The sequence below is a fragment of the Nyctibius grandis genome, chromosome 5 (genome assembly GCF_013368605.1).
Source record: "Nyctibius grandis isolate bNycGra1 chromosome 5, bNycGra1.pri, whole genome shotgun sequence".
NCBI lineage: Eukaryota > Metazoa > Chordata > Aves > Nyctibiiformes > Nyctibiidae > Nyctibius > Nyctibius grandis.
Window position 1 is genome coordinate 57,092,052 of NC_090662.1, and position 274,302 is coordinate 57,366,353.

The 274,302-nt window shown below is 44.1% G+C and overlaps 8 protein-coding genes and 1 pseudogene across 23 annotated transcripts; 4 read left to right on the forward strand and 5 right to left on the reverse strand.

Moving 5' to 3' along the window:
- Positions 1 to 17,555: 17,555 nt before the first annotated feature.
- On the forward strand, positions 17,556 to 102,826 carry CNOT4 (CCR4-NOT transcription complex subunit 4). Of its 8 annotated transcripts, none has more exons than XM_068401547.1 (13): positions 17,556 to 17,630; positions 54,361 to 54,604; positions 62,099 to 62,296; positions 66,597 to 66,683; positions 67,225 to 67,326; positions 68,124 to 68,249; positions 72,982 to 73,115; positions 77,938 to 78,093; positions 80,639 to 80,696; positions 80,989 to 81,238; positions 83,178 to 83,675; positions 100,416 to 100,628; positions 101,414 to 102,826. In XM_068401547.1, the coding sequence occupies exons 2-13, from the start codon at positions 54,431 to 54,433 to the stop codon at positions 101,713 to 101,715; spliced, it is 2,298 nt and encodes a 765-aa protein (XP_068257648.1). In that variant the 5' UTR covers positions 17,556 to 17,630; positions 54,361 to 54,430; the 3' UTR covers positions 101,716 to 102,826. The 8 variants fall into 8 exon arrangements, with proteins under 8 accessions (XP_068257648.1, XP_068257647.1, XP_068257649.1 ...); XM_068401546.1 differs by lacking the exon at positions 17,556 to 17,630 and adding an exon at positions 18,055 to 18,449; XM_068401548.1 differs by lacking the exon at positions 17,556 to 17,630 and adding an exon at positions 18,055 to 18,449 and having other exon boundaries at positions 72,982 to 73,106.
- A 7,926-nt stretch (positions 102,827 to 110,752) lies between these two features.
- LOC137663290 (sushi domain-containing protein 3-like) lies at positions 110,753 to 118,134 on the reverse strand (annotated as a pseudogene).
- Positions 118,135 to 126,159: 8,025 nt separating this feature from the next.
- Positions 126,160 to 150,346, forward strand: LOC137664189 (solute carrier family 23 member 1-like). Its single transcript, XM_068402000.1, is given in 13 exon segments — positions 126,160 to 126,213; positions 131,150 to 131,299; positions 132,624 to 132,723; positions 132,726 to 132,780; positions 136,561 to 136,720; positions 138,897 to 139,078; positions 142,511 to 142,631; positions 142,964 to 143,120; positions 143,319 to 143,572; positions 147,111 to 147,275; positions 147,637 to 147,745; positions 148,813 to 148,908; positions 150,078 to 150,346. Coding segments are annotated over 13 exon segments (1,872 nt in total).
- Positions 150,347 to 156,185: 5,839 nt separating this feature from the next.
- Positions 156,186 to 174,250, reverse strand: STRA8 (stimulated by retinoic acid 8). The gene is made up of 8 exons (XM_068402315.1): positions 174,059 to 174,250; positions 172,287 to 172,362; positions 170,746 to 170,830; positions 170,193 to 170,345; positions 162,954 to 163,236; positions 161,603 to 161,679; positions 159,806 to 159,917; positions 156,186 to 156,260 (listed from the first exon to the last, which is right to left on the reverse strand). Exons 1-8 carry the CDS (start codon positions 174,248 to 174,250, stop codon positions 156,186 to 156,188), a joined length of 1,053 nt encoding a protein of 350 aa, XP_068258416.1.
- Positions 174,251 to 175,352: 1,102 nt separating this feature from the next.
- On the forward strand, positions 175,353 to 194,443 carry WDR91 (WD repeat domain 91). 6 transcript variants are annotated; one of them, XM_068402171.1, is made up of 15 exons: positions 175,353 to 175,492; positions 177,261 to 177,440; positions 178,913 to 179,119; positions 179,984 to 180,067; positions 182,205 to 182,329; positions 184,314 to 184,491; positions 184,768 to 184,926; positions 186,998 to 187,212; positions 187,658 to 187,808; positions 189,241 to 189,335; positions 189,659 to 189,827; positions 190,634 to 190,742; positions 191,599 to 191,711; positions 192,687 to 192,884; positions 193,819 to 194,443. In XM_068402171.1, the coding sequence occupies exons 1-15, from the start codon at positions 175,370 to 175,372 to the stop codon at positions 193,981 to 193,983; spliced, it is 2,271 nt and encodes a 756-aa protein (XP_068258272.1). In that variant the 5' UTR covers positions 175,353 to 175,369; the 3' UTR covers positions 193,984 to 194,443. The 6 variants fall into 6 exon arrangements, with proteins under 6 accessions (XP_068258272.1, XP_068258273.1, XP_068258274.1 ...); XM_068402172.1 differs by having other exon boundaries at positions 187,013 to 187,212; XM_068402173.1 differs by having other exon boundaries at positions 182,220 to 182,329.
- Positions 194,444 to 197,490: 3,047 nt separating this feature from the next.
- Positions 197,491 to 199,180, forward strand: CYREN (cell cycle regulator of NHEJ). Of its 2 annotated transcripts, XM_068401909.1 has the most exons (3): positions 197,491 to 198,155; positions 198,248 to 198,317; positions 198,652 to 199,180. In XM_068401909.1, the coding sequence occupies exons 1-3, from the start codon at positions 198,031 to 198,033 to the stop codon at positions 198,889 to 198,891; spliced, it is 435 nt and encodes a 144-aa protein (XP_068258010.1). In that variant the 5' UTR covers positions 197,491 to 198,030; the 3' UTR covers positions 198,892 to 199,180. The 2 variants fall into 2 exon arrangements, with proteins under 2 accessions (XP_068258010.1, XP_068258009.1); XM_068401908.1 differs by having other exon boundaries at positions 198,248 to 198,745.
- Positions 199,181 to 199,555: 375 nt separating this feature from the next.
- Positions 199,556 to 205,325, reverse strand: TMEM140 (transmembrane protein 140). Of its 3 annotated transcripts, none has more exons than XM_068401906.1 (4): positions 205,181 to 205,325; positions 202,795 to 202,889; positions 202,063 to 202,172; positions 199,556 to 201,300 (listed from the first exon to the last, which is right to left on the reverse strand). In XM_068401906.1, exons 3-4 carry the CDS (start codon positions 202,073 to 202,075, stop codon positions 200,678 to 200,680), a joined length of 636 nt encoding a protein of 211 aa, XP_068258007.1. In that variant the 5' UTR covers positions 202,076 to 202,172; positions 202,795 to 202,889; positions 205,181 to 205,325; the 3' UTR covers positions 199,556 to 200,677. The 3 variants fall into 3 exon arrangements, with proteins under 3 accessions (XP_068258007.1, XP_068258006.1, XP_068258008.1); XM_068401905.1 differs by having other exon boundaries at positions 202,772 to 202,889; XM_068401907.1 differs by having other exon boundaries at positions 202,007 to 202,172; positions 202,772 to 202,889.
- A 4,477-nt stretch (positions 205,326 to 209,802) lies between these two features.
- AGBL3 (AGBL carboxypeptidase 3) lies at positions 209,803 to 233,211 on the reverse strand. Its single transcript, XM_068402088.1, is given in 17 exon segments — positions 209,803 to 209,972; positions 209,975 to 210,061; positions 210,737 to 210,945; positions 212,234 to 212,282; positions 216,784 to 216,841; positions 218,038 to 218,107; positions 221,001 to 221,066; positions 222,184 to 222,263; positions 222,425 to 222,522; positions 223,032 to 223,158; positions 224,249 to 224,411; positions 225,972 to 226,751; positions 227,277 to 227,382; positions 229,917 to 230,024; positions 230,385 to 230,567; positions 231,815 to 231,876; positions 233,141 to 233,211. Coding segments are annotated over 17 exon segments (2,487 nt in total).
- A 28,722-nt stretch (positions 233,212 to 261,933) lies between these two features.
- On the reverse strand, positions 261,934 to 263,387 carry PDE6H (phosphodiesterase 6H). Its single transcript, XM_068402152.1, has 3 exons — positions 263,248 to 263,387; positions 262,937 to 262,977; positions 261,934 to 262,010 (listed from the first exon to the last, which is right to left on the reverse strand). The coding sequence occupies exons 1-3, from the start codon at positions 263,385 to 263,387 to the stop codon at positions 261,934 to 261,936; spliced, it is 258 nt and encodes an 85-aa protein (XP_068258253.1).
- Between the last annotated feature and the right edge of the window lie 10,915 nt (positions 263,388 to 274,302).

Genomic DNA, 274,302 nt, shown 5'->3' on the forward strand with positions numbered 1-274,302 from the left:
ATAAAAGATTTCACCAAGAGTATGTATTCATTTTTAGTGCCAATAGTTTCCCTTCTTGAACTTTATTAAAACAGTATTTCACAGCTGCAAAACCATGTCCAATGAACTAGACCCATGGGAAACTGGCAAATAACGCTTTGCTTCTCTGTATCTTCCCTGTAATGGAATGGCAGAGGGCGCAATATAGAGAGCGCAGTGGTCCTGGGGTGAGAGTGAATTGACAAGGCAACTATAACAAAAAAGATAAAACAGTTTCACAAGGATTAGTCAGAAGTGAAAGAGGAGAGAGAAGAGGAAATTTAAAAAGAAGGGAGAGAAAGTCTGTCTTGTCAAGAACAGCTCCTCTCAGCGTTCAATAAATGAATCTGTTCTCATTAATTTGGTTCATTTAGTCAAAGGCTTCATATTTCCTTGACATTTCCGTTTTCCTGGTCTTAGCCATGAACCAGAACAGGCCTATTGCAATGAGAATGATAGACTGTGAATTATTTATTTTATTCTAGGAAAGGAAGTGAGCCAGGCAAGAGGTGAAAGTAGAAAATAAGTTAAATTATTCCACAAGCAGGAGAACTAGTGCAGCCTGGGTACAACGTTTCTGTATCTTCTGCCGTGCACCCATCTCTGCAAAGCCATAGCTCTGCTCCTACACTGTCCACATTCCACCTCAAGACCCATGGCTATGAGAGGCAGGCACCATGACAAATTTCAACATGTGTGCTGATCGCCTGGCCACGGCAAACCTAACGGATAGCTTGAGGTTTGGCTTCAGCCTCTCCAAACACGGGGATCCTAATTTTGATCTTTTCCTTTACATATTCCCTGATTTTCACAAAGTTTGTGAGGACATAAGTTTTTGAGCCCTTTAGCCCTTGATCAGATTAAGTTGGAATTGGTTCAGAAAGTGCAACAAGTTCAAAAGTTACTGAGAAGTTTGGCAGACAAAGTGTGATTTCCTAAGCCTTGTTTCCTTAAGAAACAAGACTTAAAAAAAAAAAGAGACAGAGAAATAAATAAATAAATAAATTTTATAAAAGCCTTTCCCAGGCATTAAGAGCTGTCATATTTCTTTTGGCATTCAGATGCAGCCAGATTGCACACATTTTTTTTAATCTCTGTTGGAGGAAAAAAATCCTTTCTAACCACTGCAGGTTTGATATTTTAAATTTCCAGAGAATTCTTTCCTCACCTTGCCAATTGGACAACTGTCACGTAACAACATGAAAAAACCCACCCTGAAAAGAGTGGATGGTATGGGGTAGGTCACTGGGCAGTTGAACTTCAGAAGAAAAATACCACATTTAGCTCCAGCTGCACAGCATTTATTATACTCTTTCTCCGTCAGCAATGTGATATTTTAATGCAAAATAGCTGTGACAATACAGCTCCTAGTAAGGATGAAGTAAGAGAGGTATCTAGATACACCATACCATACATTCTGCACATATTTATACTGACATAACTGCGTCCATCCATGCTTTGATGAGTAGGCAAGTCCATGAATAGTAATTCTTTGCTTATTCTCGCTTTATTTGCTGTCCTTTAATTTAGGATCTTATTGTTTACCCAGGATCACTGGCTGGTTTGGTAGACTATTTTTGCCAACTCACTATAGGGAAAGAATACTTCATTCCTCTTCCTAACAATAGCTCTCAGCAAGTTCTCCAGTACAGCTGGGTTCAGTGAGGGACACCAGCTTCTTTCATCCTTAATTAGAAGACAGAAATCTGTGAAGTATCAAAGGTAGGCTGACACTAAATACCTGGGATGGACATTAATTCCTCTGGATTCCAGGGAAAGGAGGTCCCAGGTCGCCTGTAGGGTAGTGAATTCTGCTTGTGTGGTGCGAAACCTTCATGTAAGAGATGTTATTTTCTGTAGGTGGAAATAACTACTAGTAATAATTAAAATGAACTGCACAATGGGAACCTGCTCTTTGACTGGAACTTCTAGGTGGTTTGTAATGTACTACAGGTATAACATTCTTAATTTTAATAATACTAAATTTAGTCACTGTGGTTCATAGCCAAATCACACATCAAGATACAAAGATTATGATGATGATATTAGAATTATTTCCTTACATTTTATTATGAATAGAAAGAATAATTATTAGCAATAAAAAAGTATTATTCAAATGCCCAAGAGGCCACGCTTAGTTTCCTACCTTTAATCTTGAGTGTCATTGTGATCACATGCTGCATGATGGAGTAAAATGAAAATTAAAAGGCTTTTCTGCATTGCAGCTGAAAAAGATGCCTTGTAGAAGTGCATCTCCATAAATAGACCAGTCTCTACATTGTGAAATATGCCTCTTTACCCAAGAAGTCAAAACCATTTCTGGCTGCTGATTAGACCATAAAACTTCCTTGAGCTTTTATTTTGACTGGCACTAACTCTGTCTGTGCATCTCAGCTTACTGGTCTGTAAAAATGGGTATAACATTTCACAGCAGGCCTGGAATGCCGATCAACTGGATCTTTAGGCTGGCCCCATCTGAACAGATAAAAAGAATGTGTTTTGGGATTATGTTAAGTTGGCAGAGTAAAAAACCCTGAATTCTCTTACTATGCCAGCTAATTTTCCTTAAAACTTCTTAACTGGCCATAATCCTATCTTTGTTGCAAAAAGTGCATTTTATACGTCGAGATAGTTAGCTCAGCATCAAATCTTAGAAGAAAGTCTAAGACCTTTCCCTGCAGCGATTCTCAACAAAATAACTTTGTAATTTCTCTGTCTTCCATCCTAGATATTTCTACTGTCACCATGGTATCTAAGCTCATTAGAGAAACTGTGTGAGGTTATTCCTAGCTTGGGTAAGTGGTTTATCTAGTCCAAGGCAACAAAGAGCTAAATGCTCTCAAAGTTGCATGAATACTTTCCTCAGGGTCTGGGAGCAGGGGGAGAGGAGATGAACAACAGTGAGTGCTGCCCTTCCTATGTAGGTGAAGACAATTACTGACTACAGGCATCTGACCAGAAATGAATGCCTTGATAAACAGTATCAGTGATTTTCCTGCTTGGCAATTGGGTCTTTATGATCCCTGTTCAGGCTTCAGAGGTAAAATGAAAATACTGTTCTTGGCCATGTGATGTACTGTGAGTTACTTCTTTCCTAATTCCTGCTTTGGGGTCCTTAGAGCTATCTGTCTTGTTATTCTTTCTTCTCTATCCTGGAATGAAGAATAGCTTTTCTTTTTTGTAATAATTTCTCCATTCAGCTTCTGAAAGGAATGAAGCAGTTACTAGCCCGGGAGATAATTTGATTATTGTAATGATGTAACTGCTAGTAATTGACAACAAGAGGTGGGGAAACATACAACAGGGGAAACGATGGAAAGACAAAGTACGAGCAAAGTGGAGATATTTGGTATGGTAAGTAGAAATGTTGGAACATCAACTGCCTTATTGATATTCATTCTGTTCAGTGATTTCCTTATCAGATTTACAGATGGTTGATGTTTTTGCTAGTTGCCAGTCCCACAAATTCAGACTTCGTCTTGAAATCCACGCTGACCTCTTTACGAAGCATGTTGTATATATTCTGCCGGCTGAGTTATACACTTATTGCATCCTTTTGGATTCTCATCAGAGAATGGCTGTGCTGGAATAGGTGTAAAGTTACAGAAGTGTAATGAGGTCACTTGGGCAACACTGAAGGTGTGTAAAGTTCACAGAATCACAGAATCACAGAATCAATCAGGTTGGAAGAGACCTCAGGGATCATCGAGTCCAACCGTTGCCCTTACACCACCCTGTCAACTAGACCATGGCACTAAGTGCCATGTCCAGTCTTTTCTTAAACACATCCAGAGATGGTGACTCCACCACCTCCCTGGGCAGCCCATTCCAATGTCTAATAACCCTTTCTGAAAAGAAATTCTTCCTGATGTCCAACCTGAACCTCCCCTGGCGAAGCTTGAGGCTGTGTCCTCTTGTCCTATCGCTAGTTGCCCAGGAGAAGAGGCCAACTCCCACTTCACTACAACCTCCCTTCAGGTAGTTGTAGACTGCAATAAGGTCACCTCTGAGCCTCCTCTTCTCCAGGCTAAACAACCCCAGCTGCCTCAGCCATTCCCCGTAGGACAGACCCTCCAGACCCTTCACCAGCTTGGTCGCCCTCCTCTGGACTTGCTCCAACACCTCAACATCTTTCTTGAAGTGCGGGGCCCAGAACTGAACACAGTACTCAAGATGCAGCCTCACCAGTGCCGAGTACAGAGGGATGATCACTTCCCTAGACCGGCTGGCTACACTATTCCTAATAGAGACCAGGATGCCATTGGCCCTCTTGGCCACCTGGGCACACTGCTGGCTCATGTTTAGCCGGCTGTCGATCAGCACCCCCAGGTCTCTTTCCGCCGGGCTGCTTTCTAACCACTCTTCCCCCAGCCTGTAGAGCTGCATGGGGTTGTTGTGGCCAAAGTGTAAGACCCGGCACTTGTTCTTGTTGAACCTCATGCCGTTGGTCTCGGCCCATCTATCTAACCTGTCCAGATCCCTCTGTAGGGCCTTCCTACCCTCCAGCAGATCGACACTCCCACCCAGCTTGGTGTCATCTGCAAATTTGCTGAGGGTGCACTCAATCCCTACATCTAGATCATCTATAAAGATATTGAACAGCACCGGCCCCAGAACTGAGCCCTGGGGAACACCGCTAGTGACCGGCCGCCAGTTGGACTTTGCCCCATTCACCACCACTCTCTGGGCTCGGCCATCCAGACAGTTTTTGACCCATTGAAGAGTCCACCCATCCAAGCCCCGGGCAGCCAGTTTGTCTAGGAGGATGCTGTGGGAGACAGTGTCGAATGCCTTACTGAAGTCTAGATAGACTACATCCACAGCCCTGCCCTCATCTACTAAGCGGGTCACTTTGTCATAGAAGGAGACCTGGTTGGTCGAGCAGGACCTGCCTTTCATGAATCCATGTTGGCTAGCCCCAATGCCCTGATTGTCCTGCATGTGCTGTGTAATGGCACTCAGGATGATCTGTTCCATCACCTTGCCTGAGTTGCACAAAAATGTCTGTTCTAATAATGTAAAGCACAGGGTTTCTGGAAGTGGAGATGATAGAGGAGATGGGAGAGAAAGTATCTTGACAGTCATAATCCGAGCTAAGTTGTAAAAAAATAATGACTTTATATTTACAAACTGAGTGAATTTGATACGGGAACAAGTGAAACTCAGGAAAAATGGCATCTCACAATGTCATCTCTACAGCAATGTGAAATTGCCTCACGAGTTATACTACCATTTTGTTAATTATTTTTCCAGTGCTGTCCACTTCTTTGAAGTTCTCTGTGTACAAGATAAGAAACTCCTGTACAACAAAGATATGTTCAGAATTTGGCTTGCATACTTCTGACAGTCAATTACTGAAATACGTTCCCTGGCCTGGTGCTGTGAGATAGCTTATTTGAAGGAAAGCCCTGTTTAAATAGGTAGCATCAGAAAGGATTTGCTTTCTGCTCCAGTCCATTTTTGTTTTGTTGAAGTTTTCTGAGAATCAGGAAGAATTATCCTCAGGAGCAAGAATCTGAAGGACGTGAACTGAACAAATCCAATTTCTGGAATAGGCAACTGTATTAATTGGGTCTAGTGTCAAAATATTTCATTGGAAGTCATGTGTCTATTAAAGTCTCCTCCTGCCTTATTTGGTTATGACAGTGCTGCAGAAGGATAATGAGAAACAATATTAGCTGTTCACAGTTAATGGGGCAATTGTTGAGAACACATATTCAGTAACTCCTGTCATCAAGGTGACACCTTAGACATTGGAGCATTAAACTATGCTATGTGCTTGAGTGATCAAGGCTGGAGTTTATAGCTTATGCTCATTCAGTTGCTTGAGTGCTTAGGAGGATAGCAGAAAACCTTTATCTTCTGCGCAGGTTTCTGAGCTGCTTGGCACATACAACTCTCCTACCTTTCTTCTAGATTATGTCAGATGGTCAAAATTAATTTCCCTCATCATTCAAGAACATTCCTATTCTAAATCAGACAAAGCTAAATCTCTGGTTTTGAAATGTAGTGCTGAAAAACACCTGGTCAGCTAATCTGAACTCTCAGATAAAATGAGACCTAACCGATGGAGAAGACAAAATTCTCAGTGTTAGTTGTGTGTGTCTGTAGATGTCCAACATGGTGGAATGGTAATCCTTTAGGTCCTTCTGCAAGCCAAAACTACTAGTATCGTAGATTAACTTTAGTGGAATTATAGTGAAGCTTACGTAGGAGACCTGTTCATTCCAAAGTTAATAACGTATTGAAAGCATGCATACAAGAAATACTGATTTGAAGAACAGAAATTCAAAAGTCAGGAACATGCAGAAAAAAGTAGTGCCCACATTCACTATTAGGGTTGATATACATGTAAAGGGTCTCACCAGTTCTCTTTAAGTAGACAGCAGTAAATTATGATCTCAGGATAGCTTTACATCTTGTGCTATCTCTTTACAAATGACAATCAATATTTGCTTGGAAATAACAACTCAGAATGTGTCACCTGTCTGCATTCCTTAGCATCTGCCTATTAATAATATAATTTTGTTTTTCTTATGCATCACTTTCAGTCTTATTTAATGCACAGTCTGTCTGCAGAAACAAGAAGTTGTGGTGAGGTCCAGCCCAGGAGAAGCTTGAGGTACTGACTCATTCTGAGACACTGAGGGAAAGGTTTGCTTGCAGGTATATTTAGACTGTAACTACATAAGGACACTAAGCTATGAGAAACCCCTAAAAATGAGGTGGCCATATTTTTAATGAAGATTTGGTTGTGCCTCTTGCGTGGCTTAGTCTGACATTGTTTTATACTGGCAGATGGTAAATGTGTTTTAAGGTGTGATTTCCCAGAATTTCTCAGAAATTCTAGTGTCAATTTTGAGGTGAGATCCAAACAGCATTATAGGAAAGATTAATGCCTCCCTTTCACTGGAGGAGTTCAGATCACTTGTTCAGATTGTGAGAGGCTTGCTAAGCTCCACACACACCACCCCCTGCCCCAGGCTTAACATACGTCTTTAACCTCCCATAAAGGTTGGAGGGGACTTCGGCATTGTTTGCTCTCAGTCTCTCATTAGTGACACTTCATTTTGCAAAAATAATTAAACTTTCACCCAATATGGAACTGGAACCTGCCAGGAAGCAGGGTAGAGATAATCTCACCGTTCAAATTACTAATCTGACCACCAGGTAAAGGATATTTCTCCTGCAATTTGTCTCAGTGATTAAGTCTTTTGGACAAAAGCATCAGCGTTAACCAAAAGAATTGAGGGAAGCACAATCCAAGGTTCAACTGCCTAGAGCTTTTGCTCAAGTAATGTGAGACTCAAATACTAATTCACTTTCTGCCTAAATCGTGAAGAAATGTAACCTAAGTGTCTACTACTTTGGAGAGTTCTTGAAAGCCTGAGCCATTTGTGAAAGGGGACACCACTTCCACCAGCTCTGTCAACATGACCAGCCACAACCCTTTTTTCCTTACAGGTATTCCAAACCAAGGCAATCTGTATTCTAAGGGTGGATTTTTTTTCTGATCTCAGCAAGAACAAAAACATGCTTTTATTTGTATTGATCACAGACATTCTTTTAATACTTTCCGGTTGGTTTGCCTACTCAGATAAATCAGTGAGTCATATAGCCCTAGTGCTCTCAATAAACTAAATTCTTATCTGAAATTCTGTGTCTTTTCTCTATATTGATGGCTCCATAAAATAATGATCCAACTCAAAGTCTTACCTCACACCAACTTTCATGCATAACACCAGAAAAAGGACTTTTTGAAGAGTTAGTCTCTCTCTAGGACTAACAGCCTTCCTTATTGCTAGGACTCCCTGTTCATAAACAACTTACCTCCTCTTGAAATACTGTGCAAACACAGACATACAGAAAGTTAAGGGGATAGTATTAATTATTGGTGTTTAAAATTAAGGGGAAAAAATAAGGAGACAGTAAGTACATACACAGCTAGTGTCACCCAGGGCAGTGTATGTTCTTACACACATGATGCTTCTCTGCCCACATCCTTCTCTCATCCAAATCATGACTGGAGTCAGCCATGCCATAGTAAAAAGTTCTTCAGTGGGAAGCCTGGCTGCTATTGCTAGAGCCAATTGACACAAGGACTGCTGTGGTAGAACAGGAGTAATCACCTTTCTGGTAACCTTTTGTCACATGCTGTGACATAAACTGCCCCAGCTCAGCCTTTTCCCAGCGGGGCACACCTCACAGGTAATTGTGCTGTCAATCTTCTCCACAGCAGTTGCTAGCCCTCTGCAGACTAAGCTGCCAGGCCTCACTTTTGGAGCTTTTATTTAAAACAACTGCTTGAATTTCACAGGTGCAAGAGCTTAAGCACTGGAGCACTTCCTAAAAAGAGGGCTTAGAGCCACCATCCTTTTGAACTTTTGTATGCTGAATTTCTTGGAGACTTCTCTCATGAACCAGTTGCTTCATATGTGGAGCCATTTTGTCTGAATGTAAGAAGGACATAACATGCTACTAAACTTTAAAGGTTTATACAAGATGCAGATGAGCCATGAAAACCTAAGGTGGCTCTATTTATCCTCTTAATTCCTCAGTTATCTGAGATGAAGGGTACCAATTAAAGGTGAATGCTGTGTCATAGCTAAGTTTTCTTAAGAAAGTACACTACTCAGAGTATTAGCCAAGCGCCTTTTACAGATTTGATTGTTCAGTCACATCAACAATTAGAAAGCAATGCCTAATAAAACTCAATTAAGTCATCACGGTTTCCTTTGTCTAGGAGTACAACAGAACTACTGTTATTCTTTCAGCAGTTTTACTTCATGTTTTGCAACTTGCGCTCTTTGTTTCTGCTCTTTTCACTTTTCATGAAAATAGTCATAACTCAATAAATAGATACCGTACCTATTTAACTATTTTTAATTAAAATCCACAGGGGTATTTTCACTTATGTTACTAAATTGAGATAAGCTTGGATTTTAACTAGATCTTGAATACAAAAAGATAACTCCCTTGTCTTTACTAAGATCTCAGCTGAGGCTACTTACTGTTTACCTGTCCTGAGGTGAGAACGTATGACTTCACTCTAGTGAGAAAAGGTCTGGGAGTGCTCCCTCTGACTTCTGTACCTTTGAAGCAGGCCTGCAGTGAGTCAAGGTATATACAGCTCAGAAGAATGAGGAAAGGTATATATTAGTCAGAAGGAAGAAAGTCCAGTGTCTAGATTCCTATCTACAAAAAGGAGTGAAGAAGCAAGCAACCAGCAACTCACTTCCCTCTTGTCCCTGATTTTGGCAAAGTCTTTTTACCCAAGTGGGAAGTAGCTGGCTACCCACCTAATCTTAATGCTCTTACTCTGCTTCTTCTGTGCTGGAGAGCGAAGAAAGTGATGGCCCACCATGTTGGTTGAATGAACGGGTTGCCTCTGAAGGACAACGAAGCTGTCCACATGTTTATGGCAGAACCTACTGTTAGGCATCACCCTGTGCATCTTACTCTGCGGTACATTCCCTACTCTCTTCTCTCAAGAGATTCTTCATTACCTACTATTCTGCTTAGTCATAGCTTTACCCTGAAGTCTTTTCAAAATTTATTCCAACATAATACACCCAAGAGATAAAACATGGAAGATTCTGGATACATTTGGTAGAATCTGGTGGGTGCCAACTTTTTTTTGTAACATAATACTGTACCCAGTGTTTTCCACAGTGTAGGTCTAATATTCAACATGGAAATCCTGTGTGGGAAACTTGCAGAGTGGAACTGTCTTTCAGAGAAGATGAGTTTTCCTGGACCTCGGGAGAAGTTGCAAATGCTCACCTGTTTTGGAAATCAGACTACTATAATCAGATCCCGTGCATATATAAACACCTAAAACTTTTGAAAGTTGTGGCTTTGAGACATTACACTGTTTTATTTACTAGTTAGGAGAAATACTGCTAGGCACAGACTGAAACCACACAAAAAAACTCAGCATATCCTTCCTTCTCCCCATGTCAATGCAACAACTGTGCAGTACATTTTAAGGCCCATCATACAGTGAGTTTGTGTAAAACAGATTATAAGCACTTCAGGCAAGCGTGACACAATAGACTATCAGTGGAAGTGCTGGTGGCACATCTGTGCTGAAGCTTTCCATGCAAAATGTCATTTTGGTTTCCCAGGTGCGATACCAGTACAAAGAGAGTAAGGAGAAGAAAACAAAATGAAAGTAAGTTAAAGTAAAAATTAGCACATGATTTACATGGTTTAGCAAAATATGGCTCCTATCAGAGGCTGACTGGCTACAGTTTAAAATAATGTATTTAAGAATCAGAGGAATTTATCATTCCTGAAAAAAACAAGTGCTAGGTTATTAGGAGTAAAATAAACGAGGTCTACCCAGGGCTTTAATTCTACGTCTGGCCTGTTAGCACAAAATTCTCCTATTCATGCAGTAATGTGCCAATGATTTTAAAATGTTGCAGGGGAAAACACAGTAAAATTTTAAAAAGCACATGAAAGAATAAAAAAATACATTAAAACAGAAATAGATCTACCATCCTTTAAGTGTCTTGGTTAGCCTATACAATACGATCGGGATACCCCCTGGATCCGTGTCCTCGGTGGCTCTCAGCCTGGCCCCATCATGCTGCAGGGCGCTGGAGTGAAGATGGAGCAGAAGGGGAATGAGAGCAGAGCAGCGCAAGGCATATAGCACAACCTTCGCTCTGTCAGTGTGTCAAGCACAGGCTGTTAAGAAGAGGAAATGTTCTCTATCAGAATATAAGGGTCCAATTTCTCTGTACAACAAGCACATCTATGTCATACAGAGTCTCAGTTATGGTGCTGCCTATATGCAAGACTGATCTTATTATTCTGGGATCTCTCATTTGTCATCATTACAGTCGGGTTCCTGCAGCTCCTTAAGGAACATACTCATATTTCTGATTAACAAATGCTTCAACTTCCTTATTTAATCTATTATTTTGTCTATATAACTTATCTAATTTCAGGCTTGTCTCTCTATCAGCATTATTTATATAGCATAAAATTAGCTGTGGTAGCTCACATTCCTTTGGCAAAAGGAAGTAGATCTGCCTGGAAAACTGCAAGGTTGCAGCCGGAGCTTGACTGGTGCAATATATTTACAAGCATCAAAGTTTAATGGAACATCATACTTCCTTGACAGGTGAACTCCTGTCACACCTGGCCTACGCAGAACACGAGCTCCAAAGCCGATAGAGTCGATGGAAATTCTTGTATCTAACAGTTCCTCTTTATACAGCGGCCATGAAATCAATACGCAGGATCAAGTATTGCATTTTCTCAAGTCATGCACTTTTTATTTCATCTCAGCAAATCCCATACGGCTGAGGCGTTTTTATAAGAATGCAAGCAATTTTGAGTTCTGAGGAAAATGCTGAGTGCTGTCAGATGCAGGCAGAGAAGGGCAGAAGAGAAAAAATACATTCCTTTGAACGCACTAATATAGAAGGCAATTAAGGAATACAGCAATAATGAGCAATCATTCTTTCTCGTAATGTATGTTGCACTTTAAAGAGCAGGTGAGGACTCCCTGAAAACAATAACAAGTAACATAATGAAGTCATGTCTACACAGGAATGTTACTTCAAGTATTTTAGATGAGTTGGCTTGAATGCATTCACAAAGATTGTTTTAAAGTAGCTGGGCTTTCTTTTTGCATGAACGAAACCCAGGTTCACCAGCCCACGGCCTTCAGCTGTGAGCTGCATCCAGCTCATGAGATGATTCTGTCCATTTTTGAATGATTTTCCCTCAATTGTATAATGTGATAAGATTTATTTGCTGTCTGGCCCCTGAGTGCCCTCTTCTGTTAGGAGATCATCTGGATTAGCTATGTTACCACTCTCGCTGAATGCTGATGGCTCCCTTTGCAATTCCAGTGAATGTCCCCGCCCAGATTCACACATTTTTTAGAGCAGCACCTCTATTCCTTCCCTAATACTGTCTCATGGATTGTGTGTAGCATGTCCAGCCCCACCTCTATGACACTACCTGAAATACTAGGACTTGTGAGTGTTGACCCAACTGAATGCAAGAGAGAGACATTCCTGTGAAATGGACCAGTGCCACCATAAAGCAAAATAAGGCTGGCTGGTCTACAAGAGCACAAGGGATGTGAACAGGACCTCCAGGACTTCTAACTGTCCAGAATAGGAAGAGTTGTGAAAGATTTATCCATGGGAAGTCGCCGCTGAATGCCAGTATTGTAACGTACCCAGGTGATTTACCACAGCTGTCAAATGATGTCACTTCAAATAGGGAGTTGTAGAGCTAATATTTTTTTTCAAACCACTAAACTGAAATGCAAAGACTGAGATTACAAAAATGCTGTTTGAAATCCAGATAGACAGCTTTACAAGACTGCAGAGGGAAATATTCCTATCATGTCCTGTATTATATTGTAGCTCTGCATCTCTAAACGAGGTAGGATCTGGATGCCATCACCAGCGGTGGAAATGAGCTGTATGAACCATGAGCCTCTTTCCATCCATTTGGCACCGCCTTCCCTAGTGTGGTCATTGTGGTGCTCCACAAACAAGAACTCAGTCTTCTGTCCCCACCTTGTGCTGCTTCACTAAGCATCTGGGGTTGCTGCTACTCTTCCTGCCACTCAAATAATGTGGCAGCACTGCATGAGTTAACGGCAATACAGATTGCAGGGCAGGCATATTTATTGCAACAGCGGATGCAGAAAAAAAGCAACAGCAAATATACTTCGGCCCATAGTTTGTTCAGCACTCTTTATCTCCTTTCACATTTTATGAGACGAATTACCAAAATTAAACATTTCAAAATGCTGAGATTGTAAGACACTTCTAATCAAATCTTTAGCAATGTAAAATTCTTGGATTCAGGCTAATTGCTCTAAAGTCTGTTCCTTTCTAGTGCACATGATGCTGACCTCTGTGTGTTATAGGAGATCTTAAGGCAAAGACTGCACTCCATTTTACTATGCACAGCGCAAAGCAATGCAGCCTTCTTGGTTGCTTGTCTGCATCGCGTCTCTCTCTCACTCCTGCAATTGAATATATTTCGGTACCCTTCTGTGCAATGCCATATATTTTCTGATTTATCCATTGCCTTTTTTTGGTAAGACTTTTTCTCATCTCTTGGACACACACTTCAAGGTAACATTGCTACAGAGGTGCACATAGAACTGCAAACTTGAATCCTGTTACTATTCACCTCTCATTAGCCCAGCATCTTCTTCCCTCCTTCCCATTCCAACACCAGCACAGGATTTCTATGGAAAGGAGATGTAGAGTGGGAGGCATCTTACTTTATTACACACTACTGGGTTCCCTGGGAACATCCATTTCCTAGGGAAGCCCAGACTGGAAAAATAGATGGGAATGACATTCCAAAATTGAGAAAAAAAAATTAAACCTATTATCATTGGTGCTGAGTTCAGTGTAGAAATGAGGAATATTTGCAATTTGTCTCTGGCAACCGAGGCACTGTTGTGATGAGGAACATGCGCCTTGCAAGCTGCTTGATGCACAAATACTGTTTCAAAAAAGGAAAGGAGGACAGGAAGGAGAAGTCAAAGGATTCTGTGAATGGATTTCAGCGCAGGAGCCAGAAGGCAAAAAAAGAGCTGGGAGGATGCTTGTGACAACTTGTATTAACTTTCACATGAGTGTCTAGATTCAGAGGAGTTTGGGACAAGGAAAACAACATACAGGAAGATTTGCTGTAAATTGTGCAGAAGGAAACAGACCTCTGAAGAATATTAGGATGTTACACCACTACCTCAAGCACACCCTGAGCTTAACATGAGTAGTGGTAGCTTCTCGGAGGTCTCCATTGCACCCTTTCCAGAAAATAGGAGTGATTTCTGCTTTCATTTGCAAAGATAGGTGCACTTAGCAGATAAGGTGCGCTGTGCCGAACTTATGCTGAGTAAGTAAAGATTATCTGAAAAAAATTGGCTGAGGCTTCCCGCTAAAGTTCTCATTTTCCCCTAATAACACAAAAACGTTAACAAAGATGCACCTCTCTCATACCTTTGGCTATAATACATTCATTTTTTCACCACTGTATTCTCTCATTTAAGAAAGAGCAGGACAAATCCTTCATCCTGTTTTCCTGAGCAGCAGGGGCACCTCCTCCTTCTCTCATGGATTTCAGACAAGACATGGTGAACATCTGCCACTTGCAGCAAATATTGATCAGAGTGTTTGTAAGGCTCCTCCACCTGCCCTTCAATTTCCCAACAAAGCCTTTCATTATTATTCTACAGTTACTCAGAACAGTCATACAGTTCCTTTCTCCAACACATTTGCCCAGTAAAAGGCATCATTAGCCAGAGAAGCAGAAAGATGTCTGGATCTCCCAGAGTGACAAAAGGAATGGACACGTCATTAACATGCATTGCAGTCCAGGGAGTAATTCTTATTTTTGTTGCAGTAAATAAAGCTGAATTTCTAAAAAACCTGCCATCAACTATTGTATATCATTCTGCATTAATATCTGTGAACTTTCCACAGTAATCAATAAGGCTTTGCAGAATCTTGAAAAATATCTTTTTTTTCCTATTTATGGAACCTGACTTTCAGTCTGAAATATAGGCACACACGTCCAGCTGCTTCCAGCACAACTCAGGATCATGAACTTTCCAGATCTTGAAGTATGTTCTCGGTACCAGCACACTGAAACACAAACATAATGTGTATTTCCAGCACACACTGGTAGACCAGCATCAGTCCAGTGAGCCAACTGGATTTCTGGCAAGCACTGGGGCACTAATGGTTACACGTGTCCACATGCAGAGGTGCTGCTGTTTTGTTTTTTTTGTTGCTGAATATTCGGACTGCAGTCCGTACAGATGCTTTGCAAACTTTACCGTCCTGAAGTCTCAGCATAATTACTCTTCATCCCAACCAGGCATGGGAATTGCTCAATCTCCTCATCCTCCTTTTCTGGCAGTATTGGTACACCACCATCGTGTCTCTTTCTAATCACTTCTCAGGACACTCCACTGTTGATCGCCACCGTGTTTCCTCCATACAGCTTGACAGGCATTTGAAATGGCGGTGACTTAACACTGGAGGAGTCCTGAAAATAGCTTGGTTTCACCCCAAACTGCGGAATCCTGGTAGGTTCCTATATTTGTTCCGCAAGACAGCGATGGTGGAGCATTGTCTGGGAGAACACCTTCCCAGCATGCATGTGAATCAATGCACAACAGTGAGTATGCAACGAATCATGGGGAAATGGGCGCCGAACCACAAATAAATCATATGGATACACATTTTTACTCTAGCTAGTACACATTTGTTATTTCCAAGAAAATGTATTCTAACAGCTTTTCCTTGTAGATATGGAAACGATTTCTTAGAAACAGGCCTGCTCAGTTATCAGGCTTATTGAAAACAAATGAAAAGCAACCATTTCCAAAAGCAAATAAGGTGTTAAAATGTGGCTATGTAAGACTAATCTAATGAAAACAATTACAATTACTTAAAAGCAAGAAAATAATTAATTTAAGGGCATCTTAAATCTCACAATGGCCACATGATGGCCTAGTAAAGTATTCTTACCAGATTAAAGCAGAGATGGAAGCAGGGCTAAGGGTAACCTTCAGTAACATCAGCCAATGTAATCTTCAGCCATGCAGATTTTTTTTCTATGTTATTATTGGATGCTGCTGAAATTTGTGTTCATGCGGGGCTCAGCAATGGGATATGAACAGGCTCTTACTAAGGGAAAGACTCCTCAATACTGGATTAAAAGAAATCAGATTTCACTTAATAAACAGCCTCAACTCTGACCAAGAATTGCAGCTTTTAGATATATCATTTTTAATCTTTCTTTCTGAGTCAGAGTACTTGCTTTTACTCAACAGGAAATGTTGCCAGGTATTAGGTGTGTCAACAATTACATTACTTATATAAGTTACTTACATAATGGGTACTTCTGGAACCTATTATAGTAGATTGATATGAAAATGTGAAAACTATAAACTTTTTGAGAAATATATTATTTTTACATATATATATTTACCTGAATTTGATTAATATGTAGCTCTATATATATATGTTACAGTTGAATATATATGCAAACATGGCATTTCTCATATATATAGGTGTTTATATTCCATTGTATGTTTTGTTTTCAAAAGCACGTTGCATTTGTATTCACATGTCAAGACTACTACTGAAAACAGCATTTATTTTTATGCAGACGTTGGATCTTGCTTACAGCCAGAAGTGGGAAAGTTAATTCATAGAGCTTTCCTGTTGTGGATATATGTATATCAATATAAAATTTGATATGGAGAAGGTAATGTTAACTTGTTTTAGGAAGGAGAATAAGCTATGCCAACACAAGGCACTTTACTGTTAGTGGAACTGGCATATTGTATGAGGCTGTACTAGTATAACACTTCAATCTAAGACACAAAAGTAAAGAAGAGAAACATCATGCCACTAAACAAAATAGTTATGCCAGTGCATTCTGTAACAAATGCCTCTCTTTCCTATCAATTGCTGAAATAAGTACAATTCTCAGGTGGGTATTGTCATGGCAATAGTAGTAATAGCTTGTGCACTGGAGATAACTGATAATTAAACACCCAGGATGAAGCAGGCTGTTTGGAGAGCTAAGGATGCTGGTGCAGGAGAGCCACTGGAGAGCTATAAAGGCGGCGAGTAAAAGTGCTCTTTTTGTCTGTTAGCTGAGGTGAGAGGTCCTTTGTGTGGCACAGGGATTACAGGAAAAAGGAGGGGAGAGTTATGGGTTCAGTTTTAACAGGCGCATGGCCCAGGGTGTCCGCGGTAGAAAGAGGAGACAGAACCAATATGGTTTGTGTGTTTCTGACAATACAAAGACTTAAAAAAAAAAAAAAAAAGAGCCATTTTGGCAGGGGAGAGATCCTCTCCTTGAGAATTTGCAGAAAGTTGCTTCTGCCAAAATTACTTACAGCCCCTATGCATGAAAACACAATTTGCCTGGAGTTTGCAAGAGAAAACCAAGAAAACACCTTTTTTCCGTGCCTTTGGCTTCTGTCCCAAATGGGGAAGAGACCTGGAAAATCCTAATAATAATAACAAAAAACTGTTCAGCAAAGCACCATGTTGTCATGGGACAGCTGTACCTAGGCACAGAGAGGCGCGCAGGTGAGGGAGGCTTCAGCCACCCAAAATCGGGCCTGGTGGGACTGCAGCCCCCCACCTTGGAAACTGGGGGACATGAAAGGGGTCTCCAAATTTTGCAACTTCAGTAACAGATGTCCTCTTTAGTGAAGCAATCTTGTCACACCGGGTCCTCGCGGTCAGTCTGTGAGGATGGAGGAAAAAAATGGAGGGAAAAAAAGGCAAAAAAGGGAAGCGTAAGGGCGCAGGTGGTGCAGGGGTCTCCTCCCGAGGACAGGGCCGTCAGGCTGGGGCAGTGGCGGGAGCTGCCGCCCGCGGGAGCGGGGAACCGGGGCAGCGCAGGGGCACAGCCCCGCTCTCCCGGCGCGTGATGGGAAGGACGCGCTGCGAGGAACCGCTGCCCGTGCCCACTTGAGCGGGAGCCGCGTCCAGTCCTGGACCCAACCGCCGTGACAGCCGCCCTTGCTGACAGGACATCCCGTCCCCAGGCGTTACAGCCAACAACCAGCAAAGTCTGAGGGGGAGGTAGGCGGCGTCGCTTCGACCTGGCGGGGAAAACAAAAAACAAAAAACAAAGCAAGATCAATGAGAGAGGAAAATAATCAAGCCGATATTTTAGCTCTGCGCAGGTTTAATGGCCAGCAACAGGTGGCCGAAATTGCAGCGGGTTTCCGGCCAGGGACTCTCCGGAGCAGGGTGCCGGGCTGTCGGCGGCCCCGCCTAGGGAGAGGGCTGGGGGATCCCAGCGTCATGCGGGCTGCAGCGGTGGCGGAAGGGGAGCGGCCCCGCCGGCTCGGGACTGCGCAGCAGCCGCCGCCTCCCGCGCTGCCCGGCCCGGCGCCGCTGCCTACAAGTCCCGTCACGCCCAGCGCCGTCGCGGCCTTTGCCGTCGCGCCCCGTCCCCCCCTCCCGCCGCTGCTCCCCGCCCACTGGCAGCGGCGCAAGCGCAGGAGAGGCGGCGTCCAGGGCAAGTCTCCCTAATGTAAGATGGTGGCCGGGCTGGCAGCGGAGCACCCCGAGCTCGGAGATTACTCGTCTCTCGCGTAAAGGTCGTCGGAGCAGCCACCCAAGCGCCCGGTCGGCCACCGCCGCAGGTCCCGCCCCAGGAGCGTCGCTGCGGTTTTCAACCCTCCGCTTCTCTCTCTCCTCGCCGCCTCTCTCCTTCCCTCCCCACCCTTCTCCTCCTTCTCCCCTCGCCTCCTTCCCCGCTCGCTCGCTCGCTCGCTCGCTCACTCACTCACCCACCCACCCGCCCCCGCCGGCCCGGCCGCCGCCGCCGCGCCGGGCAGCGTGAGGGAGAGACGCGCACACGCACCGCGGGCTGGGCAGGGAGGAGGAAGGCGGGTGAGTGCAAGCTGAAGGCCGGGCCGGGGAAGGAAGGAGGGAGGGAAGGCGAGACGAGGAGGAGGAGGGGGGGGGCAGCCGGGCCGCTCTGACTACGAGAGCGCTGAGGCTTCACTGGGACGGCGCAGGCCTCAGCCCACCCCCCGGTGCCAGCCCCGGCGGCGAGGGGGACGCGCCGGGCCGCTGCCGTACGCGAAGGGCAGCGGGCTGTGTAGGGAGAGCGAGGGGGCGAGCAACCGGCTCCTCCCCGGGGGGTGCCGGGGCAGGGGGCTCCCTCCGTGCCGCTACCTGAGGCAGGGTTTATTTATTTCCTCCTTGTTGCCCCGGCGCGGGGGAGCGGCTGGGCCGGGCCCGGTCGGGTCGCCGGCCGGGACCATGGGGGAACGGTGCCCCCGGAGCCGCTCGCCTCTGCCAAGGGAGGCCGGCGCGGCCGGGCGCGGGGATCGCGGCGTGATTCACTTAAGATTTGCGTGGAAATTTCCTCTTTCCCCTTCTTACTCCTCCCCGGAGCCAGGCTCCATTTGTTCTTGTGATCTGCACTTTTTTTTTTTCTTGAGAGGCAAACAGATGGTAAATGGCAGCCTCTTATTTTTGGTGTTATTTTGGACGGTCCATGTAACCTCCCGAGATTTGTATGTCAGTAAAATAACGGATATGTAACTTTCCGTCTCCTACTTGCAAAATACCAGAAGCTCTTTCCATTTTGTGCGTTAGCAGAAGCAAATGACAAGGCTGCGTACAGGCTCTCATCTTACTTCCAGCGATGGTTGTACAGCTCTACCTGCCAGTCTGAAAGTGAGCTGCCGGTGCCTTCGTCTGTACCGTAACAGGGGAGGGAAAATATGCTAGATAACTATCTTAAAATGCTTCGTTACCGTATACCGGAAAGGATTGAATTGTCTATGTCTCATATATTTGTGTCAGTATGCTAATATAAAGTACGTAGTTCACAGGAGAAGCAAATCTCTCTAGAACATATGTTAATGTAAGCAAAACCCATGAGCTAGTTAAAGCTGTGAAAACTCTAGGCCAGCAGATGTTGGCTTACTCCTGCCCAAAAGTTTTAGAAATTAATGTTGGCCAATCACGTGTTTACTGAGCCTGTACAGGTTTCTAGCTCGTTGTGTTTTAACTGTTTGTATTTTGTTTTAGTTTCGAAATGTCTTGACTTGAGTGTCCCTGTATTTTGACTTCATATTCTTGTAAACGAGATGACTGACACTAACAGAAGAGAATCTCATACCAAAAGATGAATATGTAGAATAATGAAATTCCTTGTAGCCCCTTTCTCTCCCTGTTAAAAAAAAAAAAAAAAAAAGTAAAAGAAAAAATAAAATACAGGCATATGAAGAGCAGAGAATAAAATAGCTGTTTGGCTTGAGAGGGTCAGTTAGTTTCAGATGGCCTACAAATACTCAAATATACTTCTAGTTTCTTAGCATCTCTAATAACGTAGTGAACTAGCACGTGGTCTAGGATTCAGATGTGTTGTACCTTAGGCTTTTGGGATTCTGTGATATAGTTTCCGTTTCATAAACAAGATCAACACATGCAAGCATTTAGAAATGCTTGGCAGTTGAACTTGGCTGAATTGCAAACAAAGGTCATTCTAGGGGAAAGGATTGTTTTGGAAAGGGGGAATACAATGATAAAATGATCTCTTGCTTTTAACTTGCATGTTTCTTCAGGTGCCTCTTTATTAGCTTTGAAAATGATGAGTCTTGGAGGATCCTAACAAGTGAGTGCCTGTCAGGAATAGTGCTCTATCCATTTCTTGGTACCTTTCTTCAGAAAGTTTAAGAGCAGCTATACAGTGCCCACTAAATAAAAGGCTTAGGTTAAAGAAGCTGGTGAGAGAATATACACATGTGGCTTTTTTTGTTTATTAATAATATTCATTGTAAAAAGATACATGTTGTCATTCAAGGCTGTTCAGGGAAGTTAGGATATTCTTTGTGAGTGAAATGTTTTGAAATTACTCTAAGATCTTAAATGTAGGCCCCTTCTGGCAACTATTTCTCAAAATTTTGCCTAGCTCTTTGAAATAAATGAGATTATTTCAAATAGACAGTATTTTGTAAGCACAGGTAACTGCTAAGTGGCTGATCATAGATTGCATCTTAGGCCTTGGACAGCTAAATCTGTTGTTCTGGTAACATGAGGCTGATCTATACGCCTTACCGCATGTTGGAAGGAAATTACTTGATCAGCAAGACCGCTATGATCAAGGGTTCTTAAACTTTCACGTGGTGAATGGTGTCTTAGGTTGTACAAACCACCTTTTGTCCCGTTTACAGTTGTGCAGTCTTGCTGAGATAACTTGAGTAAATGCATATGTGAAAGACTGCATAACTTACCTTGCTTTAACATCCTGAATGTTTCAGGTCTTTAAAGATGTTGATGCATTCTTTGCTTTCCAGTGTGTATCTTTCTACTTGCTTTGTCCCATTTTTATTGGATGGAAACAGCTTGAGGAGTCAGAGGTCTATGAATAAATAGAGCCCCCATCTCTCTGGGCCCCCCCTCTTCTGGTTCTTGGAGAATAGTCCAGGAATTTATTCCTTTCAGGAGATTGGTTAATGCTTGTTAACATTTTAACAACTGTAAACGCTTATCAGACTTGGAAAATGAAATATAGCAGCAAATGGTTTGGCACGGCTTGAGATGCTGCTCAGACCTTCTGGTTTTTCCTCTAAGCAAACTGGGAGGGCAATATAAGTATCTAGCAGGAAATATGAGTATAACCTCTGTAAGTAAAAGCACGTATGCATTTTTTGCATTGAACTATTTGGATCAGTTAGATGCATGTTTTCATCAAACTGGGTTTTGTTACATTGTACCAGAAACTTTGATATGTTTGGTTTTGTCAGATGGCATTTTTCTTGTGTGAGCTTGAAAAGGGAATCCTCATCATTTTCTTACTTCAAAATTGTATCAGAGATTCTACTAATTTCGTGAACATTCAGAATACATGTTCTTGACTTCTGACTAACTGTTATTAGACTGGCTATACCAGCTTAAAGGAAAGAGTGTTTAAACTAGTGATTTCCATGTAGTACTAAGATCAAGTAGGTTTTGTGGTGTCTCTGTTGGGGTTTTTTTTTTTTTCTTTCCTTCCCCTTGGCTGTTCTGGGAACATGACAACTCCAACGTATTTCTTGTAGGAGTGTGTCATTTAAATGGAGCTTACAGGTGTTTTCTAGACATATATGTACAAAATAATTCATTCATAAACTATCTTATGCACATACTTTAACAATTTGAGGAAGCCTGCATCTAAAACCATCAGGAGAGTACAGGCTGAGAGAATGACACTCCTTCTTGTCCCTTTCTGTGTACCCTGAAAGCTATATACTGTGTTTTTATTGTGGAGTGGAATATGTTACTGTTAATTTCACAATGATTAATCACTCATTTGTGTATTTTTATTAGGTACTTAATCTGTTGCTGGTTTTCAAACTAGGGAAAGGTGGGTTTGGGTCAGCATAAAGGGGATCTTTTTATCTTTTAGTCACAGAGTTAAAAATAAAGGTGGATGTAGCAATCAAGAAAACACGCTACTGAACCTGGTGGAAAGGGAGCTTAGCTCTTGACTGAGGCTTGTGTCCTGAGCAGTGCCGTCTGCTTTTGATCAGGTTCTGTTTTCTTGCAAGGGAAGAAAGGAAAACTTCAGCTGTCTGTGAGTAGCTTTCTAATCTGCTTCCCAGCATTGGTTTCTTGCTGCTATCTCGAGAAGAGTAGATGCCTAATATGAAGTGGGTTTCAATTGACTGCCATATCTGATATAAAATAACTGTGCTTCTACATGTCTTAGTTGTGAGATGGAGGGTCCCCTGTTGTAGCACAGATCCTTGGACTTTCCCCTTCTGGGCTTTGGGTGTTTTACTTATCACAGCTTAGCAGTCCTTGAGTGCTGGAAGGTGGCATTGCAATATCTTCTGTTTGATTGCAAGTTTTTAATTATTAGCACTAGGAATTTGGGGTGGTGTTTTTGTGGGTGGTGGTTTGTGTGGTTTTTTTTTTTTTCAAAAGAGGTGAAGTAGAGACAGAAAGAAACTATAAAAATGACTGCGTGCTTCACTTTCTTGACTTTGAACTTCTAATGAATTCTTCAAATTCTGAACAGAATCACAGGAGCTTTGTAGGTATGACCAAAAAACGTGACGGGAGTAAGCGAGAGTGTACTATGGTGTTCAAGTAGTGCTTCATCCCTGGTTTTACTTTGACACATTTTTAGGCCTTGTTTGTGGTGGACTGCAACCTAATCTTGTGTTTTAGACTACTGAGCTCTAATCTTTTCCTTGCTTAACAGAAGGGTCATTTATTTTTCCTATTGTGGGTGTTCTTAAATGGCTTCTTCCATGTAAGATTTGATACAGAAAAGTAATCACTCAAAGGGTAGCAATCTTGCTCATTGTAGGACAACATACACTGCATAGGAAGACTTGCTACCAGTTTCCAAGCTTATGCAGTGGAAAAGTGAGAAGCTGGGGAATTTGTTTCAGGAACACTGAATTCAACAGATGAAATTTATTTGAAAGCAGACTACGTGTTTTGGCTTAAAGTTTCTATTGCCAGTGGAGATTTAATGTGAATCCTGTTTGAATGGTGTATATTAATTTTAAATTTCAAGATCCATGGGCTAAGATACCTAGAGTGAAATACTGTACTTGCGGGTGGAGTAGTTGTATTACTTCTAAACCTATCTCCTATTACATGTTACAATAACTTACCATCTTAAAAAAAACCCAAAACCTAACAGAATTTGAGTGCAGGAATGGGAGGAATTATACGTGCTTTGGAACTGCGTACCTGAGGGGGTTTAAGTGGTAAAGTTTTGATGAAGGTAACGTCCCAGATAGGTAAGCATGTGGTGGCTGTTGTTCAGAGTTTCTGTTTTGCAACGCAGCCTAGAAATATAGAAAAATGGGATGGGGAAAGAAGTATGTAGCAGTAATCACTAGATGTGCGGAGAAAGTGTTCAGCCAGCTTTGTTTCTTTCTCTACCTTCTCTCCAAATATATTGAATGAAGATAGGTATATGTAGCTATAGCTGTGCCTGTCAGTTAAAGACCTAAAGCTTCTCTATGATCTGTAGAAGTTACCTTGAGCTGTTGGACGTTGCAAAAATAGAAACTATTCCCTCTCTTTGAATAGCTACTGCTTCATTACATGTGACTTCTTCCTTTTTTATTGAATGAAATCTAGAATGAGTCTTCAGTATCTCATTCATAAAGAGTGTCCTCTAAGAGCTCCTAAACTAGCATAAAATGAAAGGCCAAAACTTGCTAGGTCAAAATTAGTGTTTATAGGTCAACTTGCCTGAGAGTTAATTTGAATGCATTTCTCCCAATCAGTGTGAACCTAAGCTGCTGGAGTTATGTTAAAAGCACTGGTCTGAATGAGAGAGGCCCAGTAGCATTAATCTAATTTGTCTAGTGACTTAATCTTACTGCCATTTATCATATAACTGCTGCTTCTCTGAAGGAGCGTGCTTGCGTGTGCTTCTGTTGGTTGTTTAGCAAGTTGAATCCCTTTTCCTAAGAAGGTAAGCTTTCCTTTTACGAAACTTCATCCTAGGTTAAGGGTCAAGGAAGTTATAATTGAGGAACCGTGTTTGAGAAATTCCAACTTCTTCCCATCTTTGAAAACTTCTTTGCTAATCCTTTCATTTAGTAAAGCATATGTTTAACATATTAGCGTTGTGGTTTCACGGTTAGTGGCAAACTTGTTCTAGAACATCAGGTGATAAGTCTGAAACCAGAGGATGATTGCTGGTTTTCTTTTACATAACTGTTAGTGTACTTTGAAAATATGGAGGAACAGCTGGGGAGTTTTAGGGAAATATCAGCTCTTATACTCCCCAAGCTGTCTTCTGCACATGGGTAGTGTCATCTTCTGGCTGGGTTACAGTTTCATTTTTGTCTTTAATAGTAGTTATAATTGTAAGTATGCTTCAAGGTAGGTCCGTTCTCATGTTTTCACCAGTGTCGTGGCTTCCTGCTCTAATTGAGCCATTTCGGAGCCATTAATTTCTTAATTCTTTTGCTCATGGTCTCATTCCAATTTAACTTTGAGGCTTGTGATTCCCTGGGGGTGGGGCAGCGTCGTACCTTGTATAAGAGCTATTGCTCTGGTTACTACTATATAAATACATAGCACAGTGAAACTTGGTAAGAACCAGCTGTGTTGTGTGACCGTATGACTCTCTGACAGTGTTAAGAAAACATCATACCTCAGGCAGAAACTGCTTACAATTGGTTCTGTAGACAACAGTATCTTCTTCTGGAAAACCAGCTAACTGCTTTCAAGTTTGGTGGCCAAAAAGAGAACACCATACAGCCAACTTTATAAGGAAGCCTACAGCGGCTTGGCTTTTATTTTTTTAGCTTGGTTATATAGAGTATAATTAAAGTGAAAAATCAGAAGATAGGCACTTAGAAGGAAAATGCTTATTCTGTCTATACCGATAATTAATACCGGTTACCATGAGTCTGTTTGAATTCTTTGCACGTATATTAAACTATTGAGTAGAAGTGAAGCAAAATTTGTTTTCAAACAAATGTGATTTGGTAGGAAGAGGTGAGAGAGGCAGGTGCCTTTTGGCACTTGCAGTGCCGTAGTCATCTGTGCTTAATAAATGAGCCACTTACTGGTTGAGAGGCGCAACCAACTGCTGTATTCAGTGTGTGCCAACTCTGAAAGCGTGGTGAAGGTAACTTCCATAGAGATGCAGTGCATCATCTTTTGTCAGTACTGTTTTTTTTCTGAGACTTACAATGGACTCAGGAAAGACCCTAGTATTTGGAAGTACAAGAAAGGAGGTGGACTCGGTGTCACTTTTTTTTTGACTAAATGCAAAGCCAGATATTAGAGAGCATCCCCTCAAACAGAGCTGACATCAGCATTTCGGAGGCCTCTTTAATGTTGTTTTCATTTTGTGTTTTCTTATTTTTAAAGAAACTTAAATCTTAATAGCCAGTTCTTCATTCTCTTAAGGCAGTTATTTGAATCTCATACGGGTTCTGGTTAGTTTGCGTTTCACACAGGCTTAGGCTTCTCCAAAGGAACTGCATTCAACTGCTCTTGATCAGTAAAAACTCAGAACTGTCTCTGGTAGTATTAAAAAGTCACAGTATTTAAAGGGTGTGCTGGACAAGTGCATTTGCAGTCAACTTGAACTTCTGTGCTTTTTATAGTATATATTTGTCATAGTCTGACAGATTATTTGTTTGGGATTTAATTCACTGCTTTGTACATATCAAATGACTCCTTAACTTCACCTGCCTGAGTTAATGCGCTTCCATATAGTTGAGGTAGCAGTAGAAGGAATTTATCTAAAACCAGTACTACACATCCTACTTAAGTTTGTGGAAGCTGATGCTCTGCTTTTGAGTATTTTACTAGATTGTTTCTTTTTAGAATACTAAATTAGTTTTCCCTTTCTGCCCAGCTTTTTAGAAAATGACCTGGAAAACTATTTCCCTAGGATACTTCTTAATGCTCTCCCTTTCCTTTTTTTCTTTTTTGGCAGTTGCTTTGTATGTGACCATCTCTAGAATTTGTTTACTACAGCATATAGGTTATCTTAAAGCAGTTATATTTTCTGTTCCCCATTGAGATAAAGGTACTTCCCTGAATTCAGGTCCTGATCTTTTTCAGCTATGTTGTTTAGTAACAAATATGTATTTCCCTGGAAAGTACAAGCAGAAGATTGCAGCTTGTGTACTAGATATGTGGGAATTGGGATTTATGATGTGAGTGAATATTGCACAGAACAACTACCTTTCTAGATTTCTAGAAGGTATGTGTAGTGAGTGATGTAAAGATTCTTCCATCCTCTGAAGCTTTCCTGTGCTTTTAGGTTAAGCGTTTGAACTCTGGTTTGCTTTTTGAAATAAAAATAATTTTTTTTTGCATTACAAAACAGATGTCTACAGTAATGCTGCAACTTATTTTGGCCAATTTTAGATTTGAGTACATGTAAGTAGTTATATCTTTTTGTTGTCAAATTGTGAAGCCTCAAAACTTCCTAGTTTTATCCCACTGGGGGACGTAACCTGCACTTAAAGGCAATGATGCATAATTCTTGTCTGGAGTCTTTAAACTCCCGTGTTCAGGTATAATAAATATCAACTTTAATTTAAGGTCATCCCTTATTTCTGCCACAAAGGAATGCAGTTTAGTTCCTTGTAATGTAACTTTTACCCTTGGGACAGTCTTGTGATTGTAGTTTCCACCTTTATCTTCATTTGTGTAGATTCTAGAATTTCTTATCCGTATTTCTGTCTGATAAAAGTGACCCATAGTCAATAATCTTTGAGAGTTGTTGCTTGAAATACTTAGGCTTGCAGATCTGAGTTCTGCTTTGTACTGTTTTTTGTTATGATGGCAGTCTTGTTGGCTAAAGAATACTGAATTAAGTGTAATCTTCCACCTCTGAAAGGTATATTTTATAGAAAACTACAATGTATGCTGAAATAGTAGAAAGGCTGGGAATGGAGTGGCTATTTCTGAAGTGAATTTCACCATGCAATTCCTAATATTTCTCCTTCTTGTACCAGCAGTGTCTTCAAGGTGTGTAAGATTCTGAAGTATAACCCAGAAAAAAGTGAGCATGGGGGAGAGATTTAGGTTTTTTTGTTGTTCTGTTTTCCAGTTCTACATTTGTGGGGGGGGGTGGTGGTGGTCTTTTGGTTGGTGTGGGTTTTTTTTTTGTTCTTTTTCCCCACAAAGTAGAATTCTAAGTATTCTCTTCAGAAGACAGCAATAATCCCAAAGTGTGATTGAGTGTGACTGTGACATGGTAGACATTTGTACTATTTTCTGTTGACTCAGATGTCAGTGAATCTTTTTGAAGCAGCATCCTGCTCTTGTCTGTCCCAAGCAGTTGATGTCCGAAGTGCAGTATTCTTATTTTCCGTACTTAAACTAAATTCTTGAGTCAATACTTTTCGTCAGCCAATAGAACCAATAGATCGTTTGGTTTATTTGATATTGCATTTTAATTAGATGTACTTTGTGTTTTATCCAGCTGTTTTCTAAATTACTAAAAGAGGTACTTTATTGTATTGAATTATATGTGTTATAGGATTCCAGATTTTAGAGAAGCTTCACCTTCTGCCATTTTCAGCATAAAACAAGAAATGAGCCACAGGCCTAATTTCTCCCTACTTCGTCTTAGTGCCACAAATTTGGACACAGGATGTGTGCTATATTTGCAATCAACTTTACCTTCCAGATATACATCGAGAAAGCTGAAATGCTTCACTCATGTATTTTTTTCTATCAGGCTTTGCAGTTACTAGCCACAGGGGCTAATGCTTTAGTTATTTGTCCACTCTTGAAAAATTCTAAGTGTAAGTACCTCACTGTAAATATTGTCTCTTTGCAGTAAAAATGGGCTTGTATATATTAAACTCTATTGTAACTTTACAGTTTCACTCTACCACATGGATTTACACATTGAGACTGTTATATTATGCAGTGACAATGTTTATGCTACGGAGTTGTTTTATTAAAACTTAAATTTTTGCACCTAATATTGCAAATATAAGCTTGGTTCTCTGGTTCAAGCACTTTTTGTAATTTCATTCTAGTCAATAGATCTATTCCATTGGGTAAAGTTTACTACTTAAATTTCTGTAGGATCAAGGCCTTTACTTCTAGCATTTTGTTTCTCTGCCTTGAGCACTGCCTAAATGCAATTAAGTTCTAATGCATTGGACATGACTCTGTGCAACATGCTCTACAGGAAACTGCTTTGGCAGGGGGTTGAACTAGATGATCTCCAGAGATCCCTTCCAACCCCAACCATTCTGTGATTCTGTGATTGCTGTGTAGCCTTAGGTTTAAAATGGAAAGTATTGGCAGGTTCATAGAATCATAAAATGATTTGGGTTGGAAGGGGCCTTAAAGATCATCTAGTTCCAATCCCCCTGCCATGGGCAGGGACACCTTCCACTAGATCAGGTTGCTCAAAGCCTTATCTGACCTGGCCCTGAACACTTCCAGGGAGGGGGCATCCGCAACTTCTCTGGGCAACCTGTTCCAGTGTCTCACCACCCTCACGGTAAAGAATTTCTTCCTAATAGCTAATCTAAATCTACCCTCTTTCAGTTTAAAACCGTTACCCGTCTTCCTATCACTATACTCCCTGATAAAGAGGAGTGATCCCCATCTTTCCTGTAGGCCCCCTTTAAGTACTGGAAGGCTGCTACAAGGTATACCCAGGGCTTTCTCTTCTCTAGGCTGAACAACCCCAGGTCTCATCCTGTCTTTATAGGGGAGGTGCTCCAGCCCTCTGATCATCTTCATGTCCCTCCTCTGCTCGAGCAGTTCCGTGCTGTCTTATGTTGGGGGCCCTAGTTATTCAACTAATATTCTATCTCCAGATTGTTATGTGTTCATTTGCCTGTGGCTTGAACCAAATTGGCCACTCCTCTGCGGTGAGAGGCAAGCATTGTCACTTTTTGTAAAAGACAAGTTTGCTTTCTTTTCATTCTCTTATGGCTGTAAAGGTATTAAGAGTGTGAATGGCTGAGAGTGAATCTGGGGGCAGTGACTGTGCTGTTTCCTAAGTTTTAGGATGAGGTTGAAGAGACTGACAAAATCCTCCTCCTGCTGTGCAATTCTCAGTAGCTTTTCAAGGATTCTGAAGAATTTTTTTAAGCAGGCACAAGGATTTAATCTATTTGTAAGGATTTTAAAAAAAAAAAGACTGGATGAGGAGTACAGACCTTTCTCTGATATGTTTGCTCCTCTTCAGCTAGGAATGAAGGGAAGGACTTGAGTTTTCCAGAGAGAGATGGAGATCTGTAGAGAAGATTCCTTTTTTCTGTTAAAGAAGCATCACTGTTTCTTCCAGTATATGTAGCCCCCTGCCACCTTTCTTTTGAGGAAAAAAGGGCTGGCACACATCTCAATTACTTCTAGGAGGTCTGAAGTAGATCTTTTTGTATACACCTCTTCTCCTTCACTCCTCCTCCTCCTGTCTTTGGGATTCATTGACTGACTAGTCATGAGATGGATTTTCCAGTAGTTAACAGTTCGTGATGTTACTTGCTTCACCAGAGAGTGAGTGTCTGTGTCTGAAGAGCTGATACTGTCCTGCAATATTTTGCCATTAGCCTGATAAGGAACTTTGTAGGACTGGATGGAGGATTGGGAAAACTGATACAGGAACTTTTGCTTCTAATGGTCAGTAGGTCACTATACCTTACCAGAAATTTACTTCAGATGCTGGAGTGCTTGTGGCTTGTTTGTTAATGTCTTTCACTTTTTTTATAACAACTTAATGGTTTAGACAGCAGCCCTAGTAAGGTACTCTTATTCTCCTTCCTGATATACTTCTGATGTACATACTTTGAGGTTTGTTTGGTTGGGGTTTTTTTCCCCCATTCTTCAGTTCTAGGCATCTTTACTTCTTCCTATGTATCCAAGTGTGTGTATCTTTGTAAGCCTGTAAAAATTCTGCTCTACTCAGCAGGACTGTCATTCAACTGTGTGTGGTTTTTTTTAGAAGTTCTTCCATAACTCTAATTCTAGTTTAGAAACAGCTGCAAACCGAACAGGAGATGCTCTCTCTTTAGAGTTGAGGTACGTCCTGAAGAGGGATTATAGTGAGCCTAGAAAGGCAGTGTACAACTCATTTCAGCTTGTACTAGAACATGTTGTAGTATGAGGTCTTAGCTCCTGCAGTTGTATCTGGGGAAGTGCAGGGATGAAGATCAAAAGCCCCTCTGAATGAAAACTTTATGTTGTAATTGAAGACTTTTAAGTCTAGCAGATGCATGTGAGAAGTAAGAGTTTGATAAAATTCTGTCAGTTGTTAGGGAAACGCGTCTTCAGCCTGCAGAAGAGCAGGCTTTGGGAAGCAGGGAGAACTAATAGTAACCTTCTGGTACCTATGGGCAGGCTGTTGAGAATACTGAGCCAGGCTCTGTATAGCAGTGTGTGAAAGGCAGGCAAGAGACAACAGGCATGCATTAAAATAACTGCATTTAAGAAAAATGTGTTTCACCATGGAGTGGGACAATCACTGGGACAGGTGAAAGAGGTTCTGCAGTGTCCATCCTTGGATGTTTTGATGCCCAACTGGATAAAGCCCTGAGTAATCTAGACTGATTTGCTGACCTTGCTTTGAGCAGGAGGTTGACTAGAGAACCCTAGAGATCCTTTCCAACAGGGATTACTCTATGTTTCTGTAGCAAAAAATGTAAAAATCCTCAACTTCATGAATATGAAGTTGTCCATGTTAGAGCTTGAAACTAAGTATCAGTAATAGGCCTGTATTTAAAGCCTGTAATGTAGTGTGGCTTCAGTGGAAATGCAAGGTTTTTAAGCTTAAAGGTACTCCTTGATGTAAACACTGAAGCTTACAGATGTAATACAGAAGATTGCTGAATCTCTTGCACTGTCAAAGGATGTTTGCTTGTTTTCTGAAAGTTTGAGCCGGTTGCTTAAGAATTCAGTGATGAAATTCTCTGAAGTGAAAGAGCTTTTCCATACACTGTCCATGGTACTGCAGGTGCAGGCACTGCCCTTCTGTAGCGGTAGTCAGTCTGAGAATGTGTTGAAATAAAAGTGGTTTAGTATTGAAATTGTGGTACGTTGTGTGTGTGGTGGGGTTTTCTGTGGGTGGTTTTCTTCCGCTCTGTCCTGTAAGGTTTTTCTTTTTGTTTGTCCTTTGGGCTAGATACTTCTATTCAAAGCCTCAAGAGTAGTAACAGTGCTATATGTGGCTAAATGCTTGTTCCTGTAGTTGTATGTGCAGAAAGCAGGAGAAACAGACTTCACTTCTGTTGGCTAAAAAGCACAATTTTATAGTAGATAATCCAGAATAATTTCTGCAACTTGTAACTACAAGTAAGCTATAATTTGTCTTATGACAGAACTTAGTCTCAATTTTCTGCTTAAACTAAGACCTTCAGGTAGCTTCCTAGTGATCAGTAGGATTATGAATTAGAGTCTTGAATGAAAGATAAAATTAGGTGTTGAATATCATTATGGTGGTTCATAGCTTCTGCAGTGTCCCCTGAGAGAATGCAGGCAATGAAGGAATTCTGGTCCTAGCACCCAGAACTTATTTTCTTCATCTTTGCACGATACCTATGGATAGTGTCCTTTACACTAGTTATTCTAGATTTTGCAGGTATTACAGAGTCACAGAATGTTAGGGATTGGAAGGGATCTCGAAAGATCATCTAGTCCAATCCCCCTGCCAGAGCAGGATTACCTAGATCATATCACACAGGAACGCGTCCAGGCGGGTTTTGAATGTCTCCAGAGAAGGAGACTCCACAACCTCTCTGGGCAGCCTGTTCCAGTGTTCGGTCACCCTCACCGTAAAGAAGTTTTTCCTCAAATTTAAGTGGAACCTCCTGTGTTCCAGCTTGCACCCATTGCCCCTTGTCCTGTCAAGGGATGTCACTGAGAAGAGCCTGGCTCCATCCTCATGACACTTGCCCTTTACATATTTATAAACATTAATGAGGTCACCCCTCAGTCTCCTCTTCTCTAAGCTAAAGAGACCCAGCTCCCTCAGCCTCTCCTCATAAGGGAGATGTTCCACCCCCTTAATCATCTTCGTGGCTCTGCGCTGGACTCTCTCTAGCAGTTCCCTGTCCTTCTTGAACTGAGGGGCCCAGAACTGGACACAATATTCCAGATGCGGCCTCACCAGGGCAGAGTAGAGGGGGAGGAGAACCTCTCTCGACCTGCTGACCACACCCCTTCTAATACACCCCAGGATGCCATTGGCCTTCTTGGCCACAAGGGCACACTGCTGGCTCATGGTCATCCTGTTGTCCACTAGGACCCCCAGGTCCCTTTCCCCTGCGCTGCTCTCCAACAGGTCTGTCCCCAACTTGTACTCATACCTGAAGGGTCAGGTTGACCTTTTTTGGGTTCCTCCACTGAACTGGTGATTTAGTGTGGTATGGGCAAACCAGGGTACTGTGGGTACTGGAGACCTGGACTCTAGCTGACAGGTACAATAAGTAGCGTACATGTTGTGGTCACCACTAACCCTGAACGAGATCTAGGCGCCAGCTAAAAGGTCAGAGTTCTAAAATATTCAGTGGCTACTGGAGAAGTACTGCTCTGCAAACAATGTGGTTTTGGCATTCGGTTCTAAGAAGAGCCTATGAAGGACAGGCTCTTCACCTAAATATATGATTTTTTCTTTTTTTTTTTTTTCCTTGGAAATGTTGAACATAACAGTACCTTTTCTGTTGTTGTGGGTTGTTGCAGTTTGCCTCCAATATAATTTCTGTGAGCTATATTTGGTACTTTGACTGTTGCTAGATATATTGAAAATAAAATTTAAATAATATTGCCTTTCTTCATCTAAAAATGCAAGTGTAACGTTTATCTTGAGTAAGATTTTTGAAAGCTAGAGGGGGAAAGCTACTTATCCCATATAAGCAATTATGCACTGCAGTCCTTTTATAGATAATTAGTATGAGAACCATTCTGAAAGACAAAATAATTGAAAAAAGTTGAGAAGCAGACCCTGTATGTTTTGTGGAGAGCAGTAAACTCCTAACGTTTTTTCAGTTTAAGCTTGTGTCAGTTAACATTTTTTTTTCTGTGCAAAGTGTGTTGTGATAACAAAATCTAGCAGTACATGACGGCAGTTTCGCCTGAAAAACTTGGCATTATTTACATACCTGTATGTAATGGATTTTGACGCCTATACCCCAAATTTGTGTTGAACTGTGAGTAAAGACTAAATGCAAGATTTGTAAACATGTTTAAATAGGAAGCAAATGTAGTTGGGATGTTCAGCAACCGTAACGCTGCCTGTTACGGACACCGTGCGATGACTTTGTAATAGATACTTCAGGGATTTTTTGATACCTTTTAAACTGATGCAAGATGCTTATTTTACTGCTCAGATGTAGTATGCTGAAGACTCTGTTTTTCTCCTTCTGCCTTGTCTGAAGAGACTGGTATAGTGGGTAACTTATGATGTGTTTTGTTCTAAGAGTATCTTAAAGACCTCTTCTACCTCTCCCACCTCCCAAGTGTAGTTACTGGTTTCTTCTGCTATGCCATAGTTGATATTAATCAATTTACTTTCAAAATGACCACACTTCTCCTCTTACTATTCACTGAGAGTAACAAGGTAAATGACTGCTAATTTTAATTCTTATGCACACCCGAAGAACCATTTTTAAATTAACGAATTTCTCTAATTCTGATGACAATTTGAGACATCAGAGCTTGGGATTGAGTGCTGAGTATATTAAAAAGCCTCTTTGTAACTTGTATCAGTCAATAATTACTGAATTTTGGAAGTGTCAGATTTTGTTGTCCCGTCCCCCTGTGCAGGGTGGGGAATGGCGAGGTAGTATCTTGTTGGATGCAGAGATAGTATCTTGTGTTAGACCAGTATACCAGTTCATTATATGTGTTGGTCTAATAAAAGATACAATCTCAGCCTACAAACCTTGTGGCTGCTTTGGAGTCGGATGAGTGCAGAAGGGTATGCGAGGCACAAGGATGTGACTTCTCCATCTTTGGCAGCCTCAGGACTCTGTAGAGCTGTGCTGTGCTGGAAGGAAGACACGTTTTCTTTCCCTCCATTATCGCTCTCATCTTCTTCAGTGACGGTCCTTGATTTGTGTCCTGCTGTTTAAGAAAAGCTGCTCTGCGCACATGCGTTGTCTTTGGTATTGATAACCCTGCGTTCAGGTGTAACAAAGTGACTTGTGACTTCGTGTCGAAAACCTTAATTCTGCCTAGTGATACCTTATGCTATTTTATATGCTGTCTGTGATCTTAATCTAGAGAGAATTTTCTGTGTGCTCTGGCATTCTGAGTCTTATGCATAGGCATGTGTCTCAAGGAATTAAAAAACCCTGTGGCTATAAATGTCCCTTTAAAAGTGTTTAGAACAGTTTTCAGGCTTCCTTGAAACTAGTTTCATATGAAAGTGGAAAAACTAAACTGGAGTTTTCATTGAAAGATGATTTCTGGGAAGAAGTACTTTACCTTGTGTCTCCTTGCCGGGGAGAAATAATGTGAATTCCGCATATGGTTGGTTTGGAGCTCTTGACTTGCAGAGAAAGCAGCTAACCTGGCAGGTGCTGTGATCTGTAAGCCTAAGGAATGGGGCAGTGGGAAGCATGTCCCTGCTGCTGACGTCGCCAGGCTTTCTTCCTCCTGGGAGAGGATGTTACTTTACTGTTACTCTCTGACTTTGGATTTCTTCTCTGCACTACCTACTCCACCCAATAAGCATTTCCTTCCAGAGGGTCTGGGAATTGAGTTGCTGACATTCCAGCAGCAAGAATACTACTTCATCCCTTTCCAAAGGTTTGCTGTTTGTATGAGAGCTGGGAATTTATCCGACTGATGTTCTAGCATAAATTTTGAAACGCTGATGTAGTTGAAATGTGCATATGTAACCAAGTTTTAATAAACAGAATGGAAAAAAAACGGGGAAAGAAAGCCCACAAACCAAAAGTGCCGTTTATTCACCCTGACTATACTTTGTTATCTAACTAGTGCCATGTTAATGCTTTATGGGCAATCTGAACTACCTGTGTCTTTCTGCGTGCATTATATTATCAGCTGAAACTCTTGATAACATCTGATTTACCTATCTGTATGTGCAATATTGATCACAAGCCTTTTCTGTTACAGTAGCTAAGGAGAAAACACTAATCTGCTTTTCAAAGACAAATGTCCCTTCTTAAAAAGCGTATAAAATCTGTCTGTTATTTTATTGAGTCAGAGGAGCAAAGGTACTCTATGTGGTCTTGTGGTCTGTACAGAGTATTTTACACCCTCTTCATTACAGTATGGATCTTGCCATTATGCATACGGGTATGTTCCCTGTGAGGTGGCCACAACACTTGTCATGAAGCGGATAACCTGTGTGCCATGTCCCTGAATAATATGATACCCCTCTCTCTCTCCGAGTCTCCAGGAGAGATGCTTCTATAATTATGCTGTTTATTAGATAAATGTTGAGAAATATCTTCTTAAAACCCAGGGAGTAAGTCTTTGGTGTGGTGACTTAGCATGATTTTGAAAGTGGGCATTTCTACTAGAGACAGCAAAACCACTCCACTCTGATGTAGGAACACTAATAAGGGTTTTCTGATTGCTCTTTAAAATACTTAATTACTATTCAGCACCTTGCAGATGAAGACTAAACCACACCGTAAAGTTTCTATTATGGGTTCGTAATCACACGCTAGCCCACACAAAAGTGGCAGTGCAATATGACCCATTGTTTTATTTTCTGATTTCTGCACACACATTTCAAATGGAGCTTCTGTGGTTTTAAGACTAGTTTTGGAAGACTTTTTCTCATCAAATTAAGCTTCGTGCTTAACTGTTCTCCTAAAGCAAATATAGCATGTTGGATACCAGCTACTGGTGCTGTCTGTCCTGTCGTTAATACACACAGTAAGCATAAATGTAAAAAGCACACATTTGTATTTCATTCTAGTTCATTGTTACTCGGCCTCCTGATGCCAAGACCCTAGAAATTCTGAACACTAAAACAATAGACTGAGTGGATTATTTTTCTTGTTGAATGCAGCTGCTGAGCCGTTTTAGGTTTATTTTGTGTATTAATATTTCAAATACCTTGGTTAGCAGGGGTATGTGGCTGTTCATAATAGCCATATACGTTAGCCATTTTCCCTTTCAAAATTGGGTTTGCAAATGATTTTTCTCTAAACTAGAAGTGTCAGGTTTTTTTTGAGAATCAATTTTAGGATATGTGCAAGTAATGCTGTAGTTATGTCCAAGACTCAAATATCCCAAAGTTTACGAAGTGGAATGTCCTAGTGAAAACAGAATGATGTTGTCAGAAGAGTAGTCGTAAATCACAGAATCACAGAATGTTAGGGATTGGAAGGGACCTCGAAAGATCATCTAGTCCAATCCCCCTGCCGGGGCAGGATTGCCTAGACCATATCACACAGGAACACGTCCAGGCGGGTTTTGAATGCCTCCAGAGAAGGAGACTCCACAACCTCTCTGGGCAGCCTGTTCCAGTGTTCGGTCACCCTCACCGTAAAGAAGTTTTTCCTCAAATTTAAGTGGAACCTCCTGTGTTCCAGCTTGCACCCATTGCCCCTTGTCCTGTCAAGGGATGTCACTGAGAAGAGCCTGGCTCCATCCTCTTGACACTTGCCCTTTACATATTTATAAACATTAATGAGGTCACCCCTCAGTCTCCTCTTCTCTAAGCTAAAGAGACCCAGCTCCCTCAGCCTCTCCTCATAAGGGAGATGTTCCACTCCCTTAATCATCTTCGTGGCTCTGCGCTGGACTCTCTCTAGCAGTTCCCTGTCCTTCTTGAACTGAGGGGTCCAGAACTGGACACAATATTCCAGATGCGGCCTCACCAGGGCAGAGTAGAGGGGGAGGAGAACCTCTCTCGACCTGCTGACCACACCCCTTCTAATACACCCCAGGATGCCATTGGCCTTCTTGGCCACAAGGGCACACTGCTGGCTCATGGTCATCCTGTTGTCCACTAGGACCCCCAGGTCCCTTTCCCCTACGCTGCTCTCCAACAGGTCTGTCCCCAACTTGTACTGGTACATGGGGTTGTTCTTGCCCAGATGCAGGTCTCTACACTTGCCCTTGTTATATTTCATTAAATGGCTGAGCTCTGAAAACTGAAGGGCAAGAGTCAATAATAACACATCTCAAATATGTGATCATAGCAAGGGAAAAGGATGTTCAGATGCTTGCTGAGTTTTGTTCTCAGGGGTCTTGTACATGAGTCTGGACACACTGAACAGCTCTGTCCTGAGGTGCTGCTGTACTTGACCTGGGCTGCTAAAAGACTAAAGAAAAGTAAGCGTGCAGCTGCTTCTTGGTTCTGTCTCACCTGAATTCAGGAATTACTGTTCAGACGTGTATGATAGATTATGTGGCTGCTTTTAGTGTGAGGCTTGTTTGGAATAAATTGCTCGTTCAGGTTGCTGTTTGGTGCTGATGTCTTCCAGAATAAAGCACCTGATTTTTTTTTTGTTAAAGAAATCCCTGCAGCTTGTAACTTTATTTCTTGATGGCCTGCTTTGATACATTTTTGTATGGGTTCAGCTTCACTGGGAGGAATGCTAGGAGAGCATCCCCGAGCCTGTAGAGACCTCTCTTCTGGGGCCAGTGTCTTGAAAGAGAAAGGAGTGTTCTGCTCAAATGCTTATGATGGATTGCCATATGGATCAAGAAACTAAGGTGTTCTTCCTGCATTTGATCTTCTACACCTACTACTTTGAGACTTGAATCTCTGTTGATGATTTTTTATCTAGAGATGTCCACAATGCTTCTGGCACTGTTTCTTACTGAGGACTGGTGATTATCACTGTGCTGGCCCTTCAGAGTCTGGCACTGGAACAGATCACAATAAGCAAAGCTTTTTGGTTGTCTCTCAGAGTGGAGAAACTTGGAGCCAATATAAAGGTACAGTCTGAAAAGTTCCTTTCCTAATTTGAGACACTAACATCTTTGGCCCCAAACAAAAAACCCTCACACTGTTACTAGTGGAAGACAGCTGTCTGTCTTCTTGTGCTTCTTTCCATAGGGTGGAAAAGGGCAGTGATTATCAAGCCAAGGATTTTCAGAGGGAGGTACAGCTTTTCAGAGAAGTCATGATGGCATATTAGGTTTTTGGTTTGTGGGTGGGTGAGTTTTTTTCCACCACTCTGCATGCTTTTTTTTTTTTGATGCTTCCACAGTCTTTAATCATGCTAGCTTGGAAGGTGTGAAACCTTAATGCAGTAAACTACCTTTTGCAAAGGCAAGGTTCTCAACTTCTATGGAAGGCTGCAAGGCAAACTTATTCAGCGTGATTTGTAGAAAGGTAAGAAATATTTTACAGAGTGCATTCAGATTTTACTGAGATCTAAACATTCAGCCTTCTAACTCTATTTGCATCAGTCTCTAATACAATTAACAAATGAGTTACAGATTTTCCAGGAGTAGAACATACTTGCTAATAAACTCTGAAAGTTGGCTCTGGATATAAGGGCTGTGGCACCTGACATTGGTATGAGATTTCTGTTGCAGTTTCAAACATTAATTGCTTCAATAGCAGCCTAGTCATTCAATGACCATAGAGAATAGGTTCTCCTTACAAGCAAATAGTTTTCCTCCTTTGCTCGTGAAATCTTGTTTAGCCCTGCCTCAGGGAAAACCCATGTAAGGTAGAGTGCTACTACAGTCATCTCAGCTTTGTTGTTAGCACCAGCCCTCTGAATCCCCTTCTGCAAGACAGGGTCTGTAGACATAAGTATGATGTCTACTTTGTCTAATGCAGTGGTTGAGCACAACAGACCTTGTTTAGAAGTGACTGATTTTTTCTGTAAAACTGTGCAAACAACCTACAACTCATGGTAATATGCCTGACTTGCAAGGTTGAATGTTGCTATTTTGCAGTATAGGTGCATTGTGGGAGGGCAAGGAAAAGACCTCACCTTGATGTGAGGTGCTGTTTAGCTGATGGGGCTAACTGCAGCCTCTTAAATGTTAAAACAAAATTCTTGTATACTGACTTCCCTGTTGGAGAAATTCTGTGATATTTCTCTACGGGATTTTCTTGTAAATGAAAAGTTTTGGAATGCATTGAATTAGTTCTTAGAGTTGTGGCTCTGGGCTGTGATTGGTGGTTTTTCTTCCCAAGGAACTGATTTAGGCTTTTCTCAAATTCCTGTGATATGACCAGATTTGTAAAGATGATCAGATGTTTGTGTGCTGGCTGTGTGAATGGCTTTCTAGAGACTTACCTCTAATTCCTGGTTGTTATTGTTATTTGGTCATCTCCAGAAAAAGTGAAGAATTTCTTCACACTTTGTCATAGCGATACTGACCTCTCTGGGATGCTTGCTTTTGCTGAGGACAGGCTTTCTCTGAACCTGCTCAGGCTGCATGTGACGATTGTTTATGCCTACTGATGCTGGTTGGAGGATGTACTCTGTACTTCCGCCATCCTTTCCATAACAGCAGAACTGCTATAAAGTCTTTTCTGTGACTTTTTGGTCTATTGTAGAGTCTTCCCCATGCCTTGGATCCTAAAGATTTGGATAGTCTATTTTAATCCATGGCAGTCTGCTTCCTATATTTTGTACCTATGAGGGCAGAATACAGTGAGGGCAAGCTTGCTCTGGCAGTTAACCAGAGGGATCACTGGGATACAGGCTCTTGTAACTTGGCTGTGATTTACTTTATTGTACCTATAGCATTACTATAAAGTCCAGCCTGAAATTATTGGCAGAAGTGGGCTTGAACTCAATCTGAACAAATACATGATTAACTGATTTTCTTCACAGAAACCTTATCCAAAGCAAAGTGAAAATGTGTGGATTCAAACTCCTGAGTATATTGTCCAGCTGAGAGGATACAAGCAGAAAATGTTTGAGGATGATCTTTCTCCACCTAGTAGGAGTCTTGATGTGATAAGATTTGCTACCAGGTGATAAACAGGGACCCTCCCAGAGGCTGCTCAAACTGGGCTTATGTAGCCTCTCTTGTTTCTCCCTTCGCATTTCCTACGTAGCAGTGCCTGTAATTCTTTGCAACTCTGAGCTCTGTGTATTTTGATACAGAAGAAGACTTCAGTCACTCTTTAGATTAAAACTGTGCTCTCTCTGCTGTTGAAAGCCATTTGCTAACAAGAAGGGACAGCACCAGTGTGTAAAACATGAGAGAGTCCTCCTAACCAGGCCATGAAATCTACTGACTGCAGATCTGTTGCTGCTTTTTTCTTCAAATGGTTAAGATTTCAGTTGTAGCTGCCACTACAGATTATGTATTAAGTTGTAGTACATTAGGAGGTCTGAGATGCTTGGACGTGGTTGAGATATGACTGAGTCAAGAAACAAAGTTTTGTTCATAATAACAAGTAAACAAAACAAAAATAGTATGGATGCAAACAGCTTGTTCCAAGTGATATTAGCAGTAGGTAGGTTAGTCTTTTCTGTGAATGCTGAAGCTTTGGAGCTGAGTTATAGCTTTTTTATTTTATTTTTATTTTATATTTATATATATAAAAAGTAACATATATAAAGGTGAATGTATACGTATTCCATGTTTGTCTCTTATTCTACTTGTGTACCCACAGTACCCTTTCTCCAGTGGGTTGATTGTTCCTTATGATACATTTGGTAATTCTTGTTATTCCTTCTGTACTTGCTAGTTCTTTCTGCATGTGGGGAGAGGAAAGCAGAGTTATTCTGAGTACAGGATGCAGGTGTGCTGTACACTTCTACAGTGATGATGTTCGGTGCTTTTTTCGTAATAATTCCTTGTATTTAGTTTGGCTTTTGACTGTGACTGATTACTTGAGCTGATGTTACAAGAGATACAACAGCTCAGAGAACTGGTTCCTTAAAATTACTAGGTAGATTGGCGCAGCATTGTGCTCATTTAGAAGTCGTTTTTTCTTGGTTGCATCATTTGGCATTTAGCAACAATGTATTTCATATTATTTTATCACTCTTCAGTCTCATGAGATCCTTCAAATTTCTGTGCTGGTCTTAAACGGTAAGTCTTTTGGTGTAGTAACTTTTGTCCACTTCCTCCTTGCTTTCTTTTTCAGATTGCTAATAAATAGAATGACTTATGTCTGTGATGTCAGAGAATCGTGTAGAGCTCCCATGGTTGACTTCCCTTGTTCCTTCTTTTGTTTCCAAGTTTTTAAAATCAATTCTTAATCCATGACAGGACAGACACTTCTGACGGCAGTTTAGTTTCTTTAGAGAGCTCAGCAGAACCCTATTGAAAGCCGCCTTGAAATTTAAGGAGAAAACAAAATTGTTCTGGTGCACATGATGTGTGACTTTCCTCAAAAAATTATTTATGGGGGGTGACTTGTCTCTTCACGAACAGTTGGATATTTTTTCTCTTTTTGTTTTGACTGCCTGATAACTCTAGCTCTAACTAGTGTGGTCATAGGACTTGATTATAGACAAAATCTTAAAAGCTGCAGGCTTTGTGGTATTTGTTCACACCTGTAGAATCTATGTTTCTGTTTATGAATGGATGCTTCTTTGGATGGTTAATACCTGGCTGGAAGCTGAAATTATGTGCAGTACTGAAACTACCAGTGTACCTCTGACTCTGTAAACCCAATGGGAGAAGAGGCAAAGAAATTCAATCTGCTTATTTTCTCTAAAGTATCTTAATGCTTTTCTAAGCAAAACATGTCCTTTCAGTAAAGGACAAGTATGCAAAGTCCCTTCTAAAATGTTTTTACTATCAATTCCTGTTCTTAAAAATCTGCTACTACAGCTACCTGTTAAAAAGCATCTGTGTAAACTCATTAGCGAAAGTTTTGAAGTACAGGCTCAGCAGGTAAGAACTGTGCTCCTCCCCAGCTGCCTGATCAACATGTACAACTGACCAGACTCTGAAAGTAAACGTGCAAAAAACTTGTAAGCTAAACTTGTAGAGACAAACTCTTAAGCAGAATGGCTTTAAAAATAAATATGGACTAGAATTTGTAGCTCTTTTGCATAAAATGTTTGTGAAAAGATTTATCCTTTACCCCACTGAAATTTGATTCAAAATAGTCTGATGAAGCATTTATTACATTTGGTTTTATAAATTTGCACTACTTATTTGTAACAAGTACAGCTTGTATTGAAAAAAGTTACCAGATGAAGAATGAATGTGCAGGTATTGAGGGGAAAACTTTTGCCAATTTTTCAGACCACATATATTAACACATTGGGGCTTTTACAATTATATTCTAATCAACAGAGGCAAAAAATCCCAGTTCTAGACTACTACTTAATATGTTCAAGATTTTTGTAATATTTAATGACTGGGAATAGCAATTCATGTGTCAGCGTTCTGTGACTGCTTGTCACTGTCTTTCCCAGACTGTGTGTTTTCCTTGAAAATTCAAAATGCAACTTCATTAACTTTGGCTTGATGCTCCTAAAGAAGAAGTTCTGGCTTTGTTTTTCATGTACCAAGTCAGGAACACTTTGAACGAGGGGATCTGTTTGTCAGGAATAAAGCTACAGTCTGGAGAATCAGAAATTGAGATCTTTGTAAAGCATCCATGTAATTCCAGAGTTAAATGAAGATCAAGAATTACTGTGGTTTATTTTTTCATCAGTTAAGGTTAAACTTAAAGTACAAGCTACTGCTAGATCCAAGGGGAGGCATTGACATAGGTGCTTCACAGTTTCTGACCAGGGAAGTGATGAAGAGGTAGTTTGTGTTTTCTTTTACTTATATAAGAATAAGCAGGCATGTTCAATCTAGTGCCATATGTGGCTGTTGATTTGTTAATCAATGTGTCATACAGCATAGTTCATGCCAGTCCTCTAATCTCTGGCATCAGCTACCAGTGAGTTTCAAGATAGAGTTGTGGGCACTGAGGAGTGCACGGACTTGGACAAAGAGTTTTTATTCTTCTGAGCTCAATGCTTTGCATTATTACTTGATTAGCAGAAGCACTCAAGCTGGAATCACTGCTCATCCAGAACCTATAGATGAGCTGTGTAAGGCTTTCTCTGTGCAGATTTCTCGGTCTTAGACTTGTTTTGGTGCTTCTCTCCCCTCCAACCCAACTAAAAAGTCCTTATTCTTTCATGGATTATGGAAAAAACATGGGAGACCTAATACTGTTGTTGCTAAGAAGACAATAATTAAGCTGATTTTATGTTCATGTTTGCTGTTTAAAATGGCTTGAAAAGCACGTAATAGGTCTCTCACTCTAATACTTAAAGGTCAAGTTATCCTTTCATTCTATTTTGAAAATGTTGAACAACTGCAGGAGTTGAAGCCTAGAATAAATACACCTTAATTGAGAAAGTGGGGAGGAAACAAATCAGCATCAAGTAATCATCCATTTTCCGAAGGTGGTTTTAAACAAATTTTAAACACCTATATACAGAGCTTTGAGAATTATTTAAAATGTGTTTGCTGACAGATTTTTCTGGTGTCTTAGTTTCTGCTTTACTAATTTCAGGGATGCTACTGAAGGGAACTGAGAGGTTGTTGCTAACGCTGGCCGAATCTCCCATTCCCTAGATCTGAAGTGTATTCAGCTGTGTTATTAAGCTTCAGAGTGAATAATTCTTAGTTTTATTAATGTCTTTGGTACACAGAGAACAGGGGTTACCTAGTACATTCGCTTTTGCTCTTTCTGTTCAAGAAAAGCATCTCAAGCCATCTGTGGAATGAAGAACAATATTCAAGGGGGCTCTCAGCTAGAGGCAAGGCAAGTGGGGTGCTAAGTCCCCCTTGCTTATGCATAAACACAAAATTTGCTACTTGCCATGTGTGTCGTCTGAGGGCTTTTTAATAGTACTAAAATGTGGCTGATATAGGGGTTTTTTTTTGTTATCACTTAATACTGCTGTGACAACTCAACAATTCATAAGGGAGAGATAAGTGGATTTGAAGGTTCCTGAGAAGGACTTAGCTGGTTAGAGACAAGAAGCCACGACCTGTGATAATAGTTGACACAGTGGTGTTAGGTCAAAGGTTGGACTCCATGATCCCAGAGGTCTCTTCCATCCTAGTTGATTCTGTGATCATCCAGTCTTCCATTTTATACCTGTTTTCTAGAAGTCATTCTGGGAATTCTTATGGGCTAAAGGAATAAGTGTTGTGTCCTTTAACAATGCATGGTGCTACAAATAAGAATGTGTATCCTGTTCGTGTGATCAGCTTTTATCCCCCCTTTCTGTGCTTCTTCCCTCCCCACCCCCAGCAGCTCTAGCTTTTAGTATTATTCCAAAGATAATTTTCAGAGAGCCTGTGTGAACTACTGGATACTGTTCCCCTAAGAGCAAAAGATGTGCTGCAATTTTTACCAATTAAGATCCTTGAACTTTTGATAAAAAAAATCCAAGAGAAAAATTTCATGTACAGCAAACCTTAGCTCCATGGCATTTTCCTTAGTTACACTTTCTGTGGAAGATACGGTTTCTTAACTGCTTCTTCAGGGCAAATACCAGATAATCCTTTTGCTATAGAGGAAGATATTTACTTATCAATGATAATTAAAAAAAAAAAATCTCTGGAGATCTGTTTGCAGGAGGTTTAACTGAATATTCTTTTGCCTTCGTTTGGAGTAGCAAAGTAAATATTAATTTCTGGATAAGAAAACTGGTTACGATGGTTTTGCACAGGATAGTACTACTGTTGTAATTACTGAGTACAGCCTGTGACAGGCAAGCTAAGACTTCTAAAGATGCTGCAGTGATGTGTTCATGGCCGCACCACGAAAATGCAAATAAGAGTTTTTTTTAATGTAAAAGCTGAGCAGTCCTTTAATGTAAGCTTAAAAAAACCCTGCATATGCTTCTTTCTGAGCATACTGCGTTGATGGTGCTCTGTGTTAGATTGTACTTCAGTGATGGTATGACTCTTGTTCTTCGGGCATCCTTTCGGATCAGACCAGTTGTAATATTAAGTGTATGTGAAGTTATGCAGCTGGAGCAGCAGGTCAAAAGTAAGTACTTCTGGTAAATTACCCAGAAGGTGATCGCTGCTGGCAGGATGTTGCAAACTGGGTTATATTCAAATACAGTCTTGCAACCTCAAGTGAGGTGGTTTTTTTTCTGTGTGTGAGAGAATTTCTGGGTCGTCTCTCTTTAAAGGCTGTGGAACTCTTCAGAGCCGAGCTGTTCTTTATAATTGGATCTGGAAATATTGGCCATTATTATTAAGTGTGAATCTAATACAAGCTGGCACAAGAAGTTTTCATTACAGAATGGCATGTTCTTACCTCCCTTCTTCAGTGAAGAAAGAAAGACTGATAAAAACTCCAGTTGCTGGAAGCCTGGAGCAAACGCTGGTTTTCTGTTATGGATGAAGGCATCCTAGGAAAATGTGAATAGGCTGAATGGCACCAGGGAGACTGATGGAAAGTGGGAGATGGTGAGAGGACTGCCTAGGAGACAGGCAGAGTGCTGAGCTATGTCATGGGAGAGGGCAAACAGCCTGAACTGCTCTGCAAAGGGAAAGGGTAGCACTGGTGTGGTGACTTGGGCAGCATGTTGTGTTTTTTGGGTTGTGGGGGTTGGGTTTTTTTAAAGTTTTAAATTGGTCTGTAGATCATCTCTCAAATTAAGTTTCTTTGCTCAACTCCCCTGTCAAAATTAGTTTGTCAGGTGTTATAATGTAAGTCGTCTTCTTAGTGATCTTTGTCACTTAAGTTAGCATTTCCTCTAGAAGTCAACATTCAATGTATAATCAATATACATTGACTGATACTAGGACTGAGTTCTAGCATTAATTATGCTAGTAGAGTTCACTATCTGAACAACTGGAATCTGTTTACCTTCTGTACCAACTTTTCTTAAAGGCACAGCCAGACCATGTCACTTTAATTTACTAGTTCAATGATGTGTTCACTTTCACTAGAGGAACCAATTCGCTTACAGGGAAGAAGCTTTTTTCTTTTTTTACCCTCAGGAAAGGAGAATGAGGATATGCTATACTGTTAACATTGCCACTTTTAGATAACTTAACTGGTTTCAAGTTTTGTGCTCATATGGCCTTAAATTATAAGTACATCTAAGTGTGTATGACTTTTGTACACTTTGCTAGTTTAAAAATTCCATGTAGACTTTTTTAAGAGGTTATTAAATGCACCAGTGATACTGGATTAAGAACCAAACCCTAAAAAATCAGAGGAACATATTAAATACTGAAACAGCAACAGCTTAAGTGTGGGTAATGCAGACTTTCTGCTGAGTTAGTTTAAAAAAAAAAAAGCTTTGTTTAGTTATAGATCAACATATATAGTATTTATCAATAGGAAAAAATACAGTTTGTAGTTGAAAAGTTAAAATCAGTTTAAATTGAGGGGAAGCTTAACTTGCAGTTTGTCTTAAAATCAGTGATTTTTAAGTCATAATGAGTAAAAGGCAGCAGAAGGATAAGAAATTAATAGCTAAGTGAGATGCTTCAGTTGCACAAAGTCATGATTCAGGGGGCTGCAACATGGAATAAGTTGAAGCTTAAAGCTGTTCCAGCCAGTGTCCCCAAATTTACTCAGGATAGCACCAATGAAACATCTGTGTCTCGGGTTTTTAATCTGCAGAGGTAAAAGCACTGGAAAAACTGGATGTTGGAAACTTCTGTGAAACAGATGGAAGCGCAGGTCAGTGGGATCGAGCTGCCACCACTCACCCGGCCTCTGTGCCTTGCTGTAGGGAGTTTGAGTGGCTCAACAGTGTTGGCCCCTTATGTTATAATTTTTAAAAAAACTCAGTCTGCTGCGCTGGTGCAGGGTACTCTGCGCTGGTGCTGAATGTGCTTTATTATGTTAGTGACTACCTTTACAATTGAATACCATCATATCACAAATTACTGCATGTATATGCATTAGCAAAGCTTTTAATCTCTTGTCACCTGTCTTCTACAAAGCACTTTGTTTTTCCAAAGTACTGTTCCAACTGTCTGATAGTGCTTCTGTGCTAGAATGTGAGTCTTCTATAATGAAATCAATATGCTAATCTTCAAACACAGAGAAAAGTGGTATATTAGGATGTGGAAAGAATAGTTTTCCAATGCTAGTAGTGCTTTACAGTTTTACAAAGAGGACAAGCATGTGTCTGAGTATGCATCACCTTACTAAGGACTAAATAGAACACAGCATTATGGAAAAATTGAACTATGGTACGCTGATGTGTAGGTATTCCAACTGCAGAATGAGTGTTTTGTGCTAGGGTGCTGCGTGAACAGAATAAACACTCTCCATTCCCCAGATAGCCTGTTTAATAGCTGCCTGTGGTTGCTGCATGATTGGCAAGCTGATCTATCTAGATCCTCTTTCTGACAGTGACTGGTAGCAGATGCTTTAAAGAAAAAGTACAAGAAATGGAGTAGCACCCTTTTTTCCCCAGTAGTGAGAGATTTAGGGAATTCAGGTTCAGATGGAACATATTTCATGTTTAACAGGAGCTGATGGATCTATTTTTTGACAAATTTTTTTTTCATGATACGTTATGGCTTTGCAACATTCTTTGACATGGATTTGTGGTATATAATTTGCTGTATACAAATCTATATAGGTATGGCTATTTTGTTTGTTTTGTTGCTGGAGCATCTCCTGCTTGCATCCTGAGGAGCTGGAAATAATCGTAGTGGAATATGTAAACCAATATTAGATGGTCACTGTCTGTGACATAGGCTTTTAAAATATTTAAACTAACAGTTGTATAGCCCACTTCTAATTCATTATCCAAATGCCTTTGGCATATCATGTCTATATATAGTGGTGGTATAGGTACAAAAATGAGATGAACACACGCAGAAAGAAAACAAGGAATACTAGTACTCAAGTTCTAATATGAATGAATGTGGGAAATTAATTTAGACAATTACAGGGCAATATTATGCTTTTAATTTCATTGAATGAGTTGACCTAGATGCTAGCATAGTGTTGTCATCTTGGATAATTGTGTCCAAAGCTTTATGTGCTTGTGGATGAATTTGTCAGAATCTTATTTGGCCTATTTTCTTTCTAAATAAAATTTAACACCTTGATTCTGTTCATGATTTGTAAGAAAGTAATTTATTTGAGTAAATAATCTCTTACTTGGCATTCATGTATTGCTGATAGTATATAGCTCTTTATGCATAAAAGCTCTGAGTCCTATAACAAGCCTATAGTGACCAATTGTTGGTTCAGTTTAAATGAGAGAAAAGCATCTTTTTGTGGTACGTAACTTTTTCTTTTGGCCACGTAACTATTTTGAAATAGTCTGTGTTCACACTGGGTTTATAAAGAATGATTAGTTCCCTTTTAATTTAGCAGGTGGCATCTGACTCTTCTGGTTTTGTTACTAAGGTGCCTTCGGGGCATTAGGTCAAAACTTACCTAGTGAATTCTTTGGCTGATTTTTTGCACTGTTACTGAATATGCTGCTCGAGCAGTTGCTACCACTAGGTGCTCATTTTTACGTCTTCACTGTGCTGGTGCAAGGTTCTGCATGACTGTGATGAACTGGATGGAGGATTGATTTAGGTAAAATATGACCTGGCAAAAATAGTTATGTGTTGGTCTTGTTGGTTCAAGTGACGGTACAACTGCTTATGCTGACAGAATTCAAAGTCTGAAACCATGAGTGAGCTTCCTAAGCATGTGCAGGGAGGCTTAAAGCAGAGGAGTCTCTGGAGACTTCAGTTTTGACCTCTTTGAGCTAAATAACTTGGGGATAATCCTAGTCAGTGTAACACTGTTTTTAGAAATACTGAGATGGCTGTCTGATTCCTGGTCATACTGTCTAAACATTCAGGACTTTGTCTACCTCTTACTTCTCTTACGCTTTGTACTGTGACCAAAATGTAGCTGCAGACCACAGACAGAATAAAAAACATTATTCCAGAGAGAAGGCATGAGAGGAAATGGACTGTGCAGTTACTGGGCATGATTTTGCAAGTAGTAGTACGGTTTGCTTTAAGTGTTCAGCGTGGTCAGGAAAAAGAAGTAGGAAGTGAACTTTCCCTCTGTCTAAAATGAAAATTAACTTGGGTGAATTCAAGAGCGTGCTCACTTGCCACTGAGGTGTCTTTGTTCTCAGTCAGTAACAGTGCCATAAAACTTAAAAAAGCATAGCCCGTTTTCAGCACTCCTGCTGTCTCCTATATCGATGTTGCTAACCAGTGATTGTAAAATATCACTGTATTTTCTTGTGAGTGAGGGGCTGGTGGGAGAAAGGGTTAGCTCTCTTATTGTAGTGCTCCAAAAAATGACAGGCGAGTAGAGGGTAACATGTCAAAGAGGTGGCCTGGGGAAGTTCCACAGATTCCTTCTTAATTGTGTAGGTGACTTAATTAAGACACAAGACTAGATGTTCTAATGACTAGATCATCCGTCCATGATTTGGGACACGCATAAGTGAACTTTCTCCCGTATGGGTTCTCTGTGCAACCCTGATTGACTAACTTGCTGGACCTCCCTCAGTTCTGCATGCTTGAAGTAAAAATGGGCTTTTCTCAGCAGGCTGCCTGTGAAAGGTTTTGATGTAAACCTTCCGGTGGTCACTGCTATGCAGTGAAGTGATAGCCTTTCTTACGTTCAGGGACCGAAGGAGATCAAAGTTGCTTTCCTTTCAGCAGAGTCACTAGCAGGAGGTGGTAGTCCAAGCGTGAGCCTCGAGCTGCTGTGCCAGCATGGAGAGCACTGTGCTGACAGAAATGGTGCTGTTCCCCTGATTCGAGGAAGGGATAACCCATTATAGCTGCTGCTCCTAGTCTGCTTGCCTTTCTGCCTGCAGCTTCTATGTCAGATCACTGCAGAGGTGAAGTGTGGAAAGGGAACTGACCCTTCGTCAGGGTGGGAACGGGGGTCTCAGGGGGCTGTCCTCCCCATGGCGTTGCACAGGCAGCATCCACAGTGCGATTTTGAGACTTCTCGGGGCTGATGAGTTTCAAAAGATAGAAGGCCATGAAAAAAAATATGAGTTTCTGTTTGCATAAGTTTAATGAGCCCGTACTGAGGGTTCGGTGCATAGACCCCGACCTGTTTCACTTCAAGTGTCAGGTATGTTTGAACTTTAAGTGAAACATTAGCTAACATATGTCTGGATTTTTTCCTTTGAGGCCCTAAGTCTCAAAATATTTTCTGGGATGCGAGTCCTTTACTCAGGTTTCTCATGACTAGATTTTGACAGCTTTTGACTGCGACACTTTTAGTGTCTTAAAGCAAGTAGAGAGGCTGGATTCAGCCCATCGTGTGAGGGGGAGAACGTGTCTGTATCCCCTGGAGCTAGCTGCCCTCCTGCAGGAGGACTTAAACTTTAAGGGACACGTTTACTAATATGAACTGTTAGCAAGTGGAGGTGTTCTGGTGTCTACTACAGGCAGATAAGGGGGGAGTGTGAGTCAAGTCTCAAATCGATGCACTTAAGGAAAAAAAATGGATAACAAGCTAGTTGCTTTTCCCCTGCCCTCTTTTTTTTTTTTTTTTTTTATGACCCCTTTTAAAATTAAATAGGGAAGATAAACTGCTGGAAGCTAAACTTGCTAACCTTGAGTGAAAAAGGGAAAGGCAATGTCTGCATCCCTAAATAGGCTGAAATCACTAGCTATATTAGAAGTAAAGTTGTGTTTAGGTGAGTACCCTCAAATAGTAGGATCTCTCTTTCCTGACTGCAAAATTTGGAGGATTTCATTAAGAGAAACAATTGTACAGTGAAGCTGATTAGATACAGCTGTCAAATCCACTAAGTAAGTACTTTTAAAAGTTAATGAAAAACTATCTTTTTCATTTTGTACATGTGTTTGGAAAAGAAAGGAACTCATTAGTTGTTATGGTGGAAGGGATAAGACACGCAACTATGTTTCTATATTTCTGTTATTACCTATTACAAATTCACTAAATCTAAAAGATGCTGCTGGACATTGTCCACCTCCGCTCCATCCCTGTGTGCATGAATGTTTTGGCAGAGTCTCCTGTAAACAGGATGTGGAGCTGTCGGAGCCCTGTTTGACTGCAGTTGTCGGCGTTTTGGAAAGTGTATGGACAAATTCTAGCTGCCTGTATTGCGTGTGTACACGTGCACAACCTTGCTCCTTTTCTTCTCCTGAGATGCTATTAATTTAATCTCTTTGAACTTGATCCCAAAGACCAAATACTCTGGATTAAACACAGCATGTAATGCTGCCTTTTGTATTTTGCCATTGCTGCATTACTTTTCCTGTGACGTTCATCTTGAATAGCCTTGGAGCTGACTAGTTATTCTGTGTTTCTTGGTAGGCTATATGAACAATGCATTAATGATGCCTTACTGTGCATGTTATTCTGGTTTTGAAAAAAACAAGCATTGTTTTCTGATGCAGAGTTGAGACACAGACCCTGGTATATAAACCCTTCTGAAATGGAGACATACTTCAGTGGAGAATCTCTAAATGTGATGCTCGAATGGTCTTTTCCCAAGTAAATAAATATTGTCTCTTACTTAGTTTCAAGAAACATGTCACGCAGCTGCTTTTTTACTCCTTGTTGTAAAATAACGGGCTGTTTGCTGACTGAAGCAAGCTATTGGTATTATTGCTAGCAGCTGCTGAACTCTTAGTGTTAACTTAAACAGCTCATAAATGTTAATCATGTTGCAGTTTTGGTAGAGGTTGTCTGCATATCCCAGAGGCATTAGCTAATATGTCACACTTTCTTCTCACATAACTGATGACATTTCTGAGCAGAGATTCCGAATAGTAACTTCATAATTCAGTGGATTTACTGTGGTGGCTGAATTTTCTTCAAAACTGCACTTTTAACTACAGCTTTACTAATACTAGTATAGCTTTATTTAGATGTATTTCAGTAGGCTCAAAGCTGCTGAGTGTGCGGTGGAATGAGCACACAGTCAAAGGGAATATGCTGTCTGCTTACTGACCTGTTGTTTAGAGATCTGTGACAAAGTCAAATCCAAATCTGAACTGAACAAAATCAGTTTATCCTGTGCTTTAGTTTAAACTCACTTTCATATTATAATGGTTTTGCTGCTCTACAAGTGTGAAAAGTTTACAGGAAATGTTAAGGGTTGTTGTAGAAATGTGTGTTAAGTTATCTGCATAATAAGCAATTAAATAATCTGCTGTGGCTTTTTACCAGTTCCTCCCACTCTTCAGCCAGTGGGAATGTGTTCTTAAAAACAAGACAAAGCTCCCAAACAAATCCTTTCCTTCCTTCAGGTCAGATTCTGCTAGTCTTCTCTGTAGAAGACACTGGTATGGTCCCAGAACCTGGTTTTGAGCCTGTTAAAATGATTGTAAATATAGCACTAATGAAAGCATAGATAATAAAGTTAAAGCTGCTTTATTATTGTAGGAGTTTAACTTCTTGATTGTAATCATTGTGAAGGTCAGAAAGAGGTTGTTGCTAGTACATGCTATATAGAGAAATTATGCTTATGGCATCTAAAAATCCCTTCTCTCAGCCTTACTTTTATGTGAGCATCCAGTGGAACGTTTTCTCTCTAGGGCAGTGGTATATGTTTACCAGAACTGCACTTTGTGCCTAAAGGCTACACTCCCTACCAAACTAGTCAAAATTGCGGTTAGTCTAGGCTTCTGTATCAGCCTGCGAACACAGGTTAACCTAACTACAACGTGGCTGTTCCTGTACAAAGTTATATACTCTATGCTGTGTATTTGGATGGTGCTTTGGTTATGTGCGTGTGTCTGCAGGATTCTCTCCTGGCTGTTCGCAGAGGAATTTCTGGCACTGAAGAGATGTGCAGGACAGGGACAAGTATTGTAGACTGATGCTAAACAGATCCTATCCTGTAAGGTGGGAGGTCCCAACTTAAGCTGGAACCTCTTAGGCTGTACAGGGTACACTTTATGCAAGGAAGTACGATTTAGAGTGTGGAAGGTCATAAACAGGACTGGTTTTTTTTTGTGGTTGTTAAAGTATCAAACCAAAGATACGTAAGGCTAACACTATGGCATACAGAAATCTGTGAGCAAGGGTTTGTTCTCAAAACTTTCAGTCATCTTATTTCCAAGGACAGGAGTAAATGTCACTCTTCTTCAAGTAGGTGGATGTGAGAATTTGTTTCTGGACTTGTTCCTAAAAGCCCAGAGAAAGATTGTATAGTACACAGTCTAGTAGTTTTTGGTTAGAAATGAAACAGAGAACTCTGGGAAAGTAGAGGGGACTCCAGATTGTGTGTCTGTGGTTAAATTATAATTGCATGACTGATGTTTTGGGAAAGGCATAATTGTAAAAAGAATTTTGGATTTTTAAAAAACTTTTGAGTTCACTTATTTGTAAAGAAGTGGTGTAGTTTGTTACAGATAGTATGACCATCCAACTATCAGTTCTGGTCACATCTTTTTCAGTGGGTTTCTAGTGGTTTGGGTTTTTTTCCCCTCTCCGAAAGGCCCGCCTAAAAATTCTACTGTTGCCCTTTAATTCTGTCTGATCTACATGCATGTCTCATGCAGCAGATCGAGACAGCTTGCTGAGATTAGATACAACCTCAAATATCCAGAGTGGTACTTAAATGAAAAAAAGAAGAAAAACCCCAAACTGATTGAATATCTCAGCGACAACTCTGTGTGCCTTGTTTTGAGTCTGAAAGTAACTTTCTTGTGCTGCCTTCTTAAACTGACAGAATAGAAGCATACTCAAATAACTGAGTTCAAGAAATGAGTTAATAAAATAGTGACCTGAATTTTCGTTCTCTTCAAAATTCTGATCCAGAAATACCTTATTGTGGCTGCACTCTAAGTTAAAACTGAAGTGTTTTTTGACCACATGCATATATTTAGGCTTTGGTGTGAATTGAATGCTGATGGAAAGCATAAATTACTCGATGAAAGTTGTCTGACACATGTAGAAAGCTGTGTACCTGACAAATCTTGACTAATGCTATAGTCCTAAGGCTGATCTTGGAGATCAGTCTCGGGATCAAAAAATGAGATGGACAAAGAAACGAATCCTCCTGAGTAAGAAGCTTTCCTTGTTTTTGTCTGAGAATTCTGTAACCCTACTGAAAAGTCTGAATGGATGATCTAAATGTTGTTCCAAGTCTCTGAGCAAAGGAATAAATTGATCCTAAACGTGAAGACCTGCATAGAAGGATTTGACTTTGTATTTGTAGAAGATTTCAAGAAAGCAATAGTTAAAGGAGCTGGCAAAACTTAAAAGCAGTGTATGGTGTACACTGTTAAGCATTTCTTTGCAACTGTACGTTTTGAAACCCATATGGGCTAGTGAACTGCCAAAGTTCTTGCCTATCCAGGTAGGGAGGTACATAATCAGTACCATCTTTCATATTACTTGTGTAACTCTTAAGTAGGAAGAAACACTCAAGTTTATTAGGGAGTAACTTGTATGTTAGTAGATAATTTGTGTGGGGAGAATGAAAGTAGTGAAGAATTGAAACATTAAAAGGTGCAAAAGAAAGGTTGTTGAAAGTATTAATCACTTGTTTTTTCTCCTCTCTTGCAGACCGTCAAGTGCTGACCTTCTTGGTCTATTAAGTTATTATAAACTTTTGCTGCTCTGTGAACATATAAAGATGTCTCGCAGCCCTGATGCTAAGGAAGACCCTGTGGAATGCCCCCTTTGCATGGAGCCTCTGGAAATTGATGACATCAACTTCTTCCCTTGCACCTGTGGCTACCAAATCTGTCGTTTCTGTTGGCATCGTATCCGCACTGATGAGAATGGACTTTGTCCTGCTTGCAGAAAGGTAAATATCCTGGAACAGCGGCTTGTCTTGCACATGTCACAAGGCTCTTTCATTGTGTTGGTACCAAAGACATCCTTTTCCTTCAGGGAAACATTCGTCTAGTCATGGCCTAGATCAAGGGTGAGGTGTTGGATCTTTCAGATTCTATCTTCATATGTGTCGAAGCTGCTGTGCAATGGCTAGTCTTGGTTTGTTAAATTCAGAACTGAATTAATAGGGGAGGCTGTGGATCAGAACCCAGGCGTGCTGATGCTGGGAGAACTGCCAAAAAAAAAAAAATAATTCCTTTGAGTTGGGGTGCTCATGCATTGACAAAGTCTTTTCAGGAAGGACAGTGAGGATTCCAGCATCAGAGGTTTGAGAGCCAAGGTTCAGCTAAACTAGCAGAGCTGGCTGAGGCAAGCTTATAAAGCACCTGCTTGTTTTGTTTGTGGCAATGGAGCTTTTAATCCATATTTTTCTGGACACTAAACATGTAAAACCTCTGGAAAATATATCCAGTAGTATTAAACGTTAAAGCATTTCAAAATCTAGGCTAAATCTGTTTGTCTAGTATTCTGATCTTGTTGCCAAATGCTTAAAGGTAGTACTTTGAGAGTCACAATTACTCCCTGTCTCTTAATTGATGTCTGGCTGATAACTTTGGTTGGCCATAACTATACACTTCAGCTTCACTAAGTTGCCTGCTTTTTCCTTTGAATTATTTTCCTTCTCCTTTTAGTGTTTTGTTTAACCTCATTATTTCCTTATCTTCAATGTTTAATAAAATTCTTTCTCAATATCTTTTTCTCTTTAATGACTTCCCTTGATTGTAACTTTCTTGCCTGGCCGCCTTCTTTTTGTAATAGCAGCTACTTATGTCCCCTCTTTCTCCTGCTATTTAATCATGATCCTATCCTCAGTTTATGCCTTTGTAGGCTTCCTGTCTCATATTACAGCTCCCTTGTCAGACCCTAAGTAATCTTACTTGGTCTCACTGTCTTTATTCACTGCCACAGCTTTTTATAAGCACTTCCAGTCATATTTTTTTGCTGCTTTTTCGGGCTTTGGCTACACTAGAGCAATCACTGTTAACCTGTGTTTGGATGCCTCTGCAAGCCTGAAGGCTATCCCACAGCAACATACATTTGTTAACAAATTGTGCAGATGTGCTGCAATATTTGAGCTGTATGTTCTACAAGGAAGATCCACCTGCCATCAGCCAAATCAGTCTCCACATGTGATACCTGCTGCAGATGTCACATGCTGTATAGTAATTTTCATAGTACAAGCAAATTTCTACTCTTCTGGTACAACATGAGATTTCTGGAATTTCCTGGTCTGTGTAAATTGCTTCATTTACCTGGATTTATTACACTATTTTTTGCCAACAACTGTTTATTTCATCTCTGCCTGTTCATTATTGGAAGTTTGTGGAATATATCTGAAAAATCACAGGAGCAGCATACTGTTCACTGCCTCTGGGTGTCTGAATTCTTTGAAATATGGATACTGCTACAGCTGAACTTCTTAATGTGGAATAATCTGGTGTATGATCCCATTTCCATATATTTTGCTGAATTGGATACGGTTTGCTCAGAAAAACAGTTTCAAGAGAAAAGCTAAAATGAGTGCTACAGTTGGAATGAAGTGCACCAACCCTTCCAGGAGAGGAAGGAGACCTCTTCTTTCACAATGGATGAGGATTATGTTCTTGATACTTTCTTCATCCGTGGACTGCAAGATGTTGTTGAGTAGAGTTGCAGCTATATCGCTGGATTGTAGGAGACTTGCATGGAGGAGGCTGAGGAGTACACTGCTTTTGTGGCATGGACAAAGACATTGTGGCACAGAGACCCCATCAGGATCTTGGGAATAAATCATTTTGAGCTACACAGTTGATGGCAGCATCAAATAAGTCTGAAGAAGCCACTTTTTGAAGGGTGATGGACCTTCTGAACCAGGTATGTGTTTTTTGTGTGCAGTGTGTCTAATTAGTTCCTATCTGTGTGTAGTAAGGTTTCTAGGGAAAAGATCTAAGCAGTTTTCTAATTCTTGTCTTACTATGGTGTATATTGGTTGTAACCACTTAAAATGCTGAAGCTCAGAAAATGGCAAAGCAACAAAATTTTTGCGTGAGAGTTTATAGTAGTTACTATGGTTTCAACAGGTATGTCATGTTTATAATGTGTATACCAGTGCAGGATACTGACTGCAAAATAGACTATGAATAAACATATGTTAAAGCAAGGTTGAGTATGTTATGCACAATTACATAATAGAAAACTGCTATTTGTGGCAGTGGTATTGAATGCAATGTGAATTCTCCAGTGGTTTGACCACTAGTCTGTGGAGAGAAGCAATGAAGAAGTTCCCTATCCAGGGATTTTGGTTGAAAGGTTTGGGTTAGCATTTGGAAAAGTCTGTGATAAAATAGTTTGGCTATATGCTATAATGGCACCTATGCCATTAGTTTGATAGATCTTAACTGTGCATTACATATGTGCCGTTATTTTCCTAGCTTCTCTAATTTACTTCTAACTGAAAAGATGTTAGCTTGCAGTTTTTTCTACCGAGGAGAAAATACTTCTGCCTGCTTGAGCTGTTATATAGCTTAACATTTGCATGTGCAGAATATGTTCAGGTGGTTGCAGTCAATTGAGTTAGCGTGTCTTAAGTTTCCTCCTGTTAGTAACAGTAGTAGACAAACATTTGCTTTGTTTTGATTAGTGAAAGTAAGGTGCTAGTATGAATTTAACTTGAGTGCTGGTTGGAAACTAGTGCTTTTTAATCTTAACACATTAAGCTTTCTAAACTCTGTCGAATCTTCTGAAATAGACTTGGAAATTGTTTAATTAACTACAAAAAGTACTTCCTTAAAAAATAAAACTGACCTGCTTTGACTTCCTGATGCCCTTCAGAATTGTAGGTGTAGTCAATTGTAAGATGCTAAGCAAGCCTTCCTGTTTTTTCCAGTGAATTGATTTCTTAACTGTGAGTGAAATAGCTGCTAAATAGTCAAATTAGAATGAAAATATGCTGTCCTCAAAAGAGACTTCTGTAGCCAAAAACTGGTTTACAGGTCACCAGACTCTGGTAAAGCCAGTGATTTTTATGATTGCAGTGATTTTTCTTTTTTCTTTTCTTTAAAATTCAGCAGCCTAGGTACTGTCGGTCATATGAATAATACGTACCATTTCAGTCGCTTGTGTTGCTTTAATAGAGCATAGCATTCTCAGACCCTTAGTGTCAGTTGTTGCAATTTTTAAATCCAACAATAAAAAGGCCTAGCTCCTTCATGTTTCTTAATTGCTTTGCCCTTCCACCAAATAATATAGCTTGGTACACAGCTGTTCCTGTGGTGTGGCTTTGCCTTGTTCTACAGTTCCTTGACTTAGCGAGCTTTGTTCCTCCTAGCATCTTATGTTAGAGGTGGAGAGAAATAGTGAACTGCTACATTTATGACCAGGAAACTAACATGTTTTAAGCATGTTTTTGTCCATGTTTCTCCTACTCCTGCTTCTGTGTAAAAGGAACACCTGGTCTTAATGCACAGTCACCAAATGTCACTTGTGTCCTCTGGTGCTTTGAATCCCACAACTGAGTAGTTTGGTGCAACAATTGACATTTAGAAATATGTAGGAAATTGCTGGGTTTTATTCTTTATATAAGTAGTATGGTGTATACTGTACATAAACCTTATTGAGTTTCTCTGTATTTCTCATTTCAGAACCTATTCAGTAGCAAGGCAACAACTGGGAAATGTTGGCACATCCATTGTGTGGAAGGAATGTGACCCATCTGGGAATGACAAAAGCAAAGTGCTTGATAAATCCCAGCTCAGCTTTCAACAATTGGGAAAACGTGGGGAAAAAAGTCTGGAAGAAAACAAAACTTAAATGACAAGACAAACTTTGTCAGAAAGACTGAGAATTCATCAAGGGCCATCTCCGATTAAAGAAATGAGACTAAAGAAGAGATATTTGAACTTTTGTTGAAGTTCTTGTGGGACTCCCAGCAACTTGCAGTTAGTGTAAACAAAATCCTGGTCATTTGCCATGTTGGTACATCTTGTTCAGGTGGCTTCCATGGTTTCTGCTGAAGAGGATTTGTATAATTTGAGTGTCAGCTAAACTTAGTGAATCAGTGATGTTGACATCTCTTCATGCCTTGCATCTGAAAATAACATTAATGCTGATAACACTTGATGTAGCTACTTTGCTTGGATCTCAAATCCTCTACCAGCTAAGGAATCAGTGATAGTAGGTGAAAAAGTATATTGTGTCAGTAGCATTGCCACTTTAGCTGTTCCAAGACCTGAGAGCTTCTGGTACCTGTGGTCCTCCTACCCCTATTTTGTAGGGTTGGACCGAGAGCAAACAACAGATGAAGTGCTACTGTGAGATACACCAGCAGTCAATCCACCTTGCTTGGCTTTCAGAGCTGAGTTGCACCCACCTTCCCTGCGTGCATTCTGTCTGTAGCTGAACTATCATCTGAATTCATGAACTTCAACACTGTGGGAAGCAATCACTCTGAAGATGAAATAATTTATTGTCCTGTTTGTAGACTGACTTTATGTCCTTATTTGAAAGGAACAGGATTTCTAATACTTATTGTTTTTAGAATTAACTTCTGAGATGTTGATGTTGTGCTTACTTGCCTTCCTCCCTCCTTAAGCGTGCAATATCTCTTACCTGTCATCATGCCACACCTTATATATAGATAGGAAAATCATCTATCAATCACATCTTCGGATTGGGTTTCTGATTTATTCTTGGGATTCAAGAGGTACATGCAGCTTCATTTACAGGTCCTGTAAGTCAGGATATCCAACTACTCATATTCCTTAGAAGCATTAAACATGTTGTAAGAGTGATAAACATACATATGAAACATTTACTATATAATACAGCTCTACAGTATCTAGTGAGAACTTTTGATGATTCTGTTGCTTAAACAAGTCCTGTTATCCATGGTGGCAAATCAACTGCTGCTACTTCTTAATGACTAAAATCCTTATTCAGGCAGTCTCGTACTTTCTGCTGAGACGAAGACATTTCTCTGATTCTGAAGTTGCTGTTTAGTTGTGTGCCTCCCAGTAGTCCTTGTGCTCTCCTGTACAAATACAAACTACAAGTTTTACTACGAAGAAATAAACTATCTGCTCAAGCTTATGCTTGAGCTGCTGGGAGGTTTCTTGACCCATGTTCAGGACCTCCAGTAGCAAACAGCTGTACAGAGAAGGAACATACTGTCTGACTTGCTTCTCATTTGAGAATATGCTCTGAATGTGGCTATACTTGGCAAGAAAGAAGCTGATGAACTTTGGCACTGTCTGCTGTAGTTTTCTTGAATCTTCAGGAGCCTTACTGAACCTACTGAAAACCGTTAATTCTTTTCTTGCGCAGTACCAGAGCGCAGCATGCATGCAAGCCTTGCCTTGCATAGTATGGGATGTGGAGAAGAAATTAATCTGTGAAAGGATGGATTGTGGGTATGATACCACATCACTTGATGTAGGGCAAGCCATTTTATTTTTGGAACTATATCTACCTTATACTGGTGCACTTGTTTTCTTCCCATTCCTACCTGAACTCAGCCTGACTGTGATAACTGAATTAACTCTGTCTTTGCCAAGCTTTCTTTCTCTTCCCTAAAACAAAACGATATCTATTCTTTATTCTACATGATTGACTAACACAGACTTTGAGAAGCTCCTTAAGTAAGTGAAATGCCTTGCAGAATTACTCTGGATCTCTGAAGTCCTCATATGTACATGTGTTAAAACTCAAGATAATCATTAGCTATAGCTAATCTCAAATGACTCTACTAACAGGTCATTGCTGTTCATCAAGTACATTGTGAAATCTGTGTAAGGTATTCAGCGTTACTTGTGAATAACATAGCTTTTAATAAACTGTACAGTTTTAACTGTTCCTCAAGGGTAACATGAGTCCTTATTGTGTTTTCATGTTAAGGACTTAGTTGTGTACATTTGGCTACTGCTAAAGTATCTTACAAGTTTAAATTCTTTTGTGATACTAAAAACATGTTCCGGAGGACTTTATTTAACCATGAGATGCCATCTACTGAAGTTGACTGAAGGATATTTCCAGAAGATGTCTCAAGTATAGCATAATGATGCTGAATTTTAAACTTTTAACTGTAAAATGGATCTTGTTTTGTTTGGGGAGGTACGAAGATGGCTATCAGGTCTGAGCACTTGGTGGCTCTTTAAGTAGCATCGAGCAAGTATGAGGAATATATGCTTTTAACCTAAACCTTATTTTCACCTGCTTCTGTAGATTTTTCTCAGGTCATTTACTATGACAACTAGTTTTGTATTCTACCATTAACAGAGGACAGTCAGGAAAAAATTAAACTCATTTTTGTTCTACTTGCACGCTGAAACCTTTGGTTATGGTAGTACAAGCAAAGACCTTAGTGCAACGTACTGGTGAGCTTAACTTCTCTATCTTAAGTCTTTACCTTAATGCACATCTCCTGTACTCTTCTCATTTTTTACTTCATCTCAGTGTTTAGAAACACTTCTTTTTGTTTGAGATATATTTATATATACTTGCTTCTGTGCTTAGCATTGCTTTGTGTACAAAGGGTGAAATCTAGCTTTTCAGTCTGAGAAAACTGGGACAGGTAAGGAATATGGGACTGCTTTGAGGAGTAATTGGGGCAGAGGACAGTGCACTGTAATCTACAAGGCCAGGCCTTTATAGCAATGCTCTGCATGAATAGAGCAACCTTTCTAGGTAACTCTGAGGACACTTGTACTTCTGCTAGATATTTTTGAGATTAAAATCTACGGTGTTATGTCTGTGTTCGAGGAGTTATCTATAGGTGATAATCTTGAGATTAAAAATGCACCTTGGTCCAGGGAAGACAAAGCCCAAGTTTCAAACTGGTACACAGGCATAGCAAGAATACTATTAAATCAGTATGCAGTAACTGTATTGAAAGCTCTCTCTTCACTAGGAGAAGTTAACCATATAAAGATCGAGCTGTGTTATGGTGTTACTGTCTTGAACTTGGTGGGACACTGAAATTATATCTGTATTTTGATTTCTTATCCTGTAGTCTTTACTTTGTTAAGGCACTTTAATATCCAAATCTGTATCAGACAACTAAATAGAAAGTGTATATGCAGGGCTTGCTTTCACCCTGCCTGCTATGCTATGTTAGTGAAATCTTAACAGGATCTGTTGGTTGTCAGGTTGCAGTTGCTTGTAGTGTTACCAAGCTGACCTGGCAGCTGTTTTATAATGTGACTATTGCCCAAATCAGTATTATGTCTACAAATAGGAGAGTTCCATGAAAATATGCAAGGCGTTCATCTTTCCCAAAGGACTGAATATGCTGCTTCTATAATGTGGCTGGCCATAACCATCAGAACAGTATAACAGAAGAAGGAAATTTGTGCATTGAAACACCAGGATTAATGATTTTCAAATGCGTTTTCTTATATGGGTTGTTTTTAATAGTATTTGTTATATTTAGCCATATCCAGAAGATCCAGCAGTGTACAAACCACTCTCCCAGGAAGAGCTGCAAAGGATAAAAAATGAAAAGAAACAGAAACAAAATGAGAGGAAACAGAAGATATCAGAGAATCGCAAACATTTGGCCAGTGTACGGGTTGTACAGAAGAACCTTGTCTTTGTGGTAGGACTATCTCAGCGCCTAGCAGATCCAGAGGTGAGCAGTTCATACTTGCAGATCTTGCTCTTAACTTACTGTCAAGGAACCATTGGAATACCCTTGTGCCCACCTTTATCTGTCTCCCTGGTGGGTACAAAACGAAGCAACATTGGAAAGGTTCACTGCTGCTGAGGGCCCTTCTTAAGGGAACCTTCTTGGCTTCCTCCTCCAAAATAACCTCAGTAAGTGTTTGTGTCTTTTCTTTTGGGAGTACGGATGCTCTGTTTTTTGTTAAGGAAATTGTATTTGTTTTAAAAATGGCTTGTTGTTAAGCTAAAAATAAGCTTAAGGGTTTTTTTAGGTACTCATTTTCCTAGGCTGGATCTGCTGGCTCTGTGCAGCTGTGTCATGCACCACCAATTCTAAAATGGGAGTTCGGTTGGATTATAAAGAACAAATATAAAGTGTAGCACAAACCTGTAGAGACAGAATAAAAAAGCCAACACTTGAAGTGTAACTAGGAAGGAGCATGAGGGTGATGTCAGTTGAGTGGAAAAAATTAGTAAGGGGAAGACCCAGGAAAGAGTTGGCTTGCTACTCTTCATCATCAAAAAGAAGCTCTTCATTTGAGAAAACGGATTGTGTTTAAAAAGTTTTATTTAATTCCATCATCAGTCAGCTGCAGGTGGCTAATGGAATTAGTGCTAATGAGTAAAAGTACCTTGAATTAGAATATAGAGGAAATGTACTACAGGATAAGATAGATGTCTTCAAAACTACTGTGCCAAGTTAAATTCATCTGATCGGACTAAATTGTTTGCAGAAATCTCAAATAGAAGTGTGTTTCTGAGGACTCACAGAGTATGAGCTGCATTTTGGTAGGCTGGGAAAGAAAAAAATGTAAAAAACTGCATTTAGTCGAGGGGAAAGAAAGGGGGCATGTGAAGGGAAGAGAAGAATCAAAGTTAAACTGATCTGGCATATAAAACTTCAGTTTCTGCAAGAATATAGCAACAAGTATTTGCAAGCAAATGTCAACGGTGGCTTGGTGCTATTTATTACTGAAAAATGTATTTGGTTTCTTTGACCAGACAGAGGATTTGTGAGTAAGAAATAATAGTATATTACAGTTAAGTTTTTTTAACCTCAGGTAATTCCACACTGAATACTTGAAGTAATTAGAAGTGGGTTTATTGATGTAGTAAGTGCAGGGGCAGGGGTTGTACTAGGTTTCGTAGTAGCAGAGTTCTCGCTGACATCCCAGAAGATAATGTGTACTTACTGAATAACTGAATATTGCATATAGCACCTAGATGACTTGATTTCCAAGAAACCTAGACTCAAAGAGAGAGATGGGCTAAAAAAAAGTATTCAATTTAAGTTTTCCATTTAAGCAGGAAAAAACTCCTGCACAAATAAAGATGATTTGGAAGGGGAGATTGGCTCCTATTTGCTGTTTCTGGAAATAGATCTGTGGATCATAACAAAGTACAAGTGGATCTACTTCTGTTGACGTGCCCTTATGAAAATTGTGAAGGCCATGCTGCTGTATCTTATCAGGAACATAATCTCCAAGACACTTGAAGAAACTCTTCCGCTTTACTCAGGATTGTCACTCTCCTCTGGTATGATGCCCAAGGGTGGGTGTAGGATCTTTCAAGAGGGTGTAGATCAAGTGTAGAGCAGTCAGAAGAGACCAGTGAGTGACTGGTTGTCTAAACAACGTGCCCTGTAGTTCTACAGCATGTTCCAAATGTAATTAATGCTGTTAAATCTTGAAGGCATTGATATTCCCATGAGAAGGGAGTGGAGGTGGTTAGGTAAAGAAGTTCTTGATCAGTGCAGTTTAACTGTACTATCTAGTGTTAATATGAAGATGGAGCTGAGGAAACAGATCTTCCTTTTTAACCTCTCAGGTTATTGTCTAGACCTAGAAATACCGTTAGCTTGTCTAGTTTCAGACTGACTAGTCTGTGCTTCTGAAGCTCCTTCCATCACGAGGATAGAAAAAGAAAGGCTTTTGATAACAAATATGTCAGATGTATTGCCAGTTCCACTGGCACACAAGTAACCAGGGTAACCAGAGCACCCAGGGACCAGGTTAGGAAAGCTAAAGCCCTGATAGAATTAAATCTGGCCAGGGATGTCAGGGGCAACAAGAAATGCTTCTATAGGTATGTCAGTGACAAAAGGAAGACTAGGGAAAATGTGGGCCCTCTCCGGAAGGAAACGGGAGACCTGGTTACCTCGGATATGGAGAAAGCTGAGGTAGTCAACGACTTTTTTGCGTCAGTCTTCACCAGCAAGTGCTCTAGCTTCACCACCCAAGTCACAGAAGGCAGCGGCAGGGACTGGAAGGATGAAGAACCACCCACTGTATGAGAAGATCAGGTTTGAGACCATCTAGGGAACCTGAAGGTGCACAAGTCCATGGGACCTGATGAGGTGCATCCACGGGTCCTGAGGGAACTGACGGATGAAGTTGCTAAGCCACGATACATCATTTTTGAGAAGTCGTAGCAGTCTGGTGAAATTCCCATGGACTGGAGAAGAGGAAACATAACCCCTATCTTCAAGAAGTGAAAAAAAGGAAGATCTGGGGAACTACAGGCAAGTCAGTCCCACCTCTGTGCCTGGCAAGATCATGGAGCAGATCCTCCTGGAAACTATACTGAGGCACATGGAAATCAAGGAGGCGATTGGTGACAGCCAGCATGGCTTCACTAAAGGCAAATCGTGCCTGACAAATTTGGTGGCCTTCTATGACGGTGTTACAGCACTGGTGGATAGGGGAAGAGTAACTGATGTCATCTACATGGACTTGTGCAAAGCATTTGACACTGTCCCACATGACATCCTTGTCTCTAAATTGGAGAGACGTGGACTTGACGGATGGACCACTCAGTGGATAAGGAATTGGCTGGATGGTCACACTCAAAGAGTTATGGTACGGTCAACGGCTCGATGTCTAAGTGGAGACCAGTGACGAGTGGCATTCCTCAGGGGTCGGTATTGGGACCGGTCCTGTTTAACATCTTTGTCAGTGACATGGACAGTGAGATTGAGTGGGCTCTCAGCAAGTTTGCCAACGACACCAAGCTGTGTGATGCGGTCAACACGCTGGAGGGAAGGGATGCCATCCAGAGGGACCTTGACAGGCTTAAGAGGTGGGCCTGTGCGAACTGCATGAAGTTCAGCAAGGCCAAGTGCAAGGTCCTGCATGTGGGTCAGGGCAATTCCAAGTACAAATGCAGGCTGGACAGAGAATGGATTGAGAGCAGCCCCGAGGAGAACTTGGGGATGATGGTTGATGCCACTACAAGGGCATGTAGTGATGGGATGAGGGGGAATGGTTTTAAATTGAAAGGGGGTAGTTTTAGATTAGCTATTAGGAAGAAATTCTTTACTGTGAGGGTGGTGAGACACTGGAACAGGTTGGCCAGAGAAGCTGTGGGTGCCCCCTCCCTGGCAGTGTTTAAGGCCAGGTTGGATGGGGCTTTGAGCCACCTGGTCTAGTGGAAGGTGTCCCTGCCCATGGTAGGGGGGTTGGAACTAGATGATCTTTAAGGTTCCTTCCAACCGAAACCATTCTATGATAACCGTTATTCAGGAGAGTTGCTTAATATGCTAGAGATGTTCCTGCTTTGCACAGGATCCCTAAATGGTGTGTTATTACTAACTGGTGCAAGTTAGAAATAGGGCAAGACAGGAGTATTTTTTCTTCAGGAATATGATATCCACTCATTCATTTCAGCATGATGTTGGTTCTGAAACATTTTTTCTTGCCCCTGGGAAGTGTCATATATTGTTGTCTTGTACTTAGTCAGGTCTTCTGAAAACTTGAGGCTATCTTGAGCTAATTGGTTTACTGTCTTTCTCTTTGGAGTCGGACAAGTGAGTCAGGATTCAATGTTATGTTCCTAGCAGTTAATAGATCTGAATGCAAGTTTAAGGTGGTTATTTATTTTAAAACCGGAAAGAATATGATTTTTATTTTTTCCTCAAATTATAAATAGATTACATACAGGAATATTTCATGCTGAATGGGGTGTGTCTTGCCAGTGTAGGGTTTGGGTAATCTGAGTATCGAAAGAAATTTAAAAAATACAACGTAAAATGTGGGATATTCCTCATTTAAGTTCTTTACTGCAGTGGGAACATACTCTGTATTGCAAGTAACCCATGTTTTACATTGGAAAACAAATCTACATCTGCATGTTCTCCTCCTCTTTGTAGAAGAGACCTCTTTTTTTTTATTAGTTAATGGCTTTAGTTGCACAGTTACACACAGAAGAATAAGTACAGTCCTGTATGAATTGACTTTCCAGTATACCACTTTAACTTTCTCTTCTTGTAGGTTTTGAAACGACCAGAATATTTTGGGAAGTTTGGTAAAATACATAAAGTTGTCATTAATAACAGCACATCATATGCAGGCTCACAGGTAAGTCATAGGCCCTTCTGATTTTTTTATTCCTGTATAAAGAAAGTACACGTGTGCAGAGTGAATCTGGGGCTCCCTATTTCTGATTAAGCAACAGGTTAAAGAAGTAAAAAGGAAAAAAAAATACAGCATTGCAAAAATCAAATTACTGTTAAGTTACTGAGGCATTGTCCAACCAGACTCTCAAAGTTGGATGCAAGATGCAATGCAGAAAGACTAAAAACTGGGAGACAGGATGAGAACATTCAAAGAAGCAGCAATGTGGCATTTATTCACTAATCTGCATTTCGGGGATAAAATACCTTTAAGTATTTTTAGAACTTTGAAGCAACATTTTGATGAATTTCTTCTTTTCCCCATTCTTTATGCATCATATCTAAATTTTTATGAACTCTACGGTTTTTGTCAGTTTTCCTGTTAAAAGCATCTAGCCATGAATATACAAGTTTATTAAGTGAGCTGCTAAAAAAGCAACTTAATGTTCAGATGTGTCTGGGGGGGGGAAAAAAATAAAATAAAATATAGTATGTTTTCTTTCTAGGGTCCAAGTGCCAGTGCATATGTAACCTACATCCGGTCAGAAGATGCTCTCAGAGCCATACAGTGCGTCAATAATGTGGTGGTAGATGGCAGAACACTTAAGGTGGCAATTTTTTTATGTTCTTGTGTATATGTGCTAGGATACTAATATCAGTGCATAGTATAAAATTTTATTTGTATGGATATGCTTGTGTTGATGAACAAAAACGTCCAGTTTATTGTGTTTTGCCCTATTTTCCTAGCATTAATCACAACATGGAAGTTCAGTGAGCTTCCAGCAGGCAATGTTTTAGGGGGTTAGCAGGTAACTTCTTAAAACAAAAGTTTAAGGCAAAGAAAGAGATGCACCATCTCCCCCTTCCCACAGTGGCTTTTTTTTGCTGTATAGCTTAATAGCACAGTGTGAAAACCTGATTATTTGCTTTTACAGAGCATTTCTGTAGTCCAAACACCACACCTCTCAAAAGCTCCCTTGGGAAATGCAAGTTTTTTCCTTTTTGTATCTGTGTAAACAGCTATTCAGGTTGACTTGGCCAAATTGGTGGCTATAGAAAATCATCTAGTTAATATTCGTTTCCTAACCCTGCTACAAACCATTAGCGAGTTTCATGTAATACAAACTCATAGTGCTTGTTTGGCTTCTTATGATTATGAATGCAAATATTTACCGAGGCTCTTAGTTTGTTTGATTGGATGAAAATAGAAATACATCCTAATTATCTAATCCTCAAGTATATAGATTTCTTACAAATGGACTTCCTAGCACATCTGCATCAAAAAATGCGTTATGATGGAACTCCAAATCTTGGGAATTTTTGCAAATATAGCTTTTTTTTCTTATACGGTAAAAGGCATTCTTAACCTCCAGTACTTAAGTCATGATTTTTTTTTTTCTTTCAGGCATCTTTAGGTACAACAAAATATTGCAGTTATTTTCTAAAAAATATGCAGTGTCCAAAACCAGACTGCATGTATCTACATGAACTGGGAGATGAAGCAGCCAGTTTCACAAAAGAAGAAATGCAGGTAAGTGCAATGAATGGGAAACATATGAAATGTGGCGTGTATGTATTTTACTGTATATAATTTAGTCTAATATGAGTATAATGTAGTCTTTTGCTGAATGTTATGGCAGAGATGAATTTTGAAATCCAAAAGGTGATTAACCAGTTGGATATTGGAAGTAAACAGTTAATTTTTTCATTGCATGCTGCTTTTAAAAGCTGAGAAGTCCACTGGGTGTTCATGAGTCAAAAAGATGGAGATAAACTCTTAGCCAAGAATTCAAATAACCTTGAGTTAGCTACTTGCCCTTTGTACATACCAATGCAAGGTAACATATGTTATTTTAAATCTCTGTGAAAGAAATTAATGCAGATCTGGGTTTTCCTGTAGGTTTTGTGTGTGTGGGCAGTTATCATGGCTTAACTATTTATACTGTGATTTGACCATGCTGTCTGAATTCTGATGTCCGTTTTAGCCTGTGAAGGGTATAGAAACCATTTGGAAATAAAACATTGAGGGTAATTGTAATAGAGCATAAATACTGATGCAGGGATTTTTTTTTTACTATCTTGACATCAAAATGCTCATTATCTAGGGTAGGGAAGCAAGTAAATGAGTAGCTTTACTTTCTCAAAGTTGATGCATTCTGAGGTCTTTTGAGTCTGGGTCTGTCCATCTACATGAGGTATGGTAAAGCTTTTAAACTCAATCTCAAGTATGCCAGCCTTGCATCCATGCTGTCATTTGTGCATGTGGTCTGTCCATGAAGCAGGTGGTCCCCACTCCTAGTGCTAGCACAAATGTTGTGCAAGTAGATTTTATTTCATGAGTTAGGCTGATGTAAGCTAGAGAATAAGGAAGAATGTCCATATCAATTAAACATTTTTTCCACAAATTAGCAGTTATTTCTGAGAATTTCAGCTACATTTTCATAAATTAAAAAATACCCTGCTGGTTCAGATGAATAGTCCCTGTAGTATATGTTTTGTCACAGATAATGGCAGCAGGAGGTAAAATCTAAGGAGAGCTTGCAAACGAGTCTGCCTTCCCTGTTCATTTCCCTGTATTTCTCCCACCACCTAGATCTGTTATATTATACATGTTTGAGGGTATGTTCCTGTCTAGGCTTTTTATTTTTTTGAGCTGTCAGCCATGAATTCATTTAATCCATTTTGAACCTGCTGAAACTATCAACCCTATAGTCTTTTGTGGCAGCAAGCCCCAGAAGTTCACCAACTGTTTTGTGAAGTGCTTTCTTTTGCCTGTGTTAAACTGATCTCCAGTACGTTTTGTCAAGTGTCCCCTAACCTTAGCACTGTAGTACTTGCTGAAAGCAAAACCCTTATTCACCTTATCCATTGCCTTTGTGATGTTGTAAAACTTGATCTTACCTCTCAGCCTTCTCTCCAAATCACAGTTTTGGGGTTTTAAACTTCTTTGTAAAGCTGTTCCACCCTTTTCTGTGATAATTTCTGTTGCCCTTCTCTACCTTCAAACTGTGTCCTCCTTGAGATGCAGAGGTCAGATGCGTCATACTCATGATGTGGGGCAAGCAAAGTTTAATGTAGCAGTACTCAATATCGTGTGTAGTGTGATGTGTGGGGTTTGTTTTTTTTAAGTGCCCTTCCTAATGATGCTCAGCACATTTTTTTGGTTGCCGGTGCATGATCAACTGACAATTTCAGAGATCTGTTGGCAGTAACCTCAGTATCTTTTCTCTGAGCTGTAAAGACCAGTTCACAGATTAATAGAGTGTTAGTATGGTTGAGGCTACTTTTCCCTTAGTACATTACCTGACACGTCTCTGGTGAAGCGTGTTTGCCGCCTGTTTGCTGAGTTCTCTGGGATTCTTTTGGAGTTCCTAGTTATCATCATGGCAGTTTACTGCCCAGAGAGCTTGGTATTGTCAGCAAAGAACTTGCCCTTCACTCCTTTCTTATGCATGCCAATGGTGTTGCATAAAACTGATACCAGTCATCAGTCCTCAAGGGTGCTTGCTTCTGAACTGTAAAAGTGACCAGTAAGTCTTACTTTTGCCTCTCGTATCTTTGAACCAGCTTCAGTCCACACAAGAACCTTTCCTCTATGCCAGGGCAGCTTTGTAAATAACTTCTGGTGTGAAACCTTATCAAAAGCTTTTTTGAAAATTTTGTGGATCCTCTTTATTTATACTTATTGACACTATCATAAAATTCCATCATGTTAGTGAAGTAGGATTCCCCTTTACAGAAGATGTTTAGATTCATTCCCAGCAGATTGTGTTTATCCATGAGCTACTTTTTTTTTTTTTTTTTTTTGATAGACTTTATAATCTTAAGAGGGATGGAGATTGAACTTAGCAGGCGTAGTTCACAGCATCTTTTCTACAGCCCTTTTTGTAGAAGGCAATGACAATCTGTAATGTCCTCTGGCCTAACTGCCAGTTAAATTGATAGGCTACATAGCTGGGCCAGGAATTCAATTTCACATATGGGTTCCTTTAGAAGTCTTGAGTGGGTTGTACTTGATCTTGGTTACTTAAATGAATCTTCGTGTCCTGTTCCTTGTTACATTACTTAAAATTTCTTCTTGATTTCATATTGCTTTCTTGGAAATCATTGGAAATAATGCAACTATTAAAGTCATTGTGCTTTCAGTGCACCAGCTTTCTGGAGTTTGGGTTAGTGTGAATGAATTTACAGGTCCATTTAATGAGATTGAATGTTCATTGTCACAGACTGATTCTCTATTTAAAAAAAAAGATTGTTAGTGCATGAACTTACATTCTAGGTTCAATAATTGTTAATAGAACTAAACATTGTGACAAACTGAAAAGAACTGGTAGAACTCCAGGAAATCTCTGAAAGTGAAGATGGGAATTTAGGTAAGGTAGGTTGGAGATGCTAAGTTTGGCCTCTGGATTGCTTGTTATAAATAAAGCGCAATTACTGCAAGCTCCTATATGGGATTTTAATCTTTCTAACATTTATGTGACAGGTGAGCTTAGGACTGGTCTGATGTTCCTGGCCATGACGTTTAGTCTTTTGTCAATGAAGTCTTAAACAAGATGAGATATCCAGGGAGGTTTATTCTTACTGAGCTGTTCAGTGTTTGTGGTGCAGATCTGTGCATCTCAGCTAGTTGCTTATATTCTATTGATGGCTCAAGAACCATTTCCAGGGTGTAGTGTATCTCATGAAGTTTGCATTTAGGTGAACCACACTCTAGAACCACACTGTTTTCTACTATAGGTAGTAGCTTGGGTGTAGACAATGACAAACGTGGGTAAGATGATGCATACACCAGATGTTTCATTGTCTTTTTTGAGGGTTGTGTAGGTTGACTACATAGAGAAAGACACTTTCAGAATCCAACCAGTAATGGAGAACTAGAGAATTAAGTAGAAAAAAATGGAGATATTTATAGAGTTTGACTGACTTAGAGTATTCAAATGGAATATGCAGTTGCCCTTCTGAAGAAGCTCATAAGGGAATTTAGTTTCTCAGCAGTACTGTTTTTAGAATTTTCTCAAATATTCCTGATAATTTTTTTTTTAAAAAGCAAGTAGTAGTTTTCAGTTGTAATATTTTTCGAGGAGGATGTCCACATTGCCTGTGCATCAATTCCATTCCTGTTCCAAAAAACATTTATAAAGGGAATGAATTAAGTAATGTACAAATGTTAATTTTTAGGTATACAAGTAGTTTGAGAGCTTTTAAATCAATACTGAAGATGTGATAGATAATAACATATGTGTTCCAGGCTTAAGATTCAGAAACCCTGACCACAAGTCTTGGCACTCGTTTCCTTTGCTAGAGGACATTTGTTCCTATCTGGAAACTGGAGATAAAAGCTATTGACAACTTCAAATTCACTGTTCTATTTTGCATCTTGATTCAATTTATTACAGTACTTAACTTGCAGATAGGTTGGAGTGGTATAGCAACCTACAAAAAATGTGAACGCTCGTCTTGAATTTGTTTCAGATGTCATTTTAAATATTAGGGGGGTTGGATCTTGCTGGTTTTGTTTTAAATATTTAGCCACAGCATGTCATAGATAAGCTAGACTGAAAAATACTCTCTTCCTTCATTCACCAGATTCAATATTCTGGAGTTGGATTGGGCCACCTCAATTTCTGAAAGCAAGCAGTTGTTCTCAATTAATTCAATTAGTTAAAAGAATATTTCAATTTTTAAGTTATTAAAAAGAATGATTTATCGGTTATTGCTCAGAATATATAGAATAACTATCATGTCACATGATAGTTAACACTCAGACCACCTCAACTGTTTTTATGAAGCCAATATAAAATGACTTCCATTTTGGAACTTTTGGTTTAAAAGAGACTCTCTGCTTCTTCCCATCTTCTGAAAAGCTTAATATGGTTGATATATCAAATGCAGGCTGCCTTGGAGATTTAGCTGTTTATAATTTAGAAGGTATATTGTGACGCTTTTGGCTAGAACTGAGGAGCAAGTTCTAATAAGGTTGCAACTATTTTTCTGCTTCAGAAGTCTCAAAAAAAAATAAGAAACTGGTAAATACATCCAAGAGATTTCTAGATAAGCTTTAGATTTGTTGAGATCACTTCTGTGCTGCGATTGAGAAGCACTGTTTTGAGTTTGTCAGGAGTGACCTGTTAGGTTGTTAAAGCTCCATTACTAAGCTTTGGGACATATATACATACATTTATATATTATTTTTTTTATATATATTTATAAAAATACATATTAAACCAGTATTCATTCATTGTGAGTTTTGCTTTCCTTAGGCGGGTAAGCACCAGGAATATGAACAGAAACTACTGCAAGAATTATACAAACTAAACCCCAACTTTCTCCAATTATCTACGGGTACAGTTGACAAGAACAAGAACAAAGTGACAGCACTGCAGAGGTATGATGCGTAAGTACTGATGCTGGACTGCCTGGCTATGCTTTCTGTCTGGTTATTCCCAAAGAAAACTTTCTTATTCCTATTGCATCCCATAAGTTGCCTGTTGCTTTTAGGGGCTCTTGTATGATAAACTCCATTATCGGTTTTCTCCATGCAGAGACATATATACCACTTTGTTCTAATACAAAGTGAGTGTGAGTCTTAGTAAAGAAACGTTTTTCTGCTGTGTGTGTTTAGATCACTGGTTCAGAATGAGGTATCCTTATTCTGAAAGAACACCTTGTGTTTTGTATTTGCATAAACACATAATATTTATTAAAGACCAGATGTCAACTTCCTTGGTATGGTGTCATAATGAATGCAGTCTGTACTCTCACAAATGAGACACCTTGTAGTCTTGATATGTGTTTTTTATTGTGTGTTTTACATCATGATTTATAGTGCAGTCCTTACATTGGGCGTAAAGACCTTGGAAATTGAAAGTAAAATCAGTTTGTTTCTGTTGTGTGAGTAAGAATTCACAAGATATGAATAAAAGATTTCTTTCTTTCATGTAGTAAACTTAAATGATACAACATAGTGAAAAATGTAATTGCAGATATCGCTTATTACTGCCTGTTAAAATAATATTCTGTTGGAGTAGTTTGTTCAGTAAGTTATGAAAATATTTCTGTCCATATGAGTACACAGTCATACCAAGATAAATGAAAGCCAAGGTCATCAGTCCTTATGTGAATTATCCACTCAAATGTCATATTTAAGATAAAGAAATAAAAGCTATTAACACTTTCCTCCACTCCTTTTTGTAGGATTTTCATAATGAGATGTGCAGAGTGGAGTGTAAAAGTCAGATTGCACTTCATATGCACCTTGGCCTTGTAATCAGGGTTTGTGTTGTGTGCCAGTTTATCCACTACTGAATTTTTCAAACAATAATTTGCCACTGGCAGCACCACTGTACAACAGTTGAAACAAGAAAGTGGGTACTGTATCTAAAATACTGCTAATAGAACTTGAATAAGCAGAATATAGTTCTAAGAACTGGTATCCCAGCTGGTGTACTGGGGTTATTTTCTTTAACTTCTGGAGGAAGTGTCATATGCTCTCTGACTGCAAGCAGTTAGGACCTCACCTCCATCCCCGGAAAGGTGATGGAACAACTTGTCCTTGGTGCTGTCTCTAGGCCCATCAAGGATAGGGGGATCATTAGGGGCACTCAGCATGGCTTCACCAAGGGGAAGTCATGCTCAACCAACTTGATAGCCTTTTATGAGGACATAACCCGGTGGATAGATGATGGTAAAGCTGTGGATGTGGTCTATCTCGATTTCAGTAAAGCGTTTGACACGGTCTCCCACAGCATCCTCGCAGCTAAACTGAGGAAGTGTGGTCTGGATGATCGGGTAGTGAGGTGGATTGTGAACTGGCTGAAGGAAAGAAGCCAGAGAGTGGTGGTCAATGGGACAGAGTCCAGTTGGAGGTCTGTGTCTAGCGGAGTCCCTCAAGGGTCGGTACTGGGTCCAGTACTATTCAATATATTCATTAATGACTTGGTCGAGAGAGGTTCTCCTCCCCCTCTACTCTGCCCTGGTGAGGCCGCATCTGGAATATTGTGTCCAGTTCTGGGCCCCTCAGTTCAAGAAGGACAGGGAACTGCTAGAGAGAGTCCAGCGCAGAGCCACGAAGATGATTAAGGGGGTGGAACATCTCCCTTATGAGGAGAGGCTGAGGGAGCTGGGTCTCTTTAGCTTAGAGAAGAGGAGACTGAGGGGTGACCTCATTAATGTTTATAAATATGTAAAGGGCAAGTGTCATGAGGATGGAGCCAGGCTCTTCTCAGTGACATCCCTTGACAGGACAAGGGGCAATGGGTGCAAGCTGGAACACAGGAGGTTCCACTGAAATATGAGGAAAAACTTCTTTACGGTGAGGGTAACCGAACACTGGAACTGGCTGCCCAGAGAGGTTGTGGAGTCTCCTTCTCTGGAGACATTCAAAACCCGCCTGGACGCGTTCCTGTGTGATATGGTCTAGGCAATCCTGCTCCGGCAGGGGGATTGGACTAGATGATCTTTTGAGGTCCCTTCCAATCCCTAACATTCTGTGATTCTGTGACCACCAGTTGCATCTTTTCTTAAGGACTGTGCCACTTCTTATTTCTTGGGCACTGGTTCAATATTGACTTGGAAGGTAGAGTGCAGCAAGTAAAGTAAATACACCGCGTCCTGCATTTGAGTATTATTTTATGTTCAAAGTCTGAACTAATCTTAATTTGAAACCTAATTAGATCCCAGAAAAACAAATGATACCAGCGAGGAAAGAATGCTCTATCTGAAACTGCAGCAAACTTTTAAGGCTTCGGAAAGCAATTACAAATTGGAGCTTGGCCAGTCTGTGGTGCTAACATTTTGGCACTTGTGGAAAAAATGGCACGTTGCTCTAAAGGCAACAAGTGGTCTGGAGTTAATTTCTCTTGTCAGCTGAACAGCGTCATCACAACACATAGTCTTTTTTTGCCAATGACTAGGCACCACCTTTTGGGTTGCAAAGTGAATTTCTTCTTGCAGCTGGGATTTTGAAATGTTTCTTCAAGTCCCTTCTCATCAATACAAAATGTAGCTTGTGAGCTGGTGAATGCATGTTCTCCTTCACAGCGTTCTACTCAATCGGGTTCTTGTTTTTGTCTGATTCATTGATATGATATTAATATTTCTGGCAGTTTGTCAGAGCCTCTGACAATTTTGTGGTTGTTCTTATGTTTCTGGGGTGCAGGATTTCTGTTTCACTCTGGAATTGAACAGAAGTTGAGTTCTAAATAGTAGACGTTTAGTTATAAATACCCAGTAGCAGAAACCAGTTTCTTAAATTGTGCATAAATGCTTTTTCACAATTGTGTTCTAGTTTGAAAGGTCCTACTCGCAGACCTTTTTTCTTGCTGCTGAAGGCAAATGTTAAAATCCGCCAGTGCCACTTTGTGTATGTGGGTACTCATCTCTTGGTATGTCACTTGATAGTCATGGTGACTGCATTCTCTTATAGTTAGAGGTATATTCCACATTTGAAACAGATCAAGCTCGCTTTTTGTTTCCTGATGACCTTTTCCTAAAGGACTTAAATGAATACTTTCTTATGCTACAAGTGGAAACACTTGTTAAGCACTTGCTGGTCTGTTAGAGATCAGCCCTTTGGAAGCATGCGTCTTTGAACTTAACCGAAAGAAAAAACCCCACCCACACAAAAAACCCACCCCAAAACATAAAACAGTTTTTCTCTTTACCTTTCTCCTTGGATGCAAAACTGACTTTTAACTGTGACATTTTAACATTGGTTTTAGTATAGAGATGGCTTTGCAATGCAGTGGACATAAATTTTGATATTTAAAATAAATCTGTTAATGGATTGAAAGACTTGTTATATCTAGATTGCAGCTCATTTTTGTAAGGGTGAGAATATTAAATGACTGACATTGCGCTGATGATGACGTGTCTTCATTCCTTAATGTTCAATATCTGATCAACTCACTATATCTAACTTACTTCAAATGTGTACAAAGCAAAGATGAGATCTGTAAATCAGGTTAAGGCTCTAAGCTGTATCCATATTGTATAGGTATATGAGAAAAGATGGAAGTAGAATTGCAAATCTTACCATACTAACTGAGATTTGAGGGTAGCTAGTAATACCAATTTTATCTCAATAGGAGTGGAAAACACTTATGTTGCTATAAGCAGCTATAGGAATTTCCAGATTCTGACTGTGAACTTATTAAATTGACCTAGACATGTAGAGTAAATGTTGGACCACGTAATAAGAACATACTAATGAAGGGGGGCATCAGGAGGAACATATGTATATAAACTTTTTTTTTGAAAGCTTATTCCTTGTGAAGGCAGCACTTCAACATGAAAAACAGCACCCTCATTGAAGCCAACGAAAAACTAAAGTTAATACAAAAGAACAGGAGATCACAAAGGCAAATCTTTTATAGTAAGATTGTAGAGTTAGCGGATAACACTGTATTTGAATGCATTCAGTTACAGATAATATTCCAACTTGCTTCAATTTGTATAAAATATAACTATTTTCAGCAAAAACTTGATCTTTGAGTCCTCTCTTGAACTTCTTTCAGATCTAATGTGCACTCTGAAATGTAATTTAGTGTTACTTTATGAAAGGGAAGTAATTATGGCTTTAAACTAGAGATGAAGGGAGCAGTAACTTGAATGAACACTGTTGGTCTGACTGGTCTCATGGTCTGTTAGTAAAGCTGTGGACTCTTGTGTAGGCGTAAAACACAAACTTCATCCTTTGGGGCCAGGCTTGCTAGGGCCTGGTATATAAAACGGTTATTAAAAAAAACGTTTCGTTCATGATTTACAGAACTTACAAATGCTTATGGGATAAAGCAAATAATTCTAAAAGGTGTGTGTAGGTCTGGATACTTGAAGCTGTTGATGGATTTTTGTGGGTTTTTTTTGTTTTTGGGGTTTTTGTTTGTTTGTTTGTTTTGTGTTTTTTTGTTTTTTTTTTTTTGTCCTCACCCTCAAATGGACAAGCTTGGACTTCAGCATTGGCAGAGCAGCTATCTATTCAGTGAAGAAAACAGAATTCCCCCCAGTTTTCTCTCTCCCCTCCGTACCCCACTAGTTACTTTTTTAAGTCATCACCACTTAAAATCTGAGAAATAATATCCAGATAAATCTATTCTTTTGGATTGTCTGGCACAAGGATTCATTTCCCCAGTGCTTACAATTTTTAAGAACACTTTCTTCGTAACTTGAACTCTTCTTTCTTTTTTTTTTTTTTTTTTTCCACTCTTGCCTTTTTCCAGACCCAACAGTAATAACAAAGATGCCTGGCCATCATTACAGAGTTCAAGTAAATCAGCCAACGGTTTAACAATGGAACACAGGAAAACGCCTCCTATATTAGAAAATGGCACAGACCCAGAACACATGACTCCAGATGGTGCAGACTCAGATTTCGGGTAATTGTGCTGCCTTTTATACTTCAGATAGCTTGCTTTCTCTCTCACTGATTGGTGTGGAGGGAATGATTCTCCAGTCTCTCTCTCTGGTTGGAGAGCTGGATTGAAATCCTGATCAAGTCACAAAAAGCTGGGTTTAGCCCATGTCAAAAAGACTGATTGGCAGATTGTGCAGGAGAACCATAACATCAAGTTAGGAGGTGATGGTACAAGTAAGGGCTGAGGGGAGCTGAATAACTGGGGGATCAACAGCTTCCATAGCTGTGTGGTCCCAGCTGCAGCTGAGCCCTTCATTTTTGATACAGAAACTTCCACAAAAGTAACATGCTAGTTGCTATACATCAGGAGGCTTGTCACTCGGAAAAACTTCAACAGAAGGAAGCTAAATGTTAGGGCTGAGTATCTGTCATCTCTTTACAGTGGTGTGTTCCAGAAACATAACTGCAGAGGTAAGGGTTCCCTGATTATCACTCAGTAACAGGAACAACAGGGCAGCAGATTAAACTGAGGCTTCTTTGTACAGAGGAAGTAATTCAGCTGCTTGAAATAACTTCCTTATTGCTAACCAACATTTTTTTCCTCTTTTGGTGCCTTCCTTGAATAGAACTGGTGTCCTCTTCCATCATAAGCATCGCTTGCAGTTCCGATGGTAATCTATAGTCATGCTATTTTGTTTTTCATGGACCCCCTTAGGTAATATTGGTTGGGCTCATTCAGAGGTTGGATGGGGAAAATAACGAGGTAAACACTAATATTTCAAGAAGTGGTGTTGCCGATTAGGTAGCTGATCTTTCTGAAAAGTGTACTAAATGTAGGTAAAAATATTGTAGCCAACAGATAATGAATCTTCCTCATTACTGAGAGCTGGAATCCTGTCTTACAATTAAAGGCTCCTTAGGTAGATCCAAGTGTAATAAACATTTTCAGCAGTTAGATTGTCATTAAAAGTTGTCTTACACATAGCTTTTTAAACTGCAGCATTGTGACTTTCTGTCAGCAGCTTTGGGAAAAGAATTTGGCTGGAATATCAGCTCTACAATCAGAATGATTGTGTAGTGAAGAGTCTACAGCAAACTTTTGTGCTGTAGGCATTCAGAAGTTATTAACTCAAGGCAGTTTGTTCCAAATGGAAGAACTTTATTCATGCTGTTCGACCACTGAGTAGAAAGTATTTGTAAATCTTCAGTGGAGTAGTGCTTGTTTGCAAGTATATTCCTCTGATTTTTCTTTTATAGTCATGAATACTTCAGCTTCAGTTATCTTTTTGAGATACCGACTGAATCGGTGTTCTTTTGCACAAAAATTGTTTTTGTTGACAGATTACTCTTCTACAGGTTCTTTAGAACGGAGAAGAATTAATTGTGCTGGGTTTCAGCTCTAGTTATTCTGGGATGGTGAAAACAAATATGGGGTGAAGCAATCTTATGACTTTTTGACCTTGATATGAAGCTATATGCAATATTTAAATTTTAGAGCAGCAAGGGGGTTTGAAAACGAGATGTAGCTAGAATCTGAAGTCTGCACCCAGTAAAATAATTACTGTATATATATTTGTCTTGTGCTAACACATCATGCCTCTAATTTGACTTGTATCATATTCTGGTCTCTTAATGGAACTGAAATTCATGTTCTTACTTGTGGTCCTTGTTTGCAGGACCAGTGTTTTGGGCTGTGCGGCCTGATGCTTATGCATCTTTTCTTATGGGTAGATAAAAATGAAAGTACCTTGAAATTGTAAAGCAGGTATTTTAATCTGAACTTGAACTAATACTGTTTCATTAGTGTGGTATTTAGCATAATTAAGGCAACCCACAGATGCCTGTCAGAATCTTGAATCCTGAGATGTGCCATTTCAGCCGAGTCATGTTAATTCCCAGTGAATAGCTTTCTGAGGTGGTTTTCTGCTGTATGTTTTCTTGTATTCTCTTCATGTTTTTGGCAGTTTTTAATGCTATGTCTTTTCCTGTGTTTTTTCCTTTCTGTCATCTTAAAACTCAGTTCTCTTACCTTGGAACTAATTTCTGCTAGTTCAAGCTTGAGTGGGAAGCTTAACTTGCCACCAGGACTAAATAGTTAATTTAATCTTTTATCTCTCCCCAGATTTATTTAGGACTTGTATGGGAACTGACAACTTAGGTATTTGGAAAACAAATCTGTTCCCAAGTTTCTCTCCAGTAGTAGCATAGATGGAACTGACTACTATGGAATACTGCCATAGTATAAGAGTCCTGGTTTTTTGAATGGCATAGAGTTACTATGAACATGTTTAAAACTTTCCTTTTTGTTCCTTAACAGGGCAGTCAACAAGCAGAGTGGAGAGTGGTGGGAAGAAGTATTACAGTATATGGCAAATGATTGGAATGCTTATGATTAAAAAAAAAAAGTCTATAATTAATAAGTGGAGTTTTTTCCTTCTTAATTCCTCCTAATTAGTTTCGCTTTGTCATTATTTCAAGGCTTTCCTACTGCTACAAAAGCAAATGCTGATTTTTCATGTTAAATGCTTGAGTGTCTTATTGTCTCTTTTCCCCTCCCACTTTTGCAGCCCTATCGACAAACCTTCAGATTCCCTCAGTATAGGAAATGGTGACAGCTCCCAGCAGGTAAGACATAAAGATAAACGCTGTGAAAGTAAGAACGGAGTTGAGAGCTTGGTGGAACTTGTAGTTGGAGAAGCAAGCAAGTACTTTCTGAAGCGTATAATGATTTTAAACAAAACTAAAAAATGCTACTGCTAAATGGATTTCTTTATATTTGACCTTGTACTGAGCTGTATATTAACTAACCTAATTTCAGCCAAAAGTTTTTGAGGAAATTTTTCAACTGTATTAGTGGAGAATATTTTATATATAAACACATATGTCCTAATTGTTTCACTTCCTCTCTTGCCCGTAGATAACGAACAGTGACACACCTTCACCACCGCCTGGTTTAACAAAACCCAATCCAGTCATACCCATCAGTTCATCTAATCACAGTGCACGGTCTCCTTTTGAAGGGGCTGTAACAGAATCACAGTCACTCTTCTCTGACAACTTCCGGCACCCTAACCCCATCCCTAGTGGGCTTCCTGCATTCCCCAGCTCTCCACAGACTTCAAATGACTGGCCCACAGCACCAGAACCACAGAGCCTCTTCACATCAGGTATGTACACAGGTTACATGGCTGGATATTGCTTGCTTTTGCAACTGATGTCTAAAGCTGTATGGAACCAAAAGCTCCAGGACTTGCTACATACTGGTTTTCCTCCTTTCATGAATGATTACACTTTGTCACTTAACTACAAATGAATTGCACTTATGTAAGGTTTCTTCTAAAAGAAGCTTTAAAGACTTTTCCAGCTACATGGCTAAATTATCAGCGTGCTTATTTTAGTTTTTCTTAGCCATGTGCCTGTCTAAATAATAGGATGTGACATGTATGCTTAATATTCAATGTTACAGGTTTTCATTGAGAGTGAGGAAAATATGTGGTGTCAGTATATGTTGGTGTAATAATCTATTATAATCTGTAATTCTAACATCAGAAGCTGTGCAGTGGAATTTAGAATTTTCTTCGGTATCCTGCATAGTTACCTGAAGGTGCCTAATCTCTCTTTTTCTGAAGTGAGACTATATACATTCAGAAAAGAGAAAAATATGGTTAATTGCATGAACTGAAAGATACCTGTATTTTCCAGGGATTTTCCTATGAAATACCGCTTCATATGAATGAAACATAGTTTTAAGTGTATTTATATAGACTCAGGAATGGTTAACAGTATTTAAGAGCTCACAAATTAGAAATCTGAGGGAGTTGTTAGAAAATTAAATGAAACAATATCAGTAATAAGTAGAATGTAAATGATACTTCAGGACACAGTTGGTTTACTTAGTGATTAGTTGTCTTTTGATGTTTATCTGACTTCTGGATATCATAATCCTGTTTGTAAACAATATTTGTTACCAAAGAAATTACCTGCTGCTAAGGTTCTATATGTACCAATTTTGTGAGGATTAAGTAGCAGTGAGAGACAATTTCCAGGTACTAGAGATCTTGTTTGTCTCATAATTAATATAAAATGTGTGGTTTCTAATTAAATAAGAACACAAAGGACAAGTTTTTATCTGTCTAGCAACTCTTTTTATCTACCATCATGGATTTTAGAGTGAAAATAAAAGTGTAGATTTCTTTCTAAAAGAGGATACTGAGGTTAATTTTAACTGCTTAAAGCAGCAGACAAGGTTCCCTACCAGCAGAGGGAGTTAACATTGTGAGTAATACTACCTTGTACTCAGCAACTTGCATTACTACAGTTTTGGGGAAAAATACTGTGAAACTAGACCCACCATTCACTGAACCTGAATAAGAAACTTAAACAATATAATGAAATGAAGTAGTAATTGAAAATGCAGGGAAATTCTCATAACCCTTCTTTGCAATGCTGCATCAAAATATTTAACAATCTCTTGTAATACAGTTATTTTATTTCCTTTTGTTTTATCAAGGTGTCTGTTCAAGAATTTGGCTTGTTTTTCTTCATAATCGTAGACAGTGGGGGATTTTTTGTTTTTGTTTTGCTTATAACCACGGCTCAGAAGTTCCCCCTTTGGGAGGGAACATCTCCTCACCTTTCTTGCACAGCAGAGCTGAAGCACAGCATTAATATTGAAAGCAAAACACTGAACTGAATAACAACCTTATTTAAACTCTGCTTGGTCACACTTCCATCAGGTAATAGGAGCGTAAAGAAGGTTCTTAGAAACTGTTTATTGGCCTCTTTCTAGTTGGTGCTATTACTGAAAATACTTATTTGACAAGGCTTTTCTCTAGTTCAGGGGCAGAGCAATTCTACAGTAAAAATACTATTTGCTAGTTCTACCACTTTACCTTAAGTAGAAATCTATGACTTGATCTGAAATCTATGGTTTGATCTGGAAATGGCATTCTAAGCTGATAAATAAGGTATCTTTGGGGAAGTTATAAAGAAGTGTTATATGAAAGACAACTGGCAACATAGATTCAGATACACTGGGGCTGAAATTTTTATATGGATAAATACTTATTAATTCTTGTTTTAAATCTTGTTGTTTTTCTCCAACAGAAACTATACCAGTGTCATCCTCCACAGACTGGCAAGCGGCTTTTGGGTTTGGTTCCTCTAAACAGCAAGAGGACGACTTAGGGTTTGACCCCTTTGACATCACCCGCAAAGCCTTAGCAGACCTGATTGAGAAGGAACTGTCAGTCCAAGACCAACCTTCCCTCTCGCCCACATCTCTTCAGAACCCTCCCCCACACACTACAACTGCCAAAGGGCCAGGCTCTGGATTCCTACATCCTGCTGCACCCACAAATGCCAACTCTCTCAGTAGCACCTTTCCAGTCATGCCACAGAGGTTCCCACAGTTTCAACAGCATCGAGCAGTTTACAACTCCTTCAGTTTTCCAGGCCAAGCAGCTCGCTATCCTTGGATGGCCTTCCCACGCAATAGCATCATGCACTTGAACCACACAGCAAATCCCACCTCAAATAGTAATTTCTTGGACTTGAATCTCCCACCACAACACAGCACAGGTCTGGGAGGGATCCCTATATCAGGTAGGTGAATCGGGACAGCCATGAATGTGACTTAATTTATGCTTTCAGCTTCTCTGAGCCAGGACAGGAAAAGGGAATAGCCAGCTACAAGTGGTAGAGTGGTATCTCTTGACTGTCATGCTAAGTTTATGAACAGAGGGAAGAATATTGTTTTAAATAGGCCCTTTCCATTTCTTAAAAAAAAAATGTATCTGGACATTTAGCCTTGTAATATTGAGCTTTATAAGGAAGGTGGAGTATTCTGTGCCCGCTTAATTTTGTGCCAAAGCAAATTGGTATTTTGGTCCTTCAGTCCTGCCAGACTGGCTTTCCTTAAGAGTAGGTCCTGGAAGCGCATTGCAACTTCCACGTTGATGTGCAGGTGCTGATCGGAGTTCTTAAAATTGTGCAAAAAATTGTAATGATGGTAGTTTGTGCCAGATGTCTTGGCTGGGTTGTTCCCTCTTGTGCATAACTGAATGGCTGCACAATAAAACATTCAGTGCTGTTCATTTCAGTACTTCAGATGGCCTTAATATTATGCTAATCTTTCACTGAATGGATGCTTGCAATGTGTGTAAGAGGATTCATCATGATTGTGAGGGTGGTGATGTTGGAGGAAAATAAATGTGCAGTCAGGCCAGTTCAGGCTGCCCTGAATGGATTGATAGGCTCTTGCAGCAAACGTTACAACTAAGGAGCTAACTTAACAATAATTGTCTTGATGAAAAATTCACTTCTGGAGTTTGAAGTCCTTCCATGCTTCCAATTTAGCTTGGCCCAATCAGTTTCTCTTTTCCTAACGGGAAAAAAAATTGTATTAAGTGTATAATGAACGGCAGGTAGAAAGTCTCTGTAGGCTGTTTGTAGCCTAGAGATAGAGAAAACAGCTTCTTGAGATGTAGCCAGTGTTATTTTCTTTTCATGGATTTTGAGAAGTACTAGCTATACTATAATAAAGTGACCTAGAAAAAGTCACTGTGTGTTTTTGATGCTCTATTACAAGAGCTAATTTTGGCTGTTACTTCCGTCTACTTTATCTTCTTTGAAGGCTTTGTTGAAGCTACAGTACTGCAGTAGGGTCCTTACGCTGATTCATAGTATAAACATTTGGTCCAGACTACAAATTCAAGTAGTATACTGGCAGTGGCAAAGTTTTTAGACTAAAATGACTGATATTGGTTACACTGAAGCGTAAAAAAACCCACACATCAAAACCAAAAACCATCAAACGCCGCCGCCGCCACCCCTCACCCCCCTGCACAAAAACCCCAAATTATTTTTGTGGAGTCAAAAATGCAGTATCCATAGCAGTGCAAATTGTTGCTCACTTCCCCTAAACTACATAGAAATTCCAGGAACATTGCAAGACATCAAACTTCAACTTTACCACTCAGTTCTAAAAATTGCTAGTTCAAGGGGCAAGTGACAAGACCATCTTGTGGACTAGGGGGACCAGAAAAATCCTTTGGTGTTGAAAAAGATCTGTTTGTAGTACAGGTTGATTCTAGGTTTGCAAAATTATTCTTTAAATTGCATTACTTCAATTGCCTTTGGCAGTTTGAAGGCGGACCTCTTTGTGTGTGTAGAAGACTCAAAGGTCCTTGGTACGACTCCTGAAGAGCCAGTTATGTGGTGTTGGTTGATGCACAGCACGTGCCATGTACTTTAGTTAAGTATATCCTTTTTTGTATGCAACTGCTAGAACCAATTAACCTCAAAATATTTTTGGCCGATACAGTGCTAAAAACAGAAAATAAGCATCAGCTGTAGTCTCTATGGAAAGTTCCTTTGAGTTGGTCTTAATCTCTTGTTATAGAAAACATTGTTAGTTGACTGGCTGACAATTAGATAGCAGCAGTTGCTGCAGCGCAAACACTTCTCAGCTGGTCTACGTGTCAGCTTTGATACATCTTGAAAAAAGAATCATTTGCACAAACACAGATTACGCCTTTTTCTTTTCCTGTTGACGGAAATCAGCTGAAGTCTCAGTTCTGATTTTGTTTGCTGGGATTTATATTATTTGCATGGTATTTAGTGCTTAGGGTTTTCTTTAGTGATCTAACTGCTTCAGAAGTACAAATAATTTGGAAGTCAGGAGATGCCCTCGTACCTCTCTTTTGTGTGCTGACTTAAAAGTTTCAAATTTATTGATTGTTTTGTCTTTTCAAATCTGTATCTAGTGTACAGGTCTCTCAAATAATTCCTTTTATATTCTTTTTGAAAGAATAATTCCTGTTCTTTATGCTTGCTTTTAATCTATCAGTAGCAGGTATATAATTATAGAATTTTCCTAGTTTCCTCGTTTGATTTACAGATACAGCTGTCTGGTGGGGTTGGGGGAGGAAAGTGGTGTACAAGTACAGAGAAATCGTGTCGATGGGACTCTGTTACAGTGCTTTGTAACAGACTCTAGCTGACCCGCTAGAAAGGCGGTGCATATCATAATAGCTGTTTAGCAGTATGCAGAGATTAGTTGTAGTATACCTGAAGCTCCTTTTTGTTAGCTCTTCTGTTAGTCTGTATTAGGGTGTTTTAGCAAATGTCATCAACTCGGCTGTTTCAGATGTAACAGCAAAAGAAACTTAGTGCAGGTGAAACTTCACGTTGTCTTCTAGCAGAGACCCTCAACCGCTGTCAAAGTTGCATGTTTCCTGAGGTCTTTGCTCACAATTTTTTCAGGTCTGTAAATTCCTAAAGCAGATAATACTAGACCAGTCATTTAAAAAAAAAAAAAAAAAGAAAAAAAAAAACAAAAACAAACCAGCATTCATTTATTGTGTGTTTGCCTGCTCTATTTAATCAATGCTTTTCAACTTTTCTATTTCATTTATGTGAAAACAAGCAGATATAAAAACTGTTGTAACTTCGTATGAAGTTAGTATACTATTTTCTAGGCTTTCTAAATCCAATTTTAGCTGATTTCACTAAGTGTATTTGTGGTTTGGAAGCTTGTATGAAGAAAATCATATATTTTACAGTGCTGCTGCTGCTTTAGGTAGGCATTAGTATTCACACAAATTTGAAATGCTTATCTGTGACATGTTGAATGTAATGTTCTTAAGCTACCTTTTGTTTAGTCGAGAATCAGAGCTGTGCTGTATTCATAACCCCGCAGCTCCAGGTAGGGCCATTTTATGATGTGCACCAGGTTTAAATGGAAGGACACAGGCACTACCTACATTTTTTTTAATCTCTCATTTAAAAATAATTTCTATATGGAATTTGTGGTAGCCTCGTTCTCAGAGGAAGTAGTATTTATTAAACTCATTCTGCAGTTTCCAGTGAAATGACGCATGGTTGACTTCGTAATTTTATTATGCTTATACTTGAAATGTGCTATATTCATCAGGCATATATTTGTCCCCAACCCATATTTAAATGAACTTTTTGATTGACTGATTTCCAAACTAGAATTTCCTCCCCCCCCACCATGTGATTTTGCAAACCGTAGCAGATGTTACATGTTCTCATTGTACGGGACAATTTAGGCTTGTTGCTGTTCTCTGGCGTGGGATGGATTAGATGAGTTACTGTGTAATTATAACTGTGTAACTGTACTTCAGGAGAAAAGTTCAGTGACTTCTTATTCATGGGCAGCATGATTGTTGCTAAAAGCAGTTTTACCCTAGATTGTGTGCTGGCTGTCCTACGAATATATTCAGTGGCTATCCTTTGTTTGGCAGATAATGCCAAAGGAAAGATCCACTGACAGCAGTGTGGGTGGGTGTATGCCTTTATTTTTATGTTACTTTAGGATAACAGGAAACTCTTTGTAATTTGATAGCTAATACGCTATCATCTTTGCTACCCTGCTGCTCAGTGGTGCATTCTAAAATAATAGGTATAGTATTGGGTCATAGAGTAAAGTAGGTCTTAAATTAACACTGTGTTTTGAGACAGGTGCTTCTAAAATGAGATGCGTGAGTATTAATAATGGGAAAATAGAAAGATACAGTTTTATTTCTTGAGTTTACTGAGTCGTTTGGTAGCCATTGATTTTATTACATAGAAAAAGTAGAAGAACAAATTCACACAGTTAAAAGAGTGAGGAAAAAGTTGTAAATGGTTAGTCTGCCTTTGCCGTTTATTCTATGCAAGATGAAGTACTTGACGTTTTGAAACACTGGCTGTTATTTCATTTATTAATTTCATCATTATCCTGAACATAATTCCAAATGAGAAAAAACTTGATTGTAAGAACTTATCAGTTCAATAATAATGGGATAGTTTGAAATTTGAACTCTTCCAAGACTAATGCTATACAATATTATATGTATATTCTTCCCACATAAATCATTGAAACCCCTTGAGTTGGAAGGGACCCACAAGGATCATTGAGTCCAACTCCTGACTCCACACAGGGCAGCCTAAAAATTAAACCATACATCTCGGAGCATTGTCCAAATGCTTCTTGAACACAGGCAATTTGTGTATATCATGCATGTATTAGAAATCTAAGATAGAAGTAATAGTCAAGTGGACACAGAGACAGATAGGAAGCATGAAGAATTAAACAATGTTTAGGATAGGGGAAGAAAAAAGTTTTATTCATTGTCTTTGAAGATAACCACTGTAAAATCCATCAAGTTATTTTAGCCATGAAGCCCATTGATGTGGAGATTGCAGTAGGCTTCTGTGAACTGTTCCTGAAACTTCCAAAACATGGGTCTTGAATGTTATAAGTCTTTGTAGTTGAATATAATAGACAAATCAAAAATTTGTTCTCTTAAGACCTTTTTGTTTTGATGTTGTGGCTTATATCTCTTGAATATGCACAGCCTAATTGATGGCGTTGTGTATACTTAAAGATGAGATTGAGACAATAAATAGGTAGACAGTTCTATTAAGTTTGGGTGCCATCCAGCAGTCTTTGTGGTAGTGGTGTTGCTTTCCTTATCAGGACACTGATGAATGTGCATGTTTTTGAGTCTTGCCTGAATTTAGGTTTTTGTGGAGCAATAGCTGGTAGCAGGGAGGGCAAAGCAATGAAGGTTGTATTAAGAAGGTCCAACTTCTTCCCACTTACTTTAAGTCCTGAACTCTTCCATATCTGAACAACTTATGGTGTTGCATTTTCTCCCACTTTAAATTTTCTGGCCTCTGTGCCCCCAGCTATTGAACTTGTCTGGAACATCAGATCCTTTCTTGCCTAATGCTACCTTTTGGACAACATTTTAGTAAAATGAGGGAAGATCCCCTATATGCTGGCTATGATCATACTGTTTAAAAGGCTTTATTTAGACCACAGAGAAGGGTGAGCTATCAAAATTAGCATTGACATGCTCTGCCTTTAATACTAAGAGTCCTTGTCTCACTTGGTATTTTCTCAAAACATAACCTCATTTCCATTTGGGGCACACATTTCTTATTTGACCTTTGTCCTTTTGACTTTGTCTCCTCTCTCTGGGTTGATTCTTTATAGTTGATTCTGTCTCCTGAACAAAGGAAAACACAGCTTGTTTTATACAGTCGTGGAACCAAAAAAATTAAATTTGCAGCATAGCAGCTGACACTTTTCTGTGGTCTCAGGATAATAATTTGGTATGATGTTTCGGAGGGGGGGTTTCTACTTCTGCTATTAAGAGTATGGCTGTTGAATTCAGGATGTGAAACTTAAAATTCTCCAAATGCTGTATACAAAATGCATTTAATCCCGTACCCTAGCAATAGGCAATGTGACTTAAAAACAGTGCTGCCTCACATCCCTTTATTTGGAAGCAGCGGTTGAAAGAGCGTATTGCTACACTTTTCCTCTTGACCTGGCAGTATGTGAAAGGTTTAACACCAGTTTTAAGTATTGATGGCCTTACTGTTAACAGCAAGAGATACATTAGTCCATTAATTTTCTGTCCTAATCCTTTAAAGATGACTGCATGCTCACTTGGTCTTCCTTGACATTTGGCTTTCCAGCAGCAGCTGGGCAGAAAGCACGGCAGCTGAACGTCATCTTTTCTGTGCCCCTCATTAGATCTATGTCTGCCTGTAGCAGAAGTCTTTTTCTGATTAGGTATAAATATTATAAATAGAAAATCTGGTGAAAAATCTTGGCTGATACAATTATTAGTTGTAGGTGCCATGTGTGGCACCTCCAGAGGCCTGTATCTTTCCAGAGGGCAGAGCAGCTTCTCTCAGAAGTGAATGGGTTACCATGATACCGAGATCACTTCTCATTTGAAAATAAAGGCCTGAACGCTGCTTTGAAATTCTAAAATGAAAAGTACTGTTTGTAAATGACCCTCAGCTGTTTCCAGTGTTGCTTTTACTGACCCGTGCATAGACCCTGTGTCCTGTTTTCCTCAACAAAGATGACCTGTTCTTAAAGCAGCCTTTGCCACAGAGTAATTTTTTTTTCTCATCAGTCCTTATGCCCACTGCATCGCATTTCTTTCCATGGAGGTTCTCGGGCCTCCACCCCCCTTCCTTAGGAGATGCTTTGAGTCTGTGTGTATCTCCCACCCATGAAATTCATTCTCCTTTTATTTGCCATCATAACTAATTTTCTGTTTCACTGGTGAAGAGGTGAAGTGTTCAGCACAATATGGAACAAATTCCATTTGAAAAACTTTTGGCTTGCTCACTTCTGTTGCTCTGGAGATGGATTTTTTTTTTTAATGCAACCAAGGTGATGCTGCTAGGTTTAAAATAAATGGAAGTGGGATTTTGGATTAATTTCCAAAATATTAAATCAGTGTCAAGATTGAAGTCACACTGTTTGAAATCTACTATGGATATTCCTTGTCTTAACTGTCTTGTCCCTTAACTCCCATACACTTTCTACATGGACCTCTAAGGCCTGCCTTCCTTAGTGTAATCTTGTCACGATCTCTGAGAGAACTTCATCCACAGCACCTGTCCTTTAAGTCCTGCTGCTTCTCCATCTGTTCCAAAATCTCATCTCACACACCCACCCTTCCCTCCCAGTGCCTAGTATTGCAACTGGTTTTAAAACCCTGCAGAGTTTTTTCTTATGATTATATAGGAGATACTGTTCCAAATAAAGCTCGATATGTAAATATCTGTGCCGTCATCTCTGGGAGCTTGGTTTTAAGCTCTTCCGAATTTCTTAAAATCTTTAAGATTATTAGGGATGGCAGTGAAAGACAGGCATCCTACTTTTTTGAGTAGTAAGATGCCTATTTTTAAATGTGTAATTTTATTCCGGAAGAAGAAAATGTGACCCAAAAAAAAAAAAAAAAAAAAGAAAAAAGTGTAAAAAAAAAAAAAATCCTCTAACTTCTCTCGGCGGCAATACATCAGAGGAATGACTAATCACATTAACACACTGCTAGACTTGAAATAAATACGGTGTTGGCTGAAATAGGTGGCCTCAGTGGCTGACCCAGTTTGCATTCTGGACCATCAGTCCTGACAGCTCTTTTGGTGACTCTTCCCCAGAAACAGAGGGAAACAAGTACATGGGAGGTATTTCACATCAAATTTCCTGACTATTCGTGTCTGTAGTAGTGTCACCAAATGAGCTTCAACTGCAGTAAGTGTTGGGCCTTTGCCTGTATTTTAGGGATGGAGGACTGCATTTATTTCTTATAGAACAAGAACTTTTCCCTTCCTCTCTAGGGCTGGTTCACCAAAAGTTAGAAAGGCTGTTTCCTTTCATAGGTAGCCCATAAGATCCCGGGACTGGTCTGCAGTAGCGTAAGAGGCAGCTCTGTTGGCTGGTGTAGCATCTAACTCCCTCCTCCAGCAGGCAGATGCGTAGCCTCAGGGTGCTGTGTTCTCTTGGTTGCCTTTCTAAAATTCAAACTGGCACTTCAAAATATACAGTAAACTCCTAGTATGAGTTAAAAGATGTAATCAGCTTAGTGATGTTAAAAACCTGGCATTTTCCCTTTAAAGACTGGAAATTTATATGCTTGGCAGTGCCACCTGTTAGTAGCAGTGTCTACCAAGAGGCTGTGCCTTGGGCACGGACCCAAAACTTCAGCTCCTTCTGAGTCAAGTCTCTCTCTCAAAATATCAATTATGACTGATGTATTTTAGCAAAAAGCACAGACAGTTCATAGGCTTTCTGCATAAACACATTTTGAAACACACAAACTTAAAGAACCATTGAGAAAGGGAAAACATAATCTTTTCAAAAATTGTATTGGGGGTGGAGCGTAAATGAAAAAGCCTGAAGGGATAACAGCAATTGAAAGAGCAGCTTTACAAAAAGTGTTTCTCCTCCCAGCGATACCAAATCACATTTGGCGGCGGGGGAGGAAATCTGATCTTTTCCATCCTTCACTATCTCTTGCTTCCTTCTACATCACCTTATTTGAACTTCAGTTTGTTCACAAAGGAATGATTTTTAAAAACCCATGTATTTAAAAAGTAGGTCACCTCTATTGGAAGACAGCATTTAGTAATCAGAATGAATTTCATGTCGTGGAAGGTTTGTTTTTCTTCTCAGCTTTCTTGCAGTGTATCTAATCTTCCTACAGAATGATTGAAGTGTCTACAAATATAGATAAGCCTTAATTGTTTGTTACAGATGTGGAAAACTTAAATGAGTTTATAATTTCTCGGAGTATGCATTCACTGTGCTAATGCTAGTCTCACGGCCTTGGTCAGAGGATTGGTTGGTGGGTACTCCTGGAATCCAGAACCTTCATAACTAGATAGGCTCTTATTAATTATTCGATACAGCTTTGAAGACCTGATTTTTCTTTGCCATTTCTAGTTATTGCATTGGCCATAGGGCAAATTGTATCTATTTTGCTTTTATTTATGCATATATCTATGCATGTACCCCCAAGTACACTTGTGGGTACACCGACACTTATACACACAGGATTTTCATCTGAGGTCAGAGGGGTTTTTTTTTTACCAATAGGGTAACCTGTTGAGATTGAATGCTGATGCAGGATCTAAGAGGAAGCAGCAGGTATACTTCGGTTAAAATGAACTTTGTTTTCTCAGACGAGTGACATTGCATGTCTTTCTGAGCTTTTTAATCAAACTGTTCTGTACGTAGGATTTGGGTATCTATTTCCTTTGTTTCAGTATCTTAAGTCTTTGTGCGCTCAGTTTAGGTTTATGATAGCATTTAAGATTATTAGTGGTGAGAAATGGCTGTTTTCTTATGGGGTTGGTTTTTTTTTGGATGAGAAGTGTCTTCTAATTCACATGAAAAAGAGGTTATTTATTGACTAAGGTGGAAGCATTACAGAATATATTGTCTTTTTTGTATCTAGGACAGTGGGCCCCAACTTGAAGTCCTGCAGTTGACCACTATGCATTTTTAGCAATAAAGGATTAAAAAGTCAGTAATAAAAAATGGTAGGATACTATGAAAACGTCTGATATGAAGTCAAGCATGTTTTTCAAAGCAAGTTAGAATCTCAATTTGAAATTTACTTATAGCTTAAAATTGGGTGGCTGGCTGCTATAATTATGTATTATTGAGCCATGGTAAGTATAAGGCAATCACAAGAGCTCTCCAGAATACTTAATGTAAAATTGCTTTTTTCAAACCTAATAAAATTCTGACACTGTACATATAAGCAAATATGAATCTTCCTATTGAATATCTAAGATGAGCTGTCCCCCATGATGTTGTAGAAGGGACTTCTTCTGAAAATAAATTAAATTTTCTGTCTCTTAATGCTTATTTAGTCACAGAAAGCTTAAAAGTTGTACTGTTAGAGCTTCATCAAAAAGGAAAATTATTTAGAAAAACTTTCCCCTTTGAAGTGTATTCTTCAGAATTCAATATATTCCTCTTCTACTTGATAGTTTGGCTTACTGGCATGTTAAGTTGCACTTGATTTATTTTAAATTGAAAAATAGTGGTTTTTTTATTTACATGGCTATTCTTAAATTGGGTATGTGTGGAAATAATATAACCATGGAAATCAATGTGGAATCAAGATAAAAGCTGCTTTACTTGCATTATTTTAAAGCTGAGGGCAGACCGGTGTCTCTTGACTACTGAAGCCGATTTTCTAGGGGGGGATGTGTGTGTGTGTACGGATGTACACTTCTTTTGTTTCCCCAGCTATTAGAGCTCATGACTGTAAGACTTTCATTTGAAATACGCACTGTGGAATGACGCTTTGAAAGCTGTTTTCGTGGATTGCCAAGTTGTTTCCCATGTGTAGAGAATGTCAGTGAGGCTTTTAGATGTTCCCTTCAAACAGCTTTATCTTCTAGTGCTCCTGTCATTTGATACCTCCCTAATACAAAGTGGCTATTTGTATTCCTGATGGGCAGCGCTGCTGCTTAAATGTGGACATTCTCTGTTCTCCATGGATGGGTGAAACTTCATTGTTTGGTTTAAGCATTGTGGGATTCCTAGAAATCATAGATACACAGATCAATGAAGACTGAGAGTGAAATCATTCAGACCATAGCAGTTTAAATGGGATTTTACTCACGGTTTTAAAAATTCCATGAGCAAACAAGCTTATTATTCATATTAAAGTGACACAGGTACAGTTTTTATCATAACTGTTTTGTTGATGGTTAAGTATATAAGCTTTGGACGAAAGGCTTTTGAGTTTATCTAATGTGATGAGCATAATTTCATTTTAGGATGTGGGAAATCATCCTTTCCTCTCCCCCCCCACCCTCACCCGCCACCTCCCCCGAGTGAAATATTGGACAACTTTTTGCAAAATAGAAATACAAGTAGTGGAAAGTCATTTTGAGAAGAAAACAGAGAAGCCCCAGTCACTTCTCGTAATGAGGTAACAGACTTTTTCACGGAAAGCACAGACTATCTGTGGTATCTGTGAAAATGGTGGCACAAAGCGCAGGCTAGGACTAATGGGGATGTCGCTGCAAAGGGTATGCTTTTCTGGTGGCCCCATTTGTTTCTAATAGAGGTGGAAAAACTCCTGGTGAACTCTTTCTGGTAGTCTTTCCTGTTTCTTTTTTTACTCTTTTTTTTCCCCTTTATTTTGTTGTGGGTTTGTTTGTTTTTTTTTTTCCCCCTGGGCCCAACTTTGTTATTCTAGTTGTCTTGCCAAGGCTTCGAAACTAACTGTTACTGTACAGTGTCCTTGAAGATTTCACAAGGGCCTTCTTAGAAGCAGGTCGTTGCAATAGCCATTCTATTACCAAATACCCCTTGATAGTCTCTTTGCTTCTTTCGTTGCTACTCTGTGCAGTCAGGTATGTGACATTGCTAATAAGTTTATTTTTTTCTCTCACATGATGGTTTTCCTCTGAATTTCTTTTGCTTATTTGAAGCTTTTCTGTAGCACTGTTGTGTGCCTTGGTCACACACATGGCATACTGATGGGTTCTTAAAAAAAAATAAATAATTGCAACCTAGATTTGCAGGACTGCTTGCTTTTCAGCAGGACTAGAATATTTAGGACTCTTGGCATAAAGATATTTAATGGTTTTATGCAGTTTGTGTGAAATCAGAGTCTTGGAATACAGTTTTGGCAGAGCAAAGAAATACACTTGCTTTACACTTACTTGATGTGATGGTCTTGTGATCTTTGCTGTTAGTTGTATTTATTTAAGCGTGTACTGTGTGAATTTTGATATGGATTTGACCATAGACTTGTATCAGAATTGGGACAATAATTTGAAATGGTCTAGTCTCTGTAAGAAATTTATTTTAGTGGGCTTGTCTTCTGCCAAGTAAGGTGTAAGACATGCTATCCCATTACCCTCAATATAAAGGATTGAGTGCGTCAGCATCACAAGTGTGGTGCAGCCAAATCTGAAACACCTTTGGGTCTGAGTTGTGGTGTCATTTGTCAGAATTTATGAAGTCATGGAACAGCCTGTGGCAATGCAGCTGACGCTTGTGCAAACGTCTTCTAAAGTATTGATTATGTACAACAGAACATTGTTTCTGGCTTGGCCATCATCCTCTTTGCTGTCTCTCCCCCAAATACACACTGCTTTGCCTGATCTGAAGGAATAATGTCAAGGCATTGCAGGTGGAGGATATTGAAGTAACGCTACCAGACTGGTAGGGTGTCATGATGGGGTAAGGATTTTCTTTAGAAATTAATTATGTGAGCAGTTTTTATACAGATGAATGTTTGGGCTTCTCAATCATATTCTATTTTAAGCTAATTTAAAGTATTTTTTTATTTAAATTGGGTGGACAGGTTAGGTTTGTGGTGAAGCTTTTTTTCCTTCCCTTTGCTTACTTTAAGACAGTGGTTGACTTTGAAAATTTTACGTACAAGTGCTTTTATTTCATGTTGGCATACTACCTCAGACACATGAAAGTTCAGTGCTAGAACTGTGGGATCTGTTCACCTCAGTGAACGCAAGTTTCCACTAGACCAGATAGGATTATGAAATGTACATCAAGGGAAAACTGGAGTTCAGGAGGTGTATTTGAGCCTATTTTTCATGTGTATAGTGGTGCTTTCAGTGAGCTTCACCGAGTTATTCTCTCCTCTCAGAGAAAAAGCCAGGGCATGCGGGAAGAATCTCCAATTTATCTTAGTGTGTAAAATCTTTTCATTGCAGTCAACTGGGTTTTAACTTGTTTTCTTCTATGTTTTCCCACTGTCTGTGGACATACTGCTTTAAATTAGAGTCAGGCTATGGAAGGAGACTGTTTCCACTCCTTGAGACAGGGAAACAGTGCTATCTGTTGGTTCTCATGCCCCTAGGTTATCATGTCCAACTGTCATGCTAGCTAGTCTGCTAGCTAGTCAAAAAATTACTCCCTTCAACCAATTAAGTTTAGAAGCAGAGAAAGATAATAGGCAAATTCCCTTTTTAATAGATCTGTATTAACTGAGAGCTAAACTTTTCTTATTTTTAATTATGGTACTAGCTTCATGGTGAAGCATGAACAATTAACAAAAAGGACAAACTAGCTGAGGGATGAGTAGTAATTTCTTCTGAAGATGCTTTCTTCAGGTACTGCAAGTAACTCCTGCCTCTGGGCCGGACTTGCATTTTTACTTAGGCTCTTGTTTAAAACTTGTCAGACTCCAGCAAAGACATGCTGATTTAATTGTTTGGTTTGGGTATTGCTGTGTGGCGACTGGAGATTGCTCATGTACTTGGGTTGCATGAGAAGTTTTTCCTAACAGGGTGTTTTAGCTATCATAGCCAGTAACTGAGGCCTTGGAGGGCAGTGCAGGGAGTGTTGTAGAGCATTGCAGTCTCTGTTGATCCCATCCACTGTAACACTTTAATGCATTTTAATCCCTTACCAAATCCCATTTTACAGGATTAATTTAATTGCAGCATTTCTCCTTAGAGGCTGGGAGTCTGACAAAGCTGCGGAACTTTGGTCACGTTTGGGTTTGTTTTTTTTTTTAACTCTGTGCATTTATTAGCCAAGCTGGAAAACCCTGTTACAGACACCTGAGTAAAGTGTTGCTTGCTTTTTCTTTGGTGTCAGAGGGCAATGTTTTTGTCAAAGCTTGCCTTTCAGCCCCACAAACCCAGCTGTCTGGTAATGACAAGAAATCTTTTGCAACTGTCTGTTTTGTCACTTTTGTACCCAGGAGCACAAGATTTTAATAAATAAACTTCCTTATTGCTAGCAAATAATACAGGTTTTCTAGATACTGAATCCTTTTAGGCCTTTCATCTCTTGACTTCTGTGATTCCAAGTAGATTTTGTACTGACAGTTGAGATAAAGGACAGTCTTCCTCAGTTTCTTCTTATTTTCTTTTGTTCTGTGTTAGGGAGGGAACACAGCAATGGTGCACTATGCCTGCCTCAGATTAATGTCTCCTCACCAAACAGTGCCAGCCTTTTCCATTCCATTAAAATCTTAACTCCTTGCTGTCTTTCTGGACTCTTATGTATGCTATATTATGTCTTTTTTTTTTTTTTTTTAAATAGAGAGTAACATGACAAAAATATGTATATTTTCTTAGCCCAAGGTGACCTAATGCCCTACTACATTTATTTTCTTACCCCATTCCATATATCTTGCTGGCTTTGTCTTTATTAGACTTCCTCAATGACATGTTGCAGGTGTGTAGTTTACTACACGTTTGTTTTCTTGCATGTGAGCTTTGAGGGCATGTTGGGGATTAGTAGTGTCCATGATTAAGATCATCATGAGCTTGCAGATCCCCACCTTACAGGTATTGTGATGAGTATGTTCACTCAGCCGTGGTCCCTAATAAGCATCTTGTGTGTGCTTTTTGCCCTGTAGGTATAAGCGAGTAATTAAACTGAGCTGCATTTCTTTGCAGAAGCTGTTGGAAGAAGCAATGAGAAAATAAAGTGGAAACTAATGGTGTACCATGCAGCATCTGTTGCACAGTTATTTCTGCAGTGGTGAACTGGGTACTTCTGTTCCTAAAAATGAATTTAGAACTTCGTCTCAAGTAGGCTTATGTTTTTTTAACTCCAGGATCATAGGTTTGAATGAAAAATGTAAAATGTGTTGCACCAAACTCTTTAAAACTGTTTATTGTGTGCATTAGCATTGCAATGAAAAAGGTGGGAGCTCTGGAGGGAACAGGAAGTAGATTTGATTTACAGGAGAAAAGAAAGTAGAAGTGAAAGCCAGTTGTATGTACTATGGCTTGATGCTAAACGAACACAGAACAAATCGCTGATAAGCCTGCTTTTTTCTTACCCAAAGTGACTTGGACACCAGGCCCCACAGAGCACATTGCTGCACACATAGTGTGGGTACAGTCACACTGACGTCTGGAGGCTTGATTGCATCTGTGTGTTAAGGTGTTACTAAAAAGCTAATCTTGGATTACCTGCATGAGGCAGAGCTGCTGTTCTGTTACTGCTGGTTTTTTCTCCTGTAGCACTTAAAATGTTAGTGTTTAGAGGTAACATGATGCATGTAGTAATGGGCAGGCTTTGGGGTTTACTTCCACTATCTGATTTTTGACCTATTCTGTCTTTGTTTGTGGGAATGCTTAGGAGTTGTCTGTCCTCCCCATGGAGGTACCTCATGCTGTAACCTCTGAGGAAGAGTGATTCCCCAGCCTCAGCCAGTGAGTGGGGATAACAGCAGTTGACTGTAAACCTTCCAGAGTCTGTAGTCAAATGTATTGTGCAAACTTGCCCAGGCACAGAGGATGATTTTCGCAGTACGCTCTCTGCACCTGTGCTGTTATCCCTGTCCAGGCTTCATGCGCAGCATCAGTCTGGCCATGGATGTTGTAGGTGTCAGCTGCTGTCCTGCTACGTGGGGGCATTTATGGATGCAGAAGGATGCTTGTGCTAGAACAGCTCTATTAGGCATGCACAGGGTTAGAAATGAATGCAGTGCTCCAACAGTCGTCATAGGCAAAGTGGATATAGCAGATCTGCATAGTAATTTGTTTTGAAGTTCAGTTGGTGACATGGACTAAGGTATAAGTTGCTGTGATTTGTGATTGAAGTTGCTTGCTGCAATTCTGTACAGAAGCAGAATCTTATATAAAGTTTATTCTAAAAAAACTCTGGCCTGGGGAAGGAAAGTTCTGCATGAAAGCGCAGGATTTCAAGAACTTGCTTTTTTTCCCCTCTAGTTACAAAAGTAATTGCTTGAGACATCAGTTCTTTCTGAGCATTCAGCTTTACAAAAATTGCCAAGGCAGGTTTTGATAGCAAGTGAGACTGCTTTCTTCACTCTCCCAGCATACAGAGTTGCAAGTTAGTGATAGCCTCTAATTTTCCATGAAGATTTAGATCTCTTCTGTTGTTGATGAAGTAGCAGTGTTCTGTAAGTATCTCACTGTAACACTTCTGATTGACATCAAGGTCCTTTCTTCAATTAGGACAGGCAGAGATGGTTTAAAAAAAAAAAAAAAAGTTGTATTCCAGGTTTTTGTCAAAAAGAGCGTACTGCCAAGGTTCTACTCAACACTTACTTTTCAAATATATTTGACCACAAGTTCATTAAGTATGACTTTCTGTATTGGCTGATAAATACTAGGATGCTCATGTGTGATTTGTTTGCTTTGAGATAGCTAAAGCAGGAGGTGCATTGTAGAACCTGATAGTCTGTTCTAGATAGCATGGTTTAACGTTTGTGTTCAGGGATCATTTGCTGTAGTGCTAATAGCCACGTTATCCTGTTGTCCTTTTTCAATACGTGCCCTGAAACATTTAGGCAAATAGTTGAGACTTGACAGTTTTGGAGTCAGCTGGTTTGCTTCTAACTGAAGTTTTGAGGATGTTGCTGTGTCGGGAATTATTCTGAACGGTCTCTAAAGAATTTTCACTACTGTTCTTCAACTGCAAGAGGAAATTGCACTCCCTCCAACTTCATGAGAACCTAATTACTATTTCCTTCGGAAGAACATCTGTAGGGCTGTGAATGGGCAAGCTATAACAAAACAAAAAACTTCTGTGATACTTCTCCACCTCCCTGGTTCCTCATGTTCGGTTCCTATTGCGAAGCCCTACCTAGCCTTTCTTCATTTTAATATACTTCAAAGAAAACAACCCTTTCGAGCCTGCTGCCCATTAATAAAGCAGCCGAACTGGGTTGTCTAGCTTGCAACAGAGGTATTCTCATAAAGGATCTGGTAGGTTTTCCCCGTTAGTAATAGAGGAAAAGCCACTGTGCCCTTGATTATTCAAGTCTCTGAACTGGAAAAAAAAGTGAAAATATGAATTGGGGGAGGAGTTAAATCTTTCTCCCACTCCCTTACACTTGGTTTAAAACCTGCCAGCCCCTCTGAGTAATCCATCAGTCGTATAAACATTGACCCTAGTTTTTGGACAGGGAAAGTATTAAATGCGTAGCTTAAAAAGTAAAAACAATATCCCATACACCACCAAAGAAGGACATCTGTTTCTAACTTCAGCTTTTTATTTTTTTATCTTTCATTTTTTTTTGTTGGTAAATCTCCCAGACAACAGCAGTTCTGTAGAGAGTTTAAATATGAAGGAATGGCAGGACGGGCTAAGGGCACTTCTACCGAACATTAACATCAACTTTGGTGGACTGCCCAATGCTTCTTCCCCCTCCAACGCCAACCACAGTGTACCAACGTCCAACTCTGCCACCACCGACAGCCTGAATTGGGACAGCCCTGGCAGCTGGATGGACCCCGCAATCATCACAGGTAACCATTTCTCACTCCTTCAGCTCCGCTGGCAAACCATCAAATGGGTATTTGGCACAAACTGATTTACATCTGGAAAAAGGTCAAAGTCACTATGCGGTGGTCTCTTCCAGCTTCCATCTACAAAATCTCAAGGGTCCAGGAATTTTTGTGGAACTGCTAGGTATAACAAAGCATCACTTCGGCCTTTGCAATGCATGCCCGGGACCTTTGCAGGCAGTCAGGCGGATCAGCGCTTATCTATAGGGTCAACGTAGGTGTCCCTTCTGCTGTATGGCGTGTCCGGTATGTGCACTGCTGGTCCTGAGGCACTGAAGGCATTCACTGGACTTTGTTATTTAAATAGGGACATACTCCACTTGTTTATAAAGCTCTCTTTTGTAAGGCTGTCTGGTTGTGTTTCCCTGTTAGAGAGGCTGAAGCATGATTCAAGTAGGCAGAGTAGGAGGTGAAGCATGCAGTGTACTGGTAGCCTGGTGTGGTAAGGTCACGTCAACAGAGATGCAGTCCTTACGCAGGATGTTTGATAGAAAAATGTGTGGTTTATGAAGAAGTGCTCTGGGGGGGAACTTTCTCCTATCTGGATTTAATGTTAAATGTTTTGTGGGCAGAGTAATTACATACATTAATAACATACAATAATGTAAAATGCGTTCTCTGTACAAACTAATCATGTTTTCTCACTGTTGTTTTTTGTTAGGTTAAATTGACCTCCTTTGTGCTCAGCTTATTGCTTCTGCTCTGACTTGCCTGTATCCCTGTTTTTTTTTTTCTTCTTTTCATAGGTATCCCAGCCTCTACAGGAAACAGTTTAGACAGCGTTCAAGATGACAATCCTCCACATTGGCTGAAGTCTCTTCAGGCCCTCACAGAGGTGGACGGCCCCAGTGCAGCGCCATCACAGACGCACCACAGTAACCCCTTCGGCACACAGATCCCTCTGCACAGAGCCAGTTGGAATCCCTACTCTCCTCCTTCAAACCCCACCAGCTTCCATTCCCCACCTCCAGGCTTTCAGACAGCCTTCAGACCCCCCAGTAAAACCCCCACAGATCTACTACAGAGCTCAGCGCTGGATCGTCATTAGGAAAGGAGGAAAAAGAAAAAAAAAAAAAAGAAAAATAAAACCCAAAACGTTAGAAATGCAGGAAGTGTCCCACCCTGACTCCTCCCCATGCCCACCTACTGTTCCCTGTCATATCTTTCTTTCTGAAGAATCCAGTTCGTGATCAAACCTCCCCCCCAAATGCAATGCCATCACAGGGTCATGACAGTATCTTTTTGTTAAGTTTCTGCTGAGCCAGTGTTTGAAATACACTGTTTGAAATATTTTCTAACCATGTTAAGGAAAAAAAAAAAAAAAAGAGAGAGAGAGAAATTAAAATGCAGCCTCAATGCTTAAGGAGAATATTACTGTCTTATGTCTTTTGCACATGAGTATTTCTGCCTAGTGGAAAAGTGTCAGTCTGCAGAAGGGCAAAAAAAATGCAATGCAGAATCAAATGCAGAAACATGAAAAAGGCATTTAATTTAAATGAAGTTACTGAACATGTGAGGCAGGCAATGGCCTAGCATTTATTTTGCATTCAGTGTGGCACTACACAGGGAAATTGCTATGTTGGGTTGGTTTTTTTTTTTTTGAGAAGGGGATTTTATTGTGTCGGTCAGAGTTTGACATGAAGTGTGTTGAAAGACAAAACACTTATAGCTATGAGTAACTGGCATGTTGCTAAAGAGTGGTTTAAAGAGGGGAGAATAAGATTTTTCTTTAATTTTGGCTTTAGATTTAAAGTAAACTTTAATGTTTTAAAAGTATTCACAGTTTTAATACCTAGCGTATACATAATATAAGCAGCTGAAACACGAGTGATATTTACTTCAGTCTTTCTGTCTCCTCTGTCAGTCTCTCTTTCTTTTTTTTTGAAAAAACAAAGATTCACCTGATTAAGGCACTCTGGGATAGCACTGCATTGGGGCCACATGATCACCATCAGGAGCAACCTCTGACCTCCTCTGCCTGCAGCTTTTACTTAACCCTGTAGTTTCTGGACGTTTGTGCAGTATTGAAAAGACAGGAAAAAAGAAACAGATAAATAAACATGGTTATAACCTGACGCTAAAACTAAAACCAAGGAAATGTACCTCTTTCTTCAGAATTAAAACTAAAATCTTAAATAAAACAGAAAACTTGATGATGACTTCCTGTTTGCTTTTTGTTTTTTTTTAAACTTGGATTTTTAATTACTGCATCTGGTAAAGCCGTATGTCATTGCATGGGGTATTTTTTCCTGTTCATCTAAATTGGAGCTACTTTTTCATGGAAATATTGCTTTGTGTGGTGATTTCTGTATTGAAGGGTGGAAAAAGCATGCGCACTTTAAATTTTTGAAGGGATTCTGTTGTCTTTACTCATGGCAATAGCTAGAGGCTGTTTGTCTCTAACCTTAATTGGTGGTATCCTTTTAAATCTGAAGCATGAAAAACTTGTTTATACTTTGAATTAAATGCCATGGCATTTGGGACAGATAGCATGCAGTAATGTGTCTGAAGGTATGGCAGAGAATTCTAGTTACATCTCCCCATTTCCGTCAGCATCCTCACTCAAAGGTGTAAAACACTGTCACTGCACAACAGGGGATGAAGAGCTCTAAACATGCAGAAGGCCTCCACCGAGCGCTTATACAGCCAGAGATATTTCAAACCAGCAACATTGTGATTGGAGCGCTGGATTGATGTAGCTCAGGAGGATGGCAGAGAGCCTGAAATCCTAGAGATGCCTGTGCAGAAGGATTTCTCACCTGGAGTGAGCTGTAGGGTTCAGGCTGGCTGCCCTCCTGAAATGTTTGCTGCTGGCAGGGGCAAGGAAGGGAATTCACACCACTGAACTGTGGGCACCTAACATGGACGGTGGGAACTGGCTTTTCACAGTCCAGGAAGTGGGGCCAAGTCCTGAACTGATTGCTAGACAGGAGAACCAAGCGGTGAATCTGCATAAAGTGACTCTAAATATGCTGCTTTGTAAAACATGATGTGTTGGCAATCGCCTGCTTTTGCTCTTCTCTTGCCCGTGTTGCCGTTTAGTGCCCTGTTTACTGTCTGCATTAAGGAACCGCATGTATCATTTCTGGACAGGCGTCATTCCTGCAGGTCAGTCATGTGCCCTGCTTACTTAGGAGAACATGCACATCCTTTGATGCCAGCACCCCCCTGCAAAGCAAACCATGTTTTTGTCACCCAGTCAGTCCCTGCACAGTCCCCCACTGTAACTGCTGGTGGTGGAAGGAGAAGCACTGCCTGCTGGGACTGCAGGCTGGGAATGTCCTCTCCTGTGGCAGTGCCCCTGGCACTGGGGATGCAACCCAGCAGGAGCAGTCTGCTGGAGGTGCTAGTGAAGATGCAATGGGCTTTTTTTTTTTTTTTTTTTTTACCTCTCCATCCTGAGTTGTTAGAGACAGACATTTTTTGACCTTTACCATTTCAGGGTGTCCTTCCTGACCCTGAAAATAAGCAAGCCTCCCAAAGCATCTGTAACTGTTTCCTATATACCATGGCAATTCCTGAATCTGTCACCTTTTTCGGTTCTTGAGTCGTCTCTTTGTCACAGTTTAGGATATACTGAGGAAAACTTGTGCCAGTGATCTGCTACTACTAGAAAAAAGGCTTTGGCTGCTCAGGAGAGTGCTTGTTCCCTGCTGCTGTACAACAGCTTGTGTGGTTGACCTACTGACAAAACTCTTAGCCTTCAGGAAAAGGTTTGCAACTAGAATGATTCTCTTTATGGTGCTGCCTCCTCAAGAAAGACTTCTTGGTGGGTAACGTTGTTATAACATCAAAATATATCAGTGTTCAGGCTGATGTGTGAGGGTGCAGCTTCTGCTGTTTTTAGCCTAATTTTATCTACTGTCTGATGCTGATTCCTGCATCCCCCCAGTCGGAAGCAGCCTGGCATTTCACTCTGTTAAGCCATGTGGAGCTCAATTAGTGTCTCCTGAAGTTTTTGTTGTTGATGGACTCATCCTGTGACAAGAAATTCTGTATAGGAACCTTTATTGAAAGGGGAGCATCCATGTGTCTGCTTTGTCCATGTGATCATCTCAGTGCGTGGTCTGTTGTTTTGTATATTGTATGGACACTTGCAGCTCTTCCTTGCATTAAGTGAAGAACAATGCTTGACTAAAAGGCTGGTGACCCAGGACTGGCAACATATTTGGTAGATGGTGTCTGGTGGAGATGAACTTGGACAAAAAGGATGGACCAGACTGTCCTTCAAAATGGATGTGGATGTGTGTTGAGGAAAAGAAAGGAGTTGTTAGCCATGAACGTGTTGGTACAAGAAGTTGTGTTGCATTTTCAAAGAATTCTCAATTCAAGTGTAATAATTTGGGGGTCAGCAGTGCTGGACTGATACTAAGGTTCCTGGCTGCCTTTTTTTTTTTTTTTTTCTTTTTAATATCTAGTAAGAGAATGATGTTTCTCTGGATAGCAAGGAGTACAATGTCACTTTCTAGGTAAGGTGTGAAGAGCTATTGCATAAATTCCTTTTCCTTTTATAACTTCCATTTCCTACTTGCAAGTCAAGTGTGAGCAGGTATGTGCCCTTACAAATGCAGTGTCTTGATATGGCTGCTCTAACCATACTTACAGCATCATTGCCAACTTCCATGGCAGTTTTTAATCATGAAGTTGAGTTTGTTATTCTAGTTCCTGAACTTTTGTTTTCCTTCCCCTCCATCATAGACTCTGTTGTCCAAGAAAGTTTTTTTTGAGATGCTTGTTTAATCATAGGCATTCAAGATGTTGGATTTTAGGGCAAACACAGTGTGTTTTGGGTTTTCTTGGGGTGGTTTGGTTTTGGTTGGGTTTGTGGGTTTTTTTGGTGGTGGTTTTGGGGGTTTTTTTTGGCTTTGTGTTTTTGTTTGTTCTGTTTTGGTTTGGGTTTTTTTTACAGTATGGTAGAGCTGGCCATGCTGCTGTGGAGATTTTTGGCTTGAACACCTTTTTATCTTCTTGGGAGAGAAGGGGTCATGCACCAATTTCCTCCCTCACCCTTGCAAGGGAGCTTAGAAAAATACACTTGAAAAGATTGTAGAACAGTTATCTGGGTGCTTCTTGTTCATCACTCTCCTCAGGGTGCCTGGAAGTTGCCTTAAATTGCAAAAGAGCTTCAGTTTGGTGTTAATCTTCAGCACGTGTAAATCCACTGCGTTGCCGGTGCTGTATTTCCTGGGACTAACTCCCTCTGGGGAAAGCTGTAGTGCTGGAATAAAAACTTACTGCTCAGAATGGAGGTGTGTCAAGAAATGCTGAAAGGTGGCACAGTGCTTGAAGGGTTAGTGGACTGGAGTTAGCAGCTGTCCTTGAAGGGGTTGTAGGTACTTGTAACTTCTTGAGGGGAATGAACTCTCCTCCAGTCCAGCTGCCACTGACATGAATTTTTAGCATGTACAGAACAAATAACGTGAAGTGTTGTTTGACATGAATCCATGTGTTAAAGAGTAGTTGTTGCTTTACATCTTCCAGCAGCGTGTGACTATATGGCTAGCTATGGAAGTGCTTTCCACTTCACTAATTTATTATCATCTGTTTGAGCTGAATGTGGATGTAGTAACTGTACGAACTTGTGCTCCTTCCTCTTTGCCCAAATCTCAGCATCTCTTTTTCCCTACTTTGGGACGTTCCACTGATGGGAAACAGCTCTCAGGTCCTCTTCTGTTTGTGTCTGTGACTGGAAACAAAACTCCTAAAGAGGAAAAAGGTGAAGTATCATTATCGCTTTGGGTTACAGTGTAAGAAATGGTGTAGCCTCAGTATGCTGATCTACATGTGAGAGATGAGCAAGATCTTCACCTTCCCTTCTTTCTGGGATTTGCCTTTGCCCTAGGCTTACCACTGTTGTGTTTATGTGGCAAGGTGAAGGCTCCTGAAATGGAAATGTCCAACTGAAGTTCTTGCCATACAAGTACAGGGAGCCAGAGCGACTTGCAGGGATTCAGGTGTATGAACTGCTGCAGGGTGGAGGTTTGAGGTGAGTTGTGTCATCCTGGCAGCAACAGATTTGTTACCGGCTTTGCTGATGAAAAGCACTGGTTTAGGGTGGTCTGATGCAGTGATACTAGGTGTGGAAGTCATTTGAACAGAGGTGGTGTCGCAGTGGAGGAAAACAGTATAGGAAAGTCATTGTTAATCTAAAGTCGATGGGAGAGTGATCTGTCTGACCTGTGGTGGTCATGAGGAGCCCATCTCTGCAACACAGACAAGGTGGAGTCTTTCAGTGGGATACAATCATTGCACGGTTACTGTTGCTTTCTCCTATGAAATCTTGCTAGATTACTATTTCTTTCCCCCAGTCCTCAGACTTACAAATTTGACAAATACCTCTGCACTTCAGAAATGCTTGGAGAGAGTGTGGGACTTGCTCAGTGCTCTCCTCTTCCTACCAGCACAGCACCACTTAAAGTGGTAGTCTAGAAAGCTTGTACTGGCATAGGGTGGCCGTTCTTTTCAATATCACAATGAATATCTTCTTTGGAGTTTCATGGCTTTAGCATTTGAATGTTACAGGTCCCAGTATTAACCTTGCCCAGATCTTCAGAGAGAGTCTGAAACCTCTTCTGTCAGCGTGGACAGTCCTAGGAGGCTGGTACGCTGAGCTTCACTGACAAATTCAAAGTTGTGATCAAAACTTGTTTAGCTCTTTCTAGGTAAGCATACAGGCTGAGGCTTCCAGTGTGGAGTCTGAAGCTTAAAATAGTGTTTTAGAAAAAAAATGAGGGTGCTTCCTCTCTCTGTTCAGACACTGAGCAGAAAGCAACTGCTTGTGAGGTTTGCCTGGGACAGAATCGCTAATGAACTGGCCTTGCAGCCTTCTCCATCCCTCTTCAGATGGTTTCCTCCAGTTCCAGTGTCCACCTTTCTGTTGGATATTGCATATATATAATTTAAATAAAAAATAAGTAGAAATGTGATATATAATGTATTGCATAATTGGATGTTGCATTTGATGTTGCTAAACCTCTTGGAACTTCAGGTTCCCTCTAGGGAGGCCAGGATCTCAAGACAGCTGGAAACCCCCTTCCCTAGTGTGGAGGAAGCTGGAGTTTCTCTGGTGGTCTGCGGGGGCGAAACGGTGGGGAGGACAGCACTTCATGTGCTGCTCTGGTAGAAGAAAGGTTGGGTAGATGGTGGCTTCAACAGGAACCGCTGAGTAACGTGGCGAGAATGTGTGGGATTATAGGCTTGTGAGGTTGGTTTCTTCCCGTTTACAAATTACTTAAAGCTTCTACATAGTTACCTTCCTTCTCCTTCCTCTTTTGGCAAATAAATGCAAATGGTGCTTCTTGTTGCCTTACTGATTGATGGTGCCTTCTCAGGGTGAAGCTGAGCGTGGCTCTTGACAACCTTAACGTGGCTCTTTGCAATGCTGGTCCAAGGTGAGAAGGAACTGAGGCAAAGGCTAAGGGGTTGGTAGGGAAACTTGTGGTAGAGTTGGGCTTCCTGCCCTTAACCCATCTTCCTTCAGTTGGTTTCAGTCCCCTGCAAACTTGAGATGACTTTTGAGGAAAACCTGGCTGTGCTTCTCCCTGCTGGAGGAACTTGGCTAAGTCTGCCCAGTCAAATTTTTGTGGTAGAAAGCTTAACTTCACACGCACAAAAAAAAAAAGTCAGGAAAACGTTACCCCAAGGAAACTTTTCAATTTTGTCAAGTAAATAATTTTTAAAATATCAGTTGTATAAAATGCTTGTTTCAAGTTGACAGTTTTCTCTGTATGAAAAACTGCTGTGTCAGGTTTTTTATTGAAAATGCTTACTTCTTGTTATGACACCTCAAAATCAGCACCTTTCTGGACATGCTTGGCAAAAGATTTTTGTATCTAAAATGTGCGTCGTTTCAGTTTGCAGTGAAAACAGATGTCAGTCTCTGATCTTATGTAGCAAAAAATCCCACTTTTTGTTCTAAAGCCTTGCTCAGATACAAGGAACAGCAAACCCTGTGTCCCAAATGTATTTTTTTTTGGACAAAAATTTAGTTGGAGAGGGGAAATTTTAGTGAGGTTTTATTTATTCCTTAAAACGTGAAAAGGGAGAGGAACAGAGAAGGAAACAGGAAAACTCTCATTCCTGTCCTCTTCAGTTCCCCTTCTGTTTTCTTCCCTGATTTTATCTCTTAACAAGACAACACCTTCCTATGTGAACAAGAAATTGGGCAGTGCTGTTCCCAGGGAGGTCCTGGGCTCAATCCCCAGCTGTGAAACCTATTTTGGTGAGACAGAAGTGGAAGCATAGTCTGTGGGTACGGCACGGATGTACTCACGAGAGCCCAAACCACCCGTAGTGCTGTGTCTGAATTGATGGCTGGCGTGTCTGCCCACAGAGCGCCTTTTCCATGGGCAGTCTCAAGCATCCGGGACGGGACCGAAGAACAGCTTACCTTGAAGACGGTTTATTCCCCTCCTTGTGCAATAAACTTGGCTGGAAAAAGAGGGAGGAGAAAAAGGTAAGGTTAGGACGTGAGCTGAAGGGAAGCGCAGAGCAGGTCCTGTTTTTCCTGTCCTTTCTACAGCTTCAGTTGTCTTACAGGAAAGAAAGGTTTTTTCCTTCTCATGGTGCAGCTGCTGGTAAATGGCCACCGTGGGCATCGTCATCTTTTGCAAGGGATCGGTAAAAGCTTTACCACCTGCTCCCTCCCCCATCAAACCCAGCCCCAAAGCAGACCTTCCATAGCTTGGTGATGTGAAAAGAAGACATAGGAGGTGGAATGGGGAGAGATTCCTTTATTGTTATTATTGTTATAAATAGAAAAAACAGTGTACCTAACCCTCTTTCCAGGGAGAAGTGGCAGTGGTTCCCAGACATCCACTGGTAGGTCTTGCCTTATCACAAAAACGTGCTACCTTGCATCTTTTAAGGCTTCTTTCCTTGAAATGTGATGCAAATGTTGATAGAAATGACATCAGCAGACTAAAACTCCTAGCCTTTGTAGCAGGATTGTTTGAGTATCACAGTTTGCATCCTTGAGCACTGGATGGCAGGTGGTGGCTGAGGGTTCACATCCTGGGTGCTCGTTCTTATTCCCTGCCCCATACAGGCAACAGCTCTTGGGGCTGCTAGCACCTCTTCTAACGCTGTAACACCTCCCGAGATACAAACAGCACCTCTGTGCACACGTGATGCCACGTTACTCAACAAGCCCCGTGTGCCCAGACTGCGTCTGGTGTGCTACGCAGGCATAGCTCTGTCCTGCAGTGCAAATGGGGCCGAGGTGTCCTGAAACTGCTGGCCAGGCTCTGCATGCACTGCTTGGAACATGCCCCTGTATTTCCACTCAGGAAATCCTGGACAGAAATATCGGTGGTGTTGCTTTCTGAATGCAAATGCTGGCACTTAAGTTAGCTCTTCAGGCGCTGCTGTAGGTCCTGATACACCCGATGTGAATTTCTAATACAGGAGAGAAGGGATGAAAAACCCCAAGGTTTTTGGGTTTGGTTTTCTTTTTTCAAATGTGCTAGGTCCTTTGTACTAAAGATAAATTCATGTTTTCCTCTTGACTGGCTATCTTTGCACACTTGTCACTGCATCTTGCAAGTCTAAGATTGTCTGTGTAGAAATGGGAGGATATGGTGAGTTCTGAACAACAACAAAAAAAAACCCCTTTAAATCTCAGCCTACATTCAAGTGCAATGAATTGTAAATGCTTCCAATTATCTACTGACATAGATTCCTTGTTCCTGGTAACTGGCTGTCTTCACTTTCAGCCTTTAAAAGAGCCCTGAACAGAAAATCAGACTCTTGTGTTTAAAACCTGAAAGTCTGCACATGCTCAGCCTGTTGCTTAAGCTGGAGCTGCTCAGACCTGGCTTTACACATCTTACCAAAATAATCAATTAAGAAGCTTGTAACCCAGGAATTCTTGTTTGAAATGTGCACTTCTGGACATGGAGGGGGAAAGTAAAAGGATTATATCAAAAAAGCCTTTCAACATAAAGCATCAAATTTTCTCCATTTGAAAACCCAGGTGCAGTGACTGGGTCTTGTGAAGTTCTTTCCTGAGCTCTGCAGAGTTTCAAGGAATTGATGGTGTTAAAAGAAAAAAAAAAGGAAAAAAAGTTGAATGGCAGTTTAAATGTTCAAACTGGCCTCCCGAACTTGTTGAAGAGCTTATGTTCCTCATAGCTGCTGCAGTAGAGGGGGAGCAGGTCCCTGGGGAGGCTGGTGCGGCAGGGCACGGCAGGCAGCAGGGTGTTGCGGGGCGGCTGGCTGGGAAGGGCAGTGATGGGTGATTTGCCAGGCTGTAACACCAGCTGGGGCAAGACCTGTGCTTCGGGGTGCCAGCTCTGCAGGGGCAGGTTTGGCAGGTTTTCGGGGCTCCTGGCAAAGGCAAGTGGGAGAAAGGGTAGTAAGAGGGAGCTGCAGCGCTGATGGGAGCCCGCAGCCCACCCAGGCGATGCTGAGGCAGGGTGAAGGGGAGCCCTTGCCCTCTGGCTCACCTCTCCCTTGAGAAAGAGTAGGTGCAAGGGTTTAATTGCTGCTAGGTGGGGAGCGTGTAAGAGGATGAGGCAGGGGATGGACTGCCCAAGCGATGTGGGCTTCTACATCTGGCTGCTCCTGCCTCCAGGTGCTCTGGGAGCAGCTCTTGCCCCTGCGTGAGGAGCTGGGGGGTTAGTGCGCGTGCGGGGGCTGAGCCGTACCTTTGGAAAGCCAGGTTATTGCAGCCTGCGAATGCCCCTGGGAACACAGAGCTGGAGAGGGACGAGAGGTGGTAATCGCGCTGGTGGTAGCGTTTCAGTCTCCCAAAAGCATTCCTCCCCCTCTCTGGGCTGGAGGGGTTGTGTTTCCATCCTCCTCTGACTTTCCTCCTACGCTGCTGCTGCCTGCAAGGTAGAGAGAGAGAGATGCCCATGCTGATGCTTTCTTTGCACTTCGTGGGCTGGTTGTTTTCATTTACACCCCAGGCAAGATTTAGCATGTTTGTATCCTAAACCAAGGTTGTCATACAGTGGTTTTGACCCCCTCCCTCCATCCCAGGAGGAAAGCACCAAAGCTGTTTCAGTCCTGCAGGAAAGAGGTGCTGGTGAGGCTGGACCAGTGAGGCACTAGCCAGGGTGGAGGAAGAGCAGGCCAGCAGTGAGAGGTAAGGATGATGCCTGCTGAAAGACTGAGGTGTTATCTCTTAGAGTTTTTGGGGTTTTGTTTTAGTCCTTGTACTTGTGGACTTCTCATAATAAGGAATTAAGCTCTCAGCTGTGTCCTACGTAGGCTCCTGCATGGTCCCTGTCCCTGTGATCCCTTGTCCAGGATACTGTAGCTGACAAAACCAAAGAGGTCCTGCTGGAAAACAGGGAAGTGCTGCTGCAGAGCTGCTGCTCTGTGAGTATGGTCTTGCCTGGTAGCACATCTGCTGGCCCAGCAAGCTGACACGCATGTGCTGGAGGTTGCCTTGTAAGACACCGTGTCCCGAGTGGGTGCAACCCCACAGGGCTGCGTGTCTCAGCAGATATGATAGAATCACAGAATCGTTTTGTTTGGAAATGACCTTTGAGATCGAGTCCAACCGTTAACCTAGCACTGCCAAGTCCATCACTAATCCATGTCCTTAAGTACCACATCTAGACGTCTTTTAAATACCTTCAGGGATGGTGACTCCACCATTTCCCTGGGCAGCCTGTTCCACTGCTTGACAACCCTTTCAGTGAAGAAATTTTTCCTGATTATCCAATCTAAACCTCCCCTGGCACAACCAGAGGCCGTTTCCTCTTGTCCTGTCGCTTGTTACCTGGGAGAAGAGACTGACACCCACCTTGCTACAACCTCCTTTCAGGTACTTGTAGACAGCAATAAGGTCTCCCCTGAGCCTCCTTTTCTCCAGACTAAACCACCCCAGTTCCCTCAGCAGCTCCTCGTAAGACTTGTTCTCCAGACCCTTCACCAGCTTCGTTGCCCTTCAGATGGCAGCAGCGACTCTCCTTCACCCTCCAGCAGCCCCAGCTGCTCCTCACCCCCTCCCCAAACCACCTCACCCCCGCCTCACCTCCATACTCACCCCCCGCGGTTCCTCCTCACCCTATCCCGCCAGCAACAGACGGCGAAGGAGACGGACAGTGCCAGGATGACGGCTCCGCTCACCAGCGAGGTGGCTACCGCAGCGCGGGAGCCAGTGGCCGGGGGCTGCTGGGCGGCTGCGGGGCAGAGGGGGGAGGCGGTGAGCGGAGCCCGGGCTGGGCAGCGGGAGCGGGGACGGGGAGGGGGGGAACCCTGTGCAAATAACCTAAAGTTATGTTTCAGGGTGTATTTTTTATTAATAATCATTAAAAAAAAATAATGGTGAACGTGGGTGATGCCGTGCTGGCTCAATAAACAAGAAAGTTAATGGAAAAAACAACCCATATTAAAAGTTAATATTTTCTTCAGATAATTAAATAATTGCATGGGACAGAAATGTAACATGTCCGATGTGTCTTGCACAAAGGCAGCATGAATTAAGCCCTGAATAAAAAATAAAGAAATGATGGTAACTTTTTTTTTTTAAACCTATAACATATATTTCTGCTTAATGGTTCTTTGGGAAAGAAGGAAGGAAAAAAGTTGAAAAAGGAAAAAAATTAGGAAGGAAGGAGTTAGGATGGAAGGAAGGAAGGAGTTAGGATGGAAGGAAGGAAGGAGTTAGGATGGAAGGAAGGAAGGAGTTAGGATGGAAGGAAGGAAGGAGTTAGGATGGAAGGAAGGAAGGAGTTAGGATGGAAGGAAGGAAGGAGTTAGGATGGAAGGAAGGAAGGAGTTAGAAATGGATTAATGAAGCAGGAGTATTTGAAAGAAGAAATGGGCTTGTGAAATATTAAAAAAGATATTAAAAATTAATTGGAAACTTTGATGGATGTAATCATAGAATCATAGAATGGTTTGGGCTGGAAGGGACCTTTAAAGGCCATCTAGTCCAACACCCCTGCAATGAGCAGGGACATCTTCAACTAGATCAGGTTGCTCTGAGCCCTGTCCAACCTGACCTTGAGTATTTCCAGGGTTGGGGCATCTACCACCTCTCTGGGCAACCTTTGCCAGTGTTTCACTACCCTCATTATAAAAACAGCCACTTCCTTCAGAATTTTCTCTGATGGGCGTACAGTCCACTTGAGTCTGTGATCCCTCCCTGCTCTAAGACGGATGTCCAGAAAGAGCAGATGAATTACATCCAGATCAAACTGTAAAGGGAACGTAAATGATGTTTGCATTGTAAATGTCTAAAGGTAGGGACGTGGCTCCCATCCTAAGGGCAAAATAATATGAAAGAATTCACTAACGTCTGCAAAAATGGTATGTTTAGGTTTTCAAAGTAATAAACCACACATATTCAAAAAAACCCAACCTTATGACCCTTGCAAAACAACCAAATTAAGACTTCTGAAAGTACAGAGATTTGCTTTTTGTTTCAAAGAGAACAAGTGCGTGGGGATTTTCCCCTTAAAACCGTCTTAAAACCTCATTATTTCGGGGAACCCATGGTGTGATTTAAGGTTTGGGATTTGTTGTTGGTTTTTTTTTTTTTTGTTCACCTGAGTTGTTTCTTCAATAAGCAGTGCACAAACTGCGGCCTCAGTTTAGCGCCGAGAAGACAAGGTTTGCTAATGAGCTTTATGAGTGTTTTACTACAGGAATACCTGTAACCTTTTGCAACAGAGTTTATTGCTTTTGTTCTGCTGTGTTTACTTTTATGAAAGACACTCACTCACTGACTATGTGTCACCGGGTTTTACAGCTCTGAACTGAGGCGAATTGCTTTATTTTTGTTTTTGTTTTTTAAAGGGGAAGCTGCCTGAGGTGCTTCTGAGCTGAAGCACCTGCAGGGATGTCCCATGGTTGAAGCACTTTGGTTTCTAATTTGACCTTCAGGAGATGTTACCTTTTTAAAACGGATTTTCTTATCTTGAGCAAGTGAAAGAGAAGCGGCAAAAGCGAATGGGGCAGACCTTTCCATTTCAAACTTTTTTTTTAGACAGCTATTGCACCACAGGTTTGCCTGTAAACTCTTTCTGAAAGGGCCCCGGGTCTTTCATTCTCAGTGTGTGGCACGAGGAATGTAATTCACGCGTAAGCTATACGGCATTTACAACTTCAGTGGTTTTGCTTGCCGCTGCAAAAACATATAACTTTCTTGAGGGCAATCTTCCCAAAATTATTTTATGTACGCACACAATACACAGTGCGTGAGAGAAAGCTTTTAAAGCAATAAACTTTGTTCCTTCGACGTTCAGCTATTCGTTCTTGATAAGCTCATACCACAAAAAATGCAAGGGCTGTTTGCAACTGGCACGTGCTGTGCATGTGCCTTCATAAACAACACGTGCTGGGTTATTACGGAGTTCGGATTTCCTCCTGCTGAAAGCTTTTGGCTGTGCCCTGGAGTCCCTGTGCCTGGCACCCAGAGTCGGGCATCAGCCGGTACCAGGTTTTGACCCAGACTGCTAATTTCTGTACCAGTTACTGGGAGCGAGGTAAGGCCTGGCTATCTGCTGAGCCGTGCCAGGTGAATTCACCCCTTTGGTGACCCCCTGCCTTATGCAGCTCATGAAAAACTGCTGCAGGGACCCTGATGAAGCATGGCATTTCACTCGTGTTGGCAACCACCAACCGGGTCAAGCTGGACCTCCGCTGTCCCCTTTTGGGGTGGCTGGGGCACCCCACCTCCTCCTCCTGCCCTCGCCAGCTTGGCCAAAGTGAGGAAACCCCCATGCAAGGGCCAGTGGCTGCAACTCCCCTCCCAAGTTAGCAATTGTGTGGCGATGACCTGCTCCCGGTTGAGACCCTATAAATGGGCACAGGGGCTGGGTCATGCCACCGGGCTCCTTACCCTGGCAGTGGGGCTGGGGGTGGCTCCAGGAGGAAGCGTTCTCCCAGCGGAGGCAGGACAGCTGCTCACTGCCCACCAGCTGGTAACCCTCCTGGCACTGTACACGAGGACCGAGCCCAGGGAGACGCTGGAGCCTCTGTCCACATAGTAGCCGTAGCGCGGTGGGGGAAGAGCTGTGCATGGCGCTGGGGGAGAAGGGGAGACATTAAGTGGAGGTGGTGCCAAAGCCCCCGCTGATGATGCTTTTGAAAAGGCTGCCCGGCCCCTGCGTCATGCCTGCGGGTCCTGCAAGTCTCTGAAATGTTTTTTTTTTTTGTGTAATCCTAAAGGAGAGACATAGGGAAGTCTAGTGGCTTTATCTGGAAAATAAGCCTTCTAGTTGCAAACTCTGCAACATGAGCAGCTAGTGAATGGCAGAAGTGGGACTGGAAAGGTGCAGATGGGGACAGGGTCCAGAGAGCGACACTTAGGAGGGAAAGGAAGAGGGCAGGGACTTTTTAATAGCCCAGTGTTCTGGGAGAATATTGCTGGATGGAACTCAAAGCAATAAAAATACTAGTCTGTGCTACACGGAGATACTTTTTCCATCCCAGCCTTTATTTTTTTTTACTAATTTGTTACCCACAGCTATTCAGAGCTACTCAATTATCCTGCTTAGATAATCCTTTCTGCCTTGCACCCTTTGCATCTTCAGTGCTGTCCCTGCTCCAGCTTGCTAGTGCCTGGCGAGAGCTGGGAGTGAGGCAGGCTCCAGAAGGGATGCCAGTCTGCCTGTGTGCTTGCAAAAACCCTGGATAGACTAATCCAAGGCCAAGAAAGTGTGGATGAGTAGATTCTTGTGTAACAGGTATCGCAGGTACCAATATCCTGAATCAAAGGAAAACACTCTGATCAACTCTAGTTAAACCAAGCTTAAAACCTGAAGGTAGAAATGTGCTCTTATCTAGCTTTGGGTGAACTTCTGAGGGAAATTCCAAGTGCAGCAGTAAAGCTAAGGCTTTTGCTGAGATGGTGTCGGCTTCTCCTCCAGAAGGGATGCCAGTCTGCCTGTGTGCTTGCAAAAACCCTGGATAGACTAATCCAAGGCCAAGAAAGTGTGGATGAGTAGATTCTTGTGTAACAGGTATCGCAGGTACCAATATCCTGAATCAAAGGAAAACACTCTGATCAACTCTAGTTAAACCAAGCTTAAAACCTGAAGGTAGAAATGTGCTCTTATCTAGCTTTGGGTGAACTTCTGAGGGAAATTCCAAGTGCAGCAGTAAAGCTAAGGCTTTTGCTGAGATGGTGTCGGCTTCTCCTCCAGAAGGGATGCCAGTATGCCTGTGTGCTTGCAAAAACCCTGGATAGACTAATCCAAGGCCAAGAAAGTGTGGATGAGTAGATTCTTGTGTAACAGGTATCGCAGGTACCAATATCCTGAATCAAAGGAAAACACTCTGATCAACTCTAGTTAAACCAAGCTTAAAACCTGAAGGTAGAAATGTGCTCTTATCTAGCTTTGGGTGAACTTCTGAGGGAAATTCCAAGTGCAGCAGTAAAGCTAAGGCTTTTGCTGAGATGGTGTCGGCTTCTCCTCCAGAGGGGCTGACAAGAAACAAATCAAGTTGAGTAAGTTCAGACTTTCTCCAGGTACAGCAATACTGTTAACAGGTAGTGGAGATGTCTACACAAGGGAATTCAGCGGTGCCAGGGAGGCTGCCCAGATGCCTGGACAGGATCTGTTGTACGGTTAAATTGTCCACCACCGGCTAGCACCTTCCCCAACAGTCCCTCGCCGTGATTTGGAGATAAGGTGGTCCAGGGACTGTTCCCAACAGGCAGTTCGGAAGCAACATATAGTTCATAAAGGTTTAGGAAGGTGAAGGGTTCAATAGTATGGTGTAGGCTGTTCTGTGCCACTGCCTGCACACGGAGGTGGGCAGGCTGCCTGCATTGGGTGGGCGGTCACCCCACAGCAGCTCCGATGCCATGTCCCACTTGCTGGGGAACAGTGTGTGCTCTGCTCTAGGAAGTGGATTAAAAAAAATAATCACCCTCAGCGTTTGGAGATTACTTGTGATTTTAAAAAAATCTCCATCCTCATTTCTTCCTAAGGGTCCGAGCTCAGCCCTGAGGGACAGGGATGTGTTCAGTGAGCCCATCCCCTGGCCAGGGAGCTGGCCTAGCGTGATACACATACAGGTTAACATGGAGGAGAAATTTACTCTTAAAGGAAGACAGTCAGGCATTAAATTTCCTCCCTGTACCTAGTGGCTTTGCCTCTGATATGACACATCTCTCCCAGATCACAGAAGCTGCTCTGGCTGTGAGGACCACACAAAGCCCTGCAGCCCCTACGCGCGCCCTACGCGTGCCTCTGCACCCGCCGGGAGAAGCATCATCATGCCATCACCAACACGTCCCGCACCCTTCACCCTGGGCGCCTGCACGATGGGGCCCTGAGCAGCCCCACAGAGGGAGAGGTGGGCAATCTCTCGCTCGAGTACCTGAGATGTTGCTGTGCACATAGGTCCCGTTGGCAACGTCTCTGGGCAGGTCCTTTCTGACGTGTCCTGCCCCAGGCAAGGCGGTCCTGGACCCAGCAGCATCACTCCAGGCAATGCTCAGGCAGCTCCAGGGCAGCAGGCAAAGGGCGATGCATTTCCCAAACCTCAGTCCCGTCATGGTTTGGGGAGACGCAGCATCGCTGGGTGCCCGGCTGTCCCAAGTGCCTGCTGTTTTCCTTTGCTTCTGAGCAGGAGTCAGCTGGGCTCTTAGGGCGTTAAGCCTCGAGCAGCAAAGCTAGCAGCCACTCTCCCCCCGGGGCTTGCCTCTCCTCTGTGCCGGCACGAACCCTGTGTCCCTGCTCCTAGCACTGCTAGCCTGGCTCTGGCTGCTCAGCTGAGCGGCTCCGAAGCCCCGCAGAGAAACCAGGCGTGGGAAAGGGAGTGAGAAGCAGCAAGCACTCGGGATCCATCTTTTACAGGTCCCTCCTGCAGGGACTGTCTGTCACTATCTCTCTGGGTGCTGGAGCTGCACATTGGGCACCCTCCTCCTCCTCCTCCTCCTATACCGGCCGAAATCCACGCTCAAGCTCGCTGCTGAGACTCCTGAGCTGCAGACCGTCCCATACTCATCTCTTCACTCCCGCCAGAGCCCAGGGCTGATTTTCTGTAAACAGCAGTGGAGTGAGTTATGTGCCAGAGGAATCAAAAGGGTTTCGTAGCAGCAACTCCACCAACTTACCAGAGAAATCTGTTTTCCCTTCTCCTTGGGATTCCCTCTGTGCAAAATCTCTCTGCCTGTCGCTTCAGGCCCCGATGTTCTATAGCTAGAGGGGCTGCAGTAGTGACCAGCTCTTGCCTCCTGGGATATAGGTTGCTTTTACCTGCCCCTACCTGCCTGGTCCCTTGTGCACCCCCAGGAAGAGGTGAGGTGTCCTGTGTTGCCCAAGCACTCGAGACAGTGAGATTTTTAGCTCAGGCAATGTCTCTGTGCCGAAGCTTTCCCCAGCAGCCAGTACACCAGCTGTGTGACCAGCAGGGCTTTGCAGGCTTTTTTGGATCATCCTCTGCTGTGGCGGTCTTCTTCCCTCCTGGCACCCCCAGAGCTCCCCTCATCTTTTGTGTCTCCTTTACCCCTCCTGTCCTGTATCCTTGCCTGTCCTGGGACAACCTGGGACTTACTGCAGGTATAAGGGTGAAAGCCCAGGCCACTATTCATTAACAGCATTGGCACAAATACAGAGGCCTCGGCAGCTGGGTGTGAGAACATTTGCAAGCGCTCACAGCTTGGCAGGGAGATGCTCTGGCTCTGAGAATTGGTTTTTGTTCGCCTGTCTTTTATATCTGCAGCCAATGTGCTTGGCTGAGCATGGCTGCCCGAGTGGATCTGGGGAGCCAAAACGTTGCCTTGGATGTGTGGGCACCTCCTGTTTGTAAAACCAAACAGTGATTTTACGGTCTTTGTGTGATTTACTGCAGTGCATAAAGAGGAAATAAAAATGTCAGATGGAATCAATCCCCTGTCCCATCTCATCCCATCCCATTCTGGGGGTGCAGCCAAGGGGGTCTGGGGCAAGGAGGGGAGCTTCAGGGCTGGGTGGTGGCTGGTCCTTACTTGCGGTCCCTCCCTGGCACTACGACCCCCTCTTGATCGCATCCAGGGTGGCTCAGCAGTGCTCTGGCCCTCCTTGCACTTGCACAGGGCTCTCTTGTCACTTCTGTGGGCGTTTGGACCTGGGAACACCTTAATCCTTACTCTGTCTGTCCATCTGTCTCTCAGACACTCCCTTTTGGTTTTGGCTGTGCCGGTACCACTCTGGGCTTCTCCCCTGGGGATTTACTTGCTTTCTCAAGAAAACTTGTTTATACCTCTCATGGCTTATAATAATCTTGCTCAAAAACTACTTTAATTTCTTCTCTTTCCTGGTTAATCCTTCTTAAACTGTGAGCTTTCCTCAGTTACCCTTGGAGAGCTGGACGAGGAGGGTGGGTCCTCCCTGGCTCAGTGAATATTGCTGGTTTCTTTTTTTGTTTTTTTTTTTTTTTTTCCTTTCCCCTTCTGACTGCAGGGATTTTGCTGTTTGTTTTGTGCAATGAAGGTAAGCTTTGAGGCAGGCTGGGCAGTGTGAGGGTGTGACACTGACAGCAGAGGAGCCAGCCTTGGGGCATGCCCCTGGTGCAAACACAGCCATCCCCCGGCAGCACGGAGCTGGGGCGCGGGCAGCCGCGTGGGCGCTGGGGATGCACCCATCTGCTTGGATGGGACCAACCCTGAACTGGTCCCTCTGCCGAGCCTGAGCCCGCTGCTACATGTGCCTTCTCCTGTGAGCTGGCCCCACTGCGGCTGATGGCTGGGGGATGGTGGGAAGAGTCAAGGGCAGTGCCCTCTGCCCCCTCCCTGCTGCCAGATGTGTCCTGATGCTGAACAGTTGGGGACCGAGCGTGTGCCGCAAGCGTGGCCCTCAGCGTGGGGCCGGCAGCAGTAAGCCATGTCACATGTGCCGGGGAATGAATGGGCTCAGCAAAAGCCCGGGGACACAACAACCATGCTTGAGCTTGTGCTCAAAATGCCGAGTAGATGACATGGATTATTCCTTTGCTAATGCTCTTAAGAGCTGTTCCTGGGCTGGAGGGAGGTAAAGGGGCTTATTATTGCAAAATCAGTATCCTGCTGGAGGGGGATTTCAACGCCGTCCCCTGCACCCTGCTTTCTGGTGGCGGCCGTCTGCGCAGAGCTGAGGAGTCAGGCACTGGGCTGTGCAGGCAGAGGCAGGGGGTGACCCTGGGCTCAGGTGAGGAGCGTGTCCATGCCTCGGCTCGGCGAGCCCTTTCTGTGCAGGGAAGACAAGAAGGAAGGGGGAGCTAGAAGGGGAGCTGGTGTGGCCGAGGGGCTGCAGCTTTCCCAGCCCCAGGGTCTTGGCTGCAGGCTCCCACCTTCCTGGCGGATCTCCTTCAAGGCCTGCTCCTCCACCACAGCAGCCTGCAAGGCAAAACTCAGCTGATGGCTTTCAAAGCTGGCTCAAAGGTGTCTCACACCTGCACTCAGATCTCCCTGCTGGCTGATGGGCACCCACATAAGGATAAAGCTTTGCTGAGCCACGGTGGGATTTCCTCCTGCCTTCTCCTGTGCCTCTTTAAACCTTTTAAACACCCTCTTTGCAAAAGTGCCCCTCTCACATGTTCCTACCTGCGTGAGTGTTGCCCTGACCTGGACAATTTTCTCCTCCAGCCCCTGCTCTACAGCTTCAAAGCTGGGACCCCAGCTCAGATCAGCTGCTGGGACTCTCCCATCTCCTGTCCCACAGCCTCACCAGGACAGGATGCCCTTGGCCCTGGCGATGGCACATGGCCGCCCTCCACCTAGTCCCATCCCTGTGTCCTGCCTCCCCTCGTGCCGGTGTGCCTGGCCAGAGAAAGCAGCATCCCTCTTCGCATGGCACAGGCAGCCATGCAGAGATGTGTTAGCATCAACACAGCACGATGACACTTAGGAGATCCCTCCTTTAATCTCCTATAGGTGTTTTTTCCATCCTGGCATGGCCCACACCATCTTACCATTCTCCTGGTCTTGGCACAACCCCCGTCAGTGCTACAGTTTGTTATCATGCTGCTTTGACACCAAAAAGCACCAGCCCTGGAGAAGAACAAGGACTTTTCTTCGTCCTCGTGACACGAGGCTGTCTGGAGGAGGGTCCCTGGAGGAGCGCAGGTAGATGAACTGCATGGGTAACCAGAAAAGGCTACATGGTGCTCTGCCTTGTGGGGTCTCGGTCGCAGTGTGCCCCAGGTTTTGGCCCGCACAAGGGCTGGGCATAGTGGGCAGGAGCAGCCCTGCATGGAGAAACGCTCATCCCATGGTACTGACAAGCTCCCCTGACAGCAGTGGGATCCAGGACCTGCATCCAGGGCAGGGCTGTGGTGTGGCTGGATGAACAGTGACAGGAGGAAAGAAGAAGGGTTGGGTCAGGGGGAGACTTGCTGGGAGAGCTGGGCGACTGCAGGGGTCTTGCCATAAAGATCCTCATGCAAAAACAGAAAGCAATGATCGCTGACTATTTAAGGGAATTTACTTTGGTCATGTTTGTTCCCCTGTTGTGTTTTAATCAAACATTCTCTCAGGTAAACATCATATACCCCAAGTACATTGCAGCGTGTTGCACTGGTTGCACTTAAGTGATGGGACTTAACTTCTCATGGGAAATAGTTTTTGCACATGTCGTCAGGCCAAGAATAAAAGAGCCGGGCTCATCCAGGTCTGTTAGTGAGCAGCGAAGAACTTTTCTGCAGAAGCTAACCTTCTGCTACCGAACACGCAAATTTCAAGTCAGTCACCATAGGTCATCCTATTTGCTTGCAGAAGGTTCTGCAGACAGGAGGACATAGAGGTATTTTGTGACTAAGTGACTCCTCGCAAGTCATTTGCTTAGCTCTCTTGCTAGTCCATCCTTCACACAAACCAACCAGGGCTAGCTCTGTGGAAGAACAAACCGTTCTCCAGGAAGACGATTCCATTTTTTCTGGTGCAAGTTCTCCATGTCACGCCCCTTCTGTACCGCACTGCTTTTATTTCACAGCCCTGAGTTCCCTTTAAACCCATCTTTTTCCAGCTCCAATAGCTGGGGCTCAGTACTACAGGTTTGTGAGAGCACTGTGGATGAACCTACCCTCCCAGCAAGGGGCTTGGTGTGACTCACCAAGTCTGCCCCTCCCTGGGTAATGTGTGGTCAGCCACACATGGAGGGACTCTTCTCACTCAACTTCAGACATCTTCATCTGTGCCAGTCACTCTTGGTTGTTTCATAGTTTGGGAAAGAAATGGGATTTGCTTTATCTAGCCCATTTGGAACTCTGTTTTAAGATGCAGTGGAAGTTTCAGAGGTGCCCACTGAATGCAAAGGAAGCTCATGTATCAGTGCCTGCATTGTAGATGGGTAAAGTCAGTGGAGGACTCTCTCACCAAACCTGCCTGTAGTTGCTGGCAGCGGAGGGCGCTGCCAGCACGTTCAGATTTGTCACTACCCACATTTTTTGGGGACTGCATGTGGCAGGCACTTGCCACATCTGTATCTACCAGCAGGGCCTTGGAAGTTCCCACGCTGGTGCCACCCCAACTGCAATTCGGTGGGGACACCTGCAGAGTGCAGGAAGCTGCTTGATCATGGAGGCATAATCAGGGACAGTTCAGGTTTGCATCTCAGGGTGGCATTATTAAGTTATGAAATATGCCCTGGGAAAGAGTTTGAGTTTCGGGGAGAAATGTAGCGTGAGAAAGAAAATGACCCTGTCAGGAGAGTCAGGATACAGATGGTCCAGGCAGTCCTTGTGGGTACAGAAGACTTGGGGTTGAGACTGAAGATTTGAGCTGGGTCTCCCATGTCTCCAAGCTTTTCCTTGATTGATGCCTTTTAGCAGTCAGTTGGCTGCTTCTGCCCCCACAGGCATAAAACCGGACAGCCTCTCCTGACATGAGCAGCTGGCCAGGTAGCTTGACTGACAGCAGGAGATATGCCAAACACACCAGTCTAAAGGGAATCCATATCATATTTTCTTTTGTTTTCATTCCTAACACATCATGAATGAGTTGAACAGGTGGATGCCTGCCCATTTATTCCTAAAAGCCATTCGTACAATCGATTAGGCTGCTATTAAGTGACGACATTACCGGTTAAGCATGCATCTTTGCTAACGGAATAATTCCTTGCTGCGAAAAACCTCACAATTTAGTAATTTATTGCTAATCTTGTTATATATACACAAATATACACATGTACACACACATATGATGTACACAGACATTTCCACGCACACAGAGACTTCCTACATGCTTTGCTTATTTCCAAGGGCAGGATATTCCAGTCCAGGGCACTTCATATGAACTCCATAAATTTCTGCTTTTACATGTACATTGTGCTATTTCGTAACCTTCTATTAGATTCCAGATTATAGCATTAACCTTTTGTTGGCCAGAGGCTGGTACTATTAAACTCTTAATTCCTAGCAGGTCTACTCTGATGTCCAGACTTTTAGCTAGGTAGGACTTAATTCCTGCATTTTTCATGAAAACCTGGAGTCTCTTGGTACTCTTAAAGTGCATTTTTGGCATGTCAGAGTTTCCAAGAATGGCAAAAATGTTTTCTGCCCAGCTTTTTTTGAGAAAAGGGACTGTTGTTGTTACTGATTTTTTTTATTATTATTATTCTCATCCTATTCACTTAATACTCTTTGTGTGGGCAGTTTCACATGCTAGTCTAGATGACACAGGTGTTGTTATGCACTTGCACCTTTGAGTTGTTACACAAGTTTATACAACCAAAGAGAAGAAGAAACCCTGATTACTGAATGCCTAGGTCTCATTTGAAAACAAGGTTATGGCAGGACTGAGGAGTCATTGAACAGGTGGTGGGCTGAAATGAAGAGGCAGAGGACTTTTTTGGTGGGACATCTCATAAAAGTCTGCTGGGAAGACAGACTGGCCCCAGAGGAATATTGTGCTGTGGCCTGGCCAAAAAATTCACAAGAGAGATTGTGAGGCAGACAGTGGCTAATTCATGGAGTGGAGTAGGGTTAATGGAGGATATCAGAAAGGACATATTTAGGTGGCTGCTTGGAGAACTGCACTGTATCCATCAAGAAATGCAAGCAGGAACGTACCTTCAAAAAAGGAATGGAAAAATCCAGTGCTCCTTTTCTTAGAGCCTTGCAATGGTGCATCCTCACTGGTATTGCTTAATGGACACTGCCAATATATACAATGAAATGATAAATATGCAATGAACTGAAGCCATATAGTGCACTGGGTAACAAGCGATGAGCAAGTCTGTACCACAGCAGGGTTTTGTGCTGCTCCCCCTGCACTGGGTATTGGTAAAGTTAAGGGTGAAAGTGTCCAGGGTAGTTTGACCAGGGGAAGAGCTCTCATTTAGAGCTTGCAGGAAAAAGTGGCCTCATGCCAAGATCACTGGGCCTGGAAATGCTCCCCCTGCAGTAAAAATACGGGGAGATCCCTATGTGATAGGAGTTCAGAGAGGAGATCTGGCAAAGCAGTGAACATCTGGTGATTTGGATGCCTTAAGATTTGTCTGTCCGGCAGCTCATAGCTTCACTGATGGTGTTTAGGGCAAGGTTGTCTCGCCCTGTAATGCAGTCCTGGTCTGAAGAGAAGGTCTGAGAATACCAAAGCTCTACAGGAGAAATAGGGACCAGAGTTTATTTCTGTTGCATTGCTTCCTGCGTGGAAACCAGGAGATGTTCCCAACGGGTGGTCACTGTGTGTAAGTGATAGCATGTCCCTCTCTGCAGGAGCTCTCTGCAGCGGGTCTGGGAAGTTCACTGCCTCGGGAAGCCATTAAATTAGAGATACTTAATCTGAGGAGGGCTGGAGTGGGGTGGCTAGAACAGCTTTATGGAGCATTAACACCCTTTGCTTATCAAGAGAAGGGTAACTGTGCTTCAGGCCATATGATGATCACCATTCAGCTAGGATCCTTAGCTGAATGGAGATAGTCAGATGGCCTGAAGTAGTCTTTTTTCAATCTTATGTCTTTTATACCCCCCTGGTGTCATGTTCTGATGACTTGATTATTGGTTGCTGCCTTAAATAGGTTCCCAGTAAAATCCTCATTCTTTTCATGTTGTAATAGGATTATCATACAAAATGATGTTTGTACCTAAGCCAAAATACACAGCAGTTTACATGCAGAATTAGTGAAACCATTTAGAAACTGAATATCCTAAAGATCAGCACAAGGCTTTTCAAACAGGCCCAACCCACACGGGAAATACAGGTTGCTGTTGAATCAATAATGAATCAACAAGTTTCAAGGCTGCGCCAGGAAAATAGGGAAATATCTCACCCTCTGATAGCCCCTCGCATCCTTACCTACCGAGGAAGTTTTTTCTGCCATCAGTTACTGATTCACTCAGTCCAGGGAAGGGCTGCTTTCCAGTCTGGTTTGAATGCCGGTCCTCTAATCAGCTGGAGAAAAGGAGTCACTTATATAAGCCAAGGGAAAGGAAATGCTTCTGCGATACGGCTCACATGAATAGCTAGGACTGAGCGCTGGTTGACTCCTGAAGTCCAGCTTCTGCATCTGCTCACTCCATTTCTTTAGGGCTGTGTTGGCTGGGACAAGTGGCAATTTGTGAGGCTTTCCTCTTCTTACTGGTCTTTCTCTTTCAAGGCAGTCGGTGAAGGAAAGCAGAAGGCATGACCCCCTCCTCAGACAAAGAGCTCAACGGGCTAGATAACCCCAGCTTTGTGGTGAGTCCGCTCTTCTCTGAACGGTAATGCTTGCATGAACAGGGGCGAGCCCTGCAAAAGGAGGAGAAGGGGAAAGCCAGGGGGCTTGGACTGGCTGTGAGGATGCTGGTGTGTGGTAAAAGTCTGTCTCGCTCCTTTATCAACAGGAATCTGAGGAATGATTTCCTCACTACAGCTGCTGCTGCTGCTGCAGACTCAGCATCCTTTCTACTCTCTGGCACCCTTTTCACTTCTTTTCTCTCCATTATTTCTAAAATGATAGCATAGATGAACAGCAGCACGAGTGTATCTGTACTGAAAAGAAAGCGAGCTCGTGGCTCCTTGTGGCTGTGTCCCTGGGTAGAGCATTTTATGCATTAATTAGTAAAATTATAATAGAAATTTAGCCTAGTGAAGAGTGTTTCTTTGTCTTCTGCATCTATTTGTAGTGGGGTAAATTGGCAGCGGGATGCGGGGGGAGGAATCTGAGAGTCAGCAGGGGAAAGCACCCTGTAGGGTTACAGCAGGGTGGTAAAAGCTGTAAACGATGTGTCAGTTCAGGGGTGTGGAGTTCACTGGAAATGCTGTGGGCTGTAACAGCCACAGGGCAAGGGCCTGGGACACGCAGCGCCTTCCCTGTCTCATGGCAGGGGTCACCTCCATTCAGAACTAAAAGAGCTGCTTATGTTCTGACAGCAGGTGTGAGAGTGGGGTCCTGACACCATCTTTCTACCAGGGTACAGACCACCCATGTGGGGGACCTTGGGGGAGGCATTTAACCTCCTGGTGTCCGGGTCTCCCATTTCTCAGGTAACTCTTGGTGAGCTGGCTGTGAGCAGTGGGTGCTGTGCTAGCTGCACGGAGGGCAGAGCCGAATGGAGGAACTCAGGGCAAAGCAGAAGTTCTCTTTCGCTATTGTTAACGGTCTCTGTTTCTACCTGTTCTGCCATAATGCAGATCAGACTTGTGACTTCCTCTGGTTTGAATCACCCCAAAGATGGTGCTGTGGTTCCAGCAGCTCAGTTTCTGACCGCCTTCCCAATGCACTTATTTAAGATGCTGTTGAGGGCTGTGATGCTGTGCCCGGAGCCTGAGGTACATGGAGGGTGTCTGGTCCCCTGGGTTTGTGGGAGAAGCTGGGCTGAGAACCACCAGCCATGGTTCCCCGTTCCCACTCGGGACTGCTCCTGCCTTGTCCTCCTGCCAACATCTCAGCATCACAGACTGGCTGAGGTTGGAAGGGACCTCTGGAGGTCAACTTACTCAACCCCCCGCTCAAGCAGGGTCACCTGGAGTCAGTTGCCCAGGACTGTGGCTAGAGAGATTTTAAATATCTCTAAGGATGGAGATGGCACAACCTCCCTGGGTAACCTGTGCAGAGCGCGGTCACCCTCACAGTGAAAAAGTGTTTCCTGGTGTTCAGACGGGACCTCCTGTGTTTCAGCTTGAGCCCATCGCCTCTGGTGCTGTCTTGTCCTATATCTCCACTGCATCCTTCTCCTGCTGAGTCCTGCTTGCTCGCCTCCAGCTCCTGAGGAGGGTCAGGCGTTCATGTGATGGTCATGCGGGGCTGTTACTAGCATACGCTCGGCCCCGCTGGAATATGCCTCCTGGTTAATGTGGGAAAAGTTGCAATGCAAGGCAAGGAGCTTACTGCTGTCTGCCTAGCTTAGGATTCATCTGCCCGTGGTGTTATTCAGGAGTAGCTGTCCCCAAATAACTCCATGCATGGGCAGTCTTAAGTACCTTGCTGTACATTTGTTAATCCATGGCTCAGGCTCTCTTGTTCAGAAATGAAAATGTCTCCACAGGGAGTTATTCAGGAATGCCTTTTGCTCTTGAAGTTCATGGCTGAGCTCAGTTTGAATTAACTCTGCCTTCACCTATCTATTCTGAAGTATCTGTAATGCTCCCAGCCCGTCTAGGCTATATAAATACACTGTGTTTAAAAGGTATTACTTAGCACATTTTCAACAACATGATCTAAAATGGGACTTTGGAGACTCAGCCATGAGAATGGAAACATGGAGGTTTCAGGCAAATGATGAAGTCCTTCAAGATCAATCTGCCACACCTGCAAAATTTACAACTGACTGTAACATTAATTTTACATCCCTATTCCCTGATCGCAGCATTAGCTGTTTGCCTCCATTGGTACATAGGCCATGAGTGTTACTGCAGCCACCTGGCTTTGCTGGGAATTTCGGTGTCTTCAGGTCCCAGCAGGACTTGGAGGATAAAAAAAAAAAAAGAATTTTGGTGCTGACAAACTGGTTGAGCTTCTCCTGACAGCAGGTTTCTGTCCCTGTCTGATGGAGCAGGACATCCCAGCCCAGAAAAACCCTCTGCTGCTGGTGTACCAAGGACTCGCTGGCTGGAGAAGGGTCGATGAAACAAATGGTTTGGGATCTTAATTAGCTTTTGCATTTGGCTCCAAACATTGTGGCTTCCCAGGCAGCCTCCCTGTACCACATGCGTGTGTGTGCAGGGGGGTGTGTGTGTATGCACAGACGGGATGTGCATGTGTGTGTCTATGTGTGTGCACACACATGGGGTGTCTGTGTGCCCAGGCAATGTGTGTGTGTGTGTGCATGTGTGTACTCAGGGGTCAGGGTGGGTTGGAAGGAGGAGCAGACAACCAGGGGCATTTACACAGAATCACAGAATCACAGAATCACAGAATCACAGAATGTTAGGGATTGGAAGGGACCTCGAAAGATCATCTAGTCCAATCCCCCTGCCGGAGCAGGATTGCCTAGACCATATCACACAGGAACGCGTCCAGGCGGGTTTTGAATGTCTCCAGAGAAGGAGACTCCACAACCTCTCTGGGCAGCCTGTTCCAGTGTTCGGTCACCCTCACCGTAAAGACGTTTTTCCTCATATTTCAGTGGAACCTCCTGTGTTCCAGCTTGCTCCCATTGCCCCTTGTCCTGTCAAGGGATGTCACTGAGAAGAACCTGGCTCCATCCTCATGACACTTGCCCTTTACATATTTATAAACATTAATGAGGTCACCCCTCAGTCTCCTCTTCTCCAAGCTAAAGAGACCCAGCTCCCTCAGCCTCTCCTCATAAGGGAGATGTTCCACTCCCTTAATCATCTTCGTGGCTCTGCGCTGGACTCTCTCTAGCAGTTCCCTGTCCTTCTTGAACTGAGGGGCCCAGAACTGGACACAATACTCCAGATGCGGCCTCACCAGGGCAGAGTAGAGGGGGAGGAGAACCTCTCTCGACCTGATGACCACACCCCTTCTAATACACCCCAGGATGCCATTGGCCTTCTTGGCCACAAGGGCACACTGCTGGCTCATGGTCATCCTGCTGTCCACTAGGACCCCCAGGTCCCTTTCCCCTACGCTGCTCTCCAACAGGTCTGCCCCCAACTTGTACTGGTACATGGGGTTATTCTTGCCCAGATGCAGGACTCTACACTTGCCCTTGTTATATTTCATTAAATTTCTTCCTGCCCAACTCTCCAGCCTGTCCAGGTCTCTCTGAATGGCTGCGCAGCCTTCCGGTGCGTCAGCCACTCCTCCCAGTTTTGTGTCATCAGCGAACTTGCTGACAGCGCACTCTAATCCCTCATCCAAGTCATTAATGAATATATTGAATAGTACTGGACCCAGTACCGACCCTTGAGGGACTCCGCTAGACACAGGCCTCCAACTGGACTCTGTCCCATTGACCACCACTCTCTGGCTTCTTTCCTTCAGCCAGTTCACAATCCACCTCACTACCCGATCATCCAGACCACACTTCCTCAGTTTAGCTGCGAGGATGCTGTGGGAGACCGTGTCAAACGCTTTACTGAAATCGAGATAGACCACATCCACAGCTTTACCATCATCTATCCACCAGGTTACATCCTCATAAAAGGCTATCAAGTTGGTTGAGCATGACTTCCCCTTGGTGAATCCATGCTGAGTGCCCCTAATGATCCCCCTATCCTTGATGTGCCTAGAGACAGCATCAAGAACAAGTTGTTCCATTACCTTTCCGGGGATGGAGGTGAGCTTTTACTTAGCTTAAAAGCTGTGGCAACTGAAGCAAAGCAATATTTTGCTTTCTTTGGCAAAACGTGTCTTCGTATAAATGAACTCTACAAGGCATACAGCTCCCTGGGGAGCTCTGGGGCTTCTGGCTGCCTGGGAGCACATCCCAGCCTTCCCTAGGAGCTATTTCAGACCCTGCCACCTCCCTGAGGTCCCACACCCCAGACTGTTTCCCAGTCCCTGGTGCTGACCCCGCCCAGGGGCATCCCTCCAGGTGCAGCTGGCCGAGCTGGGGCAGCACCCCGCTAGCCAGGCTTTGAGTCGGCTCCTTTGAAATGGACGCTGGGACTCCCTGTCCGCTGGTGTCCCTGTGTTTCACCCAGTTCCTCCATGGGAGCGAGGTTTTCTAGTAAGACAAAGGGCAGGTGTGTTTATTGAGGCAAAACATTTGTAAGGGTAAGTGTAAGGAGATTGGAAAGAGAAGACTTAAGAAAATGAAATATAAACCATGCTTTTACTCTGTAATTAGTGGCAGCCAAGTTGTTTTAGTATATTTTATCAAAAGTGCTGTTTGGGTGGGACAGCCAGGAGGGACAGAGACCAGGGGACAGTGCAGCTTTCACCGATTAACCCACTGTACACTCTTTCTTGCTTCTGGTTGCTTTCTCCATCCTTAGCTAGACATTAATGATACTAATGCACTTTGTCCAGATGTCCCTTTGAGGCCGAGACACCCTCTAATGTTTCTTCTGGTCTAGACACACATGTGCATATAAAAATTTTGCATAGGTGTTTTTACCTCCATTTTCATTTCCCCCCTTGCTCTTCTTTTTCATCCTACCCTTGTTGAAAGCTACATACGAGGTGTTCCTGCAAACCATGGAGCGCAGCTGCAAAACAGGTGGCTGCTGGGTGCCTGCAGGGCTGGGCTGTGGCTAACGAAGGGTCTCTCCTGTTTGCCAGGATGAAGATGGGAGCCACTACTGCTCCTCGCCAAACCGTGCTGCCCGGGGCCCAGAGGAAGGCAGGGACAAGGGCCACCGCAGCAGCAAGCTTGCCTACACTGTCACAGACGTGCCCCCCTGGTACCTGTGCATCCTGCTGGGCATTCAGGTGTGACGGGGGAGCAGGTGGAGGCTGGGGGTGGGTGGAAGTTTAATGGCTGTTCAGCTGGTTAATGGGGATGAAACCTGAATTTGGAAGTGCTTCACCTTCAATGGGCATGACTGGAGCTGTGGGGCTGGATCTTGGTGACCGCAAGTCCTTCCCACCGCCTCCTGAGCACCGACTGTTATCCTTGTGCCCACAGTTACACCCTGCCCCTTGAAGTGCAAATGGGAAGGCAGAGTCCCAGGGCTGGAGGCAAATAGTTAATAAGAACAGGTTAGCCAAATGTCTGAGGGGTTCTGAACTTCTACCTTCCCACGGCAATAAAAACTAAGCAGAAGGACCCACACTGCTTTGGCTGGTGTCTGTCCCCAGACGTGTTAAATGACCCAGTGCCACCAATGCCATGCTGGGTACAGAGCTTCAAGGAAGAGAGACCTCAGAGTGATTAAGGTAATGATGGACTGTGCTTGGAGCTTGGTGGGCATTTTGTACTTTGTTTCCTTAAACGGTCATGTGAGATACAGAGTGCATTAAGACAAGGTTTTTCTGAACACATCTGCATCGTAATTTTAATAAAACATGCCTCTAATGAGCACAGTGAGTTTCTGAGTGCCTCCAATTCCACCACTGCAGTCCTGTGCTCTGAGGCAAGACCTGGAAAGTGATACCGACTGAAACAACCTTGCCTTGCTCATTGCTCACCACAATTAAAGTTAATATTTGAAGCAAAAATAAGTTTGAAGAATTATTTTCACATTTAGTAATTAACTGAAGGTCATTGTCAAAATATGTCTCTGACTCTTCAGAAGAATGCAATGCCTGATTTATCCAATTTTTATGGTTATCCGTAACTGCAGCGTGTGAGAAAAGCTACTGATAGCAAAGAATGGGTAGCTCCAATTTACCAGCTTTTTATACAATACTTTGTGGTGCAAATGAGATGGACTGAAACATTTGCACTCACTTTGCTCTGTCTCCCTATCTTGGGATGTCCCCACCTTCCTGGAAGAGCAGCCCCATCAGCTTTGTCTGCAGGTGCTGAGGATAAACTGGTTGCATCTGACAGCGATCCGGGCAGTCCAAAGCACTACAAAAGGTCTTTGGGCATGGAAAGTTGGAGAAGTTTATGGGGGTGCATTGCAGTTCTTGTAGGTGCCTTGGAACAGCCCCTAACAAAGCATCAGTTGTCAAAAAAGAGAATGGGTAATACTAGTATCACGCAAATGCAAATCTGTGAGTTACTTTTTAGATTTCCCTCAACAACATGGGAATAATATACAGCCAGTTCTGTGTCCTTCTTCACCCAGTCTTTCTCTGTGGCTCCTAGCATTTCCTGACAGCCATGGGAGGTCTCGTAGCCATCCCGCTGATCCTCTCCAAAGAGCTTTGCCTCCAGCACGACCTTCTCACCCAGAGCCACCTGATCAGCCCATCTTCTTTGTCTCAGGGATTTGCACCCTGCTGCAAGTCCTCTTTGGAGTCAGGTAGGCCAAATGCAAGAAATGGAACACTCAAGGAGTTTATAGATGCAATTATTACATGCTTGGTCCCCAGTATGCTGTAGAGTTTATCTATCAGTGAGGGTCATTTGCTACCCTTGGGCAATCAGGGCAGATGCCCAAGCATTGTGAAATCGCTGTATGTGATAGCTTTGCAAGGCTACCTTGCTGTTCTGATTTTTGCATCTCCTGGTACTTGATGCACCTTTAGTTGGGTCTGCAAGGAATCTGTCCTGCAAAATAATAAAGTGTTGAAACATACAGTAAACAGTATCTTCTTGCTCCTTACCCCAGGGATCCTCCAGCTGAGGCAGGATCCTTTTGATCTGGGCCCCGGATCAAGGGAGTACAGATCCCATAGGAAATTCTAGGGCAGGGGATAATTAGGAGAACCTGAAGCTCATCTGCCACCCCTTAGGAACACAGGGAGGAGCTCTGCAGCACATTCCATTAAGCAGTGCCACTTCCCATGCTTAGGGATTTGTGGCACAATCTGAATATAAGCAAGGTAAATCCTCTTTGCTGCTGAGCTGTTGAAGAGCTGGTGGTGAGGAGATGAGCATGGAGTTGCCATTCACTACCCAGAAAATGAAGTACTTAATAAGAGACTTGACTGCAAGCGCTCCCCCTTGCCACAAAGACCCTGTATCTTTGCTGACCTTGAAAAATTTCTTTTATTCCCCTTGTCATAACTCTGGGTTGCCTCTCTCTTTCCATAGGCTGTTTTTTCCTCCAATATGGTGGGAACCCGAGTTTCTTGCTTCAAAGGCAAAAATCACACATTCTTTGGCTTCTGAATCTGAGGAACCTGGTTAAACCTCCTCTACCATCAGATCACTGGTCAACTGCCAGCTCCACAAAATGTTTTTACTACTTCTGTTTCTTTCCCCAGTGCAACTTTTCCATCTCTGTCTGTCTTAAGAAGTGGCTATAGGTAAACCTCTCCCTGGAGGGTGCTCCCCTTCTCCTACATTTCTACAAGATTAGTGGAGGAGGGGGGACAGCCTGGCCATGAAAAAGAGACAATCTGGTTCTTCTCAGTTTGGTTAAATTCGGGCTGGGGTGCATGGCCGTGGCTGTGGCTGCTGGTACGATTCAGGCTGGAGCCCTCTCAGGCATCCCCCAAACACCTCGGTGAACACCTGAGAGCTGTGTTGTCCCCTGTTCACTGTTAGATGAGGATGAAAGAGTAGCAGGGAGCCTCTCCCATGGCTGAATAGGTAAATGAGGAACAACAGATCAAATTAAGTGGTAAGGAGTTGTTCCCGTAGGATAAGCTTGAATGGCTTTTGCTGTGCTGAGGATGCAATTGCCTTGTTGCTGGCCCCAACTATAATGTGTGAGGACATTCCTGCTGGAAAGGTGGGACTCAGACTGCAGGGTGGCTGGAGGCAAACCAAGCCTGAGGAGACAGTTGAAAGCAGATTTTTTTTTCCTCCTTCTACCGTTTTCTGAAACCCTGTAGTAGCTGATAACCATAACTGACCAACAAGACAGCCAGGAAAGTGGTAAATACAAGTTGGAAGGGAGGCTTTTTCCTGAAAAACATCCATGCCACTCTCCGAGGCCCTGGGGAGCCCTCAGCTAAGTGCTCTGCATAGTTCCCAGTGTCCGTATTTAAGAAAGACTAATTCAGAGAAGAGGTACGGAGATGATCTGTTAATGTGGCATGGGGAAGGGAGACCGTTCATCTTACAGAGGCTGGGCTGGTTAGCCTGGCAAAGTGGCAGCTCAGAGGGGTACAGCTGCAGCCTGCAACTAGCCTGGGAGAGGAATGGGGGGTATCAGGCAGGGAGAAACCATTTCAGCTAAAAGACAATGTTGGCACATGAACGAACGGATGGGAACTGACCATGGAGATGGGGAGGTTCCCACCAAGAGCGAGTGCAGTTCAGAAGCAGCCTTCCAGAAGCAGTAGCCAAGGGAAAAGCCCAACCCACTGCAGCCTGCAGCTCGGTCATGTTACACAGCACGAAAAGCAGTGACTGGTCCCAGGTGGTCACTGGAGGCACTATCCAAGAGGCTCCTGAGGGGAGGCACAGGTCGCTTGCCACTATGGTGAGCCCCCCTTAGCAGATGCTTCGACATCATGTAGTGATGATCAGAGCATAACATTTCCTTCTCTAAACCTGCAGCTTTCCCTCTTGCAAACCCTGCTGGAAAGAGCTCAGCATACCCCGTATGCATCGCCTCAGCACCCCAGTTTGCTCTGAGCCCACCCATGCCAGCACCGTCTGTGAAACAGCTTGAGAGCCAATGCAGCAGGAGCTATAAATCTATTGTTAATTCAACGGTGGTGGCACTGGGCCTTCTCTGTTTCTTTTTGTTTGTTTTTTTGCCTTGCCCAGCAAAACCCTTTGAAAGCTGCAACGTATTTGACTGAACGCCGTAAATAAGTGACTCCACGGATGACTGATATTCAAATATAACCTACTGGCAAAGCTTCGATGGTGCTTTGATTGTGCATGGCATGAGTAATTGCAGTGGTATAAATATTTGGTTTTGGTGACGGAGATGTGGTGCTGTTACAGCTCTTCCGTCTCTTATTTTCCAGTGCTTTCCAGAGAATGGTGGAAATGCCTCTGGTTCAGGGAAATACGTGCCCTGCAAAAGCACTCACCTGGCTTGCTGCCCCGCTGCTTTTCTGAGCAGGCACAGTGAGAGCTCCGGGTGCAAGGAGAGGTTGCTTTGGGGCTGCTCCCAGGGGCACTTCCTAAACAGAGGAAGCCAAGGCACCTCCGAGGTTTCCCTGGGCTGGTTCCCTGGGCAGGTGCCAGCCTGCACCCTCAGGCAGCTTTGGGTTTTTCAAGTTCGATAGAGGGATGGCCAAAACAACTTGCACTGCAGTGGGGGCTTAATGCCTGCGGGGCTTTGAAGAGCCAGTCAGGCCTTTTAAGGCTCTGTCTCCATTTCTTCATGCATGGAAGGAGAAGAGGCTGGCATAGCTCACAGGAGCACCAGCTCCGTTGTACAAAGCTCTGTATGAAGCCACAGCTGTGCGTCTCTGGAGGTGCGAGCTCCTTGCTAGCCTAAGGGGTTTCCAGAGTAAAGAGTTACTCTAAGCCAGGAGACACACGGCGTGGAGGGAGAGCCAAGGTCTCACCCGCCAGCGTGCTCAGACCTCTCCATGCAGGTCTCCTTTCCAGTGTCAGTGGAAACAGGGCAGAGTCATTAGCTTTAAAAAACTGTACTAAAAGCCAAGCCACCTTTTCCACTGCCCTCAGTCTGAGGGTGGTTGTGACACGGGAAGTAGCCACTGCATGTCCTTGTGTTCATGAGCAGGTTGTGAAGAAAACTAAGGCAGCTGAAGGGCACAGAAGAAGCAACCAGATATTGGAAAGATTTGGGCCTAGGTTGATGCTAAGCTTTTCTTCAGAGTCTCGCCATCTTTCTTCCTTGGTCTTCTCCCCTCTTCCAGCTTTTTCCTTTGGTTGTTATTTTTTCCGTGCAGCTCTGTGGTCTAGTCACACCTTAGAAGGAATACTTTTTCCTTAATGCAGTGTAGCAGTTTGACTCCAGCACCAATGAGCTTCTCCATTGGCAGTGTTTGAACCTGAGCTCTTTCCCCCGACTATGTTGCTCTTGAGTGCGATGGGCAGCAATGCCCACCCATGGTCAGTGATGGAGATCTGCCAGAACATTTCAAAAGATACTGGCAGAGGCCATGCGCAGACCAGTTTTTAAATTTATTTCGATTTCCTTTCATTCACCCCTATGGAGCTGGGCATTCTCGCTCGTCATCATTCCCCTCTACTCTCCTTCCAGGTTGCCTATTATTCAAGGAGGCACTTTTGCATTCCTGACCCCAACCCTGGCCATGCTGTCTCTTCCCACATGGAAGTGCCCTGCCTGGACGCAGAACGCCACCCTGGTGAATGCCTCTTCACCGGAGTTCATCGAAGTCTGGCAGACGCGGATGCGAGAGGTATATTACATTTTCAGTGGCACCCGCTCTGTATCAGGGCTGTTTGCTTTCAGAAAAGCACTGGACCATGGCAGGGTCATCAGTGCTGGAGAACCCTCCAACCCCAATGGACCTTGGCCCTCATCCTATTGCAGCTTCCTAAGCATCTAGGCTCCATTAGGAAAGCACGTGCTTCACTGCTACTAAACAGGGGACATGTAGACCTCGGGTGATTTATGGTCCCTGCAAAGTCTCCACTGGTCCAGCCAGATCCTTTCTCCATGAAGCAGAGTTAGCCTTGAGGAAGAAAAGGAGGGAAAATGTTTCCAAGGAAGGGATGCTGTCTATGCACAGGAAACCTAGTAAAAAGAAATGCAAGGGCAGAGCTTCCTATAAATATTAAGGAAAAGTGCATTCTTAGGTAGTGAAAAGAGAATAGGAAAGGTCAGGAATCTCAGTGCCTTGTCCTACATCTATTGCCTTGTCAGAGTAGATGGCTAAATTTGCCTCTGTCCATCCATACGTTGGGGTGCTTTGCAAAGCACTCGGGAATTGTTGCGAGCTCACGAAGGATTGGCTGTGAAGGATTACCTTTGGAGCCAGGGGAAGGAAGGTGCTGAGCACTGCAGAGGACCCAGCCTGGGTTTATTACCAAATCTGTGAAGGCAGAGAGCAGCCTCACCCCTGAGTCCCTTGCCCGGAGCTGACGTGAGCACCGAACGTCATTTCAGGATATAATCACTGGTTACTTAGCAGTGATTGTCAAACACAGGAAAGTTTAGAGTGATAAATGGGTTCCCTGGAAGGAAACCGATACTCAGAAAAAAACAGACTGTAATGAACCCACCTGCCCTACCAGTGTGCTGTGATGCCCCAAGCCCTTCCCAGATGGGAGATCAGTGGAGACCATGGCCCTGCTCCCGTTTTCAGGGCAAGAGCTTTTCCCCTGCATTTTGGGGGAGCAGGGAAGCTAATGCATGCTTGGGTGGCCCAAGAGGACAAGGAGGAGGGGAGTTTCTGGAATAAAATTAGCCCTGGTGAGGACTAAATCCATCAGCCAAGGGGGGAGTTGGTGTGCTGGTACTTTGGTGGTCCTTCCCCGTACGTAATGCTCAGCCAGGCTCTGCTGGAAGAGGGAAGCCTCCATGCCAGTTCATCACTGGAGGATGAGCCTGGCTCTCTGTTGTGGTTCTAACCCAGCAGGCAGCTAAATACCACGCAGCCGCTGGCTCATTCTCCCCTGCTCCCCAGGGAATATGGGCGAGAATTGGAAAGGTAAAGAGACTTGTGGGTTGAGATAAAATCAATTTAATAATTGAAATCAAATCAAATCAAATCAAATCAAATCAAATCATTATATACAAACAAGTGATGCACAGTGCCAACTGCTCACCACCCGCTGTCCAATGCCCAGCCCATCCCTGGCTAGCGATCCCGGAGGAGAGAAATCCTGAAACCGCAATCTCAGAAGAGAGAGAGAGACACTGCCCAGCCAGCTCTCATCTATATATTGCGCATGACGTTGCATGGTATGGAATATCCCATTGGCCAATTTGAATCCATTGCTCTGGCTGTGCTCCTTCCCAGCTTCCACTACCTGAAGGGGGCCTACAGGAAAGCAGGAGAGGGGCTTTTTACAAGGGCAAGTAGTGAAAGGACGAGGGGGAATGGTTTTAAACTGAAAGTGGGTAGATTTAGATTAGATATTAGGAAGAAATTCTTTACTGTGAGGGTGGTGAGACACTGGAACAGGTTGCCCAGAGAAGCCGTGGATGCCCCCTCCCTGGCAGTGTTTAAGGCCAGGTTGGATGGGGCTTTGAGCAACCTGGTCTAGAGGAAAGGTGTCCCTGCTCATGGCAGGGGGGTTGGAACTAGATGATCTCTAAGGTCCCTTCCAACCCAAACTATTCTATTATTCTATGATTCTTGTGCACCTGCACACTGGCAAAGCATGGGAAGTTGAAGAGTCCTTGATTTCTTAGCAACAACTAAAAACATCAGTATATTATCAACATTCTTATACCAAATCCCATACTAAATCCAAAACATAGTGCTATTCCACCTACTAAGAAGAAAGTTATCTCTATCCCAGTTGAAATCAGGACACTCTCACACCAGTTTTGCACTGACTTATGAAGAAAGGGCTCAAGATCTGGAGCTCCTTTCAACCTCTGCTCTCTTCCTCCATTTTTTCCAGGTGCAAGGAGCTATCATTGTAGCTTCCTGCTTTCAAATCTTCGTTGGATTTTCTGGCCTGATCGGATTTCTGATGAGATTCATTGGCCCCCTGACAATTGCTCCCACCATCAGCTTGGTTGCCCTACCTCTCTTTGACTCGGCCGGGGACGAGGCTGGGCAGCACTGGGGCATAGCATTCATGTAAGTCTCACTTCCCTGTGGGAAAGCTGAGCGTAAACAAACCACCTACCTCTAATATGAAATCAAGTGTCACGGTCTGTAGCAGGGTTCCCCTGGGTTCGATGTTTATTTGTTGAGCACTAACATGCGGCAGGCTTGTGCAAGACAGCAGCGTGGCATAGTTTCCCACCCCCTCTCAGGAGGCTAGAGCCCTCAACAACAAAGCAAAACCCAAAAATGAGTTAAAAAATCTGATTTTTGTGAAAAATCCAAAGTTTCAGTGTAGGTCAGTAGAGAAACAAGTCTTTATCGTGTGTGGTTCCTGGGGACAGCCTGCGTCACAATTGTCTATGCACACTGTCTTACACACCTGTTATTTAAGTTAAAGAAACATTCCTGAAATGACAAAGTTGAGCACTTGGAGTTAGGTATTCCTTGAGTTAAAATAGCTAGTGCTTTATGTATTGTTTTCACATGATGAAGAGGAATTGTTTTCTCCACAGAGGGCCTGGGGGGCTCTGGAAATGTCTGTGCATGTGGCTTTGCAGCACTGAGTGCTGTTTCAGTTACATCTGTGTGCATGCCCTTGTGCATGAGTGTGTGAGTGTGCTTGGTGGCAGGATTTCCTTGGTATTTCAGAAATTAATTCAGAAAGTAGAAATGCCACTACATGGTTCCCCTGCAGATTTGGCACCTTCAGATCCCTAATGCAGACTTCAGCTTGGGATAACACGCAACAGGAGTAGGTTGATATTCTCTTTATGGGCTCCCATCGTTTTGCTAGTGCTTTCAGAGCTGCCCTTGGAGACTCAGGGGCCAGGCTTGACTGCAGCCCCAGGAAGGCAACATGCTGTTGTGGGAACATGCTCCAGTCTGCTTGTCTCTGGTTCTCTTCTCCCTGCACCTGCCCTCCCAGGCCCCAAAATCCACTTCTCTTCTCCACCTCCAGTTCCTCACCTAACTGGTCTCTTCCACCAGCACCTCATATGACCCCAAACCCTGCTTGCCCCCCAGCTTTTCTTTCACCATTGTTTCTCCCACCACATCTCTGGCTTGTTGTCCTGTTCTTCAGCTCTGATGATTTGCCCTAGCCCCTTTGCTTAGTCACTCTGAATTTTCCCTTCAAAATGTATATCCTTGTCTGGACTATCTCTGTTTTCTACTTCCTGTCTCCAGTCCCTGGCTCCTAACCTCAGTCCCTCGCTTGACCTCTTTGCCCAACTGTGCTGCTCCATTAATGGGGTCTCAGTCCTCCAGTCCATGCCCCTGTTCTCAACGTGGGTCACACTTTCTGTCCTGTTCATTTCTGTCTCATCTTCTACCCGTGCTAATCCCAGTCCTTTCTTTCATGACTCAGACACCTTAGCCCCAACCTGATCATTGTGCTTTGAGCTGTCTGAGTTTGTCTTCTTTGACTGCCTCCTCCATGCTCCATGGGTGCCATTAGGGAAAGAGGGAGAGGGGTGATGGAGAAGGCAGAAGACGTGAGCCACGTGGTCTCAGCCTTGCTGTCCAGCCCCATCACAATCCCAGAGCCCCCATGATGGGCAATACCCACTGTTGCCTCAAGAAGCTGGTCTAGTGCGTGCTCTCTTGCTCCCTGGTGACAGTGCATACACGGGTCATCACTGGGCAAAGCCTGAACATACTCAGAAAGCTCAGAAACTTTATGAGCTGCAAATGCTAAAGCCTGAGGTGTTTCTGTTGACTGCTTGGGACCTGGGATGAATGTTACAGACTGATCACAGCTGAGCAGATTTTTGTGAGAAAGAGCAATATCCCTCACCCCAAAGAACAAGTTCTACTAAATGTCGAATTTCTGCTCCAGGTCATAAGCAGACTCTGCTGCTGCTCAAGGCAAAATGACCTTCTCAATACAGGCTACACTGTGTCTGTTTCCTGAACATCACTCTTTGAAATAGGTTTGGGATATATTTTTCCAAAAATGTTTGGCCTGAGGCATATGTTTTCCATGGAAATCTTCATCCTAAATGATTAAGTTAGGCAGAATTATAAGCAGCTGATAATAGTGTTTGTTAATGGAATGTGTCAGGCAACCTGAATAATAAGCAGTGGCACCTGCCTGAGATAGACAAGGGCTCTGCAGTGATTCATAAGGCTGCCGAGCACCTTTGTTGATGCAAATGCACAAAATGTACACTGACGCAGTCTGCCTGGGCTCTGTAGCTTTACCAATCACAAATGGAAACAAGCTCCTCCTCAGACTTTCTGACTCCAGTCATTCAGTGCTTCCAATGGTGGTTGATAGATAACCTTTGGCTGTATGCCATGGCGTGTCTTTGCAGAGAGGTGAGGTCAGCGTTTTCTTTGTACTGCTGTTATTCTGCCTGCCCGTGAATATTGCACCTATAGCTCGTCACCATTTCATGCATGGAAAACTACAAGTTTTCCCTGCACTGTCAGGGCACTTAAGCTAGTGCAATCGATTTCTCACCAAATCTTACCCGGATTAATTCATTCAATGTATACAATTCAGATTTGTTATAAAAAAATGAGAAGCCCTTCAGAGGCCTGGTTAACATAGGAAGAAAATGTCCAAGGTCGTCTCCCAGCTCAGCAGTCGAGGTGGGGTGCCCAGTCCCTGCCCTCTCACCCCATATCACAGCCTCCAGCTTCATCTGGTTGCCCTTTCTGGGGGGAAGACACACAGGGCTTGCTTTGAGCGCATCCAGCTGTCCTGCCATTTGCAGGAGATGTGTCCTACATGAGGGGTGGGAGAGAAGCTGCACCTTGTGGTTGCTTCCACCAGAACGAGCCCTCAGTGCTGTTGGGGGCACATGTGAGCACCCCTGCCTTGGAGGACCCCTCTGCGGCACAGCCCTCGCAGACCAGCCAGCCATGCTCTCCCCTTCTTGGCTGGCTGGGAGGGCTCTGTGGGTGCCACGTGAAGCCCCACAGTCCCACCGTGTTTTTTTTTCTTTCAGAACAGGGACTTGCACAATCAAATCAAGTCCTCTTTCTTTTCTCTGTGCCACATAGGAGGTTTTTGCCACTTACAGAGCAGCATAGGTAAACCTGAAATCAGGAAACCAATAAATCCTATATTTCCAGTATATCTGAATGACACAGAGGTTCAGGGACAGTTTCCTACATAGCCTGCATGTCTCTCAGGTTTTTCTTTTACTCAAGTGTCATTTTTAAGCTCTGGCAACTGTGCCATACTCAGTGATGCACCATCTGGGGGTCGGTTTTGAAATAAAAGAGGGAAAAAAAATATCTGCAAATGCAGCAGAGCTGTCAGTAGAGTGTGATGGAAAGCTTGTTCCATGCCAGGCTTCCTGGAGTGGGGCGCCAGCCTCTGGTGCTGAGAGCCTGTTTTTTGGGGTCCTCTGGAGTCCTGGGTCTTTGAGTAGCAGGTCTTCAGTTAATGTGGGGACAGGCGGGCAGCTCAGCACCCACTTTGTCTCATGGTCTGGTTTTCCCTCCTCCTAGGACTATTTCTTTCATAGTTCTGTTCTCTCAGTACCTGAAAGATGTCCCTGTGCCGCTGCCATCTTACCAGAGAGGCAAGAAGTGCCACTTCTCCCCGGTCTACCTCTTCCAGATCTTCCCGGTATGTTGGGGTTCCTGGAGACCCAGTGGTCATGGCAGAGGGACTGGCCTCACCCACCCCAGGCTGCCTGGGCTCTTTCCACTCACGTCCAGCCGAGTTAGTGCTTCCCATCCCAGTCTGCGCGGCGAGGGGGCAGAGGGGGAGAAGGTCCCGGTGGCCCTGCATATAGGGAGGGAAGGAGGGAGGGAGGGCCGCCAGGACCCCCACCATCCCTCTGCCTCCATCCCATGTGCAGGGCAAAGGGTCAGGCAGGGAGACACCTTGTCCCTCACAACCATGCCGGAGACATGGCCATGCCCTAACTGGACCCCACTGCTGCATGTGATGGGCAGGTGCTGCTGGGGCTCTCCCTGAGCTGGCTGCTCTGCTACGTGCTGACGGTGACCAACGTCCTCCCTGTGGACCCTACCTCCTATGGCCACCTGGCCCGGACAGACACCCGTGGGGACGTTTTGTCCCAGGCTCCCTGGTTTCGGCTGCCTTACCCAGGTACCACCGCCCCTGCTTTCCCCATCCCACCATGCTGCTCCCTGCTCCAGCTTGCACCTCCGCTTATGGCTAGCAGGGGGAGATGAAATGCCAAAAATCAGGCAAACACCCATAAGCACCCTTGCTGTTCTTCCCCCTCGCAATAGATTTCAGGACAAATGTGCCCCACTGTCCTGAACAAAGCCTTTTTACTTGCAGGCCAGTGGGGAGTGCCAACCGTCAGCCTGGCTGGGATATTTGGCATCTTAGCCGGGGTGATTTCATCCATGCTGGAGTCCGTGGGAGATTACTACGCCTGTGCTCGCCTGTCCGGAGCCCCACCGCCGCCCAAGCACGCCATCAGCCGTGGGATTGGAGTGGAAGGCATCGGCTGCCTCCTGGCCGGGGCCTGGGGGACGGGGAATGGCACCACGTCGTACAGCGAGAACGTGGGGGCCCTGGGCATCACCAAGGTGAGCCTCGCTGCAGTGGGTTGCCTGCAGTGCCCTGGCCCTCCTGGAAGTTTCTCCTGAGGGTGTATATACAAAGGAGTGGTGCACATGGGTATGTGCTGGACCCGGGATGTGATCTTAGCCCACCTCCTGCAAGGCACACGGGAAAAACGTTCCCTGGCACATTGGTGACCACCTCAGCAGCACTACGGATCACCTAACCACTGAGGTGGTCGGTCCTTCTCTTTCTCCGCTTACGGTCTGCATATGGGACAAGTGCACACTGCTGTTACTCATGGCACCTGGCATAGGTGAGACTAAAGAGAGCATGTTACATCTGAGCTAACCTGGAAACGTCCTGAGGGTTGCCTTTATCAAAGACTATTTGTCTGTCTGTCTGTCTGTGCCTATCTCTCTTCCTAAATATATTTATAAAGAGAAGAGGAGAGGAGAGGAGAGGAGCGGAGAGGAGAGGAGGGAAGGAAAAAGGAAAAGGAAAAGGAAAAGGAAAAGGAAAAGGAAAAGGAAAAGGAAAAGGAAAAGGAAAAGGAAAAGGAAAAGGAAAGGAAGAGAAGAGAAAGAAGAGAAGAGAAGAGAAGAGAAGAGAAGAGAAGAGAAGAGAAGAGAAGAGAAGAGAAGAGAAGAGAAGAGAAGAGAAGAGAAAAAAGAAAAGAAAAGAAAAGAAAAGAAAAGAAAAGAAAAGAAAAGAAAAGAAAAGAAAAGAAAAGAAAAGAAAAGAAAAGAAAAGAAAAGAAAAAAAAGAAAAGAAAACAAAAGAAAAGAAAAGAAAAGAAAAGAAAAGAGAAAAGAAGGAAGGGAAGTGAAGGGAAGGGAAGAGAAAAGAGAAGAAAAAAAGATTTAATAGGGCTTCAAATTCCATGATTTTTATAACCCAAGGATGGCAATCACGTGAAAGGTAGACTATTACTTTGGGATTATAAAACGTGATGGCAAAGTTTTATGTTTTTACTTCTCTATAAAGTTTTGTGAATCCCTTAAGTATCCTACTGCTCTTATAAGGGAAAGAAATTTCCAGAGATAAGCTTGACAATCAGATAAGAGATTTTCACTAAGCTTTACAGCCAGAGGACAGGCACATCCAGCAGCCAACTGGAAAACATTTTTAAATTATTGTCAAATAAGCAATGTCATGTCAGCAGAGCTGTGAGTCAGTGAATAAATGCAGAATTTGACTTATGGCTCCCACTCTATAATATTGCTTATTTCACTGGGTTTTATAAACCTTACTCACAATAGCCATTTTTCACAGACTGAAGCGTGTTTGACTGAGGTGGCTGCTTCCAGCAGCAAGGGCTTTCTGGATGTCTGCATGGAGTCCAGTTTAGCCTGCCACCCCACACACCTTGTCACTATGTTGTCTGTGCATGCGGACCATATACCTGAGCCCGTTCTTTCCTGACATGTAGTTTGCTGCATACATCGTATGTATGGGATATAGCATAGCGCAGAAGTGCCCAGACTCATAATTATCAGATTATAGGACATGTTGTCCCCATGTATGCTAAATCCTTCGGGTGGACATGCCATCCTTGCTGATTCAGGAGAGATGTTTCCCTTAGATCCCACCTCTGCTAACCTCGTGCACACTTAAGAGAGCAGAAAATACGGGCTCATCTCAGTCAACCTTAAATCAGGGTAAAGATTCTGTCTGGGATAGATGCTGAGAGCACAAGCAGATTTCATTTTGTTTTTTTACATGGGAAACACAATTTTTCCGTAACTAATGGAAACGCAAGGGACTTGTTTCCTCTGCTTAAACAGAGGTGTACAGCACCGCCTGAAACATCTTTGGGTATCTTGGATATCCACAGAGGCTGTGAGATAAGGCAAAGGAGAAGCTGCCAGAAGCTGCCAAGATGCAACGTCTTAAATGGCACCAAGCACCTATGTTTAAGCTGCTTGATCAAGCCCAGCGTGCCAGTACTGAGCTCTCATTTCCAAGAAAAGAAGAGGATTTTAAGGAGAGGTAAAGACCTCAGAAGCACCATATACATAGCAGGAAACCATGCAGTTTCTTTGACCTTAAGAGAACTGATTTTCTTGTTTTCCTGATATAATTGAAACAAACTCTAAACTCGAGGCTTTAGAAGCATATGCTCACAGTTGTGGTATCAGTGGATTAGGTAATTTGCCCTTAAGGCCAACTCCATGTACTGGGTAATTCGACATTTTGGCAAATTAAGGATCTGAAGCTTCATTCTAATCCTGGAACAAATAGATCCGTTGGTTTTTATTAAATTACAGTATTGATGGTAATGGTGTCCCAAGGTTTTAAGCTGACAATATAAAAAGCCCACCTGAAGGCAACGCATGATTTTATTTTGAAACTCCCCACCAAATCTTTTTCATTTATCTCTCACAATCAAGAAATACTTAAAATATTTTAAAGGGACATATTTAAGAAATACTTAAAAAGAGACACTACGAGTTTTTGTTTTTGTTGAAAGCGTTCACAAAAAGCCCTTCCTGTAAATATGACATTCTTCAGATATTTAAAGGGAAGGATTAAAATAATTAATTGAATTATAAAATGTTTGCAGAGGATTACAGAGTTTCCCTGCCTAAGACACGAACATTGTAAATCTTAGCGTGATTCTTTAAGCTGTCCAAGTTTTGGTGCAGCAAGGCATATTTTGAATTGGAAGTCTAATAAATATTGCTGTTTTTCTTTTTAGCTTCCATAGTCTGTAAATGTCCCTTTCATCCCTTTGTTTTGCAGATACTCTTTTTCTTTCCTAATCACATGCTCTAACAGATCTGAATGAAAGGCATGGCTTGCTGCTTCATCCCGTCTTTGTTGTAGTGCCCAAACAAGAAAAGGCCACCCTGGATCTTCCTAGGGAAAAAAAAAGAAAGAGAAAAAAAAGGTTTTAATGAATCTAGATGGGTGATGGATGATAGGGATGGACCAAGAGTCTTTCCCGCTTCTTATTAGCCATTTATTGGCCATGGAAAGGATATATCAGATCCCAGAGCTCGAGACTGGAGCAGCCAGCCAGCTCTGGTCTCCCAAATCTTGGTCTCCAGAGAACGGAAGGATCAGTGTGGGACACCTCATTGAAAGCCATTTTTAGATGGCAATCCAAACCCTGGTGGAAGGGTTGTCTAGTGAATTGACTGGGTGGTTGCAGCGCCAGCCTGTGCGTATGCCAAAACATTTCTAGGCTGGGGCGAAAGCAAAGCTGTGTGTGTGGATTACTGTGCTCTTAATTTAATAGTAATTTTTTTGTTTAACAGCAAACTGTTAAAGTCTTGACAACAGTAGGAAAGAGGATAACATCAAGTAAATAGGTGTGGATCCATGATTGCTCTCAGAGTGCCTTTCATGATAAATATTTACTACTGTGCAAATACAGATGCTTCCCACGCAGCGCGAGCATCCCAGCTCACCGGCAGCTGCATCTGAACCTGCGACTGATGTGCCATTAAGTGCTTTGGCCAGAGGTGCAACCCCTGCCCGGCAGGTTGGCGCTGGAGCCTGCTATCCCTCGCCTCTCTGCGGTCAGTGTGTGACTGCCTCCTCTTCCTCTTGCCCCAGGTAGGGAGTCGAATGGTGATCATTGCCGGTGCCTGCGCCATGCTCCTGAGCGGCATCTTTGGAAAAGTCGGGGCGATGCTTGCCAGCATACCCACCCCTGTGATCGGTGGCATGTTGCTTGTGATGTTCGGAGTTATCACGGCAGTGGGGATTTCCAATTTGCAGGTAACAGCTGTGCGAGCGCCATTTCATCCCTAGGGATGGGACTTTGGTTTCAAGTCAGGTTCTTACCAGGCTGAGTCAGACATAACCACGCTGCAGCAAATGCAAACATTTGTGTTGGCAGTTCCTCGGGTGAAGGTGAGGGCAGGTACCCATAGGGGCTAAATCGCAGGGGGCTCCCTGGTCAGGGCAGGGCTTGCTGGCACCAGGGGCAGCAGGATCACTAATGCCCCAGCAGCACCAGGGCTGCTGCCCGGGTCCACTCCTGCATGCAGTGTTTACATCCCAGCGTGTCTCATGAACACAACAGTAATCCACAGATTTGGGTAATTCCAAATGTAATGTATACAATTTCTCTGTGCAGTACACAGATATGAACTCCTCCAGAAATATCTTTATCTTTGGATTTTCTGTATTTGCTGGCCTCACGGTTCCCAACTGGGCAAGCAAAAATAGTGCACTGCTGGAAACAGGTAAGAAACGACATCAGAAGCATTTTCTGTAGCATAAAACTGAAGCAAAGGCTGATCCAGAGAAATCTTTTAAAATGCAGTTTTTCCTGATAAAACCCCGAAACCTGTGCTTGGACTGTTGCCTGTTTCTTTCTGTGAGGGCTGTTCTTGCCCTTTGCACTGATGCACAGTTCTAGTGGGGAAATCTCTGCTCTTGATCAGTGACTGCACCTTGCAATATTCCTGTCAGGCTAAGGGTTGCAGAGCACTTCCGTGGGAGCTGTTCCCAGGATGGGGCAAGAGAATACTCAAGGGCTGAATCTTGATCAACATCTCAAAGAATGAGGCTTTCTTACACGCTCACATGCAATAAAACTTTGTGCTTCCAAAAGACAAGAGCAGACTCCTCTACTAAATTCCATCAAGTTCACTTTATTGGTATTTCCAGTCCTCCAACAGTTACGCCTTCATTGTGTCTTATGTGACTAATGTGTTCGTCACAAAGGCCATAGCATTCTCTCTTAAGGTATATATGGCATGCTGTGTGGGCTGTTGAAAGAGATGGGGCCACAAATCACACACTCTATAGATGGTCTATCAGACGCTCTGTGTCACTGGGCTATTTCACTCATGTCAATTAGCCCTCACAGAGAAACATCACACCTGATTAACTTGTGGTGAAATCCCATGCTAAATATACCTATATTTCTTTGGGAACTGAAGTTTGTGCTTTTGTAGGGAACTGCTTGGTGTTATGTTGTGGAGGTGCAGAACATGTTTGGAGCAGAAGGCGACTTTTTCTGGGACAGTGCTGTGGTCTGCACTGTTAATATGCTCTTAATGTACTTATGAGTCATCTCCTGCCCACCGGCACCTGGGTCAGTGAAAAATTATGCAGCATAAAACTGTAGGTCTGAAACTGGCAGTGAGATCAATCTCCCTGGCATTGCCAAATCTTAAGCTCTGCTTTGGGATTTGCAAGTCTTGTCTAAACAAGCATGCAGCTTGCAGCCTCTTGGGATGGGGTGTGTTGCTGGTCAAGCGTGTGTATCTCTGCACCACTATCCAAAGCTTTGTTTTTCTGCTAGGAATCATCCAGCTGGACCAGATGATCCAGGTGCTTCTCACCACTGGCATGTTCGTGGGTGGACTCCTGGGCTTTATCCTTGATAACACCATTCCAGGTAGGATTTGCTGAAATGAGCTAAGCTACTAGTTTGTGCCTGCCCTAGGGTTTGTTTCCTAGAGTTTTCTGTCTTCATGACCACTGCTCTATGGGTAGGAGTTGTGCTAACAACCATGAAACACCATGTGACTGAACTCCTCCCAGAGAGGGGTGAGGAACAGGAGACATCACTGAAATGGTCTCTGGTTGGAAAACAGCAGCTTATAAAAAACTAACTAATTTTTCAGGAACCCAGTGTGAGGGAAAGGTTATTTGAGAAAAATGTCTTTTAGGGAAAATACCAGCCTAGAGCTGTGTTGGTGAAATGAGAGAGAAAGGCCACTACAAGAAGTAGAATGAGCCAACGCATGCCTCCTTATGAGAGCTGCTAAAACTGAGGCTGAACTGGTGCCACAGCAGTGGACAGCAGTCGGAAGGGCTGATGACCAAAGACGGGGCATGGCACCTGCAGCTGGCCCTCACAGACAGCAAAGAGCCTCTGATTTTCATCGAGCCGGGGGAGGGACAGCATAAGAATAGGAAGAAGAAACCCTCTCTTCTGCTATAGAAAAAGAGCAGGAAGGACATTCTGTTAACCAGATTCTTTTACCATCTCAGACATCTTGGAAAGCCAATCTCCTTTCGGCTCATTAATTTTCTTGTAGCCCTTGATCTTCAGCTCCTCCGGGCAGAATTTCCAAGTGTGCCCACTCCCTTTCCCAAGAGTGACTCAGCTGCAACAATTACAGGCACTTAGCAATTCCTTGGCTGGGGTAAACACCTGTGACTGACCAGTAATTGCTAGCTAAACCTTATTCCCCCACTGCACAGTATCTGGGCAGTTAATGTCCAGCCTTCCTTTCCTAGCACTGTATGACCCCCCAGCTTTGAATGGTTCTTGGATCACCCATGACTTGTGAAAACCTGTCTTGGTATACTTGATTCCCGTGGAAAGCAGTGGAGAAGACTGCTTATCTGGAAGCTGTTGCGGGAAGATGGGTATTGTCTAGAAGCTCATTAATGAATTTTTGTAAAGAGCTTTGGAGCTAGAAGGGTTCAAGTGCAAGGGATCTGCATGTTGTGCTGGGTCTGCTGGGATTTGAGAAGTGGGTGTGAGGTGCACAAGGTAGTCCTATGCTCAGAACACCCACTGTTTTAAACACAATGATCTCATTTTTGCTGTTGCAGGAACACAGGAGGAGCGGGGGCTCCTGGCGTGGAAGAACAGCTGCAAGGGAGAGGCGGACAACTCTCAGCTCATTTCCAAGGTCTATGATCTTCCGTTTGGCATAGGCACCAAATACTGCGCTGTCTCTTGGTTTCGGTATCTCCCTGCTTGCCCCAAAAGACTACCTGGCAGCAAGAGAATGGATGAACTGAAGGCTGCTGGACAGGAAAGCAGTGTTAAAGCAAGTTCAGAAAAAGACTCTGAGATAGGTGCTGATACAAGGATATAAGCACCTGGCCTGCAGGTGAGCTCATCTCAGAAGCAGAGGTCTGAAAAGCATGTCTGCAGCCCCCATCATTTGAACATGAGCTGGCAGCTGTTAAGAGACTGGAGCAGGAGAATGACAATGTCTTTCTCTTCCCAGATCTGCCCCCTGCACCACTGGTGACCTTGAAGGAGTGATTTTTCTCTTCCCTGCGCCTGCCTGCCCACCTCTAGGAAGAACATAATCCCTCTTTAGCGAACACCAAAGCCCAAGAAATGCCTGGGAAAGAAGTTCAGTTTCCTTGCTTGCACTGAGCCTTAGAGACCCCAAGGAGCAGCTGTTTAGCTGAAGCAGAGCTCTTCCTGTCCCCTGTCCTGGCTGCTCAAGGGGACACAGAAGGCATCTGTGATGTGGGCCCTGTACCACTCTCAGGCATCCCTTGGGCTGAGGCTAATCCCCACCACCTTGAAGATCTGTAATGGCAATGCTCACCTCTCACCTTGTGGTTTACACCTCATCCCGGCAAAGGGGAAGGAGCAGGCACCTCTAGGTCATGATTCATTTCATTCCATATTCCCATAATTTAGAGTCAGTCAAATTAATGTTGTTGTAAGAGAGGCGTCTAAGGTTAATGGGATGGATTGTCTTCTGAACATGCCTCTCTCATCTTAGGCTGCAGAGGGAATCTAGAGACCTTACTTAGGTTCTTGACCTAACAGAAAAAGCCAGTTTCACTGAAATGAATCCCACCTGGGGTGCTGGGAGCAGTCTCAGGGGACCTAGCTTCCCCAGGGCACCAAACCTACAAAGATGGAGGAATCATCATCAAAGGTGAAGGAGAAAACTCTTCTGCTCTCAATCTGATTCATCCCTGCTACTGCTATGTCCTGTATCCCCCCCACTGTACCTGTTTGGTCTGGTGTGGTGATTGTGCGGTGACAACCACTTCTCTGGAAAATGGTTTGTAGATTCTTGCTCCTTTCCATTATCAGCAGAAACAGCCTTAACCTATATGGCCATATATAATGTGATTGCACATGGTGCTGTTTGCCAGTGGTGTGTAATAACATTGTTGCTGTAGCATAAGCTTGTGTTTCCTGCACTGAGATTTATACTTAGATATTTTGGGGGAAAAATAAATAAAATGTACAGTGTAATATTTCTCAGGGTGACTGCCACAGTGAGTGGCAGGTAGTATTCAAAGAATCACAGAGTAATTAAATTGGAAGTGACCTCTGGAGGTCATCTGGGCCAGCCTCTGCTCAGAGCTGGTCCTGTTCTAGACCAGGTTGCAGAGGACTGTGTCCAGCTGAGCTACAGATGGAGAGCCATAAGCCTGTTCCAGTGTCTGATCATCCTCACGGTGAAAAGTGTTTTCCCCCATGTCTAACTGGAATTTCTAATGCCTCACCTTGTGTTTCTTGCCTCCTGTCCTGTCACTGTTCCACTCTGAGCAAAGTCTGACCCCATCTGTACCCTCCACTGGACAGCTGAAGGCTGTGATACAATGCCCCCTTCCCCCTTCACCCTCTCGTCTCAAGACTGAACAAAACCCGGGTAGTTTCAATGAAAAGCCTTTATTCCTCATGCCTTTTACAGTCCTGTTCTTTAGTCCCATCCTGCAGCTGTAGCATTATGCAGCTTGTTTTTATTGGTTAGGGGCATATTGGTGTCACAGATCAAATGTGTGAATGTTGGGATCCTAAAGGAGGAAACAATATGGTATGAATTGCTGTTACTGGCAGGTTGAGGTGCCTCCATTGAAGATTGTGGGTTTTGTCTTTGGGAGAAAAAATTGATTTGCACATTTAAGCATATCTGATCCCCGCCTCCCCCTCACAGATTTTACAGAGATTACTAGTCCCAGGCATCTCCCCTCTGATGTCTTCTTCATCCTTCACAACCTTGACTACATCACTAAGCTCATTTAGCGCCAGCCTATGCTCCCAGGGGATCTAGCAGACAAACCCATGGTCTCATCAGACCTCTTGAATTTACTTGCGCTGTAGCACACATGTGAAAGTGAGCTGTTAGTCTACATCACCCTGTTCCTGTGTCCTGCACTGAAGCTGCCAGGCTGCTGCTGGCCAGACGTGCCACACACTGGAGGAGTGGTTTAGATGGGAACAGGACACACAGCTAATGAACGAGGTACACAAGAAACACCCTGGCTGTACTACGTAGCGTTCAGATGCTCTGTCTTCCATGTGAGACTTTTTCCTTTGCTGCTACGGTTGGGATCCCCACGTGGAAAAATCAAGGTGAGAAGCACGAATGGGGAACCCTCAGTAATTTTACTGGCTCTGCGTCAGCTCTGTGGAGGCTGCAGCCACATATTTTTGCTTCTCCTCGTAAGACATGTTAGGATGCTGGCAAGTGCCAGAGATATGTATTTGCTTCAGACTTGTTAAAAAAAATATTGGCACAGGTTTCCTAGAAAAATCAGTTTTCAATTGGCTTTGTATTTGGCTTGCAAGCTCCCTGGAGTAGAGCTGGGCATGACTTTACAGCTCCTGGTACGAGGGGGCCTGAATCCCCAGTGGAGGCTCATTCGTTACCCCGGCACATCCTATGGCCCAGGAGGCGCAGACAGCTGCGGGGCAGGGGGGTATGCTGGTCTGGGGCAGCTGGATCTGCTGTTGCTAAGGCTTAGAGGCGGTTTTCAGAAGCTGTTTACATCTCTATTTCAAGCTCAGGCTCCTAAATGTCCTTTAAAATTCCCCCTTTGGTGTGTTTGTTATATATTTATAAAATATCCTTTTATTTGCCTCAGGGGGACATTTCCAAATTTTAAAATGAAGTAGGCAGGGGTTAGGCTGCAGGGCCACCACTCCTCCCAGCTGCATGTGGCCACTTGAGGTTTGGAAGCAGCTTTGGCTTTGCACCACAGCGACACAGATTCTGTTTATTTGCTACTTAATGAAAATAAATGAAAATCAGAGGATCCTCAAGTGTAAAACTGAACTCTTGAGGGCTGTTCCGGATTGCCTGGAGAACAGCCAGCTACCTGTCAGCTGTATTACCCTTCGTGCTACTGTCGAGTCCTGAGTGCAGCAAGACTTACTGATTTCAACCAGGTGTGTGGTCACCCTGCTTGCAGCTTTGCTGCGAGGCAGACAGCTAATTGGGAAGTCCAGGCAGATGCTCCTGCTGTTCTGGCTGAGGAGACCCAGTGATGGGTATTTGCTTGTACCTAAGTGCACTGGCACTAGAACAGCTAATCAGAGGCTCATTTTCATAGCTTTCTCACAAGAAGATGTGACCTGGGCAGTACGTTTGCCCTACATTATGATTTCTCTGGCATAAAGTGAGGGGCTGCCATGCTGCAGCACAGCTGTAATTAATGTACCTGGTCCCACTCTGCCCTGTTCAGCTTGGTCTGCCCAAGCCCCTGCCATGGCCAGCGCATTTCCACTGATGCTTTCATGTTTCCCACTTCTCCCTCCCTGCTGCCTTTCTGCCACTTAACTCCTTCCCACCACCCTGCCCCAGCAGCCTGCTAGCCTACGTCTTCCAGATGTTTTAATGAGAAGTTTCCATCAGACCAACCACCGAGCACTGCACAAAGCCATACCCGCGCACACGTAGCAATAAGGCACGCAGGAATAAAGGCCGCTTCCCTGCCAAGACAGAGCAGATCTCACGCACGCCAGGCAGAACAGCTATTGTCTGTGTAGTGTTGGCTCTGCAGGAAAGGAAACTGCCTTCCCATGTTACACGCAGGCCTGTGCTCTTGTAAACTAGGATCGTGCGACAGGAGGAACCAAAATAACGTGCTCTTCATCTTCTCCTTAATGCCGTAACACCTCCCACAAAGCTTGCTACCATCTGGAGGAGTTGTTATTTTCACATTACCTGAACACACCTGTTGTTTCCCATTGATGTTCAGGCCAGTCTTAACCTAAAATTCTCCTAGTGAAGCATCAGAAGCTCTGACGTGTGATGATCAAGGGAATGCATCTACATAGTGTATGGTGTCCATTCAAAACTGTCTCTTCTGGTAGGTGGCAGGCTTAAAGTCATTTGAAAATGAAATATTCCACTGTTTAACTTGTGTCCTGTCCTGTCCTTCAAAAGGGTGAGGACGAAAGGCTAATAAGAAAAGGTTGTTAACCCTTGAACATTATCTACTCCCATGGCTGTCCTACAGTACATGCCAGTATTGCCAAGTTTGACCTCAGCTGATGCAGTAATTAAGATGGATGTGGCGAAAGAATCATTAGTGTAACAAAACTGTGTTTTGCCAAATGTTGTGTGGCAAATGGAACTGAAGCTGAGAGAAGCCTGTAAGATTTCTACGGCTAAAAGCTTGTAGAAAACGTAGCCTCAACGCTGAGAAAAACTAACCTAATCCCCCCAAAAACTACACAATGATAAGAAAACATAAGCAGAACACTTAATGCAAACACTTATTACTCTAGGTATGTATGTATGTATGTCTCTTGTACTAGCTAAAGGAAAGAATGATTTGACCTTGGATCCCCTGCAAAGTCTGTACACGTATTTCAACCAGCACGTGTCCCAAAACCCAGATTGCCCAGGGGATGCACACGCTTGGCATTTGGGAATGCAAGGGAGAGCAGGAGGAGGGAGAGGCAGCATTGCTTATAGCCTCAAAGCAATGATAGCCTGTACACATGAAGCACCCTAGAAAGGCCAGGGAAAGGCAAGGCTGCACCCTGGAGAACTCAGAGGGGCTCTTAAACCCAAACAGGGTCTGCAGTTAGGACCCCCACACCCACTTCCAAACACAGCAGCCTGGCAAACATCCACCTGGGAGTGCTACCACAGCCTCAACCGCAGGTACAGAAGATGCTCTGGAGGAATTATTCTCCCCTTGTAATTCAGTACTTGTCTCTACATGTGTTCACTTGAACACAGCTATGTGTTATCATGCACTTATGTACTGAGGCAGCACTGGGCCACAGCCCAGCCCTCCTGGATTCAGCCTAAAATCCTGTCTGCTGAAGGCTGATCCATACCTGGGCATGCCAGCTTTAATTTAGACTTTAAAATAAAACTTTTAGCCTTTCTGTTTGTGATGGCTGTTAGCATGACCTCAGCATAATCACCATCAGAACACAATTTGTCCAAGTCAGCAGAGAGCCTCTAGCGATAGCTCTGAGATGTCAAGGATTTTATTCATCTTCACAGCATTTTTAATTTCAAGATACTATCCGCGCAGCATTACTCATCCAAGAATGAGATGTGGCAGAAGAGCACAGGGCTGCTCACTCAGCTTTACACACTTTGCAAAAGTAAATAATCCAAAGTGTATTATTGTGCCTGGAATTCTCTGGACAATTTGGGTGTGGGTGGCCACTGCTGTTGTCCTCATAAAGAGATGGAAGAGCCTTATCTCACTCTCTGTGAGGAAATCTCTCTTTCCTTGTAGCCCAAGCTGAAAAATTGCACAGGAAAAGTAATCACTGCCAGGGTGCAGGGCACTTTGTGATTTTTGCAGGTTGCAGTTTGAGATCTGCATCCTATGGGGGTGCGCAGGCTGTCACTGATGTGTCCTCCTCTGCAGCTCTTCCACAGCTTACACTAGGCAAGGTCACCTAACTGTATATGCCTCAGTTTACTTGTGAAGTGAGGTTAAACATTAAAAAGCAACAGACAAAAGTATTTCTTAAGATTTTATAAATATCTAAAACCTGGAACTTTAAAAGGTATAAATTACTCAACTGATATATCAAGAAGCACTGATGAGGGAATGGGAAGTCAACAGTAACAAACCACTTTAACACCGCATCTCCACACCCTGCTCAGAGAGGTGCTTCACTGAAAAGAGGTGCAGTCTCTTCACGTGCCTGGTGTACCTGGCAATGCTTGGCAAAACATTAGCAAACAGAGATACTGTTTAGAAATCTTCATCATCGAAGGTCTCAGTGCACCTCAGCATCACAGTCTCATAATCGAGCTGAAGATCTTCTTCCTGAAAGCCCCCCCGCAAAGTCAAGCAGGATTAAAAACCACAGGAGATGATTGTGTTTCAAATATACAGTGGGTTGGTCAAGTGCTGACATGTGTCAACTTATGTGCCACGAGCCCTCCTTCCTCTCTGCATCAACAACCAGCACTTGTCAAGTGCCTGAGATGCCTGATGAAGAACGGCTCAAATTTTCAACCAATTTCTTTCTAAAATCACAGGGCTCCACCCTGTGTCTAGTTACATCATTTAGACAGCTGTTACTGACTGTGGTAGCCAGTAGGCTCTGAAGATACGAGAGCTTCCTTGAGCCCTTAACTTCTACTGACTTCAGGCTTTGCTGCTCTTTTAGCAACAGAAGGAAATGGTCTTCTCTTTCACCAGCTTACACAGAATAAGCAGCTCTTGAGAAATCAAAGTCTAGGAGATGAAAGTGTTCAATGCCTGCAGTCCATCCAGTCCACCTTCTGCATTGATGCAAGACTCTTCAGGGCAAGACTGCTCTTAAAAATAGGTGCTGTTTATAAAACGTATCACTTAAGGAGCACTAAATCCCACTTGCTTGTCAAGTGACTCATCTAAAACCCATAATTTTAAAAGAAAGCATGCCTTTGAAGATGCAAAGATGCTCAGTGCTATTTATAAAAAAACCTGCTTTCACTTAGGTATTGTAAAACCTTTGGACGCCAATCTAAATTAATTCTTTACTGCCTTTGCTGCTAAGCATCTCTTATGAAGTGACCTTAAGACAACAGCTCTTGAAAAATGACAAGATTGCTTAACTAATCTCATGCTCAGAAATATTTCTCTACCACACACCATGGAAGCATGCTCCTGTTCTCATTTTTGGGTCACTGTCCTTTTAAGAGCTCTCCCTTTCTTTGTCCAAATGATCTCCTCCCTCTTCTTGTGTAAGTCTTTCTCAAGCATTTTATACCAGTGGGGTGCATGCCCTTGGCAGCCTTGAGAACCAGGGCAGCAGCTCAAGAGGAGCTGCACTCAGTGGATCTGTGACTACAAAATGGTGAACATACAAAATCTGACAGTAGCGCTTCATACCTGGACAGTTAACCAGAAATGGCATAACATATCACTGGCATGTAATGACCAGCAATAAAACCCGTCACCTCATCAGCTCTGCAGATGAAAGGAAAGGAGACCATAGGCTGCCTTTTGTATTTCTGTCGGGTGCACATCGCATGCCTCGCCTTAGTACTGTACCTGCTACCCACCTCTGTATCTTCTACAAGGTGTGTGCACAGTGCACCAGGACATCACTTTATCCTTTGGATAATTTATCCCAGCACTGCCCAAACTCCTGGGCTAGTGTAGTGCAGGCACAGGTACTACATCAAGGGCAGGGGAATTGTCTGCAGGGGTTCAGTCTCACCCATAAGGTAAGCAGGAAGGGCTCCTTTCCCTGTCAAGTCCAGGAGTCTCCAATGCCTTGAGTAGCCCAATTTCTGGGGTAAGGAATGTAGCTTATACTGAGCTCTCTGCTGCTGCCTGAGTTGGTGTGTTTCAAGATAGCTGGACCATCTCCTATCCCCACTCTGCAACCACTTCCATAACTGCCTGAATCTGTTTGCTTTGAGATGGAGCAGAATTTCTGCTCTCAAAATAAAAAATTCCTGTCAGTCATATTTTTTTTTTGCCTCTTGGCAAGTCTCTCTAGGTGTGCTGTACTGCAGTTATCTAAACCAAAACAGATTGTGACCTTCACATTATGAGTGCTCTCTAGCCTGGGTGATTTCTGCTCAAACTCCCTTTTTATTCTCATATCACAGACAACTCAAAGTTCCTGTGTAAAAGAAGCACATGCAGCCTTTTATTTCCTTTTGGATCCACTGAGCTCAGTCACCTGCCAATTTGCAGTACTTCGGCTTCTTTTGCTGCCTGTCTTGCCATCATTCCCATTCTCCTAGTCTCATTCCAAATGTCCCTCTTTAAGGCTTGAAAGAGACACTACCTCTTCTCATACCACCGCATCTGGGAGCTGAGAGATGAACTTGGGCTCACGTATAACAATGCAGCACCACGCAGAAGGACAGAATGGGACCACCTAACGCTGCCAGGCATGATATTCACAAAAGAAATTTAAAACCAGAAAGTACAGTATCTTGCCTAAAGCTTTTCTTTCTTTTCTAGGGGTGCTCAGTTCACGGTCATTTACACAAACACAGGAAGAGCTCTGCTCTCATGCAGAATATAGCTATTCACAGACCAAAGGGCTGTGTAGATCAGTGCCTGGTCTCTGACAATGGCCAGGAGTGGATGTTTAGACAAAAAGTGCAAGAATTGTGCATGCAGTGTGATCTGTTCCACAATATATGCTCCCACATTATGGCAAACTGTGCTGTGAGGACCTTCTGAGCTGGAAATTGTATCTGGACCTTCAGATTTAGTAATTGTCAATGGATCGATGCCCCAGGAGTTAAATCTGGTAATTTGCACGTACAAGTATTTTTTAATATGTTGTTCATTCATTTCGTTGGGTGCTTTCTAGTTCTTCTGGTGTTAGACACAATGAATAATCATTCTGTGTACCAAATCCACACCATTTAGGATCAAAATTCTCTCATGGTACCCCCTCAGTCTTTTTTGCAGAAGAGTCCTACTCTAGTGGCTCCTGTTTAATGTCTTTTGCTGTGCCTGCTGCCATTCTCTGCACCTCCTCTAGTGCTACTGTCTCCCTGAGATGGGGGGAACCAAATGGCACACAGCAGTCACTATGCAATAGATTCAGATAGTGGTGCAATACTAGTTTCTGCTCTGTTTTCTGTCCCATCCAAAACACCCTATTTCCTTCAAAGGAGCATCTGCTCAAGTAACAGAGCCTGGGTGGAAGCTAGGTGATAAAAATTAGCAAAACAGTGGCTACTGTGGAGGTACAATTGACTCTGAGCCCAAACAAGCATGCTCTTGCTGAGGGATATCTCCCTTACAGTCCTCTACCTATGTGCAAGCTCTGAGCCACTTCCTTGGCAGGAGGGCAAGAAGGGGAGGAAGAACACTGCAAACACGATGACTTTTGTCTCAGCAAACCTGTAACAGTAGGCTGAGGTTAAGAGGCAGATCAGCAGCTGTTTATCAGCTCTTTCAAGAACACGAATACCCTACTCATAAGGCCTGGCAGCGGAGGGCTCATGGTAGGGAACCTGGCACCCAGACAAGCAGAAGCTGGTCCTGCTGAGCTCAGAATGAAGCAGCTGGGGCTTAATGGAGAACTGCAACGTGAGCTTCGCCTGCTCTGATGAAATCACTCAAGCTTTCCCACAAGGACCTTTCATGCAAACAATAAAAAAAAAAAATCCTCACGTCATTTGCCATGTTGAATAATATTCGAAGCAATAATAACGCCTCACACTTTGCCTCTTACAAAGGCAATCCTACTGACCTTTTGAAATGACACATCTGAAGTGATGAACCCCAAGTTCTTATTTGTAATGATTCTGGACAATATGGTCAGAAGCACAGAAAACAGAAATCCCTTTCTGACAGTGACAGAAATACATTGCTCCTTCTATAAGGAATCCTTTGGCAAAGCTTACCTGGCAAAACTGTGTATTAGCAAAGAAGAGGCTTTTTAGGAAGTGAGTGATCTGCAGATAGAGTCTGTGGAGATCCTCTGGATTTTCAGATGTGCAGCTTGCAAATGCTGGACTGAAAATGGAACCAGATACTATATTTAATTTCCTGTTCCCTCATTTCTCCCCCTACTTACTTTCTCTTCTCCACATTTTACTTATAAACTAAAAAAGATTCAAATTGTTTTCAAGATGATTCTGATATTAAAGACAATAGCCAAGCAAGACAGGGAGGAGCAGAAGTGGACATATTGACGAGATGATATTGTCTAACAAATGCAAGGAAGATATGTAAGAACAGAGAACAGCAATACAAGAAACCAGTATGACAACAGAGAGATCCACTGATACATGACAGCTGTTACTGTAGTAACACTGTTTTGGGGAAAAGTATATATCCGTTATAACAGAGAGCAACAATGGTTTCTTGGTAGTGTATTTTGTAGGGTTGTTCTTTCGTCAAGTTTTTGAGTAAATGCAGCAATGTGCTCATGAAACGACGTATTAGCTATCACTGGCAGGTTTGTACTCAGGTAACACATAACTTTGACAAAAAGCTAAGATATTCATTCTGGACCTTGCCTCTGTATTCTCCCTGGGATTTTACAAAGTTCTCCTGTCACACCTCTGTCCACAATTACAAGGCATGGAGTGATAGGGAAGGAAGGGAGCAGGATAAATGTTGACTACTGAAATACTAATCTAATTTGGGACCTAAAACAGATTGCAAAGATGATAGCAATACATTGCAGTATTAAGCAATACTTAATCTTATTTTGAAAGCAAACAGCAATTGTGACCTAATAAATGTTATTTAATGGATACATATTTGTTAAGCTTTATTATGAATTCAAGTATATTCTGATCAACAGCCAAAACAACGTTATTTCCATTCATTCTGTTCTGGAAGTGCAAGGTGGAATGGTGGTGAAAGAAATTCACCTTAAAGAACTCTCTAAATATGGAAAAATAAGTAGAAAATGGGATTTTAAAAAACAGATTAAAAATGCTATATGCAATGAGAAACAATCCTAACAAAGACTAAATAGCAAGAATGCATAAAAGATGAGTCATAACGTGATTTTCCTCTTGAGGAAAGCAACCCTTTTCTTTCTTTGGTCTACCAGGAAAAAAATCAAAGGCAGTGCCAGCTTTGTATCTGACGTGTTCTCTTTTAGGTAACTCATCTGACCTGCAGAGGAAAGAGATGTTATTATTTGATAGGTCTTGTCTTTCTCTGATGTTAATGTTCAGGTCAACCACACCTTAGCTTGATCACCTCATTGTGATGGAAGGAGGGTACTTGAAAAAGTTAGGGTAAACAATGTTAAGAAATTATCATTTTTGTCTCATTAAATGAGAGTACAGTTTATGATTAGCTGACTTATCCAGGGAATGCCTTATGGTCCTCATAGACCTGTTAAGCGAGAGACAGAAAAGGAAAACATTACAAATATTGTAATTTGAAAAGATAGAAAGCTATGCAGAGTGGTGAAGAAAATGAGAAGGATGCCAGTTATCCTGAAGTGACAGAGTGCTCTTATAAGCGATTCTTACTGATTCTGCCATAAATGCCTATTAATTGTTTCATTTTTGCACCTTTTGCACCTGCTGGAGGCTGCTATTCTAACCATTTACTAAAAATTAGGCACAAAAAAGGAAGCTAGACTATGCCTTACCCCACAGCAAACTTGCTGTAGAGTATTGACAGTGGTCTATTAACTTACCCTGTCTAGCAAAAGGGGTGACTTTGTCATTTACCTCTCGCTAGACATTCCCCGAGTCTCGCTTCTGTCAAGGAAACCAGCAGCAACATTAAACGCATCTTCAAACATCACCTGTCAGAGAAAACACTTCAGATGTTAACATATCCAGCCACCTAAAAGTTTTACCTAGGGCATCATTTGTAAAAATTAAGTCTTTGAAAGCATGATATTCTTTCTTTCCATTTAATGTGTATGTTTACAGGTAGAGTAAACCAAGACGGTTTTGTGGAGACAGGAATAATAAGGAAAAACTGTATTTCATGACTAGGAACACAAGGTTAGTCCATTCCCTTAGTCCTGTGCTTCAACCTCTAGGAATTAGACTTAACATTACATCTCTCAAAAAATCAGTAAAAAAACATGAATTGTATCAGAGACTTGACTGCGGGCTGCTGATTACGGCTAGAGATCTCAGCTGTACCAGCCAGTCTCCCCAAATCTGATTCCAGTGTGCGACCTGGCTTACAAAGGAGTTTGGATGCTCCCTGTGACAGACCGATAAGCTCATTAGTTCACTCTGCCATAATGCAGTTCACACATTTTCTGTGCCGTAAATTACTGCACATGCAACATCCCCATGGCATTTCCTAAGGACATCAGCAATATGAGTTGTGCCCTGTGACTCAAAAAGAACTTGTCAATGTAATTTACTTATATGCTGAGGGTGGACATCTGTCTCTCCCTTGCAGCTAATAAAATTACACGTGTCTTTGAGCAGATAGTTGCTTAAGTAATGAGTGCTCCAGGAACAGTTTACAAAGAGTTGACTGTTATTTCATCTCTTTTTAACAAATGCCCATGTCTGCTCAGTCACTGATTTTTTGGCTCTGCAGAGGTGCATGGCACAGGCAGTCATTAGTCCTGTGCCACTGGAACTGGTCTACAAATACTTTCTCTTTGCTACCACGTGCTTTGATGAAAAAAAAACACCCAACCCAAAACACAGCAGACCTTGGCAAACTGGGTATTCCTTCTGGATTTCGCTCATCTGTGCTCCTTGGAGAGTTCGCAGAGCACAGTAACTGTGTAATTCTTGTTCTTGCTCCCTCCCCTTGGAGCAACTTAGAGCAAATTTAACTGTCACTTGCCACAGAAACTCTACAGGTCAGTGGAGACTAGCAGGATTACTATCACTGCACTCCTATAGCTTGCTGTGTATCTTACCAAGAGAGACTTCAGTGCAGATATTTACTCAAAGACTGCTTACTGACTCCACTTATGCATTCAAGTGGTCTTGGGAAACCTTAATTACAACTACTCTGTTTCCAATTAAAAGCTGCAGAGCCAACTAACAACTGAAGGTCTGGAATTTGAGAGGCAGATGATGTGTGTTACTGAGCACTTACTTCCTCTAGTGTGGAGACTGAGGAACCACTGGCTTCCTCACTGTTACCTCGGCTGTCCCTCATGCTACCTTCAGTGCACACAGGCTCTTGGCAAGCAGCCTTAGGATCCATGATGAAATCTCTCTGGATACAGTACTGCAAGATGCTGTCTCTCCTTTCTTCAGAAAGCTCTTGCCAGAGATGGGAAACAGCCGTGGAGACCTCAGGAAGAGCCATCTCCTTGGTGCAAACAATTCCATGCTCTATCAGCAGGTCCACTGAGTGCTTATAAAAATACAGGTATCTGTAATGAAAGGAAAGGGAGCATCCCTTAAGAGCGGGCTATGAGGCAGCCATCTACTGTAAATGAGCAGGAGACTGGGGAGTAGCTCTGATTCATAACTACTTCGCTGACTCCCCCCTCTAAGACTTCATACAATTACTGAAGGTTGCCCAACACTGTTTGAAGATTTTAGCAGCTGCATTCTGCCAAGATTTCATCTGCAAAAGGCCGGCGCCAGCCACGGCCTAAGCAGGACTGCCTCATAACAGAAGCTCCAGGCGCTGCAGGCTCTACTTGTTGCACAAGCAAACCTCATTCTGGCATTTCATAAATTTTCACAGAATCACAGAATGTTAGGGATTGGAAGGGACCTCAAAAGATCATCTAGTCCAATCCCCCTGCCGGAGCAGGATTACCTAGACCATATCACACAGGAACGCGTCCAGGCGGGTTTTGAATGTCTCCAGAGAAGGAGACTCCACAACCTCTCTGGGCAGCCTGTTCCAGTGTTCGGTCACCCTCACCGTAAAGAAGTTTTTCCTCATATTTATGCGGAACCTTCTGTGTTCCAGCTTGCACCCATTGCCCCTTGTCCTGTCAAGGGATGTCACTGAGAAGAGCCTGGCTCCATCCTCATGACACTTGCCCTTTACATATTTATAAACATTAATGAGGTCATACCTCAGTCTCCTCTTCTCTAAGCTAAAGAGACCCAGCTCCCTCAGCCTCTCCTCATAAGGGAGATGTTCCACCCCCTTAATCATCTTCGTGGCTCTGCGCTGGACTCTCTCTAGCAGTTCCCTGTCCTTGAACTGAAGGGCCCAGAACTGGACACAATATTCCAGATGCGGCCTCACCAGGGCAGAGTAGAGGGGGAGGAGAACCTCTCTTGACCTGCTAACCACACCCCTTCTAATACACCCCAGGATGCCATTGGCCTTCTTGGCCACAAGGGCACACTGCTGGCTCATGGTCATCCTGCTGTCCACTAGGACCCCCAGGTCCCTTTCCCCTACGCTGCTCTCCAACAGGTCTGTCCCCAACTTGTACTCATACATGGGGTTGCTCTTGCCCAGATGCAGGACTCTACACTTGCCCTTGTTATATTTCATTAAATTTCTCCCCGTCCAACTCTCCAGCCTGTCCAGGTCTCTCTGAATGGCTGCGCAGCCTTCCGGTGTGTCAGCCACTCCTCCCAGTTTTGTGTCATCAGCGAACTTGCTGACAGTGCACTCTATTCCCTCATCCAAGTCATTAATGAATATATTGAATAGAACTGGTCCCAGTACCGACCCTTGAGGGACTCCGCTAGACACAGGCCTCCAACTGGACTCTGTCCCATTGACCACCACTCTCTGGCTTCTTTCCTTCAGCCAGTTCACAATCCACCTCACTACCCGATCATCCAGACCACACTTCCTCAGTTTAGCTGCGAGGATGCTGTGGGAGACAGTGTCAAACGCTTTACTGAAATCAAGATAGACCACATCCACAGCTTTACCATCATCTATCCACCAGGTTATGTCCTCATAAAAGGCTATCAAGTTGGTTAAGCATGACTTCCCCTTGGTGAAGCCATGCTGAGTGCCCCTAATGATCCCCCTATCCTTGATGTGCCTAGAGACAGCACCAAGAACAAGTTGTTCCATCACCTTTCTGGGGATGGAGGTGAGGCTGACCGGTCTATAGTTACCCAGGTCCTCCTTCTTGCCCTTTTTGAAGACTGGAGTGACATTCGCTTTCCTCCAGTCCTCAGGCACCTCTCCCGTTGCCCACGACTTAGCAAAGATGATGGAGAGTGGCCTAGCAATGACTTCCGCCAGCTCCCTCAGCACCCGCGGGTGCATCCCATCAGGGCCCATGGATTTATGGACGTCCAGATTGCTTAATTGGTCCCTGACCCAGCCCTCATCTACCAAGACAGATTCCTCCTCTATCCTGACTTCTTCTGGGGCCTCAGGGGTCCGGGGCTCCTCAGGACAGCCTCCAGCAGTATAGACAGAGGCAAAGAAGGCATTCAGTAACTCCGCCTTCTTTTTATCCTCTGTCTCCAGGGCCCCCACCTCATTCATCAGTGGGCCTACATTGCCTCTAGTGCTGGCTTTACCTGCAATGTATTTGAAGAAGCCCTTTCTGTTGTCCTTGACCTCTCTTGCAAGGTTTAATTCCAAGGAGGCCTTAGCTTTCCTAGTTGCCTCCCTACATCCTCTGACAACAGACTTATATTCCTCCCAAGTGGCCAGCCCCTCCTTCCATGATCTGTACACCCTCTTCTTCCACTTGAGTTTGCCCAGCAGTTCCCTGTTTAACCATGCAGGTCTCCTGCTACCCTTCCTTGACTTCCTACTTGTTGGGATGCTCTGATGTTGAGCTCGGAAGAAGCAGTCCTTGAATGCTAACCAACTATCTTGAGCCCCCTTACCTTCTAGTACCCTGTCCCATGGGATTTCCCCTAGCAATTGCTTGAAAAGGCCAAAGTTGGCCCTCCTGAAGTCCAGGGTTGTAATTCTGCTAGCTATTCTGTTCCTGCCACATGAGATCCTGAACTCTACCATCTCATGGTCGCTACAACCAAGGCTGCCCTCAACCTTCACCTCTTCAACCAGACCCTCCTTGTTAGTGAGGATAAGATCCAGCAGCGCTCCTCTCCTAGTTGGCTCATCCACCATTTGCATCAGAAAGTTATCATCAATGCACTGGAGGAACCTCCTGGACTGAGGATGGCTAGCTGAGTAGGCCTCCCAGCAAATATCAGGGTAGTTGAAATCCCCCATGACAACCAGGCCCTGTAATTGCGAGACTGCTCTCAGCTGCCTGTAGAAGGCCTCATCACCCTCCTCATCCTGATCCGGTGGCCTGTAATAGACACCCACAACAGTATCACCCCTGCCAGCCTGCCCCTTAATTCGCACCCACAAACTCTCAACTCGCTCCTGATCCGCCCCTGGACAGAACTCAATACATTCTAGCTGCTCGCTCACATAAAGAGCAACTCCACCACCTCTCCTTAGCAGCCTGTCTTTCCTGAACAAGACATAGCCATCCATGACCACATTCCAGTCATGCGAGGCGTCCCACCAAGTCTCTGTAATTGCCACTAGATCATAGCCCCCCGACCGAACACGGATTTCCAACTCCTCCTGTTTATTCCCCATGCTGCGTGCATTGGTGTACAGGCATTTCAGGGAGCAAGCTGAGCACACCGATTTCACCCCACGGGGATGGGAGGCCTCCTGGTCTACCTCAACACTAGAGCATTGCCCCAGTGGTGCAAGCCCAGCTACTACCCCATCCGCCTTCGAATCTAGTTTAAAGCTCTCCGAATGAGCCCTGCTAATTCCTGTCCCAGAACCCTTTTGCCCCTACGACATAAACCTTTCCCATGTATCACTGTCACACCTGTTGTCTTATAAAACCAGCCATTATCAAAGAACCCAAAGCCCTGCCTGTAGCACCAGTCTCGTAGCCAGGCATTAATAGAGAGAATCCTACTATTCCATCCCACGTCATCGCCTGAAAATGGAAGGAGGGAGGAGAAAACAACTTGTGCCCCAGACTCTTTCACCAGCCGTCCTAGGGCCTTGTAGTCTTTCTTCATCCCCCTCAGACTACGGGATGCAGCTTCTTCCCCACCTGTCTGGAAGATCAGCAGGGGGTAGTAGTCTGTGGCCTTCACCAGGTTGGGGAGTTTCCTGGTGATATCCCTGATTCGGGCTCCAGGCAGGCTGCAGACCTCCCTGTGATGGGGGTCAGCTCTGCATACTGGGCCCTCAGTTCCCTTTAGGAAGGAGTCTCCAACCACTAAAACTCTTCTCTTCTTCCTTGTGGAGGAGGTAGCTATATGCCTGTCAGGTTTTTCTGACTGTGGTGGGACCTCTGATATAGGTTGCCTCTCCACCACATCCCCATTGGACCGGCTGTATTCCACTAGGGCTTCATATCTATTTCTCAGAGGCACCTGTGGAGGCGAGGTAGGCAAGGAGGGCACTCGCCTTTTGCCATGGCCATAGACTTGCCTCCACTCACTCCTTTCATTTAGGTTATTGTTTTCCACCTGAGAGGGGCAGAGTGCAGGGGTCCCTCGATCCTGGGAGGTCTCTGGCAGGTGCTCCCATTTTTGTTGCAGGGAGGGCAGAGCCTGGCTCCACCAGTCTATCTCCATTTCAGCCTCCCGAATGCTCCTAAGCCTTTCTACTTCGGCTATTTTTAGTTACTTGCCTTTGTATCCTGAGGCTTTTACACTGTAAGTCACTTTTTATACTTCTACTGGCATTGCACTACACTTAAAAGCCTTGGCTGAGGTCATATCCAGATGTATTAGGTACTACACATGCAGACAGAAAGAAACTACCCCAGGCCTGGATGCTCCGACTTAAATAAGCATGGGAGCTCAATTTCCTCCATTTTACATCTGAAGAAACGCATCCCTAAGACTGACTTCTGTGCAGTCGATAGTGAAACTGGCAATTGAACATAAGTGTCACAATTGCAACCTGGTGACTAAATCTCAGAATGAGCATGCTGCTTCTGTTAGCAATGTGTGGCACCATGAACCAGGGATAATCATGTCTGTTTTGGAAAGCAGCACTGAAGGTTATTTTACATTTATTAAATGCTTAGAGTTTTTCAGATGAAAATAATAAGATCAAAGGAGTACAAACCAAGAATTCTATAAACAGCAGTCATTGTTACTAAGTTTGGGCTCAAAATGATTCCTTGGAAGATGTCCCAAATAAGCACATTTCCTGATTAACTGAACAGTATTGCATGAGAAAGTAACTCAAAATAGTTCAGTCTTTTCTTTTTTCTTTTTTTTTTTAAATACTTGTTCCAGCAAACCAGTATTGAAAATCTTAGGATAATTCTGCACACAAGTATAAACATGTTTAAACTCCAATTTCCATACTGTGGAGTATTTTCCACCATTGCTGGAGACAAAATACTGGAAGGCAAATAAGCGTTCTCATGTAAGGTATTGTGCTCACCATGGATTCTGGATGTCCAGCTCTAAACAAAGGATCTGGAGTTTCTTAAACAGAATAAGATGAATCACCATTAGACTGCTTTGCTAAAGAAATTAAGCTTGAACAATGATTCAACTATTTCATTCCCAGCTGGAAGGAGACAACCACATTTTGCATGGGACAGAGTACTATGTAGTCCTACCATTGCAGCTCCTGCTCCTGGACATGGAAAAAAAAAACCAGTCCATTGAAGCTCAAAGCATTTCTGATGCTGCCCAAACAATATGATTAGACAATCACCAAAAGGCTGTTATTTTTTTTTGCTGAAGAGTCCCTATTGTTTTATGCCTGTTATAAAAGATCATTTTTTGAGAAGAATTAGCTATGAACCAACCACAGTCTGCCAGAGTCCACAGAATACAGGCCCTGGTCTATCTTGTCAGTGAAGAAGGGGAAAGTCAGATGTTTACGGCTCTGTCGTGCAGTCATTGATGAAATAGAGCTTACTTCCCCCAGAAAATCTTGATTCAGCACATTTCAAGGTCTTGTAAATGATGCCTTACTACAGCCACCTCCGATTCTCAGAGGAGCAAAAGCAGGAACAGTGGCAGGAGGCTGGTGCCACCTGCTGGCACAGCTGCAGTCGCATTTTGCTGAAAAACTCCAGAATCCAAGGGAATTGGAGTTCAGAGTTCAAAATTCAAAGCAAAAGAGAAGAAGGAACTGCAGAAGTTTTTGTTTATGGCAATGGCGCTGCGGAAGAGGACACCAGCTGCAGCTGTGGATTCTCCTGCACCGCATATTCTTAGCTCTGGAATGGTTAGGGTGAAATTGACTGTACTTGATGGGACAGGATAGATTAGACACCCATCTGTTTCTCAAATCTCAATTAAATGATCATTCATCCTTTTGGAAAAGCATCCACGACCTCTAAGTACTTCCTAGTGCTGTCTGACAGCAAGGGGAAGAATGTGATGAACAATGTACTCAGTCTTAAGATAACAATAACTTTGAAAAACACAGTAATTTTACCGCTACAACTCCAGATTAAAATACAGGGACCACTGACATGAGAACAGTGGTCTTTCACTTTTAGGTCTTGCATCAGGACTTACGAGGTGATCCTAAAGGGGGTTACAGACTCACACCCACCATGTAAGTATTTAGGTTCCCCTCCTGCCCCCCATGTCGCACACATCTTGAGAAGTGCTTTCTGATGTCTTCCAGACCACCGCTATTCTTCAGCCTGCAGGCTGAGGACTACATGATCTTCCCTTGCTGCGTCCAGCCTTACCCTGCTCTGATCCCACAAAAAAAGTACTCCAAGCTGCCAGCAGCTAAGGGTCTACTTCTGGAAGGGGCAACAGTGCTCAAGCTCCTCATAACAACGCCATTAGAGGCAGGATGAACATCCCTGTGGGGGAGAGTATCTGCCTACCTCTGCACCTCCCCAGAACACATACAGCTAGACTTTTGAGAATTTCATCCGGTGCAGCAATTCCCACATTCCTGAAATCTATCCCCATTGCATTGATACAACTTGATAGCGGTAGTGGTACCACAAACACACAAGGACATGCACCTGCGTAAATAATTCTGGATGGATAACCTCCTATTCCACTTGAGCTTGCCTGTTAAACTGCTATTGTTAGCAGTATGTTGCGTCTTGCTCTGCAAGCCATCTGGACAGCGGTGAAGCATGGCCACACAGGGACTGACACACTTGAAGGAAAATTTTATATCTTTCTTGAGGATGGGTGGAAAATCCTCAGGGATTTTCCAAGGCCTGAGTGCTGGGGACTGCTATGATGCTAGAAGTCCACTCACATGCAAGTCACAGGTAAGGGACTTGGGAGGTGCTCAGCTTCATCACCAGCATGGCCAAAGTTGCTGGCACCAGGCTTCTGCAAGGCAGATGCAGGCTCCAGCAGGGCTGCACGAATGCAGCGACGGGATGCACAGTGTTAATGCAAACAAATTAAAAAAACTGAAGGCAATGTGGGGTGCACCTACCGTTCAAATTCCACCAGATCCGGGGATGAAGTGTCTGGAGACTGGATAAATTCTGGCTTCCCATCCTCGTCCATTGTTTGTTTTTCACATTCTTGAATCAAATACCAGACGGCAGAGTCACTCTCACTCACAGCTTCTGAGGCTGATGCAGTGCTGGAAAGAACACACAGGAAAAAAAGCCACCTGAACAACTTCTTAACTGGATTAATAAAGACCTTGTCATGGTCACTCCAGAGTCCAGGGCCATTCTTCCCACGCCAGCTTTCTCCTCCTCTTTTTGCTTTGCAGGCAAATGAGAAGTCCTTGGTGGAGATGAGCTACACAGAAAGTTAAGGAAATATAAGCAGTGACTGGAAATGAGACCAACAACATGCCTAGAGTGTTTGTGCACTGGACGGGATTACAGGGGTTCAGGTGAAATCTCTTCATTTTTCCTCATGATGAAAGGCCTCTGCTTGGAAATTCAGTAACAATGACAAAGAGGTTCAGAGATGCTGGGATGGAAGCAAATGCAAAGTATTATCATCTTTCCTTGATTGGTATAAGCCCTTACCTGTGACTGCTGAAGTGCCTCTTGACATAGTCCTCCTTGCCTACCTCCAAGCTGGACGGGTTCCCATCCTCCAGACTGAAGGACCCTGTTGTCAGCAGAAAGTTACTGTCACATCAGTGGCACTTTTGGCTTCCCTCTCACCCTCAGCCCCAATCAAACAATAATTTCAACGACTGGTCCTTCACGAGCCAGAGCTTTTCATTAGGCAAAAAATATGTGAAAGGAGAAACCTCTGCCCCTCCTACAATGTAACTAGCAATATTGGGAGTTTGATCATTGGGGAACTCAGAATCAATGCCTTCTTCCTAATGTTGGTCTGACAGAACTGATGGTGAAAACAATCAGAAAATCAAAGTCCAGGCAAGCACTAGTCAATACAGTATTTTGTGATTGCCACATTATGAGCAAATTGCATGTAAAAACCCCTGACAACCACAAGCAGTATGAATTGTACATATATGCAACCAAATACAAGGGGAAGTTTACCTCCAAACTCTCCTTGACCAGCCTCACTGCTTGTGATCCCTTCAATTTAGCTCTGTCAAACTATTCCTTCTACCTATGACTGACTTTTATGGGTTATCCGAGGATGTGGGTTCCGGGGAGATCGCGCATTTTAAGCACTGGGACTTTAATTGATGCAAATTATTGGAGGTTCAAGTTGCACGAAAAGCAACGTTTTTTTCTAGCCAACAATAATTTTGACACTTGAAGGGACATAAAAATATGTCCTAAGTCTCTACTCCATCAGCCCCTAGTCGTACTTGCTGCCACTGGAGGCAGTGGCCAGCATCAGTAAACAGAAGGCACACTGTCGAGGGCGTGAAGCCCCGCAGCAGGAGCTGCCTCAAGTGCTGACAGCACATGCTAGACCGGCGTGACGTGTGGTGTTGCAGGCAGTAATGGAGAAGTGCATGAAGACAATCCACCAAGCTGAAAGAAAACAAAACTGCAGCATCTCTCTTACCCATTTCTATTAGAGTGAATTAGAGGCTTCCATTTCCTATACCAGCAAATCTTCAGCAGCTTCTCTGTCCTTCCCCCTTACCTCACACCAGAGCCTGCTGTTCTGAAGCTCTGGCTCTGCTTGACTCGCAATGCTGGGTGCTCGTCACGGCTGTGACTCGCACTGTGCCACGTTGCTGCGGCTGGGAGGAGCAGAGTGGGAGCCCAAGCGTGCAGCCCGGGGACCCACACCAGCCCCACACCTGCTGGGGGTGAATCGGCAGCAGGGTGACAAGGGCACTCTGCCTGAACGGCCTGCTGCCATGGGATAGCAGGAATTACTTGTTTCCTTCCTTCACCTGGACTAGACTGGGGAGGGGGTAGGAATGACTGAGAGTCAGAGGGGCATTTCCGAGGTGCAGTGCTTAGTGGGTCAATAAACTTTTCGCTATCCCTTGCTTATTGCTACAACTAAAGCCACAGTTGGCTCTAATGCTTTAATGGGCTCAGCCATGTACCTATCTGTCTCTATTTAACAAATAAATAAAAAACAAGTCCAGGCACTCTGTCCAAGGCAAATACTTGCATATGGTTACCTTTCATCTTCAGCAAAGAACTCAAGGTTTGCTCCAGCTTCTGGATAGATTTCTTAGCCTTATGCAAAACCTGATACTAAACATAAGAAGAAATCAGAACTGATTGCTCTCTGCTCTGACTAGATTCATGTTTTAACACGCCTTGGTTGTTTTCTTCACTTTTCCTTCATTTTGACCTTCAGTTATCTCGATGTCTCTGTGAAAACAACTGTGTTGTTTCACCAGCTACCCTTATGCATATGAAAAGGGGAAAGAACTAATACCAGAGCAAACTTAAATATAGAATATAAATATTTGGGTATATATTATGCAATACATATACATAACACCCAGTCACATAGACATTTGCTACTTAACTCTGATCTTCTTTCATCAGCAACTGGTCTTGTTTGGATCGTTCTCTTCTTGGAGCATGTCCAGAAATACCACGCTGTGAAGTCTTGTTGGATGTCTACCAACTTTAGGCATAAGACTTTACTAATCATTTCCCACGAGAATTTTGCTGGGAGAAGCCTTTGCCATGTTCTACTCTCAGCTACACTGATGTAAACTGGAATAACTTCAGTGCTTTCCTTCATCATTTATCGAAAGCATAACAGAACATACAGCAAATGCATTTAAACATACACATCTCAAAAATATTTCAAGATTTATGTGATTGGTGAGACCATCCACGGTCGCCTTAGACAGGATGTCTACCTTGCAGAGTTTTCACACTGGATATTTTAGCCAGACATGAAGCACTAGGACTACGGGTGAACTTCTGTATTTAGGCTCCTGAAGATAATGAATTTCCTTGTCCCCCAAAACCCACACAAGGGGCACATGATACTATAAAAAAGCAATTTTAAGAATTGGTATGTGAAGATACTCCCTTCAGACTAGACAAAATGAGTATCTGTTTAGTCTTGGCTTCTGAGATCATGTTTAACTTGCATCTTGTTTAGAACATGGCAAATTAAACTCTTACATCAAACTGCATGAGAGGTAAGGGGCTCAGCAGGCACAAGCCCCAGATATCAGTATTTTGCATGTTCAGAGCCTCAGAGCCCTTTACAAGGACAATTCCTGTCCTAAACAGTCATTACCCTCTCCATTTTACAAACTGGAACACTGAAAGTAATCAATCTAACTAAATGAACTGGTGGCAGAGTTGAGGATAAAAGGACTCCTGATGTTTATTCCTCTGCCTTGAGCATGGAATCCATCTTTTCAGTAGCATTTTGGGTCAACTTCATCTTTATCAACAATTTTGTTTTGATTAAATACTTTCTTAGCTTAGTAGAGACTGATAAACAGTACTGGTGGTTGTTTTTTTCCCTGACTTATTTTTCCAGAGTGTCTTGAAGACAGAGTGCACCTCATAAGGCTAAATGAATTACTCCCTCCCCTATAACTTCTGTCCCTAAATTCACTATTCTGATTTCATAGCAAAATGCTGTGAAATCAAGATAACTTCATCATGGGATCCCTTGCTTTGTTTCCAAAACACTATAAAGAAGATGCAAAGCTATAAAGAACCTGCAAAAATCCCATAAGAAAAGTGCAGATAAGGCACATGATAAACCCATGACCCAGAGACTACAAAGTGAACTATTTGCTTACGTTGAGCTTGTAGCTTTAAAGTAAAAGAGATCCAGGAAAGCTGCACACAGTGAAATTACACACACACTGGCACCCGTAAAGATACAGTGGTCATCCTAATAAACCTAGTTAAATTTAAACACCCGTGTAGAATAGTGATGCATAGAGAAATAGTCACTGCTCCGCACCTTTGAGGCTGACTTGTCTGACTGGGATAAAACAGCTTCCCGTAAGCCGCTGAAGAGTCTTGCCAGCGAAGCCCGGTTGCGTGCCTGTGACAAGCGCCGCTTTGCCACGTTGGGTTCTACCTCTTGCAGGTGTTTCAGGGGACTGGGACTCACTCTGGCATGTGGCTTGCTACAGTCTCCATCTGCCTCCATCGAAAGCTGCAATGCAACGTTTATTTATACTGAATAAATATATAAGCAAAGAAAAAGAAATCTTACAGCCTGCGTAGTGGACAGATAAAAAAAGGAAAGTTCAGGGTGACTGACAAGAGCACTCCAGCTCATTTTTCCATAGGAAATAACGGAGTCTGAAATCTCTTTGCCTGATGGATACCATCCATAAGTACTGACTAAACCTATTCTACCACTAACGATAAACTGTGTGGCCTGAAATATAGCCGAGATAAACCTCCCACCTCCTGCACCCTTCCCCGCAATGGCACGATGCTCCATTTCCATGGGCTACCCAGGGCTCGGCTTCACAAAGCGCTTAGACCCCTCAGCTCCCACCAACATTACTAAAAGACAGATTTCTTCACACCGTCGCCATTTTTTTCCCCAAATAACCATGACATCGGAGCAGGCAACGATATCAGATGTACACATGTGTGGAAGGGCCAGATCCACACCCAGACGGGCCTGCTGCAGTCACCCCTCAGCCTGACAGAGCCCAAGGCGCCCGCCTGGGGAAGCCCTTCCTGGCAACTGGACGGACACCCCCCGCCCGGTTACCGACCGCAAGCCTAGAGGAGAGAACGCCCTCCCCTGCTGCTGCTCCTGCAGCCGAGAGGGGAAAGACCGGCCCGCAGCAACCCGACGCCGGACGCCTGAGGGGATGGACCGATCGATCGATCGACCCGACCCCACGGGTCCGGTCCGGTCCCGCCCCGCCCCGCCCCGCCGCGCCCTGGCCCCCTCCCATGGCCGCCGCCGCGCCTCTGCCCGCCGGCGCCCAGCAACATGAGCCGCACGTGGCGGAGGGCCAGTCGGGACGCAGCCGGCGCCCGGCGGCAGCCACTAAGGAGGCGGGAAAAACGCGGGCTGTAGGCGCCTGAGGGGAGGGAGGGGGCAAGGCAAGGGAGAGGCGGGCAGGCCGTGCGCATGTGCAGCGGCGGGGACTACAGCTCCTGGCGTGCCTTGCGCTGGGCGGGCGCGGCAAGGCACGCCAGGAGCTGTAGTCCCCCTGGCGCTGGGCCGGGCCATTTCGCTCGGGGCGGCCTTCCCCTCTCCCCGCCCGTGGGCGGGCGGAGCCGGCGGCGCCGCGAGGCCCCCATGGCGGCGGCGGCGGCGCGCACGGACGAGCTGGTGCGGGAGTATCTGCTCTTCCGCGGCTTCACCGCCGCCCTGAAGCAGCTGGACGCGGAGATCAAGGCGGACCGGGAGAAGGGCTTCCGGGTGAGTGGCAGCTGCGTCCCCCTCCCTGGCGGGGCGCTGGGTGCGGGTGCCCCCCGGGGAGGACGCGGTCCCCGCGCGGGCCGCGGGCGCCTCTCCGCGCACCCGCTCCCGGGGCTGGGCGAGGAGAGCGGGCTGGGCGATGGCGGGGCAGCTGTCGGAGCCCCCGCGCTTTCCCGTGAAGGCAGCTCGCCGCCCCCGCCTCTCCCGGGCTGGGTTGGGCGCCGGAGCCCGGCCGGCTGCGCAGGCGGGACCCCCTGCATCCCGGTGACGGGGGCCGCCGCCCGGCCCTGCCGGCGTGTGTGTACGCGCAGCCTCCCGGCGGGACGCCTTTAGCCGTCTGAAGGCTCTGCCCCCGCTTGGCTACGAAGCGGCGTGAGCGTTAGCGCAGGGCAGCGGCGCTGGGCGACGGGCTCCATCCCCTCGCCCGGCTTCCCAGCCGGGCCCCCGGCCAGCCCGCCCCCGCGCCGGCGGTCTGCTCAGCCCGTCCAGAACCGCCGTCTATGGACCCTACATCCGACCCGTCGACACCAGAGGATCCTCAGCTTCGTGCCGGGGGGAACGGAGGAGGCACGTACGAGAGGGCAGTGGCAGGAGGACATCTCTTTGCCTGCATCTTTTCTCGGTCATCAGACTTTTATACAGCAGCTTCACAGCTCTTCTCCTTAGTTGGGTTGTTTTAAGCTCCAGCTACCTTGCTAGATGCGTGGAAATTGGTGCAGAATTTGCCAGCCTTGAAAATACAGTTTCAGTCCTTTGTGCGAGCTTCATGTTCCTGTAGCAGCAGTTCTGGGCACTGAATGGAGTGTTTTGTAGCCAGCAGTGCAACCACTGCCTTTATCATTCATAAAACATACTGCTTTATTTTTAAAAGACCAGCACTTTGCTAATGTTTAGAGGTCGGCAAACAGTTGATTTAATTGGGATAACATTGTCTAAGCCAAAATTAAGAAGGGACTGCTGGGGTCACAGACTTTTGTTTCCTTTATTTGTAGGAAGCCACAGAAACAGAGGCTGGATGATGTCCTAAGACATTAACTGATGAGAGGGGAGCAAACCACATATTGAACAACTTTGGTAGTTGAATTTTATATAAGTTGCAGATTTTTTTTTTTCTGATGCCTGCCTTGGCCATCAGAAATTACTGAACTAAAAATCTATTCCCACACCACCGTTCTGCCTTAATCATATTGCAGAAATGATTTTGAAAGAGAAGAATTGTTGCAAGCTTTAATGCCTGCCTTGTTAATAGATGATGTTATTAAAGATAGAGGTACTTCAAAGATTGCAGTACAATGGATCTTTCTTCCTCTTTCCGTTGGCTAAGTACAGTTTTTTCCTTTTAGTCTAAAAATAGTACTGTTTTCCAGATGCTGCACTAAGTTTTCAACATTTAATCACATTATTCCTGTTTCTTCATTATCAGCTGACTTTTAAAAGAAGTGAAAGGTTTTGCTTACTTGCAAAAAACCCGACCAACTGTGTTTAACAAAACGTGATCTTTTTGCCAAAACCTGTTTGGCTGTGTTCTTTCATGTTCTTTTTTTTTTTTATTTTTTTTTTTTTTTTTTATTTGAAGGGTGCTGCAGAGTGGAAGAACACTAATACAAAATGCAGAGTGTTTCCTGGATTAGGAAAATAGCAAATGCATAAGTACTGGATTGTAGCAGTATTTGCGCAGTTAAAGCTTCTCAGCATTAAGTTACAGAAAGTCTCTTATGCTGGAAGAGCCCTCACGTGACTGCATTCTTCCTCATTTTGCCCTCTTTAGGCGGATAAGATAGTGGACCAGTTGCAGCAGTTCGTTCAGAGCTACGATCTGGCCGCCCTGCGGGATTACTGGAGTTATCTGGACCGCCGCCTTTTCAGCCGTTTGGAAGATGTGTACCGGCCAACAGTGAGCAAGCTGAAAACCAGCTTATTCCGATACTACCTTGTCCATACTGTTCAGGTAGTGTTTGATTTGTAGCTTTCTGTTCTAAAAAGATCCTGGTCTATGAAACCAGAGCAATGAAATACCCTTGTGAGCCTCTTGACAAGACCTGGTGGGTAAGGGACAAGCAATTCATGTGTCATGTATCAGGAGTGTAGTAAGGAGTGTGATGCGGACTCACATGACGAGCCTGTAAGCAGGATAGGGAAGCTCAGGCGAGAGGGAAATAGCTGGGAGCATGATATTCACACTCAGACATGAAGGCAGGTCTCCCTCAGACAGGAAGCCTATACTGCTAGCTCAGTCCTGCTCAGCCTCTGTTAATAACTTGGATACCATGAGAGATCGCAAGGTTTGTAAACACTGCCTTGTGTGGCATTGCCATGAGGACAGAGGAGGACAAGAACAGGGCTCAAAGCAGTCTTCATAAGTTGAAGAAACAGGCAGAAAAAAGCCCCAAGCACTTGTATGTAGGTAGGAGCAGTCAACTGCTCTGATGCAGAATAAGTAACGATTGAGCAGGCAGCAGCTGTGCAGGGAAGGGCCTTACTGCGGTGCTGGGGATCAACCAGCAGGATTGTTTGTATTCCTTCCGCTCTAACCTGCTGGCAGAACTCAGCCAGGCCTTCCAGGCACCACTGTTCTTAAAGCATCAAGGGCGTTGGAGGGTCCAGAAGAAAAAAAAGGTGACTTGAAGTTGGTGGTGTTAAGTTTTAGTTTCTAAGAGAGGGGAGAAATGGGCTTTAAATCTGTACAAAGTAATGTGGGAGAGAAAATGAGTGAATGTTTTTTGTTTGCTTTGAATAGAACAGAAAATAATGAGCTTAAAATGGAGCAGAGATTATCTTGTTGAAACCCTAGGAAAGTCAATGGAATATATTACACAGGGTGGGCTTTGGCAAACAGAACAGACAAATACCTGTCAGGAATTAATGTTTCATTTTTTACCGTTTAGAAGCAATGTTTCCTCCTTGATACCATTCCCTGACTGAAAATCTTAAATGACGGGTGTTGGTGGAGGAGTCAAAACCTAATGCACGCTTCTGGAAGTGTGTTTTTTCGTGTTTTGTTTTGCCTTGTGCTTACCCTGAGGCGTGACTGTCCTGTCTGAATAAGGTATCAGATTGAAACCTTTTCAGGCTACATCTGCTGTAGATTTGAGTAATTTGAAGTATACTTTGGTCCTGTGTACAAAGGCTCACATCTTATGTCAGTGCACAAACTGCACTGGTTTAGCTGGAAATCAGTGTAAGTGATTAGTTTGATTTGCCTCAGCCTTTAAACAAGGCTGTGGTGGCTAGAAAGAAGGTGGGATTAAGTGCATTTGTGAGCTTCTCCGAGCATATTTGAGATTCTTTTGTTCCTAGATGAATCTGTTAACTCTAACCACTTGCTCTGTTGGTGTGTTCATAACACAGAGCAAGTACTCCTAGAACCCATGTGATGGCATGAATGGAAGCGTGAGCCCTGTTCTTCTTGCTGTGTTTCAGACCGGTCGCAATGACAAGGCGCAGGAGTTTTTCCTCAAGCAGGCCTCTGAGCTCCAGAACCAGGCGGAGTGGAAGGATTGGTTTGTCCTGCCCTTCCTCCCTGCCCCAGACTCCAACCCCACCTTCGCCACCTATTTCTCACGCCAATGGGCAGATACATTTATCGTGTCTCTGCACAACTTTCTGAGCGTCTTATTTCAGTGCATGCATATCCTTTTTTGCAACTGACAGTTAAATTTCCCTTGCCCTAGTGTTATGCTTACTATTAGCAGTGGTGCCAAGAATATAGTATTACAAAACTTGCTGCTTTCAGGTGATTGTTTAGAGCCAAGACTTAATAGGAAGCTGGTGTTTACCAGAGGATGTTGGAATAATTATTGTTCAATTATCTGATGATATGTTATATTCCCTGGGCACAAACAGTTGTGGATGTTGCTAATGCTGAACTCATCCCTATGCTGGCAACTAGAAGTCTTGTGCACATCTTGTTCTGAAACGCTTTTCCACTTTGCTTGGCATAGTTCAAAACAGGCATGCAACCTTGGCTCATAGTCCATAACTGAACTAGCATCTCCTGTTAGACCCTCCTCTGGGTACGTATGTTCACAGCATTGTCTAGTGACAGCTCACTATAATAGTGCAGTTCAGTGCTGGCAGAAATAACAGATTTTGTCCCACACTACCGAGTTCTGACCTTATTTGTTTGCTGACGGGCAGGTTTGCACTGCAGCTGGAATACAGCTCACCTTGAACTGTTTCTTCAGTGTATGCTAATGCAGTAACATAACCCGTCTTGTCCTCAACTTCTGACATGTAAAAAGGAAGAATCTAAAAATCTTTGCAAAGCCTATGTGAAATAGTTTGTGCAACAGTAAAGTACAGAGAAAGTACAAAGTTGACCTAGGTAACTAAGCTGTTACTAGTCCTCTGGCCTTGCACATTCTTCTTGCTGGTAGTATGGACTGGGCAGCTTTGCTGTCTTACAGGCAAATGGCCGGTATGCAGTGCTGGCTTCTAGAATTAAGCCAGGTGCACACAAGTTATTGCCTTGGTTTTCTTTAACATTCCTCACCAGTTCCAGTCATTTTGAACTTTGAAGCTGAATGTCTCAGGAGCAGTCTCATACAAGAAGAAAATGAATCATTGCGGCATAAGGTCAGAACTGAAGTCACTCTTTAGTTGCTGACTGTATGAGGCTGTGAGTTTTGTAAAATTGGTTCCATCCATTCAAGAAAGTTGTACCTGTTCAGTGCAGTTATTCCAAGGCAGATTTTTGTATAAGCCCTTTGTTATTTTGGTTTATCTTTCAACTGTCTCCAGCAAACTTAGGGTTGTGATCATATCGTGAAATGTCTGTTTAGGATCCCTCTGCTGGAGGTGACTATCCCTTTCCCTGTGCTATCTGACAGGTGTCTGAATACTGTGCAAACTCCTTTCCTGCTACATTGCAAAGTCAAGACAAGCTGAAACTAGTGTCAGGTTAAGGGCATATATGGCTGACTTTGGAAACTTGTGCTAGAGTTTTCAGTCACTTCCAGATTTTAGCTGATGGAGCAATAGAAACAGGCAATAACTTCTGGCAAAGAGACAGAAATGGTTACTTCTGAAATGGCCATTTCACCGTGGTTGAAGTGCATTCAAAGCAATGTAGATTAACTGATGGAAATATTGTGAATGTCTGTTTCCCAACGCCCGACCTTACAGTAAACCGTAAGAAGGGCTGACTGGTTCAGGCAAAATGTTATCCAGCTCCATGTCTTGTTTTTGACAGTATCATCAGCAGATGCTTAGAGAGAGGGTGTAAGAACATATAACACAGGTTGGTCCTTTCCTATTAGAGAGATTCAGGAAATCTACAGTTTAAGAACACTCTAAACTACAGACCACATGTGGATGATCATGTACAAGTGGGAAGCCTTATTCATGTAAGCAGGACTTTAGTTTCACTTCCTCAAGCATACCAAGTAAAAGCTCTTGCTGTATGACTACTTCAGTAAAGTAAGTTTTGTGCTTTACCTCCTGTGTTACAAAACATTGTGTTGTATGTTGTGCTTCCTATTTCAACTGTTTTGGTAGCTGATCAACACTGCTCATTTGTCCTAAAAATGTTGAAGTAAAATAGAATAATTGATTTCAAGAAGGAGACTTTTTTTGTGAAACAAAAGCAAGGTTTGTCATTGTGCTGTATGGAGTCAGCGGATAAGGCAAACTTTGACAGGAGGGTTCCACAAAGATGGTCAGTGAATAGGGACAGCAGGATAAGGTATGTTTTTTATTTCCTTCAATTTTGTATTCTGTACTTTTAGTCCAATTAAAGCTGTGTATTGTTTGTGGTATGTTGATTGATATCACTTCCAGACTGGATAAGTGTTCTCAAGCAAATACGCAGAGGTAAAACTAGACTTTACTTTTTGGAGAACTGCTCAGGTCAGAAAAGGAGGCAGCTACCTATAGAATACAGGTTTAAATAAAAAATTATGTGACTAAATATTGAAATCAATGCTAGTTGAGATTAAGTAGTGATTCTGATTTCACGGTTGAAACAATGCAAATACCTGAATAGCAAGCTGGATTTCTAAAGCTCCTTTTTCGTCTTGTAATTTCTTTCCTTAAATACTATGATAAAGGGAAAAAGAATTGTCTCAAAAACAAATGTGCGGAAACAGAAAAGCCTGAGGAACTCCTCATGAGAACAAGAGTCACAGGCATAAACCACATCCGTCACAGAAAGCTGCATCATGAGGATCCTTTCTGCTAAGGAGGAAAAAGAAAAATGTCTCTTTCTCCATAATGTAGAGAGAAATCTCACTGTCATGCTTGGGCGGGAGCTGGGCAGGGCGTGGAGCTGGATTTCAGGGTGACCTGATGGTGTGGGCCTTGGTGCGCCGTGCCAGCTCACCAAACCCTTGGCCGTGGGAAGATGATTACCTTCTAGGCTCAGTGCCCATACATCACTACTGCCAGTCACATGCATTGCCTGCCCTGGGCCTTGAATTGCCTGCGTGGAGCGGCTGATTAGCTGTGCCCTGGCCGGCTTGCTTTCCCAGCACCATTAATGTCCCTACAGCAACAGCCCAAGGAGAGGAGTGAAGGATTTAAGTAGGCTCCAGTTTCATGTGTGTAAAGTACTGGTTGTTTTCACTACTTGAGATAATGTGGTGCTCAGCAAGTCAGAGCAACTTTCTTGCCTCCCCACCCTTCTATGGCTGTTGAAATGAGTAAACAACGTCGGCAAGTGGGATGGAGGTGAATCTCAGTGACCCTCTGTTTACTTGGCCCTCTTCTCTCGTAGCTGTTTGCTTTGCAGGCTGAATCTTCCCGTATGAAAAAAGAGGAGCTGGAGGTGGAACAAGCAGTTGTGCATCACAGATTGCCAGCATATGTGGCCAACATGGATCGACTAGGGGACTCTGAGCTGTGAGTGTCTGCAGGGGAGGAGCTGGGGACAGGCTTTGCTGCTTTTACTGGATCAGGGAGGCTCCTGGAGGGTCATTTCCTTGTTCCTTGCCCAGGGAATCAATGCAGAAAGATATCCAGGCAGATATTCTGGTGACTTAAGTAGGTTTAATGGGGGAATTCATGACGGGCATCTCTACCACCATTTGGGAGAGAGATTCTTGCCAGTCAGTAGAGCCCAAACGCACATGGAAGCGATTCTGCTCTGCTCTCAGCATTACACCAAGGTGTTCTGGGCAACCAGGGCACTGGTAGCAGTGCAATACCCTGCAGTATTGCTCAAATGAAGGGATGTCTCTTTGACTCCCTATTTACTCAGTGCCTGCGGTGCAGTAGGCGAGTGCCCTGTGTTGTTTTGTAGACACTGTTACTGTATGACCCAAAGAGGTCATTGTTACACAGAGATGCCTTCTTGCTTTTGCAAAGTCAAGGGTAAAGGAGTTTCTCTTCTGCAAGGCTCAGTTATGCACAGAATTCCCCATAAACTTCCTGCAGCTAAAGTTTGTTTTATGGCTACATCTATTGTATTCCTATCTGTGGAAAATGGGCAACATACACAGTGATACAACTTGTTTATTTGTTATTTAAACTCTTATTTTTTCCCCAGTACACAGTCATGCAAAGCAAGTCTGTTTGAATTTATCGTGTTCTTGAGATTTTTTTTTTTCCCTTGGTTTAAAAGGATCTGAAAGCAAACGTACTTTAGCCACAAGGTATTAATAACACTGCTGGGGCTTTGACTTTCTCATGTGCTTCTTTCACTTCTATTCAGACAGGAGGAGGATTGCTCAAATTATCCTGCTGCTGATGACGAATAGAAGTTGTAGCAGAGACCACACACAAATTCTTTGTTTTAGTTTAAAAGTTGTCTGATTAAAGAGACTTAAGTGTCTGGTGAACTATCTTGATAACTGCTCTGCCACAGGACAGGCTACAGAGTTTAATTGAGATATTTTTTTTTTGTTTATTCTAACTGCTCTGTGTGGAAAGCCCTGATGTTCATCTGCAAACATGGGGGAGAGTGACTGTGAGGGATGGGTGATTATTCCCATATTCATTTTTTGTCCATTGTATTAGAGAACTTGCCTTTAGACGTGGCATTTCTTGTGTGTGCAACTTGTCTCTTAGTCTGGGAGCCGGTTCTCGTTCCTTTTCCATGTCTCTGCTCAACCAAAGCCCGACTTTGGTTAGAACAGTTCCTTCCTAGAAGAGAGGATAGACACAGTGAAGATGATTGTATCCCCCTCCCCTGGGTGCTGCTCTGCTTTCAGAGGCAGCTGTTGTGGAGTGATGTCAGACAGTTATGTTCTGGGAAGCAGCTGCCACTCCTGGCATTGCGGGCTGAGAAGGGAGGTGTGTGTAATCATAGAAATGGATCTAAACTTTCTTATATTCTTTGGGTCTAGTTTTTGAGATATTGAGGGCCTGTGCTTTAAAATTGCTGAACATGACTTGCTGAATATCTAAGGATGTTCAGTGAAACACTGGATACTGAATGCCTCTTGAAGTAGGTCTGGTTTATGCTTTGAATTGGGAATCCCTGCTGAATAGGTTCTTTGGAAATCTGAATTCCCCTGCCTTTCCCTTAGGGTCTTTCTAAACTAAGCAGATGGAGAGGAAGGAGTTTGAGGTGGCCCTACAGGAGATTCAGCAAGTGGCACCTCTGAGAAGTGAGCTTTGGTTACAGTAATTATAATGATCTGCTCCAGGCACTAACAGGATATTTTAAAACAATTTTTTAATGCATAGTGTTAAGTTGGCCTGGAAAGAAACATCTGTCCTCCAGTGGTTCAAACAGCTGGCACTTCACTTGTTGGGTGGTCTTTGATCAGGTTGTCTGTCTGGCTACACTTTCATATTGTTTGGTGTTTTTTTTCTTTGTGGTTTGTGTTTTGTGTTTTGTTTTTTGGTTTTTTTTTGTTTTGTTTTTTTTTTCCTAAATTAGTGATATGACCTGCAGCCAGAGGAGTACTGCACATTCTCTTCAGTCCCGGGGAGGCTTTCTGTCCTCCTTTCTCTCCCAAAGTAAAAAGGGCCCTTCCAGACCAGCCCATCCAAGTGGGGCTTCTCCAACACAGACCGGCAGTATGCTGCTAGGGAAGAAAGAACCAACAAATCACCAGGTAATTCTCGACTGTGTTTGTTGAAAAGTGCTCAGTATCCAAGGAGTTAACTTGCAGCACAGCACTGCTCCAAGCTTTTGCCTTCCACCTGAAAAAATTAAATGTCCTTGCTTCCTTGCAAGGGTATGCTGGGCCTGAATGCAGCACAAGAACAGCTGCTCTTGTCTGGGGCCTTGTGGAGCCCTTGCAGGTGCTTGGTTTCTTTGTCTCCTCTTTTGCTCTGTTCTGCAGCCGAGCACAAGTGTGACTTTGCCAAATCATTCCTCTGCCTTCCAGAGTGCCAAAGGAAAAGAAGGAACAGTGAGCTGTAAGGACGGGAAGAGCCACTTCAGTGGGTTAGTAGCAGGCGAGTCAAGTTCCCTGCAGCAGCGGCAAAAGCGCTTGCAAGAGCACGGGAAGGAAAGGAAGGAACTGCTGTCAAAAGGGACCTTCCAGGTACTGGGCAACGCTGCAAGGCTGGGAAGCGGAGGGCTGGTATTTCTGCAGTTTGTTGTGCTGGGTGGTAAAACAAGTGCAAGTGTTCCCATTAAGCTTCTGAATTGCTACTCAGATCTAAATGTATCAAAGGGTAATCTCTGAAGTTAATCAACTCCTTCCACACTCAATTTATTTCTGTGTCCCTGGAAGGGAATCAATATTGACATTTTGAATGGAAGAAGAGTTGTCTTCTGTTGTGATGTTTTCAACAGCCTGGTCCTGGGGAGGGTGTGTTTCATCCACCCTAATGGGTCTGTTCAAATACCTTGTTATAATCCCGGTTCCTTAGTGGCAATGGGCTTGGCTCAACCATCCGGCCCAAATGAGTTCTCTCCTATGGGTTCTTATGTTTGTGCAGGCTCTGTGTGGGACAGATAAAATTAAAAGAAAGTTTTCCTGGATAGGAATGGAAATACCCTTCCTAGCAACCTGTGCTTTTTGGAGTTTTTTGCCCTGTATGTTGCAGTTTTGCCTGGGGGTGTGCCCTGCTTTCTAATCTGATGAAATAATAAAACTGCGTCCTGGATTTTAACTGCTGAAGGTCAGCAGACTACTTCTGTTCCCTTGTGTATTGTCTGGCTTTCAGCAGCCATGTGGTTAAAGGATACAGAGCACAGGAGGAATGATGGCAGCATCTCAGCCATGTTTATTTTGGCTGTATAAGACATTCTGCCTTGGTGGGGCAAGAGTGCTGAGAGACTGTTACTTATTGGCCCGTGTGTGTGGCTGTTCTGTGTGTGGGAGCGCTGCTTTAGAGACGAGATGTTACTCCACCACTGAGCATTCAAGGCCATAAGAGAACTTTTTTCTTCATGGCTCATCTAAAACTTTTTAATTAAACATCGGTCAGAAAACTGCAAAGCCCAGTTTCCCAGTACATATCCTTTGACTTTCCTTTTTCTGTGATGTTCCAGGTTAAGGCAGTGTTTTCCTGGCTTTGTAAAAGTTCCTTCTGGTGCTCTCGGGGAAGCTGATACTATTTAGCTTTCTGTTGTTCTCAACACATGTGAGCAAAAAAGAAATGGAAAGGCGGCACTGTTTCTTTCACATGAGTGTCACTGATTGTTATCTCCCCACATAAACTAACATGAAGAGTGGCATTCTTGAATTTATTTCCCAATCTTTTCCAGCTTTGTGATTTCAGATGATTTGATTATGCAGTGTTTGACCCATTGCTCAAGATTTGAAGCTACTATAAATAAGGCAAGGATGTGTTAGGGAATAGGGATTCAAAACCATCAATACCAATACCATTTTGGGGCATTTCCTCTTCAGAGGATGGTTTAGCAAAGGAATGCTTGCAGGTGTTTTACTGGGTTATGTGCTGTATCTGCTTCTTGTTCAGCGTCTGGTGGCAAGGGAAGACCATGCTGCTTTCAAACACTTCTGTGTGCTGCAGTGCAGGTCTTGTCTCATTTACATACCTTCACCTCCTAAAAGTCCCATTTGTCCTTTCTGCCCTGTCAAATTGGGTGTTAAGCTTTTGGACTCATGTCGACTCTGCCGTTGTCATCAGTCACTTGGTTGCAGTGGTTGCCCCAGTGTGCACAGACTAAACCTCTGGCAGATGAGGATAAGCCATCCACTGGGGCTCACCATCCAACAAGAGTTTTTGTGCAGGTTTGCTGAACTGCGTATTATACAGACTTAATTTACATTGCTGAATGCAAGAATTCCTTGAAATGTGTTGATTTGCTTGTGAATCTGTGCTCTAAGGGCATCAAAAGGGGCCTCTGATATCAGCCGAGGTATGCCAAACAGAGATGTTGTGGTTCCTTTAATTCTTACAGGAAAGGGTATGGCTGGGCACATGGAGGGGGATATAAGGGACTCTACAACCAAGGAGGCCATATTAAATGGTGCAGTTGTGCAACACACTATCCTTGTGCTCAGAAAGGTCCCTGGCAGAAGGGGTGTTGAGCTGACAATGCTTCTGTTTCAGTGCAGCTTCTTGGGTTTTTTTCTTCCAGCAGGCTGGGGTGGCTGAAGAGCTTGATCTGGAGCTCCTGCTTCCTTGTGTTTCACACAGGATTTCTTTCTTCAGGGCCAAAGTACTGAGAAGAAAACAGATATTAGCACAGCTGAGACAGAGCCATGCTCAGAACTGCATGCTGAGCAAGCAGAGACTTCAACCAAAATGCCTGCCAGCAGTGCAGAGGCTCTGGGGGTCCGGCAGGAGCAGCCTTTCATCGTCCTGAGCCAGGAGGAGTATGGGGAGCACCATTCATCCATCATGTACTGCAGGTAATGGCCTGGCAGAAGAGTGCTTTTTCACAGAAGCCTCTGTAGAGGATCAGCTGTGTCTGGCCCCTTTTTCCCAGCCTCTGTTTTGTCCAGCACATTGTGCATGTACCCTCAGTTGTAGGGCAGTTGCGTTGGTGTGACTGAAAATAGCCTGTAGCTTGTGCAGAGAGAATGGACAGATTTTTGTGATTGCGAAATGCCAGCCAGGAAGAAATTCCCTGGGAAAGCAGGATGGTATTGCTTAAGGGCATTACGCTTTGCATGTGGAACTTGGTGCGCTTCATTGTGCCAGTTATTGTGGACTGAAAGGAAGTGGCACAAGGAAGTTCTGATTCCTGCAGAAGGAATTGGTGTGTGGCCAGGAGAGGAAGGATTATTGGGGTATCTACTCGCATCTAAAAACTTTAGGGAGAAAAATATCCAATCAGTTTCCTTCTGCACATAGGGTTGATTGTTCTGGACGGAGAGTGGCCAGCTTGGATGTGGATGGGGTCATCAAAGTCTGGTCTTTTAACCCCATAATGCAAACTAAAGCTTCATCCATTTCCAAATCTCCGTTGCTGTCTCTGGAATGGGCGACCAAGCGTGATCGGCTGGTGAGTAGTCTGCGTGTGGAGGCTGGAGAGTCACAGCAGATGATTTGGGGCTGTGTTGCACATTAACTTCTAGACAGCTGTATTGTGAATAAGATAAGGGCAACAGTTTCTGCTTTAGTGGGACATGGGGAACTGAAGCCTATAGGGTCTTAAGTAAAACTAGAGTGGGGAATGTGCTCTGTGTATTGAGCAAGGAATTCACCACTGGTTGCCCTGAGACAGAAGTTCCCAAGCTGCAGTGTGGGTACAGCTGCAGGATAGAAGTAGCTCCTTTAAGAGAAGTCTCTCTCCAGGCAGAGCCAGCAGCCACTTATAACGGCAGGCAGAGGCAACAGCCCATGGCAACCCTGCAGCAGGGAGCTGTGGAGCTTTACTCACACCCTGAGCCAGAAGCAGAGAAAGGAGAGCAGGGGTGTGGTGTTGGCATTCTGCTTGTGCATGTCTGAAAAGGGCTCCATGGCCAGTTTTATACTGGTGACTTATGAGTTGGGGGTTGGTGTGTGCATAAGGAGCTCAGAGCTTGTTTGAATATTATGACAGTTTAAATGTTTCCTATAGCACTTTTTTTCTAGTTCTATTGCTAGAGAGAAGCATCAAATTATATGCATTCTTCTGAGTTCTAGAACTGTTGCTAGTGTTTCATGCCCTCCCTTGGTGAAGAGACAGGGCTGTGTGAGAAGGCAGGCCTGCAACTGAGGGAATATTCTTCACATTCTGGCACTGGTGACGTGTTGCTGCTAACCCCAAAATGCCACCTGTGAAGAGCTGGTGCTACAGCTTGTCTCTTTTCTTTTGCTCTTAGAGAGGAAGTTGCCCATGCAGTTGTTCTGATATTTCTGCTGCTTTGTGGAGTTTATTTCCTGCTTGCTGATAGAAAGATTCTTCTTTATGAAATATGTGGGGAGTCAGCAGCAAGTCAGGCTCTGAAGTGAGAAGGGTCCAGCTCGCTTCATTTTTTTTGATAATGCATCCCTCCATGGTTTTACTTTTGATTTAAATTGAAGCACCACTGATAGAGCACGTGTGAGTCCTTCTGAATGGCTTCATTCTCCCCTGGATGAAAGGAGGTGGATTCTACTTGGTTTTCTCTTAAACTTAGATTGTTAATTCTGTGTTACTCTTTCCTTGCTCCCCTAGATGTTGAGACTCCACATGTTTTGCGTCCTATAATGTTGAGCCATACTAAAGTGGCTTTTTCTCCACCTTAGTGCCTATAAGATCTTTTTCTCACTGGAAAGCAATGCTTTGACTTCTGTGGCGCTGGGGTAGTCCTACTCAGTGTGATATGCACAGAAAGACACGATGTACCCTGGAGTGATGTTTAATCCGAATGCATGAGTAGAAAAAAATTTACTCTGTGATGTTGGTGGTTGTTGGACAGCATCATTGTACTCACTCACACTCCTCCTATCTCCTTCTTGCTGGTTTCAAGCTATTACTTGGCAGTGGGGTCGGGACGGTTCGTCTTTATGACACAGAAGCGAAGAAGAATCTCTGTGAAATCAGCATTGATGAAGACATGCCCAGGTAACTCTGGAATACTGATTTTTTGTATATAAATATAGATGTTGTTGGTTTTGACTGAAAAAAGGTAGGTGAAGTCTTAATGTTCCTGCTGCTTTACTGCAACTGCAGGACTATCTAGCCTTCATTCAGAGGGCAGTCCATGTCTGAGCAGTGAACTGCTCAATTAAACGTGAGACACTGAAAATCTGTCTAAGCACACGAATCCTGCCCTCCTTTACAATGCACCCTGTCTTGCAGGGTCTTAATGGGAGAGCTCATAGTCGAGTGTTGTGCTTGAGGCAGCTGCTGGAGAGAGGCAAGTCAGACTGTTTGCTGTGTTTCAGGATCCTCTCGCTTGCCTGCAGCCCAAGTGGTGCCTCCTTTGTCTGTTCCGCGGCAGCCCAGAGCCCCATCTCCCACATGGATTTCTCAGCAGTCAGCTCCAGGGGCAAAAGCGTGAACCAAGTTCCTGGGAAGCTGCTACTGTGGGACACTAAAACGATGAAGCAGCAGGTACTTGCTGGGTTTCTTTCCTTTCTCAGTCTGCTTGCTGAGAAGGAGTGTCTTCTGTTTCAAAGTGTGGGAGCCCTCTTCCTAAATTATGTCTTTCTTTTCTATACCCTTCTTTTTCCCCCTTCCTCCTTTCCCCTCTATCATGTGCAGGATAAAAATGAATAATGTGAGCAGCTGCTGGGTTTGCGTGGGGTTTTTTTGTTTTGTTGGTGTGTTGGTTTTTTTGAGGGATTCTTCAAAATAGTCCGTAGCCTTGTTTCTATCCTGCCTGTACAGTTTGTGACTGGAAATGTCCCAAGTGGACTGAGTGATGCTTTGCTCAGGCTCTTTCCAGTTGAGCTATATTGAAGGGTTTTCTTTGCTGCTATTTCCCCTGCCCTCCCTGTTTTTAAGTGAAGTGCTTCTTTCAGAGGTTTCCTCTCATGTCATCTTCTCCATTGTTTTGATTTAGATGGATCAGATTCTGGCAGGGAATCCTCATCCCATACCTCACCTTTGCCCTTAAGAAATGCTGTCCCTGATGTGTAGGAGAAAGCAACATACTCAAGCTGATGCCTGCCAGAAGCTGGTTTTGCACCCTTGAGGGCATGGCCAAGAAAGCTGTGGCTTGGCTGACATGAATTGTTGGTTTAGTGTCACAGTAAAATGCAGCTGCCAACGTTGAAGTCTGTAGTCATGAGAGGTGTAGGGCTCCAAACTGGAGGAGTTCTTGCTACTAGATACTGTCTTTCTTCCCTCCCCTGGAGACCAGCTCCTCAGCACCCCCAGCTCCATTTCTTGGCATTAATGCAGACTTTCCCTTCCAGTTGCAGTTCTCCCTGGAGCCTGAGCCCATTGCTATTAACTGCACAGCCTTCAACCACAACGGCAACCTGCTGGTCACTGGGGCTGCAGATGGGATTGTTCGTCTCTTTGGTATGTTGAAACTGGGCAGTGAGCTGGCCCTTTGCTGTCCTCAGCTGGCTGCCCCTCGCACCCTTCTGCCAGCAGGGAGGAAGCTATGAGACATGCCTAAACACCAAGGTAGAAGCTATTTTCTCTCCTCCACAATAGCTCTCAGGAGTGAATTGACATAAACTTTCTCTAGGGGACATTGGCTGGAGACCCTCGTAGTGCTGCTGGATTTGTTGTTTCCCTCCTGCTGAGGAGCAGAGTTAACTTGCCCTTGAGCCATGTGGTCATGGCTGTGCCATATAGCAGTACCACTGCCAGAGGCTGAGTCTTGAGGATAGCAATTAATGCGTGATCTTCAGTTGAAGGCAAGGGCTTCACATCAGTCCTTCTTCCCTGAGCAATTTCAGTTTCTCAGGTTTTGTCCTCTTCAGCCTGTCCTCGTGGTAAAGACAACTCAGGCCTCCCTCTTCTGTGCATGAGGGATCTGCTTCTAGCCTGGGTGCCGAGCTGGAGGCTGCAATCTGTCCCAGGTCTGTAGGAGGACAGAACTGGGAGCAGCTGTGAGGGTGGACAGGATAGCAAGCGGAGGAGAAGAAAGGTGGCAGTGGGGCTTGGATGCAGAATGCCTGCAGTTGACAGTAAGCATGTGAGCAGCCCTGTAAAGCTGGAGGAAGAGGTGACTAGTTACAGGCAATGATTTTTGTGGCCAATGTAAAAGCCATGTGCTGGAGAATAAGCACAGGGTGCTGGGATTGGATTGGGCTCCCCCAGGCTGGTTTAGAGGGCTGGGACAGAGACGTTATGAACGTAAAGGGCGTACCTCTCTTCACCTCAGCTCTGTGTGAGTATGAGTGTTCAGTACTGGTTCTCCCCTCAGATATGCAGCAGCATGAGTGCGCCATGAGCTGGAAGGCACACGATGGGGAAGTCTACTCTGTTGAGTTCAGCTATGATGAGAACACAGTCTACAGCATAGGCGAGGATGGCAAGGTAGGCTCTGGGCGACCTTCTACTGGTCAGCTGGCACTGAGATCCCTCTGGAATCTTCTCCATATGGTGGGGATAGTAGTAAAAATACCCTCAGAATCTGGAGGATCTGCGGGCTGTTAACTGTAATCATAGGTGTGCAGCACCACCCTACTGCATGGAGTCTCTGCAGAGAGAGTGGCTGGAAAGCGTATTAACACCTGGAGCTGTCTCAGACCTTGTCTGCAAATCCTACTGTTGGTGACATCCCCTTCGCAGGGAATCCATGTGAAGATGACCTTTCTGTGCCCCTGAGATTACTGTATTTGAGATCTGGGATTCACCAGGGAGTAGATCCTTGACCACTTTGCATAAATTTTCTTGTCAGCAGCTCCCTGTTTCTTATAATAAAGGCTTCATAGAATCGTTTTAGTTGGAAAGGACCTTTAAGATCATCGAGTTCAACCGTTAACCTAACACTGCTAAGTCCACCACTAAACCATGTCCCTACGCACCACATCTACACATCTTGTAAATACCTCTAGGGATGGTGACTCCACCACATCCCTGGGCAGCCTGTTCCAATGCCTGACAACCCTTTCAGTGAAGAAATTTTTCCTGATATCCAATCTAAAAATCAGTTTCTGTAGTTGCACAGTCCTCAGCAGTAGAGGTGTGGCTCAGGGAGGGAGACTGCCTGAAGGTGTAGGTCCTTGGCTGATGAGAGTTAAGTGAATTCCCAGCAGGATCCTTCATGCAGTGTGGATGGACACATAAGCAGCAGTGCTCGTGGAAGGTAGAGCATGTGTTTGTCTGGACAGTAGGCACTCTTACAGCCCTCGCAGCCTGTGTTTTATAAATCTAGCCACTTAAATACAGATGTCAAAATGCCATCTTCTGTTTGTGAGGAACAGCCACTTTGCTTAAACAAATGGCCCCTCTACTTTCATCCCATTAAATTTAACTACGGGCTTTTGTCATCTCTCTCTGTCATTCTAGTTTATTCAGTGGAATATTCACAAAAGTGGCTTGAAGGTGTCTGAGTACGATCTTCCCAGCGAAGCTACAGGTCCTTTTGTTCTGTCCGGGTACAGCGGCTACAAGCAAGTCCAGTTCCCACGAGGAAGGCTTTTTGCTTTTGACTCTGAGGGCAACTATATGTTGACCTGTTCTTCTACTGGGGGAGTAATTTTTAAGGTAAGTCTGAGAAGTGATAGGGAGTACTCATGCATTCATACAAGCTCTTGTTGTTACAAGGCTGCAAGAGCAGACACTGGAAGTTCTCGAGCAGCACCTACCCATCCCTACTCTGTGACAGCTGCTGCTTGGTTTCATACAGTGTGCATTTTAGTAGTGTGTGATGTTTAGCAGGTGTTTGGACCCTCTGTGGGCATTTGGCCCTCTGTATGTAGCTAGAGTATGTGAGCTCCTTGTCCTTAAAGCTTAGCTGCATCAGTTTTCCTTAATGCCCAAGTACCTAGGACAAAATTGTTTTTTTGTTTTTTTTAATATATTGATGCATGCCAGTTCAATGCAAAATGTGTGATTTTTGACTGATGCTCATCTTTCATCTGCCATATGTGCTTGCTGATGTTAGTCAACTATGTTAGTCCCAGCCTTATTCTCTCCTTTTACTGTGTACTGAAATTAAATGAAGGGTAAGGCTGAATTGTTCCAAATACCCAAATTTCTGTGCCACAATAACAAGCGGTCACTAATTGCATGCGACTTGCCTGCCTCCTCTTGAGTCAATACCCATCAGTATAGGCCATTGAAAGACAGATCAGATGGAATTTTTACTTTGCATCTGGGACATTCAGAGCACCTGCAGTAACATGAGCTATAGCTTAGGCTTATGTGTTCCTGATCAGTGTGTGCTCTTAGCCTGCCTTGTTCAATTACTGCACCTCAGCTGATGTCAGAAGCTGAGCTGCTTGAGAACACGTGCTTCTGTTGTGAGACTGGAAATTTCCTTCCTCATGTGTCTAAGTAAATCCCAACATCTTTTCTGCTTAATTATGTTTGCTGACAGGGATATGGAGTCTGTAGCAGGCTTTGGCTTCTCCTGTGGGTACGCTGTGCCCACTGCAGAAACTTGCCTCCTTAAAATCTTATGTTTTCCTTCTTGTAGTTAAACGGTGAGGAAAAGGTTCTGGAGAGCTGCCTTTCCCTGGGAGGACACCGAGCTCCTGTTGTCACAGTGGACTGGAGCACGGCCATGGACTGTGGGACCTGCCTCACCGCCTCTATGGATGGGAAGATTAAATTAACAACCTTACTGGCTCAAAAGTCTTAACCTGGACAGTGCTGAAGGGAAAGAGCAACAGATGTGACAAAAACAGTGTTAACTCCACAGGAACAAACTGCGTGGGAGAGAAGGCAAACCACAGTCCCTTTTCTCATGGTAGCTTTTGCCTTCTGACAAACATGAAACACATTTGCCAAGCCACTGTGCAATAGAATGGCAGTATGGGACCGGATCAGTGGCAGCACTGAAAAATAAGTCTCCACTGACCCATTGTGGCAGTTGGACTCCCTCCATTAGGGAGCCTTGAGTAGCACGTGGCTAGAAGGCTGCTGGGATCATGTCAGGAGTTCTGCAGAAGATGATGAGGCTGGAGGAGGCATGCATGGCTCAAATGGGAAAGGCCAGTGTGAAACCAGAGTATTCTTTAAGCATAGCATCTGCTGTTGTGCTTTTATTTCTTTGTTTGGTTTTGGGTTTTTTTTCCATAAAAAGAAAATATTCCCTTGCACTTGATTCCTGTGCTCTGTTCAGTAGTTGCTGCAAAACATGGAGGGTGGCTGGGGCAGTAGTATGCAAGGTTGCTTGAAGCCCCATTCCAGCCTGGCCTTGAACACTTTCAAGGAGGGGGCATCCACAACTTCTCTGGGCAACCTGTTCCAGTGTCTCACCACCCTCACAGTAAAGAATTTCTTCCTAATATCTAATCTAAATCTACCCTCTTTCAGTTTAAAACCGTTACCCCTTGTCCTGTCACTACTTGCCCTTGTAAAAAGTCCCTCCCCATCTTTCCTATAGGCCCCCTTCAGGCACTGGAAGGCTGCTATAAGGTCTCCCCAGAGCCTTCCCCTCTCCAGGCTGAACAGCCCCAACTCTTTCAGCCTCTCTTCATAGGAGAGGTGCTCCAGCCCTCTGATCATCTTCATGGCCCTCCTCTGGACTCATTCCAACTGCTCCATGTCCTTCTTACATTGGGGCCCCCAGAGATGGACGCAGTAGGCCAGGTGGGGTCTCATGAGAGCGAGTAGAGGGGCACAATCACCTCCCTTGACCTACTGGCTATGGTGCTTTTGATGCAGCCCAGGATACGTTTGACTTTCTGGGCTGCAAGTGCACATTGCTGGCTCATGTTGAGCTTCTCATCAACCATCACCACCAAGTCCTTCTCCTTGAGGCTGCTCTCAATCCATTCTCCGCCCAGCCTGTCTTTGTGCTTGGGATTGCCCCAACCCACGTGCAGGACCTTGCACTTGGCCTTGTTGAACTTCATGTGGTTTGCATGGGCTCAGCTCTCAAGCCTGTCAAGGTCCCTCTGGATGGCAAGTTGTGTTTGGATGTATTGTATTCCCTTTTGATATCTGCTACCAACTAGAGGAGAGATCCCATGTCAGACTCTTTGAAATGCTTGTGTTGGAGTTCAGAAGCTACATAATGCCTAGCAGCTACCTGAGGGCGGATAGGAGGAGGGAGGGCCAGAACCAGTTTGGTCCTGGATAGTGCTCTCTGCTACTGGAGCTGTCTCTCCCCCTGCACACCCCCAACATCAGGGCAAGTGCTGTGCTCAGGTATTGCATAGTCTTTGAATGGACTGCTAAGCGGCCAGATTTCATCTGCTTACACTTCACCACAGAGCTTATTGCTGCTTGTGTCCTTGGCCTTTAGTGGGAGTTTACAGCACTGTTGTTCCTTGGCAGAGCTCTCATTCTCAATTATGTGAAGAACGGGTCTGGTTTACTCTTTGAATATACCTTTGGTATCCTCCAAAGGCCCTTTTGGTTTTAGAGCCTGGACATCCATGAGCATTCACCAATGTGAAGGGTGATCTCCCAGAAAGGAGGTAGAACGTTATTTCAGTGTGATTTTGCCAAGTGTGCTTTGGCATATTTGTGAAGTGTGGCTTGTCAAAGTTGTAATGCCTAGTTAGCTGTCTCTGTGTATTTGAAGAGATGGGGACCGGACCAGGTGGACCTTCACAGCTGGCAGCTTCCACTGCTGCCCAGCCAGACCTGGAGTGTGATGGTTCTTCTCCACTTCCAGGTCTTGAACAGTGCTGTGGGAAACAGAAGTCCCAAAAGTATAAAAATGCCTCTGAATGTCAGCTTGGGGCAAGCTGAATGATGTACTGCTGTTAGCAGAAAGCACAACGAGAGACAAGGACGACTTTGGCTAACTGATAGTCCAGGGCTATGATACCGCTGGTGTCGCTTGGTGAGCAACCGGTGTCACAGGGCTCCCCTCACTCTGCCTGAGGCTGTGGCATAATTTTTGGCAGTAGTTTACGAAATTGCCCCTCTTAGTTGCTTGTTGCTTCCCTCATGCTGCCTTCTGCATTTCACTGACAAAAGTGTTTATGCAGCGGCAAAGGGAACTACCTGGGGAAACTGTTTCAGCTGAGGGAGAGAGGGAGGCTCCTTTCTTTCTGCTGTAGCCCTCATTTCCACACTTCTGGCACTGCATGACTTGTCTCTGCCACACAGAGGTGGCACCCCAAAGCCTCTAGGGTGCTTTCTCAGCAGCTTTTCTGAAGGTGCACAAAGACATGAGGAACTGCTGGTTGTGGAGGTGGAGAAGTCCCCAGAGGCTCTTTCCTCATGACCTGGGGTTGCAGATCAAGATTTGCTTGGCTAACTCCATGGCCACTCTTCAGTGGTGGCATCACACCTCACAACATGACTTGGTGTCTTGAGAAGGTTGTTGCCATCTTTGTGCCTGGTGATGTTCTATATAGTCTGCAGTTGTTCTGTCTGTTGCATGTAGCCTAAGGCAGACAATAGTTAGAGCTAAGATGAGGTCAGACTCAGGCAAAAGGCTCATTATTAAAGCAGGCACGAGGTATAGCCGAATAAAACTGGGCCTGCAGCGTGAAATTTCTGGATCGCTGGAGACATTTGTGCCTTGAAAGCACAGCATCATGGAGGCTGGAAGGGGCCTCATCTCGTCCATCTCATCTGTCCCCACCCTGCTCAAAGCAGGGTCAACCAGGGCCAGTCATGCAGGACCATGTCCAGTTTGGAGCATCTCCAAGCATGGAAACTCCACAGCCTCTCTGTGGCACAAATAAGCCACCAGCAGGCTCAGCTGGGGCCTCCAGCCCCTGGGCCCAGGAGGCCCACTGAGGCGTAGGCAGAGGCCTCCAGGCCCTGCCTGAGCTCTCTGTTGGTGTCCCTGTCTCCAGCTCTGTCTCAGCTGTGCCTTTGCCTGGGCCACAGACCTCGCTTCTCCAGACCCCATCCTGCAGGCTGCCTTCCCCGCCTGCCCTTGGCCTCCTGTGGACCTGCTCGGCCATCACTGGGCTGCGTCTGACCTTGCTTGCCACCACGGGGCCTGAACCCCAGCCCGGCCTGGGCTGACTTCTGTGTTCATCAACATGATCATCATCTACTGCTACAAGAGCAGCAGGAGCATCAAGACAAGTCAATCAATTGCAAAATACAGCCGACAGATTGACTGACCGCCCGGGCCGGCAGGGGCGGCCTCGGGGCGTCACAGGGAGGGGCGTGCCAGGGGGCGGGGCGACGGCGGGGCGGGGCGAGCGGGCGCTGCCTCCGCCGTCAGGGCGCCCGCGGAGCCGGGGCCGAGCAGCCGGGAAATGGCGTTGAAAAATACGCCGCGCTTGCAAGCCCCGTTTGCTGCCGTGTCAGAGTAGCGAAGGGTGCGGCTCGGTGCGGCGGGCGAGGTTGTGGGGTGAAATGCGACAAACGCGGCTGCTCACAAACCGCTGAACGCGCAGCAAAGCTTCGCCCTGTCCCGCCTCTCCGCTGCTGTGGGAGCGGCGGGAGCTGGGTCCGCTGAAACGGCCTGTCTCTGCCCGGAGCCCGAGCCCCCCGGCGCTGCCTCCCGGGCTGGCTGCCCGCCTGCATCGCCTCCCTCCCGCCTGACCGGGCGCCGGCTTCTGTCGTGACTTGGGTTTTGGGAGGGCGCTGTGGTCGTTTCGCTGCCCGCCTGCACTCGGGGTTTTTCGAGGAAGAGGGCTCGGCGTGACGGGACGAAGCCGCCCCAGCGGCACGGCCGGCCCTGCCGTGCTGCGCGGAGCCGGCGGGGGGAGCCCTGGGCTTCCCGCTCCCGCCCCATCCCGTCAGCAGTGCTGCCGGGCGGGACATGGCAGCGGGCTCGCGGCGGCGGCGGCTCCTCCCGGCCTGGATGGGGGCGGCCGGGGACGAGCGGGCGGCGGCGGCGGCGCCGCTTCCGAGGACCGGGCGGCGGCAGGCGGCGGTAGCGCCCAGGTAGAGCCGCTGGGACGGGGGGAGTGGAGGGGGCGGCGGGCGGGCGAGGCCGGGCCCTGCCCGCGTTGAGTGTCTCCCCGTGCGGTGCGCAGGGCGGCGGCGGCGGTGTACTGCATGAACGAGGCGGAGTTGGTGGACGTGGCCCTGGAGGTCCTGGCCGAGGTGAGACTGGAGCCCCGGGAGTGGGGACGCAGCCCTGGCCGTACCCGAGCGCGGCCGGGCGGGCGAGAGGCCCCCGAGAGGCGGGTCTGGGGCGCTGCCGGGCGCCGCCCGGGTTTCCCGGTCCCCTCCTTCCCTTCCCGGAGGCTGCCGGGGCCGGCGCAGCTGCATTTGTCCCCCCCGACCGCCCCACCGGGTTCTGCGGTACAGGAACAGCCTCCACCGGGGACTGGCAAGGAGGTGCCCCACGGGAACGGTGGGCTGCGCCCCACGGCCCTTGGGTGCTGCCGAGGTGAAGTCGCGCACAGCCGGCTCTGGTGGTTTTCCCGTTGGTCAGAATCTACGGTGCGAGGAAGATGAGAAGAGGGCCCAGTCCGGGAGCGAGGAGGAGCAGGAGCTCCCGCCGACACCAACCGAGGCTCCTGGAAGCACAGCCGGCACGGAGGGAGGCAGCAACCACAGTCTGGCTTTCCCGTCCCCTCCTGACGCTGGTGCTGGCGCCGACGCAGAGAGGACAGGCTGGGAGGACTCTGAGGACGATGCTCTGAAATACGTCAGGGAGATCTTTTTTAGCTAACGTTGCCTCCTGTGCAGCTCCCGAGGAGCAAAGGGGAGAGTGGGGAGGATGTCTCCTCCCCCAGCTCGGAGGATGGTGGGAGAAGGGCCTGGGGTGGGCTGTGGATCTGCCGTGTTGGTGGCCTATGGAGGTGGTAGGAGGCCCATGAGGGCCACGAGGGAAAAGGAGGGGGGCACTCACTTCTCCCAGTGTGTGCTGGGTTTAGTGGGACTTGGCTCCGGATTAGGTTATGTTAATTTCTGTTTGGCATCTCAGAGCATAGACAGATTAAAGAGGACATTTGGGTTTCTGTGAGCGTCTCTTTGGTGGGTCACTGTTGGGACTGGAGGGGAGCAGGGAGTTGCTTGCCCTGGAAGGCCTTTGCTGGCTCTGCAGGGCCTGATATTCGCAGTTCAGCCTTGGGGCTACCTTGTCTTTGCGGTCCTTCTGTGGCAGCTGCAGTGGGGCCTGGCAGGCTGTCCCCTGGTGCTGAATTTGCCTCCAGGCTGGAGCAGACCTCCCATAGCTGAGGAAGACATGGGTGGGAGCAGACTGACAGGGGCAGGGACCATCCTGAGGGGGCTGACCCCATGTCAGTGTGCATGGAGGTCTAGGAAAGGATGAGGATGGCTCAGTGTCCTCTTCCCAGTCCAAAGAGGGGATGAACAAACCACACAAAGCTGGGGCAGGTGCAAGAGCCTTTATTGAAATGAAGAATTAGTCAAACCGGCATTAGAAAAGGGACCCTCATGTGCCCGAAGGGGATGGGGGGGAAAGCAGGCGCTTCCTTGTGTGAGGTTACAGACATGGCACGGAGCGGTGCTGTGCACCGCCAAGGCAGAGAGACCCCATCCAGCGCTCTGGCTGTGATGGCCCAGCTGGGGCACTGTACCCCGGCCTTTGGCAGCCCTGGTCCTGCTCCCCAAGCACACCCTTGCCTGGGGCATGTGTTGGGCAGAGCTGGCTCTGCAGTGAGCTGCCCTCACACAGAACCATTCTCTCCTGGAGTCTCCAAGGCTGCTGGAGTGCTGGGCTCAGCCCCGTAATATCAGTGGCAACAAACCTGGGGCTCTGCACCAAAATCCTCTGCTTCCTCATGGAAAACCTCCTCGTTAGGGCTGTATTCGTTGTTCATCAAGTTGTTCAGCTGCCTCTCCAGGTTCTCTGCTGCTGCTGGGGTTGGATGTGGGCCACTTCACCCTAATGAACTACAGCAGAGTCTCTCCAGATATTATTCCAACAGGTGAAGTACAGGTGCTCCTACTGAACAGAGTATTTCCAGTGCACCTCTGGGCCTGCCACTGCTGTGATGGCAGTGTGAAGCCACAGCTCCTCAAGTCACAATTGCCTTGAAGGCATCCCTGGTTAGTCCAGGAGGTGGAGAAGGAGCAGAGTCTCTTTGGGCAACTCCAAGAAAGGAAGCCTGTTTGCTTCTCTGCCTGCCTATGCTTAGGCTAGATATGGCCAGAGGGATGTGTCCACCACGTGCTGGTTCTGATTCGTTCCCTTCACTGCCCTCTGGGTCAGGGTCAGAAATGCTGTCGCTTTGATGCTGTGTCCCAGGCTGAAGAGTGTGTTACATGCTGCTGTTCCTGGGAAGCTCCCACGCTGTACTGTGGGTATTGGTGCCTGCTGCCCACTCACTGCAGGAGTGCTGCCAGCCAGCAGTGGCCATCACGGCCGTGCACCAGAGCATGGCTGGACATGGGCCCTTAGACTAAGGATCAAATTCCTGCCAGTGACTGAAGCTGTAGTGGGATTACTGTTTTAAAGCAGGTTACCAATAGCTCTTGCATCTTCTTCACTGTCAAATCTGAATGGGCAGGACCACCTCAGTAGAAGTGCTTTGATATGGGTGTGTGTGCTTGGCCCAGCTGAGGTACATAGTGGCAGTGAGAATCTGGAGCAATAGCAGAGCCTGAGTCCCAAGCAGAGCCAGGAAGCCCCCAGTGAAATCATAGAGGTGAATCCACTGCGAGGTTTGGAAAAGAAATGTACCCAGGCCTCCAGACAGGATTATTGACTTGATGATGAGTATGATGAGGATCACCTTCCAGCCCTCTGTCTCCTCTGTGCATTTTACATGTGCAACAAAAATGGGGTAGAAGATGCTGAAGACCAGGCAGGTGTACACACAAACCCTTGCTATCACTATTCCTGGTAGGCCGATGCCCATCAACTGCAGATGCTTGTACTCCAGACACTGCAGCTCCCCGGCTGTCTCATTCCACAGGCAGAAGTTGTAAAAGCCGATGCGTTTGTCAGGGAGGTTGACCAGGTTCCCAGCTTCCCCCAGCAGGGCGTAGAGCATCAAGGCCAAGGCCCCGGCAGCCTCAAGGAGGGTCAGCGCACAGAGCAGGTGCCCGGTGCACCTCTGTTGCAGCAGACCCATCCTGGTGCCCACATACTCTCTTGATACCATGTTAAAGCCTGTTGTAAAACATGAAGGAGGGGACCCCTTGGTTGTGTGTTATGGCACCTTTCCCAAGATGTGCTTTGAGCCCGTGTCACTGAGGTCTTGGGAGACCCCTTGCAAGCAGAGAAGGAGCATCTCAGTCCTGCCTCTGACTGTGCTGCGCATGTGTTACTGGGTCAAGGGGGGTGCATTTTTTGTCACAGCAAAGGTGGCTTAATGATGTCCCATGTGTGGGACATACTGGGAGGGCAGTATGACTGCCTTAGCCCCACACATGCTCTTTGCACCATGGTCTCATGTTGGACAAGAGAGGCATTTGTCAGCAAACTGCAGTGATGGGAGGGCAGCAAAACACAGGGGGTTAAGAGCTATTCTGGGAAAACGCTTTCTGTTCTGGTCAGACACGGACATCCCTTGTGACCTTTGGACAACTGAGTAAAATGCGGGCGTGACAGGGTCTGAAGTGTAGGGCTCCCCCTGCCTCCCCGCCCCCCCTCCTCCTGTAGCTCTGGGACACCCCATGTCATTGATGCCACTTATTTCCAGAGTCCACGTGCCCCTGAGGCCTGTACGTTTCTGGGCACAGCAGGGCTGATGACACACAGCCCTGCTCCCCACTGAGGCTGGCAGACATGGTGCTCCTCCATCCCGGTTGCCTGAGGACCTATGCCCCATGCAAGACAGGCAGTTGTCCACCACAAAGAGACACCCCAGACCCACCTGCAGCCACTCGCCCTCCTCTGGGGCCCAGGGAGATGGGTGCTACGGAGACAGACCTGTGATTGCCATCCTCCTCGCTCCTCTCTCAGACTGCCTGGGAAACCGGACTCCCTCTCCGAGAAATGTGGACTGTCCTCAGTGCCCTCTTTCAGGCTTCTACTTCGTGCTGAAAAAACAGGGAAGTGGCATCAGGAAGGGCTATCACTGGTTGCAGAGCCACGTGGCTTCACAGCGCTGGCCACCTCGGTCTGCACAGAGGCACAAACAGGGCAAGAAGCTCAGAGACCTTTGCTTCAAGCTCAGCCTCTGGCTTGAGGCTCTGCGGATAACCCCTTTCCTGCCTTTGCCAAGCATTATCTCCTGTGAATCATTTACCACCTTCCCTCAAGAAGTTCACAACGTCAGTCTTGCTGTCTCCCCTCTGCTGCCCATTGCACGGTGGTGTATCATCCTGATGTCCTGGATGCCCCAGGCCAGCACCCCACAGCTGCTTGTGGATTTGGTACAGCCTCCGAGTTTTTAGTGTGTCAGGAGAGACCCCACTCACATCTGTACCTGTTGCCTGGCTGCAGTCCTGGTGACTGGGGACTGTTGAGCATCCCCCTCCCACTCCCTGTCTCCCTGGATACTTGGGAGTGGGGCACTTATGTTTAATTTGCACAGGGATAAAGCTTCTCTGTCCCAAACTTCTCCTCCACCACACAGTCATAGCCAGGAGGAGCACATATACAGCATGGAAGGGGGTCACAGCATCCAGACACTGACCTGTCCCCTTCCCTGGTCAATACCTCACTTCTTCTTGTAGCTTCCCTTGGAGGTCTTTTTCACAACAGGCTTCTGGAGAGACTGGAAGGTCACATGGAGGATGCCCATTGTTCTGAATCTACAATGAAGACACAAATGACCAGGAAAATATCTGTGCTTGGACCCAGAGCGTGCTGCAGAATGAGACCTCACGCACATGTAATTTCACCAGGGTTCGTCTTGCCCCTGGCATCACCTCTTGGTTTGTCAGTCTTTACATGTGCTTTTCTGCAGCCCAGCATTGCTGCTCTTCCTCTCCCCGTCCCGCCAGGGCTCATGCCAGCCCACTGTTCTCCCTGCCATCCTGCCTTGCAACCCTCAGAGGGAGAACAAGCTTGGAGAGGGCTCTCGGTGAGCTGACCAGCTCCCCAGGGATTTCTGTCAGAACTCAGAGCTGGGACCGGTACAGCCCAGCCAGCTCCTGGCTGTGCCTATCCATCAACCCTTGCTGTCATATTTCTTTAGACTGGTTTCCTAAGGAAAGCAGGCTTGTAGAAACACGGGCTTTTTGTCTAATCATCTCACGTTACCTTTTATTTATCCCCCACAAACTCAATAAAATATAAAAACAATTAAAAATTGTCTTAGTTGCACATGTTTACTAGACAGGGAACAGAGAATTAAATTCCTAACAGGTTCAGGGAAATATGTGGCAGGTGGAGGAGGCACCTCAGAGACCCTGTGCTGCTATGCGACGGCCTCAAGTTACACCACGGGAGGTTTAGATTGGATATCAGGAAAAATTTCTTCACCGAAAGGGTTATCAGGCATTGGAACAGGCTGCCTAGGGAAGTGGTGGAGTCACCATCCCTGGAGGTATTTAAAAGATGAGTAGATGTGGTGCTTAGGGATGTTGTTTAGGGATATTGTTTGGTGGTTGACTTGGTGGTGTTGGGTTGGTGGTTGGACTCGATGGTCTTGGAGGTCCTTTCCAACCAGGACAATTCTGTGATTTTGTGATCTCTGCATGTGTGAGAGCCCGGGCAAATCCTGTGGTATCTCTGCCCTCTCCTCTACTTTGAGGCTCATGTCTTTAAGGACCTATTTTCCCAGCGATGCCCCTCTGTTCACTCTGCCAAATTGAAGGCAGATTTGCCTCTCAGCCTCCTGCTGCCTCCCTGCCCCGGCGCAGCAGGTGACTCTCTGTCCCCAGGCGTGACGGTGACAGGGACAGAAACACGCCTAGTGTGGGTGCCCTGTGCCAGCCGGGGCAGAGAGCGCCTAGCTGGCCTGGAGGCGACGCGCCGTTTGGCAACGAAAGCCCAGACCTGGCACCCTGCCACCAGCGCAGCAGCAGGCATGGTGTTCATGAGCTCTGCGGCTCAGCCCCGAGGCCAGTTTGGAGGCAGCCTGGCTGAGAAACGGGATAAACAGGAAAGAGCTGTCACCCGCTGTCCAGCTGGAGCTTTTCCCAGACATCTGCAGCCCCTCTGCCTCTGAGGAGATGCCTGTGCCTTCCGATGGGAGAGTCTGTGGCTCTACCGCAAAGGTGCAAGAAAGAGGAACCTGAGCATGGCACAGTAAGCCCCAGTCTGGCTTCACCCCCTTGTTTCTAGGTGGGCATCGCTGGAAGCACTGGACTTCACCACGGGAGAGCTCTGTGTCTCAGTCTCCTGGGCAGAGAGAGAAGCTCCACGTGCATGGCTGAGGAGCTCCCTGGGGTGTCTGTGTGTGAGATGGGGCTTGTAGGGACCCTCTGTGCTGCTGGGACTGCACAGCCCTTCCCTCTGCAGGCCCGCAGGCAGGTTGGCACCTTCCCAGGCTGGGGCTGTGCCTTCCCCCCAGCAAGCTGCTGGCTGAGTGCCCCGCACACCAGCGGGACAGCGAAGCTGAGGCACGCAGCTCCGGTGTGGGATCTGGCCTCTGTGCAGGGACAAACATCTCTGTGGAGCTACCGGACCCTGCCACAGCGAACAGGCTGAATGTGAAAGGGTGAGGGGATGGGGCATTTTTCTCTTGCACTGAAAAGTCCCCCAGAAGACTTGGCTTTCCTGCATCCCCCTCCCCAGCTGCTGGGAGGAGTAATGCTGTGCAAGAGCGGTGAGGAAGGCAGGCAGCTTTGGCCTTGGCACCTTTCCTTCAAGCAATCCACTCCCCCTCAGGATACCGCTTTCCCCCTCAGGCAGGATCAGCTGCAGGGAATCCACAGCTGAAGAAAGGCTGCTGACAAGCTACTGATTGCTGGCAAACAGAAACCAGCCAGTGGCACAGGGACCAGCCTGCAGAACTGCGCCCAAAGTGTCCCACAGCTGGGGAAGGACCTGCTCACTCCCAGACATTTGCACCCTGCAGCACCACTTCTTCCCCTGGCAGCTCTCCGCTGATGCCAGCAGCATTAAAAAGGTGGGGGACCCAGTGGAGGATACTTACCGGCTGCCCATCCAGCTGGGTGCAGAGCCGAAACACGCTGGAGAGGGCCGAGGTGCCGCCCTGGTGAGCTGAGCCGGTCTGTGGCTGCTGCCAGGTCCCGTGCCGGCCGGGCTCTGACACCACTGCCCCTGTTGTGTCACAGGCAGCTGCCTCTGCTTTCTGTTTCGATTCTGAGGGCCATGGGAGCCTGATGCTCCTCCCTGATACTGCGTCATCTAAATATGAGCAAGAAAACAAGCCGAGCCCAGCCACCGCCATCTGAGCCAGAGGCAGGTTTGCACTTTGTTCTCCCGGCCGTGCTAGCCAACGTGAATAACTGTCCAGGCTAAGCTCACCCAGGAAAGTTGTACTACTGGAGTGGCTTGGGTGTCTGTGGGGGCTGAGACGAGTTTGTTTTGTTTGGATGCTTCTGCAGAGGTGACTGACCTCCGAGTGCCGACCCCAGTACCGCAGCACTGTCGGAGTTCACTGACCACTTTGCCCTTCTTGTGCTTTGAATGGTGCTCCCCTCCCTCTACTTCCCAGACCCAGCTTTGCCCCACCTCCCCCTTGCCCCGAGACACGGTGCCTACGTAGGCACAGCACAGCAGAAGCGGCAAGCTGCCTGCTGCGACAGGAAACCTGTGAAACCTCGAGTGATGTAAGGGGAAAAACTCTCTTGCCTTTAGATCTCCTGGCCAGACCCAGAACCATTTGTCCTGTCCTATAAACAGCCTTGTTGGTGGTGGGTCTGTTAGGAGAATTGTGTGTTGAGGGGGGTGATATGTGTAGGACACCTAGCCATGAAGCTGTTCACAGAGTCCCACCTAGTAATACCACATTTAGGCATGGTCTGGAAACCTCCAGGTGGTACATAGGTTGTGAGCCTGTAATATTGGCGCTCACATCCAAGAGTGCAAGGTAGGTGAAAGGAAATATGTGAGGAAGCCCTAAGAGAATCTCAATGGATAGAGCCGTCAGGCAGGTGGTGGTGGGGGGATGCCTTCCTATCTGGCCTGTGTGCGCGGAATAATTTTAGCATTGAGAAGGACAGGGATCTGGATTGAGGTGTTTCAGATCACAGATGGCTTGGGCAGCGGTTATGGTGGGAGAAATCAGGGACAGGGGTAGAAGGCTTGCAGCAAGTAAAGCTTGGCAGGCCATAGCTGCTGAGCTGAATGTGGTGAATGGTGGGGACACTGAAGGAAGCCTTGAGGCTGAATATGGCCATCATCTAACATTGGGGCTGCTGGTTGGGGACTTGAGGAATGAGCAGAGACCACTGACCGGAGACTTCTGTCCCAGTGAGGAAACATGCATTGGCAGGAGGCATGTTGTGCTCTCAAGAGGGATGGTCACGCAGTTTGGCCTCATACCACTCACTTTTCTGTCATTCAGGAAGGAAAAGGGTGTGTGATTTGGGTCTCGTGATCAGCCAACTCCTTAGCTGACCTCAGCACTGCAGAGGCAGCTGCTGTTTTGCTGCCACAGGCAGAAGGCACAAGCAGCTCCCTCACAAACATCCTCACTTCACACTGGGATCCTGTTTGCTGGGGCAATCAGGGTGACTGCCACAGTGGGTCTGCTCCATCATGCCACAGCACTTCTCCCTCGAGCCACTGTCCTGCTAGATGGGTAGCTAATCCCCTTCCCATCTCCTGCACCTCAGCCTACACGGGTGTGACAGATGGCAACACACCCTGGCTTTAGCTTTTGCACACACCTCCATCTCTCTGGCCTTTTCTGCACTGCTCAGAACAATAAATACACCATTTGGGAATGTTACTCTTCGAGTGTGGCATCTTCGTGGCCAGAGCTGGTTGCCTGATGATGCACCTATGGCAGAAGTGCTCCTCACTCTTTCCTGAGGAGCCCTGTGTCTCCTCCCCTGCAGGGTCTCAGTCTCTGCTGCTTGTAATGCCTCCTGGGATGCCACGGCTGCCAGCAGGGAAAGGTCCAGTCAACCTCTGTCTCAAGACCTGCCCTTGGTCCCAGCTGACCTTCTTATTCTGGAGGCCTCCTTCAACACCTTTGGCTGCCTCTCTGGCAGGTAGTTCACTGCTTTCTCCTCCCAGGCATTTGGGCAGGGAAGATTGTGCCTGAAGGCTGGGCAGGATGCAATATGCCCTGCTGTTCTCCTTCCTAGGGACTTTTTACAGGTGTCCCCTGGCTGCCCCTTTGGCTTCAGATGCCCAAAGTCTATCTGATAATGGAGCAGCTGGGGGAGGATAGGTGTGATGGGTGTGGGGTAAGCAGGGGGATGATCACCAACATGTCTCATGGAGAAAGAACATGAAGTGAGAGGAGAAAGAGAGCAGGGCTTCTACATATGTGCGCCTGGAGGCAGGAGAGAGAGGATGGAGTGTTTGGGCTGCTGGGGCCTGGTGTCTGTGGGTGGGAAAGCAGAGCACTTCCCAGGAGCCAGCTTCTACTAAATTCCTGTGCAATCATTTCTTCCTGGAATTGTTTCCTGAAATAAAAATGTAATTTCTTGTGTGCGTTAAGGAGATGTTCACATGGCTTTACAGTGGAATAAACTGCTCTGCAGCTCTTTTTTTCTCATGGTGCAGTTAAAGCACACACAGCAACACCGTCAGCAGTTCTAGTAATATTACCAATCACAAGTAAAGCAAGAGATGAGCTGGGACTTTCAGAAGTGTTTTGCTTAGTTTAGCCTGCTGTTTTAAAAGTAAGCTACTACACTTGCTTCCCAGAAGGTGGTCATGACCCTGGTCCTCATTCCTGAGAGAATCAGCACAGCAGAACTCTGTTCCCTCTCCTCTAAAACCCTCTCAGCTGTAGCTAGTACTGCTCGTTTGTACCAGACTTGAGGGATTCCTGTGGGACTCCTTAAGCTGGTGAGAAAAAGAGGTTGAAGTTCACTTCATATTCTTCTACATTGTTTAGAAATCACTTTTATTCAGAAGAAATCATAAAGTGACTTTTTTTTTTCCTCGTCTATAATCTGCTGACAACTAAACCCAATTAAATCTCAGTGAAACGAAACCAACTCTATGCTTTTCTTCCTATAGCTGTCATGAAGAGGTTGCTGGCAACCTAAGAGCTGGAGTCCAAGACAGTGCAAAGCTAAATGGCTTTGTGCTGATGCATGTGTGCTGCATTCAGGATTCCACATGACTGAACCCTAATCCCACAGGATATCAGATGTGAGGCTGCCAGAACTCATTCACCAGGACTGGTGCCCAGTTGGCTGCAGCCTTTAGCTTGGAAGGTGTCCTTCACTGTACTTGCATCCAGTTCTAGCCCTGACAGAAAGCTGACCCACTTGTCGCTGGGTGGCCTTGTAGTGATGACTTGTGCCTATGACTTGTGTCTAATTTTTTTATCTTTGTTACTGCATTTGTCTTGCTGTAATACGATATGATTTTACCTCTTGTCTTTTATACAGTGTACAACAGAGGAGCCGTATGTGATATGTCCTTCCAGCGATACATTTAAGTATTTGGCCAATTCTTTCTTCTTATAGATATAAATAATTTAGGTTTTATTTATTATCGGCAATTCTAGCTCACTCCCTCTCAAATGCAGAGGTCCTGATTTTGCAGCAATAAGTTCCACTGTATGGATTAAAATGGAGTATGCTGTAGAGACAGAGACGAAGTGGAGAGAGGAAGCCCACTGACTTGCTTACTGGGCAATTCTAAGTGCTAGGAAGTTTAGAGGAGACAAAACTCATTACCTGTCTTAAGTATTGTATTTTTCATCTCTTCTCCCAAATGTCTGTACAATGCTATACACATTAAGAAGATGCAAACTATGCAGGTATGTGATAGTAATGAATAAAATATTACCCAGGTATGTAAGAACACAAGAATGGCCATACTGGTTTAGGCGAAGGGGCCATCTATCACAGTACCCTGCCTCCAAGGTGACCGTGTGTGGATGACCAGGGCAGAACAGGAACAGAACAAACGTATCCAATACTTTTCCCAAGCACTCTCTAGATTCTCACTCTTTTCAGCTGAGGAGATTTCCCAAGCTGTGTATGTCTAGTCTATCTATATGGTACATGTCCACCTGAATCCATGTGTGCTTTTTCCATCCATGATGTCCTTTAGCAAAGAGTTCTACAGCCTGACTACTTGTGTACAGATTTTATGTATGTCAAACGTTTTTGAGTGTAACATGTATTTGGTTTGTTGGTGAAAGGGGAGAATGATTTTGGTGGCTTATGACTCTCCAGTTTTTCTATTATGATCAAGGCATGGTGGCTTCAGCTGCTCTGTGAATAATCCCCCTCCTTGAGAATCTTAGGGAAACTTCCAAATAGAGTGAAGAAGGGGAAAAAAAAAGGAAAAAAAGAAGCAGGGGCACTTAGCTCTTCACAGAGCTCTTTCCAGAAGTGGAGTCTGCCTCACAAAAACAGTATATATTGTTTAAGACAAATGATACTTTATATTCAGGAGAGACTCCCAACTAAACTAGTTTAGAATTTGTGATACTTCTTCATGTGGTGAGAGAAACTTCATGTGTACATTAGTCAATGTGTGTGAACTATTTTTCAGAAAAAACAGAGCAAGAAGAATTTTGATTTCTGCAGGAATCTACTTCCTCGCTGGTAGAGTCATAATCCATAACCAAAGTCTTGGGAATTGTTTAAGCAAATCAGATACATGACACTTTCATGTGCCTTCACTGGCTGAAGAACTGGGGCTCCAAAACATACCCTGATATTTTGCAGCATGTTGTCTGTTCTTTGCTTCAAGCAGTAAGGGCAGAGAGAACTGCAGTGTGTCTTGTGCCTGGCAGGATTTACTCTTCCCAAAACTCACATCTTGGCTTGCTGTCCTGTTTTCTTGGGCTTTTTGCTTTTTGAGGGTAGCCTCTCCTTTGTTTTCCTTTCTTCCTTTTTTGAATTGCTCTTTGCACTACAATCATGACCTGAGCCAAAAAGGAGGAAAAAACAAATGCATATCAACTACTACAAAGTTACTGTTTACTAAAAAAAGTACATGGCTTTGGTTTCCTTCACAAGAAACTGTGGTATTATGGCAGAAACATTTCCTTTACTAAAGGAGAGCCACAGCATGATTCAAAATCTAGTACTAAAATGTGGAAACTTCAGCCATGGGCACAGGACCTGGTTTTATTGCTCCAGCGATATGATATTGTCCCCCTCTGGAAAGGTTAATTCCAACACTTCACAGAATCAGACCATACATCCCTTTATGGCATGCTGATACACATGACAAGCAATGAACCGATGGCTAGAGCCTCTCCCACTAGTAGCTACAGAAGGATAGTGCAGGGTCAGAGGCATTATCCATTGCCATTAGGTTGAGATTTTCCAACTCCTCTCCCTGGGCTGTTTGCAAAGAGGTTAATGAGCTTCTGGGCCTCTAGTGTCACAGCTGGGAAGCTCCATGAAACCAGTCCTGGTATTTGCCACAGTGTATCAGCTGCTGCTGAACACCTAGGAGTTTTCCAGCGCTGCTAATCTACTGCTACCATGTCTTATGTCTTTCAGTACCTTAAGATAGCTAGATCAAGGAACCCACAAAACAGAACTAAATCCTATTCTTTGATGTATTTTGAACAGAACAATAATTGAGTAACCTTTTAAATATTGAAATGACTTCCCTGCAGACTTGGAGACACTTTTGCCATTGTGTTTCTTCATCTTCTGGGAGACCAGATTAAAGCTGGATGAATGGAAATTTTCTCTTGTGGATAGGATTGTATCATGGCATGCACTTTTTCCCACCTCCTGTGGCACAGACTGCTTTTTATAATTGCCTTTAGCATCATGGGTGAGACTCTCAGAGCTAAAACACACAGAGGTCAGGCCAGAAAATATTTTATCTCCGCACAAATTCATGACAAGACATACGTAAAGATGACCAGGCAGAATGGAAAATCCTTACAGGAAAAATTCCTGCTACTTTAGTCTGAAGCATTTCCTAAGAATCATATGAGGAAAAAAAAAGTAAAAAGAAGTAATTTACTGTATTTCAAACTACAAAGAACCACAATGCCACCATACTATCCTATGTATGGATACTATTGCCAATATCATGTAGCCGCTATACCCACTCTCCCTTCTAAGTAAGTCAGCCAGAAGTGCCCATCGTGGAAGCAGCAGAGGGTTACCTTATCATCACAGAAGTAAAGGCAGCTACCAAAGACATTTCTTTCCTTTTTTATCAGGGGAAAGCCTAAAATTTTCAAGTTTGTGTAGCAAAGTCTGAGCTGTAAGGTGCAAAGCAGGAGTCCTTGAAATCATTTAATGTGAACAAATTAATATGTATTATTTCATAAGGTGTCTGTGGCAGGATCCACTGCAATCTAACTAGCTAGTTAACTCCACTTTGCTCTGCTACCCAACAACAGCCACATGTACGCTTGGCAAGATACAGAACATTTTATGCTATCAGGAGGTGAGTACTTATGAAAGTAATTAATACTGATGGTCAGTTTTACTGCCACGGGGCCTTGCACACCCATGAGAGTGTACAACCTTCATTGTTCATTGCCAAAGCACCAGAACCTAGAACTGAAGGGAAGGCACTAGCTATGAGCTGTGCACCAGCACCATGACAATATTGCGATTTTAAGATATTCAACCATTCTAAACTAGTAAATGTCTGGTTTGGACTGTCTGTGCCACCTAGCCTGGATAGGCCTTTATTTTCTCATCTCTGCCCTGTTTCTTAGTAGCTGTATGGCCCTATCTTCTCCCTCCCTCCCAAGGCAGCAGCAATCATCCCTTCCTCCGGAAAAGCACCAGATCAGCGCTTGTGCGCCGGTGAGCCCAGCAAAGCTGGGGAAAGGAGCTTCAGCTTTGTGCCAAAGGAGAGGGTGGGCAGCTCCAGATGAGACAGAGGAAGGAGGTTTCTCTGCTTCTGTAATATCACCTTCCACTGCAGTCTCAACCATGGGATGAAGTGGCCAAGGACAGCTGCCTAGTTTATTAATGAAAAACAATGAAGCACAATGTTAGAGGAGCACAAAAAGGAGGAGAGTGGAATTTGTAGAGAAATCAAGCTGGGATCATTGTCTCACTCCAGCTTTGTGAAAAATGCTAGAAACCTGTAAAATATAATAGCATCCTACCTGAAATCCTCTCCTACTTTTTTGGCAGAGGCTGCCATTTGCAATTTTACTGTAAAAAGCAGAAAAAAGAAAAATATTGAAAGTACCTATCAGATCTCTTTAAAAAAAATCGACATAATGAAACATCCAAATTTTGTTGTGGCCAGTTCAGACTCAATAACTGGCTGAGGTTGAAAGAGTTACTTACAGTAAGTAGAGTTACAGTAAGCAGACATAGCTGGACATCAAGCCATTTACTCAGATGACTAGTTGTGGGGATTAAGACCTTCTTCATATTGAGCAGATTATAACTCACGTGCCCACTTCCCCTTCTTCATCTATTGCCTAATAAAGGCTATTTTGGGATAAAGACAGTCTAGGTAGCTCCCATTGAAACTGTTCCACTATGCATGAAACTGTAAATCAGGAAGTGAAGGTGCCAAAGGCAACATGATTATTTGTTTCAGTAAGCACGCAGCTCTGTCGAAGAACATGTTCTCACTCCTAGTGTCTGCTCCAAGGAAAGCAAGTGATTGACATTCAAATGACTCTGGACTAGAGTCATAACAGACATCTCAAGAGCATGAGTACTATGTCGAGCCCCACTGGTCAAGCAACATGGGTGGGGAGTGGGAGAGAAGAAGAGCTGGTGCCACCTGACTGATCTTGACAGGGGTATGTGTTCATGAGCTGCTCAGCTGCTAGTGCTCACCGCAGGGTGGCTGGCTGTGTATGAACAAGGTGCCCTGGGGCACGTGCCAGCATCTAGGGAACCTATAAATTAAGTAGTGGTGGTGCCACTGCATTCAGGCAGCAGCTGAACAGGGGTCCAGTGCAGATGAGATAAAAGTACCTGAGTGACAGCAACCTTTGGGCTAGAAGTTGTTTCCTCTCAAGTACATATATAGCCCCTGCCTTCACTACACACCCTGCTAGTAAGACAACTCTGGAAGTGCAGTAGGAGGGAGAAAAAGGGTATTTAAAGTGTTTTACAGGCTGTGGGATAGTACTCCAGTCCAGATCTAAAAAACACAGTAACAAAATATTAAGAGCCAGGATTTGGTTTTTTCATCGTTTTTTTCCCCTTCTTCTAAGCAATGTCAATTCCAGGAAAGCCTAGAAGAATGTGATCTGCTACATTTTTACCCTTGCGTATGGTACACAATAGCTAGGACCGAACAGCTGCAACTGCGGAAGAAAGTGCTTTAAAGTCCCCCAGGACAGCAAAAACATCTAAAAATGCATTCTTTATTAATCTCCTCTTTGGCAGGCAAGCCCTCATCAGTCATACCACTTAAATGTACTCAACTGTACTGTACTTAAACGGTAACTGGACCACCTGTCCCACAGAAGCCAATTAATTACAGCTGTAATGATTTGTGCCCAGACTCAGAGGCTGGCAGAGTGGGAGTCACTTTTAACTTCATCTCTCCCTCCATGCTGCAGGTGGCTCACATATCTTCTTTCTCAAGACATGGATCTTCAGCCTAACAGCTGATGTGACAGGCTTGGCCCCCCACCTGGTCAAAATAAAGTAGGGAGGGCAAAACACAGGAAAACCCTCCAATTATATTTATATAGGTGTAAAAAACACGTTAAGAACACAGGATGCCCTCAATTAATTAATCCAGTCTTCTCCTATCACAGGCACATCCTTCCTACAAACCCGTTCACAAACCAAATATTCATCTGTTAGTTTTCCAGCTACCGTGCTACTTCATTTTTTTTTTTTTCTGGTTAAGTTCTCCAAGACAAAAACAAAGTAGTCATAACGCAGAATAGCTCTGGGTGCATGTCTGAGAAAAACAAGACAGGAATTCAGAACCAAGCACAAAGTCTTTGCTAAAACATACTGCTGCAGCATGACATTGTTAGATTTTCAGCACCCAAAGCGTGAAAATCACATGAATAAGGACCATCCTGAGAATAAGTTCCAGTATCCTTAATGTAGGCAAAGAATAAGTAATATATTCTCACATTCCTCTGTTTAACTGATCTGTAATAGCTCCCTACGAATCCATAAAACCCACAGATTTATATAAAACCACAGAAAATAGGTATGACTATTTTAATATTTCTCATCTGGTCGTCACTGAAGAATTCTAGATCTCTGCTCATGAAAATAATGGCTGAAGTACTGTTCTGTATAATATGCTGACATGACATCTGGAAAAGATTTTAAAGCTTATTTTGATGAGAGGAATCCCTTTTTTTCTTTTTGTAATTCTCAGAATATTTCATGAGGCTTGTTTATCTGTGTAGGAGAGGTAAGAACTGAAAAGAAATGTATTAATTGCTTTGCAAAATTCTAGCAATAATATGAGCTGTAAGAATTTTTAAAAAGTGACACGATGCTGTAATTAACACTGCTCACAGGTGTTTATTGGAATAAATAAAAATAATAACAATGGCTAAAATCAATGAATGCTGCTTAGGGCACTGTAAGGTGAGGACAGGCAGCTTTCTATTCAGGACATTTCTACTTTGCTACTTTCTTCATAGATGAACTTGTTGGTTTTGTATGCTTGACAGTGGGCTGTTTCATGGCTTTGTGGGTACCTGCGAAGTCACAAAGTTTGACACTAAGCAAAACAAAACCCATTGTTTTTCAGTACTATGTCCACAGCAATGTTTTCTATTACAACCCTGCAAAAAACTCTACCAAACCCTATCCTTAAACTCCTGGATTGAAAAAACTCTGCATTCCTGTAAGACGCCTATTCTGTTTTAATGTGAAACATTAAAATTGTAAGTTTATGAAAACCAGATTTTTAAGGCCTGAAAGAACCACAGATTATTTCATTATTCATTTCACCTACCATGAAAAATAGGCTAGCAATTTCATTCATTTTTCTGTGGACCCTCTTCTAGACTGTGTTTGACTGAAGCGAGACCCCACCACATCTCCTGGAGTCTGCACTAATGGGTGTTCTGACTCCCTGACAAAAGGTGCATCTCTTACTTCTAGTGTAAATTTGTCTGTTATCAATTACAGCCACTGCTTCTCATGTTTTCTTCTGCATGGACTAAGGCTATCTTTGCTACTCTCAGCTGCTCTACTGAAGAATGTCATTGGGGCAACCCCTAGTATCAATACAGGCTGGGGGACAAAGGGATTGAGAGCAGCCCTGCAGAGAAGGACTTGAGGGGTATTGGTAGATGAAAAGCTGGACATGAGCTGGCAATGTATGCTCACAGCCCAGAAAGCCAACCGTATCCTGGGCTGCATCAAAAGAAGCATGACCAGCAGGTCGAGGGAGATGATCCTCCCCCTCTACTCCACTCTCATGAGACCCTACCTGCAGCACTGCATTCAGCTCCAGGGTCCTCAGCACAAGGAAGACATGGACCTGTTGAAGTGTGTCCAGAGGAGGGCCACAAAAATGATCAGAGGGCTGGAACAGCTCTCCCATGAAGACAGGCTGAGAGAGTTGGGGTTGTTCAGCCTGGAGAAGAGAAGGCTCTGGGGAGACCTTATTGCAGCCTTTCAACACTTAAAGGGGGCTTATAAGAAAGATGGGGACAAACTTTTTAGCAGGGCCTGTTGCAAGAGGACAAGGGGTAATAGTTTTAAACTAAAAGAGGGTAGATTTAGACTAGATATAAGGAAGAAATTTTTTACAATGAGGGTGGTGAAACACTGGAACAGGTTCTGTTCCACCAGAGAGGTGGTAGATGCTCCATCCCTGGAAACACTCAAGGTTAGGTTGGATGGGGCTCTGAGCAACCTGATCTAGTTGAAGATGTCCCTGCTCATTGCAGGGGGGTTGGACTAGATGGCCTGTAAAGGTCCCTTCCAACCCAAACTATCCTATGATTCTATGATTTTAGGAGACAATTTTCATCCCATAAAGTCTCATTTAATCATAAAGTGGCTGAACTCTCTTAAGTCTCGTGACAAGAGGTTGTCTCCAGTTCTTAAGTACTTTGAAGAGTTCTCTTTTGCATTCTTCTTTTTAAAAAAAAAAAAATCTTTAAAATAATGATGACACCAGAAGTTGTCAAAGTAATTCAGTATTAGTCTCAGAGAAGTTCTGCAAAGAAGTCAAGATAGCTTTTCCCTCCTTCTGTTTTCACAGAGACAAACACTGTATTTGTCCTCATGGCACAGTATGAAAATAACTCACATTGAGCTACTTGCTCACTTTGACACCGAAATCTTTCCCAGACTTCCTAGTGCTTGCAATGACACAAGTGCTCCAGTTCAGTTTCCTTAGCCTCCACATTTGCTTCTTTCCATTTGTCTGTACTGAAACCAAAAAGTTCTCTTTGATCCCAGTTTTCCATAGGATTTCGCCTGCCTTGTTTGACTTCAGTGAATGTTTTCTCCTCTAGTTTCTCTGGACCAAATGAGCACATTATTACAAACGCGTGTATCCTACTGCCAACCAATATGAGCAAATTTTTTTTTCACGTTTCTGGAATTTGCCTTGGGTTCAGTTTTTCTCCAGTGAGACTGTTCCCATTCTGTACTTATCTTTTTAGGACATACTCTTTACTGAGGTTTGAGATTATAGAAAAAAAAATGGCTTATTGGGATTTTAACAATTAAACAAACATATAATGTTTACCTTTTTTCACTGGGTCAAGTACCTGAAATATCTTATGTTGAGTTTCAATGCATTGAGTCTGTGAAACAGAATAGAAACATGAACAAATTATTAGTATTATTAAGTCCCAAAAGACTGAATGACAAAAAGGTATTATCATCTTTATGATCAGGCACTTTATGGCTTGTTCAAGGAGTGTACACTAGGTTAGGACAGGGGAAGCTTGGTAAGGGTTCAATAACTAGTGGGAAAAGAGTTAACATGTAAGATCAGGCTTTTTCTTTTTTTTCCTTTCTTTTTTTTTTTTTTTTTTTTTTCCCCCCAAGCAGAAGGCAAGCTAGGCATTCAGTTTTGTCCTGATTTTCAAAAGCTCAGAAAACTCAGCAACTTGCGTTCACTTTGCAAGCTGTTGGGTGCTCAGCATTATAAAAACTGCTTAAATGCCTTTTCATGAAAGTAGGAACATAACATTAGACTCCACTGTTTTCATCCAGGATTTTTAAGTGTTTGTCAACTACAACAAGGCTCACATTTTCTGAACAGTTATGTAGGATGCTGAACAACAGTAACGGAGAAGTGACATTTTTACAAGACTAGATCTTATACCAACTATTCTGACAACGACCTTTTAATAAACTTAATCCCACGGTAGTTGCTAGGCCAGCTAATGCTGAGTACCAAGCCACACACTCTGAATGGTAGGAAGGGGCATGATGCAGATTTACAGATATTGCCAGCACAAGTATTTCAGAGCTGGAGCTTGGTAATGATCCCAAACATCATTAAAAAATTTACTGCCTGTTTCCCTAGTATGTCCTGTGACCTTTCCCTTTCTCTTCTCTTCACAGCACTGTGCTGGACTGGAAAACTGAACAGAAAATGTTTTCCATGGACTTGACAAAAATCTTGTTCAATGAAACTGGCAGTAAAACAGGTGCAGCTGAGGGAGTGAGGTGTTAGTAGTTTTGGAGACTAAAGAAGAGCTGGTATAATCTCCAACTCCAAGGCATATTCCTTGACAGAAAGATCTAAATGTATCAGATAATATATTCATGAGACATAACTTTACCATTTTTTCCTTTTCCAGACTTGTTGATGTTGACAATTCATTCATAGATGAAATAGACAATAAAGAGCAATGGGCATTCTAGGTCAGCAGCTTTTGGTGGCAAAATTGTTTGTCCAAAGTTACGGTGGTTGAATTAAGTTGTCATATGTCAGCCTCCGATCAAAAAATTAGCACAACATGTTTCTATTGGGATGAAAAATACTCACAATTTTGCTTTCATGACTTCTGTCCTTAGCAATGCTGTGAAAATGTTCTCCTGAAGTTTTGGGTTTTTTTCTGCACAGAAAATAGTATGTAACCATTTTGATTCATGAGGGAATATTATAGTTACAAACGAAAAAAAAAAGTTGCAAATAAACCTGATAATCACAATGCCAGAAGGAACGCATGTAAGCAAGCTGCTCAAGATTGAATTCCTTGTGCTGTTCTGTTCAGCAAATATTTATGAACCTGGACACAAACATATCATATTGACAAGGGACCACACTTCCTACTCAGTTTGGCTTGTTTATTTTTAGTCTGGGAACGTGGAGAGCCAGGATTTCTCAGTAGTACTAATTGCCACTGCTCTGTTTTTCCAACATTGGGGCTTCTGAAAACAAAGACTGGCATAAAATGCAAAAAGCTTGGGAAGCACTGGTCTACCTATTGAACGAATGAAAGCCTTAATAAAGCAGCCACAATTATAATGTGTATGTACATAAAAAGAATATTACCCATCAAAATATTAATGTGACCTCTTCTTTCCAAACAAGTTTGCTTTCTCTAGGCAACAATAACAGTGCTTCTATTTTGCATCTGAGGGCCATATAGATTTCTAGGCTGAACATCAGCAAAATGTCGTTGAGGGCTACATACAGCTCCAGCATGAATATCTGTCAAAAACTCTACTGTACATGTGATTTTCCTTGCTATTCACCTTTTTCAAATGCCTTTAAGAACTTCCATCAAGAACAAAACCAGAAATTTTGGTAAGTCTTTTGATTTAATAACCTTAATTAGTCACTGAAGTAGATCCACACAGGAAAATGAGCATAATCATGAAAAGGACAAAAGAAAGAAACTTCTGGCAGGAATTGTGATGTACTGTTCTTTCAAACTAATTTGACAAACTGTTGTTACTTTCTTTACATAGTAACAGCATCACTCTGATGTGTTTTGCTTCTAGTATACATCCAGCAAAAGCGCTTTAATTCACTGCATGAAATATACGTGAATGCAATTCATACAATTTCCTTGCATGAAAGATGTCTTTGCCTATGTTTCAGCACAGAAATTACTGAAGAGGACCTAGTGAAGCTCCCCTTCACTAATAGTTTTGCAATGTATACTGGTGTTTATAGGTATTGGCAGGCATACCCTTACAGAATCATGCTCTCAGGTGGCCAAAGACATGTTCAGTCCTGAACGTGCTCATCCTCTGTTAAGACAGGCACATGATGGGATGGGCTCTATTCCCAGAGGGATCTCTGCTGGAAAAGTCTCCTCTTTATTGTGCATTAAATTAGTGACGCATTTTAAAAGCGCAGTCACTTTTGAAATAGGGAGGTTTGAGTGCACTCACCAGAGCTTATCTGACTACATCATGTTTCAAACTATCATCTCTGAAACTAGATCTAGAACTCCAAATCATGCAATTTGTCAACCAGCCCAGTCACCTGAAATGCCTATCTGCATGTTTTGCAAAGGGTTACAAGGGCCACTTCAGTTGTATACACTCTTAGTACACAGTCTTGGTACTAGTTTCTCCTTTTACTGTTGTTTATTTACTGTATTTATGTAACAAACAGGAAGCAACAATTTACAGGAACTGTTATTGTTGGCTAAAATTCATCCACAAGCTTTCTAAAAGTAATACACTCACAAAAGTTTGTTTTGCTTATCTACAGGAAACATCTTGAGTAATATTATGGTAATCACAGGCACCAAAGAAATAAACACCAAGTAAACAAGGACAAAAAACATGTTTCAACCCATTCTTTTCAGCAAAACAAGGAAATACAGGTTTCAGGAAAATAAACTGTCTCATTGCCCTCCAGTGAAAGCACTTTGTTAAATCTGGGGCTACATTTGCCTATAAGCTTAGAAGTAGGCAATGGGGTAGTCTGATGCTGACAGTGCTTAGCACCAGTGCGATGACCTGCCTGCATGGGTGAGAGAATGCAACTCCTGAACACTCTGAACTGGGTATCTGCAAAGTATGGCTGACATCAGTGTACAAACGGGCACAATACTTCTTGTGCTTAAAGCTGGTGCCATCCTCCTTCTCACCCTGACCCTATGTCTTGCTTACTCAGCTGTACTGCAGAACCTGACAGGTAGAAAGCCACCTTCTTTTGGAACAAAAACATCACCTTCTAGACAATCCGGGTGTCACGGTTTAAAGCTGGGCCGGCTATTAACCAGATGGCAGATGCTCTCTGTTAACTCTCTCCCCCCTCCTAAGGGAAAGGGAAAAGAGAGAGAGACTTATGGGTTGGAAAGTTAAAACAGTTTTAATAAACTATAATAATGAAAAAGAATATAATAACAATAATAATAGAAATAATCAAATATATACAAATATATACAAAACCAAGACTGAGAGCTTGGAAATCCTCCTCAGGCAGAGTTGCTCCCCCCAGCACGGGCGGAGGGGAAAACGCAGTAGCTCCCCTGCCATCACACCTGCAGGCTTTTAACTGGAGAATTGGCAAAGCTGGTACCAATCAGTGGGAGACAGGAGGGCCCCTCCCTCCTGGGCCCCACCTCCAGGAGGCAGTGGGTTAGTGATAAATAGGAAAGTGAGAATGACGTGTGTGGGATGGAATACCTCGTTGGTCAATCTTGGGTCACCTGCCCTGTCTGCTCCCCCCTGCAGCTGCGACCCCCCTTCGGCTCTTCACTCGTAAGCAGTGAGGAATTTAGCAGTGACCTTGGTTTCTCTAAGACTAATTGGCCTGGTTTGGGCCAAACCAGGACACCGGGTTAAGCTACAGGGAAAATTAATCCCATTGCTCTGTGCTGTTAATTTGGCCTATATCTCTATAGACTATTGATTTGTTAATTACTATTCTGACTGACTTAATGCTAGGGTTCTTCAAAATAGAGCCTGTTAAACTCTAGGTATTCTTTCTCAGTGGCATTCAGGACAGAGATGGAAACAGAGAAGAAAAAGTCATAGCATACCTTAGTACCTAGTTTTAGCTGGTGTGCAACAAGATCACAGGAGTCTGGGCTGTCAGAATCTTGGCTGCTGTGAAAGATGAGCATTGTTTTGGTTAATTTCCAAATTTGGTGATTGCAAACAGTACTTTGCAGCATTCATTCCAACCATTAGCAGGTGTTTTCTGTAGTAACCCTAGCTGTAGAAATGTAAATGTGTTTTCCACATGCTTATCTTCCAGACTCACATTTTAAGTTGACAGGCCTACAGCTAACCTGCAAAAAGTGGGCATCATCATCTTCGAGAAAGCTTGGTTACTGAAAGAGATGTGATCTATCCAGATGGCACCTCCTGCTTCTACCTAGGTTTCTTTTAGTTCTACTTCACACACCTTCCCCCTCCCCTCCTAAATCCTCCTCTTTGTTCCCAGTGAGTCTTCTCCTAGTTCTCTGATGATGCATTACGATCTTGTGCCTCTTTTTATTTCCTTGCAGTTCAGCACCAGTTGTGAAGCTCAGCTCTTGATTTCTATACTCTGGGCACCTAAAGTCTGATGAGATAGATCCAACCTATTAATGCTTCCCCAAAAAAGGAATGTACAAAAGTTTTATTTTATAATAAATGATCATAGAGCCTCAGCTGTTTATAACACATACACCCACCTCTCACAAATCACCTGCACAACTGATCTTGCAGTCACTCACGGTGTGCACTGGCACAGGAGGAGCTGATCATGTTTAATAGGTCCATCGTTTGGTCAGCATACAGATTCTTGCACTGCTGTCAATTACCCTGAACTTAACCCCTTTGGCTAAATGGAATCAGACTAGCATCTTCCATGGTTAATGAAATTAGCTTTACACAAAACCAAACCGATATACCTTATATTGTGGCTAGACTGCTCTGCAAAATGTAAGGCTGAAAAAAAGCATATTGATTTAAGTGATGCAATAGACCAAGCTCTGTACCAACGCAGTTTCATTTCTCTTCAGGAAAGCCACCTGGGGTAGATACAGAGCTCCACTTCCAATGAACCAGCTATTAAGGTTTGGATATAAGATTTGTATGTAATCTTTTAAGGAGTGTTAAGGAGTGTGACAATTAAAAGTCTAATTTTAGTAACATTTATAACATCTACTCTGGCACTCTTTATCAGGTGCAGAGAACATACAATAAATTGTGGCATATCTGAATAGTTCTAAGTTACCTGGAATCCCAGTCTAACACATCAGAATTCAGGACCTTGGAGTTCACCCTGGCTTGCTGTTTCACTACTTTCTCATGTTCCTTCAGGCACAGATGAAAATAAGAAACACCACAAACTTAGTTTACTGCTTAAAGAAAGCCATTATCAAATTGATTATTGCTATAACCCTACAGAGTATTATGTTTTGTCACAGGAGGATGAACTGAGGCAGGAGAAAAGGCCTAGGAGGGACTTTCCTTACCTCCTTGTTATGAACATAGTAGTTCAAGAGAGCATCACAGAAATGCTGTCCTATTGACTCCAAGTCTTTCATATCGAAATGGGTGCTTCGTCCGCAGCCTGCAGCATCAATAGGAGCAAGACAGAAATGAAAATGTCAGTCATCCTGCTGACTGCTAGCTACCTGTGTATTTCAGGATGGTGGTTGACTGCAAACTCACATATCTTTCACTGACAGATGCTAGACAGGTCAATGACTGCCAGAGTTTTATACAGATGATATTACAGACCATTATTCTGCCTATATGAACAAATCTATCCACTCAGAGGAGGTTATCTATAATGCATAGTTAACTGATTCCCTGTTACAAAATTTCCTAAAAATACAACTGGCTTTAGTTACTGCTTTTAAATTGCCATCCACTAATGTTGCTTCATGATACATCCCCAATAATGCTAGTGGTGGCCTGAAAGGTCCCTAGGTGAATGCCCTAGTTTTAGTGTTTTTTCCAACTCTTACCTTCAATCATCATTCATTTCTACCCAATAAGACAGAACACCCATGAAAAACCAAGAGTAAAGGTCTTGTTTGATGATTCCTACTAAATGGCTACAGGGAATTGTCTCACCTAACTTAGAGCCACAGATAGAAGCTTCTAAAGTGTAGCTGTTGTTGATGTCCATCTCCCACATTACCACTCGACCTGTGCCTTCTTTGCTCTTTCATACTCTGAAATGGCAGTCTGGGAATGAGAACTTAAAAGACAGGTACAGCATTAGCCTTTGATGTAAACAGGAAGATGCAATAATTTCATTTCAACCCTGCAAGTTTTTAAAAATCTTATCTACCAGATAAACAATTGTGAGTTTTCACTCTACTTGAATACTGCACAACATAGCTCAGAGCACACTGTTATTACTGGTATAATGGAGATGTAGGTGAAATAACAGCCCTTTGATTAAAAGTTTATTTTACTTTAAGGATTTCTGAGACATTTGCAAATAATTTTTTATGTGGCTGTACTTACTGTTTCTAAACAATCCTATACAGACATCTGACCAGCTGAGTTACCCCAAATCCTGTTATATACCAACATGCATATTTACTAAACAGTTGGAATAGCTCTTCTCTCATGAGTGAATAGATTAACATTTTGATGCAACCGATCTGGAACTCACAACCACCTCATTATTGATATCTGAGGAAAACAGCATTAGCTGCAAGGATGACATGACATCTAGTAAGTTAGTTTGTGTGTTGTTTTATTCCTGAGCCTTTACAACCTTTGTGGTTCAAAAGAAGCTTACTGCAGTCAGATTTTGCTGGAAAATGACATATTTTAAAAGCTGTCATTTCCTACTAAACTTTTTTTTCCCTAATTGAAATATCTTTCACGAACATGGTGATTTTGACACAGTTCTCAATGGAAGTTTTCAAAAGGATTCAATCTGGAGAAACATTTTTTTCTTTAGTTTCTTATTTGCTTACTTGTTGGTTTTTAATTCTACAATATATATTAAAGCTGCACTAATATATGAATACACAATATTTAATGTTAGTTTTTGACATTGATAAATCAATGTTACTTTGATATTCCCTTTTTTTCATTCTTTTAAAAAATCTTTAAAAAATGCTAACTTTATGTCAGCACGATAAATTTTGGAGTGATGGAATTTCAAAGGAGTTAACATTTCATATTCCTACCATTTCTAGTTTTAGCCAATTGAAGATTTTTTTACTGGGTGAAGTGTGGTCTTTTAGTAAATGTGATACCTTAACAAAAAATCAGGGATCCCAGATGGTGCTTGAATTTTTAGGTAAGTTTCTAGCCAGACATTTGCTTACCTTATCTGGGCAGCTCTTGCTCAGCAAGAGTGGGAAGACACGTGGATGCACATCTGGTGCTTTTGCTTGCTGCTTTCTCTCACAACCATACATGAACACATTTTGTTTCCTGTTGTGACCATGGATGTCACAATACAGAAAAACATCACGTTCCCCCATCACTCTGTAATACGAGATGACACAGAATACTTTATTAAGTGTTTTTTTTCTTTACTTTAGTCTGAGCTAATACATTACACTGAAGCTCATGTGTAACCTAAAGAGCAAGAAACAAGTTTCATATTCTGAGCTCTAAGTTAAACTTTTAGTGCGCTAGATTAGAGCCAAACTGCTCAGTTCCCTCCAGAATAAAACACTTGTCACTACACAGAAATAAGATATGCATCACCGGCCTTTGTCGATGTGTTTGTTCTAACTATCAGGCTCAGTCATACAGATCCAGCTCTGTAGATGTGTACATGAACATGCTCTACAGCTGAAACCCGCTATTCTTATCTGCTGCTCTTTCACTATTGTACACGTGTTGAATAATACATGCTGTACAAGTATGAGACTGAAGCATAAATGGCAGTGAATACTCTTTATCAAACTGGAGACATCAATTTTTACGATGTGCCAAGATTCTGCAATGTATTCTCGCTTAACTTTTTAAAGAAAGTCTGCAGGTAGACACATTGGGGTTTCGCAACCCACACCCCCAATGCCCAATTTGTGTCGAAGCAGAGCTCTAGAGGGAAGATGTGATGGCAACACAGCTTGTGGGACGGCGTCTGGGGCTTTACTCTGGGCAGGAGTTGGAAATCCACAGTGGAACTAAGAAGGAAACAGTAATAAACACATCTGTCTCAGCTGACAGTAGCTGAATGTGAGGTTGAAGGTCAGTAGCACTTCAGCAGACATAATTAATATTAATTACAGGGCACTCACAAGTGCAGGCCGTCTCCATATAGTAAGGCAGAGAGGAATTCTCATGGAAAAGAAGGAGAGGCGCAGTGCTTATCCCATGTAAGCTAGGGATATACATGCCAAAACATTCATTTGAAAGAACACAGATCTTATTTAAAACAGGCTGTAACTAGATGAAAAACATAAAATGTACTAATTCTGACACTGGCTTTTTGCACAAGCGTCTTCTTTGTATTAATTTGTTACAGAAGTTAAACCAGAGGGATTTAGTTTACTAGCTGAAGGTTTAGTTTAACACCTGAAGGCTTAGTTTTATATCCAGACTAACAATGTCTCCATGACTGGAAGTCTGCATAAGAAATCAAACATATTTGTAGCAAAACATACAGCAAACTTGGCAATCTTTGCTGTCAAATGGACATCTGGGATCTATTCTGAACCTGTCTTCATTCTGGGATGTGGTTGTATGCCAGAAAAGAAGAAAATGAGAGAAATAAGGAACTTGATAAGTAGATTTTGGTAGAGGATAGCAGGGAGAAATATGCTGAAAATGTTTTGATGAAAATTCTTTTGCCTTGGAGATACAACTTATTACCAGGAATGGAGAAAGGATATTAAAGGAAAACCTGCACAATACTGAAGAAAAAAATAACCCACTGTGAAATGCAACTGAACATAAAGAAAACAGTCAGAAAGGCTTGAGTACAGGGCAAAGATGTAAAGAATACCAAAACAACAAGGGACAGAGAAGTCACACTAAAGAAGAGACAGTGGAAATTAAAATCTTCTATTCTAAAGGGAAAGAAAATGAGGCTACCTTTTGATCATGTTTTGGGTATACCAGATGGAAGGATAACGTTTCTTCATGTTAGATCTGTATTTGTAGTTCAAGTCCTGACCTGTTAAAGAGCAGCGGTGATTTCCCACAATCACACCATCTGGATTCAACATGGTTACCACTTTGAACACAAAATTGCCCCGCAGCTGTTGAGCTTTGCCTGAATCGCCAAGAATATAATCCAGAAAGCCCTTCATTATCCAGGAACTGTTAGTTTCTCCCGGATGCACCCTCGCTGTTAGTATCACAGCCTTCCTCTCGGTGCCCTTGCCGCTTTTGGGGGGGTCTGTGATGGTTAAAACATACACTCCGTTTCCTGCCAGTGAATGGCACAAGACGTGAATCTTGCAGAATTTGGACTTCGCTGGATCTTTAGAGATGGCCATCAGGTATTCCTGCAGGTTGGAGTAGGTGTAAGGATAGCAGTGGGCAAAGTAGCAGGTGTCTCGGTCATGAGGGAACTGGAACGTCCAAGTGAGTGAGAAATATTGACGTCTACCTTGGCCCGCATTGTTTTTATAATACTTGATTTAATTTCCAGTCCTTCGCCAGCCAGCCTTGTGTTTCTTAGCATCAACTTCTGAGTACAACAGCGGCCGCAAGCCACATTTATATAGGCTGTTACGCTTGGTAAAGTTGACAATAGTGAAGCGATAAGGCATCCCTGCCTGCGTATTGCTTACTTGGAAGTAGTACCACTGTGTGTGTCTGCTTGTGTAGAGGTCGGTGCGTAGGGTCAGCTGGTACTCAAATTCATTGCTGGTAGGCAGAAAGAAGACAAACAATTGTGATGCTGGTTAGCACTGCAGCATGATGCAGCATCAAATAATGTGGACTGCCATGAAAAAGCACCCCACGGTGAATCAGGTGCTAATCCAACTTACACTGTCATAAATCAAAGTTACGCTGTGGCCAGGAAAAGATGCCTAATTGCACCAAGCGTGTCAATAATGCAACTTCTGTCTTCATTAGGACCTATAATAATAACTAGGACTTCTAAAAACATTCTCCACACTATGCTTTAAAAGGAGGTGCTTAAGAAAAGGTGTTGAGTTTGTGCGGGTGATTATCACGTATAGAAAACGTTCAGTGCTATGGAATGGCTATCAGATCATTTCAAGTGAAGGCTACCTGGAACTACTTTTGAAGCTTATTCAACTAATGTAAAACGAGTTACAAACCTAGAGTAACACATCCTGGTCAGAAACTGATAGCGGGCTACTGATAATAACAATTCTGATAATAACTCCATCTTAACAAAAGAAGAAAAGATTAGAAACTTACATTTTGACCACCTTCTGCAAATTCCCACTTTCAAACCGTGCTTCAAAGATCAGTGTGTTTTCCTCTTTCTGATGGAGGATCTGCTTCAGGGGGCGGAGACCTCTCGCTCGGGAATACATAAAGCAGGAGTTTTTGTTAGCTAGGGGAAGGAGCAGAACAGATGTCTTTCATTTCAGTCTGAGTCATTTTAGGGAATACCTGCATCCTTCTGAAAATTACTTCTAGAAACAGACAACTGCGTGGAGCTGAACTTCAAAGCATATCATTGAAGTAAGTGTAAAAGAAATGATATGAAGATTTTGTTGCCCATTCCTACTTAACCTTATGGATTTCAGCCAGCCTAAGATCTGACTCTGTCTTGGAGGTGCCTGTGTCTCTCTGTAGGAGCAAAGGGCAATTCATACTCTGCACTTAGGCAAAGCAACTGAGCTAGCTGGAAAGACTCTAGGACTCAGCTCCCTCAGGTCTTCCCACCAGTCAAAGATGCAACTTCTTTAATCAGGAATCATATGCAGCTGACAACTGTTGCCATCAGTTTGTTGTCAAATCTGTGTATTCAATTATCATAGTCTAGAAGTAAAAAAGACGGTGCCCGGACCCAGCAGCAATTACTTTTATATTGCAAGTGAGGTTTTCATATCACTTTTAGCATGCAGTTTGAGCCCGTAGCTCCTTTTGCTCTGTTCTGCTATCTTGTTCACTCTTCCTCAGATGAGACGCTCACAGAGGCATAACTGAACTTTTTACTACAATCTTCATTACCATAGTTCATTAAAAAACAAAACTTCTAGATTTGCCATCAGCAAGAATTTACTTTTCTGGTTGAGAAGTTGTTTAGATTCCAGAAAGCTTTTGCCACCAAGGTGTGGAAAACTGGGATAATCAAAACTTCCTGTCATCCCCAAACTGTACCCACCAATAGAAAGAGAGAGGATGCATCTCTTCTGCTGAAAGCTGGGAGCCCAAGGATCTTGCTGCAGAGTCACTGTAGCCATGCTGGCGACTCTGGCCAACGCTGGCAGCACGAGCTGTGCTCTGACACTGGGGCTAGGGCCAGCTCAGGGAAAAGGAGAACAGGTGAAAACTGCAGGTATCCCAGGCTGGAACTACATCCTCTGAGACTGTGGGTTTCACACTGTCAATACCGAACCAGCTGTCTTATCTGCCAGAAGTGAAATTCCCTGCTATATAACCTTCTAACTGGCAAAACGAAGGATTTGTACTGGTGGCTGGACACCAATCGCCAAGCTGACTATTACTATCCATATGTTTATATACAGAGTCTTCCCAGTGATAGCAAGCATTCATATTCTGCTGCAGCTTGATGTTTGTTAGCCCAGGAATTGCTAACTGCCTGTAACTGCCTGCACAAAGTCATTCCTCAGGAGCAGAAGGGAGAACTGGCCATAGTTAAAGGCAGCAATTTTCACCTCCTCAGCTGGGAAATTTCATTAACGAAGTCTGAGAATCATGATACCAAAATATACACTTTACTGGAGGCTGAAATAAGAACCACTTCCAGTCACCTGTGCATGAAGTTCAAGTCAGCAATAAAGGACATGGAAAGTTGCATTTTTAAAGAACAGCAACTATAGGAACATAACAGAAATCACCGTCCTTGTTTTCAAAAAGGTGGGGAGCTGTGATTCAGAGTGTTTCTCCACATCTTATCCCTTGCAATAAATTAGCAGGTCCAGCTACAGAGGACAGAGGTTCCTTCCTAGTCACACAGCAGTTACCAGTTTTCTTGGCCACCAAATGTAGCAACCTAATAGTGACAGGTAATACACCCATACTGCAGAAGTAGCTAACTTCTAAACAAACATGATGTCAAAGAGTACCAGTGCTTTTCAGTATACTGCAAGCTTTTACCAACTGCGTTACCTCAAGAAGGATACCAGTTCCCTTTTGGTTTTGTGCTTCTGAAAATTTTGTGGCCACATCTAGTTATCCTAGGATTGCAAAACTATTATCATCCTTTCTTATCTATGTAGAAGTAGCCCAGGACCAAAATCAACAACTGACAGAAGTTCCAAGGCAACTGGATCAACTTAGCAAACACAAGAAAGAATAAATAACTCTGACAATCAACTGGTGATGGTGGAATAAGGCAACTAACTCCCTTCAATTCTGTCCAATTAATACTTGCCAGATTTAGGAGCCTGTAATCAAGTGCTGATCCAATCTGGCCAGATTTTGGTTATAAGTCTTGGCAAAACCACCATAGCAAACAGTAACAAAATATTGTCCCAACACAGACTTCTGTGTTGATCTTGCAGTTACACAGCTCTCATCTTTTTCACTTTCTCTTTTGGCTGTTAGTTATCTTTGTTCACTCATATTTTCACAACAAACTCATTTTAGGCTGGTTCATACTGTTATTCTCTGAGAACAATGGCTTGAGCTGAGCTGGACTTCTGAGATAATTAAGACTATGAGCAGAATTTACAGATGATGAGACAGTTGTGTAACTAATTTCCTTCCTTATCAATAGGAAAATAATTTATTCCCAAGTACTTTAAAATAACAATAGAAAATCATATAGATTTCATCAGGCTTTGAATTAGGTTCATAAAGGAGATCAAAGCAGGTGTTTCATCTACCTACAGCTGATAGCAAGATTTCTCAGGGTGTTCCCACCTTCTTCTCCTAGACAAATCACAGTGCCTTTGTCTGGAGTTTAGTATGGTGGCATCATCTCCAAACCTGTTGGAGAGTACAATGGCTCAGGGGCAGTGGGTATCCAATCTGAAAAAGAAGAGACACACAGAAGGAGTACAAGCAGGAAGATTGTATTAGAGTCTTTATAATATGGACGCACTGAAAAGCGGTTCATCCTATTTATAACAGTTGCATGTAACAGAACCTTCGGACCTAGAGGAGCAGTGGAAGGGGAAGCCAGGAAAAGGGTGTGAGTGAAGCATACGTATAACAATTTTAACTGCATTATTATTTTTTCTTTTTCTCTAGCAACTAGATCTGGACTAATAATGATTTGTCTCTTAAGATTTCACTTATACTAACAATAAATTCTTGTCTTTATTTATATATAAGGTGTGCTTCCTCTTTGCCCATGCACAAGATTTTTAGCGTAACACAATAACTTACCAATGTGCTCAATTCTGTCCCTGATGACTTCACATTGGTGTGGCCAGTACACCAGGGAAAACTGACTGGTAGGTGACGAGTCATCCAGAGTCTGAGGCTCCCGAGGATGGGGAACCACTGCCTCTGAGTCAGATAATAACAGAATCTGTTTTGCCCTTGGAAAAAGATGAGCACAAATGGAATCTATAAGAAAGTGAAAGGACGCTCACATCAGTCTCTATTGCTCTTCTGAGTGGAAACAGACTGCAGCGATCATCTATGTGAAATTAACATAGCTAAGCACGGCACAATAAAATTACATCACACTGAAATGTAAATTTAATGCTCCATCCTATAAATCACACTGACTTTAAAAGTAGCATTGAATGAAGAGTTAATTCATTAAAACCCAAAGCACATCAAGTATCGAACCACAGCTTATTTGGGTTGCTATAAAAATGTTGGCGCCTTTTATTAGTACTGCTTTTATTAGTAGTGCCTTATGGTAGGGCCTACAATCTCAATGTCTGAGTCAAAATCTGTACTGTGCAAGAATATATAAATAAGAAACAAAGCTTAATTCCTACAAAACTTATCACACAGAGTATATGCAACAACAAGATAGTACTGGCTAGCATGACAGGAGAGGTAATGATCTGATGCTATCAAGGATTTTGTAAAGCAACAGAGACACTTGGAGGAGACGGGGGGCATTTTGCTTGACAGCAAGGAATTCTTCAAAGTCATGAGAAGCCACATGAACGAAAACATGACAGGCAGAGAAAAAGCTTTGAAAAAATCTAGTAATTGGATGATTGGCACTGTGCAATGTTGTGCACTGACCACAACACTGCCCAGAGTTAATCACTTGCCTTTGTCATAGATATGAAACGATCCCCTTTCAAAGCATTCCCTGCCCTTCCTACTATCTGCTTAGAGCAGGCCAAAAGATAGGAGTTTGGTTTCATGGAAATTTTTTTGTATTTGCTTCGGGTCTGAATCAGATACCAGCACGCCTAAGACTTATTTTACCAGAAAAAAATTCTAATCAGCTTTAGAGTTGGTGTCTAGATCTACTTCTCCTCACAACAAACAGAGGAACATAAAAACCAAAAGCACTTCACCTGAAGGATCTGATTTCATATGTGAAAAGTAAATTAATTAAAACCAAAACTGCTGAAGCTGTTTTTAAACTCTAGTGGATAGCTAACTCTAATGCATGCCTGGCTACTATAATGCCAAACCAGTAACTGGTGATCAAGGGCATGCTGCAAGAAGGGACTGAGATACTTACTTACCTATGTCAAGAACCATAAAGTGTGACTAGACCTAGCTCCAATTTTGTTTAGAGCTTGACAGTTATGTGAGCATTAATATCTTCCCCCTTCCCCTTTCTTCCACCCTCTGGTCTTACAGGGAAAATGTAGGGAAATAATTGAAAGAGTCCTAACCTGTCAGAACAGCACACTGCTGACTGTCTTCTGTTGCAAATGAGTTAGGGGAGTCTTCATCCAAAAAAAAAAAACCAAACAAATTAAAATACTAAAATAAAATCAAAAGTCCAGAGTAGGACAGCTTGCTTTTGTTTATTTTCAGGGAGCAGAGCTGCCTCTGTTTTGGTTTCCTTTATAGCCTGAGTAAGAATTAGGCCAAATCTGCATGGTCATGTACTCTCTCGTTATTCCTGGCTGCCATTCAAAGGAGACACGCTTTCACTTGTCCTCTTTTGTTTCCCCAGTACATCTCTTGTGCAGTTCTGGTATTCCTACTGTTGTGCAAAAAGCTAGAGCAGAAAACTGATATAAGAAAAAATGTCTGGTTTTCAGCTGCCTTAATTAGCCCTCTGATCCCACTCATCAAAGAAGCCTACTGATGAAGAGCAGGAGACCCAATGGAAAAGAGTAAACAGGACAGCCCTTCTGGTGGCAACCCAGATATATGCCACAATCATCCAAAGCAATGAGGACTAGGACTGGGAGATGAGGAACTTGATATTGGTGAATGGAGCTGTAACAATTCGGCAAATATTAAAAAAGCACCACTCTGCAGCCAAACCACACGTGGGCCATGAAAAGGAACCGACTACCCTGGGTTAAATTTGAAGCACACTGGCAAGGCAGCACCGAGACAGCAGTGCTTGTCCCCTTCACTGTGCTCAACACAGAACATTTATTTCCCGAGTTTTCAATGTAGTCCCCTTTCATTAACATCATATTCAATTAAAACACGAAATGTCCTTCCTGAAATATGAATGTTGATAACACCAAACGCATTTCACAGCTGGGAAAAATACTCTCAGCTTTATTTACTGCTCCTATTTACATTCACCATATTTGCAAAAATAATACAGGGCTTCTAAAAATCTGCTAGTGCAGCAGCTCGTCAGGGGCTTGATTTTTACAGGTCAAGAACTGAAAACAGTTCACAAACCAAAGCACATATACAACCATGGTGCAGAGGAGTCAGCAGATTTTACTTCGCTCGCTAAGGGAGAGCCGTGCTGCTCCCAGGAACACGGGCAGTGCCAGGGGCGAGCTCCCAGGGCGGTGATTTGGGCAGCGCGATATACAGCAACGTCCCAAAAATTTAGTCTACGGACAAACGTGCTCTGCGATGCATTCCGGGTAACGGTTTGTTACTGGGGCTGCTCGCTGATCTTACGAGAATAAGAAGCGACTGCTCCTAATGAATTACGGCTGCAAGGACTTACAGCTGATTTCCCCACGATATGGGACCCCCTCACGGGGTGGCGGGTACAGGCGCTGAGGGGACTTACTGAGCTGCCGTCCTCCCTCACGGCGAGGCTCTCCCCGCCCCGCCCCGCCGCCTGGGTGGCGGAACAGGGCATCCCGAAGCGGCGGTCCCGCCTCTCGGGGGCCGCTGCCACCGCCCGCCGGACCCCAGAGGGAGACCGCCGGGCTGCCCGCCGCGGCGCCGGCCCGCACCGCCCCCGCACCGCCCCCGCACCGCTCTCGCGAGAGTTCGCCGCCGGCCCCGCCGCGGTGAGCGCGGCCCCGGCAGGGGGGATGGCGGGAGTGGTGCCCGCGGCCCCGTGTGAGCCCCTGTCGCCGGGCAGCAGGGATGGGGTGGCAGGTTGGAGCCGCGGTGTACCCCGCTTAGCAAGCGCAGGGCGGGGGTACGGCCGTGCTGAAGCAGCCGGCTGTGCGGGGTGGCAGGCGCTGGGCAACCGCTTCCGTGCGCCTTCGGGTGCTTCTGCTGGCCTGGGCTGTGCGGAGAGAACAGGCGTTTTCCTCCTGCTACTGTAACCCTTTGTCTTTTAACTCAAGAACTTCATCCTTCACTGCAAGAAAGACACTGAGGTGCTGGAGCGAGTCCAAACAAGGTCAATGAAGCTGGTGAAGGGTCTGGAGCACAAGTCTTGTGAGGAGCAGCTGAGGGAACTGGGGTGGTTTAGTCTGGAGAAAAGGAGGCTGAGGGGAGACCTTATCGCTCTCTACAACTACCTGAAAGGAGGTTGTAGCCAGGCAGGTGTCCGTCTCTTCTCCCAGGTAACAAGCGATAGGACGAGAGGAAACAGCCTCAAGTTGTGCCAGGGGAGGTTTAGATTGGATATCAGGAAAAATTTCTTCACTGAAAGGGTTATCGGGCATTGGAACAGGCTGCCCAGGGAAATGATGGAGTCACCATCCCTGGAGGTATTTAGAAGACGTGTAGATGTGATGCTTAGGGACATGGTTTGGTGGTGGACTTGGCAGTGTTAGGTTAATGGTTGGACTCAATGATCTTAAAGGTCCTTTCCAACCAAAATTATTCTATAATTCAGGGAAGAGAAGCAGCATAAAATGTTACAATAAAGTAAATAGAGTGTTTACAAATGCTGTTTATCCACATCAACAAGGCAACACCTTCTCTTGTCCCAATCCATTACCTGCAATACCTGCAACCTGGCCCGTAAAAAAGGAGCCACTCCTGAATAATACTCATCTGCCTGTACAGCTGAGACAGGGTGCAGAGCACAAGCATGTGCCTATATCGCACCCCAATGCTGGCTCTTCAAAGTCTGTACTTCAATAGGATGACAGACACCCAGTTGCTAGTCTGGCTTAGACTTCCCAAGTGTCCTTAAGTGCCAGACAGGACCAAACGCACCCACATTTTGACTTCAGAAACTGCAAATGTGTGGCAGGTTGGTCAGGCTGCTGCAGGCCTGTGTGGGGCTCTGTGAGGGTGCATGCTGTAAGCGTTGGGTTTCCCCTGTGTGTGTGCCATGCATGTGTTTGTGCGTGCACAGAGTGTCTCATGCTCCCCGGTAATCCTGTGCAGTAAGTCCGACCTCTCTGGAAAACCCATAGGCACGTGTGTATCTGCCTGGGAAATCTGTCTGGCCAGAAACCGGGAAACCAACATCTGCCAAATTGCTGTGACCTACTTGCAGAATTCAAATGACTGCCTGTGATTTGATTTAATTTGACCCCTGCCCACACCTCCTTCAAAATTTCAAAGTACAGTTTGAGGAGGCATGAGCAGGCAGCTCTGATGGGTTACACATGGGCCATGACCTGACAGATGCAAGAGGGGATACATCTACTCTGGAATCTCTGTGCCTGAGAGATAGAAGGAGACATTTCCCAGTCTTCCCATTCCTATTGTAGAGTATCATAGGTGCCTTCTGCAGAGTCTTACTAGCCCTTTCACGGACAGAAGATGTTCTGCTCAGTAATCTGTTTTCTAGTTGCTTATTACATTCTGGCAGTTACCCTATCCCTTCAATCTCATGGCTACAATAATTTCACAGCATTGGTTTTGTCTAAACTAGGTAGAAGGTGATGTAGGAGGTTGCACTGAGCTTTAGGTGTCATTGCCAGCACCACAGCAGGGCTGCAAACACCACAATTCACATGTAGTGTGAAGACAAATGCTGTGACCTCTATATCAGCAATATGTGTTACAGTTGTATCAATTTGTACATGAAATGGGGAGGGGGGGTGTCACTGCTTCTCAACACTTTAAGGAAAGTTATTTCCTCCCTGCAATAATCACATCCCACGTGTGATTATACAACCCCCTCTAGAGTCAGACCCTGCATCTTCAGCACTGGAAAGCAATGCAGATGTTCCTCTCTGTAACGAAGATGATCCTGAGATGCATGAAGTTGTGGAACATCTGTATAATGCCATTAAAATGTTTGAAAAAAATTAAGTCTCTGAGAAAAGAGATTTGAACCATAATGTTTCCCTACTTATGATGAGTGAAAATTGTGTGTTTAATACAGCCATAGTTAGGATACTAGTGTGTGCCACAAGAAAACCTTTGCAATATGAGCAAATTGTGGGAAAAATACTGAAACAGGCCTTAAAAATTATTCTGTTTTGTAGGCTGAAGAGTAATATTAACTGACCAATATCCTGGTATTTCCAGAATTGCTTTTTTCGTTTCCCAAAATGCCAGTCGAATGATCAGATTTGCTTCCCTTGTATAAAAAATAGTCTCTGTAACCTGATCACAAAACAAATAAAATCAACCATATGCTCTTATTTCAATTATTCACTTTTATTTCTATTGTCGCAGTACTTAAAAATCATCATCTCAATCACAATGACGTTGTGTTAGGTGCTGCATTTTGCGAAGAGTCCACCCTTTAGAGAGGTGAACAGGAGAGGCAGGGAGGGCAAGGGTAGGAGGCAGGAGTGACTTTGACTGGAGGATGGAGTAGCAGAACTGCGAATGGAAACTGTGCCGTAAATCTGTCCCACCCACTGGGTAGTATTGTACCTTATAGGAGCTCAAATTGAGCTGCTGAGCTGGCAGGGGGAAGGTTCCAGTCTAGACTTTAGTCTGGGGTCTCCAGGAACCTTTGGGTACCTCTGGTGAGAAGTTATGTATTGCTAAATTATTTCTTGGGAAAAAACGTTTATGCTGGTAGCAGCTTGATTTAAAATGTTTTCTTTAAGCTTTCTATTACAAACTGTTTCTCTGTCTCAGTCTTAATTTGTTCCTGAATGTATCAGGACAAGTGCACTAAAGCTTTTTTTGATATTAGAGAAACCGTTCTTCACAAATTATTTATTTGTTTTTCAAGCATCTGTACTATCTTTCCTCAAAAGAGTTTTATTTGCGTTTGCACAATGGAGCGGTAGGTGCTATTTTGAGATCCTTGTGTAGACTTTACGAAAAAGGTTTTTCTCACGTTTTTCTTTAATGTGGCTTTTTCTGCAGTGACACAGTTCTCCCAAAGTGCTTTGGGTTTGCTACTTCTTTCCCTAAAAATCATTTATCTTCAGTGGAACAGCTAGGAGAACAGGGGAAAACAGAATTAACCTTTAAAGGTCTCGGCTGCTGTGGTCAGCATAGGGAGTAGAATGGCCACAAGGTGGTAGCAGCCTGTAAGGGAGGGCCAGGAGATGCCTCTCAGCTTTGCTTGTAGATCCAGAGAAGCAAATACTGCCTGTGTGCCTTATGCCGTACGGTGGAGCATTTGCAGTGTCCAAGCAGAGTTATTTTAGATCTATTTTCCGTTAGCTTGTGTGGTTTCACTTTGATCTTATGTGAGGTAGAGCAACGGGGGATAACACCATAGCATCTCTCTTGTCAGCTGTAAGGCCCCATGGGCTGGCAGCACGTGACTTGGCCAAGGATGCCCAGTGCAAATCCATTTAACGTTGCCAGTGTAAGCTAGCATCTGGGCTTGTGCTGCTGGCCGGTGCAGTCCATCTGCCTCTTGGGTTCTCCTAACGGCATCCAGAATGGCACAGCTCCAGGTTGTAGAGTGCTGACCTCCTACATACTCCTTCTGCTAGCTTGGATCGGTTCAGGGTAATGCAACGGATTAACTTCATACTGCCTGGCTTTGTGAGAGATCAGCCATTATCCACCCTCCCGGGCTGACATGAAGTTCATGTTAATAGAAAAAGACAGTGAAAACTCCATCATGTGCTCTGTCTGATTTGACAGAAAGGCAGTCATATGCCCACACGTGATCAAGATTAAATTTGTGCTGCTGAGTGATCTGGCAGTGTGCAGACCCCTATTAATGCACACGAAACCACAGTTTTGGGGAAAAAAAATATGCTTTTACTTCTGCTGCCTCTGCTATGAGAGAAAAGAAGCGAAAGGGGAGCTTCTGACAGATTACTGGGGCAGACAACTGCAGGGATCATTTTGGTCTGGGTTACAATTACCAGAAAATATATAGGAGGTTGTTCTGTAAACTGTTTCGTGGAAAAATCTGAGAGAATTTCATCCTTTCTTGATGCATGGGCATTATGTGGAGGTGTGTGAGGACTGGCAGCACTTATTTCTACCCTGTATCTGCTCTACATCATACTTGAGTGAAGTTTTTGTGTGTCAGCAGGACTTAATGTAAAGGCAACATTCAATTTACAACATTATAAGGTTTAACTCTGCAATGAAGATAAGCCCTGCATTTCTGTGTATAAATGCTAGTTGTGCTGTGAATAGCAACAGTTTCATTTGAATGTGGTGCTCAGATGTGGGTGCTTAGACACTTGGCAGCACAGCGTTTAAATCTTTTAAAGCAAAAAAAAGGGTGTCAGTACTCGTGTGGACTTAACATTGGTTGTCCTTTGCTTACTGAGAGCCAAAACCAACAGTCTGAACTGTTTTTTCCTCCATGGAGTCTATCTTTACTCTTGTGCAAGTTTTTCTCCTCAGTGCGAATGATTTAAACACCTATTCATGGCTCAGTAAAACTCTGTCCCTGGAGGCAAAGGAGGAGTGAAAAAGTGCCACTTAAATGTTGCACAAAATGAAGTCGTGGTTTGTATTAGGTCTGTTTCACACAGTGCTGCAAACATGCACACATGCTTTAAATTTCGATTTCTATAGGAATATTCTTAGCAGTATGGTGAAATGTGATTATGTTAAACATGCTACAGAGGAGTTTCAAAATAAATCATGTTCTGAACTGACCTGATTCCCTTCATTGTTGTTTCCTTTGGCTGTCATATAGCTTATAGAGTGATAAAATGCAGCACTGAAGGTAATGGTCTATTTTGTTTCTCTCTGATACAATCGTTGATACATTTTTCTATTTCTGATTTAATTTCCATGTTTTCCTCTGATTCCACAATTCTCAAAGGTGCCTCCTCCATTTTACAGAAAGCAAACTGATTAAGAATAAATATTCCAGCTACTTTTAGCTAAGCAAATATAATATACTCTCTAGATACTTATACAACTGGCTCACTTATGGGATCTAGTAAATCTGTATGAATTTTTACAAGTATTTGAGAAGCTCTTAGTCAAGCAAGCTCCTTTAAATCCAGTTGTTTCTGCTTTGTTCTTTCCAGATATTTTTCTCTCTCAGGCCATCTCATGAGCGTCACATCCCTAGCTGCCAATACTGATCCTTGTGTCAATGCTTGGGTTTTTTTTTTTTCCTTTTCCCAGCTCCAACATTAATAAGCCTCCTGGGATTTCTTTGAAGTTTTCATCTGCAACTGCAAACAAACCCTTGTGTATTTCTGACACTTGTATTTATTTGGATTAAAAAGCCAAGTGACCTTGTTTTAAAGACTGAACAAAGAGCTCTTGAAGATACATGGAGATGGGTGCTCGACACACACCTGAACTCAAACCTGGAGTATAGAAAAAGTAAACAAATTTTAAATTTTTTTTCTGCCTTCATTAACAAATTGCTCTGAACCTGTTGTAACGTGTTTACTGAGTTAAAAAGGAGTCCTGTAAATTTTTTTCATTAGAGGGACTAAGTTTCTTGCACATTTTCCCCCAAATGCTCTGGTTCTTGTACATATTAAAAAAATACTCCCACATACTTGGGGAATATTTCTAATATTTTTCTTTGTTATCTCATTCTGTTGTAAAGCCTTGGCTGAAGCTCTTGAGACATGTTGAAACAACCTGAGATCACTCAAAAGGAAATCTGAAATGTCATGGTACAAACTTGACCTTGTAATGTCAGAAAGTCTGCAAGCAACAATATATGCCCTGTTCTGAGGCAACCCTGTTTTAACACAAGTGCTTCCCAAAATCATGTTGCTGTGTTCCAGCACAACCCCTTGAGAGAAATAGGTGATGGTGAAACCGCCCTGGAAATGGCTGGGGAAAAAAAAAGTCGGAGAAAATGGGTGGTGACCATGCATGGATCTTACTGCTCCTGCACATGTCTTCCAGGGATAGGGAGTGTCTTTTTATTATATGGTTGTACAGTGCTTAGCACAGTGAAACTTTGAACCCTGCTAAGGTTTTTTGGATGTTTTGGGAATGCCAATCAAAATTGTGCTGTTTAAACAATGGTTATTGTAGTGCTTTGAGAATTTGGTTTGTTCCTATAGGTTTTATTTTTATGCACGTTCGCCGTCACTGTCATGCCAGGACTGGTCCTCACTGCATTCTGGATTACTTTATTTTTGGATTCCGAGTATGACACTCACCTCTAATCACATGCAAATGTCTGCATCTGAGCTAGGCACCTTAGATTTTCTCCCTTGTCTGTAGAGGTTTCGTCAATGTAGCTGAATCCAGGGTATGACTCATGTCACGCTGAAGCATATGCCTGCGTTTGGTTAGATGAACACCTCCGTTAACTCCAGTGGTTTTATTGACTAGATCCCCCTCGGCAGCTGTGCTATACATACCTAAAGTTAGGAGAGATGAATCCCATCCCTAGAGACCTCTGCCTTGCTGCTGGAGTAACTAAGCACAGAAAGCTGTGGTGTAGATGGTGCCTAACGCAATCCCAGTCAGAGGGCTGGGTGATGCAGGGGCTGTGTCCCTGGACCAGCAAAGGGGCTCCCAGAAGGTTTTCCCTGTTCTGTGAATCTGTCATAACCAGGCCCACAAGCTCAGCCCCATCTGCGGCACAGTGTGAACTCCAGATAATAATCTTTCTCCCTTTTCCCCTCAGGCAAACCTTCCCTCTCTGCCTGCCCTGTCCTGCCCTTCCCTTAGGCTAATCTCTGCTGCTGTTCCCAGCTCTCACAATGCTTTCTACCCAGTCTGCCAGTTTTTCACTGGTTTCATTGGTTTTTCACCGGACGTTTTTCACTAGTGTCTTTCTAGCTACAAGGACATCAGAAATAAGAGAAATCCCTTCCTCAGCTTTTGAAATAGCTTAAGACATAAGACAAGCTGTACTGGGCCAGCCCCAGGGTTCACACGCTCGCCATTGTGTTTCTGATAGCTGCCGATAGTGAACGCTGGGGAAAATGCAGGGCAAGATCCCGGTGGTACTTCCAACCTGCAGAGGTCTGGCTCAATGTTTTTCTAAATCAGAGATGTTATCTTTGAATCTAAATACATGAACTTTCATAAACAAGGTAGCAATGTGGCAGTGGGTCTGGGGTTGACATGTCTAACCCCTCCTTGCTCCTGACTGGGCATTGCTGGCCATGTGGCTGTTTTGTAAACGTGGGGTTTACTTACAAGAACCAACTCAATTACTTTTTCTCGTTTTTTAAAATGAAATAATAATTAAATTTTTCCTTATCTATAAATTCCCTAGAAATGGGCTATGGTCAGAGAGTGGAGAAGCAGTTAATGAAAGCGCTGCCATCTGAGGTGATAATGGCCTTGCGGCAGGCCAGTGCTAGCAGGGCTGATGCATCTCAGTGTCAGTACAGAGTTAGCGACCTTGAGAGTTGCACTAAAGATTGCCTCTGATTTAATACTCAGTAATCCAGGACACAGACCCGCTGGGATAACCAGGCTCTGAAGAGCCTTGTGACTTAGGAAGACCTCTGTAAGGTGCAGTCCAGCCAGAAGTCTTCTTTAGCGCAGAGCGTACACCCCCAAATTGTAAAAATAAAGGCTGATCATATGCAACATTGTGACACAAGTGCTGGGAGAAACAGTGACCAACTTTCCAAAATGGCACAGAAACAGGGGAGGCAGTGGGAAAGGTTGATGGAAGAAGATGCTCTGGGGAGGGAAAAATTTAGAGACCTGTTTTATGAAAGGAAAGGTGGGCAGACAGTATATGCCCTCTGATGGCAAGCTCTGATCCTACAGCACTGCATTAATAAACCAGAGCATTTAGAGAACAGTTACCCTAAACGACAGTTAAGGAGCATGAGCCTGAATTTATATTTCCACAGCCTGCAGTGGTAGCCTAAAGCCAAACCCCTCTGAAGCTAACCCAGTGTCCTGGTTTGGCCCAAACCAGGCCAATTAGTCTTAGAGAAACCAAGGTCACTGCTAAATTCCTCACTGCTTATGAGTGAAGAGCCGAAGGGGGCTCGCACCTGCAGGGAGGAGCAGACAGGGCAGGTGACCCAAGATTGACCAACGAGGTATTCCATCCCATACATGTCATTCTCACTTTCCTATTTATCACTAACCCACTGCCTCCTGGAGGTGGGGCCCAGGAGGGAGGAGCCCTCCTGTCTCCCACTGATTGGTACCAGCTTTGCCAGTTTCCAGTTAAAAGCCTGCAGGTGTGATGGCAGAGAGCTACTGCATTTTCCCCTCTGCCCGTGCTGAGGGGAGGAACTCTGCCTGAGGAGGATTTGCAGGCTCTCAGTCTTGGCTTTGTATATATTTGTATATATTTGTATATATTTGTATATATTTGATTATTATTATTGTTATTATACTCTTTTTCATTATTATAGTTTATTAAAACTGTTTTAACTTTCCAACCCATAAGTCTCTCTCCCTTTTCCCTTTCCCTTTCCCTTGGGGGGGTGGGGGGGGAGAGAGTTAACAGAGAGCATCTGCCATCTGGTTAATAGCCAGCCCAGCTTTAAACCGTGACAGATTTATTGGTGCCCAACGTGGGGCTCGAGAGAAGCTCCAACAGGTTGCTCTGATAAGTTGAATCCTGGCTCTGGTGGGAGGAGACCCGGAGAGCTCAGCTGAGAGAATATCAGATTTCTTCCTTTGAGATTTACAAGGGGTTGGAAATTAAAACAGATAGTGAAGATGGTGATGTCATTTTTGAATGCTGTGTTATCTCATCTTTTTATGGAGTTTCTTTCACAATTGAGTATTGCAATGATGCCTTACCTGCCGTGGGCACTGTGTTATTGCTTGCTTCTTATGAATGTTTACATGCAGTTTAGCAGTGGGCGCTGGTCGAAATGTATTGTTTTGGTATGGGGTTTGATACTGATTTATGCTGTGATAAACTGGGCAGTTAATATTCCGATCTCTTATCTCTATGACACAATGACGGGCAGCTTTAATCGCAAATCAGTAGCAGCGACTTCATCTGCACGCTCCAGGCGTCCTTTAACTGATTCTGTTAATGATTACACTTCCAGTTTTACTTCGGGAAATAGTACCTTCTCCTTTTCTGCCAAGCTGATACCACCAGATTTTGCGAAATTAGGATGGTGCTGTCTAGGTGGCATGTTTTTATTTTTGTTTGTCCTGAATGTGTTTCTGATGTGGGATAAGATTAAATATCCGTGCAGGGACAATTGTAGGTGTTATGCAGCCACCTCAGATCCTACAGTGTGTACTGCCGCTACAGCCACTAAACCCACTGAAGCCTCGGCAGCCTGTACCACAGCTGCTACACCCCCCAAGATGGCCACTGCAGCTACTCAGACTCTCAGCACTCCGACGACAGCCACTGCATCTACTCAGACCCCAGCATCTATCGAATCTGTACCAATTGCTCCTGTAACCAGGAAGAAATACCAAAAGAAATCAGCTCGTGAAGTGAAGGATGATGACTCAGAGCCTTCTAAGACAGAGCCATCATATGACCCAGGTGAGGGCCCTTCTCAGGCAGAGTTAGGGCCTGACACAGATGGGGGTTCCCTTGATCGTCCTTCTAAAGCAGAACTATCACAAGAGGACTCGGACGTAGAGATAACCTACCACTCTTTATCCCTGAAGGACCTGAGAAATATAAGGAAAGACTTCAGCCGTTATGACGGTGAACCTATTATTACCTGGTTGCTCCGATGCTGGGATAATGGGGCAGACAGCATGCAATTGGATGGCAGAGAAGCCAGACAGTTGGGATCCCTGTCCAGAGATGGTGGTATTGATAAGGCGCTCGCAAGAAAGTCAAACACTATCAGTCTCTGGAGGCGACTCTTGTCAGCTGTAAAGAGCAGGTATCCCTATAAAGATGATGTTATGAGCCACCTAAGCAAATGGACCACTATAGAAAAAGGTATTAACTACCTTAGAGAACTGGCTGTGCAAGAGATCATTTATAGACACCCACGGGACATTGTAGATCCTGTAGATCCTGATGAAGTGGAATGCAACCGATCCATGTTCCGGAAGGTTGTGAAGAATGCTCCACCGACATATACCCATACATTGTCAATATTAGTATGGGGAGAAGATGCTATGGCACGATCTAGTGTGGGCGAAATGGCTAACTGTATGCGACAGTATGAAGATAGTATTTCTTCCCCACTGCAGGCACGCATCTCGGCTGTGGAAAAACTGACTAAGGAGAACAAGGACTCATTTAAACAACTGTCAGACAAACTGTCCATGATCGAGAATAAACTTGACTCTCTACCTACGCAGGCGCGCGTTGCAGCTGTTAAGAGAAAACGTTCTCCTACAGGACCAGCTCAAAGGAAACGTAACACATCACGAGGTATCCTGTGGTTTGCCCTGCGTGGTTATGGGGAGGACATGAGCAGATGGCATGGACAACCTACCAGTACCCTACAGGCACGAGTACGTGAGTTGCAAGCTAAAAGAAATACCAGAGAGAATTTTTCTAGGAGGATGGCTGCTCCAGTTACCAGTGAGCAGGACCGCAGCCAGGGTAGATGGGCCTCAAATCACTTTTTCCCAAGTGTGAATAGGAGAAATGAAGGTCCAGTCCCTGTGAGCAGCACGAATCCATTTCTTAATTAGGGGGGCCCTGCCTCCAGCCAGGTGGAGGAGAGGGACAACCGAGTTTATTGGACTGTGTGGATTCGATGGCCTGGCACATCAAAACCACAAAGGTATCGAGCCTTGGTAGACACTGGTGCACAGTGCACCCTAATGCCATCGGTTCATAAAGGGGCAGAATCTATCAGTATTTCAGGAGTAACAGGAGGATCTCAAGTGTTATCTGAATTGGAGGCTGAAGTGAGCCTAACTAAAAATGAATGGAAAAAGCACCCCATTGTGACTGGCCCAGATGCTCCGTGCATCCTTGGCATAGACTACCTCAAGAGAGGGTATTTTAAGGACCCAAAAGGGTACAGATGGGCCTTTGGTATAGCAGCTGTAGAGATTGAGGATATTAAACAGCTGTCTACCTTGCCTGGCCTCTCAGAAGATCCTTCTGTTGTGGGGTTGCTGAAGGTTGAAGAACAACAGGTGCCAATTGCTACAACCACGGTGCACCAACGACAATATCGCACCAGTCGAGACTCCCTGATCCCCATTCATAAACTGATTAGACAATTAGAAAACCAAGGAGTGATTGGCAAGACTCGCTCACCCTTTAATAGTCCCATATGACCAGTGCGAAAGTCTGATGGAGAATGGAGCTTAACTGTGGACTATCGTGGCCTAAATGAAGTTACGCCACCGCTGAGTGCTGCTGTGCCAGACATGCTAGAACTTCAATACGAACTGGAGTCAAAGGCAGCCAAATGGTATGCCACCATAGACATAGCTAATGCATTTTTCTCTATTCCTTTGGCACCAAAGTGCAGGCCACAGTTTGCTTTTACCTGGAGAGGTATCCAGTACACCTGGAATCGACTGCCCCAGGGGTGGAAACACAGTCCTACTATTTGCCATGGACTGATCCAGACTGCACTAGAAAAGGGTGGAGCTCCAGAACATTTGCAATACATTGATGACATCATTGTGTGGGGAGATACAGCAGCGGAAGTTTTTGACAAAGGGGAGAAAATAATCCAAATTCTTCTGCAAGCTGGTTTTGCCATAAAAAGAGGCAAGGTCAAGGGACCTGCCCGGGAGATCCAGTTTTTAGGGATTAAATGGCAAGATGGGCGTCGCCAGATCCCAATAGAGGTGATCAACAAAATAACAGCTGTGTCCCCACCAGCTAACAAAAAGGAAACACAAGCCTTCTTAGGCGTTGTGGGTTTCTGGAGAATGCATATTCCAGATTACAGCCAGATTGTACGCCCTCTTTACCAAGTGACCAGAAAGAAGAATGATTTTCAGTGGGGCCCTGAACAACGACAGGCTTTTGAACAGATTAAACAAGAGATTGTGCATGCAGTAGCCCTTGGACCAGTCCGTACGGGACAAGATGTTAAAAATGTGCTCTACACCGCAGCTGGAGACAATGGTCCTACCTGGAGCCTCTGGCAGAAAGTACCAGGGGAGACTCGAGGTCAACCCCTAGGATTTTGGAGTCGAGGATACAAGGGCTCCGAGGCCAATTACACTCCAACTGAAAAAGAGACACTGGCAGCATATGAAGGAGTTAGAGCTGCTTCAGAGGTAATTGGTACTGAAGCACAACTTCTCCTGGCACCTCGATTACCAGTACTAGGCTGGATGTTCAAGGGTAAGGTTCCCACTACCCATCATGCAACTGATGCTACATGGAGTAAATGGATTGCATTAATTACACAGAGGGCTCGAATAGGAAACCCTAATCGCCCAGGAATCTTAGAAGTGATCATGGACTGGCCAGAAGGCAAAGACTTCGGAATGCCACCAGAAAAGGAGGTGACACGTGCTGAAGAAGCCCCACCATATAATGAATTACCAGAGGATGAGAAGCAGTATGTCCTGTTCACCGATGGATCCTGCCGTCTTGTAGGAAAGCATCGGAAGTGGAAAGCTGCTGTATGGAGTCCCATACGACGAGTCACAGAAGCCACAGAAGGACAAGGTGAATCAAGTCAATTCGCAGAGGTAAAAGCCATCCAGCTGGCTTTAGGCATTGCTGAACGAGAAAAGTGGCCAAGGCTGTATCTTTATACTGACTCATGGATGGTAGCAAATGCCTTGTGGGGGTGGTTAAAGCAGTGGAAGCGAAGCAACTGGCAGCGCAAAGGTAAACATATTTGGGCTGCTGAATTGTGGCAAGATATTGCTACTCGGCTAGAGAAACTAGTTGTGAAGGTACGTCACGTAGATGCTCACGTACCTAAAAGTCGGGCAACTGAGGAACATCGAAACAACCAACAAGCGGATCAAGCTGCTAAAGTGTTCCAAATAGATTTGGACTGGGAACATAAAGGTGAACTATTTTTAGCTCGGTGGGCTCATGACACTTCAGGTCATCAAGGGAGAGATGCAACATACAGATGGGCTCGTGACCGAGGGGTGGAATTAACCATGGACTCAACCATGGACTCTATTGCACAGGTTATCCATGATTGTGAAACATGCGCCGCAATTAAGCAAGCCAAACGGTTAAAACCTTTGTGGTATGGGGGGCGGTGGTTGAAATATAAATATGGGGAGGCCTGGCAAATTGACTACATCACACTCCCTCAAACCCGCCAGGGTAAACGCTATGTGCTTACCATGGTGGAGGCGACCACCGGATGGTTGGAAACATACGCTGTGCCCCATGCCACTGCCCGGAACACTATCCTGGGCCTCGAAAAGCAAATCTTGTGGCGACACGGCACGCCAGAGAGAATTGAGTCGGACAATGGGACTCATTTCAAAAACAGTCTCATAGACAACTGGGCCAAAGAGCATGGCATTGAATGGGTATATCACATCCCCTATCATGCACCAGCCTCTGGGAAAATTGAACGGTATAATGGGCTGTTAAAAACTACCCTGAAAGCAATGGGGGGTGGAACCTTTAAAAACTGGGATAAACATCTGGCACAAGCTACCTGGTTAGTTAACACCAGGGGATCTATCAATCGAGCTGGCCCTGCTCAGTCAGACCTTCTACATACAGTAGAAGGAGATAAAGTCCCTGTGGTGCATGAAAGGAATCTGTTGGGAAAAACTGTCTGGATTCTTCCTGCAACGGGCAAAGGTAAACCCATTTGTGGGATTGCTTTTGCTCAGGGACTTGGATGTACTTGGTGGGTGATGTTGCAAGATGGTGAAGTCCGATGTGTCCCTGAAGGTGATCTGATTCTGGGTGAGACTACTTAATTCTGAACTGTATGTTGTTGCTGCATAAGTGTCTTTCAGGTTAAGACAGTGGTGATGAGACCGGAGCTAGCTTCATCAAGTGGCGTCCAGTAACCTCCTCGAGTCTGACATCTTTAACCTGCAACCCGTGGGCACGAACCATGACAAAAGAGAGACTGCTAGCCAGAGAGACTGCTGAGAGACTGCTAGCCAGATGGAAACCCACAATCCTGAACCAAATGAACTTAATGAACTTTTTGTATAGAGAAGAATCATAAACTAGTGATATGTATATATATATTTGAAAATGAAAAGGTAGTGGTGATCTGAGTATGACGTGAATGGTATGGAATAAGGGGTGGAATGTCCTGGTTTGGCCCAAACCAGGCCAATTAGTCTTAGAGAAACCAAGGTCACTGCTAAATTCCTCACTGCTTATGAGTGAAGAGCCGAAGGGGGCTCGCACCTGCAGGGAGGAGCAGACAGGGCAGGTGACCCAAGATTGACCAACGAGGTATTCCATCCCATACATGTCATTCTCACTTTCCTATTTATCACTAACCCACTGCCTCCTGGAGGTGGGGCCCAGGAGGGAGGAGCCCTCCTGTCTCCCACTGATTGGTACCAGCTTTGCCAGTTTCCAGTTAAAAGCCTGCAGGTGTGATGGCAGAGAGCTACTGCATTTTCCCCTCTGCCCGTGCTGAGGGGAGGAACTCTGCCTGAGGAGGATTTGCAGGCTCTCAGTCTTGGCTTTGTATATATTTGTATATATTTGATTATTATTATTGTTATTATACTCTTTTTCATTATTATAGTTTATTAAAACTGTTTTAACTTTCCAACCCATAAGTCTCTCTCCCTTTTCCCTTTCCCTTTCCCTTGGGGGGGTGGGGGGGAGAGGGTTAACAGAGAGCATCTGCCACCTGGTTAATAGCCAGCCCAGCTTTAAACCATGACACCCAGTGATTTGCAGTCTGCTTTCCTAACTCGATCTGGGAATGACACCAAGTGGGCTCCTGCGGGAATGGCAAATAGATTATTTTGCTACGGCTTCTTGTACCTGCTACATTTCTAATGTACCACCCTTAACATGGGCTGTTCTATGCTCCTGGGCAAGAGCGTGGAAAATATTTTGTTATTTGCTCATTTATTTCTTTATGCAAACTTGTTGTCTAGAGGAGATGTGGTCTGTTTAAAATACTCAGCATCCCTCCAGTGATTTCTGGATTAGCACATAGGTGGCATGTCTGTAATTCATAGTTCAGGTGTCCTGGAGCTAGCTCCAGTTACAGCTGGGATATCTGAGCAGTGCTGTGCTGAGATAGCAGTTTGGATCTAGAGAACAATACAGCAGTTTCACTAGTGACTCCATGCAGGGAAAATTAGCTGGTCAGGGTGCTGTGCTGAGGTGTTAGGCTGTTTCCCAATCCAGAGCTATTTTGGTGGGCATTAACTCTGTGATCTTTGTACCAGGATCTGTTGTACAATGCAGGTATTCTCTGTTGCCTGTTTCTGCACCAGTCAGATCTGTGATATAACAGACAACATGACAAATATTAGCCCAGCAGAGGTTGTTTTTGTCTGTCTGTTGCAAGATAGCTGTACTCAGATTAGGACAATATGACGTAGATCTGGTGATGCTTAATGAGTCAAGAAGATCCAGAGTGACTGGGTAAATCATCAAAGCAGACCTGTAATGCAGACGACAAATGGTTCAATAATGTTCCTACTTTTAAGGTGAAAACAAAGCCTCTTGGCTCAGTGAAATAATAACAGCTCAGATAAAGTAGCACTAGAAAGGTGATGAAACCACTGCACTAGTTTTAAGTTATCTGGCATGGATGCTGCTGAGGAAATTGGTGCAGCAGCAAGAATTCTGCAGTGGCTGCAATATGCTGCTGAGAAGCTATATAAAACCACCACCACAGTTTCATGCTTCAGCCCATTGAAACACTTATAATCCAGAAAGTGGTATGTATGAAGCAGGTTCCTGCTCTTTAGGTGTGTTCATGGACTGTCCTAGACCTCCTCCAACCTTGGATGATGTCTTTTATCTTTTTCCAATATGTTTCCAAACATTTTCTAATGGAGCATGAGTTCCTGCCCACCAAATTAAAGCATAATGACAAGCATGTTGCTTGGCTGTTTTTCCCAGACCCTTTAGAAATAATTCATAGAGTCCCTGGGGACTGTAGACCACAGGCTGAAAATCACTTAGTAACTCTCTTTCCTGGTGCCTTACAGATTCCTGGGACACAGCATTTCTTTCAGGAGAAAGACCAAGGTGATGCATCCACAAATGCAGTCATTACTTGTTTGAGACAGAAGGCATGGTTTTTAGGTCAGGACACTGGGGTATGCATGGCAAAAAGAACCTCATAGAGAACAAAAGGACTAAGTGAAGTTTAGTGTATGATATGAATTATTTTCTTAATTTCTTTTTGCATTTGACACTTTTCTTGGTGAGGTGAGGTGAGAGGTAAGTGAGTTTATAGGGTAGAAAACACTGGTTAGACTTACTCTGCCATGGTTAGGGTTTTTTGGGGTTTTTTTTGACTTGGCATTAGGAACAGTCTGTGGCTGTTTCTTTCTTCTTCAATTGTATTTTTAACTTTTGGCAAAGTCACACAGTCTTGAAGAATCTTATTTTTATAGGTTTCAGAAAACAAAATAAATAAAACCAAGCTATTTGTATCTCTGTGCTTGTGTCATATGAAGTCATAACTATGACTTTCACTGGTCAAAACAGGACCCAACAGCTGTTTTTCTACAGCTATGGAGACTTCGGATAATACTTGACAGTGCTAGAGGTACAACATGTTTTCCCAAAAGCCCCCTGTCTTTGTTTCCAGCAAGAGAATATTCTTATTTATGGGACAGCTGCCAAAAGATGAAACTCATGTTATAAGATGGCTTTTTTCCAAGTAAGTCCGTACCAGCAGCTGGCATTTCCTAGAGTAGAAATCACTGCTTCCATGTAGGGGGAATTTATCCTGAGATACACACACATCACTGGGGTATCCTGGCCTGCTCTGTGCTGCTTCTGGTCTACAATATTGCTCCCCTCCCACATGTTGGGGTGGGTTGTGGGAGGCAGCAGGGCTCTCAGTGCTCTGCATTAAGATGTCAGGTATTACTAATCCCATAGTTCCTCTTCTACCAGCTTCTGAAAACTCTGTAAATGTTTCTATGAGTGAGGAACTTCCCTGTGTTTCAGTGCCAGCAATGGGAAGCTGTGTTTGAGGATGCAGCGTGCTGCCACATGCTAGCCGTGGCTTTGCCAGCCAACTGTTGTGCTGTCGGGCAGTTCTGGCAGTGCATTTTGGAAAGCAAAAGCTACTCCGGCTCTTCTTTCCTCACTTTCAGCCAGACTTACAGGACAACAAGAAAGTGGATAAAGGCTGGAAGATGGCAAAGGGCAGCAGGATGGGACACTGATGCTGTGTCAGGAGGGTCTTCCCTTGGCACAGCCTCACTCAGAATGATTTTGCATCAAGGCTTGAGAAGGGTGGGCTGGTAGGACAGAGGTTTTAGGGCTCTGTTTTTACAGCCTCTTAAAGAATGCCATTGTCATAAAAGAAGCCTCCTGGTATTTCTGGATCTAAAAAGTCCAATAAAAAATTAAGTGGGAAAACATATCAAAGTCACCCTTATTTTCTGTATTTATAGCTCCAGTTCTCACAATACACCACAGACACTATTGTCTAACTATAAAAGGCTGTGTCCTCAATAAGGACATCTCTGTATTAAGGAAATTCCCCTTGAATTTGGCATGGCCAGGAGCTGAGCGCCCTGTGTGCAGAAGGGGAGCGGGGCACAGTGACCCTTGGATGAACAGCAGGCAGAACCAGTACAAGCATGTGGGGAGCCCCAAGAGAGCAGGACATGTTTGCCAGCCGCCGTCATCATCCTCCAAAAGGAGCATAAAGGAGTCAGTTGCACACAGGGGGTGAGGAGCAAGAATCGGAGAGAGAGACCACTCACAATGCCTGCAGCCTCGCCGCCTCCAGCACTGGAACAAAAGCAATGCCAGGTCAGTCCCAGTCTGTGCTTACTGGTACTGACAGTAAATCCAAGGGGTGGCCTTGCTTCTGCAGCTGGACTTTGCTCTGAGGGAATAGGGATGTCCTGGCTACCTTCTTGTTAATTAAACCTTATTTGCTACAAATAATTTACTAGCATCTCACTTCTACCTTCTTATGCTTTTTTGAATGTTTCTGATTTAAATTAGACATGCAGAAGACAGCAGTGAAGCCCTATTTTGTCTGTCCCATAGCAACAGGCTAGAAATTTTGCAGTGCCTGTGTCCAGCTCAGTGGCATTGGTATAATGTACGTGCCAATCTCCATTTTTTCGAAGGCTTATGTATGGGTATAAAGGCTATCATATTTAAACACAGCTGTTGCTCATGGGCTCCCACCTGTGCACCAGTGGGTAAGGATGGGAGATAGACTGTCAAAACCAGCTGGGATCATCTTAGTGACATCCTGTATATCCCCGACTTGAAAACTTCTCCAGCGGTCCTTCAAAAGACCTCTGAACTGCCTGAGCCACAGATGTTAGCCACAGCCTATCTACCCTCCATCCTGTCACATGTAGAGGTTTGGTTGAGTGAGAAGGGGCACGATCCTGTGTCAGTCACCGGGCAGTCTGAGCAACCCAGGCTTTGAGCAAGGGTTAAGCCCAGAGCTAGTGACCTTGCACTCCCCTTGCACGGAGCAGAACAAAGAACCTCGTGGTGCCTGCTTCGCGGGAAGCAAAACTACATCCGGGAGGGGAGGGGGCGGTCACGGCTCTGAATATGTAAACCTATGGACCAATCACAAGTGCGATCGGGGCGCGCGATTAACATATGCATAGTCTATATAATCACTGCTTTCTTTGTTAATAAACGAGAAGCTTCCATACTCACATTGAGATCACGTAGCTTACTCCGGACCGCTCCCCAGCACCCGCGAGCGCGCCTCCCCCGGTTTTCCCCGTACTACAGTCACACAATCTTAATTTGAAGTCCTACAGGGCACAGATCATGTGGAAAGTTGGTTCTGAGGTTCATTATTTCCTCTGTCAGAAATGAGCAATGTGGTTCTTATCTGAATTTGTCAAACACTAGTTTCCAGCCACTAGGTCTGATTTTACTTTTGCTGCTTGGAAGAAAGACTCATCTCCTATCAGAAATGCGTTCCCATGAAGACTTTGCTGGGTCTGATCAAATGGCCTTTTCACCATCTCTTTAGTAAACCAAACAGGGGTTCTGGATCCCTGATGGAAAGTAATGAAGTCATTTTGGGTTACTGAGTACCGCTCAGCAGCTGAGCTGCAGCAACGAGTTGTGCTTGCGCTCTGAGCTTGCTGCAAGCAGAAAGGACAAATGCAAGCATAAGCCACCATGAGCTGTATTTTATTTGGTAATTGGAGCAGCCAAAGAGGTCACCTTCTCTAACCCAGTCAATGAGCAGTAACTTTTAAAGCTGTGGCAATCCCCTTGCTTTGGATGTGTGTCTGAGCCCTGAGACAATTTACCCCTGGTGCGCACATTCAGTGCCTCATCACAAAGCTCGAGGGACTGAAGGGGCTGTGGAGACAGATTTCTCTTCTCGTTTTTAAGTAGTGTCAACGTGGAGACACATGAAGGGCAGTGAATGGTTTGCACACTGTTGTGTAGCCCCTGGCCACAGTTCCAGTTGGAAAGCAAGCTGGATGATTTGTGCTATTGGGACCACTCGGGACCTTTATTTGGGGCTCAGAGAGAAATTCCATGTGGTCTCCACAGTATGACTTTTCTCAGTCCTTCAAAAGAGAAGATTTAAAATTTGCACTGTAATTAAATTATTATAACTAGCAGCAATTTCCTCCTGCTTGCAACTTAGTTCATATTAAATTTATCTCTGTCATTTTTGTTTGCATGAAGTTGGGAATCATGTTTTTAATTGACTAATTTAGATAGATCAAGAGATAAGGTTCTTCTGGGAGTAGGCACCCTAAGGCTCCAAACTTCTCATGTAGAAACACCATTATCAGCCCAGGGCCAGAGTAGTGAGGGTAAGGAAATATTCCTTCCTGCAGAGTTTATCAAGAGCATCTTGGGATCAGGGTAGCTAATTATTCAGGCTAAACACTGCTTGAAGTTCTTGTGAATGCAGATTTTATATACATGGAAAAGCTATGTGTTAGAAGGATATAGAACTATAGCACTTTTTCAGTCAGGTAGTTCACTGGTTTGCAGCAGGTTGGTTTTTTTTGGAGCCTGACCTGTGGAAGTCAGTGGAAAAACTCCAAAGAGATTCCTGGCTTTAAGTCAAGGAATTAAGTTGTATATCTTAGTGCCATAGGATATTATTGCACTAAAGAGCTTATTAAGATTAAAAATGGGATTAGGCATTACCATCAATGAATGCAAAGAGGTTACATGGCTGGGATAAATCTGCAAATCTTTATTCTGCCTTTCAGGGAAATGGACTCAGACTGGAGCCAAGAAAAAAATATTACATATCGTAGCATTACATACCATGAGGTGCATCTTGTATCTTCCAATGTGGAGAAAACTGTCACTAAAGGTAGGATGTGGAACTAAAATCTCCAAAATCTTTTTTTTCCAAGAAGCAGTTCTTGCTGATCAGTGAAATTAAAATGTCTCATGTACTTCCATGCTCTTTCTTTTGATTTTTGATTTTTTTTTCTAATATTTATTTTTCCAGATGAGCTTTTGGTTGCAGTTGCTCCCTTAGCTGCTAGAGAATCAGCAAAGGACCCCTGGTGCTGCAGGGAAGAAGCCTGGAGAGGAGAAGAGAGGCTGTGAGGAGACCTGGGCCAGCTGCTCTCAGTGGGAGCAGATGGAGGAGGTAAAAGGTTTCCCTAAAGTGCATTGCCTGGCAGAAAAGAAAGGCGAAGGACATGGGAGGGAGGAGGTAGAAATGGGAGGAAAGAGGGGCAGGGAGGATGACAGAGAGGGGGAGCAGACAGCATAGTGCCAGGGACCATGATGGGGCACACAGGTGATGCTCGAGGAAGGGTTGCTGAGGACTGCCACTGGCTGCATACGTGTCCGCACTGTGCTTTCGTAGTGCACGGCGAGTGGGAGGCCATTGCTGCTGACTTTGCTGTCTGATGGTGAAGCAGTCCTGCGGCAGCAAGAGGTCACTTGGGCTGTCTGGTGCTTGCTGAGGGAGAAGGGCAGGTACAGCCACCTTTCCCAGAGGGCTCGCTGGGTGCTAACGGGGACGTGGGTCTGAGCCAGTGGTCCCTACTCTTTTTTTTTTTGGTTTCCACAGAAACAATAAGTCCTGACTGGTAACAGGGAGCGGGGGTGAAAGCTCACCTCATATTTTTTTTTCACCATATTAATCTGTTTCTATTTCTTCACTGGTCTGTTTGTATCTTGTTATCGGAAGCTTACAGATGGCTGCTAAACAGAGCTACCTGTGTATTTAACTTTGATATTATAATGACTGAACATAAATTTCATATGAAAAACACACCTTCTGTACATCACTACTGTACAACTTGAGAGAAAGCAGTGATGGTGATGGCCCAGTGCGACTGTCCTGCCTCCTGCAGGAACTACGCCTGATCCATACCAGATGTTCTCTGCAGGGATTCTTGGATGCTTTCTACAGTCCAGCCACAAACGTCCTAAGTAGCAGAGCCTTCCCACTTCCCATGGGACAAGAGGCCAGCTTTCCCAAGGAAGTAATTTGTTAGGACTTCTTGATAACAGCTACTTAAAATTTTCATGGCTTGTTACGTTCAGACAGATTTTCCTTGTTTCATCCTAGATAATATTTGTCCTCCTTTGTAAACTATTCCCTACAGCTGCCTGCAGATGGGAATCACAACTCCACCTGGCTGTTTCAGGGGGCTGTGCATGCTGGAGCAAACTCCCTGCTGCCTGTGGAGTCCTTACTCCTCCTTTCTTCACTTTTTTATCCGTATGTTTCTTTCCTCTCCCTTTCCCCTCTACATTAGCTCGAAATGCTTAAGAGTTTATCAGCCTCTGTCCTCAAAATGCTTAGAACTGAATGCAGCTTTCTGAATGGGGACGCAGCAGTGTTAAGTTCCCCTCAGGTTTCTCATAATATAGCCCCTTGTACTATTTCTGTATAGGCAGCTTTAGTCCAAAATTACTTCGTTTGCTCTCCATATTTCATTCCAATTTCATTGCTGACTTGCTTTCCCCTTGCTCTTGTCTGAGACTGGTGCTTACCAGATCTTCTCCTAGCTTAAGATTTGTGTTTGAAAGGACTGTTCCCTGATGTCTCCATCTGTGTGTTCCTCATCCCAACTGTCTATATGTGACCTGGCCATGTACTGACATTTTCAAGACTGTTTGTGCTGCATCTCCGCTGTCCCCTCCTTGTTAGTGAAGTTCCGTATCCACAGGCTGGAGTAACACACTGGCTTGGAGATCAGGATTATTACTCATTCGTTAGTTCCCGGTGATGTACTTACAAAATGCCTAGCATGGAAAGACCTTGATCCCTGTGAGGGTTTCTGGTAACACTGCAGTTGCTAAAGCCAGATCTAATACTACTTCTTGTTTCCCATGTGGCTGGCTTGCTGTTATTTTTCTTCCTTTACTTTCAGACCTGCAGCCAGCTCCCCTGGTGCAGACAGATGCAAGCTTGCTACTCCCATGCCAGAAGCTGCCTGGATGATAAGGTGGCTGTTTGGTGGACAGGTTTGAGCTGACTTGTATCCAACTAGCTTGTGAGATGAGCAAATGAGCTTGCCTTCTCCTTGTGCCTAGAGAAACCAATGTGGGGTTCTGAGGAAGCAATGTGAGTTTTTGCCTCAGATCACTTGTGGAGCAGAAGCCTCTGTATGGCTGAGGAACTGGCCCTGTCTCCCATCTATCTATAACCTGCTGTGCCCCTCTTCACCCTCTGTAAGCCTGCATAAGTCACACTTCCAAGGGATGTGTGCTAGTAGCCTACATTGGAGGGGGTATTAACAGTCCTGGGATTTCCATCTTTTGCTTCTGGTTCCTAACTAAAGATGAGGGGAAACAAAACACAGGTTATTGAGTTCTCCTAATAAAAAAGATACAGATTCTTCCACTGATGTTATTCCTGGTGATCTACTCTGTCACCCGTGATTACATGGCCATTGTGGTGGTAGTCTGGAGCAACCCTTGCTCCCACATTTTGATGTGTTTTTCCCCAAGCTCTCTTCCTTCCTGGATGGTTGTGCTGCTTCAGCCACTGTCTCCCAAACAGAGCAAGGCCTCTTGTAAGAGAACAAGTTCAGCTTGCTCAGTGGATGCCCCTTGTAGATAGTTTGTGCCTTGTGTGGTTGCTTTTCTTCAGTACCATGACAAGCTTGGTGCTCCTGCAAGTACCCCATGGCTACCTGCCATGCCCTGTCTGGCACGATCCACAGGGCAGAGCCCAGTGTACTGCTTTTGCAGGCAGCTCACAGAGCAGGGGCTTCACCACATTGCTGCTCCATGCTCTCCATGTTCTTGAAGGAATCTTTCCTTCCTATGCACTTTTTCTGTGCTCACCACTGTCTGGACCAAGCTCTCAGGGTACCAAAAGCCTTCTCCATTCCCAGTGCCCTCCTGACTAAAGTCATACTCTTCACAGGGTAACGCAGTTCATCTGTTTGTGTTGTATCCCTGGTCTAACCAGTCACGGGGACAGCCTGGTGTATGTTGCATGCGTGCTGGTGATTGCTATGCTCAGCCACTTCATTTACAGCCTCAGGAATGTGAGAGGCCCTCAGAAAAATGCCAGAGACAAGAAAGTGTTTGAAAATGCCTGAAGGCAATGAGCCTTCATAGTGAAAGTATCCATTTCATTCAGCAGGAGCAGCATGGGCCAAAAATCTCACCACAGTTATGCTGTACTTCAAGAAGGGGAACCACATAAAAAAAGAGTTCGCTTGTCAAAGATAAGCTAAAATTTGCAACTGATAGAATTAAATCCTTATCTGCTCCCACCACAGAGACTTCAGCCATCCCACTGCCTACAGGTGGATTACAGTCGGTGTGGGGAAGTCTGGAAGCCATAAGTGCTCCCTGCCTTGGGCAGTCAGGACAACCTCTGGAGGTGCAGGTGCCCAATGTCAGGGTACTGAGCTGAGGCCAGCTTTAACAGTCCTGGCAGCCCTACGGAGACTGGGAGTGAGATTTCAAAGTTAAGCAGTCCAGTATGAGGAAATTCCAGAGTCGAGCACATTCACAAGCATGTGATGCTGTCTTTAATTTTAACGGCATGATCTTCTGTTCGTTTTTTCAAATCTATCCAGATTTGCATCACAGTGGTGTGGTGATGCTGAAACAGACTGTTGGCTGGAATAACCTGCCCACCCCGGGTGATGCTCAACAAGTCATTCCTATGAGACATTACGTAAATGCTTTCAAAATACATATTTATTGTTCCTCGGATCTCTAAGCTGAGGCCCTGGATCTTACTGTCTGAGTGAGATCAGACTCAGAGAGAGTGAGACTCACTAATGAGTACTCATAGCTGCAAACACAACCAATGACAGCTGTATTTTAGACACCAAGACATAACGTTAAGTGCTCTGAAAAATCAGGTACTGGAGACCTAAAGGTGATGGATACTCTTGACATTATTTTTCATAACTCTCAAGATCCCATATATAAAATAGAAAAATGCCCCACAAAACACACACATTGTCAAAGTACATTCTTAGTCTGTGCCATATTGATCAATACCACAGGAGAACGTAATAGTGGCTTGATACTGAGTAAGGTGCTGATTTGCAAACTGTCAGAGGATGGGAATCTTCAGATCTCCTGAATAACCTAACTTACACTGAAGATTTTTTTTCAAATTGAGATTTCTAAGGCGATTTAGTTATGTTAGGGGAGGAAAAGCAAGACAAGTGCTTCTCACTTTTCCCGAGGTTTGTCTTCTTTTCTTGCAGAGATTTAGGTTTATTTAACTTTCTCACTCGAGCCAGAAACTGAGGTCGGTGAGGATGAGACTCATCTTTGAGGGTACTCTTGGTGTGATACAGAATTTTCCAGGTATCAGCTAAATCCAGCTTTAAATTTGATGCTATTAAATAGCAGTAAGCATGCGAAAGGATGTTTCTCTGGCTTTCAAAGTGCTGTTGGGAAAGGATTTATAAAAAGCCCCCCCCCCCCAAAATGACGCCTGGCTAACTCATATTTCTGTCTCACAGGATAGAGATCGTTCAAAGACAAAAGACTTTCAATTAGACACTCAGTGATGAGTTGCAAGAAAAAAACTTCAAAGATGTCACAAAAGAAAACCCTTTCTAAGGCTGAGACCTGTCAGCATACACCAGGAGGCAATTGAACCTGACCAACTTGAAACTCTTAGGAACGTCTAGAAAGTTCAGCAACAACATGAAGCAAAGGGAGATGAGCATTTGCAGCTCTATCTTGCAGTCACAGCAATGAGAAGGAACTAAGTGGCATTCACATCTCAGTCATTTATTGCTATAGGGTAGAAACATGCTGACGCTCAGTTGCATAGAGTCCCAAAAGACATAACTGGCCAAAAGATTTCATCCCTAAGGAAATCGTGTGCACCATGCCTGGGAGAATACACCAGTCATCACTCAGGGAAAAACTGCTTCTCAGATGATATCACAGTTAGTCTTTATTGCCTATTGTTTTGAGATAAATAGCTGGTTTTCTCTCATGAGGAGTGGTGAGTGGCTTTCAGAGCTTTCCTCAGGAAAGGATTTTACAACGAAAAGCTGTGTCATCTGCCTTCCTTTGGATATATTTTGTAAGCAAGTCAGACTACATTTTTAGGATTTTTAAAACATTTTTTATTGATTTTTATTGCTTTTGACTTGTTTTTGTAGTAAAAGAACAAAGATAACATATGACAATGTACATAGACTGAAGTCCTTCAACAAGCGACTTTAACACATTTGCTTTCTTGCACCATAGCCATCTCCTACTGTTCGAAAAATGGACGTTTCAGGGGTTATAGCTCATTAGAAAAAACTCAGAACCTCAGACAAAACAACTGTGAGGATGTTTTAAGACTCCTCTTCTAAGTCTCAAAATTCCTTACAAGTAAAGGAACGAATGTAATCCCTATTAATTAATAAAAAATATTTTTAAAATAACTAATAAACTGTGTTGACTCAAAACATCTTCTGACATAGCTCATCCGCCAGGCATGAGAGCTGGGGTATATGTGCATTCCTGTTGGACTCCTCTAGGAAGGAGAATGGAGTAGTTCTCTGATGGGGGATTGGGTTTTGGCAATCAATCAGATGTGGAACTACACCAGGACCCTCCCATTTGCTGAAATGCTTCAGTCCCTGGACTAAGGAGAACTTTGCTTTAACCCCGGTATTTTCTGACAGAGGATCTCACTATCTTTGGACTGCTTTCCCAAAGTCTGGGATGAAAAGGGAGCAAAAGGACTAATTCAAAGGTTCTCCTCTTGTTGTTTTCCTGCTTAAAAAAGGGAAAACTCAATGATAATAGAGGCAGCAAGATTGCAGGCTCCAAAGCTGGATCCAATGGGTCTTTTCCCAGATAGAAGAGAACAGACTGAGAAGGTGGAATAAGGATCACATGCTACAGGATGGTGTAACATGAGGGAAAGCACAAGAGCATTGACATAGGAACACTCACATTGAACCACAGAAGGAGAGGGCTAGCACATTAGCTTAAAAAAACATGAAATCAGTCCCCTACAGTAAAAGCTAAATAAAATGTCATTTATATAAAGAACACTTAGGGAAAGAAGACAAGCCTTAAGAGGTGAGAAAGGCAGGAGAAATTGGGAATCAGTGGAAAGGACAGCCTGCCTCTGCCCAAGGAAATAGCTGTGTGCTGCAATTAGCTACATGGTACGACTCCTGCACTGTGATTGTGTTGCAGTTCTGAACTGCTGGTTGGTTTACTGCTGTTTCTAAGGGCAGGAGTGCTGAATAATAAAAGCTGTACTCTGGACTGCCAACAGGAATGTCCTTTAGCTTTTGGTGCTGAAGCTATGTTTTAAATGAAAACTGCTAGCTTTTATTTCTGGAATAACAGTACCGGATAACTATAGCACAGCCATGGATTTATAGCAATGCTTTATGCATGGGGATCGATCTTTTAGGCAGGATTTGCTCTCCTCTCCACAACCACTCTTGCTTTCATGAATATGTTCAGCATAGAAAAGCTAAGCTGGGGGGAGGCAGTTCTTATGCAACGAGGCTCGCCAAGCTGAAGGCAATAATTAAAAATGCCATCTCCTCTTATGAATATTATGTAGCTACAACAAAGCTCACTCATTGCCTCCAAAAAAAAGCCCTTCCTTGGTGCCAGGGTAGCAGGGAATCTCAGTGCCTTCCCTGAGAATTTAAGTGGTTATGAGCGCCTCACCACTCACCAGCACTCAGGCTGCCAGAGACCAGGAGACACAAATCAATAGGGTTAAGTGGATTCGCTCTGTGCTTGCCTGCATATACACATCCTAACCTCCCCCTGCCTCCCACCTGCTCTGCTGTTCTCTCTCTCTGGGAAACCACCATTTGCCTGCTTGTCCAGACAAGCTCCAGAGCTTGAAGTTGCCAGGGGGTGAAGAGAAAAGCCTTCCTGCTGATGGAGGGGGGGTGGGTGTAAAGGGAGACTTGCCCCATGCTAAATACAGGGAAGAGGGAGCAACTAATGCAATACCATCTTCTGCTAGATGAACCGGGACTGCTGGCACTGTCTGGTGACAGATCATAATGATTCTCTGTCTTTTTAACCAGCAGCAAACATGTCCCAGGGAGCAAATGCCTTGTGTAAATATGTATGCGCCTGGGGACAGTGCAAGTGTCACACAGGGACCTCCCATCGAAGGAGAGGAAACACAATGTCATTTGGAGTGCTGCTGCTTTGGAATTGCAACTACTCAGGAGCACAAAAGGAATGAATAGTAGGATTAATTCACTTAGCTATTGATCTCAGACACACACACTTTCATTTAACATTATTAGAACAGCCAGAGTCTCATGGCTTATAGCTGGTGAGCAGTACAGCAGAGACAACATTTGCAAGCCTTTTTTCCCCCTTGCTGATGAGGTAAATCTTAGCAGCAGATTCCTTATGGTGAACCCCTGGGGAAGGGTCTCCTTCTACATAAAAACAGCCTGATGTCTGGACTGGTGACTCTGATCCTGTTCTCTACAGATACACTCTGAGCAACTAATTGGTGGCCTGAATAACATGAGGATATACCCACGAAACTCCTATATAGAAAGCTGTGGGGGAGAGAAGGAAGAAAAAAGAATGGGCTTGATATAATTAGATCTGGACATACATGCACACCCATGCACACAGTATCTCAGCTAAACAGGGGAAAAGTTAACCACGGGAAAAGTTCAAATATAGCTTCCCCTTATCTCTGTACACATGAAGAGCTACAGCAGTGAGACAAGACAGGGTATGGTACGGGGAGGCATTAAGACATTTTTCGGTAGTTTCATCACATGGAGCATGAGGCCTGTTCAGGGTCCTGAATAACTTCTTTGCCAAATTAATCTGCAAAGGACTTTCTCATAACTAGCTCTTAAAAAACCACCCTGCCCATGACCAGATGGATGCAAGGGTCAAAAATAAGTTTCAAAGGTGATGAAGACCATGCTGGGATCTGTGGAGTCACCAGGTGACACCAGTAGAGATGCTGGCACCTTAGATGATCCCAAACTGGGCCAGCTCATGCAGTTCCAGATGGCTGAAAGCTTCCCATGGGCAAATCACTGTGATATCTGCAAAAGAGAGAGAATGAGAAATGGGTTCTGGTCACTGCATTTCTTGGGTTTCTTTTGTATTAATAGAAAGGCTGATTTACTCAGGAAACATTAGTGACAGGAAGAGCAAGAAGAATGAGACTCCACTTGAAGGTTAAATGAGCAGATGAGCTCTTCAAATCTGGTACTACCTCTCAGACCGAAACAGATCTGTGTATCTTCTCCTGTGCCATCTTTCTCCGTAAGCAAAAGCAAACCAGCATTTCCTATAGTCTCTTCAGTGGCTGTGTAGACTGGTGTGAAAATTCATTCTGGTTATGTGGTTTCTCCTGTTCTTATAAACTGCCTGTAGCCAAACTGTGATCTCCTTGAAGACATGTGCAATCTTAAATCAAATGCTGAATAATTTGGTCTGCATCATTCAGGATCTGTAACTCATTGATAGACGCAGTTGTTATTGACCCCTAAGAAGTTCTGACTGGCTACAGCTCATCCAGTTCGTGTTTCTCAATCCCAGATGGGTGTAAAAAATTCTTAAAATTAGGATTCTGGTGATAATACAAATACTTATCAGCTGGGATTTAGCTCCTGTGATTTTTGTTATTAATAGCTTAGCATTTGGCATTTCTTTGAGAAGATCATGCTGCTGAAATTCTTAGCCAGACTATTAGCAGAAAACAAAGACAAACAAGCACATTTGCAGCCAAATGAAAGTATTCAGAAATTGAAGCATGCCTAAATAGCCTTTCTGCCTTGTAACGTATGTAAGCATAAGCATGACCGTGGCAGCTTGCAGAAGGAGTACTAGCCTTCTCTGGTGACCCTGAAAGCTGCAGAGAGGCCAGGGAGACAGAGAGGACACCCCAGACTGTCTTCTCCCATGCTGAAGCATGACTGCGCTTGTGTTAAAGCAGGGCATGACAACAACATCCTGCAGCACTTACCTGTGCCCAGTCCCTCCATGCCTGGGATGTCATCTCCAAACCTAGGGGAGAAAAGAACAAGCGAGGGGTGAGTTTGGGCCAGCAGCACCCAGGGAAGGGGAACTGCCCTGCATCCGCAGCCAGGGAAGGAGAAGTGTGGGCGGGCAGCAGATGAGAAGGAGCAGATCCAGGCGGGAGAGCTGATGGCACCAGGGGGCAGGGGGAAGCCTCCTGGCTCCTTGCTCAATGGGAGATGGTACTGCAGGAGCCCAGCTTAGCAGTGGGGAGTCACCCAACTAGTATGATTTCTTTTCTTTCCAAAATGCCCTTACCCTTTTACTCCTTTTTTAGGAGGCTTGCTCTTGAACTGCCTTGTCTGTCTCTGCTTGAACTTGGGAGGCCCCTTGCGTGGGGTAGTGGGACCGGTTGGAGCATCTCCAGTGTTGAGGTTGGTGGCTGGATTTTCACTCATCGCTGGGCTGCTGTGTGTGGCAGGCGCACACCTCTCTCAGACTCCTCTGTCTGCAAGATAACAGCAAGGACTGACACAACACTCTGCTTATCATTTCTAGATATCAGTAGTCAGGTGACAGAATTACGAAAAGTATAATTGTGACAGGATTACAGATAAAGACATCAAGCATAAAGAACGATTGTAATGCATAGCAAGTAAGCAGGATAGCGCTGCCTTTCATCTGGCATGCTTGAATTAAGATGCCAAACAAAGGACACTTGAGCTAAGGACTGGTTCAGGATACGACTACTAGGAGCCACAAAGACACACTTAGGGCTTAGAGAAATATCCTGTCCTTCAGAATCATCATTATATATGTCATCTGTTCTTATACTTGTGCCTAAGCAGTACCTTTTGGACACTTATGGAGATGCGATACTGAGCTAGATGAGACGTTAGTCTGGGTGCAGCTGCAATTAGGGTGTCATGTTTGTCAATATCAACCTTAAGGGAAATAGCACAGGAGCTTTAAAAGATTGTAAAGAAGGCTAAGGCAAAGCATTGGAGACTGTCTTTTAGACAGAAGTTAATTTCTCAGGATTTGGGAGAGTAAAGCCTGTAACTTTCCCCAGGATATGTCTATTTTTTATATTTTTGAGCATTATATTACATGCACTGACCTCTTCTGCACCACACTGCACGTGAGCCAAGCTCTACTTCACAGGGGCTAAATAGTTATCAGGGAGAAATTTTTGTGTGAGAGACACCTCTCCTGCCTTGGAGGGCAGAACTGCTGCACTCAGAGGCCTTTGCTTCCTTCCCAGCGAGGACAGCAAAAACTCTCACCGGTGCCCAAGAGTAAGCTTCCAGCCCTTCATCAAATGTTGTGCTAATTAGTAAGCTAGAATGATCTGACCAAGTGCATTTATGGAACATAAATAATTGCCAACTTTTTCTCCCCGCCTTGAAGTCACATTCTTCCTCATGACCATTGCGTAACTCCTGTCTCTAGGCTGATGGGATCAGGATTTGGTACTAAAGCCTAATCCCATTATGTCACCATAGTGCTCTGGCCTAATCCCCAACATAACCTGCAGTGACACTCTGAATTTTTAATCTCAAAACTACAAATGCCATCAAAGATGGGGATTTTTTTTTTCTGTGTCTGAAGACAGTTCCTGTATATGACAGTCCTGAAATAGCCAGAGTGCTGGAAAGAAAAGCCTGAGATGCAAGGAGAAAGACCATCCAAGCAACCCTCCTGTGTCACTTCCGCATCAGTACAAGCAGAAGAGCCATGTTTCTGTATCTGTGGCAGTCTGGGAATACTTCACCCCTGACATCTTTCCGTCTGTACTGGCAGTAGGATGGATCCTAATGATAGCACCTAGAGGCATGCTAGTTCTTCTGTCGCTTGCAGTTAGGCTCCTATCTCAGCTGTAATATCCCGTGCAGGAGACTGGACGGGTTCCAGCAGCCCCAAATGGAGTAGCAGATGGTTGTGTCTGCAGCTGAAGTACGCACAGATGCTATTCCCCCTCCTGTAACACAACGCTTCCTAAGCACACACTGTGCCCACAAACACAGAGATCAGCTCAAATCGTAGAAGTTACTTATTTGGCTGCCATTTCTGCAGCACCTGAACAGTTGCCCAGTATTTACAGCTTTAGCCTCACAGCATGGTGGCAGGACAGGCAAACACTGTCACCTGCATCTTTTACAGAATGGGAATGGAGGTGCAGTGATCGGTCTGACCTGGACTACACAGCTGGGAGGAGTGACAAAATCTTTTGACTCACAGTTTTTTAGGGCCAGGCTGAGAGGTGAAGGCAGTTTGGCTCCAAACCAAAGAGAGAATTTGGTGCCTCACTGTTACTCAGGACCAATGAGGAATTCAGATGGTACTGCCCTGCAACAAAATGCTTTGTATTGGAAAACTGCTCCATGGCATGTCTGCTAATGCCCCAAAGTATAGTATTATGTCTCTGTCTCAGGTGCAGTTCTCATCAGTAGGGTGTCTGTCTCAGTGCTAGATACACCTCCTGAACTGCGAGAGACACGCATACACTTCTAAGCACCAGGTTCATCTGACATGCCAAGATACTTGGCACCCCTCTCAAGGGCTACTCCCAAAAGTACAACAGAAGAAACAGGCTAACAGGTTTCCAACCCTTTGGACTGGCATTTAAAACTTGTAAGATGCATTTGAGCTTCATCTCCAAGTGAGATCCTGCCCTGCTTCACCAACCGCTGCTGTCTCCCAGCATGGTACCTTAACCACAAAAATGTCTTTGAGGGCCAATTCCTCTTAGTTCCTTGAGTCCCATCCCTTGCCCCTGGCCTTCACCCAATAGAGAAATAGCTAATGAAAAGTCTCAGTCCTTGGAGTTTCTTTACCCCCCAATCTGAAGTAGTTCTATCCACCTACCAACTACTCGATAACCCAGAATTTGGTAGGAAAAAGGATCTGCCCGAATCACATTTCATCCTCTCTCTCACCTGCATGAATTCAAGAAAGAGCACTCAATGAAACTAAAAGGGACAATTCTACCTTCTTCCTTACCAATCTCCCTCTACCTGTTCTCTCCATGCCACACCAAAAGAAAGGTCAGAGGATGGAAAGCAACCCTAATGCCACGTAGCAGCCTCTGTCTTGCAGCAGGAATCAAGCTGCCCTCCCACCATTGAGTTAGTGGGACTCGCTTGCCATCGCATACAGGCAAAGATGTCTCCATTCATGCTGGAGAGGGCACTGCCCCACAGCATGGGAGCTGCCCCAGTCCCCACACCTTGGGAACCAGCTGCCCCTGCACACAGCCAGACATGGGTGGGCAGGCACTCCAGGATCATAGATGAGAAAGAAACATTCACAGCAGCTTCCCAGGGGAATTTCCCAGCCTTTTGCCTCCCTGTACCTGGATACATGGATAATCTTTGGTACCGCACCAAACAGATGGCTTGACAAATGTTTGGCAAGACTGAGTTTCCTTCTCTAGATCTCTGCAAGTGCTGTGCTGCCTCCCCCCAGTGCTTCCTGGGCTGCCAGAGCTCTTCTGCTGCCGCTGGCAGCAAAGTGAGAAATGATGACTGCTGTGGATGCAAAGGCTGCTGAGGAACAAGATATTCTTCCATGCAATCCCTCTACCCCTCCTCTGACAAGGTGTTACCTAATGGCCTCTGACAGCATTTCTGCTCAGTCCAGGGTTTAATCCTCTGGGTAAGAGCTTTGCTTGCATCCGAATGCTAATTATACCTAATACACAGTAATGGGCTTATCTCAGTTGCATCAGTATCCCACCTCTGGGTTGCTGGCCAGGTTAATCATCCTTTTAGTTTTCTTTGAACTTAAAGAAGTTTGAAGACTACTGACAAATGCTGACTCTTTAATCTGCCCCCTCCTTAATCTCTGATTCTCTGTGGAAAATTTCCCTGACAGATAATGCATATGCCTCACTTGACCTTCTTCAGACAGATTCAGTGTAGGATCTCATCTTCCCCTGTCTGAAAACTTCAAAAATACAGACTTTTCCATGTGCACTTGTCTTCATGGTGCCTCAGGGGTGTCAGACACAGAACCCCCATGAGCTGTGGCTCTCCATTCAGTGATATGCTAGGAGAAGAGAGCATCCAGGAGGAAATACCCTAGTTTTTACATTCCTTTTGATGGAGTTCTTGCATGTTCAGCTCTTGGCCTCATGAGAGCCACTAGCATCATCCTTGCAGCCAGGCTTTCATCAGGAAATATTGCATCCAGTGTAAGGTGCCTGTGAGGAGTGAGGAGTCTTACAGCTCCAGTCTCGGTTGCTTGAGCTGGCTAATCATAGCGATGGAAAAATCCACGCAAGTTCAGCCCTTTCTGATCCTGTGTTTTACATAGGATCTCAAACCCCTTCATTCTAGCAGCAGTTTTAAGACCAAGAACAAAGGAAAGAGGATGCACTCTAAAAGACAGAAACTCATTTCAAGTAGAACTATATTCCCACAACTGCTTCCCGGATGGGGATCACTGGAAAGACTGTCACAGTTGAAAGAAGGGATTCAGTGACACCAGAGGTACAGAATCACACGGTATAAACTCCCCACTGATGTGCCCTGCATGTGTGGCCAGGCACCGGGGCAGGAAACACCAGCTGCCTGTCCCAACCGCTCCTCAGGAGCCCCCCAGCACCGCTCACACACAGGCTCAGCCAGCCGAGGACACAAGCCAAGGGGGTGCCAGGGAGCCCCAGCCAAGGGGGTGCCATGGAGCCCTGACCAAGGGGTGCCCGGCATAAGAAACCGAGTGGCCCCACGGAGGGCAGAGCTGCTCACACAGACAGGGAGCTTTGAGACAATCCACTGTGGCAGCACTTGCCCTAATGTTAGAGGAAACAGAAAATGACCACTCAAGAGCCACAACTCCCTCTATTAGCTACTGGGTCTGTTCACACTCTCTAAGCACAAACACCCAAATTTTTCCCCCATGGGGTTTTATCAGGACTTTCCTCTCCTCTTGGTTTTGCAGCTGGTTCCTCTTTCATCCCCCTGCCACCCTTGTTATCACTTTGAGCTCCTGGGAGATACTTACAGTGCCAAGGGCTCCTCTTGCAAATCATTCAACTCCCGTCCTCCAGCCTCTGTAGAAAGGGTCTCGAGGTGTCCTTTCTCCTCCAGATATACCCTGCCACCAGGTGACATCAGGGCATCAATAGTGGGCGGGCCCTCGCATGGCGGGGGGACCGACGTGTGGGGAGTGCTGTGACCCTGGCAATCTGCAGGCACAGCTCCAGCGAGGTCTGGGGGAGCAGCAGAGCCTCTACACGCTCCTGAGGGGTGATGTGCCTCTTTCTGCAAGAAGAGATTGTGGCTTCTCTGGAGCTCCTGGAGGGACATCTCTGGAGAATCAAAGAGGAATAAGGAAATCACCTGCCCTTAGAGCGATGCTGCTGCTTGTGAACACACACACACACACACACACACACACACACACACGCACGCAAAGAAGGGAGGAGTTTGTCCTAATCACCCCGGGTCCCTCCCCTGCACGGCGAACACATCTGAGAGTCTTCCAGCAAACTTCTCAGCAGTGCCACAGGGATCAAGACGCACCTGACAGAGTGGTGCATGCGGCCAGCCCAGTGCCGAGAGGGCTGAGTCCACTCAAGGGAGTCATAGGAAATGCTGCTGAGATGCTGCACAGGTCCTTAGAGAATATTTAGCTGCATCCAGCAGGTGGGATGGTGGGGGAATAAGGGGAAGCTTTGTGTTGCACATGGGTGGCCAGCCAGCAGGGTGGCTTGTCACCTCTGAGACCCAAGGTGCTGCTCTGAGAGTAACCGCTAGGTCACATGTGGGTACCAATAGCATCACTCCTGTGAGGGTGCTGTCTGAGAAAGGAAAGAGCAGGTGCCTCAGCCCAAACACAACCCAACAAAACTCCATGGATGGTAACACACACTGTTTTGTCACAAGCTTTGTATGTCTGATGTGTTTTAATAGCCCATTGTGACTGCCTGGCAGATCAGTGTCAGAGATGTGGAAAAAGTGGGAGGAATCTCAGGATGAAAAGAGAAGGTCCAGGGCCCTGCTAGAAGGTGGTGGAAGATCATTCTCATCCTCAACTGCAGCAGCAAAGCACCTCAGTCATGGGCTAAAGCTCTCTGGCTTGAGGAATAACCACAGGGCAACATAATGTTCCTCCAGGGCCCGTTGGCTCTGGCGAGGCACTGCTCACTCACCCTTGTTGAGCACCCAGCTCACAACATGAAATCAGGGCTGGCAGGGCTGAAAATGTTCCCAGAAGAAGGAGCTGCACAAGGAGCATCAGGGTAGCATGGGAGCAGAAGGAAACTGACGTGTGGGTTTGTGTAATGGTGGATGGGCTTCATCTTGGGGTAAGCCTGGAGAAGGGGATTTTGGAGCAGCCATGCTAGCTGGAGGTGTGACTGTGTGTGACCAAGAAAGGACAGGACCTCTCTGACATGACAGACCCTGTCAGCGGGGACCAGTCCAGCACTGCTCTGGTGCTGAGCAAAAGCCCCACAGCCGAGGCCTCTGGCTTTTCAGATGGCTGAAGTTAGATGAGATAAATCCCTCAGTAAGACACTTGGCTTACATTTAAAAAATCAATAAGGTCCTAGCCTTTGAGTGGGCACAGAGAATGTGGTAAGTAAATCCTGGATGCAGCCGAGGGGCTTTCAATCTAGCAGAGAAGCAGAAAACACACTTAGTGTTCCCACGTATTTGAGGATGATCACACAGCTTTTGGAGGCTTGTGCGATAATTTCTGGGCACGGGAAAGAGGACGGGGGCAGCATCGTGTTGGCATCATCTCTTCCCTGTGATGACTAGAGCTTGTACACAAATGCGCAGAGATTGATTGCACTCAGCAGCTCCTGACAGCAGAAGTGATTACTGTGGGCAGGGACCTGCTGGCAGCAGACTCTGCTCCTATCCCCGCTGCTCATTCCCATGCCTCCATCTGCTGCAGACAGGTTTCCGGGGGCTCTCCCTCCCCTTCTGCCTTCTCCTATGTAGGTAGAGTTGCTGGGGAAATCGGCTCAACAGCCCCCTACTCCTCTTCTCTGAAACTTAAAAATTTACTTTTTTTTCAGGCTGTTTGTTTTCTATATGCCCCCTCTGTTTTCCTGTTTTTCCAATGAAATCTGGCTCATTTCTCTTTAACAAAAGTGGACATGTGGGAAAAAAATTTCCATGGTGTCACATGGAGCTATTTTTTGAACACTGACAAAATGTGGCTGAAACTCCCTAAAGGGCCCCACTTATCACGTTCTTTCTTATCTCCCATGATTATAAGGCCGTTTCGCTCTCTCATTCTCGCTCTCTCTCTTCCCATCACAAAGCGAGTGGCATTTGCTTTGCAGGGACACGGGTGCACGGTTCCTTTGCAGAGCTACAGGCACCAGCTTTGTGTCAGTGCCCGGCTGCCACCCCAGATGGATGATAGCTTCTGCCCAGGGACCAGGTACCTGATCCCTGTCCCTCCTTGCCCCTGCCCACGCTCTTCCTCCCCTGGCCCCAGGAAAGCCAGTGCCGGCCTTTTGGGCCACATCAGTTGCCACCCGATCCAGACCAGAGCTGCACCAGAAGCCACGGGGTCCAAGCGGTAGCAGAAGTACAGTCCCAGTGGCCCCAAAGGAAAACCCATGAACTTCGTTACCTCTGGCCGGATTATTCCCTCTTCCAAGGAATCACTTAAAAACATCTCCAAGGTTTCTGACCCTATTTATGAGCTGGTGTAGCCATGGTAACTGTAGTTACACCAGAAATAGCAGCTCACTTGAATGACAAAGAAAACACAAGTTTACAAGACTGGCTTTTCCAGGAGCTGGCTGAGATCATGGGACTGTGGGAGGAAATCCCAGCCAAGGAGCAGACTCGGGGATGCAGCGGATGAGGGCTGTGGCTGGCATGGGCCCCAATAATTCTTTTGAAACTTATCCCTGCAAGCTTGTGCCAGGTGCCTGGGAGGCTTTGTGCCTTCCTGGTAAAGATTTATCACTTGCCACACAGTCATACCTGACTGGAAGTGAGCAGGGAATTTCCCAGGCATCTCCAGTTAAACTTCGGTTTCCCTCCTGCAGACTGGCAGCCTACCAAGTGCCTCTGAATTCCTGGTGAGAGAAGGAGAGCAGTAGGACCTGGATTTGGAATGAGATTGTCTATTTGTCTTGTAGAAGGTCAGTGAAGTTGTCACATCAATAGCATTTTGCTGAGAAACTTCTTGTACCAATGTGCCTGCAAAAGAAGATTCACATGCTGTAGCCCTCCTTCCCCAGTGCCCATCATGTTCCTAAGACATCTGTTGTTTGTGCTGGTGAAACAGGGAAACAGATACAGAGGATTGGGCTTTGCCTGGTGAAGTTATTTATCTGTTTGAATACGTGCAAATCCATCAAAGATGCAGAGAAGTCGTCTTTCTCACAGAGAGTTTTTCTTCAGGAAACCCTGCACCACTACTCCGGTGTCAGGACTAAGCATCTGTAACAGCCTGCAATAAACTGGGTGTGCTGACGGTGGGAATCTGTGCCTGCTGCCTGATGCAGCAGCTATGTTGAGTGTCTCTGAGCTCAGCTTGCAAAAGAGCCTGGTCTCGATTCTCCCTTCCACTCACGCCCTGGAGGCTGCTCTGGCAATGGGGCAGAGATTAAAGAGGCTGAGGTCTGTTTTTGCACTGCCAGGGCTCCAGAGAGAGATTTCCATGGTCAGTCTGGAGAAAAGGGTCCCTCGGGGAAACATAAATCAAGCCATAAGGTTTAGCTGAACTATCAGCAATGGCCCTGCCTGTGTTAGAAACTGGGTGGCATGGGTGACATGACTAAGTCCGCAAGCCAGATGGCCATTTCCGCGGCTTCTTCAGGAAAAATGAAGTCCCTGTTTTTCACATTCAGGCAAGGGTTCTCGATTTGTGCATGTCCGAACATCATTACAGGCCCCAGGCTTTCAGGCACCAACGCTTCAGGACATGTTGGGGCTTTTTATAGCAGTTGATATAAAACCCATGTAGCCTGTCATACACTTCATTAGTTACCAGAGAGTTACATTTTCTTCTGAGCAGTGAGTCTGGTCTTTCTTGGAACAGATAACCAAGTCTTACCATCTAATACTCGCAAGACTGCTACATTGGTATGATTTTATTAACTTACACAAACTTTTCCCTGATTGGCATAAATAAAAGGAAAACCAGAAGGAATCCTCTCTTTTTTAAATAGCACTTTTCACCCACAGATCTCAAAGCACAGAGCTCAATCTTCATTGTCCTTATTTGTAAATATGGAAGCTGATGGACAGAAAGTTCATATACATGCAGATGAGACCCAGCCATCCAGACATCTGCTGTGGGTACTGATGTGCTTGGCCACGCAGCACAAAAAGCTCAGTACTTTATAACTGCTTTGTGATTCTTTGTTTAAGAGCATCCTCCCTGCTCATTGCTGAGCTGTCCCATGAGAAAATAGTAACATTAGTGAGCGTCCTTTCCACACACTAACTTTGCTTATTGTCTGCATCCAGGCTGTTGGTAGTGCTGCAATGGGATTGAGTTTGCTAGATCATTTTAAAAAGCTTTCTCTCTCTCTCTCATTTTCACTCTGCCCACATTTAAAATATCTGTTTTTTCTTTTATAAGATTATTTTTCTCCTGAATGCCATTTACAGAATGTGCTCAACATTAATACAGTGAAACATGACCTAACATTTTTCCCTTTTTCGTTCAAACCCAGGTAGTTAATCTTGTTATCTATGTGACTGGGAGAAGGCAGAGCATGTGGTTACTCTTAAAAATGTACCTGAATAACACAGTTTGTACAGTATTGTCTCAAGGGTTTTCCTTAGATTTCTCTTTTTCCATAATCGATTCCTTCTGTATGAATTACATGCCATATACCTGTGAACAGTCATTAAACGATCCACTAGCACTCACTAAAAGTGATCGCACATTGAACTAAATGAGAAGTAATGCTGCCTTGTTTTTAAAAAAAAAGAGAAAAGAGAAGAAGAGACTGTAAGAGGGTGTTTTTATTTAAATGGAAATCAGTTAATTCCAGAGCTTTATTTGGCTTAAAACAGTGAAACAAATGATTCAGTGTCACTGGGCTAAGAAGAAGAAACTGTACACAAGTCAGCTCCAGATGTCTTCTTTCCTAACAGCTCCTTTTCTCATCTTCTTTTCTGAACAATCAATTATTTCTCCTTGGCAACCAGCAGCCCAATAAAGAAAGGCTCTTCTAACACATTTTGGTAAAACGTTTCTTTCTTCTTCTTAAGGGGACACATGGCTTTCACACCATGCTACAGACATACTCTTCTTTCCTCCTCCTACCAGATAAAAGCACTGCTGTGCAATCTCATTCAGTTCATCTCTTTGCCACCATTATTATGATTTTTTTCATGTAACAGCTGAGGCTTTCAAACAGAAATGATTGCTTCTGGGGAGCATCTTGCACTCTCCTTGGGAACATTCAACTAATGGGCAGAGGAGGCAGCTCTTCCTGCTCCATTATCTTGTCTCTTGGGTGGCTGCTCCCCTCCTAGACACATGGATGCTAAATGCTCTAGCTACCATGCAACAGCAGATCCCTGGTGGAAATTACTGTGGAAGGGGAAAAGCCAAGGGCTGAAAATGTGAATCAGTTTTTTTTTTTAATTTCCTTCTTTTATTGCTCAGGTATATTGCCAGGTACTAAGCCTTCTGTTCTCCCCTTAGGATCTTGCAAATGTGTAGGGTTTAATTTTTTATTTTTTTTTTTTTATGGCCTTTCACTGGCAGATTCCAACCTTTCTTTTAATTTAGAGCCTCTATACTCTTGCTTTCCAGTGGAGGTACACACCTCTATAAAGTGAATTAAAGCCTCTTACTAGGAGGTCCCTAAAGATATTTCTGTGCCAAGAACCTGGAACTGCAGCCCACTTCTGGGGTCTGGTCAAGCATCATAAACACATCATAGACTAAAAGTGAACTGTTTAGAAGCCATCATTGCATGCTGGGTGAACGCATGTTGCACAAAGGATGTTCTGGCAGTTTCATAGACACAAAGATTTATTTGTGGGATCCATAGCAGATGGCATACTTTGACTATATTGGTGAAAGTTATTTCTAGAGGAAAATGAAAATAAAGGATGAGGAGAGAGAGAGAAAAAGGGGAAACTTTCCCCAGTGTCCAGCTGGGAAGGGCAGTGATGGGGTCCCATAGGAGCATCCTCATCTGATGGCTCTCTCCAGTGCAGCAGGTGATGACAACAAAAATTATGAGGATGATGATTTCTTGCCATGCTTTCCCTTAGCGTTATGTACTTTTCATCAGGACTCACTTACATTCCCTATTGGATATTCCTGATTGTGACCCTATTAGCTCTGGGAGGAGAATGCTCATCATGTGCAAATGTTGCCCATTCATTGCTTGTTAAGCCTCTGTGCATAGATGTTACTGGATAA

Coding starts and splice junctions, on each gene's coding strand:
- PDE6H (XM_068402152.1), bottom strand. CDS start 263,387: ATGAGTGAAAATCCAGCCACCAACCTCAACACTGGAGATGCTCCAACC. Junction 262,978..263,247: donor CCTAAAAAAGGAGTAAAAGG/GTAAGGGCATTT, acceptor TTTCTCCCCTAG/GTTTGGAGATGACATCCCAG. Junction 262,011..262,936: donor CATGGAGGGACTGGGCACAG/GTAAGTGCTGCA, acceptor TCTCTTTTGCAG/ATATCACAGTGATTTGCCCA.
- WDR91 (XM_068402171.1), top strand. CDS start 175,370: ATGGCGGCGGCGGCGGCGCGCACGGACGAGCTGGTGCGGGAGTATCTG. Junction 179,120..179,983: donor GCGTCTTATTTCAGTGCATG/CATATCCTTTTT, acceptor TAACATTCCTCA/CCAGTTCCAGTCATTTTGAA. Junction 184,927..186,997: donor TGTCAAAAGGGACCTTCCAG/GTACTGGGCAAC, acceptor TGTTTCACACAG/GATTTCTTTCTTCAGGGCCA.
- STRA8 (XM_068402315.1), bottom strand. CDS start 174,250: ATGGAGGCAGATGGAGACTGTAGCAAGCCACATGCCAGAGTGAGTCCC. Junction 170,831..172,286: donor TTCTTTGCTGAAGATGAAAG/GTAACCATATGC, acceptor TGCTGACAACAG/GGTCCTTCAGTCTGGAGGAT. Junction 163,237..170,192: donor GATCTGGTGGAATTTGAACG/GTAGGTGCACCC, acceptor CTTTCATTACAG/ATACCTGTATTTTTATAAGC.
- CYREN (XM_068401908.1), top strand. CDS start 198,031: ATGGCAGCGGGCTCGCGGCGGCGGCGGCTCCTCCCGGCCTGGATGGGG. Junction 198,156..198,247: donor CAGGCGGCGGTAGCGCCCAG/GTAGAGCCGCTG, acceptor TGCGGTGCGCAG/GGCGGCGGCGGCGGTGTACT.
- CNOT4 (XM_068401547.1), top strand. CDS start 54,431: ATGTCTCGCAGCCCTGATGCTAAGGAAGACCCTGTGGAATGCCCCCTT. Junction 54,605..62,098: donor TTTGTCCTGCTTGCAGAAAG/GTAAATATCCTG, acceptor TGTTATATTTAG/CCATATCCAGAAGATCCAGC. Junction 100,629..101,413: donor GGACCCCGCAATCATCACAG/GTAACCATTTCT, acceptor TTCTTTTCATAG/GTATCCCAGCCTCTACAGGA.